The 273,662-nt window shown below is 48.0% G+C and overlaps 2 protein-coding genes and 3 long non-coding RNA genes across 13 annotated transcripts; 2 read left to right on the forward strand and 3 right to left on the reverse strand.

The window, feature by feature from the left end:
* Positions 1 to 408: 408 nt before the first annotated feature.
* Positions 409 to 154,300, reverse strand: ENPP6 (ectonucleotide pyrophosphatase/phosphodiesterase 6). 4 transcript variants are annotated; one of them, XM_053916446.2, is made up of 9 exons: positions 154,069 to 154,300; positions 98,700 to 98,804; positions 50,463 to 50,642; positions 37,179 to 37,290; positions 31,793 to 31,934; positions 30,884 to 31,063; positions 28,028 to 28,165; positions 17,807 to 17,930; positions 409 to 13,383 (listed from the first exon to the last, which is right to left on the reverse strand). In XM_053916446.2, exons 2-9 carry the CDS (start codon positions 98,749 to 98,751, stop codon positions 13,178 to 13,180), a joined length of 1,134 nt encoding a protein of 377 aa, XP_053772421.1. In that variant the 5' UTR covers positions 98,752 to 98,804; positions 154,069 to 154,300; the 3' UTR covers positions 409 to 13,177. The 4 variants fall into 4 exon arrangements, 3 of the variants coding, with proteins under 3 accessions (XP_053772421.1, XP_053772422.1, XP_024418602.1); XR_006655789.3 differs by lacking the exons at positions 98,700 to 98,804; positions 154,069 to 154,300 and adding an exon at positions 79,803 to 80,260 and having other exon boundaries at positions 9,851 to 11,163; positions 13,126 to 13,383; XM_053916447.2 differs by lacking the exon at positions 98,700 to 98,804 and having other exon boundaries at positions 154,069 to 154,298.
* Positions 154,301 to 167,992: 13,692 nt separating this feature from the next.
* On the reverse strand, positions 167,993 to 240,956 carry IRF2 (interferon regulatory factor 2). Of its 5 annotated transcripts, none has more exons than XM_045197085.2 (10): positions 240,775 to 240,956; positions 202,995 to 203,090; positions 199,780 to 199,847; positions 197,692 to 197,791; positions 196,281 to 196,457; positions 195,940 to 195,986; positions 187,438 to 187,555; positions 176,747 to 176,911; positions 170,595 to 170,641; positions 167,993 to 169,337 (listed from the first exon to the last, which is right to left on the reverse strand). In XM_045197085.2, the coding sequence occupies exons 2-10, from the start codon at positions 203,050 to 203,052 to the stop codon at positions 169,029 to 169,031; spliced, it is 1,089 nt and encodes a 362-aa protein (XP_045053020.1). In that variant the 5' UTR covers positions 203,053 to 203,090; positions 240,775 to 240,956; the 3' UTR covers positions 167,993 to 169,028. The 5 variants fall into 5 exon arrangements, with proteins under 5 accessions (XP_045053020.1, XP_045053021.1, XP_024418611.1 ...); XM_045197086.3 differs by lacking the exon at positions 240,775 to 240,956 and adding an exon at positions 240,380 to 240,438; XM_024562843.4 differs by lacking the exon at positions 199,780 to 199,847 and having other exon boundaries at positions 240,775 to 240,953.
* LOC123479952 (uncharacterized) lies at positions 230,808 to 231,937 on the forward strand. The gene is made up of 3 exons (XR_008425899.2): positions 230,808 to 231,331; positions 231,364 to 231,525; positions 231,667 to 231,937. It is a non-coding gene; the product is annotated as an uncharacterized lncRNA (long non-coding RNA).
* A 218-nt stretch (positions 240,957 to 241,174) lies between the features above and the next one.
* On the forward strand, positions 241,175 to 245,533 carry LOC123479981 (uncharacterized). 2 transcript variants are annotated; one of them, XR_006655826.2, is made up of 3 exons: positions 241,175 to 241,206; positions 242,025 to 242,779; positions 243,918 to 245,533. It is a non-coding gene; the product is annotated as an uncharacterized lncRNA (long non-coding RNA). The 2 variants fall into 2 exon arrangements; XR_006655825.2 differs by having other exon boundaries at positions 241,205 to 241,337.
* Positions 245,534 to 246,931: 1,398 nt separating this feature from the next.
* On the reverse strand, positions 246,932 to 254,745 carry LOC123479982 (uncharacterized). The gene is made up of 3 exons (XR_006655827.2): positions 254,633 to 254,745; positions 247,844 to 247,992; positions 246,932 to 247,069 (listed from the first exon to the last, which is right to left on the reverse strand). It is a non-coding gene; the product is annotated as an uncharacterized lncRNA (long non-coding RNA).
* Between the last annotated feature and the right edge of the window lie 18,917 nt (positions 254,746 to 273,662).

The following is a 273,662-nucleotide window of genomic DNA, read 5'->3' on the forward strand; positions in this document are numbered from 1 at the left end:
CATGTAGCGACTTAACTTTAAATTAAAGAAATACTCTTCAAAACTGTATTTGAAAGTCACTGCTGAGAGGATGGACCAGGCTCGCGTCAGGTACAAGGTCTACTCCAGGAGAAATAGAGGTGGCCCATATTCGCTCTTGACCTCTCTAGAGCTGGGGTACCAGTTCCCTCCCCCCAGTCTCCCCTCCCCCATGGGAACAGTAGGAGCGGGTCAAGAGGAGACAGAGTTACTCTATAGCATACAGCTTTGGACACTGTTGGGGATTTTATTATCCTTTCAATTATTAATTTATACCATTTAACTCTTTCTCTACTTGTGGGGGCATTTCTGTCCGGCGGGCTATTTGGACTAATGAATGCGCTGGGTCAGGCCTGTCTCCCCTTTTCTCTCCTGAGGGGCCATTATAGTTTGGTCCCCTTGGTGAAGATGGAAATGAAGAAGTGGCTCTAGGCACACAGTGGTACCCAGAAGGAGCATACTCCAAGGTCAAGGGGTTCTGCGAATGAAGACCCAGACAGGGAATTGATCCGGAGCAATACTGCCCAATAGAAATACAATGTGAGCAACAGAAGAGATTTAAAATTTTCTAGTAACCTCATGTAGGAAAGGAAACAAATAAGTGAAATTAATGTTCACAATATATTTTATTTAACGCATTACTTCTATAACATTTCAACATGCAATCGCTATAAAATGTTAAATATTTTATATGCTTTTTTGTACTCACTCTTTGAAACTTGATGTATATTTTATACTTACGTTAAGTCTCAGTTTCACCTAGCCCCATTTTACGTCTGCGGTAGCCACCTGTGGTGAGCGGGTTGCGTGTTAGCACCAGTGCGGACTATTGGTCAGATTCCAACTGACTGCCTGGCCTCAGGCAGTTGGCGTTGGCTGCTCTGGGCACACAAGTGACTGTGTTTAGTAATGGTGCAGAGTCGGTCCCAGAAAATTTGCTTCCCCTCTCCTCCCCACTGACTGTACGGAAGCAAAATTTAGAACTAGGGTTAGAATTTGGCTATGCCCGGCCCATCCCCGCCTTCAGAGAATGATGTCTCAGTTCAGATTGTAAAAGTTAGAACACAAATTCTCAAAGTCTGGGACACGTAAGAATTGGTTTATTAAAATTCAGTTTCCCTGGAAGAACTCCAGACAAACCGACGGCCATTTCTAAGGGCAAGGCCTGGAAATCTGCCTTTTATCCAAACCACCAGGTGGTTCTAATCCGCCCGGCAGTTTGAAAACTCCAGCACTGACCCTCAAACAGCTTACAGTGGTTCCTCTGGGAACTCGTGGCTTTTGCTCCTTCAGGCCTTTGTTCAGCCTCATGTGACAAGTCACCTGCCCACGTATCCAGGGCACACGGAACCTGCCCAGAAGGTGGCTGCTCAGTCTCTGTCCTGTGTTTTCAGGTCACCTCGCTCTTGCATCCAGAAACCTATATAACACCCCCAACAACTGAGAAACCGCTCTGTGATGTATTTTTAAGACTCACACTCTCCTTTTGGACTTCTTCCTCTATTTCTGTGTGTGTGACACCGGCTTAGAGAACCACTTTGCCCAGGGGCCTATAGGATGTTTATGTACAGCTTCTCACTGGTCTTCACTGCACCCCTGCGAAATACATAACACGTGAGCTTGCCTTCATTTTGCAGGAGGGACATTGAGGCCCTTGGTAATTGATTTAAGAAGACGTTCGGGTCTGAAGTCAATGGTTAAACCCCTTCTCCTGAGGCCACTCTCCTTGTGCCTCCACTTCTCTGACCCCTGAAATCAGCTGTGGTTGTTGCAACTCACCTGGAAATACTTCCGTTAGGACCTTTTACCCAAGATGCTCTGTGCCAATGCCCTGCCTCTGCTCCCTCGGAGAGGTGGGATTACAACGTCAGGAGACTTCACATGTGAGGTAGGTCCTTCCATTTCATATTTATTTGGAATACTATGTCCTCTGGAAGGAAATTATCTAGGGACCCCCAATTCCCAGGAACCAAGCGATAAACATTTGAAATGCAAGCTGATGTCTTGCTCTGTTGCTCCCCAGTAGAGCTGACAGCACGCCGCTGATGTGGGGGTGCAGCCGGCTCCCGGGGAGCTTTGAGACTTGCCCGGGCTGCTCTGGGCTGCGCATTTCCTAAGATGCGCCCAGGGCCCTTGCAGCCTCTGGACTTGAATCTTTCTGCCAAGAGAGACAAATGTATGTGTGAGGACCTCAGAGAAGGGTCCTTGGAAAATGAGTTCAGATCCCTATCTTCCGGCTGGCTGATACCTCTTTCAAAACATGCTTTAATATATTCATTTTTATATGTGTGTTTTCATAACATCATTCTGTTTACTGTCTTTTTATTTTAAAGGTTGATTTTTTAACTTATAGGGTCACTTGAGAAAATTTATAAAATACTGAAAGCATCAAGAAGAAAGTTAAAATCACCTACATTTCCCAGAAACAACCACTAATATTTTGGTGTATTTTCTTCAGGTTTTTTTTCCTTGCTTTTTTTTTTTTTAATAAGTATTTGAAATGCCATGAAATCAACTTTTTCTTGAAGAAGCACTGGCTTCATTCAGTGGGAATTGGCATTTTACAGAACCACGACCTAGACACTAGAAGTGCTACTGGAAATGTTATTGCTTCTAGGTTGTTTTAGCGGACAGAACTAGCAAAAATATATTTAAAGATAGAATCTCTAGGAGTTTTTATTGATACTTGTGATTCAAATTCAGGACATAGAGGTTTGATTGAACCTCTTCTAGTTTATATTCTTTCTTCCACACGGGAAATCCTGATTCTCCATAACACAGGGATGATAAAATTAAAATACCTCATATCAGCTCATCCGCTCTGTTCTCCATTACTTGTGTGATGGTTTTGTAATACCAGTACAAATATTCCCACCACCGATAAGACTGATTACAACAGTTAATTTTTTGCATAGCCCCTCCCCATCTCCCTTCCCCCCATTTAAAACCAGTGATGTCATTTCCACGTTGTTAACCCACCGTGTGCTGCCTGTGTGCTGCTCTCTCTCCTCGCTCTGTGACAGCTGTTGGTTGAATGTTCATCGCTAGGCCTTACGCCAAAGTTTCCCTGGTCGCTCTGGTTGTCTCAAGCTTGTTCTCTAATAGATTCATCAGAAAAGATGAATATTTCCTGGGCACAGCAGTTTCTAAATTCTTTCATGGTGCTAACCATTTGAACCTTGCATATTTCAAAGTCAGTTTTGCTGGATATGAAGTCCTTGGCTCACATTTCTTTCCATTAGCGTCTCCAATATGTTAGTACATTTTCTTCTGCCATAAAGAACTGTGTTTGGAACATCTTTTTCACTATAAATCATTTCCTTTTGCTTATGCCCAAAGGATATTTTTTGGTCATAAAATTCAATAAATTTTGGTTTTGATATCAGTGGTTCTGGTTTATGTTCTCAGGTATGTGAAGCGTTCTTTCAGTCTATAGTTTCAGGTTTTTCCCCTTTCAATTTCAGGAAAGTTTCTTTGCACTGCAGTTTTAATATTGGTCCTATTTCTTTGCCTTGGTTTCGTTCTTCTTGGAGTCTTGTTATTTTATGTAAGATGGTTTTTGGCTCTTCTCACTATTTGTCACTTTCTCTTAAATCTTTTTATCTTTTAATTTATTTTTGATTTTTAAAATTTCTCTCCTTCTTTACTTTCTATTTCCCCTAAAGCCTTATCTCTTGTGATTATTAACACTGAAGAAATTGTTTCTTTATCTTATTCTTTCTGGAGTGTAATCCTTCCTAAGTTTTTAGAATTTGATTTCTTTATTTTGACATTTTACATTTTTTTTTAATGTAATTAGCGCATCTTGAAACAGGAGTTACGGTTTTGGTCTGTTTTGTGACCCTGTTTTTCTGCCATGTTTTCATCAGCTGTTGAACTGTTAGTCTGCTCCTTATTTTCCCTTTAAAATAGTGTGTTAGAAAAGGATTTGACTTCAAAACTTGCATGTTTTTCTTTGAAGTTACTTTTTCTGAACTGCAGAAGGAGATGTGGTTCAGGTAGTTTTTCTCGTTTTTTAGAGCCCTTCCTTCTGTTGTGAAGTTGTGGAATTATTTCATGTGTTCATTAAGTACTTGCACAGTATATAGGAATCTATGCCTCTTACCCATTTACTTATTGGGGTCTAAATGGTTTTCTTATTGATTCATATGGCTTTTTAAAAGATTGAGCATATTCACCATTTATCACATTTATTGTTCATCTTTTCAGTGTGTTCCATTGTTGATTGAGTGGGAATTAACCTGATTGTGCTCAATTTTTGTTAAGCTTTCAAAGTCCATCTTTCCCTTCCGCCCCCACACCAGAGTCTGAAGATTTAATGACTCACGTTTCATGACACTCGAGTGGGTGGCGGCTTTCTTCGGGGATGAGCACAGGCCACGTTTACTGGGAGAGACAGAGCAAAGCTGTGTGCCCTCACGGTGGACAGGCAGGTTATGTGAGCCTCTGAAAATGAATTGGGGAAGAGTGTCCCTAATGCTGACACATCTGTTCTCTGTGCTCGGCTGGCCCTTGCCATCCCCTCAGGGTCCCGTGATGGCAGCTCTGCTATGGGATTGGTGCTGCACCTGCGCCGAGAGCCGCTCCCAGGGTGGCCTGTCCCTGGAAAGTCACAGGGTCTGACCTTTCAGGACACAAAAGCCCTTCCCTGAGTATTTGCCCAGTAAATTCAGTCGAATCTAAAGAGCTCCCCCAGTGCGACGTTGTCTGGTCCCTGCTGTGCTTATATCATCAGTGTCCATTTCATCACTAGACTGGTTTTCTTAGTTCAACCTGACGTCCGAACCAGGTAAGACTGTTGCCCACAAAAACAAATTAAGTTCCATCCTCTGCGAAATTTCATATCCGTGGCCCAGAACAAGGCCGGTTGCTTTTCTGAGTGTACTCTACCAAACAGCTCGTTCTGGCCATGTGGACGCAGTTGTTTCTTGTTCGGCCTGTAGATGTTTCTGCCGAGGACTAGTTGCCAGAGCCCATAGAAAGGCTCTCTGTACTCGTGACTCACTGTAGCGAGGGCTCGTCTCCCATGCGGTCTGTTTCAAAACAGAAACAAGGTGGTTTTTATTACTTCGCTGTTTATCATGAAGTACCCAAGAACTTCCAGCGTACTGACAGATGTATTTCTCACAACGTGGCAGAATACAACGAATTTCCTTACCCAGGTGAATTCTACATTAAAATTATGCAAAGCATACATGTCCCTTAGAATTCTTCAAAAGGCACAGTTTCTACTATTGCTGCTTTCTCTTCTTTTCCTTGTTTCATTACTTTTTTTCTTCCTCTTGGCTGTCTTTCATTCCTGGTTGAACACTGGAATACCTGGGAAGATTTTTGTTTAAAATACCAGTGCCTGGCCCCCATCCAGAGCGTCTGAGTTAGAATCTCCAGGGTCGGAGCCTCAGCGTCAGTACTTGTGAATAGCATCCTCGGGCAACTCCGCACAGCCCAGTTTGAAAACCAGTGCCCCAAACACTCACTTTATTTGTTAAGATTATTCTACAACGCACATAGATAAATATGTTTTTCCTCTTTAGGAGCTGATAGGGGTCCTGTGATGGGACACTGGGGTCATTGTGAGCAGCTCCAGGAATGGTGTGGGTGACAGCTTGGGGTGGGGGTGCTGAGAGAATGTCTGAAGCCATTCACAAGGTGAGCCCCCTGCTTCGACTTTGCTTGCATGGCTCTGGGGTGGTGGGGGCTTAGAGGGAGTGCTGAGGGAGACTGGTGGGTTCGAGCTGGTCACGCCAGCGCTGTGGCACTTGTCTCCACTCCCAAAGTCACACTAACCACACTGTGTGACCTTGGGCAAGTCATTTAATCTCTCAGCTGGCTCCTCAGTCACCTGTGACAAACAAGAGACGCTTAGTATGAAATGCATTTCCTAACTCCAGGCACCAGGCAGGTGCTAGTTTCAGGGCCACAGATGTAAAGACCAGCCTGGACCCCAGCAGGCCAAAGCCCCCACAGGCCACCCACCACTTCATGCAGGTTCCCAGAAATGGCCCAGGGAAATAATGTTTCTCACTCGTTGACTCCAACTCCCTCTTACTTGGTTGAGTTGAACTATGGTCTGGACTATGACGAGCTTCCAGAATTCTTCCCACCATTTTTGTCTGGACGCTGGCAGAATGGCTTCCTGGTCTCCTTTTTCTCACATCTGCCCCCAGCCCTGTCCCGCTGACCCTCATTGCCCAGTGTGGGTGCCACGCTTCTGGGCACCACCTTGTCATGGGCCCTGGTGGAGGTTCAGCTCCTGCTTGTCCCCCTGACACCACTGAGGCCAGACTTGCTGAAGTAGCAGGAAGGCGGAGGACGGAGGAGAGGTGTCAACATGGCTTCCCCAGGAAGGGGATTTCTCAAACCGCCCTTTCCTCCCTCTGAAAGCTCCTCTCCGCCTCCCCCGGCCACCAGCTCCCTGTTTCAAAGGCAAACTGGCCTCCAAGCCCGGGATGCTGAGCTCTTCCACGCTGTAGGGGAGTGACAGTACAAGCTCCTGTGAGAGTCCTGTTGAAAGTCAAATTAAACATGGTGAAGACAGAGCTCGTTTATCTTCTCTCCCTTTCTTCCCATCTGCTCCACTTCCTCTTGCTCGTGGCTAAGGGGGGGGCCTGCTGAAATTCTGGAAAAGAAACTCTTGCCCCCTGGGTTCCATGTCACACAGCTAGTCATTTGTCAAATCCTGCTACTTTCTATAAAAATGCTTCCTGCAGCTGGCTTTCCCAACCCACCGCTAGTATGGGAAGCTCTGTCCGAACCCGGGAGATCATCTGACCAGAGTGTCCTAATATTGTCACTGCATTCATTCACTCATTCATTCATATGTTCCCCAGACAATTGTCAACTGTTTGGTGGAAGCCTTTGCTGGTGCTCCAGACTCTGTTTGGAGACTCCAAAAATCAGAAGACACGATTTCAGCATACTGTCTTGCTTATAACCTCGTCGGAGACACTTAAAAACAAATTATTACAATGCGGTGCAACTTGCTTTGTACTAAATGCAACATTAAAAGGATATGAAAGTTTTCACAGGGAATCCAGGCTGTGAAGGATAAGTAAAAGTTTGCTGGACACAGAGTGGGATGGGGCACCCTGGATGTAGGGACAATGGAAGAGAGTAGCGAAGGGCCCATGGAGGGGCCTCGGCTGAGAAATTTGATGCAACACACTGGGACCTGGAGGGGATGGCAAACCGCAGACGTGGGTTGGAGGCAGAATTTGGAATTCAACTCTATAGTGATGAGAGACGAGGGTGGTTCTTAACCAGCTGAGTAATGTGGCTGTCCTGGCTTTGCTGTGACATAATTACACAGGCAAAGAGCAGAAAGTGGGGGGCGGACGTCCAATGGCCAAGAGCAAGATCCCAAAGGCAGTGGTGGAGGTGGTGCCACCAGGCACACGAGCAGGTACCCGTCCTGCCCCCAGCCCCTCTGCTCAAGAGCAGTGCCCTCTTTCATGGCACGGCTCCGTCTTCTCTGACATTGCCTCCATGCGTTGCCTGTAGCAAGCCAGACATTTCATTCCACAGAAAGGAGAATTCAGTTCTGCTCAAAAATGGACAGATGAGATGTCCACACTGGAGGTCCTGTGAAGGGGAACAGTGTTTCCCTCTTCTGTGTGTCCCCAACCATAATACAGGGATTGGCATGAAGGAGGAGTCCCCCAGACAAGTGGGTGGGTATGTGTGTCCATTTCCAGGGGCTGCTCTAATAAGCTGGGTGGCTTAAAACAACAGAAACATATTTTCTCACCATTCTGGAAGCTAGAATTCTGAAACGAAGGTGTCCGCAGGGCCCTGCTCCTTCCGAAGGCGCTAGGGAAGGACCCTCTCTTGCCTCTTCCCGCTCCTGGTGGTTGCCAGCGATCCTTACAGATGCACCACTTCCCTCTTTACCTCCATGGCCACGTGGCCTTCTTCCTGTGCTCCTGGGGCCACATTTCCCACTCCTTACGAGAACACTAGTCGCTGGGGTAGGGTCTACTCTCATCCACGAGGACCTCATCTTAATTCGATTTTACCTGCAGAACTCAATTTCCAAATAAGGTCACGGTCACAGGGACAGGGACGAGGACTTGGACATGTCTTTTCGGAAAGGACAATTTGGCCCACTACAAAGGGTGCGGCGTGTGCTGTTCTTCTGTCTCTACCAGTCTGAGCCTTCCGTGGAGGGGTGCCTTCCACGTGGGGCAGCCCCATACCTTCAGATAACTGTGTTGCCTGCCAGCACGGTCTTTTGACAAAGTCAGACTCATCCAGTTTTTCAAATGTCGGAGGGACTGTTGGCTGCCGGACTCTGTTCCAGGACACGGAGCTACAGAGGCGACTCAGCCAGGCCTGGGCTCTGACCTAATCAAAGACAATCTACTGGACTGCATTTTAAACTTGACAAGAATATAACAAAGTCTGTTGGCAATGACATGACCCAAAAATTTTTAATAGGAAAGAAAGTGAATTATTCTTTTGTTTAGAGTTAAACCAAGACTCATAATTGGGAGAATGTTATTTCACAGAATTATGCCTTATTTATGAAGTGAGCTGCATGGGGCTCTTCTCCAAGGACCACAGTCCAGGAGATCCTATGTGGCCTCACTGTGGACCAGTGGCCACCAGACTGAGTCCTCCCGCATCACCTCGGTGGCCACTGGAACCACCACAATGACACTTGTTAGGAGCTCGTCCTGGCCCGGTGAGTGTGCTAGGTGGCTCCAGTAACAAACACCCTAGCAGGGACCTGGAATTTTGGAAATTAACTCTAAAACTGCTGTGGATTTGTCCTTGTGCCTTCTGACCGGACACACTGTTTGCCTCCCTTCCTGATGGCTGCAGAGCTCTGACGGGGCAGGACCTCATAATGAGAAAAAAATGTTTGCAAACCATATGTCAGAGGAGGGACTTGGATACAGAATATAGGAAGAATTGTGACAACTCAATAATAAAAAGACAAACATTCAAGTAAAAAAAAAAAACGGACAAAGGACCTGAATAGACAGTTCTCCGGCAAAGATAGACAAATGGCCGATAGACACACGATAAGATGCTCCGTATTATTGGTCGCTAGGGAAATGCAAACGATGACCACAAGAGGATGGCACATCCCGCCCAGCAGGATGGCTGTCATTTGAAAACACAGCAAGTGGTGGCGAGGGTGCAGAAAACAAAGCCTGCTGGGAAAATCCCAAACGCTGCAGCCAGTTTGGGAACCAGCCTAACAGTTCCTGAAAAACTTAGCAGAGTTACCACAAGATACAGCAATTCCACCCCAGGGACATTCCCAAGAGCAATGAAAACATACCTCCACAAAAAACTCACACAAATGTTCACAGCAGCAGAATTCATAAGACCCAAAAAGTGGGAGAAAACAAATGTCCAGCAAGTAATGAGTACATAAGTAAAGTGTAGTGTGTCTGGACCACGGAATGGTATTTGGACACGAATACCGATTCGTGCTAAGACCTTACAAGCACTATGCCGAGTGAAAGAAGCCAGCCGCAAAAGACAACATATTGTATGAGTCCCTTTTTATGAACTATCCCGAACAGGAGAATCTGTAGAGACAGAATGCAGGGTGGTAGTTGCCCAGAGTGCGGTGGGAAGAAATAGGGAGTGACAGCTAATGGACTAATGAGTATGGAGCTTCTTTTGGGGGGGATAAAAATGTTCTAAAATTGTAATAATAGTTGCATAATTCTGTGGACATACTAAAGCCATTGGATTGTGGGCTTTAACTGGAAGAATTGTGTGGTATATGAATTAAGTCTCCACAAAGCTGTTATACATTTAAAAAGCAAGTATGCTCAGTATATTTAAAATCTAATTTCCTCATTCCTTCCCCCTCCCTCCCTTTCTCCCTTTTCTCCTTCCTTTCTTTTTTTCTGTCAAATGTATAAGCCTAAGATGGAACACGTCTAGTTCATGGAATGAAGCACAATTATCAATTGGGTGATAAGAAAAGGTAGCCAGCCAAACAGGAAAAGTTTATTTAATTTGAGGAACTACAAAGAGAGAGAGGGTATCTGAGGTGTAGGCCAAATCTCCCTAATGACATGTATTCTTTTTTTTTATTCAACACATATTTATGGGACATTTATTAAACATTGGAGGCACTGTACTTGGTGCTATTTTATGACTGCGACATGACATAGAAGTGTACTTTCATCGCGTGTGCCCGAGACCAAGTTTCCCATGTTTATAAGCAGTCTGCCACGGCTGCGCCCTCCTGTCCTTCCCGCGAGGGGTCTGTGCGCGCTGGCTTTGGTCTATCGCAAATTGCTTAAAAAGAGTAAACACACAATCACGTCGGGAAATTCCCTGATATTTACAGAAATGCAAAACACTTTGTTTGAAAATTCATAAAATAGCTGTGTGTCTTGAACAGCGAGTTTGTCTGATAGCACCGGTGGGAATCTTAGACACAGAGAGCCAGGCGTGGAGAAGCCCAGGGAGCCTTTCTGGCTCCCCTCTCCATCCCTGGGGCATACAGATCTACTTTGGTTTGAGGAGGGCCGGAGGTTGGACCCAGCTGGGATCAGCAGCCTCGCCAGCCCCAGGAGACACCGGTGGGTTATGGAGTCACTGGCAGGAGATGTGGCTCTACCAGGCTCATTTCAGAACCCATTTCTGCTTAGAGCAAATCCAAACCTTCCATCAGTGTGACTTTAAAATGTTTCCCCACCTGGATCCTCTTAACTTGAGTCTCTGAAGGTGGGTCAGAGGATGCTTGCCATCCCAGAACGTTGACGGACTGGGGTCTGGCTCTGACATGAATTTCCAAGACCCCGTTAAGGTTAAGAGAGTTAGTAGTGGGGGGGAAATGGAGACAACTGTAAATGAACAACAATAAAAATTTTTTTTAAAAGAAGAGAGAGTTGGACCTTCATCATTCAGGACTCTTCAGGCAAGAAAGAATTCCCCAGGTCTGTGCTCGTTCATGCTGACGTCTTCAGAACCTAATTGGGCTGGGTTCCAGAGACTATGCATACAGGCAGGGAAAGGGGCTCTTCCTCTCCTCCTCAGTTCAGTGGTCACTCCTTTCACTTATCTTCAGTATTTGCAGGTCAGTCCCACGATGGTCCTCCCGGAAAGAGCAAGGGAGCGGTAAAACCATCCCGGAGAAAAGGTGTCTATAGGTATTCCTCACGGATTTTTACTCTGATGGAACAAAACCATTTAGAGAAACTAGAATTTTCCTGGGGAAAATAGTGTAACTTTAAAACAAAAATCAAAAAAAAAAAAAAAACTTTAGCCAAAGAAGTAAGCCACTAAAATATAAGCATTATTTTAGGCAAAACATTTTTTCTCCATTTAAGGGCTGAATTTCTGAATTAGTTACCAATAGTCACGATTCCGAAAGTATCTTATTCTCATTTGTTGATTCAGGAGTATTTATTGAGTCACTTGGCTATCTTTCAGGCACCCTCCCCTCACAAGGGAGGAAGGTGGGCTCCGCGTATTCATCAGAACACCGCCCTTTAAGGAGAAATGAGCCTCTGAATAATAGATGCATGTTTCAACAGCCACTGCCAATGTCGAGAGCACTAATGTGCTTTCAGCCAGATAACAACGGTCGGTTTGCTTTCTTTCCCATGGATTCGACACTGTGTTTCAAAACCATGTTACATAAACCCTTAGAAATCTTTTGTGAAGATAAATTCAATGTGTTCAAGCAATGACCCTTTGCGCCCAAGATTCAAGGCAGAGACGGCTCCCAGCCTTCTTGGGTCAGGGCTGAGTGTTACTACCCATTTCTCAAGGCGAACACCCTATGAGGGCTTCATTGTCCTGAGGAGACTGAGGTATTCCGTTCCTGACAAAAAGTCTCACTGGCAGCTCTGCCTCATTTAGTGCAAAGTTATTTTTAATGCAACGATGTGTGTACATGACTTCGATCACTTCAAGATGCAGTTATCGCCTGTTTTTTACAAGGTCTCCTACACCTGACTCAGATGATTGAACTGGAAACATTTCAGCCAGGCTCAGTGGCTCATCTCTGGGGTCCTGCAAAACTTATGTCTCTGTGGGCGGTACTTTGGCCACCCTGCTCCCTAATCAAATGGGCCGTGGTTAGTGATGGGGATTTGACTCCATCTTGTTCTCTCCAGCCCCCCTCATTTGGAATTCTGGGTCACTCAAGGACCCACTTCGCTGTTGCTGTTTAATAAGCAAGGTTCTGGGTCCCTGGTGCATAAAACTTAGGCTTCATGCATCAGCATTCTGAGCAAGGAGCTGAGGTCTCTGCAATACCCTCACCCGCACTCAGCCGGACATCCCTGTCCCAGCTATGGTGTGGATCCCGTGTTGCCGTAGTCTACGGCGTGTGTGGAGACCCACAGAGTAAGCCTCCTTACTCTGAGTAAGCCTCCGCGCAGGCAGGCAGGCAGGCAGGCCAGCCGGCAGCACTCCACTGATTCCCCGACAACACGCAGGGCCCGCTCTGGGCAAGGCTTCAGATGCACTGTGCGAAGTCACACAGAAGCCAGATCTATGGTAAGCCTTTCTGCTCCTCAAGGCCAGAGGGACATTTTTAGTGCATTGTGACTTTGGGAGGGGACTCATTCCTGTCACCTTATTCTGAGTTCTCCAATCCTTAGTGATTTTTGATTGATAGGTCACCCAAGCTAAGATACACCCTCTGTGGGATTTTGTATAAGACGGAGAACCTCCACAAGCTGGGTCACAAACAGACAGCAGCCAGGCCTGCCATGGGGAAGCTTTTTTCTGGGATGGAAGGCACAGTACAGGACGGTGACCCTGTATCCCGAGGACGGCCTCTGGGTGTGGACGGGACACAGGCCAAGGACAGCTCTGTGCACAGCCAGGCAGAGCTGGGCCCAGGGCTCTCATGCAATATCCGCTTAAAAGCTGCTTGCTCCCGGGCAGGCCCCTGCTCAGACAGTTCATCTGAGTTACTGCCTGGGAAAAAAAGGAGAAAAATGACATACACTTGAACAAATGAAGTGCTAGATGTTCCTTATCTTCAGAAAAAAAATTAACTTTGGATTTTTTTAAGGAATAGGGACTTTTATATATAGAATCATCCAAGAATAATATATTTACAATTTGTGTGGCCTTGATTGTGTTAATGAAGCTATTATTCAAATAGAAAATGAAAACCTTTCCACTGTGGAGGCCCCCTCAGCCGAGTGTTCGGGACAAAAAGAAGCAGCTATTGGAACAGCAAGAGGACAGCCAAGGCCAGAGCAAATCCGCTGAGCGAGACTGATGGGGCTGGGCTGGCCTGGCCCTTCAGCATGCACATCACCCTGGACCAGGACCCGTTATTGGGCAGGGGGGTGATGCCTGCCGCACAGCACATGACGTTGTAGACATCCACGGACCGGATCGGAGCAGCTCTGAAGTTGGATTTGAAATCTGAAAGGGAAAGGCAAGCAAGCAAGTTATCATAGTCACTCACCAGGCAGAGTGGGGCTGAGTCCCCGTGTTGAGGAATTATGCTTAGGCTGCAGGTGGCATTGGGATGAGAAAATCAGCTCTGTTGATGGGACGTGGCCAGGTGATTGTGAACTCAGAAGAGTGTGTGGAAGGCCATGGGTTGTGAAAGGGAGGAACTTCCTGTGGCTCATGCAGATGAGCCACATCGGCAAACAGACTGGCCTTGCGCCTTGTTTCTATAGAGCTTGGAGCCAAGGTGCAGTCACAGAAGTTTGACTCTCTGGCTAGGCTCTCCGAAGCCCAGCACAAGGGCATTCTCATCTTTCCAAATGCCCATCCAGCAGGGGCTGGTTGGCGGCATGCCAATTTCAATTGCAGAGACCCCCCCCACCACAACTCAAGAATGCAACTCCATTTTCCTCCCGCATGGAGAGCCCAGGGCTGGGCAGATGTAGGACTGGACAGTCTCCCCATAGCTGGCCGGCTCAGAGCAACAGCAATGGCTTCCAGTACCACTGGAAGATCGTTCGAACCTTCTTTAGGAGCCTTTCACTGTCAGACAAAATAACTTGGCCGTGTGGGATAAAAGCGAATTGGCAGAGTTGCAGAGCCAGGGAAGGCTCTGGGAGATCTAATGCAGAAGCGTTGTGCTTCTAGAAACCCAGAGGCTGCAGCCAACGCCAGTGGTGATGTGGGAGGTGAAGGCAGAGCTGGTCATTCACAGCATCATAAGGCAGGCACCGAAGGAGGGATGTCAGTCAAGAGCACCCCTGCTGCTTCCCCACAGGAGGCAAATAAGATGCTGACTGCAGAGTGCTTGTCTGCTTAAGAGTCATGGTAAGAGATTGGTAATCATGCCCATAAGCAGTTTCACTTTTAGGCCCCAAACTAGACCTTCCAACAAAATACCCAAAGCTACACTGAGGTTGAACTGAGAAGGGAGATTCTATCTATCAATAAAGCTCATGGATGGGCTTTCAGTCCGTCTAAGAGTTTTTAAGAAAATGGGTAGTTTGGGGTTGTGACCTTTGTCACTGCTTTGCTAAAATGGTCTCATAGGCTTTATTTAAAAAGCAAACAGACACAACAGCAACATCATCCAGAAGTGCCAGAGCCACACTCTGCCCTGGTGTCAACCCCGGAAGTACAAGTTTGGAAGGAAGTTACACGCAGAGAACTCGGCCACAGAGCACAGTAGAGCCAGGACAAGTGACGGCTCTTGCTCACTCTTTAAGTGAGAATTAAAATGGAATTCAGAACAGAGGCTCATGGGTGTACAATCAGCCTACAAGCCTTACTAGCTGGGCCACCTCAGGAAGCAGACAGGGACATGGCACCTGAAAATCATAGCTTCGGTCATGCTGTACGTGCTGAAAAAATGGTGGCTAGCATTATTCCGGTGTTGTTAGCAGACATGTAGAATAAATGCCCGGCAAAGGCAAGCAGTGGATGGAAAATCCTCCGTAAACTCTCTGGGGAGTTCATTTTACTTTGAGGGCAGAGAGGATAAGGGTCAGCATCACCTCAGGGTAAAAGTTGTTTGTTTTTTAAATCTAGAACCTCCCAGGAAAGGAGACTGTAAGGGCCACCCCAGGAGGTCACCTCCTCTAAATATCAAGGCAAATGGCACATTTAGACGAAGATGGTGGTTGTACTTCCCTAGAGGTGAACCAGCTGCCACCTGAGGAATCAATGCAAAGGTTGCCCCAGTGACAGGAAAGCAAATCCCCTCCATCCTTCTGACTTGCCATGAACTTGGATGTGGTCATCCTATTGCCTCATCACATGGTGGTCATGTCCTTGTCAGGTGTGTGGGTGAGACAGTGTGGGAGGTAGACAATAGCAAGCCCAAGATATCCTTCCCCAGCCTTCCAAACACGCTTTTCTTTAACACTTGGCAGAAGTATTGAGATAAACTCTACAGAAGACCATCGTTTTATGTTCAAGCGCAAAATCAAATCCTGTGCACGTCCGCAGGAAGCAGAGTTGAGTTTCCTTTCCCATTCTGCCTGGCTCATGGCTTCTTATACCGCAGGGCTGGGACTGTGGGCCCAATGCAGACATGATCCAGGCTGGAATGAGAGCTTCTAGAAAATTCCTGAATAGCAAAACAATACCTGATTCAACTTGGGAGGACTCTGCCAAACTCTGCCAGCTCTAGATGGCAATTTGAACTTGTTTTGGGAATCCAAGTTATTCCCATGGGTTTACATTTTGTGGATATTAAAACCGTTTCTCTTAAAGTGTGAAGGTTCTGCAGGCTCCCGCGGTGCCCAGCCACCCTGGGCTGCTTGCCGAGCAAGGCTCACTGGCTTGCACGCACCTCACTAAGTCATGCTCCTGCTGTCTTATTGGGAATATGGAGTTCTCTCAGGCAGGATTCGGTTGTTCACATTAGAAACCGGGATTAACCAGAGAGAGGCTGCCTTCCAGAATTATTTCCCTTTCTCTTAGCTGGGCCAGACTTGCTGACTTCTGGGCAGCCACATCATTGTCCAGCTTCCTCCCTCAGCGAGAGGCACGTACAATTAATCAGGAGGGATGTACCTTTATCTCAAAGTGCAGCTAGATAGCTATTAATGGCCTTGCTCTTAAATTTTCTTCCGAGTAAACAGCCAGTGTGTAAAGCTGTTCAATCTTTCATGAGAACTGAAGCCAGAAACGTGATGTTTGACGGGAGGCTCTGAAGGCTGAATCTGCCTGGAAACATTTTTGCAATTAGCCCAGTCCATTTTCATCAGGGGTCGCCTTTGTGTCTAGAAAAGACTCAGACTTTGAGTTTTAAAGGAGCACACGATGGAGGCCTTGGCTAACGGACAAAATCTCCCCACTGAAGTGAACTCCAAGCTGATGCAGCTTGGGGAATTTGGTTTGAAATTTGGGGTTTGCTTCTGCTTTCAAATATGCCTGAGACACTAGCTCATAAACACTCCTTCAATTGACAACTGTTTTGCATTCACGATCTTTTTTCTCTCCGGGGAAGGAGAAGGTGATGCTTTTGAGTGAGAGCCCAGCTGTCTGATGCTCCCCCGTATAAAGGCCATGGCCCTGGAGTGTCTCCAACCTAATCGAGCAGGTTGACCTCCACCTAGTCCGCAGGGCTTCATCACTCACCCACTCAGCTTGGAGCTCCGCAGAGCTGACGGCCCCAGCAGCCAGGCAGCACCTGACAGCTATTATTGGTTGATGGTGACATGCTGAACACCCTCTACACTCCCCCCTTACGGCCAAGTCCTGAACCCAGCCAGGGCTCTGGAAATGTTTGCTGCTACTGTTGTCTGCAGCTTCCTTCGGGACTGGGAACTTGAATCACAAGTGGGAAAGGATTTGGACCATTGTGTTTCCTAAGCTCAGGGTCCCAGAGGACCCTGTGGAGGGTGCAGAAACAGACACTGCATCGTTCTCAGCGGCTATTTTATCATAAGTAGCGTGACCCAAGGCAGGTATATCTTTGTCTTGCTACATTGAGAAGAGCAAGGCTTCTAGGTCTAATGTCGAACTTAGCATTTGAAAAGAAAGCAGGGATTTCATGGGCTGAAGCATTTTGAAGACATCCAGGAAAAGGCTTTGGAATGTGGGTATCAGGGCCAGCATATTATATTTAACTAGGAGGGCAGACAGTAGTAAAAAAGAAGAGTAGTTCATGGACCAGTCAACTGATGGATAATGGCTATTGAATGCTTTTTACTCTAATTTTTTTTTTTTTTTTTGGTAAGAAGAGGGTCTTCAGGTAGTAGTATGATCTTTAGAGTGTTTGATAAACTTTTCCAAGATGTGAATTTTTAGCTCCCTAAATAATTAAAGCAAATGACCAAATAGGCCGCCTTCATCCCTGCTCCCTTCCAGCCCTAGGAATTTATCTGGCCAAAGAAGGCACAGTAAATTTGCTTTCATCCAAGGCATCCCTAGTCATTCTGGTTGATTCTCAGAGTCAGTCTCCAGGTCATTTCCTAGCTGCCTTTGAGTGCATTCCAGCTTCTGGTTGGGCCCTGAACCGAATGACCCCACGGGGTGGGTGCTCTGTGCAGGGAGGAACTGTGGGAGGGGCAGACCTGGGGAAGCCACCACATCCAAGCTGGACCTCAGGGCTGTCAGCAGCCTGGTGTCTGGTCAGCTCTCCCAGACCTCAGATGGCTGTGAAATCCCATTTCGAGGAATTAAGTAGAAGATGAATCATGAACATGTGGAATACATTTTGTTCACTGCACTCAAGATTTCAAATTTACAAGGAAAACTATTTGGCCACATTTGCCAAACCCAAGAAGCATTTGAAAGCGAGCCAGCGCAAGATGTCTCACGCAGACCGGCTGGGTTGGCTCAGCTCTGCTTTCACTCACGCCCTGAGCCCCTGGGGACACCTAGGAATGGATGACGCAGGGAATTTTGTCGTCCCCTCACCTACCAGGTCCGAAGGCTAGGAAGATGCCCCGCATGTCCCTGAGCTCATTGTCGTAGCCGTGCCACCCGCGCTGCCAGCCTTCCTTCTTGCCCGTGCTGTTCATCCAAAACGGAAGCAGCTCGCGACTCTGCAACCAAGCAAGGCAGTTACATCTCGCTCGTCCTGATGGCTGCCGTCAGGGAGCAACCAGTCCAAACCACCTCCCAGGGTGGGGACGTCCTTATCAGCCCCGGGGGCCTCACTTCCTACCCCAGGTAACTCGGGCCCCTCAAGGCAACTGTGCTGCTGCCAGAGAGCTGGGGTTAGGAAGGTGTTTTCTTATGTGGAACTGAGCGGCACCTGTGCCTCGAAATCAGCTTTAGAATCACTAAATATGGCGTATTTGTGACAGACCGGTGATAAAATGTTTCTGTGGCATCATAAAAAATGTATTTGGTCTTTGTCCCAGGTTCCTGGCACAGAGCTCCCCAAACCTTTGGAATGTCCTGGGTGAAGGGAGTGTCTTTGTTATTCACAAGGGGCCCTTTTCTCCCACACCTGAATTTATGCTAATAGGATGACTTTGGGGCCTGAGGGAGGGGCTACATAGCTTCAGGAAGGAGGCTGGTCCCTCCTGGGTGGTGAGAGGGGCAGAACTTTCAGCCTGCCTCTGACCTCTGACCTCTAAGAAAGAGCTCAGTCTCGTGGCCAGTGATTGAATCACCCCAGCCTACACAATGAAACCCCATGTAAAACCCTGCAACCACACAGCCAGGGAGCCTGGGGACTAATGAGCACAGGTACGTGCTGGGGTGGGGTGGGGTTTACCCAAAAGGAACGGGGGATGATCTGTGGCCCTCCCCCCACGCATCCCTTCCCTGTGGCCGTTTATCAGCCATCGCCTTTATAATGAAATGGTCATCACGAGCACAGCACCTCTCTGAGCTCTGAGATGCATTCCAGGGAATTGTCGAACCCTGGCTACAACTGGAGGGTTGTGAGGGTTCTCACAACGCCCCCCCAATTGAGGCGAGTCCTGAGGAGGCTGTGCCGAGCCCTTCATGGCAGGCTGAGCATTCCTTCCTGCCAGTCCAGGCGTCCCCTCACTACGCAGGTGTGATGTCACAGACAGTCCAAACGCAGGCAGTGGGACGGCTGGTTGTGATGAATGAGCAGAAGCAAAACAGCTGAAGTACAGGCCACCCACAGGTTGGCTCACAGACCTGTAGTAGTCCCACGTAGTCAGTGGGCCATATGGTTCACCAAGAACTGACCCTGACATTCACCTAATTGTTACAACATCCGTCCTTTGTAGTTCAAGAAACCAAAGCACAGAGAGGTGAACTGGGACTCAGTCACACAGCTGTTGAGCGGCAGGCCTGGGTGACACCCAGGTCACCTGTCTCCCTGTCCTTATGCACCTTTCACTAACCACAGCCAGAGGTCACCGCAGCACTCCTGGGGGCACTGGACAGTGAGAGCCTCCCCTGTCCCTTGCCTCTCCACTCCCTGACTGGTGTGGCCAGTTATAGTGTGGGGAAGAGGTTTGGGAATTAGTGGCATGGGGTGAAATTCCAGCTTGCCGCTTCCTAGCTCTGTGATCCTGGGCAAGTCACTTCACTTCTCTGAGCTTCCGTTTCCCTGTGGAGGGTGACGATGCCTGCCCCACCGAGATTTCGGAGCACGGCGTGGCTGCACGCTCAGTGCTGACACACAAGAGGTGCTCGCTGAATGGCCACGGGTGGCCACCAGATGCACGGGCCGTGGGGCGGGCAGGCGCTCTGGCCCTGTGCGGCCGGGTGGCGATGGCCATGAGGGCTGAACTCGCCTCTGCTGCTTTAGCTGTCATATCACATTGCACACCCGTCCAGTCTCCAGCCGTAAATCGCTCCCTGGCAGGACTGCGTGTCAGATCACAGTGTTCCATTGACTCTCATTCCCTGCATTCCCGTCCTCCCGTGCCCCTCCTCCTCCAGGGGGAGCTCATATTTTCCCATGGGAGTGTTCCTGTTCGCTCACTGCATTTCCACCTGGCTGTACCCTTTTTGCTCTTTACCTCTCCGATGACCACAACACGCCCCGACTTAGCTTCGGCAGCTGGCGGGTTCCGAGGCTGCCCGTGTCACAGCCACGAGGCAGCAGTTCCTGAAATGCTAGGTAGGACATGTTGTTCCTAACGACTTCACCAATCATGAGCCCCATGGGACGTGTGTACCCCACGACAAAGGGACAGCGGACAGGGAGGAGAAGACCAAGTACCTGGTTAAAAAATCCCAGTCTAAATTCCACACATACCGGGTCTGGCAGAAGTAACGCCTGATGAGTGTGGTTGGTAGGGTAATAATACGGTTTAATAATTTACAATTTTAATTTGAACATTTTGCCTGAAATGTCATATGGTGTGCTTGGGTGTGATATTTTTATTTATAGAAATGCATGCTTATGGTTTTGTAATTTAAAAAGGGGCGTTATTTGTGCTGGACCCTGTAGAAGCAACGGACATCTCAGCCCTACCGGGGACCCGGGAGCAGTCTGGTCACAGGGAAAACCACTAGTTTTTATGAAAGTGACAAGCTGCTTCAGTGGAACAACTGTTCTTACTGATTTTCAAAAGTAAGAATAAACCGGCTGCTTGTGGGGAAGCTACCCCTTTCGTCTAGGTGACTGAAATGAATAATACATTGCATGCAGGGCCCCAGTTTCAAAATGGTGCATTGAACAATTGCTCCTCTCCTTCCTGCGGGCGCCCGTCACCACCACCACGCTGTACCCACACCCTCCTCCCGTGTGTTTGCATGTGAGGTGGCACTGATTAAGTGTGCGTGTGAGTGTGCATCACAGACCAGCCTCCCAGCAGGAGTCCCCTGACTCGTTCCGACCCACCAGGTCCAGGGACTTCCCCATAGCGCCACCTAGTGACATCCTAGGGAGGTACCCAGACCCTCCGGGTTTGGCCTCAGGCGAGACAGGCAGAGGACTGGGTGTTTGTGTGGAGGGAGGAGGGGAGAACCCCTAAGTTTGGGTCACTAAAAGAGCCAGGCCTGCTGTAGGGCAAGCAGCCAATTCCCAGAAGTTTCAGGAAACACGCAGTCCTTCTGCTGCATGTTGTGGAAGACCTGGGTAAGGGACCTGCCTGCCAGGGGTGGCTCCTACTAATAAAAAGGGGGGAATCCACTCCATGGAGGCAGTGAATAAGTGGGGTGTCATTGGTGAGAGGAGTCCCAGGCAGGGGTGGGGCATCCCTGCCAGCACGTGGGAGAAGGCAGAGGTTTACAAGCCTATTTATTCAATTCCACAGACTCCCACTGAGTGTCTCTGCTAGGGTGTTAGGCTGGGGCACAGTTGGGGAGAGCAGTCTCTTCACTGAAAAGGGCTCATCTTTAGTGAGGAGGGACAGGGGTTACAGCTCTGGGGTAGCTTCCTGGCAAGCCAGGACCAGGGTGGGCACCCCAATCCTGAAGAGGAGAGGTGGGCCCAGGTTCCAAGGAGCCAGCCCTATGGGGAGAAGCATTGTCAGCGGGGGTGGGCTGTGTGAGTGAGTGTGTGTCTGTGAGTGTGAGTACGTGTTATGTAGTATGTGTGTAGATGAGTGTATGCAGCCATGGGGCACTACAGAGGCCGCACAGTGAGCTCTTAAACCAACAGTGGGCAGGGGCTGAGGTCCCCCTGCATCGGGACCCTTGGGAATTCTGTTAGTGGGGACAGACTGGCACCAAGAGGCCCTGAGAGGCCAGGAGACCCTGGGGACCTCCCACGGGAAAAGCATCAGAAGAGAGCAACCACCGGAGCGAGGCTGTGGGAAAGAGCAAGAGGAAATGAGAATTTACTGCCCTCGGGTGCTGGCCTTTCTGAGGTTACGCCCATCAAATAGGGTGACCAACTGTCCTGAACTGTGATGAAGAGAAATGAAATGTGAGCCCCTATCTAGGTGTGCGAGGGGCCTACTTTATTCTCCTAGGATACGGTCATAACAGGAACCTCCCAGGCCCCGAAAGTGCCATAAATTTCTGACATCATCTCAGCCTGAAAAAGGCGGTCAATAACGTGTGAGCTGGAGGTGGCTTCGATTCAAACCCTCGCGGGAGTGACCACAGGGGGCCCATTCTCGTGGTGTTGCTGCTAGGGTCCAGAGCGAGCCTTGGTTCCCATTACAAACCGCCGTTTCTCAGATTCTGTGGCCTCACTATTTTAAAGGTTCCTCCCGAGGGGCTTCCTGTTGGCAGGACCCCTCAGAGCCCCTGGGGATGGAGGTCATGAGCCTTAAGGCGTGTGTTTGCCACACACCACTGCCCAGAGATGTCCCTCAAACAGCCTCTCTCTCCATCTCAGAAGGCTCCCTCCATCTAAAGTAGAATTTCGCTGCACAGGCCTCTGGCCCTGCTCTGACCCTGGAAAGCCTGTTGCCACACACAGCCTAATCCTGGAAGTGAAAAATGCCAGACAGCAAAATCGGCGGGAGCAAGAAAAACAGAGTTCCTTGGAGGAGACAGGAGTGTTGGAGGACAGCACTGAGTGGAGGGGGGTTTTCTTTCCTTTCTTTTTTCCAGCATCGTGTTTATTGAAGTGTGCCAGGGGTGAGGAGGGCGTGCATGTGTTCTCAGACGGCTTACGCAGACGACCCTAATCACCACCAGAAAGCAAGCAGCTTCCAACGCTCAACACCCAACTTCCTGAAGTTCAGAGAGTCAGGCCTGGACAATACCACTCGGGCTGCCACTAACACTCAGAAACCACGTTTCCCAGATTGTCTTCATTTCCCCAAATGTTTTGGACCCAGTCCTAACTGCCAGTCATCCACAGGCCTTAGAATTGAGGCTGGCATTGAATATCCTTTGCCAGCTTTCAAAATAAATCTTTCCTCCAGAGACAAATACTGGCTTCCCTGAGAAGCCTGGCCTGAATTTCCTGCACTTTTTCTCCACGTAGAAGATCGACAATGAGACACCATGCTTCACAATCTTTCACTAGGGTCTGGCCACATCTGGCCACCTTTTTGAGCACGGTGGCGTGAAGTGGACACTGTCCAGAAGAGGCCACAGGAATTGGCCCTGAAGCTGAGGGACTGCAGAGAGCTGATACTTCCTGCCCTTGGGCTCCAGCTGCGGGCTAATGGAAGCTCGGAGAATTTCCATTAGTGGTTTCAACACCTTTTTGCCATTGAAATCTGTTCTAGGGCTACTAATAATTAGCTCAAGTTCAAGGCCTGACCTAGCTTTCCTCTCTGTTTGCTTGGTTACTCATTTACAAACCTACAAAGTGAACAACCTCTTGAACCAAGAATCTTAATATTTAATTCATATTTAATCTCAATAATTAATTCATTTAATTCATATTCCATGAACATGTCCTTGGCCCTCAGCTAGTTTCCATGGAGGAAAAGGAAGGTCAAGATGCCACAGACCTGACTTCAAGGAGCTTCCACCCCAGAAGGAAGAAACTAAAAGCAGACAGACAACTATAGCCCCTGGGGGGGTGATTCAGGGTTTTATGAAAATTCCAAGATGGAGGAAGTTAGGGAAGAGCTGGGTGCTTCATGGGAAAGACGGTGTTTGAGTTGGACTTAAAGGGAGCCAGGGAGGAGGGGACACTCCGGGGATTGTCCTATTTATTGGGATGGTTGATGTTATTGGAACCTCTGCATGTGGGCCTGGGGGAGGAGAGCACGGAGCATGTCGGGACAGTAGTTACGTCTCTCCAACCACTAAAACAATTCCCAGCACCTTGGCCTTGCGCTGGACAAATCATCTTCACAAACGTGACTAATGTGGTTCATGTATGTGCAAATCACCCATGTTGGCAATGGGAACGGAGAGCCCTGGGTTCAGAAGAAAAAAAGGAAGCAAAGTGAACAGCTGAGCTGGTCGAAAGGTTTTTGCAGGACTACGTGAGCAAGAACAAGAGTAAATGATAATGTTAGAACTTCTGTTTCTGCTGGTGTGAAGCAGCTCGTCCTGTCTGAGAACCAGGAGGGCGGGTCTGTACCTCTGAAACAGGAAGTGGGAAAGACGTCGAACACTTTGGTGCAAGACCCGGAGGATCTTTGGAAAAATGGACAGACTGTGTGCTTACTGGTTACATTTGATTCAAGTCCTGGCTTTGTCCTTCCTGGCTTTGTAAACTTAGGCAACACATTTAAAACTTCAAGCCTAATCGACTCATACGATTGGGGTAGCAATATCCACAATGCAGAGACAGTAACCAGGAGACACTTCATTCAAGGTAGCTGTTATTGCTGTTGTTATTGTTGACCAAAATTTTGAAAAAAAATTCTTGATAGATTTATTATCTACAAAATGTAAAATAACTCAAAATGCGTGGCATGGAAACTTTCAGAGGTGGCTGTGGGGGGCTCATTCTAAAGTTGCTGATGATCCCTGATACATGGAGATTACTTTTACACCACTCATTATTATTCATTACAGGTGTAGGGAATAGCACCGGTCATCTCTGCATTTAGTAGATGAGTAAGGAACACAAGAATTTCAAAGGAACTGCTCACCACCTCAGTTCCTCAACTCTGTCTTTCTTACGAGTTGTGGGTTACAGCATCCCCAAGGTTATGGATCACAGTGCTCCTGGGTTAGAACTCTCTGCAACTTTCCATAGCTCTGCAGATGATGCAGCGTCTTTCCCACAGCCTGGCCTGGCCGGATGGAGCCCCTGCTCCCCACACAGCCTCGCCCAGGCCTCTTTCCTCTCCTCACTCCCCGCCGTCGGCCCCATGGCCCGTTCTGTCAGTTCCTCTAGAAGCTCTTTCTTTCCTGCCTCAGATTCTTCAAGCACCTCATTCCTTGGTCTGGAAAGTGGTGCCCGCCCTCCCTGCCCCTGCCTGTCTGATGGATGACCACTCGTCCTCCAGGTTTCAGCCTTAAGAGGCCCTCTGCCCCCTCATATACAATATATATATATACACACATATATATATATGTATATACATGTATATATATAGTATATATATACACAATATGTATATATATATAAATGTTTAAGTAATTGTCACTAGTTAGGTATTCTTTCTTTTTAAGTTTATTTTATATTTCAGTACAGTTGGTATTCAATCTCACATTGGTTATATTAGTTTCAGGTATCAAATACAGTGATTTGACATTTTTATACCTTACCATGTAATCACTCCACTAACTCTAGTGATCATCTGTCACCTTGTGAACTTGTCACAATATTATTGACTCTATTCTGGAAGAGAGGGGGTGGGGGATGTGTGGAAAGGGGAAGAGGACTGTGAGCATTCTTTCCTTCTGTTCTCGTGGCTTCTCCGCCTTTCCTAAACCATATGGTGAAATAATGGGTAGTCCTAGTTCTGATTTACACAAGCATGCGTATGTATGTGTGTCTGTGTATTTGGGTGATGGATACAAAAGTAATGTAATATATAATACAGTATGTAGTTACCATACAGCTTCACCCTTGGAAGATACTGGAATTTGCCATTTTCTGCAGGGAGGCAGGTACGCGGGCTCGCTGCAAGGTGGCGGGAAGGGCATGATGGAAGCAGAGCCGGGGCAGGGGGAGGCATGACAGGGTTGTCACTGGGCTTTCTGGGGGACCAGGAGCACTGTGTCCTTGCCGTCCTTCCACGTCCTTTGTTTGCTGATCTAAGCTCTAAGGACTAGTCTGCCTCATCCCCAGCCCCTGTCCCACTCTTGTCTGGTGGGTGTGGCCTGCTGGCTGGCACTTTAGCACGGCGCCAGGTCTTAGCACCACAGTGGACCCCAGGGGGAATTCCAGCCACGCTGGTGAATTGGTTGATGAGACCTAAGCAGAAGTTTGCTAGTGGGTTCTGGGCAGAAGTGGATTCACAGTGTAGTTTAAAAAGTGTAAGCATCAGGGCTTCTCATTTGCATGGGTTTCTTCCAGGTCCCAGCCCCTAATTTTATACTCATAATTTTATCCTCTCTTTTCTTAAAGAGAGACCCCTTCCCCAAATTTTACGATTGCCAGAGTCCCACAAAGCCTGTATCTGCCTCCGATGTTGGGATATATTTTTTTCTCCCTGATAAAAGTAATAGATATATAAGAAGAAGCCACACCCCTTTTCTTCTTGCTTTGGGATAATGGAAGGGATGTGATGCTTGGAGCTACAGCAGCTATATTGTGACCCTGAGGGGAAAACCTAAAGAATTACAGAAGAGCCGACTCAGGGCCTTGATATCACTGAGTTGCTCCTGAGCCAACCCTGCAACTGCCTACCTCCAGACTTCTACTTATATGAGATAATAAATCCTTATTATTTAAACCACATTTATTCACGTGGCCTATGACTTATAACCAAGAACATCTTGACTGATACCCCTGGGTCCCCCATCACTGTGTTAATCACTCATGAGAAAATCATGCTGCGGCCAAGATACCGTGTCTGCCTTCTAGACCGAACCTTCTCCCACAGCCCCTGTGGCTGGAGTGGCTTCCCTAGTGTCTGTCCTGTCCTCTTGGAGGGGTGCAGGGCCTCTCCCCTGGCACCTCATTAGTTGTCTATCCCTTAATGATGACCTCTGGCTTTTCCACTGTCCCTGCCTAAGCCTGTTTTCCTGTAAGTGACCCCACATCACCTCTGCCTTCGTACAACCTTCCTCCACACCATGAACCAGCTTCTCAGGGCAGTTGATTTCAGCTCAGTATGAGAAAGTGAACCATAGATGCACCGTCATGCTGAGGCATGAGTGCCAGCCAGCTGTGAATGACCTCGTCTGTTTGCTTTGAAAACTCGAAGTCCCAGCAGAATTTTCTAAATTGAACAAGTTTCAGGAATAAGGCCTTTCGTATGACTGGGAAGGTTGGCTTTACGAAATAAAGTTGGACAGACACCCACTCGACTGTGTGTGTGGACAACACAAAGTCCAGAGAAAACTGCTGTAGGTGAGAGTGCCGTGAGCCTAGAATAATCTCACGCCAGGTGACTTTCAGATAGTGTGATAAAGCGGAGAGAAGCATTTTGATTCATAGAGGAGAGAGTGTGAGGGGCAGAGGTGAACCTCTTGGAAGCTTTTAAAATTACATGGCCTGCTCTGGCCACATAGCTCAGTTGGTTGGAGCGACACTCCATGAATCAATAGGCTGCCGGTTTGATTCCCGGTCAGAGCGCATGCCTAGGTTGTAGGGTTTGATTCATGGTTAGGGCGCCTACAGGAGGCAGCCAGTCAATGTTTCTCTCTCACATTGATGTTTCTCTCTCTCTCTCCCTTCCTCTCTCTCTAAAATCAATCAATCGATAAAACTTTAAAATCACTTGGCCTAGGAAGCCAAGTCTGTAGAAGGGCACAGCTGACATTGCTGACCAGGTCTCCTCTGTTCCTTGGTGACCAGGTGCTTCTCGGTCTGAGAGCCTGGAGGAACAGCTCAGTCCTCCTGAATGACTGAGTCGCATGTCCAGGAACACCCGTTGTCCCACACCCAGGTCCCTAGACGTCCACTCATTTGCCGATCTCCATCTCTGAACACCACCTGACCTCTCTCTGGCAGACTCAGTACTAGTCTTAGGCCTCCTGACTCAGGGGCCTTGGCTGCTTGTTCTCATGTGCCAGCACCTGCCACTCCCTTCCACCCGCAGTCTGCTCTCTTCGCAGCCCACCTTCAAACTCACATCTACAGTAACCTGCGCCCTCTTTGGTGCTATAAACAGGGCAGGACCACAATTCCCCTGAAGTGCCGAGCCTTCATGCACTGGTCCAATATCAGAAGCTGAGCAAGGAGTCTGATGACCTTGGCATCCAGGCCAGCGAGGAGGAGGCCACTGACGTCATTCGGGCACGAGGCAACCACAGTTTGGACCCCAAATGCAAGACAATCTCCTCTGTAACACCAAGGTGGCGAATGGGCAACCTAGATCTACGGAGTTTGGGGTGCCAAACATTTCTCTTAAAGGCAAAAGAAAAGCTGAGCTCCTCTTTGCTTTTCGCTGCCCTAAAGAAACTGCTTTGGTTCACAGCAATTGTGCCCCTTTAAACCAAACAGGTCACACTGTGAGCCCAGGTAACTGAGTTAGGGTCCGCTCATTAAAATACGGCGAGTCTGGGGCCCTGCAGACTAAACCATGACTCTGGGGCCGAGCCCACAGTTTCTGTCTGAGCCTCCTGGCCCAGCCTCTCGATTCTCTCAAGAACAAAATGATGCAACGAACAACACTCAAGTGCAAACAGATCTTCGAAGTGTAAAAGCTGAATAGTCATGTATCTTTGGTTGTCTGATAGAAGTTGTCTACTGAGTACTTTGTCATATATTTATAATTACCTCCGTTATGAACCACCCTTCATCGGCCACTAAGGTCAAAGGAGAGACAAATTTCCCGTTCTTGTAATGGAACCTGCTCGGTATGTCTTCCTTCTCGTAAACGGCCATGTGCTCCACTGCTCTCAGTTTGCCGTACACCTGCAGAGAAAGTCAAGAGTGGCCAGTTTTTCATCCCCCTTTTAAATACATGCGAGTATTTGTTGGACCTGGAGGAGAGGGAGGACCTTACAAAACTAAAGAAAGAAATTACCAAAACTACAGGCAAACGTGACTAGGCACAAATGAGAAACATCTGTGTGTTTTAGGAAAGCAGGTAGCTCTATGCAGTAAGGCTGGAGAACCCCTCACACGTGTGCACCTGGAGGCAAGTAGAGGGATGTATACTGCAACTGGAACAGCCCCAAAGCCAGGCAACAGTGGAAGGGACAAATGAATCATGCTGTGGCTTAGGGGTGGAATACTATACAGCAATGAAGAGGAATGAATCACAGCTACACAGAACACCTGAGAGAACCCTGGGGATTTCAGTTAGAGACAAAAAAAAGTTGCAGGAGAATACAAGAGTTTTCCTATCACGTAAAGTTCTAATAACTACAAAACTAAAGACCCTATATGGTAAAACTACAAAGAGAACTAGGGAAATGATAACTCAACATTTAGAACACTGGCTTTCCCTGAGGCGGCCGCAGAGGGGAGGGGTCTGAGGAGGACATCCCGGAGTCAGCCTAGGGAATGGCCGTGCCCTATTTCTTACCTGTTTATTGACTATAAGGTGCCATTGTACCGTTACCCTTCACACCTTACACGTATTTTATAATAATTTTTTGGTGTCTACTAAATGATAGAGGAACAAACTACAAACACTTATGTCCAAATACCAAAATGCGAAGAAGGGGAAAATGGTGAATTGGCACCACTAAGATCAAAGAAAGTGGCTTTGTTCTTCGACTTGACCTACAGCACGTCCTACCCACGCTCGGGTCTTAAAGGCACTAGTAGCCGTTTGCCACTGACGCCACGGCAGACTCTGTACATACTCCCGGAATGTGCAACAGCTTCAGTGTTTACGGCTAAAATTAAAATCCACCGGCTGGCGCCGACTCGCTGGCCTTCAGTCAGCGATTCTTCCTGAGTGTCACTGAATGTAAATCTGACTTTTCCGCTCAACTCTGAAATGAATTGGTCGTCAGGCTGTTTGGAAGAGGGTTTCCGATGGCCCCATGGGTTATGATTTCCTACTTGAGAAAAGCCATAGTTCTTAAGGGAGGTAGGGGGCATGTGCCGGAAGCTTCTGGAGAGGGGAAATATCTGATGCCACACAACAGCTCTCACACACTGTTGTGTCCATCACGTGGCAACCTGTCACCCAGACATAACCCCCACCTTGGAACAATCTAGCGACTGCTCCAGGCGGCTCACAACCGCCTGGCTAAACTGCATGTGGGAAGACCCGCTTCCGAGCTCATAAGCTGTCGACACTGCAGCATTCTGGGAACAGCCCCTTCCTGAGAGCAGACTGGAGACGGGCATGCTGTGCCCTGCCAGGAGAATGGAGCTTCTCTGCGAGAAGCATTTCCTGTGGGACCTGCCAATGTGTAAAGTCATCGTCCCATCTCATACTTAGGGAGTTCACGGGGGCTTCATGGAAACACATTTAGCGTCTTCACTTCCTGAGGAAAAAGGGAGGTCCACTGGGGAATGGGACAAAGCTGGGGAGCACTGGCATTGTTGGCAACCGTGTTCCTCAACCCCCCATCAGACAGAGCTTAGACTCACATGGGAGTGGGCGGGGCTGGGAGAAGAGTCTCTCTGGACCAAAAGGAAGAGCCCCTAGTGCACCCGGGTGCTCCATCAATACCAGCAACCTTCCATCACCACTCGGCATCACTGTCCCACTGCTGTGAGGATGGGGGGAGGCCCCAGGCCCACCCGAGGCCTATTCCTGGCACCCCCATGGGTGGCACCACCACGGGCAGCGGTCTGGGCCTCCCCCAAGGGAGACCCTTCCCGGTCCAGAGCAGTTTTCTCTGGGGGTGGGCAGAGTCCCCAAAGCCAGTTCTGGGAGGCAACTACACCACACGGGGTAAAGCAGTCCCCCAAAGGTGCTCCTTGTTCCTCCTCACTTTCTCAGGGTGACTCACCAAGTTCTGCCAGACGTAATTAGTGTTTGGTAAGAAGGGTAAGTAGAGGCCTAGTTATCTCAGGGCGCTGAGTTCCCGGCGGGCAGTGACTGAGGGGAGCAAGCGTGGTCCCACATCCTTCTGGGAACCTCCCCCTTTGATGGTGACAATCGTAATAAGTGACATGTACATCTTCCTCACAGCAGGCCCAGCATGCTTCTGTGGACGTGCTTCGCAGCAGCCCAGGAAGGAAGCTATGTGGACACGGACTGAGAAGTGGCAGAGGGGCCGGTTAGGGAGCGCCCGGTTATGACAGACCTGGGATCTGAACCCCAGCAGTGTGGGCCCTGAGATAAGGCGCTGGCCCACAGCACCTGCGGCCTCCGCCAGCTCATTCATCACCTTATCTCCAGGTCCCTGATGAACACAGTGCAGACAGGTGGCTGCCTTCCAGAGAAAGAGCATTCTGTGGAGGCATCTGATTTGGCCTGAGATGCGCTGCATTTGGGCCAATAATAAAACAGCCCTATTCAGGACTAAGCGTTCAACATGCTAAGCACTGTCCATCCTCAATCTCATTTAGTTGCCACTAAAATTCAGGGCAGTAGATACCAGCACACCCATTTCAGAGAAGAGACCACAGAGATGCGGTAGATGAAAGCTTGATGGAGGTCACCCAGCTGCTACAGACAAAGATCAAGCCCAAAGTCCGCCCGCCCTTCCCCGCCCTTCTTGCCTCAGAGTGTCTCCCAGGCGCCGGCCAAAGGCTCACTACCGGCCCGCGGTCCTTCACTTGCTGCAGGTCAGCCAGGCTGATGTACTGATCCAGCTCAATCACTTTGTCCATCCAGAAAATGTCGGTCATTCCGTGATCCGAGAAGATGATGACATTGAGCTTGTCCTGCAGGCCCCGCTCCTGTGGGTGAACAGAGGCAGTCACGACAGCACCCACAGAGAGGGAGAGGGAGAGAGAGGGAGAGAGAGGGAGAGAGAGGGAGAGAGAGAGAGAGAAGCGAACTCTTGGAAAGAAGTCTTATAAAGAGGCATTTTAAAACTATGTGTTCTAGGAAAAAAACACTTCCCAATTCTGAATTTAATCATCTACTCCCACCCCCCTCCCCCCAAGATAACACAGCTCAAAATCTTTGCAGAGGGGCATGGGGCAGCCCAGTCCCCGTCTCAACAGCACACACGGGCTTCCGCCTCACAAGGTGCCTGCATGTTGTCATCTTTGGCTCTTCCACCAAATGCATGTGGTGATGTGAGGGCTGTCACTCACCCATTTCACAGATGTGAAAATAAAGCTCAGGAAAGTTTTTAAAAAGAATACCTTGCTTAAAGAGTCATTCAGCCGGGATGTGGTCGAACGAGGGAAGGAGCCCAGGCTTGGCTCCTTGCCCACGCCAAGCTGGCTTCCAGACTTACTGGGTTTGGAGCAGAACCAGGACATCTCGCCAACCGAGCTGGCTAATGACTCAGGTCTGAGTCATCTCCCGCCCACCGGCCTGTCTGTAAACAAGGGGTCTCTTGCTACCTGAGAGGTGTGTGTGAAGAGGAGAGAAGGTGCCGAGGGGGTAACATTCAAGGAGACAGAAGGAGAAGGACAAGAAGGCAGGTTAGCCCAGTGGTCCTTGTTTTGGGTCACCTGGATCCACTGGGTCATGTGCTTGAAGATGGTGTCCACGGCCTTTAGCGCGTCTTTCCTCTGAGGTGACGAGGGCCCATAGTGGTGGCCTTCCACATCGATGCGCTCGTGGTATATGGCTGCCAGGTCAGCACGGCCACTCCTGGAGGGAGGAGAAGTGGGGGAGTCCAGCTAAGAGAGGCCCCACCAGCCTTTTCCGCCCTCACCTGGCAGCCAGTCCCCTGTGAGGGCCAGGCAGAGCTCACCCCTTAAAATGAACCAGGTGATAGGGGCCAGGTGGGTACTGGAAATACGGGGGAATCACTGTGTAAAGTATATAATCGTCTAACTGCTGCGCTGGGCACCTGAAACTAATACAGAATAACATCCAGTGTAAAGCAGTAAACAAAAAGCTATATTGTAAGCGCACATACACACACAGGAGGTGGCGTGGTCTCTCCTGGGGTGGCCATCCCACACTCAGAACATGAGGAATGAAAGACTGTGTACGCCCAGAGCCTGCTGCGCCCTGGGTCTAGCAACCACACGGGGACCAAAGCAGCGGCACAGTAGTTCACAGTGTGGTTTACACGGCCGGAGTCGCACATCCTGCCCAGCCCCCAGGTCTTGGGGGGGATGTTGCCTCTTCCAGGAAGCTGGCTCTGCAGCCCAGGCTCAGCTGGGTGGCCCTTCCAGGTGCTCCCACAGTGCTTTAGGTTCATCTCTGGCTGCGATTTTTCATCCCGGCCATAATTGTCCACTTGTGTGTCCTTCTCACCCTCTAAATTGTAAAAGGCTTTTACCCTGGGGTGGTGCTCCGTTCTCTCAGCCCTCACCTAGGATTTGGCACACGGCAGGTGCATTATAACTGTCGGTGGAATGTGTAACAATGGTAAGTGCTCAATAAATGATAGTTCCTCTGGGTCAGCACTGTGTTGAGGGCTTTCACAGACATCATCAATTGCCAGCACCACACAGCCAGGGAGAGGTGCAGCCAAGACCCAGACCAGGCGGGACGGACGCCAGCACCCTGAACGCAATCACAAACACACTGAAAGACTCAGCAGCCCACAGCACATCCTGCTTAACTCGGCTCATCTTGTGGAAGCGGTTCTTTTTCTCCTACAAGAGCCCCACCAGCCCCAAGAAAGCTGACGTGAGACACGGCAAAGGCCGCACAGTGAAACGGAGTCGTTTCACTTCTCCATGTACAGACCCACGTCTGCGGGTTGGACATGACTACAGGTCCTGGAACTATGGTGAAAGGTGTCCCTATTGAAAAGCATGCACATATTTTGCAGATGAGGAAATAGAACAGATTTACTCAAGGCCTCCCAGACCCCTGAGGCACGGCTAACTGGAAATGCGACCCGCCACCTCCAAGGTCAGAGCACTTTACCAGCCTGGGCTCGAGAACATCCAAATCCACGTCATCCACTACACTGTCCCCAGAGAATGTTCTGGTACAGTAACCACACAGAAACCCCCTTCCTTTAACACGACCCCTTCTCCTTTCTAGTCTGTCCACTCCCCTCCTTAATCATTAGACTCAGGACATCAGATTCTGGTCAGTAGGAAACTGTCTTAAGGACAAAGCCTCAGGTCTGTGGACCGCAGAAACAGAGTTTCGCTCAAGCTGAAGATAACATCTTGGCTTCAGGTGTGTTTCAGACTCAGGGCCCCAGGCCCATGAGAGCAGAACTGACCCTGCAGACCGCACCCTCCTGAAACCAGACAGAGCGAGGCCAGGGCTGACCTCAGGACCTGATACAACGACCACCGACCGCCTACCCTGGCCCCAACCAATCAGCAGAGGCCACCACCCCAGCTCCTTTAGCTGCCGTGATTAATAACTTTTCTTCTGTGTAACCCATCGCCTGGAAGCCATCAGGGAGACGGTCTTGGAATACTAGCTTACCTGTGACTCCGGCCTTGGTGCCATTTCCTCAACTAATAAACCCTTACTTTCTTGGCTGCAAACTCCTGTTTGCTTTTGATTGGGCTTTGATGTGCACAAGCAAATGGACCCTTTTAATTCTCTAACAGTACCTTTCTCCACTGAGGTTGTCATTGCCAAGGGCACCCTCTAATGATACTGTGATATTCCACTGCCTGCCCTGAGGTGTGCTTCATCCTTGGTTTTGAGGGCACATTGCTTTCAAGCTCAGTAAAATTGCTAGCCAAAAGTCCTTTTCTCCTTTTAGAACAACATAAACTGGTCCCTCTTTACAAATGTCATGACCAGTGTCTTGCACAATGAGGATTGGGCTGGGTTGTTACTTAGGTGTTTATCACCGGTGATGTTATCATTATTCATACTCGCTAATGTGTGAATGACTAATCCTCACTCCCTCAGCATCTACAGACAGCAGAGAACAAAAGTCACTTTAAGGTCACTTTAAAAGTCACTGCAAGTGTGCAGGTGGTAGGTGAGCATCTTTCCTGTGTAATGTCATTTTCACACATACCCCTAAATTTTTTTTGAGGCCCAAGTTCATCACACTGATGGTCAATGGCGCCTCCTCCACCACTGTGTTTGAACATAAGGAACCTTCCAGAACAGTCATTTTCTCAGAGAAGCCTCAGCACGGAGATGCTTTGTGCACTCGCATGCACAGCATCCCAGGTGAGCGATTCAGTTAGTGTTACCTGTGTGTGGGTGCGGGGCTTGTATGGGGAGAACCTTTCTCAAACGAGGTTCCTGTTGCAGTAAAGTTCAATGAAATGCTTCTAAGTCATTTCGTCTTAGACACCTCGCTTTACTACAGCAGCCACCGGGCTGGTTTCTTTTAGGCTACTTGCCATATTCACAAACCTCAATGTGATCAGAATGCCAGAAATTCCCACAGATGGACCTGATGGCTTCATGTCAGAAAGCTGTCAGCTCCAGATGCTGGCAGCACTGGATCCGGGATGCTTCAAGATAGGGGTTTCTACACGTGCCTTTTGCAAAAGGCTTCGGCGTTGGGTCTCTTGGATTCATTAGGGACTTACGTCTTCAGGGGCTGGGTGGGAGCTCTTGCCTGTTTGGAGTTGAGCTGACAAGTTCTTGGTTGCCAGCTGTTTTCCACATGGGTCTGGGCTCCATCACAGGTCAGCTCATTTGTCACAGAGTGGTTGGGTGAGGAGCGATGGGTGGAAATGTCTGCAGGTCTGGGATTGACTATTTATAGCTTTAAGGTCCAGGAACAATGCCAGAAGGACATGTGGTCATCAGCCCAGTTACCTGAGAGCTGCAAGGGGCCCCTAGTCCTGGGGTTTCAGGGACACGCAGGTCTCCCGTCACCTCAGGATTCTGTCCAGACTTCTTTTCAATGTAAAAAGTTCATACTGTCACTGTTCATCCATTTTCCCGACTGAAGTTGGTTGGACAGAGAAAGAGTTAGGGAGAAAGAAATGGAGGCAATTTAAAGGAATGGTTGAAGTTGCTGACTGTTAACAAAAACAATCCAAAACTTATAAATAAGGCCAAAAAACATTCTGCCTGCCGTTCCAGTGCGGTACGAGAGTAGCATCTAATTAGCTTGCTCACGGGTCAGCAGACGGGACTACCGGTTCGAGTCCCGTAAAGGCAGCGGCTGCCCTGCAGAAAGCCAGCAGGATGAAATGACCTTTGTTTGTTGGAGACAGCCATCCTCAGGGTTGTGGTCGGATGGTCCTCGAAGTTATTAAGTATTTCTGCATCCAACAATAATTACACCCCGTGATTGTCCATCATCCTTTTTCTTTGTCGGGGTTTCTCAGTCTCCCTTTAACCAGCTCGGTCATCTCCTGATTCCCTCAGAAACGAATTAATTTGAGCTGTTGCATAATTCTCCTATACTTATGTAGCGAGCACACGGCAGAGCTTTAATTGTGAACATGATACTTTGGCATCAGAACTAGAAAAGCCTGGGCTCAAATCCTCGCTTCTCTTCTCACTAACCTGGAGCCTCCAAGTATCTCTAACATCCCTTTCCCACCTGATAAACCCCCTAAAGGCTGTCCTGGGGGACTAACGAGCTAGAGCCAGCAAAGGAATTGATGCAGTAGAGGGGAGCAAAGGGAACGAGACAGCCCCCACAGTCAACACCTTCGCCACCTCTCCTACCTTCTATTAAAGGCTGTCTGTCCTGTGTCCCTCTCTCTGCTCCTCACACCGATGGCACAGTGGACAGACACTCTATTTAAGCAGTACAGACCAGGAGAAGTGTGTCTGTGTTGTGTTCATGTTTGCATGCTCGTGTGTGAGAGCCCTAAGTGCTCTTCTTATCACAGCTAGGCCTTGGAGACAGCTGAGAGAGGTGTATTCGGCGTTCTAAACACACTCCTTCATTTGGGGCTCTCCACCTGCGACTGCAGGGTGCACAGTGGGAGACCCTTCAGCTGTCACGACAAATGGATGAGAGATAGACTGCACTGCCAGACAGGGTGTTGCGTTACTCGGTGGTGTTTGTGGGACAACTGTGTTCCAAATTTTCATATTTGGTAGGGCAATAGACTGCGGGGATGGCCAGCCTTTGTATGTGTTGGAAAGAGCCTCACGTAGACTTAGCCGCGCCTGAGTCCCCGCTCTGCTTGTTGGCTACACCTGCCGCTCTGCTCTGCTCTGTTTGCACAAACGAGGCTGCGGTGCAGCATCCCAGTTCCACACTCCGGGCGAGAAAAAGAAAGCAGAGCAGGTAGCAGGAGGCGACATCACCTAGCCTGAGTTACAGACTACGTGGTGGAGCACATTTACTCAAAGGCTACTTCCCCCAGACCCTGTTCCTTCCCTCTGCCCACCTCCCCCCAATACCCTAAAATTTTAATTTGTTCCTTCCCAGCTTTTAAGTGTTTTAAACTCATTTTCTCTCCAACCTGTCGCTCAGAGCCCGAACCTTGATGTGCCCCAGAGGACACCCCACCCAGGAGACCCCCCTCAGTGGCCAAGGTGACTCCATGTCCGGCCCGGGAAACATAAGAGTCCCACACCCTCAGCCTCTTGGTGGCTGATCTTTCATGTAGACCCCACCTGGGGACCCATTGACGTCCACTTCCAGTGATTTCTGAGACTGACATGCGGCTTTGTCCTGACCTGTCGAGTTGGTCACTTACTTGCCCTGACAAACTCTCATGAGCTATTGAGGACAGCATGACTAATTTCTGCATTTTTCACACTGTGTGTTACGTTCTAACATGCTAACTCCTTTGTACATTTCCAAGAACTGGGTTAGAGGAAGCCATTTCCTAAACCTATTTCACTGCTGCGCCTCCCTTTTTGCCAAATACTTATGAATGTCTTCTGAGATACAAGCGCTCTCTAAATCACCACCTCTCCGAGACATCAGTTCACCCATACCAAGCCTTCTTAGTTCACGTTAGCAGTCATGTTTGGTCCTGGAAACAAGGAGGAACAGTGGTGCAGCTGAGAGTCTGGGACACTTACTTGAAGGAGTCCAGAGCGTCGCTGATGGCGTTGGCGAAATTGATATCCGTCGGGACATTTTTGTATTCTAGGCAGTAAGTAGGTCTGACCCCAAGAATCTCGACCTCACAGCCTAAGAAGGAAAAAGACGGTCCACAGTTACTTTCCTCAGTAATTGAGGTAAGGCTAGGAGCCTCTTTCGGGAAGTAAGCACCATTAATCAAAGTAAAATTTTGTTCGTTTCCATGAAATGATGGGACTCCGTGATGATAAGTGGTAGAGTTAGCTGTAATTTTGTTTAACTGGAGCAGAGTTCTAGAGGGTCATTCCTACGCAACCCCGGTGTGTCCCCTGCCAGGGACTAGCAAAAACGAGTCAATAATTGTCTTTCCCAGTTCCCAAACTTGAAACAAAAAATTAGTTAGCACACAGAAATGTCTCAATTAAAACATTTTTCCTATAGATTTTTTCATAACTACTACTTCTCCTATGGTACCTTTGCATATTCTAGAATCAAGTATTAGGTGGTATCTGATTAGTTCAGGAATAATAAAATAAGTATTTCTCTCGTCTAACTAGACCTGGAGGGATGGCCCTAGAGGAGCAAGCCTAAAAGTCACCTAGTGCAAGTAAGGGCTCTGAGCCGTGACCTTGACCCTCCCAAAATGGAGTAAAAGAATAAAAGACATTCAGATGTTAGGAGTCGTGATGGCCCCAGCTTCTCTGTCCCAGGCCCCTGGAAAGTAGAAGCAGTTGCCCTGAGGAAGAGACACCCAATTTTCTCAGAATATAAGGCAGGGAGGGATGAGACAGTTTCAGTTTGAGTAAGTTGGGTACATTTTTGGGCACCTACTACGAACTAGTTACTATGTTCAGACATGGTGGAGACAGAAATGTATCAGTCAGAGTCTCCAACCCGGAGCATCCCAGAGGAGTACAGTATAAGTGAGGTGCACACTTACTGGGTGGCGTGGGGACTTGGATGAGGCACACTTCCTCCTGGAAGCCTTCCTTGAATGCCCACATTGGGCTCAGTCTTATAGACCACATCTAGCCAATGCATCGGAGCAGGGGGAGAAGGTGGCAGTGGAAGTGGGAAAGAAAAGAACATCCCAAGCAAAGAGAGCAGCAGAAGCAAAAGTTCAAAGTTAGAAACCATAAGGTGTGTGTGGAGAGCTGTCAGCACAGCACAGTCCCAGACGAGGGCTATCAGGACACCAGATGGTGAGCTTTTTGTGGCCCAGGGAAAATGATTTCCAAGGTGGAAGTGAGTAAATGTGGGACAAGCTGGGAATGGGGGGAGAAAGGAGTGTCTCTGTCAAGAAACACATTAAGCCAACTCCTGGGTACATCTGGTTACAGCTGGTGACATCTGGTCTACAGTTGGCTACAGCTGATTTATTAGAAGGTGGGGCAGCCTCCGAAAAGAACTCCTTAATCCAGCATACCATAGCAAGCTCAGTGCTCCAGGGAGACCCCACCTCTCTCGGCCTGATTTCTTGGGTTCAGGGAGCGAGGGGCTGTCTAAGACAATTAAGAGAGACCCAGGAGGCAGGAAGCTGCCCTCCCAAGACTTGTTTGTTGAGTAGGATGAACAGTTTAGAGGCCCCCAGAGTAAATCCTGCCCACGAGTTCTTGGAAAATATTCATCACTGGGAGAAATGCCGGCGGGATCTTGACCAGTAATAGCACTTAAGATACCTGAGTTTTATCAGGTGAAGGTTATTTGTGGATGTTTATTGCTCTCTCGAAGAGATTTATTCAGCCATGTGTGAGTGGGCCCACACTTTGTATCCACTCCCTGCTCAGTGCCAGCATCCCAAATGCAAACAAGACCCCACCTGTCCTTCAAAAGATTAACAGCCATGCCCCGTATGGCCAGGTACCTGCTTCTGGCACATCTGACATAGTTATGTGAGTTTGCAAGTAATGGAATTTTGACCATGGCTTTTCAGATAAAAGAAACTACACACTTTTTTGTGTTTGTACATTATCAAACCATAAGGGGGAAAATATCATTGGCTGCACTCTCTGCTGGAGCTTTTCACACAATGTTCAGCATATAATGAAAAATCATGAGCCAAGACACAGTGAAATGTACCTCGTAATTAAGAGAGAAATAGTCAACAAAACCAACTCCACAGATGACACAAACGTTGGCCAGAAAAGGTAAACATAAAAGAAATTTCTTTAAAATATTGTTGGCTATTTAAAACAAAATTATTAGCAATATATTATGGGGTCTACAATATATGTAAACATAAGTAAAATAGATGACAATAAGAATATAAAGAATATGTACAAACAAATGGCATTCTAAAACTCAAAAATTCTAACATTTGTGGGGTAATATAATATTTCAAGTTGACTTGAATAAGTTAAGGATGCATGTTGGTATGTCTAGAGTAATCATTAGAAAAAAAATAAAATCTGAAATCAATGGAGAATATATAATAAGATTCTAAAAGTACTCAATTAATGTAAAAGAAGACAAAAATTGAGCTACAAAGAAATAAAAAAAAACAGTTAAAACAAATTAAAAAACAATACACAAATGGTAGGCTTCATTCTAACCATATCAATAATATATCAAATGTAAATGGATTAAACAGTTCATTTAACTGTGAGAGATGGTCAGTCTGGATAAAAATTTAAAACTCAAATATATGCTGCCAACTTGAGAAAATTTTTTTAAAAATATAAATATACTGACTGGTTAAAAAGAAAGGGATGGGGAAATGTTTTACCCCAGAACAATAAATACAAACCATTGGATATGGCCTTATAGCCAGGTAGATTTCTACAAAACATGAAGTGATGGCAAAGATGGGCAGCTGGCACTCGGTTTTCAGGAGGGACAGTAAAACCTGCATAGCAGGCTACTCTACTAAAAACTGCAGGCAGCTGTAACACAACGGCAGGTGTCTAAACACAGAAGAGGTACAGTAAACACGTGGTATAAAAGATAAACAACGGTGCACCCGTACAGGGCACTTCCACGAACAGAGCTTGTAGGACTGGAAGTTGCTCTGGCTGAGTCAGGGAGTGAGGGTGAAGGACTAGGACGTTACTGGACAGAACTGTAGACTTTGTAAACAAGTCCACTTAGGCTACAGCAAATTCATAAAAAAACATCTTCTTTCTTTAATAATAGTTAGCCTTAGTTCACTATAACATTTTTACTTTATAAACTTCTAATTTTTGAAGCTTTTTGACTCATTTATCACAAACACATTGTACAGCTGCACAAAAATATTTTCTTTCTTCATAGCTTTATTTTATAAGCTTTTTTCTGTTTATATTTTTCAATTTATTTTTTATTGATGCTTTTTCCTCATTTTTGTTAAAAATAAGACAAAATCACAAATATGTCCTTTACTCTATACCTGCTGGCACTAAATTCAGGTTTCTTTGTTTGCAGAAAAGGCCATTATTTTTGAAAGATATTTTCACTGGATGCAGAACTTTGTGTTGATCTTTAGTTTATCATACCACTTTGAGGATATCATTCCATTGGCTTTTTAGATTCCAATACTTCTTTCATAAAGTCAGCTGTCAGTCTTATTAATGCCCCCTTGAACAATTTTCTCTGAATGCTTTTAAGATTTCCTTATGATCTGTGGTTTCCAGCAGTTCTTAAATGTGTGATGTTCTCTTCCAGGCTTCCCAGCACTTCTTGAACCTGTGATTTGATGTCTCTTGTCTGTTTTGGAGAGCTCTCAATCATTATCTGTCAGATATTAGAGAGATAATGATTCTCATTCCCTGTGTCTCATTCTCTGTGGGTATGTGGCCTTTTCACTATGTCCCCCAAGTCTCCTCCATTCTTCTCTACCTTTTTCATCTGTTTGCCTCTTCTCACTTAAACTAGGTAGCTGTATTCAGTTCTAGAATTCACTTTCTACAAAAACAACTCCATCCCTGGCTGGTGTGGCTCAGTGGATTGAGTGCAGCCTGCAAACCAAAGGGTTGGCAGTTCGATTCCCAGTCAGGGCACATGCCTGGGTTGTGGGCCAGGTCCCCAGCATGGGGCTCGAGAGAGGCAACCACACATTGATGTTTCTCTCCTTCTCTTTCCCAAATAAATAAATAAAATCTTTTTTTTTAATTCCATTTTACTACCGGTGTGTCTCCATTCTGTCACTCAGTTCCTTAATCATAGCACTCCTAGAGTCCATGCCTGACATCTGGATCACCTGTGGGTTTGCATCTGTTGTCTGCTTCTTTTCCTCTTGGTTTTTAGGTCAGGTCTCATTTTCCTATATTCTCGTTATTTTCTCCAATTGAATGCTGCATATCCTACCTGTAAAATTATAGGTATCATTTGACACTTTTTATGTTACCTTCATTTAGAGAATATATGCTCTTGTTTGCGATGGGCCCCTAAGCCGTGGGAAGACCATCACAATCCAGAGTGGATTTAGTCAGAGTCTGAGCTGATTCAATGCTCAGCTTTGTCCTTATTAAAGCGCGGCCCTCAAGAAGTCTCCATCTCTTTTCTATTGCGATTCTTCTTCCTAGAATGTTTATTGCCTTTTGATGTCCACCCGACAGCCTGGGATGTTTACGAGGTCTCTTCTCCTTGGTGGTCTGTGAACTCGAGTTGTTGTCATTTTCCCTCTCCTCTCGATCCTTCAAAAGCTCCTCACCTGCTGCTTTGGAGCCCCGCGTTTGACTGGGAGGCACACAGGATGCCAACTGCCAGATACACTCCTTCTCTAGGTCTTGCTGTGTCTCTAATCCATCACACGTGTGCACAGCCCAGCACACTGTCTCTTGTTGTTACTGGAGAAAAGAGTAGTTTCAAAACAACCAGTCCTGGCATTCTCCCAAGTAGAACCCCAAACTTCAATAAATAATCGTCAAACGTAATAAGTGACATTTTATTAAAAATGAATCTCATGATGAAAGACATAGGTATGCTTTTAAAAATTAATTCATATATCCATGGATGACTATGACTGACCTCTAGTAGGAGACACGTTCAGAATCCATTCTATTTTTATGTGTTAAATGTAAGTATTAAGGAAGTTGTTCACATAAATAAGTAGATGGAAATAAAAGTAGCTTGTTGTACCAATGGCATTTGATTCTTTGAAGTGTTTCTGGGAATGCCAACCTTCACATAGTGATCTAGCATCATAAATTCTTGAATAATGGTTTGGCTGACAACTCAATGAAGGTTTTCTTAAAAAAAAGCAAGAATTGGAAAATACTTGATTTTTAAAAATTTTTTGTTATTTTTATCACTAGATACATTCATTTCCTCAATACCTGCACAAATTTATTTGCCCTGTCTTTGTGTGTGCGTGTATACATAGTAGAGGCTTTCCCACACTGGGGCAACGCATCTCAGTAAGGTTCTTGATGGCTGAGGGACAGCCCTTTCTTATGCAAAGTAGAAAAACGCCATGTTTTAGGATAATTTTCACAATACATATGAAAGCTGAGGCTCCTAGAATTGATTCCCTTAAAACTATTCTTGTTCTTGTAAACCCTTGGGAAGCCAGTTTGAAGACCCCTGAAATAGGAATCTACTCTATGAAATAGGAATCGACTTAACTTCCGTCATCAGAAAATTATTTTAACTTACCTATTTTGCCACAACGCTTGACCGTGACGGGCCACGACATTGTCAAAATAATTTTGCAAAGCTATGGTGTCTACAACTCCAGCATTGCCATACGGACGCTCCCAGAACAGCCTTACATCCAGTACCTTTGTTTTACAGGAGAGAAAATGAGAGCCACCGGTGGGAGGAGTGAGTGGCCCAAGGTCTCCCTGCTGGCCAGCCCTGGGCTCTCCCAGCTCTGCACACACACCGCTTCCCTGCACCTTCCTTGCTTCCACGCAACTCTCTCCCAGGACCACCAAGCCGAGCCCATAAAAATCACATCTCTGCAGCTTCCTAGAGCACAGTTCTCGCCATCCAAGTGCAGCTCCGCTGGCCAACTTTGACACATCTTGTAACAATAACTGCCGTGCGCTGCATTTTCTGTGATATGAGGCAGGTGTACGACTGTTGAATACACGTCTCAGGAGAGCTTATTAAAACAGCTAAGCCAATTAACTCACTTAGAAACATGGAACCTTTTCCAGGAAAACGCAGCTGAGGCCCAGGAGCTGGTGGGAACGAGTCCTTGGGGAAAGCAGGCCTTTGATCCCCCCGTTGGCTGGGCCTCTGGGGCCAAGAGACGTCCAGCGGCGTCTGTGTTCTGATGGAGACAGAGGGCGGTGGGCCAGCCTGATGCAGGATGCTGCCGAAGACTGGCCTTGTGTTCAGGGGCAGAGAGCAAGCCCAGGAGACGAAGGAGATGAGAAACACTTGTCCATTAGAGCGGATTCCGAAACTGAACGGAAGATGACTCAGTGGGCATCAGAAGTGACTAATAGGAAACCAGGGTGAGGAGGGACGGATGCCTAACCCCTGCTGAGTCTCTGCTGCAGGAGGTCGGTGGAGATACCACAGCAAGGCCTAATGAGGCCAATGCGGGTTTTAATCTCTGCATCTGCTAGCTGGCTTTTGATGGAAGAAATCTCGGCGCTGGGGTCAGGGCCTCCCTCCTCTCCAGGTGAGGAATGAGTGACCACTGCTAGACTGGGGTCCCTCAGGGCCCCTCAGATATGCTATCAGGGCTGAGGCATATGCTCCAAGATCATCCACATCTTGCAGATGGTCACACAATTACAGTGAGATCGTACTCCCCCCGCAGAAAGCCATCTTGCCCTCTGTACCACATGCTGTTCTCAACCACAGTCTCCTCTGAACAGGTGTTTTCCCGGTATTTGGACCACAGCAGACGGAGTCAGTTCAGGGTGCAACATGCTGCTGATCCCTCCACAGCACAGCTGAGCGCTGCAGCTGGTTACTGGAGCTCTCGCACCTGTCCAGGAGTCCCAGCCCCCAGCACCCCCAATCCCAACCTGTGGTCTCCAAGTCTGTCAAACTGCCCTTTCCCTGTGTGTCTGGGGTCCTTGCTCCTGACCTCTGAGGTGGCCCTGAGCCACTCCAAGCAACGCTAGGACCAGGAGTGAGTACTGTGTGTGTTGGCCCCGCAAAGTCAACTCTCTGCAATCCTTGGGCCAACTGCCAGGGGCCAGTTTGGTGGCCACACTGCCCAGGGTTAAGCTCCACCTCTGCGTGTGGCCATGTGTTTCTGCTCCCCCAACCCGAGACGTGAAGAAGCCACCCTCCCTTCTCCAACACCCCAGTGGCCAGCTCCAGCTGTCCGCCTCTGTTCTGGGAATGACCCTCCTGCCCTTCCTGACCCTGATGGCCCCTCCCAGAATTCTCTTGGGGAGTTAAAATGGGGCTTGTGTTTCGCTCTGTGGTCTTTGCTGAAGTGTGTATTTGGATTCTTGATGTGAATTCAAGAATTTTTATTGGGGCCAAGAGGGACCTGGGTCAGGGTACTCCCTGTGGGACTCAGAGCTCTGGTTCTGGGATCTGGGGACAGAGGGTGGATTGAACATCTACTCTGGTCACACATTCTGCATATCTGACCTCTTTTCACATGTCAGCCAGCCTGAGAGGAACATGGGCCATTCCTGTTGGACAAATAATGACACTGCACCGCAGAGAAATGAAGGGACTGTCCCCAGCAAGGAAGTGGCTGAACTGGTCTAGCATCCATGTTCTGGCTCTTTGCTTTGAATTTCCCCAGGGTCCCCAAGTACCCCAGTGAAGTGCTGGAGCACAGCAAGAGAACAGGAGCCGGCAGGGCTCTCTGCCCACCAAGGGCTCAGGGGCAGGGGGAGTACCACCTCTGTGTCCCGGCACACGCTGAATCAGACAGCCGGTGGCCCACTGACCCAGCCAGGAAAGGCACAGCAGAGGGGGCTGAGCCCACTTGCCCGCTGACTGACCAGGAGGTGTTTGGCACCAACCAAGAAATGGATGCAGAGTGGCCCTTGGCCACCAAGAGCTGAGACTTCAGCATTCTCTACTGAGGACTGACTTGATTTGGGAAGTACCAACACTGTGCCCCTCCCTCTGGACCCCTCCCCATGCTCTGAGGAGCTGCTGGCAAGCCTGTGGGGGGGCTGCTGGCACAGCAGGAGCACAGGGTCTTCCCCAGCCTTGGCTCAATCTCTTAATCCCAAGTCCAGGCCGTCCCCAAGGTCCTGGCAATCCATCCAGGTCTCACCACTGTGGTTACCCTGGTCCTGGCTATTCCCACCTCTTCCCTAGGCCCATGCAGTGACTCCCTGAGTGGTCAGTCACCCCTTGCCCACCCATGGAGGATGCACACGTTCCACTCTCCACATGGCAGTCGGAGCAATCTTGTCAAAATGCCAGTATGACACTGTCACCTTCCTCCTTGAAACTTTCCAATGACTTCTTGTTCATCTCAGGATAAGAATAAATTCTTCAGCTTGAACCGCGAGCCCAGCCTGGCCTTGGCCTCTCTCCACCTCACCCACAGCACATGCACCCTCCCATCTCAGTTTCTTGAACCTTCCATGCTTCTCCCATCCCTTCCATGACCTTAACACATGCTGTTCCTTCTGTGTGGATGCTCTGTCCCCCCAACACACCCACTCTTGCTTCCCCCCCCCAACCCTCTCAGGTGTTACATCACACTCCCGGGTGAGGCCAGATCCCTTATGAAATGATACAGCAATGCAGCATGCTTTTCACTATTCTGTGATTAACAAGTGCACTTTCACATTTATTTGGGCTCATGGGAGATCACCATCTGTCTCCTTGATTGGATAGTAAACTCTCAGGGTCGAGAAGAGCCTGTATCTGGTTTTGCTCATAGCTGTCTCCGGAGAGCTTATTCCCAGGCCTCAAGTCACACCCTTTTAAGATGCTTTATGAAGAAACAGATTTGTGAAGAATGAAACTTCATCCCTGGATTTGTCTGTAAGGCTTTTTAATTACCATAATGGATGCTGCTGAGGCACCGTGAGCCCTTTTGGCCAAGACACCATCCTAGGAAAAGAGATTTCACAGGCTGGACCGCTGTGAAAACTACCCCACGCTGTGGGGGTGGCTCCCACAGGCAGCGGCCCAGAGAGGCCAGGCCCCTCGGTTTCTCTGCAGCAGGAATGGCCAACGCCTAGAAATTCTGCAGAATGCTTTTGAAGATCACGTCTCCTGTTCAACCTCAACTGGAAATGAGAATGGGTAATCCTTTTCCTGCTGACACAGACAGACAACATCGGCAAGGCGGGTTTTGTCAAAGTCACAGCGAACAAAGGAAATGACTCAAGGTGAATTCAACCAAGAGAGTCTTGGAGAATTTTGACCCAAGCCTACTTTGGCCAGACAACATTAATTATGAGAGTTTGGTTTCCCTGGATATTCTGGTGAGTTTTTAACACATGTTTACAGCACATTTAAAAGATCAAATCAATTAGATATTACAGAGGTATGTGTTGCCATGGGGCCAGAATCCTCGTCATTGTGGGCTCTTGTGTTACAAGAGCCCAGAATTGGGAGTGTAGTGTGCATGGGTGTGTTTTTCTGGAGAGGGGCTGCATGGTTGTGATCACTTCCCTAAAGAGCTCTGGATGAACAAGGCCAGGAACCAGCAAACTACATTCTAAGGCCTTTCCTGGTCCTAAAATTACGTACGTCTTAAGCTCTGATGCTAAATTGGTGATGTGATTGGAAAATGTAGTGGAAATCTGGATCCCTTGCATTTGCAATGCCAAATATCTGCCTGGAAAAAAAATTCCAGGTTTTATCCAAATGTTTGAAGTCACACACGTAGAGTCTAAGAAGGTCACTGTCGTGTTAACCCACGTAGTTCTGTGATTGCTGCTGGCTCCTAGTTGTCCCTGTGCCCGAGCACAGCCCATCTGAAGGTCAGAGGGGACCCGCCACAGCAGGAAAGGCCGGGGTGCTGTGTACAACCCACAGTTCTTGATTGACAGCCCATGTGTGCCTCCTTGCTTGTCCCGGTGAAACCACCTTGATTCTCAGAACCGAACCTGATAGAAGCTGAGTCAGATCCCCGCCACTACCTGCCCACCCAGCTCACCTGTGGAAAGAGAGGCAGGGGAAGCCAGGGACAGATGTGTCTTCCCCCTGCAAAGAAGGTGTCTGATTCGCTGGAACACCCAAACAGGACAGCAAGAGGCCAGCAGACAAGCACAGAGCTGTACCCAGTACCCTCTCAGGGCCCTGCGAAGAGTCGCCCCCAAGCCCCCCAGACTCTTGGCTGTAGGGAGTTAACACTGCAACAGGCAAGATGAGAGACGTGGGACTTTGAGTCCTTACAAACTCACTCCAGAGAGTCTGAACCGCAGACTCCTAAAAGGTTACTCCTCTGTGTTCTTTTTGGGTTTCACGATAGCCACAAGATAAACACAGAAACGGCCACCACTGTGTAAGGCAGGCCCAATGGCCCGAAAACACACCCTTCTCTGCTTTGTGCTACTCTCCACATGAAGGGAATGCGGCACCCCTCCCTTCTTCCCCTCAATAGAACTCCTCTGACGTCAAACCACAAGGACAGAGCAGGGGAATAAAATCAGGGAAGGACACACGTAAGCGGCTCTCATCCTTTGCAAAAACACCACTAGGTCCTAGCTATGCAGTGCCTGCTGATTCCTTTGGGCCTTCCCAAAGCAATATCTGACTTCGGGCCTGGGAGCGATTCCTGAGGCACGCTTCTCCCTGCACAGCTCAGTGGCACCACTGGGTGGGGTAATAAGGGGTCTGTTCACATCATTCTCTTTCTGCAGGCCTGAGGTGCGGTATTTTGGACTCCTCACCGCCGATCAATTTTTCAGTCTGCTGCTTTATCTACCTGACAGGAAGACTTGAACTACTGCCATTTCTAAATTGCACTTCTAAATATTGACTTAATGGCGAGACTCCGAGTGTCATAACACAGCTCACTGGGGCAAGGAAGACTTTCCAGGCCTCATCGAGAGGTCTGTACAATGTCCTGTGGGAGGAGAGAAGGAAGAGGAGGATTCGAGAAGAAAAACAAAATGAAGTCATGTTTAGAAGAAATGCCACCGCCCTTCACTTCATCTCGCTGAGACAAATGAACATGCACTGTGCTACCCGCGGTGGCTGGAGGGGACCCAGGGGAAGGGAGAAAGGGGAGAGTGACCCTGAAGCCTTCAGCCATCAGCCAGTAAGAACGGAAGGTGCCCAAGCCACGCTGGCTGGGCCGGGCGGCAGAGCTGTGGGAGAGAGCCAGCTCCCAGAGAGCCTTTATTTGTGTGCCCACTTTAGGACTGGACGGCGTCTAAGAATCAAGAGACTTTTCACCCAGTTTCTCTCCAGATGCAACATGGCTAGATCTTGAGCTAATCCTCATTGAGGTCACCGAGGAAATTCTAGGAGGCTATCTTTGTAGCTCCTTTCCTCCTGGCAGTTAACACTACAAAGGGATCTTAAGGCATCCCATCACATTCGCTGTTGAACTGTGAATCAGAGGAAGCGACCAGCCCTTCCTTGACCATAAGGAGCTGTTTTGGAGGAGCAACAAGGTATCTGCATGCAAATTAGCTTTGAGATTTGTTTTTTAGGTACTCCGTGATCTGTAAGTTCAAGGTGTTTGTTATAATTAAGGGGCCAGACTCTTCCACAGGAGATAAAGGATAGTGCTCCGGAACTGCCCCTCAGAGAAAAGTCTGGAATATGGCAACTGCCTCCCTCTGGGATCTTCCCCCCTCTGTCCCTGAGTGTTGTCATCCATGGGTCTCCCAAAGGTCATTGGCAGGAGATCACACGTGGAGGAGGCCTGTGGAGAGCTGGGGAGAGATCGTGGGGGAGGAGCTCTTAAAAGTCCTAGGATAGAGAGTGTTAAGTTAACCAGACGCCGTGGAAGAGTATTCTGTGGCATTGGGGCGACATTCACCTTGTTGGTCCTTGGGTTTGTTTGAAGGTGGGCCCCAGGCAGCGTGCCCGGTCTGTTCGCTCTCCTATGTCTATGCATGCAAGCCCTTGTGTTGTTGACAGTGGTTTCTGAGAGTGACCTCAATGTGCGGCACCATATTTTGGCTTCAGGCCGCATCATACTGGGCTGAACAGTGAGCTTAGCTCCACTGGCAAGCCTGATCCGCTCGGCTGACCCACCCACCATCTTATTTCCTTGGTTTCCCATCCAACTCTGAGAAGCGCTCAGGCTCCATTTAAGGTAATGCAGCTCTCTGAACCCCCTCCCTTGCTCGAAAGCTTCTTGTTGGGTCAGCCAAGGGAGCACTGCAGACAGAATCCCAGATGCCTTCTGAAGAAACCCTAGCCCTGCCCCTGAAACCGTATCTGCCAGCAGGCCCAGCCTGCGCTAGCCTTACCAGGCTCACCTAGCGATGCATCTCTGCCCTGTGGCAGCCTTGAGTGCCCTGAACAGCCTTCTACGTGACCACCTCCATCCAGCATCTTCCAAACTCCTGCCAAAGGCCCACGCCCTCAGTGTGGGCCAACTGTGATTCAGTCTTGGCTTACTCATCCTTCTCTCCGCTCTCCCCACCGCGCCTGCTGCCCTCCCCCACCTCCCACCATGCCGTCACGATTCTACCAGGCTGCTGCTGCCTCCAGCCCCGGCCCATGAAAGGCCCTCAGCTGCTTCTCCCCAGTGAGCCCCTCATTTCCTGTAGACCTCCCCTGACACCTTCTCCCATCTCGGCTGCCCTCCATATCACGCCATCAAGAGTTAGGAAAAATAGTGTCCGCAGCCATGTGCATGGAAAAGTCAAATTGCCCACATATCGAGGAACAAAGCCCACCCACGGGGAGACAGTGGTAAGATGATGATTTTGTTATCACCGATCCTCTCATCCTTAATGAAAGACTTTCCCCTGCCAAGATAAGAGCATCCTGGAGACTCCTCACAGCAGCCAGGACGGTTTGCACGATTCCTCACCTCATTGCCATGCGTAAAGTCGTTTCCTTTCTCATGGGATATTAATACAAGGGGACTTCGTTAAATACACTGCGGGAAAGTTGTAAGTGCTTTGAGTAGTCTTTCCAATATACTAGAGGAACTCAAAAATCTATGGAAATAGTATGCCGAATTCTTTCGTAAGGCAAATAAGCATCCTATAATTATCTCTCCTGGACAGCTAAAATTTTGCACAGGAAAAAGCATGACATACTGCAGCCACATTGCTGAACCAGGGGAATCAGGAAGTGGTATTGTGCCTAGTCTGGTTTTAGAGAGTTCAAAATAATTTTTTTTTACAAACATGCTCCTAAGAAATATTTCTTAAATAAAAATCCTATCTTCCAAACCCTGGCTTGGTCTTCAAACGCATCTCCCACATGCTTTGTCTTCAGAGACTCTATGGAGGGGGGGGTGGAGATTTGGAAAGTGGGCAGGGCCTGCATGTACTCACCTGGCCAGTAGTACATGTAGACCTTCCTCTGGGCCTTGGTCAGAGTGACCCACAGAGGCTCCGACCCATTCCACCAGAGAGGCAGCAGGCTGTCTCTGTTGACACCAATGTCAAATGACTTGTTGGTGGTGGGGTCCCACATGTAGTTCCCGATCATCTGATGCACCTCACAGTGTCGGCCTGCATGAATAGAACACCGAGCTTGTCAGTCTATTGTTCAGGCATTTTCAGATTGTATCTTCATTTTCTGTTTATAAAAGCCATTCAATCGCGTTTAGGAAGTACAGGACAGCATAAATCAACCTTGGCTTCTGATTTTTTTTAACATAGACGTTCCTTCTCTCTCGTTCTACCATAAAGGCCTACCATGGGGTCAGAAGCCCAATAACTGATCGAGGGTGGGATCATTTTGTTCGAAGTTAATTTGCCAAGTCTGGAGCTATCTTAAGTTAAACTGAGGATACTGCGTGCAAAATCCACCCCGCTGCTCACGGCTTGAACTCTAAATGTGAACCAGTATGGACATTGCGGATCCCTGGGGAACCAGGGTTAAGTCCTCAGCCCTGAGCGCTCTGTCTCTGTCTCGGCACCCCTTCCAAACTGTCCTCCTACAAGAGCAAAGCAGATGCCATGGCAGGCACTCCCTTTCTTCCTGCACAAGGGTAGTTATCACTGTAGCGCTGAGCCATGACAGAACCTATGGCATTTGGAACAGAACAGCGAAAAATATTCAACATTGAAAAAAAAAACCCCAAACCACGCAACAGTCCAAAGGGAGTGTTACAGAGACGGGAGGGTTGCTTTTGTTGGGCATGGCTCAGTCCCAGAAGCGAAGCCAGAAGTGAAAGACGCAAGTGCTTGGACTCTTTTGAAATATAAGGCTTAAATTATTTATTTTGTGGCAATCTGTTACATCTTTAAAGTGAAAATAACACAAACATTGGCAAGTGCATCAAAAATTGCTGCGATTTTAGTGAGCGTCATTTGGCACCGGGATGAAACACGCGCCGCGGAGCTGCTTATGCTTCATCAAAGTGGGTTTTTCGTTTGTTTGCTGGTGTTGGTTCTTCGTGACTACCCCTGCCCAACACACACACGCTTTATTTTTAAACCAAAACAAGGAAAAGACCATAAAATACAATTTTGAATATTTGGAGACCCCACATATCATAAAGGAAAAATCCTTGTTTTTCATCCCAGAAACCCAGGCATTGCACGAATCAAGCTTTGAGTTTAAAGTGCGGTGATCCAAACGTAGTGGGGTGTTTTTTGGTTTTGTTTTTGTCTGTTTGACCAAAAGCTTTGCAATTAGTTTTCTGGTCCTAACCAAAGCTCTTATATGTGGACTGATAAATTTTTTAAATAAAATAGAAACTGCAAATTCTCTGACGGTTAGGAAACTTCCTGGTTTCGTGCATCCCTTCAGCTGACGCGCACTGAGCTCCTGTGCACGGTGCGCTGCGACAGGTGTACAGATGCCACTCCGAGTAAGCGTGGCCTCATCCTGAGTGCTCAGGACGCGGCAGTTCTCGGCAGAGGCTCCTCTGCATGACAGAGTCGGGCTCTGCGGGCCTGGCCGAGAAGGGGACCAGGTGGCAGCTCCAACCTGAGAATCAGGGGGACGTTCACCCACTCGGCGACCGAGGATGATGCCTACTATGTCCTAACTCATTGAAGGTGGGGGCACATTTCTTATAGCCCCCACTATGTTGTTATCTTTTTCCGCATGTCCAAGTTCAATGATATGAAGAGAACCCCTCTCATGTGTAAAAGTTCTTCATCTTTACTCAAAATACTCCATCATGCATCCAAATTTTTTTATCATTGTAATGATGTTCACTCACCCCGTTCACAAGGCAACAGGACAATACGACAACCGTGACAAATGTCTCCTTTACAGACTCTTTCCCTGTGGGTGTTCTCTGACACTCTCCCACGTTCAGGGAGGGCGTCTCACCGGAGCTGGTGCGTGAACAGATCAGGGCTGGCACCTGGGCTGGTGCCAGCCTTAGTCTGCTCTTAACCAAGCTGGCTTCCCCGCCTGCCCAGCTTCTCCTGCTCTCTCCTGGTACTGCCTGGGTAACGTGGCGGCTGAAAGGGCAGGAAAGAACAGAGTGTCCCAGCTGCTGCAGCGCACAGCTCTCGTCTCCACGTTTCCGCCTGACCCTCATCTAGCTTCATACGCCCGCGACTCTCCTTGATTTTCCTCTGGGCTCACCAAACAGAGCTCCGTGGTAGATGCTTCACAGGGACCCTTTGCTCGAGGCTTCAGCAGAGGCTTTCCTGACGCCATCACCAACCATGGATTGCAGGTGGTTTTCAGGGGTCGTGTAGAGAAGGCCTACTGTTGCTGCTCCCCCAAGTGACGCTCTGTGGGGCTTTAACATCTATGCCAGGAGGCGCAGTACTGATGTGGAACAGGGGCAGCTCCTGGTCTGAGAATTTCCAAACACAGTAAACGTTTTTCTTTTCCCCTCACTTATCCTAAAACCTCAGAGTGTGTAAACACTCAGGTTCCACAGCCAATAAGGAATTTTTTAATTATACAAATGCTTTCTTAATTCCTGCTGTGTAATCACCTTTACAAGGCAATAATCATCTTTAATTTCTAAATCCACCCCTTGTGCTTCCCTGCGGTCTGCATGTGCTTCCCTGGGATGAATGGGGCTGTGTCTACTAAGTATCAAACAGCTGTTGGAAAAGTTACATTTTAGGCACATCAACTTATTAAAACATGGCAACATAAAATACAGTTAACAAAATGCCATCAAGGAGCTCAGAGGTGACTCTTCCGGAACATATGCATTTTCATCCACAGGCAGCACCCAAGGGCGTTGCATTCAGAGTTGCGGGCAGGCCTCTGGGGCCGCGCTGGAAGTCTGGGTCATAGCCATGTGTGACGGGCACACTGACCCAGGCTGTGGACAGTGTGTCCAGCTCAGAAAGATGATGGGCACAGTGGAGAGGCGACAGGCAAGTGGTCAGACAGACCACGCCTAGCCCACTTCGCGGGTGAAGTGACTGAGGCCAGAGAGGTAACTGGCCTGGTGTCGCAGCAGGAGGTGGAGCCCAGCCAGACCCCAAAGCAGGTGGCCGGGCCCGGAGCCCTGGCCCTTCACCGTGGGCACCTCCTCGCACTAACCACCTGTGCAGGAGCTGGCACTCAGCACCGGCCCCAGCACTCGGCCAGCCCACAGGGATGAAGCTGCTGCCCGTGTAGTGCCAGCTGTTATGCAATCTGCACGCTCCCACCCTCGAGGACAGGATGACTTCAGGGGACTGGGGGAGGCCAGGGTTAAGGTTCCAGGGATCAGCTACACAGGTAGCGCCTCACCTGGAGCAATGAATGGAGGCGCTACAGGCCAAGTCAGATGCAGGAGGGGTCATAACCTGAAGGCCAAAGGCCTGAACCAATTTGACAAGGGCTTGCTGACCGGCTTAGTACTAAGCTACCAGTTCCTGGCCACCTCCTGTGTATCTGGAACCAAGTGTCTCAAGCTCCCATCTCATTTAGTCCTTATTGTAACTGCAAGACATAGAGGACATCACCCTCATGCTGCAGGTGGGAGGACGAAGGCTCAGGATGGCTGGGTGACAAGACTTGGCCCAGGCAGCTGGTGGAAGGGCAAGGCCCTGACCCAAAGCTGTACCCTTCCCAGTGCCAGCCCCTCTCCAGCCTCTAGGTTCTCATCCACATACCGGGGCCTGGCTGTTTTAATAGAAACTGCCTTGATACCCAGGTCTGCTTCTGAGACTCTCACTGAAGTAACGCATTGAGTTTCCCAGGTCTCCAAGAAGCCAGATACACACCTGTCTCTTGTGATCCACTATCGTGCATCAACATTGCCATAACTATTTCTAACGGCGAATGCTGCCAGGCAAGGGGGCTAACCACGCAGATGAGAATCTTACGTTTTCTCTCCCTCCGAAAGGAGTCCAGCTGTGAAGAGAGTCTCCCAAAGCTCTGAAACCTTTGGGTCTCAAGTTAATGAGTGCATTTTAGAGACCGAACGTATATGCATCACCTCAAATTGACAGGGTTCCAAAAAGTAATTACAGACCCGATTCAGAGCCGGCAGCCTGAGAATGTTCTGTAAGGCAGACTTTCCCACGACCAGCCTCCTCTGAGCACTTTTCCTTGAGTATTTGCACGGTCTCAAGACTAGTTTAGACCCTGGTTAGTAAATTTTCAAATAAATACGTGATATCCCCAAGACTTGAAAAAAAAAAAAAAAGAACAATGCATTACTCAAAGCACCCGAGTCACAAATCGGAATTTGCTTTATGGGTTGCCTCCCCTGGGGAATACATCCTGCTTTCTCAACTTGTGCAAAGACAGAATCTGCTCTGTTAAGGAAGGAGTTTCGAATGAAATACGCAAGATCAAGTTGAAAGAGAAGTTCACAATTTGCTCCCCTTTAAATGCAACTACTGATGTATGTGCCAGACACAGTCATGATTAGATTCTGAATCACAAATATTGCAAGACCGAGATAACAGGCTTTGATTACAGGGTGAGGTGCAGGCGGCTACAAAAATAACCCGCTGTGTTCAAAGGGGAGAGATTTTTGATTAGAGACTTTTTTCGCTCATAGTTTTGAGGTCATGGGACTCAAAAGAAAGCACTGTTTGATTTTTCTGGGGTGTACTAGCTTGGTGCCACTATTTAACAACCGAAATGCAGAAAAAGAGGCAAAAATTATTTTTCTGCACAAGGATAGAAATGCAAATTTTGGCGTTTTCATTTAAACATGTTTTGGTTCTGGAAAGCGAATTTTTACCAAAGCTCTAAGAAAGGTCCAGACAATTTGATCCATCCTCACCTCTGTGAAAAGTTGGAGGGGAGCTTGAGTGAATTATGGCATTTAAGATGGAATCTCTTTTGAGACACCTTTCCATTGTACTGAGCACTTGTGGGGACCTAAGGTTGGAAGGTATTTGGAAGGGAAACTTGTTCCTAGTCATAGTCTTCATACGAGAGAGAAACCCAGCCAGCATCTCTGTCCGAAGCTCCCCCGTCCTCTCCCTGGCAATAAATTGTCCATCTTCCCCCATCCACTGGGCTCCCTCCCCCCGACTCCCGCAGGGACATCAGACTGACCCTGTGCCTCACGCCACCGGGGGTGGTTACGTTGGCTCCAGGCCCTTGTCATCCTGTCTGCTGCAGGTGGACAGGGGCCCTTTCTGCACTCCCTTCTGTCTCCAGGATGGGAGTTCTCTTTGCGCCAGAGCAGGGGGTTGCTCTCATTTTCCAGGTGCCCCCCCCCATGACTGGGACAGGGTTGGGGGTAAAGATGGGAAATTCAATTCAGTAAGAAAAAAGGGCTCAGTTAGGTTTGGGATCTACGCCACATTCTCCCATACAGCTTGTCGGCTGGTGTAGAGCCTGGGATGACCGATAGGTCATCTCCTGCAACACGGACCAGAATCAAAATACTATCAGATCAATCACTAAGGCCAAGAACTGATCAAGAACGATCAAATCCAGCTGTTCTGGGAGTGTGAGGTCATCAATAATATCAACGGCTCAATCCAGTGTGAACCAACCAGTCTACAAAAACAATAGAAAACAAATGAAAGAGAAACCCACCTTTTTTTTTTTTATGAGAAGCAAATGGAAGAAAACTCATTTTTTTCAAATGGTTAATTATGTTTGCCGTTGGTAGAATGTGTGAGGTATGGTGCTGGCTGGTCCAAGTTCACTGCCCTGGGCCAGGTGTGGCCATAAAGCAGTGAGACCAGCTCCCCCAAGTCACAGGAGGAAGAGAGTTTAGGTCGTAGCTCACCTGCTCTGATCCATGACCAGCACGGAAACAAAAGGTGTGTGCGGTTGACAAGGTGCCTCATTTAATGGTTTGTGTATACAATGCTCTCTGGGTGTTCTCAGTGTATATAAAACGTGTTGAAAGATAATTTGCCTTCGGGATGAAAGAGTAACTCAAATGCACAATTCATCACTTGGCTCTGCATGACAAGTGTCCTTTTGATGCCTCCCTAGTTTCCCTGTCCAAATGGTAGACGCCATGGGCACAGAGGAGCATTTTGAGTGAAAATTGGAAGCATCCGGGCAGCAGATGAGAACTGGTGGGGACAGAGGGCCTGGGAGAAGCCTATGGCGCAGCAGACTGGAGACTGGGTCCTATTCCCGCTGAGGGATGTCACAGGAGCCACTGAACTTGAGTGAGCTTCAGTGTCCTCCTCTGGAAAATGGAGATATCATACTTTCTTGCAGGGGTAAATAATGGGGGGCAGGTAAAGCTTCGGCACGTAGTAAGCATTTGATAAACGCACGACACTCCCTGAGTCCCCCTGAAAGCGCAATGGGATCAAATAGTTATCAATGCTTTTTAGGGAAGTATGAGGCTGGGCAGCTTAATTCTTAGTATTTAGTCTGAGGCAGACTCAAAATTCTGGGAGGAAATGAAGAGAAGCATTACCCCATTTTGCTCAGGAAAGTCTGCCAGGGGTGAATGCCAAAATCAGACACCACTCGCAGGGCTCACCTTGGCTGAGAAGGCACCTCCCCCGCGCCTGGGAAATGTCTGGCCCAACACTGCCCTCTGCTGGCGCTCTCAATAACCTCCACCACCGGCAACCTCGCTGGGGCCAAGCTGAGAGCCTCCTATGACTGGGTTTTTGCCTCTCACGTTTGGAAGGCGCCTCTGGATTCTTAGAGCTGCTAGTGGAGATGCTGAACCTGCCAAGAATCCAGGCCGAGGCAGGGAGAGAGCCAGCCGGGCCAGGCGGCTGGGCGCCCAGGCATTTCCCGCGGTCCCTGTAGCCTGGGTAACAGGGAGCGACAGCCCTGTCTGGACTCGCCTCGTGCTAAAGTCTCCTGTCGCATTTCCACATCCTCATCCACCCCGCTCCTAACTCCTGTTTAGTTACTTGGTATTTTATTATCCCTGACCCCAGCCCTTTCCTCTTTTGGTGAAGGTCAGTGATTTCTTTTTTAATCCAGTTGGTAATGGTCACTCCAGTGGACACTTAACGTACCTATTACCCCTCTGTCCTTCTAGGAGCAGCTGCCCCTGCCCCCAGCGTGGTCCACACAGCAGCTTGTATGACTGAGCTGTCTGGCTACAGCCACTGGACATTTGTCCTAAGCTGTGCCCCACCCCCAACACACACGGTTTCTGCACGATCCAGGCTGGGCGGGTGTGCCAGAGTCCTGCCCCTCATTCCTCAGGCTGGGGGGAAATGCCCTGGAGTAGACATGCTCCCCGAGGGAGAAACTGAGGCTGCCCTGAACACCGGCCACAGAAGGGAGCAGCAGACAGGGCACCCCTCACCCCCACCTGTGCCTCTGGGTGAGGAAGCCACACAGACCTCTCCTGCTCAGAGCGGCAGGGGTGGGTTTCAGCCCTTTGGCTCCTTCTCCATTCTCAAAAGTGTCCTGACTTGCACAGATTTTGCGTGTGTCCAAATCCCCCCATAGAGACAGCACAGCAAAACCAATATCCCAAGGACAGGCTCTACCACAGAACGAGGGACAAAGTATCCCTGCGACTGCCAAGTTAAAAAGCCTATGGCGCAACCCAACCAAAGCTGCAAAGAGCCACACAGCCTTGGCCTCTGTGTGTGGTGCGGCAGAGGGGGCGTGGTTGTGAGCCTCTTCTAGAATAACACCAATCCGGACACTTTCACACTCATCACCCTCTCCCAGCCTACCTGAAACCTTGTCCTAATTTGGAGTTTTGAAATGCAGTAGTCTTGCCAAAACAGAGCTTAACTTGAATCTCCCCAGGAAGAAAAATCAGATAAATCCACAATGCAGCCAGTTTAGAAACAACTGGCTGGGCTTTTCAAGAACGTCGACACTAGGAAGCTCCAGAGAAAGCGAAAAGGCAAAAGGAATAGGGAGCAAGGAGACATGGCAACCAGAGGTACTGCTCGAACCTTGATTAGACTTTTTATTTAAAAAAAAAACTTAAAAAGGATACTTTTTGGCCAGTGGGGAGCATCTGAAAATAACTGGTGATCCAGGAGAATATTCTCTACATGCTGAATTATTTAGGGGCGAAGCATCACAATGTTAGCAATTTACTGTCAAGTGGTTCAGCAAAAACCAAACAGACACCTCTTTCTTGTCACGGGAGGATAAAAAGCATGTTGCAAAAGTTCATGCTCAGAGGACTACCTGAAGGACACGCAGGTAGTCCTAACACGATTTCAGTGCTCTGTAGCTTTGAGATTTTCTGTTATAAAGACTTGGCTGATGTCCACGTGATGAAATGCTCTTCAACAGCAGAAAGGCACAGGCGTGGTGACAAATTACACTGGGAATGAACCCCAAACGCATTGTGTTCGGGGAGAGAAGCCAGACCCAACAGAGCCACATATCACCTGGTTCCGTTCGTGTGAAATGTTTGCAACAGGCAAAGGTGAAAGGGCATCGAGTAGATTCGTGGCTGTCTGGGGCGGAGGTGGTGACCCAGGGGAATTAGCAATAAATGGACGTGAAGGAGCAGAGCTCACAAGGGTTGGGACCCCCCAGGGGAGAAGACAGCAAGGAAAGAACAAGGACCAAAGTCTGAGGTGCCCCAAGGCGATGGGGCTGACAAAAGGGACGTTCATGGAAGTTACTAGAAGCAGAGGTTGAGAGGAGGGAGGAAGCTCAGAACCCCAATAAAGAGACAGTTCTCTAGAAGGGTCAAAAAGTAAAATATCACAGAGAGATGTTGAAAGATGTCATTGGACCTGGCTATTAGAAGGTCTTGTGTGAATTTAGGGAAAGCAGTTAGGGTAGAAGGATGATGTCAAAAGTCAAATTGCAGTTCCCTCCTTGCCCAGCCCTGGGCTGAGCAGCTGCTCCTAACCTTCTTGCTCCCACCCTCACCGCGCTGGTCTGTGGTCCCTTTGTCCTCGCAGCCAGAGTGGCCTTTTAAAATGAAAGTCTGGTCACACCGCTCCTCTTCTCAAAACCCTCCAAAGGTATGTCTGACGCTCACATTAGTGTGCACCGTGACCCACAGGGACCTGGTGTGGCCTTGGCTTGGTCCAGGTCCTTGGAGATGGAGGGACTGAGACGAGATTAGACACTCATGAAGTTTACTGGGGGACATTCGGGGTGAAGGGGAGGAGGCAGGACTGCAGGAGAACCCTCCCTCCCTCCCTCGGCAAAGTCTGACATTTGATCAAGAGGATGGAGACAGAAGGGGTTGGAAAGAAAGGGCCTTTGCAATGCAGGGACATTTTGGCCAGGTTGATGGCGGCCCTTCGGCCACATCTGCCAGTGGAGGAAGGGCGTCACTCAGACCCCGACCTCGCTCGGGACCAGCCTGGGCGCAGGGGCCTCGGCACCAGCAGTGGGGACTCAGCCGGGCGGCTGGAGCCGCGGGTTTCCTTGCTCCTTGCTCACGCAGCCCCAGATCTGGGCGGAGCGTGTTCGTGGCTGACGCACACTAGGTACCTCCCAGACCTCACCTGTTGCTCCCCCACGTCACTCCTCCACGCTCTGACTGCACCTCCGGGATTCCCAGCATGTGCCACCCTGGGTGCTTGACCTTGTGTGTCCCTCCACCTGGAACCTCAGGTAGGGACAGGGCCAGCCAGCCCCCTTAACTGTCCTCACGTCTCTGCTCAAGTGCCAGCTCCGGGCTCGCGCAAGGCGAAGGAGACTTTCCGTAGAAGTGAAGAACGACGGGCTCCCGTCTGTGCACAAAGCGTGTGCTCGGGGAGCATTTGCCTGACGAGCGAACGAGTGAGGCGCTGTTCAGGGCTGAGGATACAGCACCCAGCCCGCCAAAGTCCCTGCCGCCCGGGGGGCACATTCTTTAATAAATTGAACGATTTACTTTTGGGCGCTGGAGTCTAATCCATCATTTATGAACGCAGGTATTTTGTTATACGTCCCTTGAGGTTAATTTTGCAGGAGCATGTCCTTCTAGGAGACGATCCCAGGAAAGAGTGTAACACGGCCCAGGGCCTGAGAAAGCCCAGGGGTCTTCGTTTTCGTTCGAGTGTTTATGTTTCAAGTCTAGAAGGCAAGCGTTGGCTTACCTGGTGCCTGAAACCTTTTCCGGGGCTGTGTCCTGACAGAAGTGTGATCTGGGCTTGACTTCTGTGGGGTCAGTTTCAGGCTTACAAAGCAATCACTTTCTTAAAATACCAACCCAATTGTATTTAACAAAATCAGATGTTGTCCGAGGATTTTGCTCCAAGTAAGAAAGTCATGTCTCCACCAAGTGCCATTTTCAGTCCTTCCAGCACCTTCTAAAGGTCTGGGAAGCCGTGCTCCCTGTGTGGCACTGGTGGTAACGTGACCAAAAGCTCCCACCCTGAAGCTGCACCTTGCCACTCTGTTTGCTGGAAGTCCCTAGGACTCCCCTCCACAGGACCCCGGACAGGCATCTCGTGGGAGATATAAAAAGAAAGGAGCCACGCATGAAAACTGATGCCAAGTAGCTCCAGAGGTCTGAACATTTAGGGACAATTTACCTTCAAAAAGACGCAATTCTGGGGAGAAAAGATTAGGAAAACGTATTGCCAATTAAACGGTGATGACATTTCAAAATACGGACGTCAAACCACAAATGTGAGGTTCGGTTGCCCTGGGCCTGAGGACAAGGCCCTGTTTGCATGTCACGGGTTTCCTTCCGTGATGGCAGAGATACTGACGGTCAAGGAGAAGTCAACCTCTGGCCTTATTAACACTTGGACTTGACACCAAATAGACCTAAAAAGATTGATAGGAATCAAAATGACAGATCAGGTGATTAAGCAAGCAAATGTATTTGCCACTCTTTTAAAACTTCATTTCCTGGATGTTCTGTGTGTGACCCACCGGGGTGGCCCCTCAGCCCGGCAGCTGCTTCTGAGGCCCAGGCCTGGAGCCGGCAGCTCCGCGTGTGAGCAGGCCAGCGGGCCTGTCTGGAAAGTGGATTGGAGTTGATGTAATAAATCGTTCCTGGTGGTTATGCCGGGGATTTCTCCCCTCGGTTGCCCTCCTCACGTGGCTCTTTGTACAGGTTGTTCCAGAGAATGCGGAGGGGGATGGAGCCCATTAGGTATTTCCTAAAAAGACTTAAACATTGTTCTTCAGGGAAATTGGTAGTGAAGGATGTGATTTTAAAGAGAAATTTCTGGCCTAGGTTTCTAATCCCCCAAATCCTACCTCGAGCCAGGCCTTTTTTTTTTTCCCCTGTCTTTTTTTAAATCATAGCACTGAGTCTTAACAGAGCGAGGAGTGTGTGTAAAAACTCAATTCATGCACTGGCTAGGTGGCTAAGTGGTTGGAGCATTGTCCTGTCCACCAAAAGGTCACGGGTTCGATTCCCGGTCAGAGCACATACCTAGGTTTCAAGTTAGATCCCCAGTCGGGGCGTGTACAGGAGGCAACTGATTGATGATTCTCTCTCACATTGAGCTTTCTTTCTCTCTTTCTCTCCCTTCCTTTCTCTCTAAAACCAATAAACATATCTTCAGGCGAGGATTAAAAAAAAGCCAAAACTTAATTCATGCTCTAAAAGTAAATGGAAATGCTAATTAGAGTGCAGTTCAGGTTTGGCTCAGCAGCCATGGCCATGAAGTGGGGTCACAAGATCAAATACCCACCGTGCCTGTCTTTCAATATGAGTCAAGGTCAGAAAGCTTAGGGGAAAGCAGATCAGAGGGGATCACAACACCAGACTACAAAAAGGAGAACCACTACACTCGAACTCACTTCTTAGAGCCCTCACCCCTCCTCATTTCGTCAGGAAAATCCCTGAACCCAGAATCAACTTGAGTCCCCAAGGTTCAGGTACCCCCAGCCCAGACTAGACCCCGGTGTCTTGCTTTTGGCCCATCGCTGTCCTCACACCGATAACCAGAGAAAAGTGACTGGGCCAGAGCCCAGGAAGGGGACGCAAGTGAGGGGAGAAGAAGTTGGACTTGGCAACTAACTGAAACAATATAAAATATGGCTGAGTAAAATACAAGGTAGTCTTGTTTGGCAGAAGCAGGGCCTTTTTATTTCAGGTTATTAAGAAATCCATATTCTCCTGCCGACCACGAAACCACCTGGGTGTGGAAACTGGGCTAAAACAGGAGACCTCTCCCGCCCACCATGCCGCCCGAGGGAGCTGTCATTTCTGAGAACTTTTCCAGACTCTCCATTATAAATGGCTTAAACTCCCAAACCTAAGATCTCTTGGGAATATGAAAGTTGTTTTAAACCACCAGAGCCCGGGATGACTCACCAATTTGGAATTCAGTGAAAAAGCAAACCACAATAATTTTAAGTTGGGTGTCTACTTGCCTCTTAAAATAGTTGAGAGAGTTTGCAAAATATTTAATTATACCTATTTCTGCTTTGTATTCTTAAATCCTGGGTTGGGTGTGGATGGGCTCTGGGGAGAAGAGGCAGAGAGAATCGGAGAGCTTTGTTGGAGGTGACCACTGCCACTTCCGTTTGGGCTCTTCATTTGCTGGGGGACTAGATGCGTGCCCCTGGACAGACGGGCAGCAGGAGCCAACGCCCTGTCGGTCAGGAGTGGGGGTGGCATCAGAAGAGAACAGCTTAAAAAGGAACTGGCTGAGTATTTAGGATACAGCAGTTTATGAGTAACTTTAAAACAAACACAAGCAGGCATTTATTGAGTTCCGAAGTGTCAGGGAGCATGGGACAGCTGAGTGGGAGGCAGGGCCTGGGGCCATGCCTTCTGTGGGACCACCATGCCCTCCCAGGCCCCCAGAACCAAGGGCAATCAGGAGCGCCCAGTCCAGAGCTGCGTCTCGGTGTCCGGGGCCAGTACCCCAGATGTGGCTTATCACAAGAGGCCTGTCTAAACCATTCCTCGCAACTGTGCAGTCTTGGCCATTGGAAATGAGTAGCTGAGTGTCTGAGGTTGAATCCTCTCTTGTATACTCAACCCCAGAAGCGCTTATTGTCTGCATTGTCCATTGAGACTCACAAAGGAGGGATTAAAGCAGAGCTGGTTGCCCCTGAGCTGGCTCAGTCTGGAGGAAGCCTGGAAAGGCAGAGACACTCGCCCCGCCGTGTCTGCAGGCGTGGGCACATGCCGGGTGTATAAGGCAACTGCCACCTCGCTGTCTGGCAGGGAGGCAGTGGGGTGGCTGCACTGGGAGCGTTGCCCTTCCCTGAGAGCCGGAGAGGAGAGGCAGCCTGAGGCCACAGGAGACGCACAGCATTCTGTCCTCACACTCTGCTGTCTGTGGGCTCCGTGACCTTGAAGAGCACGGTACTGTGTCCCAGCCTGGGTTTCCTCGTGTGTACTATGGGGATGGCCGTGCCTGCCCCACAGAGTTCTGTGAGGATGGACTGTATTCGGAAGTGCCTGGCACTGAACACAGCCAACATGTAGACATGTGAATTCTTCCACACTTGGGAAATGCGCAGGCTGCTCCCTGCTCGACTGAGTCTGGCTGCTCATCACGAAGGGAGACAACAGGAGTTCTGTGGAGACGCAGCCACCCCCTGGCTGCTCAGATTCTGACTCGACCAACCAGAGGCCGTGCAGTGACAATGCTGAGTGACACATGGTGGGCAGTTCTGTGTGGTCCTGACTTACTCACTTCCTGGCTAGGTGACCTCAGGCCAGCTGCTTACCCTCTCTAGGCTTAAAGTCTCTCATTTGTAAAAATGCCCTTCCATAACTGCCAAAGTCATTATAAAAGTCAATCAAAGGTATCAAGATTAGAGAATGGAAGAAGTAGCTGTCTTTATATGCCGGAATTGTGGTCTTGTGTATCTTATATCAGGGAATCCTAAGGCATTCACAAAATACTATTACAATTAATGAGCAAGTTCGGCAAGGCAGACGGATGCAAGATGAACACCCAAAAACCAACTGTGTTTTTATACGCTGCAAAAATGAAATTAAGAAAAGAATTCCATTCACAATAACATCAGAAAGAATGAAGTGCTTAGAAATATTTAACAAAAGAAGTGCAAGACTCATGCGCCGAAAACCATCAAGCCTTGCTGAGAAATTTTAACCTGACGAGACGGGACAATGTGCCAAGTTTACGGGTCAGGAGACAGTATTGTTAAAGGGGCAGTGCCTCCCAAATTGTTCTGTAGATTAGACACAGTTCCTGCCAAAATCCTAGCTGTGTGTTTTGTTTTGTTTTCAGAAGTTGACAAGCTCATCATAAAATGCATTTGGAAATAGAAGGGACTCAAAAGAGCCAAAACAATCTTTAAAAAAAAGTACCAAGTGGAAAGAATTACTCATCCCAATTTCCAACTCCCTACAGAGCTAAGTGGTCAAGACAGTGTGGTCCTGGCATCTGGGCGGCGTGTGGACTTCAGCTGAGGCCCAGGAATAAACTGACATTTATGGCCAGTTGATTTTCAATGTAAGTGTCAAGAAAATTCAGTGGGAAAGGAATGCTCTTTCCAACAAATGGTGCTGGGACAATTAATTGCCTCACGTTATACGCAAAAAAATTAACTCAAAATGGATGCAAACCCAAATGTAAGAGCTAGAAGTATAAAACTCTTAGAAGAAAATACAGGAGTGAATCTTCATGACGTCGAGTTAGGCAGTTACTTCCTAGATGTGATGCCAGAAGTACAATGACAAAAGAAAAACTAGACAGATAGGACTTCAACATTAAATACTCCTGTACTTCGAGATACTTCCTCAAGCAAGTAAAAAGACAACCACCACCTGGGAGAAAAATATTTGCAACTTATACGTTCCCTAGTGCATAATGTCCCACACAGAGTCTGGTACATAAATGTTCACAGTAGCATTACTCACAAGAGCCAAACAGTGGAAACAATACAAATGTTTATCAGCTGGTGAATGGATCAGCGAAATGTGGTCTATTCATGCAACGGAATACTTCTTGCCAACGAAAGCAGTGAGGACCTGATACAACACGGAAGAACCCCAAAAGCATTACACTAAGTGAAAGAAGCCAGACACACTAGAACACGGGTTCTGTGGTTCCATTCACACGAAATGCAATGGCAAGTCCCTAGAGAAGGAAAGCGGGTCGGGGCTGGGGGTGGGAATGGTGAGCAACCACGGGGCCAAGGCTTCTTTTGGGTGATAGGAATGTCCTAAAGTGAGATTGTGGTGATAGTTGTGCCTCTCCGTAAATACACTAAAGATCATTGGATTGCCTGTGGTCCTTGGTTACAGCAGCCCCGACCGAAACAGGGACTAAATCAGTGCTCGGTTACAGTGCCTGCTTAGGCAGCTGGCGACGAGCAAGTTCCACTGGGTCCCGGAACACCTTTGGATTTAAGCTTTTGCATAGATGAATGCTGTTGGTCAAAAGGGGACACGACAGGACAGCCCTCTCACATACCTGTCTCTCATCTGTCCAGGTGTGCCTCCAATAAGTGACCACAGTTCCTCATTTCTCATGTACCTTTAAAGAGATGCTTTCCCTCCAACCGGCAAAAGCCCTCGGCTGGGCCCTGATACCCCTGAGCGGCAGTGTTCCTGCTGCCTGCTGTTTCCTGCCTCCTGTGGAGCCCAGCTGTACGAGGAGGGGCGGGGGGCGGGGGAGGGGACACGCTGCCTCCACACCAGAGCATTTCTGACCAGGGACTGGGGGGTCATGGGTGAAAATTTTTAAATATCAGACCACTTACACATAGTATATGGCCTGACTTCTGGGAGCATCCCAGGCTAGGTGACATGGTGGCATTTTCCAGGGGCTGCTGGAGCAAGAGCAAGGATTCCAGTGACTTCTCTGAGGTGCTGTCCTGTCCTGAGATGGACTTGCCTCTCACATGCCCCCCGCCCCCGGGGTGGGCTTCTGGGGGCAAGTCTTACAGGCCAGGGTGGACCCTGGGGGCCCACCTCCTTCACGAGACAGAACCCTGGAGCCCAGGGGGGAATGCCTGTGACTGGGGAGGGGCTTTCACAGGCTTTCATTGTTCTGGGCTGAGGAGCAGGGGTTGGAGGGGGTGGGCAGCATGTTCTAGGCTGGGCCTGTGGTCTGCTAGTGAGGGAGCGAAAGCTCAATATTTGAGGTTTTCTCCCAAACACCAATGTTTGTTTAAGGCTTTTGCCTTCAGCCATTAGAGCAGAATGTTTCCTCAAATCTACCTGAGAAAGCCAAAGTCTTTACGTGCAGCCGTTTCTCAGGAAGCACCAGACGTGCCGCAGAGTGGGCGGCCTGCGTTACTTGCTTCATGTGCATAATGTGGAAGAGCCCCCTAGAAAAACCCTGGGGGTGTCCTGCCCCCTCCATCCACAGATGCAGGACCTCCATGCTGCCTCCACCCTGCCCGCGGGCCGAGCCCTTGTCAGGGGCCATCAGCATCCAGTGACACTAACCACAGACCACGTTTTCCAAGTGTGTAAAAGAGGTCCAAGTCGACCACAACAGGGAAGCCATGCGGGTGGTCATGGAGAGCCCCTTCTGATCACCCTTTCCCTGTGTGGCCCTTCAGAATCTCCTTGGACCTCAGCACTACATTCCCAGTCTGAGAACAGAGCACCTAGAACGTTCCCAACAGGCAGCCGGCACTCGCGTGGTAGACAGCTAACGCCGCTATCCCAGGCTGCCTTGGCCCAGGCCACTCATTTTAAAGCAGTGAGAGCTCAGGACCAGGACAGTGACGTGGCTTGTCCAGCGTCCCAGGGGGTCGTGGTGGAACCCTGCCTGCCTGCCTGCCCTGGTCCACCAGTGCTTTCCAACCTGCTGCGCATCAGCCGTTCTGGCGGGACAACCTGGGTGAACAGGCAAGGCCACTCAGACCCGAGGTGACGGGGCAGAGGACTGGCCTGCTGACACACCTGGAGCATTCACGGCCCACAGCCCACAGGTCGTGTGCCCTGTGTGCATTCTCGCAGCCACCCCACTTGGCCTCCCGCGTCAGGCCTGGCAACCCCCGGAGTGTGCGCTCATAGGGCAGGTGCCTGGGGGGGGGTTACATCACCCAGGTGAGGCAGATCCACAGTATCCCTGAGCAAAAGTCTGTTTGTGACGTTGGCCTGGCAGCCCTTTGTCCCCGGAGCCTGTCCACACGTGGTTCCAAGGCCTTTCTGCCAGACCCTGTCTCCTCACCGTGGAAAGGTCTGGAGATAGGAGGAGGTCACGATCAAGTACTACATCCAACAGGAGCCAAATGCTCCACACAGGACCCAGGGAAGCCCCAGACCTGCCTCAGGTCCCCGCCTGGGCGACCGCAGACAATGGCCCTATTCACGGAAGGGGACTATGAAACTTGAGTAGGTGTTGTTTAAAGTGTCTCTGAAATAAATGTTAACATGCTGACTCAGGCCCCTCTGAATTAATTTTAAATGTCCTTTAACCCATTTGTGGCATAGCACGCATGATGAAGCGGGTCCCAGGAGCAGCAGGGTCCAACCAAACTCCCAGAAGCCTTGGCAGGAGGCAGAGGGCCCTATCATCCATCAACAGTGGGGGGAGGGGCAGGGGCGGGGTGGTGGGGGGAGAGATCAGCCACGGCTCACAGACCACAGTGGCTCCGTGTGGGTGAACCTTCTTAAAAAGGGGCTTGCTGTAATGATAATCAAAAGCTTTCGCCACCTTCCGCAGCTTCGCCCAGCACCCTAACCCTTCCCTTCTTTGGGAGTGGGTTTCCAGCCGCTGAATGCCACATAACAAGATCTCCCTCTCAGCGCCGTGGAAAGCCAAGAGAAACATGCTTTTTAAAAAGTGGCACTTCAGTGCAGAGAGGTCTGTTGATGGGAGCTGAAATAATGTCGTGCCGAGAGGGATTATTTTTGCAAGTTCCTGGAACACACTATTTTCTCAGGGCAGGAGGCTGTTTGTGCCCTTCGAGGCTTCTGCGGCCCCATGCCTCGCCAACCCTGCCTGCATCTCTAGACAGCTTAGTCAGGACCCTGTAGATAGAATGTCATTTTAAGTAGAAATGTGGAAAGATGCTGTTAGGTGTCCCTAGGAAGAAAGTGACAAAATTTAAACAAAAGGCCACGTAGACGCGAAGACAGACTGAATCGTGCTTCCGTGAGAAATGTCCTCCATTGGCCATGTGGCAAGCAGAGAGACAAGAAGGTCATGGTCTGGGGTCCACTGGGACCCTCAGAAGCAATTTGTCTCTTTTACCCCTGTGGTTGGTTAATCTACATGTTTCTGGAACTCTCCTTTAAGACATTGTGTCTGACCCTGTAATGTTCCAACTCCAGGTGGATATCTGACTCTGACACGAAATGTATTCTAATGGAAATGTACCTTCCCAGATAAACAGCCCTCCAAACTTGCTCATTCCTGCTCATGGGAGCCCCAGGCTTCTGAATAGCTCCTGGCCTTGGAATCGATTCAGGGTCTCCTCCTTTTCATTCTCCTATGTGTGGGGTGCATAGCCTCAGCAGCAGGTTCTTCCAGCTGCTATGCTCTTCAAAGTCAGACTTCCCTACAGCCCACAGGAAAGGACAGACGCTCAGGAGTTCCCAGTGGAAAAGGAAAGAAGGAGTCTGTTGGGGTATCTGCGAATTAGCTTTTAAAGCCTTCCATCAACTGAATGTCGTTTTGTTTTTTTTTAACAAATGCATCCGTCTCTCACTCTCCCACACGCACGTGGGCAGTGAATGGTTTTAGCACACCTTCCCTTGTCTCGTGAACGCTTCTCTGCCTTGGCTTCCATTGCATCCCTCATGTCATCAGTCTTTATAGGTTTTTGGGTTTTTTTCCTAAGATCTGGCCCACAAATCATCTCTTACAAAAAAACCCTCTCCACTCATCCTTCAGTATTCAGTTCTAGATCCACCTTCTCTGTACCACTCACGTCCATGACGAGCCACCACTTTCTTCTAAAATGCCCCGAGCACCCACTCAGTGTCTGTGATGTTAAAGCAAGATTCCTGCACCCACCGTGGGGGACACTATGCGCCCCTGACTTACTGGCATCAAGTTAACAACAGGACTGCTTTGGCCAGTGAAGCGGGTGTGGATGTGACTTGGGACACTTCCAAGCAGAAGTTTTACGCATTATCACATTGTTTGGCCATTTCCTGTTTTCCTTCTGCCTTGTCAGCAGCGTATCTCATTTGGAAGTTGCTTTATCAGCCTGGGTCTCAACATGAAGAGGAAATGGGGCAGATTGAGAAGTAAACCTTAGTTGTTATAAGCCCTGATATAGCTTGTTCCTGCAACATGAGTCAGCGTAAACTTACTGATAAAGTGTGGGGTATTTGTAGTTTTTAGAATGCTGGCTTTACACAAAGTGTCTCATTCTGGCTTCACAACAAGCCCAGTGGTTGTTTATTTTCTCCACCGTACTGACAAATAACATTAAAACTCAAAAGAACGTGTTTGTTTCCATTCTGAAAGTCAAAAAGCAACAGAATAGATGAAATTAGGTCTTCTGCAGTGAAGCCATAGCTCTTTTCACGGCACCATATGTTGTGGCTCAAAGCATGTTCCCCAAAAAGATATGTTGAAGTTCTGTCCCTTTGTGTCTGTGAGTGTGACCTTATTTAGAAACAGGGTCTTCACAGGTGTAATCAAGTTAACACGAGGCCATTAGGATGGGCCCTCATTCAATATGGCTGGTGTAAGGACACCACATAAGACACACACAAAGACACACAGGGAGAATGCTGAGTGACAAAGAAGGAGACAGAGACGGAAGTGATGCAATGATACAGCTTCAGACCAAGGAATCCCCAGGACCGCTGGCCGCACAAGAAGCTGAGAGAATGCCGCGGAACAGGTTCTCCCCAGGAGCCCTCACAGCGAACGTGGCCCTGCCGACACCTTGATTTCAGATGACCGGCCTCCAGAACCATGAAGGAATCCTGTCTGCTGGTCTAACACAGCCCCCCAGCTTGTGGTCACTTGCTACAGCATCCCTAGGAAATCAACACACCCTTACTACCTCAGTTTCAGAGCAGAAACCATTAGAGAGAAAGCTCAGTCCGTAGGGTGGGGGATGGAACTGGGCTGTCTAGGAAAACCTTCATTCTTCTGTCAGCAGCCTAGTCACCACGTGGTCTTATTTGTTTCTGAGAGCCGTCATAAACACGGATGCCCACAGACTCGGTGACTTAAACAACAGGAATCTATTGTTCACGATCCTGGGGGCTAGAAGTCCAGCATCAAGGTGTCATCAGGGTTGGTCTTCCCTAAAGCCTCTCTCTTTGGCTTACAGGTGGCTCTCTCCTCCCTGTGTCTTCCCTCTATGCCCAGTGCCCTGGCCTCCCCTTCTTACAAGGACATCAGCCATTGAATTAGGGCCCACCCTGATGACCCCATTTTGATCTAATTACCTTTTGAACAATCTTATCTCCAAATACGGTCATGTTCTAAGACATTAGGGATTGGGACTTCAACTTATGATTTGCTGGGGTGGGGGGCACAATTCAGCCCACAACACCATGTTTGCAAAAGTCTAAGAAACCCCTCACGTGGTCTGTGTTCACAGCCCATTCACCTGAGCAATCTGGGAACACAAGGGAGGCCCTGCTAGCCTTTCAAATAGCCAGACTCATCTCTGGTCCAAAAGCCAGGACCGCACACAGCTGGGTCTTTGCTGTTATCTCGCAGTTGTTTGTGTGGTTCTGAACCATCTTCCACGTTCATGCTTTGCTGTGCCCTTGGCTTTCTTGGCTTCAGCGCTCTGGGCTAGAATTAGGCTCTGTCTCAGGCCGTGCTGGCGACTAGTGTTCTGGTTAAATTCCCAACACTCCAGGCCTTTGATCCCTTACTTGGCACAGCCCCCTCCTCATGGTGATTCTCCTTCCAACTTCTTGCTGCCTCCAACTTTATTGTCAAAATTTGAAACCAAATTGATAGACATGTTTTGAAATAGAGAAGATTACTAGACATAAAAGGTAACCAGTTCACCTAAATGACTGTTAATTGTTTAAATAAAACAAAGCATGATTGCGGGGGCTTCTGGTCAAGATGGTGGTGTAGGCAGACATGGCTCGTCTCTTCACACAACCGCATCAAAATTACAACTAAAATCTAGAACAACCATCACTCAGAACCATCAGAAATTGAGCTGAATGGAAGTCTGACACCTCAGAATTTAAAAAACCATTTCCATCAATACTAGTAGAAGAGATGCAGATGTGGAATGGGGTGGTCGCTCACCCACATGTGGAGGATAAAAATTCAGGAGCGATATCTCAGGAGTGAGGAATCCCAGCCCCACACCAGGCCACCTACCCCATGGTTCCTGTGCCAGGAAGATAAATCCCCACAAATTCTGGCTGCAAAAACCAGTGGGGATTGAGTCAGTGGAGAAACTGCTGGAGCCCCAAGCAGTTCCTCTTAAAGAATCCACACACAGACTCACCTACTCAGACTCACTTCCTCTGAGCTCCAGCGCTTGGGTAGCAGCTTGAAGAGCACCAGTGGCACACTGGGAGAGGTCCCTTTTCTGAGCCCTCCCCACACAGAGCCACAGAGCCAGCAGGCTGGTGCCATATCTGAGACTCCATTGACCTGGCTAACACTGTTTGCCCAGCCCTGGAGATCTCCAGAGACTCCGCCCCACCCAATTTATGGGCCCACCCTAGCTGCTTTTTCATTTGAATAGTGAGTCTTGCCTCTTGCTTTGAAACTTCCTAAATCCTATCAAACAAGCAACAGTTGGCCTCACTGAGCTCCAGGCCAGGCACTAGCAGCAGCCAGATTAGTTTCACAGCTTGACTTTGCCTGGGAATCTCTAAACCCAGCACAATTAGCAACCTTCTCAGATTCCTTCACAGCTCAGGAAGGGCAGACCTGGACAAAACACAGGTGGGGTCTGACCTTGGCCTGCACCACCCAGGAAACCCCTGGGCCAACACACCCAGTGGATAGCAACAGACCACTTCGAAGCACCCCCACCCTGCTGCTGCACAGCTGATTCTCCACGGAAGGTGGAGGTTGGTGGTAAGTGGTCACAGCCAATCCTTGCAGCTGAGTGGCCTGGGTAAATCCCTCCCATTGACCTGCCAACAGCAATTAAAGCTCAACTACAAGGGGAGGGTGCACTCAGCACACATGAAGGGTGCACCTTGAGTGACAGGGGAGGCTGTGCCACTGGACCCTACAGGACACCTACTACATGAGGTCACACTACCAAGACACAGAGTCAAGGTGGCTCTACCCAATACACAGAAACAAACACGGGGAGGCTGCCAAAATGAGGACACAAAGAAACATGGCCAAAATGAAGGAACAGATCAAAACTCCAGAAAAAGAGATAAATGAAATGGAGATAAGCAATCTACCAGACACAGAGTTCAAAACACCGTTTATAAGGATGCTCAAGGAACTCAGTGAGGACCACAGCAGCATAAAAAAGATCCAATCAGAAATGAAGGATTCACTGTTGAAATAAAGAACAATTTACAGGGAAACAATAGTAGAGTAGATGAAGCTGAGAAGTCAATGATTTGAAACATAAGGAAGCAAAAATAATGAATCAGAACAACAAGAAGAAAAAAAGAATCCAAAAAAATGAGGGTAGTATAAGTAGCCTCTGGGACAAGTTCAAGTGGCCCAATATTTGCATCATAGAAGGCGCCCAAAGGAAAAGAGAAAGAGCAAGAAATTGGAAATCTATTTTAAAAAATAATGAAAGAAAACTTCCCTAATTTGGTGAAGGAAATAGACATGCACGTCCAGAAAGCACAGAGTCCCAATCGAGTCGGATCCAAGAGGCCCCTCCAAGACACATCATAATTAAACTGTCAAGGATTAAAGATAAAGAGAGAATCTTACGAGAAGCAAGAAAAAAGCAGAGTTACCTACAGGGGAGTTCCCATAAGACTGTCAGCTGATTTCTCAAAAGAAACTTTGCAGGCTAGAAGGGATTGGCAAAAAGTATTCAAAGTGATGAAAAGCAAGAACCTACATCCAAGATTCTCACTCTATCCAGCAAAGCTATCATTTAGAATTGAAGGGCAGATAAAGTGCTTCCCAGACAAGGTAAAGCTGAAGGTTCATTGGCACCAAGCCATTATTACATAAAATGTTAAAGGGACCTATTTAAGAAAAACAAGAAGATCAAAACTATGAACATTAAAATGACAACAAACCCATAACTATCAACAACTGAATCTAAAAAATATAAACAAAACCAAAGCAAACTAAGTGAACAACGAGAACAGGAACAGAATCGTAGGTATGGCGATCATTTGGAGGGTTATCAGCTGGGAGGAGGAAGAGGGAGAATGGGGAAAATTGTGCAGGGATTAAGAAGCATAATTGGTAGGAACAAAATAGACAGGGGGATACTAAGAATAATAGAACAAAAGTAGAAGCCAAAGAACTCACATGCACAACCCATGGACATGAACTAACAACTGCATGAACTAAGTGGGGGTGGAGGGGTGTTGCTGGAGGGAAGTGGGGTACTGGGTAAAGGGGGCAAAGGGAAAAAACTGGGACAAATGTAACAGCATAATGAAAATACAAACTAAAGCCAAAACAAAAACCCAAAGCATAATTTCATTTTTTTCTTTATTAGTTTAGGAGTATCTAAAGTCAAAATAATCATCGACTTTCCTGAAACTCTGAATGTTTTAGTCACTATAGTGCTTCTTCAGTATAATACATTCTATTCAAAGAGGACAGAATAATCAAGTTGGTGCTAAGATGGAAAATCAGGAGTGTGAGAAAGACAATGACAGAGTGGCGTAAGCCCCTTTAGTTTGGCTGGCTAGGAAGGCGCTCCCATGACAGCAACTTTGGGGGCAGATTGAGAAAATCAGTGGAGCAAACCTGGAGTCTTTCTGGGGGGAAATCAGTCCAGCCAGAAGGAAGAGCAAGTTCCAGTGTCCTGAGGGGGCCACATGGCTGGAACAGGTGAGGAAGCCAGGGGAACGATGTCAGAAAGGGGCAAGCTGAGCACGTGGGACCAGTTCTGGAAGGACTTTAGATTTTACCTGGAGTGAAAGCAGCATCTGCTGGAGGGTCTGAGCAGACGAGTGGCGTGATGAGACGCATGTTTTAAAAGGAGGACTCCAGTTCGCACGTGGAGACAGACTGCAGGCCAGGGACATGGAGGGAACAGCAGCTCTTAGGAAGCTCTGGGCAGTAGAGGGTGCCAGGGATGAGAAGTGGAGGCTTTGTGATTTGTCTCGAAAGTACAGCCAACTCAAAGAAAGGGAGGTGAGGAAGATGAGGAGGACGCAACGGGAGGGACCAAGGAGTAGCCGGTGGAATGAGAGGAACCCAACGCTGAGCAACCTGAGCCCAGCGCTGATCCCGGGCACAGAAATCCAAGCTTGGGGACTGAGCCTGGCCCACGGAGCAGGACACTGGTGGAGACAAGAGCATGACTGGATGTTGTACAAGAGACGGTGGGAGGGGGCGAAGAGGGAAGCCCTGTGTGTATGGAAGGGCGAGGAAGCTGACGTGCTGGGGAGAAGGCCCTCATGCAAGGGCTAATCTTGGGATGAAGGGCAGAGGGAGCCCATGCTGCCCCTGCTGTGGGTGTGTGGGGGTCTGCCGGCAGCCCCCACGGGAAACCCGAGGTCTCCAGAAGGCTGAGGATGTGGGCTCTTTTCAAAACCCAATTTCTCAGTACTTTCTGCATTGATATCCTTTGGTCTGAGTGACAGCCGGTTTTAATTGAAACCAGCTGTTTTCTTAAAGGCTGGGGAAAGCACACCTTCCCCTGCAATCTTACTCCAGAATGCTGGGTCTGGGAAGAATTGGCTTCACATGTAATTTCTAAGAGTGCCGTGGGGAACGCATCAGCACAAATATTAATTCTAAGCAGTTAATATGCTTGGTTTTGCTTTGATTCTGGTAAAGGGTTAATAAAGCACCTTTATTCGAGCTCTTGCTGACTCCTGGACTGGCCTTGGGGAGACCCCTGGGTCCAAGGTCACAACGTCCTGGACACTCTAGGACTTAGGTCAGGGCCCTGCTGGCTGAGAACTGAGTCTATGACCTCTGCTCTCCAATCTCAGCCCTGCTACCAACATTCTTCGGTGTCTGGGGAGAAGCATCCCACCTCCCTGCACTTCATTCACTAGTTTCTAAATGTTCAAATGATAATAACATACTGCATAGCAAATTCATGCCTGTGGGTGTTCGCCTCTGGGTAGATTATATCCGGTGAAGATTAGACTGGCGTCCCTGCTACTCGGGACATTCTGGGCCACTTTCCCCAAATGCTTAATCAGACTGCCCAGCAATAGATGAAGGGGTAGAGAAGATGCGATGTTCCCCACCCCCCGCCCCCACACACACAATGGAACATTACTTGGCCATAAAAAGAATGCTATTTGAGACAACATGGATGGACCTAGAGGGTACATGCTAAATGAAATAAGTCAGCAGAGAAAGACCATACGAGTTCACTTATATGAGAACTTTAACAAACAAACAAACAAAGAACAAACAAAACAAAACAGAAACAGACTCATAGATACAGGGAACAAACTGATGGTTGCCAGAGGGGAAGGGGGAGGTGGGTGGCAAAGGGGGAGGTGGGTGGTATAAGGGGAAGGGGAATAAGAGGTACAAACTTTTGTTAAAAAAAAATAAGCCACAGGGTGTAGTACACACAGCACAGGGAATACAGTCAATAATATCATAGGGGCTTTGCACGGTGGTAGATCATTGGCAGACTTATTGTTGCAATCACTTCGTAAGGTATATAAATGCATAATCACTATGTTGTCCACCTGAAACTAATACAATACTGTGTTAGCTATACTTTAATAAAAAGAGGAAGTGTTTGAGAATTACAAACAAACGCTGCCATTGACCTTGGCAAAACTCTGTTGTCACGCTGCTTGAAAGCACACCCAGTGTTCTCTCTTACCCTTGATCTGGATTGAACAAACCACTGTTTCTCTTCCCTGGGTTCATGTTAAACTTTACTTCAGTCGAGTGTGGATTTAATTCACAAAGAGAGTAACCTCACAAGAAGACCCACAGTGAGATTCAGACAGGAAGCATCCCAGTAACAGTTACCCTGTGGTTGTATTTTAACTAAAGTGAAGTTGAACCACACAGGGCTCTTCAGAAAGAGCTTGCGCATGAAGTAAGATATGATGATGAACGCCAGGCTTGTGGCTGTTCACCCTCCTTCTTCGTAATGCTTTCGTGCAACTGTAGCTGGGAGCAGTTTCTCCTCTCCTCTCATCTTCCCCAGCGTGTTAGAAAACTACCCATTGGTCTCTGGGTGTTAGTTTGCTAGTGTGGCCACAATGAAGGGCCACAGACAGGGGGCCAAGCAACAGAAAGTTCTGTCTCGCATTTCTGGAGGTTGGAAGCCCAAGATCAAAGCGTTGGCGGGTTCAGTTTCTGGTGAGAACTGTCCCTTTGGCTTGCAGATGGCCACCTTCTCATGGTGTCCTTGTGTGGCCATTTCTCTCCCCTTCTTTAAAGACATTGGTCATACTGGAGTAGCACTCCATGCTGATGAGCCCTAATTTTGACTTAAAAAACCTCTTTTAAAAGCCATATCTTTAAATATAATTACTTTCTGAGGTCTTGGGGTTGGGACTTCCACACACGAATTTTGGAGGGACACATTTCTGCCCTTGTCATTCATTTTAGAATCTTAGTAGGTATTTGATGTGTCTCCTGTCCTGGCCTTGAATGTAGGCTCCCTGGGTGAAAGGCCCTGTTTTAAGATCCTCTGTGTCCCCAGGAATCATTTGTTTGATGGATCTTCCTGATTACCTGGAATTTTTGTTCGCCTGTGCCCTGATGCAAATGTATTTTGAAGGAGAAAATAAACTCCGCCACTGTGGCTTCACACCAACAACTGGGCCAGATGATCTCCAAGGTGATTTCTAGATGATTTCCTTACAACTCTAGCGATTGTTCATTTCCCATCACGATGCATGGGGCTTCCCACAAAATTCTCCTCCTTAGGAGTTTCAGACATGTGCTTATTGCTTAGATGCAGGCCACCCAAGAGGTTGCCACCTCTTTCTCTAACTTTTTCTAATTCCCTCTGCATTGCTTATTTTCACGTCTGCATCTGGCAGCACCCGAGATCCTGGCCTGATTAGAACTGGGGACCAAGGAAACTAAGGCAGGAAAGTGATTTGTCCCAAGTCTTCCCACATCATTTGGACCCTGCGGTAACTCAGCCAAGGTCTTCTAGGCCCAAGGCCAGGGTTCTTTCCAATAACCTATGTTTCCTCATTACACAAAGTGAACACCAGGGTTTTAGGGCTTATGGGCAACAATTCACATAATGAAGTGAGATCATAGTCCCCCCTATGAATTCTGAGAGACCCTAAAACAGCCTCCCTTTCAGCACCAAAGGATGCACGTGTACATAAAAATGCCATAAAATTGCAGGGCAAAGTACCAGAAGGTACCAAAAGGATCCAGCACGATTCTTTGTTAGTTCATAAAATGCTCAAGTGCTCAAACCATGTGTCTAATTCCCAATGGTTATATTCTTCCTCACATTTAAAAAAGGAGACTTTTTCAATATAGGGTGGAAAAATAAGCACAGATATTGGGGAAAATAGTCTAAATGCAGCGTCGGGTCCGTGCCAGCACAGCAGAGGTGCTACCAGCTTCGCGGCCGGCACCTCCCAGCCTTCACTCCATCAGTAGGGGCAAGACAAATCATACCCAATGTCATGTGCACATGAACGTGAGCCTTGCTAGACACATCCTGTGTTGATATTGCTTCTATAAACAGGGAAAAGATGACTTAAATATCAAGCCATCTTTCAAATCAGATTATACGTAAAAATATGCAGGCGTAACACATAGCTTCTGCGGGCTGAACTCATTCTGAGAGTTCAGGTGAGGTCTTTGTCCGACACGCCTGGGCGCTGTGCTGTCCCCGCACAGAAAGGACAAGTGAGAACAGCCATTCCAGAACAGAGGGCATGTCTCCCTGACAGAGTCTCGCTGCCAATGATTCCTTGTGCCCATCTCGGGAATGTGGCCCTGGCCAACAAAAGACCGTGTCACTGGCTTGGTCCCTCTGTGGCGATTGTAATGGTCCCTTTTGACTCCCCGGAGTCTGACTTTCTGAAACGGATTTTGTTCGTTTTCCCCTGAGATGGGGAAACTGCACGTGGCAGCTGCTGAATCAGTCGGGTCTGCCAGTGAGGCTCTGAGAGACGACTGGAGTGGGGCGGTCTGCGTGCGCGAGACTCCCCGGATGCGACTGAAGTTGGGCTGGGACATACAATCACATCTATGTGTGGCCCAGCAGCCAGCAAACTGCTTCCCTGCAAGGGGGGAAGCGTGCCAAGGCAGGACCAGGGGTCCTTTGTTCATCCTCTGTATCCCGGAGATGCTGGTTGTTTGGCTGGTGGGGGAATTTCTAACAATCAACAAACGCATTGTTTGCTGAGGCACAGACTGATTTCTTTCCTCTCCATGCCTTCATTTCTAGTTCTCCAAAGTATCTTCCCCTTCAATTTTATGACGTTTTTATGTACACATGTATAGAGTAGGCATACCTAAAGTCAGAGACATCGATTGTCTTCCCAGACTCCTAGGGCGTTGCCATTCTGTGGAGTTCCATAACGGGATGCAAGAGTTTGCATCCCCTTCCTGTTAACATCACTGATGGATTTGTCCCTGTTCTCGAGGCCACGGCAAAGCTCAGCATAAGCAGCAAAATAACAGTGCATTCCTGACACCACCCCGGGACAGTTTGCTAAATTCTTCCTGAGAGTGCCTTGCTGGCCCTCACAAAGGTCACTGAAAAACCAGCTGGAAGCCAGGAATCCCACTGTGTGAGCAGAAAGTCCGTTCTGTGGCTCAGACAGAAGATCAAGTTCATGGACACACTTTGGCACTCTGGCAATCCCAGATGAAGGTCATCTTTGGGCAAAATCCAGCTTTCTCAAACCCAGGCATGGTCTGGGTTAGCGGGCATTTTTGTTCTGTTTTGTTTTTTTAAACCGATGCTAGAAGTTAAAAATGGGACTCTCAACCACACAGTCATTTCTTTCTTCGTGTTATGTTACCTGATCCAAACAGGCAAAAGAAGGGGCAAGGGCCAAGGCCAAGTAGTACTTCAAGGTTTGGCTGACGAATTTCCTCCAAGTAATCCAGGAACCCACGTGTAACTTGCATAGCCTAGCACATCGATAAACAAGCCAAAGTGCCTCCAGGATGACAGACGACTGCAGAGCAAGGGGACCGAAGGAATGTGGTGCAGACACAGAAAGACCCGTTGACTTGCTAAACTTGAACTTAGAAAACAATAGGGTGAGCTAGAATTTTGATTTGTAAAACAAATAACCCCCTTTAAAAGCTAAAAACTAATCATGTAGCTCTCTGTTCTCCACACTGAGACTCCAACACAACTTTTGGAGAACAATACAACCATGAAAAAAAATCTTGGCCGAGAACACAAACTTCCTGCCTGTCTCTGGTGTCCTGAAGGACTAGGGAAACCTGAACATTTAAATTAGCCTCTGATACCAGGCGCTGATGGCTCCCTGTTGGACTCCGGCACCCTCCCCCCCACCCAGAAGACAGCGGGGTACTCACCAGTCATGAGAGTGTAGTAATTGGGGTAAGAGAGACTGGGGAAGTCTGGGGTCAAGTAATCCACTTTGACTCCCCTGCTCACAATCTCTTTGAACCCAGGCAAGGACTCCAGGGCCTCGTCACTGATATAGTCGGAGCGAAAACCATCCAGCAGAAACACCAGGAGCTTCCGTCGGGCCGAGGCTGGCTGGACCAGCCCAAGGGCGAGGCCCAGAAGGAGGGCCCCAAGCTTCACAGCCATGCTGCCAAGAACCTGCCCGAGCCGGTTGGCACAGCTGTCCCCTTACAAAGACTGAGGATGGAGAATCTGTAGCTCTTCTCTCTTCTAGGGGCTGGATCTTGACTGCTGGCCTTCCTGAGCCAAGTTCACATTCAGAATTTAAAGATACAGCACCTCTTTTTAAAAAAACATCTCTGCTCACCCTTTGCTGGAAAATCAGGAGACCCACTCCTTCAGAGGACCTGGGTCCCCAGACAGCCCGGAATCAACACCAGGGGTGAAAGTGCAACCTTATTTATTATCTTGGGTGAATGTTCCAGAAATACAGGCACCCACAGAGAGGGGGAACTTCAGAAGATGACAGGGGTCAACACTAACTTTGCAGTTGGGCTCACCCAAGGGAGGAGCCAAGGAAAAGGGCAATCTTTCAAATGCTGTTATCCCACGTCTTCGCTCAAATTAAACTCTGGCTGACTTTCACTGATGATTCCGGAACGCTAACCTCTCAGCTCAGGATATAAACGAGAGACAATAAAATCCAGTGGGCAGTCACAAACAAAGTGTTTGTCTCTCTCCCCGCCACTTAATTGTCACAGGCAGCTCTAAACAAGATTTATTGCTTTATTTTTCCAGTTGCTGGTGTCCAAAACCGTCTGTGGGAGGGGGTGGTTCTCAGCAGAGCTGTAGAGACAGAGAAAGTTCCAGGGAGAGACAACAGGGGTCGTTACAGGCAGCCTGTTCTCAGGCAGCATTGCCCCAGGCAGGCGATAAGATGGCTGGAGGATGAGTGTTTACAAAGGAAAAGCAGAGCTGGAAAGTTGTGGGGCTTCGGGCTTCGGGCTTTGGCACCAGATGGACCTGCGGGAGAGGGAGTAGGAGGCTGAGGGGGACGCCAGTGGAGTCAGCAAGGCACAGGTGGGTGAGGAGGCCGAGCACCGAGTCCCAATTCTCGAGGCTCCCTACAGCGGGTCTTTCATTTGGCAGAAATTAAAAAGGCTTATAAAATGCTCATGACCCCTCGCCAGCGCTGCACAAGTGCCATCTATGGTTAGCGTCAGAGCCTGTGGAGACCTGCACGTCTCGGGGCAAAGCTTCACAGGGACCCACGGCAGTCGGAGGACGCCAGCCCCCGACCGCGGACAGTTCTAAAATGCCCCTCCCCCTGCCCCGTGCCTGTGCCTTCTCTTCTCCCGTTCTCTGTATCTAGAGTCCAGCCCTTGCAGAAGATCGCAGGTCACTTTCTAAATTGTGCTATAAAAAATACAGCCAAGTGACCATCCCATCTCAGTGGACTGACCCGAGAATCAGACTTCATTGTCTAAGGCAAATACTGCTTTTTACAATTAAAAAATAGGAAAAAGAGCTTATTCTTCATGGTTGTTAGTTTGAAAACACAATGTAATTCCTGTTTCTTTGAGTTGCAGGGTATTGCTGTTATTCTAAACAGAAAAAAATAAACAGGGTGGAAGAGGAAGAGAGAGAGGCGGGAGGGAGAAGAGGGGGAGGCTCTGAGGGCCGAGGGGCCGCCTGCCAGCACCACACATGCTGGAAAAGGGTTTCCTCCAGGAGAGAGTGCGGGGCCAAGGAGGCTGCAGACAAATGTGCTCAGTCAGGTCCTGAGCAGTCGAAGTTTCTGGACTGCGAAGACACTAGGGCCACGTGATCTGCTCTGCGGGTGGCCCGGGGGCTCACTAGGGAGAGGCTAAGGACTCCAGGCTTGAAGATGAATATAAAAGGGGCATCGCTTTCCTCTGCGGCTAGCTGGGGGTACAACCGAAGATACAACTCCCTGACATCTTACCCAGGGGTGGAGGTGGGCAGCCCTTCACCACCTCACTCTCATCGGTGTGTCCACAGATGGCCAAGGTTCCCAGGGCCCCACAGATAATGCTGTGACGTCATGGGCAGAGGCATTGCTGATGTGCCCTCTATTGGTTTATGATGATCCTTTATCACTTTAGAATAATGTTCAGACAGTTTCTCTAAAGTTTGGGGTCAAAATTACTGTAAATAAACATCTTCATCGTACACGCCAACATATGAAGAAAGAAAGAAACATATGAGATGGAATTTAAACCAAAGAAATCCCAGCATTGCCTAGTCAGACCCCTGGTCTTGTACACCGTGACCTAGAAAAGGCTGGAAATAAGAGCTGAACAGCAGCTATGAGGAAAGGCACTCGGTTGGAAAATGTGGTTGGTATTAGGTGTCCAAAGTCTGTGGTCCAAGTTTTCTGGTGTCCTCCACTGGGGATGGGTCTCAGCACCTACTATGTAAAGTGCTTCTTGCCACTTGTTTTTCAAGGGTTGGCAAGGCTACAAGGTCATTGCCCGTGGGGGTTTAACCTAGATAACTAAGAAAACGGAGAAATTTCCTTTAGACCTGGGAACCACCTTTGCCCTGGAAGCCACTCCAGGTCTTGCTAGGGACACGCATGAGTTCTCAGGAATGTGCTGCCCGGTCCGGCAGCACCCTGGGGCCTGGCCTCCGTGGACAGAGGGAAGGAAGGGTCCTAGGAGAGAGAAGACACGATTGCAGAGCCTGGAACTCTGGCATTATGCTACGTGTGATTCCGAGGAAGTTGCCTTTCCATGCTTCAGTTTTCACCTCTGAAAAGTGACAGATGCTTTAAGGTCCTTTCCAGCTATAGAATCGATAAGATTCAAAAGTTGTGACCCGAGTCAGCCCGCGTTGGCCAGCATCAACCCTCACTGGTCCTGTTGAGCCATCTCGGTTTTGTCAGCCATGTTGGCCCTGTCAGCCCCCACCAACACTTCCCTTTCCTAGAAAGCAGCAGTTTTAGCTCAGCTCCTCAGAGTTCTTGCCCCAACCCCTGACCAAGGCAAGTGTCCCATCGGCCCCCTCTCTGCTAAGGCATTGGAATTAGAGTTTTAATACATTTTAAAGGACTGAAACCCTACAGAATATGTTCTAGATCCAGGAAAATATTCTTCTAAAATTAAGATGACGTAAAGACATTTTCAGAAAAATGAAAGCTGAGAGAATTGGTCACCAACATACTTGTACTACAAGACGTATTAAAGAATGTCCTTCAGGTTGAAGGGAAATTACTACAAAATAAAAATTAACATCAACAGGAAGAGGAAAAGTTATCAGAAATGGTAAGTGTGTACGTAAATATAAAAGACTATATTTTCTTCTCTTAATGTCTTTTAAAAATAATAGTTTATAGTAAAAATAGTAATACTATGATGGCATCTATAATTTATAACATATGAAGAATTAAAAGATAAAAAACTAACTTAAAATACAGGGGTAGGATGTTTAAATGGAATTAAATTCTTGTGACATTTTTCTTTCATTTACAAAATGGGAAGAATCAAGTGTAAAGAATAAAGTGTAAAGTAATCAAATATTAATTTTAAGTAGATTATCATAAAGAAACACATGGTAATGCCACGAGCAACCACTAAAAAACATCAAAAGAGGCATAGCTAAAAAGTCAATAGAAAAGTAAGCTATATCAATATGATAAAGGCCATACCTGACAAGCCCACAGCTGCCACAATACTCGGCGGTGAAAAGGTAGCGTCTCTCCACTGAGACCAGGACGCGCACTCTCACCACGCCCGCACACCACAGTGCTGGTTTCCTACCCAGAGTAAATAGGGGAAAAAGGCATCCAAATCGGAAAGGAAACGTTCGATTTCCTCTATTTGCAGATGACATGATCCTATAGAGTTACAAAATCCTAAAGATTTGAAATGAGTTTTTGGAAAGCTTTTAGAATGAATAACAAGTGAATTCAGTAAAATTACACGAAAAAATTAACATACAAAAACCAGTTGTATTTATATACACTAAAAATGAATTATCTGAAAAGGAAATAAATAAAACAATCTCATTTACAATACCATCAAAAATAATCAAATATTTAGGAATAATTTAGCTAAAGAGGTGAAAGATCTGTAGACTGAAAATTATAAGACACTGATAAAAGAAATTGAAGGAGACACAAATACGTGGAAAGATAGTCCAATGTCATAGATTAGAAGAATTAATATTGTTAAAAGGCCCATACTACCCAAAGCCATCTGTAGATTCAGTTCAGTCCTTATCAAAATTCCAGTGACATTTTCAAAGAAATAAAATAAATCCAACATTCATATGAACTGTAAAAGACCCTGCCAAAGCAATCCTGGGGGGAAAAAAAAAAAGAACAAAGCTGGAGGCATTACACTTCCTGATTTCAAATGTTATTCCAAAGCTGTAGTAACCAAAACAATATGGTATTAGCACAAACCAAAATGTAGAACAGAGGACCTAAATTAGGAGCCCACACAAATTAAATCAACTAGTATTTAACAAGGGAGCCAAGAATACTCAAAGGGGAAAGGATAGTCTTTTTAATTAATGGTGTTGGGGAACCAGATAACCACATGGAGAAGAATGAAATTGGACCCCTGTCTTACACCACTCACAACAATTAGCTTGGAATGGATTAAAGACTTAAATTTAAGACTCAAAAACATAAAACTCCAGGAAAAAAACAAAGCTCCTTGACATTGGTCTTGGTGATGATTTTTTTTTTGGATAGGACACCAAAAGCACAAACAACAAAAATAAACAAGGGGACTAAGTCAAACTAAAAAGCTTCTGCACAGCAAAAGTAACAGTCAACAAAATGAAAAGGCAGCCCGCAGCATGGGAGAGAATATTTGCAAATCGTCTATCTGATGTGAGATTGATGTCCCAGATATAGGAGGAACTCAACAACTCAATAACAAAAAAATAATATCATTAAAAATATGGCAAAGGACTTGAACAGGCATTTTTTTCAGAGAAGATATACACATGGCCAGCAGGGGATTCACTGGACATGTGGGTGGTAAGAAAGAGGGAGGGACCTTGCGTGGTCCCCGGGGTTCTGGCTTAGATGGTGGAGGGACACCATGTGTCAAGGTCTGTACTAGAGGAGAATTGTCATCTTTAAGCAGTTGCCTCATCATAAAATCAAAAGGAAAAAAAAAGGCAAAATCACCGAATTCAAATCATGGTCCAAGGTAACACAGGAACTTTATCTTCAAGCTAGAACTAGAGATGCGACCCCAGCCCACCCACCAAGAAGGAGCATCTCTGAGTCCTGGCTCAAACACAGTTGTAAAAATGACCTGCTGTTCCCTCTTCACGGCTTTGCGGGATAAACAGAAATCATCACGTATGCAGGCGCATGTAAGGTGGATTATGTCGTAATTATGCAAGAGTAGAATGTAAAACTCATTGAAAACCGACTGCCTGAGATGGCCTCACAGGGCTCCGTGAGCCGGGCTCAGAGATTCCCTCTCCGAGAACTGGCGCTTGGCTCGCTGTCAGAGACGTGCAGAAGCCGAAGCCACAGAGACCGAAACCGCAAACAGGCAGAGGCATCAGGGTGGTAGAGAGGAGTCCGTGGAGAGAGAGAAGCAGAGGTCTAGGCGGGGGGTTGTTTTCCCCCCAGGGAGAGAAAGCTGGAGCAGCCCGCCATCCTTCTGCCCTGCACCCTTTGCTGGCTCCACGTCCAGTCTACAGTGTCCCTTTAGTGAACCCCCTTTTTCATAAGGGGGCTGAGTCTTTGCAAGGTCTCCCTGCTGGGTGTCAGAAAACACTCTCCAGTCTCATCCCCTGAGAAATTTTGCACTGTGCTAATCACATGTGTGCCAGACTGGTTCAGGTGGAGACAGAAGTGGCCCAGGTCACCGGGAACACACTCTCTAGACCTTCGCTCATCCAGTCAGGAAAGTTTGGTGTTGGCTTGGCCCCCGCTTTCCTCTGACTGCTAGAGGCCGACCCAAAATGCCAGTTATTGGGAGCCCATTCTCTGGAGAGATCCATGGACTTAAGCAATCTGCAAACATAAGTGTGTTATTACAGAGACAGTTTATCTTATTGAAAATAATGACTATATTTTAACACCAAAGGATGCCATTCTGCCGAATTTGAGCAGCACTTTCTGATTTTATGTTATAAATGAGCTAGGTAGACCTGCCGCCGAGGCTCCGTGCTCCATTCAGTGTGTGCTGCTTGCTACTTTTAGGTTTAATTTTAAATTTGGCTGTACATGCGTGGTAAACAAAACCTGTAAACAGCTTGATGGGGATGTCACTTCTAGGAATGTGATGAACTAAATCCCCAAGACTGGCCTGCTGGCTGCAAACAACTAAAATATCTAGCGATTTCCTTAATATACTTATAAAATACATCAATAATTTCTCAAGAAAGAAAATAATCACTAGAGCCCCAAACAAGAAGCCACACTGGTCAGAGCACTGAAGTCCACTGTCACCGTGAGCCATTGCAAGCCCATCAGTTTGGAAGGCTGCTTGTTCCAGTTTCATTGCTGACCAGAAATAAGAGGCAGATCCTAGGCAGACAGAGATGAGGAGTGAGGAGTGAGGAGTCTACAAGAATCACGGAGATAGGACCCTAAATAATTGGGGTAAGACCATCACTTAAAAAAAGACCCCCACCTGTGGTGAGTTTGAGCCCCATCTACATTCTCACTTAGCCCAAGCACACGTGGAATATCTATGTAAAATGGACCATAAAGTACTAAACAAACTTCCAGATCTGGTACCAAAGCACCCATATTCTCTGGCCACACTCGAATTAAATTTTAAGTCAACAGTAAAAAGATAACTTTTTAATAGTCTTCTAATGATAACTTTCTGGATCATGTATGTGTGGCAATTACGAAAACACTGAATATTTCATGGATAAAGAGGAAATCAGAATGAGAAGTAGGAAATATTTAGAGCCAAATCATAGCATGAATACTACATGATAAAACTTGTGGGGTGCAGCTAAAACTGAATTTGGAGGGAAAGGGGTCACTTTAAATATTTACGTTCTATAATAAGCAAGCCGAAAAGCAATGAGCTAAGTATCCAACTTGAGAAGTTTGCACCTAGTACAACAGAACAAACCCAACAAAAGTAAAAGTAAATAAAAGTAAGAGCCAAAATGAAAGAAGTAGGAAATAAACAAAGAAAAAAATAGAGAAATCCACAAACCCAAAAGTCGGCAAGTTCAATAAAAAAGAGGAAGTGAGTGCACACAAGCAAACAATAATGGAAATGAAAAGAGAGACGTAAGCACAGACCCTGTAGTGATCAGAAATTAAATAAGTATGCTGGGTAAGCTAATGCCAATGAAATCGAAGACAGAGGAGACTGCCAAATGGCTCGAAAGCCAAAACCTGCCAAAACTGACTCGAGAATAGTAAGTGCTAATAGTACTAGAAATTAAATAATAGAAGACATCTAGAAAAGAGATTCTATTTTTTTAAAAAAGCAAAGATACTAAGTAAAAATCCATGCTATATAAAAATTGAAAAGAAAATGTCAATAAAAATCTTTATATATTATTTTTTAAAAACTGATAGCTCTGTTCACCAGAAAGGCCTAGAAGCAATGTTATCTTAGTGGGAACGGGCTTGCGGTGGGAGAGCCATGAGGGTGGGGGTTGTCTCCCCCCCCCAGCTCATCGTTTTTGATGGTCTCACGGTAAGTGCCATCTGGGAGCAGGAGAGAGAAATTTGCTGAGCTCTGAGGACAGTAATTAGAAGGCCACACAATCTGCGAGTATAATAATTACATGTCAGTCAAGATCCTTGGGAAGTAACTGGCTCCTGAAATAGACAGAATAAAATAGATTGACATCCTTTTGTGTTTTTAAGAGAACTACACTGCCAAAGAAACCACAAACCTAGCCTGGGATGGTTCAAGCCCACACATCATTCCCCAGGCCCTTGAAGCAGCGTGGATAGGAAGTGGGCAGTGAGCACCATGCGGCCCAAGGAAGGGCAGATACCGCACCTACCTCCAGTGGGGCCACAGGGGTACTGGGCAAGAGGAAGAATCCAGGGCCAGAGAGGCGGCCGGACAAGGGAGTTCCTGCCAGGGGACACCTGGAGAGGCCAGGTGGGCTGCTCCCAGAACACACAGCGCACCGCGGCAGGGAGATGGCTCTGTGCCATGGCCAGGCTGCGGGGTGCTCCCCTACGGCCATGTCCTAAATGGGAGTTTGTACTACAGACATCCCATTCCTGCTCCACCATGGTGCAATGCCGGGAGGTGGCTGGACAGCTTGCCTTTTGGTAGGGGGGTTGCTGGACCACAAAGAGCCCCAGCTGGACCTGTTTGCAGGGCTCTCCATTGCCCAGAGTTCCTGCACGGTGAACTGGATGGGACTCAACCTTGTGTCCCTTGGGGATAGGTGCATTTATTCTCTATGTGAAGAAGGGTGTGCATGAGTAAGTTTGTGCAGGGAGGTTGATGGTCGCAGGAGCTACTAATCTGTCCCCTGTTACCTAGTCCCTTCTCCTCTGAGTTGTTGCTGGGCATAGTGACCCTGAACTAGTGACCCTATTTCCCAACCTCCCATGCAGGCAAGCCAAGCCGTGAGACTAGATTTGGGATCTGAGCGGAAGCTGCAGCTGTTGGAACTCACAACCACTCACCAGGCACTCCTCTTTCCCCCTTCCCATGCATGAGGAGGGGGATGGTGGGGCCGCCACGTTGGGTCCAGCGACGGGAGCTCTATTGCCCCACCAGCCAGAATTCCCAGATGACCTTGTGGAGCAAGGCCAGCCTGCCATCCCCAACCACCTTTGAATGTGTACATGAGAAAAATAAAACGAAATTCCTATTTCATCCAAGCCATTCTCTTTGGGCATCTCTTTGTGATGGCGAAGAGCTATGCCTAGTACTTAGGCACTGTTTCCCTTGACCCACCTATATTTATAAGAATAGAGGTTTCATGTGTGAAGGCTTCAATCCCCACAGATTTTTACGTGTACTTGTCCTGTTTTCTGTTCTAAGCCATGGTTAAAAAATAATTGCGCTGGTTTTTCTAAGGTGGGTGATAAGCCAGAGTCACACCCCTCTACCTCCTCACAACATGTGAGCAACATGGTGGGCACGTCCCCCGTGGGTGTGCGGTGACGCTCCCAGGGACACTCGGAATCCCCGGGTCAGCGGGAACGAGGGAGGGAGGACAGAAGGGCGTGTGTTGTTATCTAGCAAAGCCTTCTGAGCTTGGGACGTGTCACACGGAGCACTGGGCTAACGTCACGTGGCCTCATTCATCCTCCTGACTTGGCTGTTTGGTATCCGTGGTGCTTCCATTAGGCACGCAGGATGACCATAGGAGGCGCTGTCCCTTGTGGGACGCGACCTCTTGACTGCAGACGTTGCATTTTTTTTAAACTGTGAGATGTCAGGAGCAAATCTGCGTTGGGGAACCCAGAGCTCTCCAACAGAAAAAAGTGCACCCCAACAACCGCGTCACAGCAGTGTGGTCAGACGACGCGGGGCTACAGCAGGGGCGTCCGGGCGCGTCCAGGCGCGTGGTGGACCCCCCCACGACTGCACTTGCAGACCTGAAATCTGTGGGATTCTATATTTTACACAGTACCAGTTCTGGCCGTACATTGGGCCATCTTTCCACGAAGAATTGTGTTTTTGATGTTAGGAGGGCCCTTGCTCCGAATGGCCTGGATGACCATGGCAGAGGGAGCCGTGGGGAGACAGGGACTGTGGTTCGCCGAGGAGGGCATTGGGGACGAGAGCGGGGACGGCCCCCTGCATTGTCTGTCCACCTGTTAGGGCAGCCCCGGGACCCTTTTAAACGCTAACGGAGCGTTTTCCTCTGTCCGGCCCCGCAGACCGGAGAATCGGCTTCAGTCCTTCAGAGAGTTGTCTCCCTCTAGTGGCCAAAGGTTATTTTTTACGATTTAAGCCTCTCACATTTTTGTAGGGGGAGTGCGCGCAGAATCCTTGAACTTGAAAATGTAACGACAGCATGTAACTTTATGTTTCCTCACCATAAATCCTGGAATGATAATATCAACCTCAAAGGATTTTGTGAGATCTGACCTGAGCATCATTACGGGAGATGGACCAGGCCGTGGCGCGCCGCTGCGGCTGGGAGGCGGGCTGGCTTCCTGGGAAGGTGCTGGCTCTGGCACCGCAGCACAAAAGTAAAATGGCAGACAGTGGTATGTCATGGATTGTCATTCCCAAGTTGTTGGGACCCAAGAGCCATCAAACCTTCAAAGGTCAAGACTATGGTTGTCAAAGCTAGGCTGCAGGGGCTGCCTCTAGGAACGCCCTGTGGAAGGCAGAGGGGCGGCTCTCCCCAGAGGTCTTCCTCCTAATTCCTGGCACCTGTGGGTGAGAGCACTCACACAGCAAAGGGAAACTAAGGTAGCAGATGGGTTAACGTTGATAGGGAGATAATCAGGGCGCAGCCAATGAAGCTGCACGGCTCCTTGAGGGTGGAAGAGGAGGTCAGAGTGATGTGTTGTAAGAATGACACGAACCTGAACCAGTGTAGGTCGATTGGAAGAGGGAGGAAGAGGGCGGTGAGCCCAGGGCTGTGGGCAGCCCCCCCACACTGGAAGGGCCAAGGCTCAGACTCTCCTGAGACTCTCCGGAAATGAACGCAGCCCGGCCAGCACCTTGGGGCCTACTTCGAACTTCTGACGTCCAGAACTGTCCGATAATAAATGTGTATTGTTTTAAGCCCCTAACTTGGTAGTGATTTGTTTCAGCAGAAATAGGAAATAATGCACACCCTAACTGCTCTCCTGGAGGAAATGTGAAATACTGGCAGACCTTAAATTTACTTACTACTCAGAAATGACCTGCCAGGAAGCTCATTTTGCATGAGCCCATTTGCACCATGGGCTCAGAGGACTCCAGTCTGACCGAGAGAGATCCACATTGAAGACACCTGTGGCCACCGCTCTCCCACAGGGTACTTACTTCATGCTCCTCCCCACAGTGATAGGGGACCGTCCCGCTGTTCTCCCAAAGCCTGGCCACACATGAGCACATCAGCATGCCAAATAGGATTCTTCTCTTATAGAATGAGAAGGTTGGACAAAAAAAAGTCTCATTGGTCCCCTCCATCTCTACAAATTCTAAGAATCTGTGAGTTTTAGCCTCTTGAGCAGCTGATAAAGTAACAACAATACTTTTGCTTCTACAATTCTATCTGTTCCGTGATGGGTTATATCAAAGCAAGACCCGGGGCTTCTGGCTTCTAGAAGGCTTTTCCAGCCATATAGCTAGATGGATGTTCTTTTAAACAATCCCCAGCTCTCTGCAAGTCTGCCCGCCCTTTCAGCTTCTCCTGCTCCAGCTGGAGGGCAGCCACCCTAGGCTCACAAGTTTGCACATGTGCCTGGGGGAAAGTGTGAGATGCCCCTCCACCACAGACAGGCTACTGGAGAACAAAGGCCCTAATTCAGGGGCTGCAGCTCCACGGTTACCACTCACAGAAGGTGTCAGACCACACCTTCCCACTGGAACAGCATCACCTCAGCTTGCTTGACTAGTCCCCAATAAACTGGAGGATTTAGGCCTGAAGAGTGTGGTACTGTATTTCATTAAACCCCAAGACCCCAAATCGCTACCATTGTGCTGACTAAGGGTTTCTTAAGGCCATGTATTTCCGGAATGAATTATGAGAACTTTCTTTCCCCAACCTGGACGGCCGTGTGTTCGTGCCACACTGGGTATACAGGAGGCCGTAGCTGGGGTTCCAGCCCAGCTTTTGTGGGGAGCCACTCCTCTGGCGCTGGCTGAGGCTTTTCATGGGCCCTAAGTTCCCCTTTCCAGCTTCATTCCAGGCTTCAAACCAGTGTGGACAAGTTTCCTGGGGGCTTTGATCTGACTGCTTCTTGTTTCTGTGGAAACCCAGCCTGTTCCATCAGCCCCCATTCTACATTCCTGCCGCCCAGCCCACCTTTTGCTAGCAACTTAAGTAGATTTTCACCTTCCCTGAATTTGAACCTTTGACTTGTAGAGGCTGGAGGGCTTTGTGGAATGTAGGATATCCAGACGCAAAGAACTCAACAATGGACCAAATCCCAAACAGCCCACTCAACTGTGAAGACTGAACTTGGTGAATCCTCCAGGAAGGACCAAGCACACCTGTGGCACGCGGCACCTCAGAGTGCTGTGATTGATGGGCGGAGCCTGCCGCAGACTTGGTAAGGCCTGCGAGGCGCATGGCCCCCTGAACTGAACACCGAGTGTCCACTTCAGAACAGGTGGGCACATCCAGTCTGTATCCACATGGGCTCCTAGGAGCTCACATCCCGAGGTCAAGCAACAAGGTCACAGGCGCCACTTCTGATGCACCTAGCGCACAATGGCCTTCAAGACTCGGGTTCCTTGGGGCCTGGGCACTGGTGTCCCGCTCCTTTGATCTGGGTCGAGCTCCGTGACAACATGAGCCTGCCCCTTCACCTTCTGCCTGATCACACGCGAGGAAGGCTCTTTCTTCATCATCCAGACGAAGAACAACACACAAGGGTTCCCGCCCCAGGGAGCGAGTGGAAGCTGAAATCCAGCTCACGTACAGGAGCAGAAAATAAAAGCAAGAAAGAAAGCAAATTGGGAGATGCTCCTGGGAAACGCGCGAGCTCAGCGTCAGCACGTTAGACGTCAGCACGTGATTGGCCACTAGGCGGAGCTCTGCTTTCAAAATAAAGTGTTAACCCCGTAGTTCTGAACTGGTTTTTCTATGGTTCAGCTCAATGGTCTCATCTTGAAAATATCAAAGGTTTATTGCAAGGATTTGCTCAGCAAATCCACTGGCTCCCATGCAGATTTTATGCCAATCTAAAGTCTACACTCTATGTCATAGACGCTATGAGCTAAATCTTTCCATGTTGTTCCCTAGATAATTGTGTTAAATACAGTGCAGGTGTGTGTTCTTCTGAATGTATGTTTTTAAAATTAAACCAGAGATAAAGTATGTATTTATCTCAGTAACAAAGTATTTAAAGTTATGCTTACAATATATTCTGACTTATAAACTATATATTTCATGTATATAATTTATATAATAAAATGTAAAATATACTTAATATATTATGTATAATTGCATATAATATATAATGCTTAAATTTTAAAAAACATAAAATATGCATTTATTATATTTTATATACAATTGTATACATTTAAAATTCTGCTACTGAGTGATAAATACATGCTTTGTAAATACCATTATATATAAAATACCCATTAAATATGTTCTATATTATATTTATATGTAACATAGTGAACATATGTTTATATGTAAAGTATTATTAAATACATATTTAAAATCCTCTATGTTGCTGAGTGATAAATACATGTTTTCTAACTCTTCTAGTTCTATTTTCCTATAATAATCACCTAAACCCCTGAAAGAAGAGAATAACATTTTCATTAGCCTATTCAAAGTATTTAATTCTATGTTTCTCTAGCCCACATATAGTTGGAAATACAAAAGAAATGGAGAAAGAATAAAATTTAAGGAGAAATGGGCATTCACTATTGTTCCTCACTTGATTCAAATAGAAAGCACTGAAGAAAACAAGAGTCCATTGTAGCTAAGAGGAAGACAGCCTTTAAATAGTCTCACCAAATGGGAAAATACAGACGTTCTCCTCTAACTCCATTAGTGCTAGTCCCTAACGCACAGCTGATTGGGGGAAAAGGCACATATTTAATAGTCGGTATTTACGCTGCTTTGAGGAAAATCATGTTAGTGTCCAACATTAAAAAACATACACTTTTTGGTTTTTAATGAGATCTGATCGGCAACCCTAAAATGTAACTTCTCAACCTTCCAGGGAAAAACAGAAGCAAAAATTTACACCATCACCAAAATGAGGCTTGATGGATAACCTATTGGAAAATATACACAGACTCCATTAATGACATTGCAGATAAAACTGAGTGGAAGGAACACCTCTCAACAGACTCTCCTCAAGCACAGCCAGGTTTTGCTTCCGGAAACTGAGACCACCTGAAAAAGCTTGGAAGACATTCCGCATCTCCCTGCAGCAGGCCCCTCATGCCAGGGCCCAGGGCCTGAACGCTGAATCAGCCGGAAGATCACCCAGGAGTTCCTCTTTGTGATATCTAATTTCCCTTCTTTTTGTGATAGCCACCCCCACCCCATCCCCTTTTTAATCTATGTTCACTCAGAGATCGGGACTTTTCAAAATGAAAACAAAAGAATGTGCAGAAAGTAGGAGGAACTGGCGGAAGCGCGTCACATTTTAGGAAACATGGCACCCACAGTGCAGCTCTCTGAGTAAGGGGAGAGTAGGCAAGAAACCTGGTCGGCAGCGTATTGGAAGCCTAAGTGCTTGTGTATTTCTTGGACTTGGGACTCAGTATCAGAGAACCAATTAGCTAAAGTGGGAGAAGTTGGCCAGTTGGTAAGGTAGAGCTTCCGTAGGTGACTGACGGCCAGAACTGGGGACAAGAGCATGTATAGTCACTACCCTCCCATTGTTCTGAGAACGGGATTTCACACAAGCGGACCTGACCGTGGACAAGCAGCCCACCCTGCTCGCCCTCTCTCTTATCAAATATTAGCTCTATATAGATGTCACTTCATTTAAAGATGGGTAAGTAAGGGGGGAAGCCCTATGGAGGAGCTCATTGGAAAAAGCTACAGAAAACAGGGAAAGGGGTTTCATCTTAAAGACCCAGAAGAATGGTATCTTTAAAAATAATCTACAGCAGGATCCAGAAGATTTAACAGACTGGCATCCTCTGTAGGATATTAAAAGATATAGCCTCTAATAAGCGAAAGCAAAAAAAAAAACCATAAAGAAAGAATAAGTGGAGATAAAAATTGAGTAACGTGAGAGAAACTAATGCTTTCAAGAAATATTTATTCAGACCCCATTATAAGCCAAGCCCTGTGCTAGAAGTGAGAATACAGAGCTGAGTGAAACGGACCCATGCCATTCGGCTGATGTAGCTGAACCTTTGGTGGGCTCACCAACAATAAAAACGTAAACAAAATACTTGACGTGGTCATTGCTATTAAGAACCGAAGAGGGTGCGGACTTGGAGAACACAGGTCGGGGCACCTGACTTGGATAAAGCCATTGGCAAAAGCTTCTGAAAGGGGTGATGTTCCACCTGAGCCAGCGCTGAAAAGAGCAAATACAGAGATCACTTCGGGGGAGGGACACCGCGCTTGCAGACCCTGCAAAGCCCAGGGCACCTGCCGGATGGTCTGGTTGAATTTGGAAACACTGGCATGTCCACTCCTGCAGGACTCAGAGCCACGGAAGGCACTTTGGATTTTAAGGACGAAAGGAAGTCACTGAGTGTGGATATATGTGGGTATGTATCTATTTGTACATATACATACACAGAGCCACGCTTACATACATATATTAATTACTGCTGTATAGAGAAGGGACTAGAAGAAACAATGCAGGAAGCAAACACAGACGGCCTTAGTTTGCAGGGCAGTGCTTTGAAGTGAGGGCAGTAAAGATGGAGACAAAGTAACAGTGTAGAGAAATAGTTTTGGAGGAGGAAACAAGTGTTACTGTTGATGGAAGACACAGGGACAGCAAGGTTTTAAGCGAGATTCAGGTTTCTGTGTGGACGACGTGGCGGATGGACATCAAAGCATAGTAAGGAAGACTGAAAACTCAATAGCAAAAGTAAACCATGTTGGAGTAGCAGGAAACAGAAGGTCTGATGCAGGGGGCACACTCGAGAGACTCCCAGCGTGCAGAGAGAAACGGAGCCGAGGTTGAAGAGATAAGAAAGATGCCGAAGAAGGCGGGACTATTTTCTAGATAAAAAGAAGAAACCAGAGCAACTGAATAAAAACACTCATCAGAGATAAAACAACAGCTTTCTGAAACAAACAATACCTTAGATTTGAAATGGAAAAACTCATCCTTTACCGAGGAAAATTAGAATCCAACATCTGGATATGTCTTTGAGAAATGCTCAATTTTACAAAATCAACAATCAGATCTTTAAAAAGTTACCTGTAGAGAAAAATGCAAAGCCAGTGGCTCCATAACAGTAATTACCAGAAGGCAATGGAACTAGAGGTTTGAAACGAAACAAGTATGACTCAAGAATTCTACAGCAACTGAATATTATCCCCCATGCGAGAAAACAAGGGGATATTATCACATCTGCAAGGGCTCAGAAAGTGTCCTGTCTACACGTTCTTACCCACAAAACAGTGACGCAACTAAGAAGAGGTGACTCAAGAATGGAGAAGGTATGATGCTTACAGTGAATAGAAATGGTTTTAACTTAACCATAAAACAAGTCTAAAAAGTTGTGTTAAATATACTTTCAAAATAGGAAGCAAATGAAATGTACGTTATACTTGAAAGATAAGTTATACAATGAAAAATATGTATACCGCTAATAAAAATTGTGTGTAAATACCCCGAATATCTACAAAAATTGGGAAATGCGAGTGAAAACTTTGACAGTAAGTGAGAATACTTGTTTTGCATAATTGCATAATTGCTCTGAAGAAAATGAAAGGTGTGATGGTTTAGAGAATAGCAGGGGGAAGGAACTACTTAGCAAGCTCGGAAGCTCTTTCTGAAGACCTCACTTCCTGGTTCTTTGGGGGATGGAGCAAAGATGCTTTGAAAGGACAGAATATTTACATGTTGATCCCATAGCACGTCATGAGGTCCAGAACCGACCCAAATGGAGACATAACTGGAACTCACAACCAATACAAAACTGGGAATTAGAAGTTCTTTGTTTCTTAATTCAGCCTTATCGGGTATATAGGTAGTTAAAGAAGACAGAGCAGGCAGCTTATTCTTCACCTTGTAATTAAAATAGGGTGACGTTTAGTCTGATATTTACAAAATTAGTAGCATATCATTTAGGTTAAATCAGTACTTATTCAGTATCCTGTCATCAGGAGCCCAAACAATGTATCTGTGCGTAAAGAAAGACAAAGAGCTTCTCTGTAATATTGAAAAGTTTGCTTTCGTAGTTTCAGGGGTAACTGGCTTATGAGCATTACATCATGAGTATTTATTATAGAAAGCCACATTGCTTTAAAGTTTTCGGTTTTCAAACATTGCTTGTTCACGTAAAATGATAAGCAATGGTGAGTTCAATATCCACTCAGACGACAGGTGGACGGACTTTCTCTGTAAAGGGCTAGGTAGTAAATATTTTCGGCTTTCAAAGCAGCCACTGTGGCGTGGAAGCGGCCACTGACAATGCAGAAGCGAATGGGTGTGGCTGTGTCCCAGCAGGACCTCATTTACTCAGCGGGTGGCAGGCTGGATTTGCCCAGGGGCCATAGTAGTGGGTCAACCAACCTCTGATGTAGAAATGCTTCCCAACCTGAACTCTCAGTCTGCGGAGCTCCCTTCCCCAGTGACCATGCTCCCTGCCCTGCCTCAGCCACCTTCGGGAGCACAGCCTGAGTCACCGTGGCACTGTGACTGGTACCTGTGACCCTCTGTGACCTATTCATCTGCCCCACTCGCGGACCAGCACTTCATTCTTTCCCACTCCTTCCCCCTAGAACCCAACTCATAGAATCCTTTGACCCCATCAGGCCCTTCCCCCCACTGACACCGCCTTCTCTACGCTGTCCTTCATCCACCTGACGTCCTTCTGTCCTCCTTCCAGATCTCTGAGTCTCATTGGAAATCATCAGAATCCCTCCTTTGCATAAATCTTTCACTCCCTGGCCCCTCCTGGCCTTGTCACTCACTTGGCAAAACCACAGCCCTCCTTAAGCCCAACACTCTGCATAATGTGCAGCCAAATGGGCCCCTAGAAAACCAAAAGCCAAGCTGCCCCCCCCTCCACGTTAATTCAGGACCACAAATCTCAAGCCAGCACCTTCTGGGCCGGTTCCCCAACCCAGGCAATCTCCTCTCTGGCCTCACAACTTCTCTCCCCAGCCACCACCAGCACCTCCTCCGCCACCATCACTCCCAGCCCACCACGAGACTTATATTTCACTGTAAAATGAGAAGCTGATAACAGTTCTGCAAACACAGGCCAACCAGCTTCACACTTCCTCCTTCCCTGGGCACACCTGAGGCTGCCGCCTCACCTGTGTGCGAGATCCCCTGACCTCTTACCTACTGAAGGACACCATTCCAGCAGTTCCCCCTGTCTCCAGGGTCTCCCTGAGTCCTTACTGTGTTTATTCGAACAGCCGCTATTTCTCCTATCGTCTGTATGTCTGTCTATCTATCTACCTACCTGCCAATCATTCTGAGTAGGGAAGGGTGGGGGACTTGGCGGAGGACTGAGCTCAGGGGAGGAAAAGCCAATCAGGTAGAGCAAGGCTGTTCTCATGCAAAAGGCAGAACCAGGGCAGAGGGAGATCAAAGCAATAGCGTGGCCCCAAGACTGCCCCACCCCCATTCCTCCGACTTTCCAGGCAGGTTCTGGAAGGACAAGGAGTCCAACTGGTGCAGCTAAATTTACTGGAAAAGGCAAAGAGTTTGTCTGGTTTCCAAGAGCCTGGGCCTGTGCCCTGAGCCCAAGTGGGCCTGTGAAGAGAATTTAGATGCTTGTCAGAGAGCCCTTAGCTCACTCACTCCTAAGCTTTGAATTGTTGCCCTTTTCCTTCTCGTTCTGTTGAACGATTTTTATAAACAATTCTTGACCCTCTTGACTAAAATCGGTGGAGGGGGGCTCTTTTCTTTTCCAACATGTGCACTGGGATGGCTGAGACGAGCCGTCCTAGGAGCAAGTGCTGCGTGAGACCAGGCGTGGTGGCCGCAGCATCTGGGAGAGTGTGGGGCGCACCCAGGTGGGGAGTGGGGTGTGGGTGGGGAGACAGGGAAGGACAGAAGCTTGGCTCTCCCCTGCTAGAACAGGGAGGGCCTCTCCATTCCCCACCAGAATTCCAGGAGTCAACTTGCGCGTTGGGAGGGATGAGGTGAGAGTTCATTTGATGGCACAGCTTGAGAGTCCTCTGGGGTGTTGGGCAGGTACAGCTGGCCCCTGGGGAGAGAGCAGAGTGGGCCAGTTAACCATGGTCACCACGGTTACCATGGGCACATGCAGCCATGCCCTGCCCAGGAGCTTCGGGCATCCAGCACCCACAGACTCAGGGTGTCTTGCTACGGCACCCCACCTGGGCTTGCCTTAGCAATGCCCATGTTTCAGATTCTTCTAGACCCTCAGCCCCCCTCCACCTTGGGTTCCCTATTTTCTATGTATACAGGCCCTGCTTTCTAGGTTGGCAACCATATTCTGATACACTCACGACAGGGTCAGAGGAAGTCCATACCATTCTTAATGTAAAATATTTGAACTTTTCATAGATAGGCCTCGTTTCGAGGAGAAAACTGAATGCGGAGAATTTCTGGGTCATTCCCTCAATATTAAATGTTCACTAGTGGGTTGTAGCCAGCCCACACAGAGACTTTGTGACTGTCACACATGAAGGTCACAAAAAGAACAGGAAAGCACTTTCAGTTTCAGGGGTGGCCATCAGGAGCCAGTTACCATACTAACAATCAGAGGTGCCTGAAAAAGTGCAGTGGATTCCTCCCGGCCCTGACACGGGCTTCTTCTCTTGCTCTTCCCCTCCTGCTTTTTCCCAGTCTTTCCCCTTTTCTCCATCCCTCCCTGCCCCCACATGCTGGAATGTCAGCCCCATGCGGGCAGGCAGTTTCTCTGCTTTGTTCCCATCTGCGCCTACAGTACGTAGAACAATACCAAGCACACAGTGGGAGCAGGTTTTGGTGGGTGAATAAATGAATGAACAAATGAATGAACTAACGAATGAGTGAATGAGTGAATGCATGAGGAAGCTAATGGCCTGGCCCGTTGTCTCCGTCATCACATTTCTAAGAAGCATTCCTTGATGTGAAATAAAAATTTCCTTGTGAGCCCTGACCGGTGTGGCTCAGTTGGTTGGGGGTCATCCCATAAATTGAAAGGTCGCTGGTTTGATTCCCAGGCAGGGCACATGCCTGGGTTGTGTGTTCGGTCCCTGGACAGGGTGCCTACAAAAGGCAACTCAGTGATGTTGCTCTCTCACACGGATGTGTCTCTCCTTCTTTTTCTCTCTCCCTTCCCCTATCTCTAAAAATAAATAAATAAATAAATATTTTTTAAATGTCCTTGTGAATCTATATTTTCATGTTCTACTCCTTGGTCACTGCTAACCACAACCAGAAAGCTGTGGCCCTTGGGACACCAGAGCTTGGAGGTCTTGGGACCGCATGTGGCTTCCTGCATGGCTTTCCACTGAGAACCTGCAGCATGCCGGGAGCACCTGTATGATCTCTAGACTTCTGCCTCCTCTAGCTCCACACCTATGGGGGCTGTAAAAATTGCTCAGCAGGGAGCCCGCGACCTGCACCTCTCTGCCAAGTGTGGCTGGGTGAGAGGCAGTTGTCGTAAAATGCGGTTGTCACAGCTGTGTCTGTAGAAAGCACAGCTGTCCTCTATGGGCTGGCTGAGCCCCTGTGCTCTCCCTCAACTGCAGATCAGTTCCAAACAGTCCCTTGATGCCGGCCGTGTACAAGCTCGGGCAGCCCAGGTTGCCAACGCAAGGGGCGCCTGGTCTCTAATAGCCCCTGCCCAGAGAGCTCAGCAAGCACTTCCCATGTGCTTTCTCATCAGCGCCCCATCAGAACCGTCTGGGACACGCACACACTGTGATTAGCCCATTTCACAGGTGAGGGCAGTGAGGCTCCTGTAAGTGAGAGGACTGGCTCCGGCACCACCGAATTGGTAAGTGGAGGGGTCAGGAAGGAAACTCAAGCCTGGCACTAAAATCTGTTCTTTGCTTTCAGAGAAAATTCCAGGTGAGGCTGTCAAGAGTTAAGGCCAGGTGCTCGGGTTTCGCTCGATCAGTCTTCGCCGTGGCCGCCCTCCAGAGCAGGCGCCTCACTTGGAAACACAGGGTGCGCCGACACAGCTGGCACTAGCACTGGCCTTTGCTTCTCCGCTGTCCATCAGAAGCACACGGGAACCATCTATATTTAGCAGGGATAGGTGTTTGTGAGTGGGCTTGGGAACCTAAATATTATTTATTTTGTTTCTAAGTTACAAACAACTGGCTGACCCGGGTGGGTTTTGGTCTTTAGCCTGGATATTACGTTGGGCACTTTCTGAACTTTCTTCTAGCAGAGGAGAAAGGAATGAACATTATCTAGCATTCATTAGCTGCTCCCCTTTTGACAGGATCATTCCATCTAATCCACCAGCCCACGAGAGGCCCCGCCCTGGTTTGATTGCAGAGGGCACGGAGCTTAGGCACAGGGGGTGGCTGATCAGGATTTGGACCAAGTTCTGTCACCAAAGCCTGATTGTTTCCATGGCTCCTCTGAGACCGCCAGCAATGTCCCCCCATGGGGCATCCTGGGGCAGGGCCGAAAGTGGGTCGTCACCCTCCCCAACACTCCCCAAGCAAGGAGTGCTCGTGTGGTCAGCGTGCTCAGCACAGCGCAACCCTGGCCACCAGCTCTTCCGTGTTTGGTGACGCTGCCCACAGACTCTAAGGGAATGCTGCTTGAAAAACTACTGTTGAAGATGTTCCCCAGCAAGGGGACTGCCTCTGTCCAGTGACAAAGATCCTCAACTTGACCCAGCTCCAGCCTGGCTCCTTCCTCAGAGCCCTCTCTTCCAGTAAGCCTCCACCTGGGCCTAGGGTGGCTTGAACATAGTTTTTAACAGTTCAAGGCCACATCCCTAGGATGACCGTAAGCCCCCTTAAAGGGCCTGAGAAAACGCAAGGCTGCCAAGAGAACTGGCTGATTGGTCCAGCCGATACCTGGAGACAGGGCCTTCATCCCCCAGCCTCTGGGGGTGGGAAGGAGCCAGCTAACACACCCACGTGGGGTTCACATGGACCAGCCCCACTCCCTCTCACTTTTCATAACTTTTCTCTTCCCTAACTCCACTGAGCCCCCACTGACACCTCCCCAGCCCCTCGTTCACCTTTAAAACGCTCTGTTACTTCTCGTGTGCAAGGGGCAGCCCATCGGTATTTCCCTCTCCCATCGATCTTTCTCTCCCTCTCTCTCCCTCTCTCTCCCTCTCTCTCCCTCTCTCTAAAAATAAATAAATAAAATCTTTTTAAAAAATCAGAGTAGCTTGAGTTGGGCTGTGGCACGAAATAGTCAAGCACTTGGGTGGATGGGTGTTCAGGCTGCTGCAAGAGCCCACGGGAGCCCACCCTGTCAAAACTTGCAGAACGGTTTGCCGAGGGCGATGGGAGGAGACAGCACCCTGCGCAGAGCCCCGGAGCCCGGCGCTGCAGACAGAGACGTTGCTGGGCCCTCTGGCTGCCCTGCCTTCCCTCTGGACACTTCTGCAGGGTCAGCGCCCACTGCTGGGGAGGAGGGGCCTCCGTGGGGCGGGAAGCCCCAACCCCGGGCTCTAGGCCACCTTGCGGGGGAGGTGTTCTTCAGGGCTGGCTTCTTCATTTCAGTCCTGGAGTCCTCATTCATCTTCAGAACCACTTCATGTATCAGTATCTGCAGCGGGGGTGTCGACTGGGAGTTTCCATGGCAGTCGGGTGGTTTCCAGATAGCTCAGTGTTTCCGCCCCAGCGCACACGAGGCCTGATGCACCTGCTGCTTTCAAGTGCTCGGAGGAGGAGGCAGGTGTCTCCTCGGCTTTACGGCGTCAGGTTGTGACCAGTGTTGAGGGCCCAGCGTGGCACCTGAGCCGGCTCTTCCTCCTCGCGAATTCGGGCAAGTACTTTCAGTCTCAAGACTAAAGGATGTTTATCTGGAATGTGAGACTATTTGAGTGATGACATCTTTAACATAATGCCTGAACATTTCACATTTTTATGTTTTCCCAGTGCCATGCTGGGTAAACAGCAGTAGCATGAGGAGTTGAATCATAGGGAGATGACATAGGAGTCCCAGAGAATTCTGGGACTCTTTCTCCGACTGCCTGGCCCATGTCCATGCGGTATCACATCCAAAAGAAACATAAATTCAACTCCAAAAGCATCGAGGGCGAAGTCATCGCCCATCTCAGTAAAGCTTCATTAAGTTCCACTAATCCCTGCAGTTGCTTCTGCTGAAATTTCTCATCTGACTCTCCCCCTTCCCACCGCCCAAGTTTGTGAGCTTTCTTTTCCAGCCCAGGGAACCTCCCGTCTTTCCCTTTGCCTGCACGAAGCGTTCCATTTCTGCAGCTCTGCACAGTGCCAGAAAAGGGAGGAGGGAGACAGGAAACTCTTCATATTCTTGTTTCTGTCATATATGAACCTGAATGCACATGTAACCGTATCTTCCCAGGAGACGCTGTTTTACTCAAAACGCTAGCAATATAAATCCTTGACCTTTCAGCACCGGTCCTGTAACTTCTCCAGGCATTTTAGAGCAGCGCTGTTCAAATATTTGTGTGCCCTGGGAATCTCCTGCAGGCTCTGTTAAAATGTAGACTCTGACTCGGGAGTGCAGGGCTGGGGCCTGGGATTCTGCATCTAAGAAGCTCCCAGATGATGGCCAAGCCTCGGACCTCACTTTGACCCTCACTGCCGATGCTCAGACCTCACTTTGAGTGGCAGGGTGTACGTGACCTCATTTCCCTCCCATAACGCACCTGGAAATGTTACGTAGAGTTATTAAACTTATGTTCATTGCTGCATTTCTCATTTTCCCATGAGGCAACCTAAGGAGTCTGGTTGGCCTGTGATTTCACCTCCTCACAGCTTTGGAGCCCGAGGTTCTCTGGCCGCTGGACAGCCTATTGGAGACGGTGCCGCAGCTGGGGGCGGGGGACTGCCTAAGAGATGTGTTGACAAGGGCATGGACATTTCTGTATGGATCTTTAAGGAATCAAGGTCTTGACTCCTATTGAGAACAATGTCTTGAATGGGCTTATTGGAAGACCCGGGGAGCCTCTGTCCAGGACCGTTCTCAAGTGTCACTACAGCATGAGGCAGGAGCTGTGTGGATGACTGTTCAGGAGAAGAGAAGAGGCAAGAGCCTGGATATAACAGGGGGCTGCTGGGCTAATCTTCCCTCTGAATCCACCCAGCTGTCTGTTATCAGCACATCCCTCCCTATCCTCCCCTATAGCTGTGAATGGGAAAGCAAGGTTGGAGAACTCCGCCTATGGAAGAAAACAGGGGACGTGGGGGTGGAGGGCTGGGCACTGGGAGGCTGACAGCCTGTGGAGAATAAGACGCAGGAGCTGCGGGCAGGAGAACATGGGAAAGGGTTTTCCATCAGCCAGCTGCATTCTTAATGTTGCTGGAAATCAAAGCGAGTCGCACCTGAAGGGGCCTCAGAGACCCCCTGGCTCTAACCTTCCACGTGCAGATAAAGAAACTAAATCCAGGAAGCTGGGGGCCTTGCTCGAGGTCTGAATATTCATTGGGGCTTTTAGCTGGCTCTGAACTCATGGTGCTGGGTGCTTTGCAGGTGAACATGCTGTTTCTCACATTCATTAACTCTGACACATGGAATTACATATGAAAATGGTTCCCAGGAATTCATTTCTGCTGCGTTTCTGAAACTCCACTGTGACCAGGAAAAAAATCGGCAGAAGGGGCCATCAGCGTGTCCCCGGGGCTCAGCTGTGCACCTGTGGGTGGCTGCAGTTTGGGGCACTCTGAGATGGCTGCATCCATGAGCGTATCCCACAGGAAGGAGGTGGCATTGTTCCCATTTCACAGATGGGGCAACTGAGTCTGAGGTTAGGTAGATTGCTGTGGGTCATACATACATCTGCTGAACTGGGATTCGGACCGCGGCCTGCCTTCTCCCAGATTCTGTGCTCCTTCCCACCTCTGCCCGGTCCCTCACCCTTGAGGGTGCCAGAGCATTGTCCAGAGGCTCTGGGACCAGGACTCAGTTTTCATGAAACACTGGGAGGAGGAGGAGGATCCAGGGAAGTGGGACCCAAAGCTTGGCTGGTGCGAAAAGCAGGAAACAGGGGGACTCAGTGGGGCGATCGATGGGAGAACATTTGCTTGTTGGTGCCCCAAACTCATTGTACAGTTTTTCCTCCCTGCTCCTGTTTCTAGGAAGGGGTCGTTCAAGGTACTTTCCCGCATCTGTCTGAGACTCTTGTTTCGATGAGTTGCAACCAGAGCGTTTATGTGGGTGGTGGGAGCCCCCTTTCTCACTCTTCTTTCCTTCTTTCCTGTCCTGACCCCAGGGGGGTGGCACTCAGTCCCCCTCGCCCATAACACAGCCCACGGGTATAGAGGTGTGGGCCACGCCCAGGCCCTGCTCCCAGCTCCACGTGGTAACCACCCAAGGCTCGCTGCCCCTCTCAGTGTGGGTGGAGTGCCTCAGGGGACAGGCAGAGTGCTCCCCAATGAGCAGGTCTTTGCTCAGCTTCAACCACCAAATTGGTCTTTCGTTTGAGGTAGTCAGCGTCAAAGCAGACTTCCACTGGGAGAGAGATTTTTCTCAATTTTTTTAATAGGTTGAAACCAAATTAAATGACCCAGATCATAGACCCAGATCGTTTTTCCACATTGATGGAGAAAATCCACCCCCCCCCACACTCTCCTCCTCCCCACCCCACACCCCCACATCCTTGGACGACAGCTCAGCCAGTCAGGCTGTCATCATCCGTACACAGAAGAGTGGGTGACCCCGGGTTGGGGGGAAATGGCAAGCCCAGGGCTTGTCTCTTCCAGAACCCATGGGGGTGGGGGGTGCTGCAGGAAGAAGGGAGAGAGAAAGATAACCCATGACTAGGGACCAAAGCAGGAAGAGGGGAGCCTGAGCCTGAGCTACGGAGCCTGGAGGCTCGGGATTGGCAGGCAGAGGAGGGGGAGCTCCCCGGCCTGCGAGAATGCCGGCCTGCTTCTCAGCATCACGTCTAAAATGGCCCAAGGCAATGACGAGTGGGTGACAGGGCTTCTGGGTGTCCCAGGCCTGTATGCGGCACACGGGGGCCCTAGCAGTCCCAGGGGCCACAAGGGAACATAGCCTTGCTGAGGTTGCTGTCAGCCAGCAGAGATCTCGGGCGACTTCAGAAAAGCCGGAGTGAATCCGGACGTGGAGATCCGAGGAAACGGCCAGAGGCCCAGACTCCAGTGGAGGCCACAGTGCATCACCCGGAAGGACTAGGTGAGGCCAGCAGCCCTCGGAGGGACTGGAACAGCAGGTGGCCCAATCCAATGGCTGTGCTGCACAGGGGGACCCAATCAACTTCGAGAGGTCGCAGGGGCCTCACTCCTCTGCCGTGCCCAGGTGAACACGCACCTGCTGTCCCAGCTTAATGAGTAGTAGCGCTCCCTTTCTCTCTCAAACGGGTCCTGGATTGATCCGACCTGAGCGGCTATAAAATAAATGTTACAGAATAAGGTGCAGATTGTGGTTCTATTTATTAATGAGAACAAAATCACCTACCTAAGGTTTCTGTATACGCCTGCCTGCCTCGGACACGTTTGCAGGCTGCCGCTAGCCGCGCTTGCCCAAGGATGGGGTGGAGGCGTGAGAGCACTGCACTATTTTTATCTGCACGGCTTGTTGGTTTTCAAAAATGAAAAAGCAAGTGTCCCGACCTCTGTCCACAGCGCAGGTGTCACCTGGAGGGGGCGCCAGGGAGGACCACGGAAACCGAGCATTTCTGCTGAGCGTTTTTCTTTAACTGGGACAGCTTATATTACTGCAAACAAACCGAGTTTGCCAGATCATTCTCAGCAGAGCAGAGTTTGTTTTCCCTGTTGCCCAGAGGGTGTGGGCTCATGAGGAAAATCAGATCAGCCAGAGAGACGGAAGCATTTTCTCTGTCCAGCTGAGCATGGGGTGAGGAATTGAGTGAGCGGACCGTAGTTGAACTCTGACTGCTAATCTTGAAAGATTGGTCACTCACGTCTTCCCATAGACAGAAATTGTTCTGTTCTTTTGTGAGAGCCTGACCTGCTTTGTTTCTCACTTTAAGGTTCCGCCCTTGGTCCACACTCAGGCAGATAGCCAGCACCAGATCCCACTGTGCCGCCACCCACAGGCTACAGGGTACGGCCACCATCCCCGCAGCCCTGGGAGGCCAGGCAGCCTGGGGCAGCTGCAGCACCTGGGTAGTCACTTCCGGGCTGGAGAGGCCTCTGCATTGCCCGGGGGCCAGATAAATGTTCCCGTTTGCTCTGTGTGTCCTCCCGCACTGCTGCACAGTCAGCGAGGCCCTGTGAAGTGCTGTGGTGTCAACAGAAACGGCATCGCACCAAAACCTAAGGACGCCGCGATACAAGCAGCCCTGTTTTGGGGCTCCCAAGGACATTGTCACGGTCCCTTGGGAGCAGGTAGACCACAGAACCTTCCTTGGAGCTCGTCATAAAGTGGGAGCCAGGTCTGGAGCAGTTGGCAATGGGAGAGCCCCCTACAAGAGCAAACTGTTCTTAGGTGCACTGAGCTCCTCATTGCAAGAGAAAGAGGTACTTAGATGAATCACTTCGATTTTAGTATCGGCAGAGGGGAAAGAAAAGCACCATTTATGGAGTTGTGGACAACCAACAATACACGCTCCACATACCCTACACACTAGACTAGTCGCTCAGTGTGCTCTTTCAGCTCCTCTGTGACACGCTCTGGTTCATCAGTTCTGTGACACGTGTTCCCCCCCACGCTTTGACCTCTCTCAGACTGAGGGCGCCTTCAAACCAACAGCCTCTGACTCTTTGGCTGTCAGCCAGCGGTCATGATACGGTTATCATTGCTTAAAACTGCTAGAATATAAAAATGTCAGCAGCAAAACTTAGAGTGACTTGAAGGAAAGTTCTAGCAGTAACAGTATTACACATTTTCACCCACAGGCTCCATGTGAGTGTGAGGAGGAGGTGGGGGAGGTGGTGAGCCGATGTGCTCAGCAACAGGCCTGCAGGAGCAGGCAGAAGTTGGCTGAAGCTGCCGAATTGTAAATCCCGTTTACGAGTCAGACCAGTGGTTTTGGTTCCTCAATGGGTTATTTTAAGAAACATTGTATCAGCAATGTTTTCTGATAGAAATATTAAGGAAAATTACCCAAAACTTTGGAATAAGGCAAAGGGAGAACGGCATGTCCTTTAATGTGTCACAGGCCACGTAATGGTGGAATGGGACGTTCTTTTGTTTGATTGGGATCTACTCTTCGGTAAAGGGTTACAGTTGGTGAAGTTACATGTTCACTTAGAGGTTTTTGTCTGGGTGAAATACCAATGATCTCTGTCTAACAGAAAAGTAACCACAAAGATATGTTTCACTGCCTTGTAGGACATAAGCCAGTTATAAACTGGTTTTGTTTCTAACCAAGCAATCTGCTTCCAACACGTTTTTTTAATGTCCACATAATGCTTTTTCTGCAATCCTCCTTGGAATCAGGTGTACCACCCCGCTGGTTCTACCTTAGCCTTGACCTTTGCTCATTCCACACTTGCCTGTGAGCCTTGTTCAACTTTTTGGAAAGTGTACACATCAACAACTAAGTGGGAACATGATTTAAAAGAGTTGGAATGTGAAGAAGTTGTAGAAATGCCTTCCCCAATTTATTTTACATTCTTCTTTAGGTTCTGCAAAAGGCCATTGATATTAAAAATATAATTAAGTGCAAGAGAGAATGTTCAGTAAATTTAAAGTGAAAATCCTAAGTGATAGGAAACCGTGGCGTCGTAACGTACTTGGCAGTGGTGCACAAGGAAGGCGACGAAATGCAAACACAGCTGAAGCAGAAGGAAGTCAGCTACAACCTTAATGAGGACGGAGGAGGAAAATGTGCCAAATACCGCAAACCCAGAGCTGTGGACTGCTAGACCTGGCTCATCGGAGGGCATGCAGTCATTGGAATGGTGGCTATAAGTTAGCCTCCTGTGTCCCATCAAGTCATCAGCGAGGGTCTGCACTGTGGTCCCAGTGGGCTGCGGCTAACCTTGGAGCGTCCACCTAGGGAGCAGGATGGACTTGGGCTGGGTTGACATTAACGGTTTATGGGATTAGTGTTTTTTTAAGACCAGGCAGATTTGGATTCCTATATCAATCCAACCCATTGTTAATACTATTATATCGTGTTTCAAGATAATGCGTTTACTTGGAATTTAAGGTACTTCCAGTGATAAAGATAATTTTCCCTATTGAAGGACCTCACTAAAGAGCCTTGTGGTCCCAGTGTAAAGTGTTTTCAGTTATTTACACTTTTGATTTGAAGTGTAAGGAATGATATCATGTTTTAAGTTTGAAAACCACATTGAAGCATTTTAACAACATAACTGCCTTATTTATAGGTTTATGTGATTTTAAAAAGTTATCTAAGGTCGGAGGCTGGGTGAAAAAGTGAAGGGATTAAGAAATACAAATTGGTAATTACAAAATAGTCACGGGGACGTAAAGCACAACACAGGAACGCAGTCGATAATTCTGCGATAACTACGTACGGTGCCAGGTGGGCACGAGACTTATTAGGGGACCACCTCTTAAATTATATAAATGTCTAATCACTATGCTGTGATCCCGCCGTGTCCACGGCGTTGTGGCTGGGACGAGACAAATTCACATGGACTACCAAGTCCTGTGGAGGAAAAGGGATGGCAGGCCACTCTCTCAAGAGAAGAGCCGCCCCAACCCCTGCCTGGACAGGCTTTTATTGCTTTTCTGGGCACATTACATTGAGAATGGTCCTCATTTACTATGCACAGGTTCAAGGTAGGTGGCTACATTTTATAGAAAACAAAAGAGAGGATGTTGCTAATTACATCAAAAAAGAAGGATATTTGCAAATGTAAAAGGAAAAGTGGTTGAACTGGTTACACTCATCCTTGGGAGGTTTAGCGCAGATTTTAGGAAGTTACTTTAAAGATATGCAGTAAATGTTTGCTGCCTCAATTCTGGGTGAGGGAGTTTTAGCAAAAAGTAAATCTCAAAGCGGCCTAGGTATAATGCAGACCTGATTCCCCATGGGAGAACCTATCCGTGGGCATGGGTCCTGTGTGCCAGACCTCGCTTTCCACTGGCCTTTCTGAGTGGGAGCTGGGCCCATGCCATGCAAAACGGTCTTCTATAATGCTGTATACCTGAAACTAATAGAAAATAATAATGAATGTCAACTATAATTGGAAAAAGTTATCTAAAGTATTTTGAAAGAGTTATTAGTCAGACGTGCTCAAAAAGATATCTGAATATAATAAATATAAATAAAATTACAATGTTTAAGGGATCCCCTGACAAATTTAATTAGCCCTTTTAAATATTTTAAGTGCATTTTCCCATTTTTTTCTATTCAGGTTTCTTTTTAAGCATTTCAATTGCTGTTTGATAGACCTTCCCAAATAGTAAATATGATTGTTGAGGAAGTACTTTATTAATAAAATAATAAGATTTGGAAGTGGAACTTAAAAACTTAATGAAGAGCGAGCTTATTTTTTAAATGTAACTTCAGTAAGTTGAACATTAATTTTTAAAACCAAATAGTCCCTGAATAAAACTGGTACAATCATCAACTCAAACGGAGACTGTAGCCAAAAAATCAGGAAAAGGCTGAGACCCCAAATGGCGCAACGGAAGAATTAGGAGCGATCACCAAGAGCAAAGATGTGTCATTCGAGACCAAGGCTAAAGTCATGCACACCCTCGTCTTCCCAGTCACGATGTGTGGATGCCAATGTTGGGCAGTGGAGAGGATTAGGGAAAAAATGGATTCCTGTGAACTACAGTGTTGGCAGCGAGCTCTGTGGGCATCCTGGACTGCCAGAAAGATGACCAAGTGGGTCCCAGGGCAAATTAAGCCTGAAACATCACAGGAAGCAAAAATGGCAACACAGAGGCGGTCCCACTCCGGGCACATCCTGAGCGGTGGGGGTTCTCTGGAAGAGACAATAATGCTGGGAAAGCTGGCAGGCGGCAGGAGAAGAGGGGGACCAGCTATGAGATGATGCAGTGACTCCATCAGAGAAGCCTCAGGCGTGAGTCTATGGGAGCTGAGCAGGGCTGCTGAGGACATGAGGCCAGGACATCGTGGATGTCACTCATTCACAGGGGTCGCCAGCAGTCGGGAGTGGACTCAATGACATGTAAATCACATAATCTTTTCTACAATAAAGGACTCTGACCCCGCACCCCAGTTCACACGGATGCCCACCTTCACTTCTGAGTCTAACGAGTGCCGTAGAGCAAGAATGTGGACTAGGTCAACCTCACTTCACTTTCTGGACCTCAGGTGGTGGCACGAGCAGGTCCTCAACAAATGACAGCTGCTCTACTTAGGACGTCTTCTTCCTCTGCCCGCTATTTGGGAGTTCCCTGTCAATTCTACACATTCAGACACTGGGGGTCAGTATTGCTCAAATGAACAGACCTCATCTCAGCATCAGGATATAAATAGTGTAAGTAAATCCATTGACACATCACCCAGAAAAGCTTTGAACCGTGTTCCCTGTTCGCAAGCTTGACAGCGGAAGCAAAACAAATTGTTATTCAGAGCTCTGAAGCTGGCCAGTGCGGGACCCAGGCAAGCCTGCGGTTCTGTTAGGAACAGGGGGAAATAGCTACTTTCTAACCCCATCTGCCCCTTCTAGGAGCTTCCTTTCCATGCAAGGGATCACTTATTATTTTAAAAGAAAGAAAGAGAGAAAGAGAGAGAGAGAGAGAGAGAGAGAGAGAGAGAGAGAAAGAAAGAAAAGAAAGGAAGGAAGAAATAAAGAAAGAAAAAAGAGGGACTTTGACATGTTCGTCTGCTTCACTAAGAGTAACTACTTCACGCAGGATTAAAAGCAGGAGCCGGGGAAAGGATCAAGCACAGCAGAGGAAAAATGAGGGATGGAAGAAAGGAGTTGAACGCACATGTTCGTGGTTTGGGAAGTGGTTCAGGCACCTGACACTCACCTCCCCTGTCAGAAATGCTTCTTTCCTGTTCCTGCCCCTTTGATTCTTCCTCTTCTCTATCCTCAAAATCAAGCGGATATTTGGATTGGTTTGGTTGGTTGCTCATTTGAATTGTTTTAACCACAGCTGTCTACATTATTTTTCCCCTGGCTGTTCAAATTGGACTCTTGATCTTGCCCCCACCCCCCATCTTATCCTGCTGCTCTTCTCAGCCCCCAATCAGCGGAAGGGCAGGAAGTCCCTGCAGTCCCAGTGCTGCTGGGGGAGGGGGGTGCCATGATGAGGAGCATCATCATCACTTGTGGAGTTGGAAACCTCTCTGGTCCTTTTGGTCCCCGCCCCCCCTCCTGTCTTCGCCACCTACTCCTCTTTTCTGTTCTCACTTCTTTCTCCTTGTTCCTTTTTCATAACATAAAACCTACCCACTCTGTTAATGAGTGTCTCTTTGATTAATTCTACCACTTTATTCTTGACTTTTAAGGGGGGCCCAATTTAATGATATGACCCAGTTTCTCGTAAGCCAAAAAAGGGGGTTCACAGGTTTTAACTGCCCAGCTTTGCTCGCGGAAGGGGCTTTGTGCTCCATGGAGCAGATGGAGAGTTGAGCCTGGATTGCGTGTTCCTGTCTAGCAAACCCCAGGTGCCTAAGCTGTTCAGGTCACACTCTCTAGTCTTTGAAAAGGTCTTCCACCAGGAGAAGGCCATTGTCCTTGGCCTGACAAAGTCCCTGTTGAAGCAGATGGGGGATGGAGGGACCAGGCCATGTTGGGCTGGTCACAACCAGTGAGCGACCAGATTCTGTGGGTAGAGCTGGGCCACCTTCAGTCTGAGCTTGGACTCCAAAAGGGTCTGGAGCAAGGAGAGGTTGCAATGGATTCATCCTCAGGGGCATCATCAGCATTTTGCTTCCACCCTCCACTCGGCTTCCTGGCCAAGCCTTCTTCTCACTCCATTTCTTCCTCCAGTGCCAAAGAGAGGGTCTCACATTCAGGAGCTCTTGATAAATGTCTGTGTTGGATGGGTGAGGAGATGGATGGATGGATGAATGTTTTAAATCTTCATTGAGGAAACACCGGGAAAAATTACACTGCGAAGTGAACTAACAGAAAAAAAGCACCGGCTTACTACTCACGGTCAACAAAGCTTTGGGTCACAAGTTCACGGTTCATACCCCTTTGCACCATTTTTGAAGGGGGCTGTGTGGATTTTATTTGTTTAGTTGTTTTGGATTTTTGGGTCTCTGGCTGCAGAGGTTAAGAACACAGTGTTCCTCTATCCATGACCCATTTTCATCACTGGGCTATGCAGGGCCTTTCCCTTGCTTATTTATAAGCTTTTACTGTGGGTTTTCCTTCTGCGGGCAGCATGTCACTACACAGTGAGGAATTTATATTATTATTATTAAGAATACTAGTACATGTTATATAATATATATTAACATATTAGAAATATTATTTTTATTGAAGTATCCAGAATTTATTGAACCCTCAGAGGTAGGTTAACATTCTTAAAGTGTGTAGAGAGTTCTTACAGATCCACACAGATAAAGATGAACATCCTCACACAAAAGTGGAGGAAATAAAGAAGTCATTCACAAAAAAAGAAGTATAAACTGTCAAAAGTTATGAGTCATTCTTATTCAATGAAACCAATTTAAAATAAATGGGATGCTGTATTTACTTACCAAATTAAAAAAAGAATTTAAACTCAGTGCTGTAGAGAGTAGGGAAAAAATAGAGTTTACAGACTCTAGTGAGCAGGTTCATTTGACTCAATTATTAGAGAAGGGCACTTTGGAAAACTATGTGATCTTTAAAGAGTAGATCATACATACATACATACATACATACATACGTATGGATACACACACATACACAGGCTGCATATGCTTGGACCCAGCAGCTAAATTTTCAGGAATATGACCTACAATGGCCAATAAACTTGGGAAGACACTTCATCTCACTAGGTATCAGGGAAATGCAAATAAAACAAGACAGCAATTTTAATCAGAGCGGCAACAACCCGAGGGGAGATGCCACCAAGCGTGGGTAAAGTTGGAGGGACGCGCAAACCCTCCTCTGAGGCCTGGTGGCAGAGTCACTGCGCAGCTGCTCTGGTGGGCAATGTGACAATGTGCCTCCTCCATGATGGCGCGATCCCACTTCTCTGAATCTCCCCAGACCAACATTTGCACGTGCGCACAAAGGGAAGCCCCAACGCACCCTTGTTTGTGTTAGCAAAAACTAAAAAGACCCAAAACACAGAAAGAGTTCAAGAAGCAGTGATTTGTCCTTGTGATGGAGAGGGATGCAGAGCTTCCTGAGCTGAGATGCAACCGTTTCTAAAGTGTGCTGCTGAGGGGCTCCGTGGAGCATGTTAGCATCTGTGCGCCACTCGCCGGATCACAAATAAAAACCACCCAGCACTATACACTTTATCGAGATACATGAAAATATATGTAAACACATTAAAAATAGAAAGGTACACAATTAGCCAATAAGAGTAGTTGTCTCTGGAAGAGTGACTGTGATTAGTTGAAAATGGTCATTAAAGGGGACTTTAGTCGTATCTGTAACGTTTTAAGTTTTCACCTAGAACAGGTGTTCTTTTATTATTTACCCCTTTTTAAAAATACTTAAAAGAGTGATTGTAAAGACGGTGCTACACTAGTACTTGTCCGAGCATTATTGGGAGTAGTGGAAATCTGGAAGTAACCTAAGTGTCCAGCAGTGAGGAATGCATGACGGACTATGCACCACAACCCCCCACACGTCGCGCCTGCAGTCCTGCCAGCGGGAATGAGACGTGGAAAGGGGCGTGGGTGGCACAGAGCCACTCTTGGAGGACATTTCCTTGGAGGTGCACACATCTACTCTGTTTCCATCTCATTGGCCAGAACTTCGGTGTGACCACGTTGGCATGCAAGGCAGTCTGAGAACATTGGTCCCTGTTTTGGGGTGACCATGTGTCCTGGTACAGACTTGACCCCACACGGAAAGAATGAATACGGGGAGACTTCCGGCAGTGTCCACCACCGTCTACTTCAGCACGCTCTTTTCCTTTCCCTGCTTGTTGAGTGTCCCCCCGAGTGCTCAGATGGGGTGGCTGCGGCGTCTTATGTGACGCAAACCCAGGAGTGACGGGAGGGCAGTCGACTACATCCCTGTAAGGCAGGAACTATACCTGAGTATCTCTTAAGATATAAATCTTCCTGGAAAATGGTCAAAAGAATGAAAATATAGCTTTGCCGTACATGGATTCAATCATAGGAAAATACTGAAATGCAAAGTTTCGAAGCAGCAGAGTTGATTTAAGTGTAAACAGAAGAAAACAAGAACATTTATGATCATAATCTTCACCACAGCACCTTGCAATTTTCAAAGGATTCCATATTTTGAATGAATATTACTATGCTTGATAATGAAAATAACCACCATTTGTAGAAGGGTGTATTAATTTCCTATTGCTGCTATGACAAATTACCGTAGTCTTAGTAACTTAAAACAACACAAATTTATTATCTTATAATTCTGGAGGTCAGAGTGTCAGAAATAAGTCTCCTGGAGCTAAAATCAAGATGTTGGCAGGGTTGGTTCCCTCGGAGACTCCGGGGGACAACACATCCCTTGCCTCTTTCAGCATCCCTTGGCTTGTGGCTTTCGATCTCTGCTTCTGTGGTCACGTCACTTTCTTCTACTACTCACTCTGATCTCCTCTCTTTCTCATGTAAGGGCCCTTGTGATTACGCCAGGCCCACCTGGATAATCTAGGACAATCTCCCTACTTTATGATTCTTGGCATAATCAAACCTGCAAAGTCCCTGTTGCCACATCATTCACAGGTTCCAGAAACTAGGACACGGACATGCCGGGGGGTCTATTTCACACACTGTGCTCACTGTCTTCTATACGCCACCTCCAGCCCTCACAGCATCCTCTGACCTAGGTGTGATATTCAACATGAGTGTTATATTCAGTTTGCAGATGAGATAATCACATAATTAACAGGTGCTACACACTCTATAAGGGGTAAAGACAGAATCCAAAAGTACATCTACCCAACTAAAGGTCATTCTCACTTAATAACCTTTGGTACCCTCATTTTACAGATCAGAACCCACTCTTAGTGGAAACAGCCCTAAACAAGTTGGGGAGGCATGAATGACTTCATGAATTCTCTCCTCCCGCACCATTTCCACAATTCTTGCAATTAATCCAGAAATCTGGGCCACTATGAGTCATCCACCTCCACTTCATGAGAAAAAGTGTCCCTAAAATACTGAGAACACACACACAGCTGTAGAATATAGTGGCACTTGAGACAGAAAATCCCCGACAACGCAGGAGAAAGGAGGCCTTGGCTGTATTTCCCTGGGAGGGAACATAGTGATGGAGTCGGGGCACAGGTGGTTTCAGGGCGCTGAGGTGTGTTCTGGGATTTCCTCGGAAAGGGCACGGCTGTGTTTTTCTAAGCATTTCCCCGTCATTCCTGTCTTCTAGACTGCAGGACATGGCCACAGTCACTAGGTAACTACTGGAGCTCGACTCCCCTTTCTTCAGTAAACAATGCCGGAAAGTCTTTCGGCTTCCTCCTCGCAGCCATAGTAACCGTCTTTGGGTGATCCGTGGTTGCCAGACTCCTCAACTGGAATGAGATTTTTCTAACAACCTGTGTCAATCCAGGACAAACAAGAAAAGGGTTTTGTTTTGGTTTGGTTTGGTTTTAACCCTACTAGGCTCCTTTACAACTCTGGTGTTTCAGAAGAAATGTGTATCCCCAAATATGCCCCTTTCTACTACTTTGGAATGTATGATTCACACACAGAAATCTGTCTCCATTCTGAGACTACATGGAGAAATAATGATTAGAGATATTATGCGTGAACCATGCTTGATGGACCAGGAGCCCTAAGTAGGTTGATTCTCACAGCTGCCTTAAAGTAGGAGCTAATATGACCCCATTTCATGGATGAGAAAGTTGGTATTTAGAAAGTAGAGACCTGAGTCAAAGCTGTGTATCAGTGAGGGCGGAAGTGGGATTTGATCCTTCCATAATCTCTCCTGCTGCTTCTTACCCTCTCACTCAGCACTGCTTTCTCAAGACACCCCCATGAGGCTCCAGGTATATCGTCCCTGTTTGTAGGTGCTCCGCCACGTACATCCACCTGTCTGACCTAGGGCTTTCCGCACGCTGGGTTTTAAGGCACAGCTGAAAGTAACTTGATAGTTTAATCCATCTTGTTTACACAGTTTGGAAAGAGATGAGGCACCATGACTGGAAGGGGACACAGGCCCCTACAAAGAGAGGCAGAGGTCAAGGAGAGGCCAGCCTGGGTGTCCCCGCCCTCGGAGCCGCTCAGCCAGCGTTTTCTCACCTGCAGCCAGGGCTGTAATCCCTGCCCCGCCTATTTCTCAGGGATGAGGATGGGGCTTGTGTAAAACAATAGGTGAGGAAAAAAAGGCACAGCCATTTGAATAGAGTCCCTAACCACACATCTGGATATCAGCTCACACGGATCCCTTCTCCGAGGTGGCATGAGAGCCCAGCCCGGTGACTGGAAAAGCCAGCGCACTCATCCCCCCGCCACGAGGAGGCGCTCACACTCAGGGGAACGCAGTCAGTTACTGTTACCCCCACCCCACCCTCGCTTCACCCCCCTCGGTCACACCCCCAGCCTGGCTGTGCTACCCCCTCGGGGCTCTGCAGGGGTGTGCGTCTGACCCTCTGGCCCTCCCTGTTTCTTACCCCCTTCCCACCATCATTTCTATTCCCATGCCGACTCCAGAGCCCGCTGCCTGGGCACAGACACCCTCGCCCCGTGACCGTCCCTTGGGACATCCCACAAGCGGGAATGATGGCGGGCTTTTATGATTATTACAGCACTTCGCTCTGCCCACTTTCATGCTCCCTCAACCACAGCAAGGATAAGAACGAACACGTGAGTTCTAGATCTCAAACGCAGCAGGCCGAGCGCGCCCACGTGGGTGCGCACCTGGCCTCCTGACTCCACCGTGCAGCGACGTCCTGGGACCTCTCTGCTCAAGGCACAAAGCTCGAACCCACGGCACAAAGCTCGAACCCACCGCACTGCGAAGTTTTTCCTGAGCGCCCCTCCGCCACCCTGCCCCCGGTGCTGAGCCCTCCCTCCGCAGGGGACAGGAATTCCTCTGGCTTTTCTGCTTCCTCTGCGCCCGCCCACGTTTCTGCTGTAGCCGTTATGCTTCAGCTTTATTGATGGGTGTGCAAGTCTGTTCCTCCCAGGAGGCAGAGAAGGCTGACGTTGGTCCCTTTACTCCCTGCCCACACCTGTGTACCAATGCACTTCTGTTGGTTAAGCCAGCCGCTTCATGGCACTTGGTTACGGCTGCCAAACTCACGCAGGTGGCAATCATGCCTTTCTTTCCATGTTTTTTGCCTCTACCTTTATAGAGCTTAGCCCAGCAACTAGGACACAGTTACGGAGAGAAAAATTTGTCCTCTGGAGGACAAAGAGGAGACGTGGCCCTTGCCCTTGAAGGTCTCATAGTGTGATGGATGACGGGGAAAGGAAGAAGACAATTCAAAGTGGGTGTGTAAAGCCAGGCCAGAGACACGGACCACCAGACTCCTGTGGGAGCCAAGTCCCTCCTAACTCAGATCGGTGGGCAGTTCCCGCAGACACCCCAGAAATCTCCCAAAGCCTGTAACTTAGTCAAGCGGAGGGAGAGAACTAGAACAAACGGGGAGGACAGACCAACAGCAAGGGAGAGTGTGGGCTACGTGTGGCCCTGTGAGCAGCTTGGTTTACAGATACGCTGGAGCCCGACCTTGAGAGGGCTTTGTAATCTGCTGAGTCTGGGGACCAACGAGTTCATTTAAATAGACGAGTGACCTGCACCAGCAAGCTAGAGTTCTGGAAATTTCTCTCTGGCAAAGTGAGGACAGATTAGAGCAGGGTATGACTCACTGGCAGGATGTTCCCTGCTCTCTGTGGACATGAGGAGTTGAGGGAAATCCTTATCAGTCCCCAGCAACCCAGGGCTGGGCCTTGCTGGGAAAAGCCTTCGAGGTCTTTAACGGGCAGTAGTAACTCCTTACCAGATGCGCGCTCCTATTTTTACATACAGACAACTCCCACTGCCCAAGAATCTGCCTCTGGTTCTTGCAAGTCGGGGTGAAAACCCACATGGTTTTCATCATTCCTCAAAACCGCCAGCTTGAAGCACGTCGTGCTGCAACCCTGAGGAAGAAGTCGTGAACATCTGCGTCGGGTTCCTGTCCCCGTTCTGTGCCCATTCATTTTCTGTGGTACATTAAAGCAGAAACGTGCGATTCTGAAGGCCTTCTGGGAGAGGCAAAGGGCAGGCAGGAGGCTAAAGGAATGAGGCTGCCCCAGACAGACCCTTCTCCAAAGGGGCCCAGAGGCAGGGTGGGGGGATCCCAGATCTGAGGCCGTTCCCTCGGCTCCATGACACACCTATGGCATCTGCTCAAATAAAAACATCTATTTTGGTCCTGTCGTCTTAGCCTCATTATTTTTATCACCTCTCAGAGGACAGGGCGCTGCCCTGAACGCTGAGCTCGACAGGAAGAAAGGCCGCTAGCATAACACAGTCTGTAGACCGCCTGGGCTCTGTCAGCAGGCTTCCACCTCCTGAACACCGTTCCAGCCTGGCCCCCGCCCCGGGGAAGCCCCTAGGTGGGATGTGGGCTCGGGTCAATGAGTACTGCGGTCTCTCCAGTACTCAATGGCCCCATAGACTCCAAATGTCAGAAGTCTCTCTGGCTGACCTTTAGACTGTGAGAGGGGCTGCGGAGGACTTCTGCATCATCGCGGTCAGCCAGCTGGGATCACCCCCCGCAGGCCAGCTGCAGAGCAAGGCTGCCACCCGTGTGGCAGAACCTGACCCTGTGGCATTTCCCTGCGGGGTCGGGATAGGTTTCGGTGAGCTTTTCTTTTCCTTCCTCTTGCAGGCTTTGGGCAGTGTTAAGACTGATGCAATAGAAGCCAAGCGTCAACCTGGCAGGGGGTGTGCTTCAGTAATGGGAGGTTTGTGCCCCAAACCCAGGGGCTACTTAATAAGAGTGACAGTGAGCAGGGCACGGGCCGCGGCCCACCCAGCTGGCCCATCGGGCCCTGGGGTCTGCTTTGCTGCAGAAATTGTTGATGTCTCATCCCTGCCCACCTAATGGGACATTTGGGAGAATTCAGCAAGTCGGGATCCTAAACCCCGAGAGATTTAAGGGGAAGAGAGAAAGTGCCGGGCTCTCAGGGTCAATTTTGGTACTGTCGTCAGCGAGGAATTTGTACATACTGTGCAAGAGCAAAGTGTTGAGGCAAAAAAACCCCTTCAATGTCAATGTCATAAACACACAATGCAGTTTGTTAAACTCTGAATCATTATCAATATTCCAAGTGAGATATCTCACATTGAAAGAAATCAAAATTTCCATCTTTTCTCAAAAAATAGGAAGACAGCAGCTCCGTGTCAGCATCCGCTCCAGCTCAGAAGCAGCTCTGCCTCTCCATGGAGCCCTGCTGTCCTGTCTGCCGGAGTCCCGTCAGCCTCTTCCCATCAGCTCTGTCACTGCCCTGGCCCCTACAGGCCTTTGAGTCGGTGGGATCATGCTTACTCAGTGGACCCCAGAGCGCCAATCTGGGGAGAGCTGCGCCAAAGCCTGTTCTGGTGACAACCACGCACCCAGCATGGAGTGTCAATCCCGTCTGCTTGTCTGTCTAGCAGGAAGACACTCTCCACTTTCCTGCCCTTATGAACAGCTGCTGGGAGATCATGCAACCTCACAAGGGGCGGGAGCAGCCGGCTGCAGTCCACGTGCAGCAGGGAGTCGTTCTGCCCCCCCCCCCCGCGCCCCCCCCGCCCCATGCCACCTCCCTTCAGTGCCACCAGAAGGGGGCCCAGACAGAGCCTTCACACAGACACTGTTACGTCCAGTCCATGCCGATGACTCAGTAGAGTGGGAACAGTCTACCCCAAAGACAAGTTTAAGTTTAATCTCTTTCAAGAAACACACACTTGGGATTTTTAAGTGGTCAGTTTTCCAAAATTTTTCCCATAACATTTCTTTTTTAACCTTAAGATTTTTGCACCTAGTCTGGTGTTTGGAGAGACTACAGGGTGGAACGTGTTTACAGAGAAATACTAAAGCTCCCGGCCCTACTAATCAAAGACTAAAAGACTGCGGGGCCAGGAGGCGGTTGCCGTAACACCAGGTCATCTGACACTCCGCATGAGAGAGAGCAGGAGAGAAGAAGCAAATATTTAACTTCTCTTCACACAGTCAGCCTCGCTCACTTGACCTTGAAATAGTAAACGAACCACCAAATGGTACGAGCTTTGGAAATGCTGTCTCCTCCAATCCTGACTGAGAAGGGCAGTCTGGCCTGTCACAGGTCCCTGCTCCCTGAGGCCTAATGACATCAAGCGTGGGCTGTAGGGAGAAGTGCAGCCCCTTATGTCACATCACAACCTGGCCCAGGAGTGGGCATAGGATGCCCTCCCTAATATCCTCCCTCCCCACTGCTTCACCCAACCCCCCACTCCCCACTCCCCACTCTACACGATTAACACAGCCTCGAGCCTTTTAACTGGAAAGTTCCGACTGGTGTGGGATAGCGACTCTCTGGGAACACGCAGAATGAAGAACATGCTGACTCAGAAACTGCAGAGTTTTAATCGGCAGTGTAGGGTTTCCAAAATGCCGCCCACGTCCTGGGGTTGTGCTTAACTCCTGCCACCCAGAATCCTTTAAAGCAGTTCCTCAGATTTCAGAGTTGAGAGTGAGGCTTGGAAAAATCTTAGGATTCCTCTTCTCCCTGGCCAGAGGCCCCCCTGCCTCCTGAGTCCCGGATTCCCGTCTGAGGACCTGCCCCTTCACAATAATGCACTACAGAAAAGTCCATCCATGCCAAGACCAGGTGTGCCCAGACGGACCGCACCGCCCTTGTTCAGCAAACAACAGGATAAGCACCCCCAGGCACAGAGCCCAGCTATTGGTTCTAGAGGCGCAGGTGCTGACACCCGACCCTCGCTGCTCCGTGAGAAGGTCGGCTGTGCCCTCACCGGGTGGGGCAAACACAGGCCTGAATCAGCCATGGGCTTCTCGGCCCTGAAGAACGTCGTCAGCTGGTTCAGCCCAGCATTGCCAGGCCCCAGGCCCTCCTCCTTATGCCGTCCTCTCCCATGTAAGAGAAGCTGCACCCGTCAGGGTACAAGAGGCAGGATGCACGGGGTGAAGAGCTGAGCCCCAACTCTTTCTCTACTGCCCCCTGGCTCACCTGTCTGCTCTCCCTGCCCCTGGGAAGGCCAAATAATGACAGGGCTGAAAAACTTGACTGTAAATTCTCACAGAGCTATTGACCAGCACGGAGAAGGCATGTGAGTTTCTGTGAGACAACTCACAGCATGCTGGGCATCAGTGTCCTCCTGATACATTCGTTCTGTGTCTCTGCGCCACGGCCACCAAGTCTGAGCCATGTTCCCAGGATTCAAAGACTGGTTTCTTAGGATGCCAAGAGAAGAAGGCCCATTGGCTAATCAGCAATATCTGGTGGGAGGCCTTTTAGAGAATCATGAATAAATATGACAAATTTTAGTGAACTTTAATTTCACTATTAATTACTAAATAACTACTTATGATAATAATTATTAGAGAGAGTTAATTAACTTTAATGACATTAATTATTTAATAATTGTTTGTGATGTGTTTATTCGATTATAATTATCAATTAATCATTCACTACACCATGTTTGTTAGTTTGTTAATGCATGAATGATGAAGTGGGTGGTGGGAGGCCGTAGCAAAGGATAAAACAAAATCAGAGGGAGAAGCAAGAGAGGACATCTGTTAGTGTCGTCAGCTCCCAGGGGACCGTGATAATGTATATCTTGGAACTAGAAAAGAGGACATATCCTCTTCTAGAATGTTCTCAGCGTGGGTGTTCTAAAACTTCCAAGCATTCTCCTTGACTTTTAAAGAATAGATCTTCATTTGTGTAGATTTTTTATTTAAAAAAGGATTCATGGCCTCCAAAGTGTAATCAGCTGGCAGCATTGTATCAGGTAAATGTTTTCTCCCCCCATGAAATTCAGGACCTGGGGAGTATGACTTCCCCAGGGCCTGGGGAAGAGCTGAAGCCCTGGGCACGGGGAATGAACTGGATTGGGAAAGGCAGAGCAGAGAATGACTTTAATTCGGCCCTTCTGGCGATCAGAGGGATGCTTTGTGTGCTTTCATCGAGCGGCCTCACACAGACGCCTCCCTACCACGTCCTTCCTCTTCAACAGGAAGGAAAATCTATTTATTGCCCAGCAAGAAAATGCCCGGTCATAAAAAGCAATGAAGTTCTGACACATGCTACCTTGAAAACATTATGCTATGTGACAGCCAGTCACTGAAGGACAAAATTGTGTGATTCCATTTAGAGGAGGTACTTAGCGCAGGCACATTCACAGAGACAGAGGGTAGAAGAGAGGTTACCTGGGGCTGAAGGGAGGAGGCCTGGGGAGGTATTGCTTCATGGGCACAGGGTTTCTGTCTGAGATGATGAAAAGTTTTGGAAATAGTGGTGATGGTTGGTGTAGAACATGGTGAATGTAATTAATGCCACTGCATTGTAAACTTAAAAATGGTTAAAATGATCAATGTTATGTTATTCATATTTTGCCACAATAAAAAAATCAAAAACTAAAAATGAATAAAAGGTAGGGGCGCCTTGGGCCATCAAGTTTCATGGGACTCTTTTGCTGCAAGGACTGACCAGACCGTGTTTCTCAGGCTTTTCCTGGACATCCCCTCCCCAAACATTCCTGCTGAGCTTACGGCTCTGCTGCTAGTCTCAGCCTCGTTAGGAGAAGCTTCCAGAATCAGGGAAACACATTCTGGGGAATGAGTTTGTTTGAAGCCTTCGTTTTTGGTTTTAATCAGAATTTTTTAAATACCTTAAAAGCAAAATTGCTATTTAAAATAGGCCCTGGACATCCAGCTCAGTTGGTTAGGGATTTGCCCTGATACACCAAGGTTGCAGGTTCCATCCCCCATCTGGACACATACAAGAATCAAACAATGGCCCTGGCTGGTGTGGTTCTGTGGATTGAGCGCTGGCCTGCAAACCAAGAGGTTGCTGGTTTGATTCCCAGTCAGGGCACATGCCTGGGTTGCAGGCATTGCGGGTGAGCAAGAGACAACTGATCCACGTATCTCTCGCACATTGATGTTTCTCTCCCTTCCTTCGCCTCTTTCTAAAAGTCAATACTTAAGTTCTAAAAATACATACATTTAAAAAAAAAGAATCAACCAATGAATGCATCAATAAGTGGAACAACAAAATGATCTCTCTGTCTAAAATCAATCAATCAATCAATCAATTAATTTTAAAAAGACTGAAATATAAGTGCAACTTTAGGGAAACTTCATTACACATGGTATTGATGGCTAGCCCATGAGCAATCAATTTTTGTTTCCCTTTTCTCTTATTTCAGAAAGTAAAGATAAAATGGCATTGCTTAAATATAAAAACCTAGCCTCTCCTCTCCTCTTGCTTCCTTGCTCATATCAGATGGCTTGCCGAGAGCTCCGGGACCTGGCTCTGTAGCTCAGACAATGTCTGCGTTCTTTATAACCGCCCATGTCAGGGTTGCCTCTTAAGTTTCAGGAGGCAGAAAACTCCTCAAGGATTTTCTTTGAAAAGAAAGACCTTTTAAATAACACTGATTACACATTTCACATAACACAGGGAAGCTTTTGCCCAAGATTAGTGTGCATTGCTTGAACTTGACTCAAGGTCAACAATTAACCCACGTTGAGAAGAACCTTGGCGTGATGAACAGGAGAGTGGAGTTGGCAGGTCACCAGTGATGACAGTTATTTTGGGTGTTAGATTGGCTAGGCCACAGCACCCGGATAGCTGGTCAGACATTCTTATGCGTGTTTGCGTGTCTGCATTCTTATGCAAGTGCCCACCAGTAAATGAGTGAGTCAGAAAACTATGGTACATTTACACAATGGAATACTACGCAGCAGAAAGAAAGAAGGAACTCCCACCTTTCGAAACGGCACAGATGGAACTGGAGAGTATTATGCTAATGAAATAAGCCAGGTGGCGAAAGACAAATACCATATGATCTCACCTATAACAGGAACCTAATAAACCAAACAAAAACAAATGAGCAAAATAGAACCAGAGGCGTGGAAACAAGGTACAAACTGACAGGGACTGGAGGGTAGAGGGAAAGGAGGTAAAGGAGGAAAGAGAGGGAAAGGCCTAGTTAAAGAACAAGTATAAATGACCCATTGGGCATGGACAATAGGGTGGGGACTGACTGCAGGAGTGCGGGGCTGGGAGGAGGGCAGGGCAGGGCAGAGCAACAGGGGAAAAATTGGGACAACTGTAACAGACCACAATCAAAAAAAAATCTTAAAAAAAAAAACTTGTATCACTAAAGGTTTTAATGAAGTGCTATAAAATTTTTAAAAAAGAGTGAATTGACCCAAAATTATAGGTAGATTATCGCCAGCTTTTTGGTGTATTAGATGTTGAAATTAGATATATTGAATAGAAAGCATGGGGCTTAAAGTGGAGGAGCTTTAAAATGCTGCTAAGTATCAGCTGTGCTTCTTGGCAGCTGCTGGCATTGAGAGAGTCAGTAATATATATGTTCCCTGAGCTTCACTTTGCTTATCTGTAAAATTCAGTTACGGTGCCTAATAAGAGCACAGCGAATGCTGGAGTCATTGCATATGAGGGGAGGTGAAGGGCTGACAGCTACTGAAACAAAAATTGTTTACCAAGCCCAGGCTGCATGGATCCAGGACACAGACAATGGAGTTTGACAGAATTACGTGTTAACGGGATGACAGTGTAAATGGAAAAAAGAAAAAGAGAATGATTCTGGAAAAATAGAAAGAGATTCAGAAATATCGCGAGCCTCCTGACTGTGAGGGCTTGCTGAAGTATTTAAACCTCAAAGTACTTTCCAACCTCCGTTTTAGTAAAGTAAGGGAGTTACGCAGGGTCCGGCAGAAGCCACACCATCGAGTGTGGTCGGTAGGGGACATGAATGTCTCGCAGGAGATGGACAGCAATTTGAACATTTCACCTAAAATGTCAGATGGGGTGCTTGAGTGTGATATTGTTATGTTACAGAATTTCATGCTTATGATTTTGTAATAAAAGTTTCATGTAATAATCAAGGGGTGTTATTGGTGCTGGATCCTGGGTTTAGAATGAGAGAGAAAACCCATGCCCCTGTGCACCAGAATAAATCGAATTTCGACAGCACTCAAGGCGACCGGGTGATCGAAGAAGAGCAGAGGGGAAGCCCCTGGCATCAGTGACCCAGAGCTGCTGCTACAACAGCCAACCTTAGGGCGCTTCTGGGTGTGCCCGTGGAACAAGACATTTTGTCAGACTCCAGTTCAACTGTGTGAACCTCAGAGAGTGTGTAACACATTGCTGTCGCTGCCGGGACCCAAGGAGGACTCAGTCGTGCACCTGCGTCTGTACGCACAGACATGGGATTCTCCAAACTCCGATTACTAACAACATGGCGGGTGGGGTGGGTGGGAAAGCCTGAAGGATGTGTCTTCCTCTTCTTCTCTTTCCCCACACAGGTGCCAGGATCTGAAGTGAGAGCGAAGAGGCAGCCTGTGCTTTGATGAGGTGATGAACACAAGCAGAGCTGTCCTGGAGTGCAGAGAGAGGGAGCCGCGAACTCCCTGGTGGACAGCAGATTCCTGCATTCGCCCTAAATTCCTGACTTCAGCTCAGCTGCCCCCACCTGAGGACTCGGGGGCTTTCTTAATGGAGTCAAAGGGTGACCTGTGAGCTGTCTCCAGAACTAAGAGGAAGAGCCCTTCTATTAGCACTGGGTTGTTTTTAAGTACTTTTAAGAAGTGCCATCCATTTGACAAAAATTTAATACACACCATTCCTATGTGTATTGCTATTGATTTTTTTTTAATGCATAATATTAGGAACCTATCCTCAAGGATTTTACAACCTGCTTGGGGAGTCAAACATAAAAATTAAATAAGAGCCATACACAGAGGACACATATTTTGATTTTAAGATAAGCTTGAGAGCACTGGCACTCACCGAGCATCTGTACCAGGAGCATTTATTGTTCCAGGTACTGACGCAGGTACCTACATTGACTCCCCGATTCCACTTCTCTGGAAGGTGAAAGACGCTATCAGCACCTTGCCAAGGAACGCACTAGGCTCAGAATGGTTAAGGAACTAGATAAGTGGTTTCCCACCCAGAGTTTTTGGCTAAAAATCCAGGAACCTTTCTACTGCACCAAACCTAACCATAACTATTCCAAGCTTTTATGAAAGAAGGGCCACTGTAGCTTGCTGCACCCAGAAACTCTCCTTGGCTTTCCGGAATAGCGCCACTCCCAGCTGGGTAACATCAGGCCTTATAAGTACAACTCCTCTGCATTCCATTGGCAGACGTCCCAGGCAGACATCTCCCTCCCCCGTCCCCATCCTCTGGCCTTTCAGGAAGAGGTAACTGCCTTCCTACGGAAACGCTTTTTTCCCCACTAACAAAGAGCAAAGGCCCTTTCTGCAAACTCTGTTTGCTGCCCAGTAACTTCTCTATGGAATCGTTTAACCCAGGATAATTTCGTGGTTTGGTTGGCTTTGTTTTCACAGAGTGGTCCCAAAGCTCAGCTGATGGCCAAGAGAGAAAAATAGTTAAATTGATGGTAGCTTCCTCATCATGACTTTTCATTGTCGTGGCTCAGAACCGTCAGCTTTCTCTCCTGCTCTGTGGTGTGCGTGTGCATACATGTCACATGTGTACACATTTATGTGGCATTTCCAAGTGCAGATCAGAAAACCAGAAGTTTCTCACTGGGGAGTTCATGTAGACAGGGACTTGGTCACTCTCAACGTCATGCAGGTAACACCCCAAACAGCTCATATCACAGTAATGCATTGGGTCTCCATCGATCCTTTTGTTCATGTGAAGATTAGACAGGAAAGTCTGGAGTGTTAGCAGGACTACAAACTCCCAATGGTATTACTTCTTTATTCGTGGGGTTCCTAAGAGGGACTTCACAGTGTAGTTAACAGTAGTAGTAACCATCCGCTTACTTAACCAAAGTCAACCAACAGAGAGTTAGAGGGTCATTCGGTGGGGTGTGTGTGATACAAAGATGTGAGATTGGGGGACTTCTGGTCAAGATGGCGGCATAGGCAGATGTGGTTTGCCTCTTTGCACAACCATGTCAAAATTACATCTAAAATATAGAACAACCATCACTCACAACCATCAGAAATTGAGTTGAATGGAAGTCTGACAACTATGGAATTAAAGAAACCACATCCAATCAGACTGGTAGGAGAGGTGCAGATCCAGATGCTGGTCCCACACCCACATGTGGTGGGTAAAAATTTGGGAGGGATATCTCAGGAGCGAGGAGTCCCAGCCCCACACCAGGCTACCAGTCCAGGGTTCCAGTGTCAGGAAGATAAGTCCCCACAACTTCTGGCTACAAAAATCAGAGAAATTGAACCAGTGGAAGAAACTGTGGGAGCCCTAAGCAGTTCTTCTTAAAAACCCATACACGGACTCATATACTCAGAGCACTCCCTCTGAGCTCCAGCACTAGGGTAGCAGCTTGAAAGGCATACAGCAAGGAACTGAAGTGTCTGGAATTAAGGAGAGCAGAGGCCATTGTCCCTTTTCTGAATCCTCCACCCAGAGAGTCACAGAGTTGGCAAGCTGGTGCCATATCTGAGACTCCATCAAACTGGCTAATACTGTTTGACCTGCCCTGGAGATCTCCAGAGACCCTACCTCACCCAACTTACGGCCCCACCCAAGCTGCTTTTCCATATGAATGGCTGGTCTTGGCTCATGCTGCACAACTTCCTAAATCCTCTCAAACAAGCAACAGGTGGCCTCAGTGAGCCCCAGGCCCAGCACCAGCAGCAGCCAGCCTAGATCCAGAGCTTGGCTTCACCTGGGAATCTCCAAGTAGCAGCCATCTCAGATTGCTTCATACCTTAAGCAGGATGGCCCAGGCAAAACACAGGTGGGGACTACTGACCTTGGCCTGCAGCACCCAGGAAATCCCTGGCCAGCACACCCAGTGGACAGCAACAGACCACTTCAGAGCGCCCCCACCCTGCCCCTGCACAGCTGACCCTCCATGGAAGGTGGAGACTGGTGGTAATCCTTGCAGCTGACTGGCCTGGATAAATCCCTCCCATTGACCTGCCCACAGCAACCAAAGCTCAACTACGAGAGAAGGGTGCACTCAGCACACATGAAGGGTACACCTTGAGTACCCAGCTTGGGTGACAGGGGAGGCTGTGCCACTGGACCCTACAGGACACCTGCTACATTAGGTCACACTGCCAAGACACAGAGCCAAAGCAGCTCTACCTAATACATACAAACAAACACAGGGAGGCTGCTAAAATGAGGAGACAAAGAAAAATGGCCCAAATGAAAGAACAGATCTAAACTCCAGAAAAAGAGCTAAATGAAATGGAGATAAGCAATCTATCAGACACAGAGTTCAAACCACAGTTCATAAGGATGCTCAAGGAACTTAGTGAGGACCACTGCAGCATAAAAATATCTGGTCAGAAATGAAGGGTACACTAATTGAAATAAAGAACAATTTACAGGGAAACAGCAGTAGAGTAGATGAAGCTGTGAATCAAATCAATGATGTGGAACAGAAGGAAGGAAAAAACAACCAATCGGAACAACAAAAATAAAAAAGAATTTTTAAAAAATGAGGATAGTGTAAGCAGCCTCTGGGACAACTTCCAGAGGGCTATTGTTTGCATCATAGGGGTGCCACAGGAAAAGAGAAAGAGCAAGAAACTGGAAATCTATTTGAAAAAACAATGAAAGAAAACTTCCCTAATTTGGTGAAGGAAGTAGACATGCACGTCCAGAAAGCACAGAGCCCCAAACAAGATGGATGCAAAGAGGCCCACTGCAAGACACATCATAATTAAAATGCCAAAGATTAAAGCTACAGAGAGAATCTTAAAAGCAGCAAAAGAAAAGAAGTTAGTTATCTACAGGGGAATTCCCATAAGTCTGTCAGCTGATTTCTCAAAAGAAACTTTGCAGCCTAGAAGGGATTGGCAAGAAATACTCAAAGTCATGAAAATCAGGGACCTACAGCCAAGATTGCTATATACAGCAAAGCTATCATTTAGAATCAAAGGGCAGATAAAGAGCTTCCCAGATAAGAAAAAAACTAAAGGAATTCATCCTCACTAAACTGTTATTGTATGAAATGTTTAAGGGACTTATTTAAGAAAAAGAAAAATCAAAACAATTAACAATAAAATGGCAAAAATACTTATGTATCAACAATTGAGCCTAAAAGACAAACTAAGCAAACAAGAATAGAGACAGAACCATGGATACAGAGAGGGTTTTGATGGTTGCCAGATGGGAGGGGGATGGGGGGAGAATGGGTGAAGAGGCGAGGGGATTAAGTACAAATAGGAAGTTACAGAACAGCCACAGGGATGTAAAGTACAGTATACGAAGTGGAGCATCCAAAGAACCTACACATGACCCATGAACATGAACAATGGTGTGGGGGTTGCGTGAGGGAGTGGGAGGTCCCGGGTGGAGGGGGGAAGTGAGGAAAAATCAGGACACCTGTAATAGCATAGTCAGTGAAACGTAATTTTTTAAAAAGCAAAGATGTGAGACTGGGAGCAGAACAATCGCACACCCCACTGGGGATGGGACTTAAAGATACAAACGAATGAAATAACTGACTCCGTGAAAAAGCAACCTGGAGCGGGGGCAGTTTTTCTGTGTCTCTTGCAAGTAAAGAGAGCACCGGGCTGAGGCCAGGGAGGAGAAACTGCAGCCTTGGGGGGTGGGTGGGAGGGTTGCAGGCACGGGGATATCAGCCTTAAGGGTCATTCAAAAACCAACTGATTCATCTACACACGTTAACACAAACCGCAAAATTTTTAAAAAATGGTACCTGGAACAGCAGGGTTCCCTTTAATTCACCTCTAGCCCAACACCATTAGTTATTTTTTTCAGTCCTTCCAATAAAAGAACGGAGGCAGCTTGTATGAAAGGGTTTATCGGTGAAGAAGCAACATGCAGAAATAGAAGGGTCATAGAAATAGAGAGCGCCTGCTACAACAAAGGCCCCCGACAACAGATCCCGCGTTATTCCAGCCTTCCAGCTTCTGAGCACTTCCTTAAACTGAGGGCCACAAGCATTCAGTTGTGGGCAGAGGTGGGCCCAGGTGCCTGCAGCAGAGGTGGATCAGGGCTACCCCTGTCCTCTTCTCAACTTCCTTATCCAGTGACGGTGACAATGGAAGCAAGTCTCAGGCTGAATTCCACCATAAAATAAACACGCAGGAGGCACTAGGCACAAAGAAGTCGTCCAACCGGTTCTGAGAGCCCATGAAGTACCAGTTCTCCACTGGCGCTCTGACAAAGGCCTTGCGTAACAGACTCACTTAGGGCGATACTGTAGCAGCGAGAGTCAGAGGCAGGTGCAAGAGCCCTCCTGCGAGCTGTGGTACAGGCCCCATTTCCAATCCTAAAACAGAGACACCCTCTGGGAGGATGCGTCCTATTCATGAGGCTTTCTAGATCATAATACCCTGTTGAAGCAAGGGCAGGAGGGTCTGACAGTGTTTTTGACCGACTCACATACAGTAGTAGTGCCCTCCTATCCAGGGGGCTACATTCCAAGGCTCCTGGCAGATGCCTGAAACCGCGGATAGTATCAAAACCTACATACGCTACATCCATACCTATGATAAAGTTTAATTTCTAAATTTGTCACAGTAAGAGATTAACAACAACACTAATAAAATAGAACAATCATAACAATATATTTTAATAAAAGTTATTGGAATGTGGTCTCTCTGGAAATATCTCATTGTACTGTACTCACCCTTCTGGTGACATGAGATGATCCAATGCCTTATTAAGCCACTAACTTTCACCTTTTCCCTTAAAGGAAGCACTTTATGGCTTCTCTGTGGCATATCTGAACTGCCAGTCATTCCACTTCCAGGTATTTGCTTGAGAGGAACAAAAGCTGATGTCCATACAATACTGGTACATAAATGTTCGTAGAAGCTTTACTAGTAACAGCCCCAACGGGACCAACCCAAGCGCCCCTCAGCAGACGAATGGAGAAACACACGGTGCTTCATCCATCCAGTGAAATACGACTCAGCAGCCTACAGGAATGAGCTGCTGATACACGAGACACTACGGACGAGTCTCAGAATTATGCTGCATAGAAGAAACTGGAGAAAAACGAGTGCATAATGTATGGTTTCACTTATATAAAATCCTAGAAAGGGCAAGCTCATCTCCAGTGACAGAAAGCAGACCAGGGAACAGGAGTGAGCTGTGGGCAGGAGAGAGGAGGGCGAATCACAAAGGGGCCCAGGAAACAAAACTCTGATGGTGACAGGCACGGTCGTCATCCCAGCTGCGGTGAGGGGTTCGTGTGTGGGTACACATGACACCCCTTCCCAGACTGCTCACCTGAAATCTGTGCACTGAGATAGTGCACGTGTCACTGGAGGGGATCAGAGCGTGCCACTCCAAAATACGCTTCTTCGGGATATTGGTTATTTAAAGATGGCTATTTTTAAGAAACAAAAGACTCAAGAAAAACCTTTGACCTTCCCCCAGCTGCCTAAAAAGTTTTAGACAGAGTGTCTGCTTCGGGAAAGGAGCTATCACCCTAAATAACTACAGTTTAATATGAAGTAGGTTTTGTAGATGGGGGGAACCTAACAAGGCCCCCACCCGTTTTTTATTGATGAGAGAGAGAGAGAGAGAGAGAAATTTCTTTGTTGTTCCACTTATTTATGCATTCCTTGCTCATTTCTCATATGTGCCCTGACCAAGGACAACCCCACAACCTTGGTACATGGGGCCATACTCTAACCAGCCGAGCTAGCCAGCCAGGGCCAAGGCCCCTTTGACCAAAGTCCTCCCTGTGTCCCCCTGTTAAAGATGGCCCAGCAAGCATTTATTTACCAAATATTTGCTTTTCAATCTCCACATGGATTGCCTTCATCCCCTTTGAAGCCCCAAACCACTACCCACCTCCTCTTTCTCCTTAGCTCAAAATGACACATAAACCTTAACTGACTGATTTGTCACAGGGTCCCACATTCTTATGGAACTCTATGTTCCATAATTCACAATTAAATTTGGTTATTTTCTCCTGCTAATCTGTTTCATGCCAATTGGATTAATAGAGCAGCCAGAAGAACTAAGAGGAAAACGAGAGGAAATTTTCTCTTCCTCCACATTATCACGTGTCAATTACACTTCCATAAATCTCACAAAAGGTCACCACTTTGTGCTCAACAGTCTATTCCTCCAGTTTATAAAGTCCCTTCTGTGGTTACTGCCAACCTGGTTATTGGGTGAGAGATTCAATACTGAGGTCCAGTTACAGTTCACAGCTCGATTATTGGCCCGTCTAAGTGCTTGTTAAGAAAGGCCAGGCATCTTCAAGAGGCTAAAATGAATGAGGAAACGAGATTGGAAGGAACTGGAGAGGCAACACGGATCTGTGGAAAGTGGATGGGAAAGATGTGGGTTCAAGTGGAAGCACTGGTACTTACAGAGGTGTGACTTCGAGCTCGCTTCTTAATCTGTCATAGTATATCACTTAGAGGCACTTGGTCACCAAAAACACTCAGGCTGAGATGTGGAACAGATTAGAACCAGCAGCTCCAGAGCATCTTAACAGCAGGGCTCAATAGTTTCACCCACAGTTTTCCTCCCTCTGGTCTTGAATTAGATACCAGAGACAGAGTATCCAGTTGGACCATTTTGAGTCACATGCCTGTCCCTTGACTAGGGGAGGGACGAGCACCTTATTAGCCAGTACAGCTGAAGGGATTTGGGATGCTGTCAGCAAATGAGCACAGGATATACGCTTGATGCAAAAACAACAGCGGTCACTTTACCGATGATATATTGTACACAATAGAGTTCGTGGCTTCAAACAACAACAACTCATTATCTCTTGCAAACCTGTGGGTTATCTGGGCGGCTCCTCTTCTAGTTTTGCTTGGCTCGTACATGCAGCTGCATTCAGTGCAAGGCAATGGACTGGAGATCCAAGATGGCCATGCTCGCACCTGGAAGAAGGTGCTGGCTGTGGGATGAGGCATCTTGTTTGTCTCTGTGTGGCCTCTCATCCTCCAGTAGGCTAGACCTGCTGCATTGAGGGACATCACAGGACAGTGTTCCAAGTAAATGAAGGCAGAACCTTCCAGCCAGCTTGAGCCTGGTTCTGGATGTCACACATCTCTTCTGGAACATTCTTTAGGCAGTGCAAAGGTCATTGCAAACTCTAGGAAGTGAACAGATAAACTGCACTCCTGGGTGGGAGGAATGGCTATGTCACGTTGCAGAAAGTATGCATGCTAAAAAAGGGATATGTCACCACTGAACGACCAACCAGTCCCGTTAAAAATATTTTGTTTTCCTCATACGTGAAAAGAGAATAATAAAACCCAACTTCTAGGGTTATTATGATAATTAAATAAAATAACATATTTGAAAGATACTTTTCACCAAAAAACACTTGGCTAAAGAACATCTATTACAATATCATTATGGAATTACGTCGTAGGTAGGCAATCCTCAAACGAAAGTCCCTTGTTTAAAATATTTGTGTTAAAATATTCATGTTAACCTCCTTTGTTGGTGAAGGCTGCAGTTCATATGACGAGGAACTGAGTTTTGTTGTCAAATTTTGGGATAACGTCTTGTTTATCACTTCCTTTCTGTGAGCTTCAAAATGCAAGTGGAGTAAGGGATTAAACACATTAAAATTTTAATTTGATTTGCCTTCAATTTTTGTCTTTAGTTTATATGTGTGTATCAGTCAGTGTCCAGTCAGCAAAACAGAACTACTACAGGCATTTCAAATAGCAGGGCACACCCCGAGGAGACTGGCTATGAATGTATTGAAGGGCTGGGGCAGAGAAAAGGAAAGCTGAGCTCACCCACAGATCAGTGACTGCAGAAAGCTGCTACCATCCTAAGGCTGACTCAATAGAGCAAAAGAAAAAATGGTGTCATCCCGAGTCTACAATGGCTCTGCTGCCAAGGCTGCTGGAAAACCCACTGCCTCCCTGCTGTCATTAGAACATCTTTCAGGAAGGGAGGAGGTTGAACTCCCACCCACGGTGCCTGTCACTGGCGCTGGGGCTGCTGCTAGCATCAGCGCCAGATTCCAGGAACCCTGCAGCGCGGAGGCTGCAGGAGCACAGGGCGTCCACTGCTGTTGAAATTCGACTCCCTGAGCACAAACCCACATTCACCCAGCGCTGCTGCTGCACCCTCACTACCAAACGTTGGCTTCTCCCTTCCAACTACCTTCTGGTCTCGAACCAATGTCTCCCATTAGCAGAAGTTAATTGGAAGCCAGCTCGCTGGGTCTGGGCAATGTAGTTTGCAGGCTTCTAGCCCCTGTAGAGAAGGTCAGGGAGAGCGGGAATGGAGCGGAGAGCCTACAGACATAGCCAGCACAGAGTGCGACTCAGGCACAGATGTTTCACACACAGCGCTGCTGTGTGTGGGTATCTCCAGATGTTTTCCATTCGGGTCTGTTTGAAGCAAAGGGAACACATGTTGCATGTTTCAAAACTTCTGATAGAACACTATCAGAACACATTTTAACCATCCGATGATCGCACCCCTCTTCCTGCTGGCCATTCACTCCTTTCCTCCTTGAGTTTGGCAGGAGATATGTAAATTCTGGCAGAAACTTGCATTTCACACTCCACGTTGCAAAATACCAGTGGAATCTTTCTAGTTTCCTGTCTCTTATCCACTCAGAAGTTTTTCATCAAATAGCTGATGCATTGCGTACATTGCATGGGGCATTTTATGCACCGGGATGGCAGATTTCTTGTGTTCCCTTCAATGGGTCCACAGGTTTTCTTTTCAAAAGTGTTCATCGCCCCTTATCAACGATTGCACGTGCAGAGTAGCAAAATATGCCACTCCAAAATATGACGGTAGGAGTTCAGGATGTGCCACTCCAAAAATACGATATTTTGGTATATTAATTATTTTAAACCATAGGCACTTGAAATACAGCAAATGCGGGGAAAGGCTTTCTCTAAACTCCCTTTATCTGCCTAAAAACAGAACCTCCAAGAGGAACTCAATTGTCACAAATGCACTCCTGGAAGTTTTGTCAACCAGGGAGGCCTGACTCTTGTCACAGGAGAGGAAGGAGATGTCGACACCACACTCAGACACACTTTGTCACAAACTGTCATAACTCCCGTGTTTTCTTCTAGGGGCCCATTCACCTTTCCTAAAAATCATTTCATCTCTCCTAAGAGGCCTATGTTCCCCCTCCCCTTTCTCTACTAAAATGGTATTTAAGCCTGAATTCTAAGCCACTTCTTTGAGTTACTCATTTTCCCCCAGGTCTCTCCCATGTACACAAGAGGTATATGCATTAATAAAATTGTGTTTGTTTTTCTCTTGTTCATCTGAATTTTATCACAGAGGTTTCAGGTAACAACTCAGGAGGGTAGAAGGAAAATTAGTTTTTCTCCCCTATATGCATGAAGGGGAGAAAAAATATTATTATCCACAATAATGCAAAGGGTTATCCTACTGAACTAGCAGTGACTGTCTCCTGTGAAACCAGGTCACTTCCTCTTAAGACCCAAGCATTGAATTCATGGGACTCTTCTTGTCTTTTTCTCAGGTTAATCGAGCCTGGTTTTTCCTTCATGGGCACAAGCCACGCTGTTGTCTATAAAGCAAGCTGTAGCTAGGGGAGGTGTGGCAGGTCAGAGCCACTGTGACCAATGAGACATGGTCAGGGATCAGGAAAAACTCTGTCCCGAAATTAGCTTCACAGGAGAAACCAGAGCACACTAAACAGCAAGGGCAGTCACCATGATGGACAGTGTAGCGAGGCTTGTTTGTGAAGTGGCAGTCCCATGGAACCTCAAGCCAGCCTCTATCCCTGGCTGAGTCACCCAAGGGGCCTCCACCTAAGGTAATAACAGGGAATGCAGCGGTAAGTGGGGTCCTCATGGGGTAAGAGGATGGCATGTCACAAAGAAGGTTGAAGATGGAAACCAGCACTTGTTGGGGTCCTGCTATATGACAGGCATGCTCTATCGCTTTGTCATTTTAATCCTGAAAACAACCTTATGACATCATCCCCTCTTTAGAAACAGGGAGACTCGGGGGACCTCACATCTAAACAACGTAGCTAGATTCAATGCCCTGTCCATTCCACTCACACTTCAGTACAACCCCGGACTGGCTTCCCCTCGGGGGACTGGGGCACACATAACCTTCACTGAGCCCCCGCAACGTGCCAGGCACGGTGCCGTGTGTTTGACGCTTACTCTCTACAGTGCTTTACGCTTCCTAAGTACCCCAAAGAGGAGGTATGGGCACACCCATTCTACAGGGTGGGAACATAAAGTCTAATGTTATCAATGTGTGCACGAAGGGGATTTGAACCCAGGCCTGACTAAAGCCACATTGTTTCCATGAACCAGCAGCCTCCCGATCTACCCTGGGAGTGGAGATATAAGCATCTAAAGATCAGGAAGCATACTGGGCAGAGGACAAGGGCTGGGTGACCGGTTTGGATAGGAATGTGTAGAAACAGAGAGGAGAGAAACGAGCCCTGGGGGCTGGGATGGCCCTGCCCTCGTCACAGCTGTCTCACCCCTTGTGTCCCTCTTCGCTGCCAGCATCTCTCAGAGGTCAAGAAAGGCCTAGGCCACTTCCTTTTATTTTTTTTCCAGAACCCAGTGTGAGTTTGAATTTTGGGTCCCAGCCAGGTGTTTCTGCTGATCTCCCCTGCAGCGGGCCTCTCTGCTGCCCGTCACTCCCTCTGCCTACACTCGGGTCTGCTTGGCTCTGCAGGGTGAGTGCCTCTCATCACTAAAAGGCCCCCTTCTTCAAAAGGTCGTAAATAGAGCTGGGCGGGGCCCATGCCTACTCTCTAATTGGTACCCCTAAGGACCCATTGCATCATGGTGTACCCAAGGGGTGGTCTATAAATATCTCCCGACCAACTGAAAACACACATTAACCTTTAAAACAGTCCCCAGCATTTTAGGGAAAGTGTGGCCACTGACGTCAATTTCCTGGGCTCACTTTGGGATTTGCCAGCAACATTTTGAGCAACTACACAGCATGAAGATGTCAGTGGCATCAAACAAAATGAAAGAAGGAAACCATAAATATATGATCATTTCTCACATCTCTTCCTTTTACAATTTGGTGTTACAAGACAGAATTTTCCTGCCTCAGCAGCTTGTAGCCATGTCTTCACCCCACACACCCTGCTCTCCCCCTGCTCTTTCTCCTCCTCCTCTTCCTCTGAAGAAGAAGAAGAAGGGAAGAAGGAGGAGGAGGAGGGGGTAAGGGGGTAATGCTATTGGGAAATTGCTGGTTAAAAATTCCTTCTATCTCAGCACTTTGTCCTCCTAACCTAGTTCTGTGAAAGGTCTCAGTGGTCAAATCTTTACACATTTGAGCCAAACAGAGCTCAGAAACAGAGTGGAGTGTGAGGAAGAAAGTTAGACAATCTGAGGTCATAAAACAAACTCTTTTAGCCTAGTTTTCCATTCTAGGTAAATGTCACCTACAGGAAAATATTTTTAAACACCACTTTGTGAAAAACCAATTCTGGGAAGCAATGAACCAGGGATTTCCTCTTGGCAAGGAGTTTGGATCTACTTTTGGTATTTCACGTCCACGGCATTTTCGGCAGGTGATCAGAAAGGCAAGAATGGTGCTGAGCAGATCCTCCATTTACAACAGCTACAGGACAGACATCCCAAGGGTCTGAAAAATGGCATCCCGAGTGATGGCTCTCAGGAGGTTTAAAGACAGATTGCTTCATTACTCTCGGTGAACTCCAGAGGCATTTCTAAATGTCACTTTCCTGACTTGAGTTTCAGTTCCTCTTTCACCTCTGGACCAGCAAATGCTGTGTCAGAAGTTACATTCTCCCATTGTTCTGGAGTCTTCAGCTCCAAGCTGGGATGGATGGATGGATGGACAGGTGGATGGGTGGGTGGGTGGGTGGGTGGATGGGTGGATGGGTGGGTGGGTGGATGGGTGGATGGATGGATGGGTGGATGGATGAATGGATGGATGGGTGTGTGGGTGGATGGATGGATGGGTGGATGGGTGGGTGAGTGGGTGGGTGGGTGGATGGGTGGATGGATGGATGGATGGATGGATGGATGGATGGATGGATGGGTGGATGGATGGGTGGGTGGGTGGATGGATGGATGGGTGGATGGGTGGGTGGGTAGGTGGGTGGATGAATGGTGGATGGATGGATGGATGGATGGATGGATGGGTGGGTGTGTGGATGGATGGGTGGGTGGATGGGTGGGTGGGTGGGTAGGTGGGTGGATGAATGGATGGATGGAGGGATGGATGGATGGATGGATGGATGGATGGGTGGGTGGATGGGTGGATGGATGGATGGATGGATGGGTGGGTGGATGGGTGGATGGATGGATGGATGGATGGATGGATGGATGGATGGGTGGATGGGTGGGTGGGTGGATGGGTGGATGGATGGATGTAAATGTGGATAGATGCACATGATCCTCTGTCTCTGGGCCCAAGAGCCTGTGCTAGAGAAGCTAGTTACCACTCAGCGGTGTCAGACTTCTTGACTCAGAAGTCCACTCAGAAATCTGGGGAAACCTCTCTTGTAGGTTGATAACAAATGCTCCCTCTTCCAGCGTATAGTTTGGCTACAATACACAGGAAGGAAGTCACAACTTAAAAATAAAATTCACACATAAACCATCAGGCAACATGTAAATCTTCATCTGGTCTCACGGTGTTCCTCAGTGTCCTCAACAATCACATGGACATTCTGACCCTCACACCACCTCCCCTGAGCTGTGGCTTCCTGCCAGAGCTGCCCCAGCAGAATCTGTGGTGTTGCCCCCTGCTGAGAAAACTCTGCCCGTGGCTGGCTTTGAGTTCCACACCCCACTCCCCTGTCCATCTGCGTGGGGATAAATTCCTCAGGCTTGATGACAATGTCAATAAGCCTCCAAGTTCCTTGGAACTTGCCTTCTGAACACTAATGGTAGATGAGATAGCTTGTCATCGAGTCAGAGGCACTTTCATTGAATTTCTGCTCTTCCACAAAATTACTCAAACAAAGGCTTCCTCCCCTGGGTCCTGTCCTACCTGATAGAGGTCCCTGGGTGTGGTGTGGTCACACTCAGAGCCCGGAGCAGCCGGGAGGAGGCTCCAGTGTCTCCACCCAGAGGGAAAGTGGGTTTGATACTTCGAAGTGAATGAACTTTTCCAAACTGCCCTTCAGTAAAAGGTGTTCTGACTTCTGATATGCATATTTGTTTTCATTTTTTCCAGTCACTTCCTGGTAACAGCCAGGACTGTGTGGATGACCGGCTCCTTTTCATAACTCCCCAGTGAGCCTCAGTGCCTCTCCTGATGCCTCGGTACACTCGGCTCTGCTACCCGGAGGTCAGCGTGAGGCCAACGGCGGAGCCATCTGGCACCCAGGATGTGGAAAGTCATCGTTTGAATCCACGGGTCTATGAAGAGACCTCTATTTGCACTCTGGCGCTTCCTTAGATAAATTCTTTTCCTGCACGTAACCTCCAAATCATCACTCCATACAAACGAAATTAAATCAGACACTTAACCCTAAATATGCCTTCAAAACTATCACTATTCTTAGACGCAGACCCTTCCCGACCCTCCTCCCGGCCGCCCCTGGCTAATGTGAGTCGTGTATTTATTTCCTGACTCAAGTTCTCTCTCTCCTGGTTTCAGATTCCCACCCCCCTCACCCCGCCCCCGTCAGTGTTAGAAGTGGCATAAACAACCTTATCTTTTGGCAGCATTTTTTAAAAATATAAGTCCTTTCTTTTCTCTTCACTTTCCCAGCCCACCCTGGGCTGTATTTAGACCAACTTCCCCTGCTTTTCTGTAGAGCCTGTCCTGGAATTGGCACCTGGGAAAATACTGCCTGGCGGTTTTGCCGATCCAGTGGGATGACTGGAGTTCAGCGGATTATGGAGCTCATTTCTCTGTGGTGTTCACTGAAGGTCAAGGTCCATTGTACTTCAAACCCCTCCTTTAGAACACAAAGGCCAATACACTTCTCACCAAACCAGCTTAAAACCCGATACCTTGGAAGTAGGTGGGGCTGAGGGCCTGGCCCAGGGGAAGGTCCCTGGGTAGTTCCTTCCTCCTCTTGCCCCATTGACACTAAATTGCAGGGAATCTCTTTCTAAAGCCTTCCGGAGGAGGGTTCGTCGTCAACCTTGGGAGTGTGCCTTACAGCACGATTTAAATCTAGTTCACTTACATGCTCTGTCTAAGTCATTTCTCATTGCGATTTCTTGAATAAGTGAGAGAAAGGCTGTGCCTCCGCAGACCTCATTCCCTTTGCTTTGGCGCTTTTCACAGCTGTCCTCTCAGGCACAGGCAGTCCCATGAATCTGACTGTGTCTTGTTGAGTGCAGAAAGAATGGGCCTCCCATCCTCTGCAGAAGACCCCCAGTCATAAGCCCCCAGCACCTGCCTGTCTGCAGGCTGTGTGGCCTCAGTTTCCCTGATTATGTTTGCAGCTGTCCTTTGAACTGTCTTAAAGATTTGCTTCTCCACCAACACCCCCCGCCCCAGCAGCCCAGGTTGACTCCTGAGTACACAGCAGGCAGGGGTGGGGTGAGGAACATGCAGCCCTTTGAGAACAAAGGCCAAGGCCAACCCTGAGTCCAGGAGGCAGAGCAGAAACAGGACAGGAGCGGCTGATGGCAAGGACAGGAGCAAGACACAGAGCTCTTCGAGGGCACGGGGAGGCCCGGCCTGGGGGCCACACACAGGGCTTTGCAGCTGCAGCTGGAGATGCACCCTTCCCACGGAGTGTCAACTGTGAATGTGGAGGGTGGATGGGAAGGTCAAAGAGGAGACAGGAGAGGGGGCAGGAGTAGTGAGGGGAGGGGACAGGAAGAACCCACTGCCCAGGAGTGGAGCCTGAGGAATGGCCGGGGGACTGGGAGTGGCTCCAAGGCCAAGAAACAAACACAATGAACACCCTGGTACGCGGGAGGCCCTGACAGCTATGGGCGGGCGCACATGGGAAGGCCTCTCTGCCCTCCAGTTGCTGGGTAGGGGAGGCTTTTCTCTCCATGATCTGTGATAGGCAGAGGCATTAAAGTCATTCTAAGGGCCTTGGCTGGAAATATTGGGGAAGGACGCATCTCTAGAACCTGCTCTTCTGTATTTTCATTTCCTCCAAGGGTGCCAATGCCACAGAATCACAGGAAGCTGCTTTAAAGAGGAAATTACAGGGTCTGGGAGGCCTGAAAGAGGCAAGAGAAAGCTGTAGTGTGTGTAGGTGTGAGCAGAGGGGCGGCACTGTCTCCTTCAGAGAAGCTTCTAAATGTCCACCGGCCAACGTCATCAACAGCGGCCCATGTGCGGGACAACTGCTACTTCTGGACACTCTGACTGCACCCCCTGCAACCCTGTGGGGACCCATCGCACCCACAGCTGCCACCGGTTACAGTCTGCTCTCCTGCAGCCCTTCCTCACTTCAGGTCAGCACTGCGAAGCAATGAGAAGCAGGGCTTTTTAGGATGAAATAGAAAGTGTCAGCACTCTGGAAACTTTGAAAGAAAAAAATCTGAATATTTTGCAGAAGTGTCTGCCATGAGTGCCGGTTGGAGCTGGTTTTCTGACTTTGAGAAATTGGACTTTCCAGTATGTCTGCAGAAGTAGTAGGTGAAGATGAAGGGATCGTAGAGATACTTCCCCAAGTGTTCGGAGAGCGGTGATTGACCAAGACGGCTATTTTAGGACTGGATTTTTAATTTTGATGGAAAGGTCACTATCAGAGACACATGCCCTTATACGTACTCCATTCTCCAAAAGAAAACATGAGCCAGGGCATAGAGCTGCCAAGGACAGGCCGACTGATGGAGACGCAGTACTGGTGGAGATTACTGCACTAATATTTTCATTAACATTGTTATGCATTTTGTTAGAGCTCTGCTTGTAAATGCCACCGTTTTTTAATCATCTGCCCCAGCCCTCCTTCTCTCACAAGCCCAATTATTTGTTCTGTTTCATTTTTCAGAAGTAAGATTTCAAATTGGCAGGGGGCGTGCATATATGGCATTACAATAGAAATACCAGTATTTGGCAATTTCTGGCTTATTGACCTATTTTCTGGATTCTTGTCTCTTTTCACTTTGCTGTATTAGTTTCCTATTGCTGCCGTAAGAATATGCCGCAAATTTAAAACAACTCAAATTTGCTATCTTACAGTCTAAACATCAGAAGTCCAAAATGGGTCTTCCTGGCCTGAAATCAAGGCGTGGGTAGGGCTGTGTCCCTTTCTGTCTTTTCCAGCTTCTAGACACAGCTTTCATTCCTCGGCTCACAGCCAACAGCTTTCAAAGGCAGCAGTGTCCCGTGAGGTCTTCCTCACATTTCAGAAGCTTGATTCTCGTGCCTCCGTCTGATTTATAAGGAGCCCTGTGAATACATTGGGCCTCACTGGATAATCCAGCCTAATCCCCCATCTCCTCAGAGTTTAGACTTAATTGTATTCACAAAGTCCCTTTTATCATGTAAAGTAACACATTCAGAGTTTCTATGGATTAAAGGGCGGACTTTAGGGGAATAAGGGGAAGCGTCATTCTGCTACCAGCCTGTCATTATTTACCTTTCCAGGTGTCCACGCTTGGCCACACCCAGTTGATTAGAAGCCCACTGAGAGGCAGGACCGCTTCTTTGTCTTCTTATTCTTGGCAGCAATTGCCCAATTCAGATACTCAAAGGGTATGTTAATTAACTTTCCTTCCTAATTCTTGATTTAAATAACACCCAGCTGTACTTCCAGGTATACACTGTGTTGAGCCAACCATGGTATCTTCCCATCTTGCTAGACAATGAATGCAAAGGTGATTAAATATTGCCCCCATTTTCCAAAAATTTGCCTTGCAAAATTTTTGAGACAAATGGTTGGCATCCAGGGTGTAGGCTCTTTAAAATATGAATAACACACACAACTGGAGGTAGAAATAAGTGTGCTACTGTAGCAAGTGCAGTCTCACAGAGCAAGGAGAGAGCTGGGAGGAATGGAGAAGTCAACCGGGGAGAGAGAGAGTCAGAGCAGGTCCCTTCTCTCGCCATTTGGAATAAGGTAATGGGGAAATCAAAGAAAAAGTGTGAAAAGAAGTAATAATATAAAAACGAGACCCTCCAAAATAGCAAAGTATGTTTATACTTAAATGTGAAGGTCTGTCCAGAAAGTATCCAGCCACGTAATATGAAAAATAGAGACATTCATTGAAGAAGATACAAGATACAAGAAACATTGTACGCAGGACAATGACACCTTACTTCCCTTCAAAGTAGGCACCTTGGGACCTTACACACTTCTCCCAATCGCCATCAGCTGCCCCATCGTATTTTCCTGAATCTTATCAACAGTCTGAAATCTCTTCCCTTTCAAAGGTGATTTGAGTTTGGGGAAAAGCCAGAAGTCACAGGGCACCAAATCTGGGCTGTAGGGGAGCTGAGTCATCTGGGTGATTTGATGTTTTTCCAAAAAACTCTGCATGAGATGTGATGTATGAGCTAGCATGTTGTTGTAATGAAGCTGCCAATCACCAGTTGCCCACAGCTATGGCTTTCTGAATCGTCCAAATAGTTTCCATGGAGGAACATTCACGCTTAATGCAAATTTGATGCAGATTTGTTGCTCTACTCACTCAGCCATTTAGAATGTGACGGCCACACAGTACACATGCTCACTCAATGGGCATCTACCACCCCCACTGACTAGTACAGGGAAGTCGTCATTGTTCACACATGCGCATCTCAGTCCACTCTCCATGGCTGCCAGGTTACATCCACGTCATGCAAACCATCCTCGTTATATCAACAATGACTGGACTTTTTCTAGACAGACCTCATACATCACAGGAACAAAGGAGTTCTCACCTTATTCAAAGTGACAGAAACAAAATTGAAAAATGTAGAGAGACTATTGGGGTTTGATGGAGAGCAGGAGGGACTGATATAAACAGACTTGGGGTCCTGTGCTTTGTCAGTGAAATGCTCAAACAAATTTGGACTCCATCAACATTTCAAGCTTATCTCCCTCCACCCCAGCCCTCACCAATATTGTAAGTACAATGATGTGGTTACATTGCTCCATACTCCCCTACCTCGCTGTATGTAAAAGTACAGTCTCCTCTGCCTAGTGTTCCCTCTTGTCTGCCTCACATTGCCAGGTGTAGCTAAAATACAGTCAGATTTTTCCCGGTGAGGGAAGATTCCCCCCTCCTGAACTCCAGAGCTCTTTGTTTGCAAAGTGCAGAGTGCGGAGAGTTAAACATGTTTAGCTTTAGTTATAGTTAATAGGCTTAGTAATGAATGCATGTAAAAAAAGCTGTTGTTCCAGGAACTGGAATGCATGACTAGATCTACCCTGACTCCGGGAGGCCTGAAAGCAATTCAATTTTTGTGCCCAGGAGGACTGCAAATGATCAAGGGGTTATCTGAGCCATTGTGCTTCAGGGAGGGACCGTCCACCAACCAGGATGCAGATAGTCACTGGTCAGCAGATGAAGGGATGCTAGGCTAAGAAAATCACCAGACTGCAATTTCTATCTGATTAACCTTTTTCCTGAATCCCAAACCCCTTTTCTTCTCCTTATAAAAAGGTCAGCTCAAGATAAGATGTTAAGATGATTTCTAGGGTACATAACCTGCTGTCTTCTCAGATGGCCGGCACCTGTATAAAGTGCCCATAAAGACTCAATCCTTGTCTCTACTTATTGGTTCTGGTAAGATACAGGTAGCAGGAATGCTGGCTTTTCTGGTTTCACAACCACGCGTGGATTCACCTTCTGCAAGATAAATCCCCTTACAACCCCTCAAAGCAGAATCCAGGGTGAATGACTGTACTTTCCAAAGATGAAAAGATCACAACATCCCCAACTCAGCTCTTCTAGAACTTTGTCACCACTCTGTGAAGACACAGAGTTGAATTCCCTTTCCTTTGATCTGGGCAGGTTTGTGACTCATGCATTATTCTGCAAACCACTGGTGGCCATGATAACCATTAATCCATGTTTGCACTATAGTATTTGTCAACTAACTGGCATTTGGAAGAGGTCATCTAGTTTCTTTAATATGCCCTTGACTCTGTACTGCATCCCTATCATTGGTGATGCAACAGGATACTTCCTCTGTATTAAAGGGCCAAGGGTTTACCCTTGAAACCTTATAATTTTATTAACAAATGTCACCCAATTAAATTTAATAGAAAAAAATTTTAAATAAATGCTTTTTTGGTTGACTGTGTATTGAGTTAGCAGTTATTGCTGAAATCTGTTGAATAGCCCTTCCAAAATTATACTTGTGCAATATAAAAATAAATGGATTACTTAATTTCTATTGAAAATGCAGTGAAAATGATACTACAGGACTTCTTGGGCATAGAGGCCACTGGACTTTGGTCTTGGCTGCTGGTGCATTTACACCTGGATCCCTGAGCTTCTATGTTAGAAGTCTACCACCTAAGGGCGCTATGCTGTGAGGAAGGCACACCCCACAGAGAGGCCCGGGGAAGGTACCCCAGCCAACAGCACCCATCTTCAAACGCTCCCAGGCCTAACACCAGACATGTGTGCAAAGGACTCTTCAGCTGCTGCATCACCCCAGTTGCCTAGACCCCCGATATCACGCAACAGAGGCAGGGCCTTCCTGCCGCCTAAATTCCAAATCCACAGAATCCGTGAACATAATAAGGTGATTGTTTTAAGCCACTAAATTTTGAGGGTAACTTCTTATGCAGCAGTAGTAGCTGAGGCACCAGGGGTGAATAGCCGGCATAATTTCCACTGGATTTACTGCTCGGGAGTGTCCTGAATCAGAGGTATGGTTATAGCCTTTACAGTATCAGGTAAACTGACACCCAAACAATTAGAGGACAATTAGTGGCTTCAGCAGAGTCTCAGATACAGTGCTGGGCAAGAGAAAATCATGACAAAAATTAGTGCTCAGAGTTACTTCACTGGAAGCAAGAAAAATATTTGGGGAGTTAAATCACTTTTCTAGAAGAGAAAATGAACAGAATGGAGGTGCCTAGAGACCGCTGACAGTAGGCAACACCCTTTGCCCGGTATCTTCCAGCGGGTGAGCTGCCCCGCTGGTGTGGGAGAGACTGGCACCCAGCCCTGGCAGGAGGCCCTGCGGGAAGAAGGCAACCAAGGAAGCTTCTCAGACAGGTGAGGGATTTCCAGGCAGTCTGGGAAAGGCGCTTTCTGTTGCCTCACATATAGACATTATTTTTCACGCCACATTGTAGGCCGCACACAGATGTGCACGCACACACGCACACACGCCGCTCAGCTGACAGCGGACAGGACTTCCGGGGGCTGGATAAAGTAGTTGTTGCTCGGAAGAGAAGGGAAGTGCCCGCTTCCGGTGAGTTTTGCTTTATGTGGCTGAAATGTGAAGAACTTGGCAAACTTCCCAGTCTAAAGTCCATGTGACAGGCTGATAAGGAAAGCCGGATAATCCCTGCCAAAGTGACTGCAGTAACAGTGACTGTCTTTTCACAAGACGCTTCCTTATATGGGGAAGGTTTACAATAAAAAACAAAACAGCAGATTCTGTGATATTATCTCAACAGTTAACAGTCATGCGTAGATATCGTCGAGACATTCAGGAATCCAAGCGATTATTATTTGGGCTACTGTTTTCTTTGTTTAAGACATCTGAAGAATTTTGTTCAAAGCAGGATGGAAATATAAAATTTTCATATTTTCTTCCCCAAATAAATGAATTCATTAATAAATAATTACTGAGAAGGTAACTCCAAATATGTTCCTTCAGAGAAAGAAATTCCAAGAAGGAACTTTTAATAATCTGTAGTAAATAGATGTTTCCTTCTGTATTAGCTGGGGCTTATTGTGTATTATAAGTTTGCTCAACATGCAAGGTTCCAGACTTGAATTTTAAAGATGTGCAGAGTGTGGAGAGTTAAACATGTTTAGCTCTAGTTAGAGTTAATAGGCTTAGTGATGAATGCATGTAAAAAAAGCTGTTGTTCCAGGAACTGGAATGCATGACTAGACCTACCCTGACTCCAGGAGGCCTGAAAGCAATTCAATTTTTGTGCCCAGGAGGACTGCAAATGATCAAGGGGTTATCTGAGCCATTGTGCTTCAGGGAGGGACCATGAAGCTCCAGGCTTCTTTCTTCTGGTCCTGAGAGGTGTATACACGTTCTGACGGATGCTTCAAGGTACGCTGGTCTTACTTACTGTAATCACCCATTAGGCACCCTCGATGATCTGTCACTACATGGCAAAACCTCCAGCATTCCCGGGCTGACGTCCGGAGAAAGTCTGCGCCATCATCGTGTATTCGTTAAGATGATGCTAGCTGCTATCAAACATAAACCCCCAAAGCTCAGTGGCAAAATACCATTATTTATTTATATGAAATACAACATTTTGCTTATGAAATGTATTTCCCACTCGTGTAGTGTCCAATGACACAAGGAGGGGAAGGCAGAGCTCCAGTCTACATAGTCCCGTGGAGACCCCAGCTGTAAGGGGCAGCACCATCCTTAGTGCATGGTGGTGGTGGTCCGGCCAACCTACAGAGACAGAGCAAAGGATCACGTCGGCCTGGCCTGGAAGTGTCTCCATCAATTTGCCCACATTCCCACGGCCAGAACTCAGACATGGCCCAAGTTAGATGCACGTATTTCTGGGAAATGTCATCCCTGGCTGAGCATCGACTTCCCAGCAACAGAAACAAGCATAGTTCTTTGGTGAAAAACCAACCCTTCTACCACACAGCTCGTTTACACTGTGGATTCTGCCCGTCCGCTGGCCTGTGGCCAGTGCCGCAGATGATCAGGTCTAGCCCAGTCCCAGCAAGATCCAAAAGACTCACATTCTGCTGTCTTAGTCTGTATTACATTTAACTTGGAACAGTGCTATGGAGCTGAGAGACGGTCCTTCCCCTGAACACAAACGGAGGAGGCTCTGCCGGCCCAGCTCACATTCTTGCACACTAACACTGCGGTCTTCTGTGTTTCTTTCCAGTGTTTCTTCACCCTGGGAACGCTACCAAATGCGGAGGACCTCGGGAAAGAGGAGAGTGCTCCTCTGGTCCTCAGTGGTAGGGGGCACTCCCAGGCCAACTTTGGGAAGCTGGGACCAGGCATAGGAAGATTTGGTAGGGGGCTGGGCCCTGGCTTGGATCTCACTATGTAGTAGATCCTAACTGTCCTGGTTCTTCTGGGAGCACCTACTACCGATGTCGCTCCAGGGCAGACAGGCCTGCGTACGGACGGATCACCGACGTAACAAACTGGCCTCCTCTGCAGCCCCATTGCTTTCCTTGCAAGGAGACCTAGATTATTTTTAAGGATGGCAATGCAAATTGTCATTTGCTGCTATCCCATCAGACTGCAAAGTACAGTACAACTTTCTATCTATACTAGTAATAACGGTTCTGCTAGATAGAAATCAGGTTTTCCGTTTAAACTGAGGTACCTCAACAAGGTTAAGTAGCTCATTCATTTTTTTCTTAAGTTGTGCAGAAACAGAATTTTCTTCTTTGAATAGCTCATTCAAAGTAAATGATGAGCGACTGAGCCGAGATTCAAGTTCGACCCAATGTAACTCTAAAATCTGCTCTCCACCCACCATGCCATCTGACAAGTGCCCTCGCTTCCCCCAGCACTGCACCATGGGGCACTTACCACCAGCCTCCAGGAACAAACACTTAGCACACAGAAGAAAACCCCAGCCCATTCGCCCCTCCCTGGCCAGACTCACCCAAATGTGCTTTCTCAACCTGCTCAGGGCCCACATGACGCCTTCGCCTTGACAGTCACCCCCACGTGCAGAAAGTTTGAAGGAAATGTAGTCGTCAGAAAGTGAGATTTCATGTACCTAACTGTGCATAACAATAGCATAGGGTCTGCGGCCATACCCAGACTAAGGCCAGGCTGCAGAGGCACAGGTGTTTCAGATGCATCATCATCCAAGGCTGACTTCCTTTACGTAGGGCTTCCTCTCAGTCAACAGGGAGGAATCCCTTCTCTACCTCCAGAGATGTCACGAAGGCAACATTGGTTCAGAGAGTGGCCAACTGGTCACCAAGACAGCCTGTCGGCCAAGCCACAGAACATTTTATTTATTTATTTTCATTGCTTTTAGAGAGGAAAGGGGGAGAGAGAGAGAGAGAGAGGTAGAAAGCGAGAGAGAGAGGGAGAGAGGGAGAGACATCAATATGAGAGAGCAACTTGATAGGTTTCTGCCTCCCACAACCACCCTGTCTCAGGACAGAACCCACAACCTTTCGGTGTACGAGACGGCACTCCAACCAATTGATCCACACCAGCCAGGGCACCACAGAACATTTTAAACGAGTTACTAAAGCCAAGAATCCATACGACTCAGCATCACTTTCTTGAATAAAACATTTTTTGTGCGCATCTTTGGAGACTTGAAGCAAAGGCGCAGCAGTCTGCTGTTGGAGATCACGACAAAGAACAGAATGCCGCGTGCTCCCTTAGTGCCGTCATTAAAATAACGACTTCACGCATTAGCGTCCTGAAGGTGCGTCCGTACTGCACCGGACGCTTTACACACATTGTCTTATTCAACCTTCCTGATGTTCCTACCGAGACTCCAGTAGTATCACTTCTCTTTCGCAGAAGAGAGCAAGAACAAGGTAAGAGTCAGATGTAGTGTGTCACAGATGGCAGCAGAAGAGCTTGAGCCCGGGTTTGTGCAGCTGTCTCTATCTGCCGCGCTGCCTCCCCGACCAGCCCACCTACAGACTCAGACCAGCTTGCGAGGAGTGGCAGCCAGAAGCGACTGCGGCCTGGAGAGCAAGGCTGTCCAGTGCTGTGTGGCACTGTTGTTGTGCAATCTTAAGGGACGGAACATAGTGTTCTGAGGTTGCACAAGGAATGTAAACAAGACAGATGAAATCTCTCAAAATCGGTGCAAATCCCTTGCTGAAGCTGGAGTCCAGGAAAAGCGTTTGTGTTACATTTGACGAGGTAGCTTGGCTCCCAAAGGCTCAAAAAGTGGTGAGAGCAACGACTGAGTTTTGCAAGTGTCTGCGCACGTAAGGCAGTTTATTTCTTCCTAAGCACACGGATCCTTTGCTTCTACCAAGTCTCACATGCTTGTGGAGCAATTTAAAAATTCCGAGGAAGACTAGAATTAGCCTTTACAAGGAAAGTCCCAAAGCTGACTTTTGTTGATGAAAGTGTTTTCACTGGGTTTGCTAGCCTGGCCTTGGTCATCCACAGTAAATTCCAATGCCATCTATTTAAGATCCGTGAGCCCTTGTGGGGCCGCAATAGGATGGGGTCCTGTGCAGGGCCCCTGCCAGCGTGTCCCTTCACACATAATAAATAAGTAGATCAAGGTCCTGTCCCCTCCAGAAATGTTTCAGCTGCTTCAAATGCAAATGCTCGTGTAAAACATTCATACATATTTTACCACGTTTTATCTGTAACTGCGGCTTTACGACATTATGGGTACAGACGAGTTGGGTCCTATGTTTATGATTTCATCCCAGCAGCAACACCTGTGAGTTTCTGGGGGCAGGACTCTCACATCCACAGGGCCCGCAAGGAAACTGAAAGTCGGAGAGGTTAGAGGTTTTTCTCAAGAACACAGAGGAACTGAGCCCAGATGCAAACCCAAGTCTCTCTGCTTCCAAAGATAGGCTCTTACCATGTCTCTGAATAACAGACTGGAGGTGTTCTAGCACAATTACACAGCTCCTCATCTGACCACAAGACCTTGGCACCTCTTCACGCTTCCTATTCCTTTGAGGCATCATAAGACTCTTGGAGAATAGCAAATAGATGATTTTTATATGTACCTGTAATTTTTTTTCTTACTCACATACCAAACTCCCCAAAGTCTACTACCCATTATGTGACGTAACACACAATTTCATCAATCTGAAAGCCACTGATGTGGAGCCCCAAGAATTCACCCATAATTTCCTATACATTGTGGGGTTTTGAGCTTCTATTACAGTCCCTTGACACTTCTGTTATCTGGACATATGACTTCAAGACTGAGCCTCTCGGCCCCTTTGAGCCTGCCAGCCTCATGCACCGCCCTCATCCCGGCTGCAGAGAAGGGAAGCCGGCACCCTCTTGGCTGCTCTCAGGATCCTCGCGGGCCTTTCCACAGTCTGACCTTCAGTTCCTGCCAGAATTTCATCATACCAGCGACCATAGACTTGGAAATGTCACTATAACCCCAAGAGACCCCATTGTCCATATTCCTTTGTCATGGAGGCACAGATGGTTGAAAGACAGGAAAGCAGGGTTCCCTCCCTTCATTCAACACCCACGATAACTGTTGTCTCAGCAGGCTTCTGTCAAGTCGGAGAACTCGGAGCCGTCATCTCCCTGTTTATTGTCTCTACACCTACGTACTGTCCCCTTCTCCCAACGAAAGGTTGACCCAGGCACAGCTTTCTTTCTGAGGAGCATGGCCTTCCTCCCGAGGACAGCTCACTGCTGCTCCGAGCTTCAAAGGCCACACCCAAAGAAAGCCTGGCGCCCAGTTTTGCCCTGGGCTACAGCTGGAAAGAAGAAAATAGATAAGGGGCCCAGCTCCCTCTTCTCAAGTCAGGCGTTCAGTAGGGGGAAGTAGAGGAGGACATCACAGAAATTCTGGACAGGTCTGGGCAGATTAAAGAGGAGAAAGACAGAAGTGGATTCAGGTTTTGTGAGATCCTGAAGTTGATATAATTTGGGGTGCCTCCTTGAAGGAAAAAAATGCAACATTATAAATATAAAAATAGGGATGAATGTCAATAGAGAAAAGAATACAAAATGAGATATAAATTTAAAACTAACAAATAACACAAACATCCAGAAGTCCAGAAAATTAAGATTTTTCACTGCTTAAAATACCCCTATCACACTTTTGACAGCCTTCTATTACCTACCTATTTTTAACTACTTTCTAGAAAGAATATACATACACCACAGCCTTTTCTCTAGATGGTTGGAAAGTTTCTTCCCACTTTACAAGTCGTTATTGATAACATCTTATCAATATGCAGGATTGTTTTCAAGTTTGGGGAAACCTTTATGTCTCCCTTTCACAGAGGAATCGTGTCAGGCGTAGTCACCATTTGCAATACCACCACGGGTTGGTGTCCCAGGAATGTGGGAAGTCTGACAAATTCTATTCCATGCAAATTCTACATCAAAAATTTTATATATATATATAGTGAACTTACAATGAAATACTCCTCATTCCCAAGGTCATTCCCAGTGGGGAGAACTAGCCTTTGAGTAAGTGTCCGTGGGAACGTCCTCCTCTACTTAACAGTTTTGTACGTGCAGGACCAGAAGAATTGCCCGCAGGGAACTTCTGGCTCCACAGATGTCAGACGTTGTTTCTCTCCCACCCCCCACGCACTCACAGGCTGGCGCAAACCATTCTCTGAGGCCGCACGTTCGTGTCCTCTCACTGGGGCGAATCTGCCCAGTGGGCCGGGGGAGTATTCTTGGAAGTCATTCCTCATCAGGAAAGCTATTAATAACCACATGGGATTCGGTCTGAAAGCCACACAAATATACCCCATTTAACCCAAACTAAATATATCTCCAACTCAAACTCCATTAAAGCAAACGAAAACAACACCCAGGACTGCTCCCAACACGAACACAAGAAAAATAGAAACAGAGAGAAGTCAGGCTGGAAAAAACCAGCTGTCTTAATGTGTGGCTAAAATGTCTTACTTTTGCAAATTTTATAAATGTATGACCTTTGAATGGATCCTGAGCTTCCTCCTGGGGACTTAGAAGAGGCCCAAGTTAGTCAGGGGTCCTGCGGCTTAAGCTTCGAGAGTTTCACGGTGAATTGCCCCAGGCGGTTACATTTCAAGGAATACGGCAGAGCCCCGACAGGGCTCTGTGTGACCTGCTGTCTTCTGTCCTCTGCACTGCTGGGCACTGCCTCACCCCCACAACTCTGGGACCTACAGGTCACCTCAGGAATAAAAGACAGAGGGGAGTGCCCTAAAAAAAGAGGCTGAGCCGAAACCTTCATTCTGCCATCAAGCAGAGGACTTGACAGAGCGACCATGTTGAATTGCAGAAAAATAAAACCTACTTTTTGCTGAGAGACCTATAACGTGTTGCAAAGTGTACCCCCAAATTCACGCCTACCCAGAACCTCGGAACGCGACTTTGAAAATAGAGACTTTGCAGATGTAGTTATAGTTAAGGATCTTGAGACAAAATCATTCTAATTTTAGGATGTGCCCTAAATCCAGTGGCAGATGCCCTTATAAGACGGGAAGACCCAGGGAGACACACACAGAGGAGGCCATAGGAAGACTGAAGCAGAGACTGAAGTGACAGAGCCACTCACCCAGGAATCCCTGGGGCCTCCATGAACTGGAACTGGAAGAGGCAACAAGGGATTCTTCCTCCAGCCTGCAGAAGGAAGCACGGTCCCAGTGACACCTGGGTAGTGGACTCTACGCCTCCGGCTGGGCCTGTTGACCAGGGCACGCGTGAGTGTTCTCTGCTGCACGCCAGCCGCAGGCTAGTGGGCTACTTACAAGGTTGCTCAGGGCCCCAAGGATTCCTAGACAAGGCGGGCCCATAGGAATGGCCTTTTGTGACCCGGTGTTGGAAGTCACATGGCATCACTTCTGTCATTCTCTAATGGTCAGAGCTGTCACTGGCCCAGCCAAAGTACAGGGCAGAGGACACAGACCCAACCCCACGATGGGGAGAGTGCCAGAGAACTCGTGGTTGCTGTGCACACCTGCCATGGAGTGTCGTTCTTTCACCTTTTCCTTAAACCCAAGTGGGACCCAGGGGAACAACCTGGGCTCTGTGTGAAGAGCTGTGGAGCGCCCCTCCTCCGGCTCAGCCCGCCAGGCTCTGTCGAGAGAGACTACAGCGATGGCACGTTAATACTTTAGAGCGCCGTTTCATTGAAGCCTCTGGGAAGTGTTGGTCACAAAAAGCCCATCAGTGGACCTGCATCCCTAGGCTTCTCAAAACCAAACTCTGGCAAATAGGTTGCTATCACCTCTTCATGTGATGATCGTGTACCCTCTTGCAGGTGGGGATGCAGTTCTCCTGAAGGTCGTAACGCTCCAGCTGTCCATCGTCCTGGCAAGAGATCACTTTTGGGACAGGAAATAAGGACCCTGAACTGAGATGAAGGATACAACGTCTTCCTCTCTGGAGCCATGGCCTAGTTTGGTGCTGAGTCTGAGGAGGGGAGTGCCCAAGTGTTTCTGGCAGTGGGTGTGGGCTGTCCCTGGTCACACTTGAGAAAGCCCTGACGCCAACAAGGTAGTGGTGGGGTGCAAAAACCCGGGGCAGATCTTAGTCTGTGCAATATTTGTAAATGACTTCCTGGGAATATCTATATCTAGGTTTATATCTACAGCCCTGTCTGTATCTATGAATATGTATGGTTTTATGTTTCTCCCTTTACCCTTGAACCTCAAGTAAACCCTGTCGTTTTGCAATCTCCTTGGGAGCTTCCGGGGTGAAATCTGAACCTGGCCCCTATAAGCAGAGGGCAGGGAGAAACCAGAGCAAACAGCCCAGCCTTTCAGCTTGGTAGGTGGCTGCTGGTTTCATAAACAAGGAAACTTACCTACGAGACTTGCCCTGGGTGAGCAGTTTCCCACACCCGCCCATCGGAGTCTTTCAAGTTTATACGGAGGTGTTAACTGATGTTGGTCACATCCAGCGGAGGCCTTGAGTGGGGTTAGTCACGTACCCCGGCCAGATGGTCTCCTCAGCAATGACGATCTCAAGGCTGAGTCCTTGGGCAGCTTCTAGTGTGGCAAAGGCAAGCAGAGCACACATTCCAAACACAGGGGGACAAGTGGGGACTCTCCGATCACCCAGCTCCTGGTCAGAGGTCAGAGCAGAAGGCACACCTTCTTGATGACCTTCCCCAAGGCTTGTTAAACATTATAATGTGGTCTTGGCCCTGCCACGGGGAACTGATGAAAATCCAAGCCCGTGTGGTCAGAGAGTGCAAGCCCCTCCCTCAGGCTGGTGGTGGGAGGGGTCTCTGGAGGAGGCCAGGTGCACTGAGTGGAGATGTGATCCCAGGGAGGGTCGCTGGCAGTGTGGCCAGAAGGTCAAGGTGGAAGGCCCTGAGAGACGTATCTCTGAATTCGAGTCAGATGAAACCTCGGGAAACAGTCACCGGTAGCCAGCAAACCCCTGTGTCGGCAGTCAGTAGCCCACGACAGTCCGGCGAGGGGCCGACCTCTCGTTCACTGCCGGTCGGAGTGCAAAATGGCAGCACGACTTTCAGAAACAGTGTGGCAGTGTTTTTTTTACAATTAGGCCAAATACGCACTGTGTTAGTCAACTTGGACTACCATCACAAAACATTGTTATGCTTAAACAACAGATGGGGATTTTTCTCACAGTTCCGGAGGCTGGAAGTCCAAGGTCAAGGTGCCGGCAGGTCTGGTTTCTGGTGAGGGCTCTCTTCCTGCTTGCAGACGGCCACCTCCTCTCTGCCCTCAGTCCAGCCTATAACATACACTTACCCGATACCCAGCAATCTCACCCCTAAATACTTACCCGAGCGAACTTCACACAAAACTAGCACACAGATGCTTGAAGTATTTTACGCATCATCACCCCAAACTGGAAACAACCTAAATGTCCTTTGAAGAGGACCAGACTCTGTTACCCCCAAATATGCCGCTTTGGTATGAGGGTTATTTTGAGCTGAAGTCAACCGAGAATCCGCAGATGAAGAAAGGCATCTTCTCAGAGCTCCCCATATCTGACTTAGAGCAGAAGCTTCTGAGAAGGGAGGACGGCCACAGATTCTCTCTCCTCGTGAGTTTTATGACCACAAAGAAGACGGAAGGTTGGTGCCAACATGGGCCTGCGCAGACGTACTTTGCTCGGGAGCACCTACCTTCCCATCATTTACCACCCCTGAAAGCTCAAAACCCTTTTCTTTTGTCTTACCACTTCTCCACAAGTTCATGACCATTTTCCTAAAATGGTGGACAAGCCTCCTGGTCTGACAGCCTTTTGTAGGGTTTTGATTTCTGGGAGGGTCTCTCTCTTATGTGTATGAAGTAAGCCTTTTTTTTTTTTTTTTTTTTTTTTGGCTGTTCATCTGTCTTTTATCAGTTCAGTTTCCAGGTCTTCAGCGACTTGAACCAAGGAAGGTGAAGGAAAAGGGGTTTTTCCCTCCCCGACCCTGTCCGTGGATGAATGGGTGAGCAAACGGGGATCCATCCAGAGGATGGAATATTGCTCAGCACAGCACAGCAAAGGATGAACTACTGACACATGATTGAATGACATGGTTGAGTATCAAATCCGTCAGGTGGAGAGAAAAAAGCCAGACAAAAATGGCTGTGCTTTGTGTAATACCATTCATGGGACATCCTGGAGCAGGCAAAATTTGTAGGACCAGAAAGCTGATAAGTGGCCGCCAAAGTCTGGGAGGCGGGGACGGGATGACTCCACAGAGGCAGGAGGGAAGTTCCTCCACAGAGTGAAGGAAATATTTTACATCGTGCTTGCACTGGCGGCTACATGGCTATGCATTTGTCAAGATTGAATTGAATGCATTTAATAGATTAATTTGGCTGCATGTAAGTGATATCTCAATCATTGTTTTAAATGAGGATAAAAGAAGACACTGACACAGAAAGAATGCCAAACAATTTTTTTTAAATGGAAAAAGCCCGTTCCTGTCCGCCGGAACTATGTTCACATTCCATGGAGCGCAGTTTGCAAACAGGGTTTGCAATCATAGGTTAAGCCGTCACAGCCACGCCGGGATGCCTCGTTCACTTACTCATCCCACACCACTTAGCGAACGCCTACCATTGGCACTGTTCTGGATGCTGGGGCGTGTAAAGGCAAATTAAAAATAAGAGGCCGAATTCTTCCTGTTGAAAAGAAGGGAAGAGGCTGTCCCCTTCCCCCCGTTCTTTCAGAATTTCTTTCTTTGTCCTCTTCAGATGTGGGTAAATCTTTTTAATGGCTAAATAAGCCTTTCGCCAGTACCTCCTTGAAACGTAATCATGGAAGAAGAGAATGCTCTATCTCCCGGTCACCTGACTCAAACTGCAAAACCCTAGCTTATTTCATAATCAGAAACTGAATAGTCTTCCAAACCATTCTGGACACCTGCGTTATCCACAGCTTTTGGGGGGCACGCTGCTTTCCGGTCACGTTTAAGAACGTGGTCACTTTAGCACTCTTAATGTTGACAATGTCACTTGAGGGTGTCATGGAGAATCCTCTTTGCTTAAACTTACAATTTTGCTTTTCCTTTGTGTTGAAGTATTAAGCAGCTTCTATTGAAAGTCACAAGAAACATTTGATCAGTTTGGGAGCCTGCATAATTTTTTATGGTGTGTGAAGTGGTCACACCCATTTCCCCTGGCTCTGAGAACTTTATAGTTTATTCTGTGTGATGAGGTGATTCGCAAGGCTTGGCATCGGCCGGGCAGCGTACGCACACAGGATAACTCCTGTTTCAACACCGTACAGCAGTGCCATCTTCGCAAAGACATTTTCAGCGGCCATTGGGGTCAGAGGTTAACAGTGTGTGGTGCCACCGATGCCGATAAGGACACAAAAGGGGCTGAGAAGGTGACGAGATGCTCCTAGGCTGGCCACGTTTGTGTGGCCACAGACAGTGCCCGCCGAGATGGCACCTTGCTCCTCTGCCCAGCTGCCGGCATTACAGGTCCTAATTTCATAAATGTTAACACGTGAAAAAATAAAGTGACTCTTTGACGAGAGGAAATCCGGCAGTTTCCAAAAATCACAAGGCCTCAGGAACTCTACTTCACCCACAGAGCTGGAGCAGGTCTACCAGCTAACAAGCTGAGCCGATCCCTGCCCTTTCTGCCATCCCAGCTCCACCCTCCCGAAACAACCCTGGAGAGGACAGAGTTCAAGTCCCAGCCTGGAGAGAAAACCAATCTAAAAAGGAAGAAGACAAGAGTTTTGCTCAAATTTCCTGCTTGAGGCGAATCTCTTCCAGATCAGACTGCATTTCCTGAACGCTCCTGAGCAAATGTGCATTTTCACAGCAAGGACGGAAAGGCTCCCCGTTCCAGGGCTTTTAACCTCATTTGAATGCATATGGACACGCAGCTATTACGAAACACCCCTCATGATGCAGGAATTAAAAGTTAATCCTATAAAAGTGTTCTGCAGTTTTGTCTGTTCTCGTGTGTGTTTATTCTTGCTTTGGGTGTTTGCTTCGCTCCTTTCTTTCTAATAAAGTTATAAAGCAAACCACCTTTTAATCGTGGTTACACATTCTCACACAATAAAGCCCTTCCCTTCCTGTTCTGTCTGGCTGCCTCTGACAAAATTCCCAGCTTCATAACAAAGAGTAAGTCTGCAGCCTGTAAATAGGTGACAAGAACTTACACAAGAGGGCGGAGCCAAACCAAGCCAAGACGCATGTGTCTGCATGGAATTTCCGTGAAGCTCTGGAAGAAAAGGTCGCCTCATGGGCACTCGGTGTCTGTCTCAGTGACAGGAAGCTCAGGGTGGGGGTGAGTGAACCCCGCATGTGTGTCTGCAGCCGCTGCCCCGCTGGTGCACGCAGAGCTGCCCAGCCACGAGCAGGAGGGCCAGCAAACAGGACTCCGGCCCTCTGCTCCCCCACCCTCACTCCTCACTCCTGTGCTGCACAGCAAAAGGCAACACCTCTGCTGGGGCAACTAGAAACCCTTCCCTCTCGTTTCTGGCCACGGAATCCTCCACTTTTACCCCCTCACTCATCACATAAACTTTCAGATACTGCACATCTCACTTTTTCAAGTTGATTTTTGGGGAAAAGCCTCATTTCCCATTCCCAACTGTCTCTGCATAGTACCCCTGGAGGACTGGACTTCCCCAGCCCCTGGCAGGACCTGGGCCACCACTGTTGAAAATGCAAAGAACTCATTTAAAAGAAAGAGCTTTGATCTAAATAAAAAATCACCACCGCTTCCCAGTGATATGTTGGTGTCAATGCATCTTTTGCTGCTGTTTAGGTTAACTAGCGTAATCTTAACGTAACTACTAACTTTTGAGATAGATGCCGGTAGGTCCTTTGCAGATTTTGTCTGCAAGTTTTCTCGCGGCCCGTGATACCACCACTGGATAATAAATGTCTACAGACATCTTGTGCAACTGACATCTGCATCATCTACTTCCTTGAGAAGCAAAAAGAGTAATAAATTTTACATTAAGCAAGTGCTTTTTAAAAAGCCATGTTGTCAAAATAAATGGCTGTGGCTTTAGGCCGTCTGGTAAGTGGTGACGGCTGCCGCAAGGGCGGCGAGATACTTTGTGGAAGATCTACGTACGGAAGGCGTGAATGCTCAGCGTTTGTCCTCTGCCTGCATTGCAAGCGTGACTAATGTCTGATTTCCACACTTCCCCCTGACCTTGCCATGGGGCTGGAGATGGTGGTGTTCCTGTCACAGCCCACCCAGCACTGCCAGAGGGCACACACCTGGCAGGCAGAGCTGCAGCCAATCCCTCGCCAGAGGCGGGGAGACTTGTGCTAGCTCTAGAACTGGTGTGTGAAAGCTCACTGTGCCCCAAGCAGCCCCCCACTGTCCTTAAAAAGGGGGTAAGTGTTGTGCTGTGTCTGGAAAGGGTCAGGGGTCCACAATGAGGGGAGAACTGTTTTCACTGCATGCGTGCCTCACGCTTTGACGCAGACCAGAGGGATACCACAATGAAAGCGCATTTCGGGTAAGGTAATGTGACCGTAAACAGGAATATACGGCCACTTTTTAAAAATGGCGCATGCTCATTATAATTGAAAAGACGGTACTAGGGCAAAGTATTGAATGTATAGGCATAAATTCTGCCTCATCTAGTCAGCTGTTTAGAGCACTTATCTTCATTTCCTTCCCATTGGGCCGGCCAAGCTGAGCATGGTGTAAAGTCGCCTCTTACTGCTGGGTCTCCATCTGCTTCCATCCTCATCTCGTATCATTTCTGCTTTATGAGCGTGGTTGCTGCGTTAGCCGGTACCCAAATGTCCGTAACTTATCTTCATTGTGAGCTGTGGTTTTCAGCCTGATGTATTTTGTCTCATTGGCCTGAATCTACTTTGTGTGACCCAACAGTCACTACCTTGCCTCTTACTGTTGTCATTTTCCTAGTGTACCTTTGCCCATTTCTTTATTTTTGGTCTTTTGAATCATGTGTTGGGCGTGTGTCCCTTAAATACACCACGGGGTCAAGTTTAGCCTTGAAAGCCAGTTTGAGAATTGGCTCATTTGTCACTGTCCCATGAAACGAAAAAAACCGGAAAATCCACGCTGTGTATCGACATGCCTCAGGCGTTTAGTCTCAAGACTCACATTCTTTCCTGTTGCAGGTACTGCTGTGTTGTATCATTGCTCCCTTAGAGAGACACATCGACAAGTTCCCTGCTGTGAGCACCCCGACCAGGGGTCAAACCCACATCCTTGGTACACGCCCCCACCAGCAGTCGAACCCGCTGCCCCCTGGCGTAGGGGACAACGCTCCCACCAACTGAGCCACCCAGCCAGGGCTACACGTATTATATCGAGTATATTACTTTATTTGGCGTACTTTCTTTGCTATTCATTATTTCCCTTCTTTTGGCATTTCAGAATGTTCATGCGTTTGTTCCAGTGGTTGTCTTTGTATTCATTCCGTTTACAGGGCCCTTAGTCTTCCTTATTTCTTCCGGAGGCTGTATTCTCTGGTGTGCTCATCTGTATTCCTCTCCCTCACCTGTTGTCTGTGCAACTGTCGATGTTGCTGTTCTAGCCTCCGTTTCTCTCCCTCCCCCTCTCTTTCACGGTTGTATGACTTATACTTTCCCAGAATGTACACTACACAGGTACCACAATCCATGTCCTCACTCTTGTTTTAAATGTAGCTACACAATTAATATGCAATTATGTAATATTATGTTTATATGTAAGTATAGAACATAATGGCATAATTATGTAACACATAATATATACATAATATAATAAAAACTATCATGTGATAATGTTTCAGAAAATTGCCTCATAAAATACATTTCCACCACCAGTCTTTTTGCTAAAGTTCTTCCCGTTATCACGTGCTCAGATAAAGTTCATCCCTTGGGAGAGCCCTACTGTACATGCGTATAGTATCCCCTGAGTTATTGCACATTGAAATTGTTTTCTTTAACCTTGTACTTGAAGGACAGCTTGGATAGATAGAATATCTTTGGCCCACATGCTTGCTCTTAAGTCTCTTCAGAATGCTGCCTCATTACTAACTGGCTTTATAATTTGGCTCGTGAGAAACCTGATGCTTGTTTCATTTTCTTGCCCTCGTGAGTAATGTGTCCTTACAGCTTGGAGACCCTGTGTGCATTAAATGGAGGACCCCTGAAAGACATGCCCATGTCCAAGTCCCCGGAACATGTGAACGTTGCCTTGTTTGGAAAAAGGGTCTTTGCAGATGTAATTAAGTTACGAGTATTCACATTAGATCATCCTGGATGATTCGGGTGGTCTACAAATTCCACGACCAGTGTTCATTTGACAGACAGATGCAGGGGGGTAGCTTTGAGACAGACGGCAGGATGGCGGCGTGGAGGAGAAGCCATGTGAAGACAGAGGCAGAGACTAGAGGGATGTCACCACAACCCAAGGGCACCAGAGGCCCCAGAGACTAGAAGAGACAAGCAAGGGTGTTCCCTTAGAGCCTTCAGAGGAAACATGCCCCCTGTTCACACCTTGGTTTTGAACTTCTGGCCTCAGGAACTGTAAAAAAATTAATTTATGTTGTTTCAAGCCACCAAGTTTACTGTAAACTGTTCCGTCAGGACTTGGAAATTAATACAGGCCTTGAAGACTGTGTGTGGGTGTCTGTCAGTCTGTCTTTAAATCTGATAGTTTACAAGAACAATGTCTCAAAGTTGTTTTTACAGATACAATTTCCTAGGGGGCCTTTTCACTGTTTACATTTTCTCTTATTTCTGGAGAGTGTTCTGGAGAACTGAACCCAGGTTTAACTGCTTGTAAGAGCCTAACCTCTTTCCACTCCCCTGGAGTGTATAGGAAGAAGATTTCACTCTCTGGGTGTTCCAACAAATCTAGAACCATGTTTCCTAGACTTTCTTGCAGCAGGGCTTCTAGCTGTGAATCAGGTTCAACTAGTTGCACGCACTTGCTGAGATTGGGAGTGAGAATTGAAGCAAAACCACCTTCCTGCGGATTTGGCTGTGACCATCGGCAGCCATGACTGTGGAGAAATTGGGACTTTCTAAATTTGTGCCTCAATGTTCAGTCAGTAATTTAATGGGTGTCGAGAGATAGTTGGGGTGGGGATGACAGGAACTTCCTGATTCCCAGAGTCCAGCTAACGCAGTTCCCCCAGTCTGTCCTTCAGTGACGGCCTCCTGATGTCCCACCTTCATGGAGGGGGCTGGGTGGCAAGGGCCTCACGCCGCCTCGGTGCCCTAAACACCAGCTTCTCTGTATTCAGTGTCTTCTGCCTAAAATAGCTGGAGTGGTTTCTATTTCCTGCAACTGAACCCTGCTGATACACAGGGTTTTCCTCTCTCCCACTAACTGCTGGTCTTTGCAACTGCCAACCCTTTAATTGATCCTTCAAGTTCTAAAATGAGGGCTTTGCACGTCTCCATCACTCCCGATCTGCCTCCTCTGGCTTTGTTTTTCTCTATACTCCTCACTGTCACTGCAAGAATACTCATTAGTTGGATGTCCAGCCCTGCTAGAATTTAAGCTCCACGAGAACAAGGACTGTATTCTGTTCACTTCTGAAAAGCTCTCTAATACTTAGGACAGTTTCAGCAAATAGAAGGAACTCAACAAGTAGAGTTGAGTGAATAAATCCACGTTTCTTCACAGAATCCTGCTCTTAAATTAACGTATCGGTAATAGACTCATCAATAATATGCCCTTAATAATGCCTCCTGGTGAAGCTTTCACCTAGGTTTAGAAAATCCTCCCAGAACACAGACCAATGTGTGTTTTGTGAATCTCAGCACTGCATTTAGGGTGAGCAACTCCTCCTAGTTTGCCGGAGACTTCCCCAGCTGTAGTGCTGAATGAAGTCCCGTGTCCCAGGAACAGCCCCTTCAGTCCTGGGCAAGGCGAGACAATTGCTCAAGAAAGGCATCTGGAATTATGTTACTTTAAATCCATCTAGCAAATAAAAGTTTGCAAACATGAATCATCAGCCAGTCTGTGAGTTCCTTCCCACGTCACAGCCAAGCTACAAGCCATCAGGTGAAATTTGAGCAACAACTCTGGGCTGCATTTTACGCTGTTCCTAAAATTTCTATTTCCCTATACCCTGAATATGTTAGGGCTCAGCCTGAGAAATCTCTTCTGTATTTTGTTACATTAAAAACACAATACACGAGCTTCCCAGAGGAAATGCTGCAGTTTAAGTGTATAATCTCGCTGGAAGACAGAAGAGGAAACTTTTGTAGAGTTCACTTGTATCAATGTTAATTCTAGGAATAAAAAAAGCCTCAGCCACCAGTAACCATTAGGAACCCACCCCCTGTAGCTGCTAACATTATCCTGAAGTTTCAGGCAGTGTGTTCAAGTATAATTTGTGGATTTGAAATGTCCATGCCTTTGAGCTGGTGCCTTAGAGAGAATTTGTAGAATCTGAGGATTCTCAGATCCTCAACCCAAGCTTCTGGAAGATGGAAGGGACGTCATGGTATTCTCTTTCCTGATGATTCACGTGGGGGATGTTTGGGCACTTAGATTTCAAAATGCTCTTCTCAATCAAAACTGAAACCTAGAGATGCTGTCACCCTGGAAATTTTTTTGCACCTGCAAAAACAGTCATGTTACTAAAATCAACTGTTTTTGCCACACAGGCTGTTGCGTGTGATGGTGGAGCTTCTCCAACCGTGCGTGTAAGGGGTTAACGGACTGGCGTTGCGCAATCCAGCACAATGCACCCCACAGAGCCGGCAGTCCCTGTCCGAGCGTGTTTATGAAGCAGACACAGAGAGACCGACCGACCCTCCAAACGGCCGCTTGCTCAGCGGAACAGGAGCACCTGCGGCTTCTCTTCTTAAGAAAACGCTCTTTTCAGACCGTGTGAACTCTGAAATGGCCCGCATCTTGATCCTTCCACAGCATGACCTAAGTTCTTGGACAGACTTAACGTTTTCGCCAAAACCAGCTCTTAGGCCTGGCCACTTCCTTCCTCCCAGGCATTATTTTCAGTAGCAGAGACAGGAGCCCTTGCACCTGCTGTCGCCGTGGCTGAGGAAGGAAACCTCCACAAAACCCTCGTTTGCCTGCACAGCGGGGCCAGCGATGCCCAAGCTGAGGCACAGGGTGCTCTCGGGTCCCAGACGGCCGGTCAGGGCCCAGAGGCCGGGCAGGGCACCATCCTACCCACCAACTTTTTGTGTGGGCACAACCCAGGGCTCCCCTCTCCAGGGGCAGGCGGCTGGTCGAGTTCCTAAGGGGCTCAACCAAGGGTCCCACCCCCCACTCTTTTGACACTGGTGTGACGATCCCAGGGGGAGGGGAGGAGACCCTGGGCTGACTGCCTACTATGGAGCCAACCTCGGTCCACAGGTTGGGAAGGAAAAGTGGCTGAGACACAGCCCTGAGAAGCTCACAGTCCTGTGGACTGTGACACCCTGGGGGAGGGGTCTACCACAGCCTGGGAACAGGTGGAGCGTGCTGGCTCCCAGCCCTCAGCTGACAGGGCCCTCAGATTCAGATCCCACTGGCTCTGGTCACCTGGCCCTGGGTGTGGCACCAGATGGAATTTCAGGATGAGGTAGCTGGACACCACCAGGTAAAGTCCAGTTTCTGCCTCCATTCTCCTTCCAAACCCAAACTGGTACCGAGACACTGGATAGCTTTCCTGGTACGCCAGGGGCGCATCTCAGCCACCTGTCTGCCAGCCTCTTCCCAGCATGCCTTTTGTCTTTCTTCAGCAGAAATTTGGCAGAATGGTGGAGTTCTTATTTTCACCTTTTATCTGGGTCTGTTTGTCTGTAGCTAGAATAACAGGCTTTTAAGCCCAAATGAATGCCACGTTCAAAGAATGGCCTCAAGCAAATGGAATGTCTCAAGTTCCATCTCTCTAGCTTAGAGCGGGAGGCCATTTGGGGCTTAATATCTTTTTCATTCACTTGCAAAATACTTACAAAAGCACACGCCAAATCACCCATCTTCCTCGCTCCTAACATTTTCATCTAAGTAGCAGTTACTTGATCGTTTAGTACACTTTAGCTTTGGGGAAAAAAAACAGATTCTATTTGTGGGTTTTTAATTTCCACTGGATCTGTGTTGCGTGTATTTCTTATGCATGCCTACTTCTCCTTCTCTCTAAATACATTTAGATAGACTAAACACCTCCTTTGGCAGCGACTTCACCAAAACATGAAAAACGTGTTACAGCTGAACATGGATTTGTTTAGAGACTTGCAAATGGTGTGCTGGAAGCCTGTGCCGGGTTCTCTCAACCTTGCACTGAGACGCAAGTTCCTGTCCCTGGGGTCACAGTTCACAGCTGTGCCGTGTTCCTCATTATCACTGAGGGACCTCGGTGCTGGCTGCAGAGAACAAGACTGCTGTCCCCATGGCTGTCACACTGCACTGGCTACTTAAAACGCACACACATGCACACAGCCAAGCCCATCATAAAGGCATGTCAGCTCGCCCAGATGCCAGCCCAAGGAGGCCTGTGTCCCTGGGACATCCTGTAACCGACAACAAGGTCGGAGGCGTGAGGCTGTGACATGCCCCGCTGGTTTCGCTGCCTCCTGCTGACCCTCAGCATCGCACCGTCTACCGACCGAGCTGGCTTTCCTACTCTACTGGCGAGGAACCGTTAGACACAAAACAGCCTTTCTGGGGAGTAATTTCATTGCAATTCTGTTTTTCATGGCCCGATTAGCTGTGGAGGATCATAGGTACTTCGATCGCGAATTTCCAAATCCTGAATTTTCCTTCACCCGGCAAGGTTCTGGGAGTCCGGTTCCAACCATGGAGGAGGAGGGAGCAGGCGGGGGGTGCTGGGGACCAGCAGGGCTGCTGAACAGGGCAGGAAGTGAGCGGGGTGCTCTTTCTGCGCTTGGGGCAGGGAACTGGGGCCACCCTTAACCCTCTGATGGCCTGGCCTGGGGACTCAGGGCCTTCTGTTACTGTTTCTCTGAATTTATTTAAAACAGGGTGACTAAAGAAAATGACGCAGATGCCAGTCACAAGGAACTGGGAGAAGAGGGCTTAACTACGAGCGCGGTGCGGAAGAGGCCAGAGTGCCTCTTTCCTCCAGGTGACTCCTCCTTTGACTAAGAAAGGGAGGGTTTCCTGTGACATGGAGGGAAACACAGGGTCGGCAACACTCCTCTCGGGACCGGTCCGCCAGCAACATGTGGCGCTTCAACGCCAACACAGCCAGCGGTCAGATGCTCGTTAATTTTTGCTCAGGGCTGGCTAATTTTATGAGCACCAATTATCTCTGCAGCCACACAGTGTGAGGCGCATAAAACCGGCCCTTTGCCTTTGACCGAAGGAAGCTTTTCAAATGTTAACCTGACACTCTCCTCCACAACCCCCAGGTCCAGGTCAGCAGCAGCAGCTAAGTCTCAGTTCCCCGATTTCAGACCTCATGAGAGCGCGAGAGGTGACTCAGTGGGGCTCCCCCAAGGTCAGGGATACACCCTAAAGTACCACACGGGTGGGGGTGTCTGGGGTCCTCGAATCCACGCTTCTCACTCGAAAAGACACGCCCTTAAGTTCTGAGACCTCTAAGGCCCCAGGTTCTAGAAGGAAGATGGGCTTAAGAGTCAGGCCCCACCAGACATTGCTTGCTCTTGAAGACGTCTTGTCCATGGGCCCGGCCTGGGACATAAATCCAGAATTTTAGTCACAGTATTAGCCTCTGATGAGAGGAGGAGCAGCACAGAGCCAGATGGCACATGCTCACGGCAGAGTGGAACGGCGGAGTGGAAAGAAGACTCGCCCCATTGCCACACCCAACTTGGGCTTCACTGATGCCCTTGCCTCTTACTACCCGTGCGACCTGGAGTGAGGGCACTTGCATTTTCAGCCTCCGTCTCCTCCACGGGAAATGGAGATAAACCCCTACCCTGTACGCGACCTTGACGACTGCAGAAGGTAACTCCTACAGAACATTCAGCACAGCGCCTCACAGCAGGGCCCTCCGGGCTGTGTTGTGCTGGAGAAGGGAAAACTGTTTGGTCCCCAAGAAGAAATGGTGCTTTATTGGTCCCGCCCCATGGCTGTGCTCTGAAGTAGACCCAGACAAAGCAGGGGTGATGCCCATTGAAAATTTAACTATATATCATATTCATTTATTATCAATCCACAGGATAATCTGATTGCTACATGAGCTCATAAAAGCTTTTTCACCTTTACAAAATTAAAAAAAAATGTGCCACAAGGATGTAATAACAACTGCTGATAAACAAGAAAAGGAATCTTAAAATTATAAATTTGCTGTAGAAAAGATAAAAAACAATTATATTTTCTTTAGAATTTTCACCTTGAATAAAATATTTCCCTGTATAAAAAATAAAAAAGCTTGCTCTGGTTAGAATTAGAGTATTTTTTTTTTTTTGTCTTCAAATCTGAGAATTTGCATAAGGTCTCCATGATAGTTTCCTTTGTACCGCGTGGCATTCAAGCATAGCAGATGAGAAAGATTTTTCTCTCTTTTTTTAAAGCAGTTTTAACATGGGGCATCTGTGGAGAAGTTCATTTTCTCCTCCTCCCCCCCAGGGATGTGGAACGCAGCCACTGAGAGAGGAAAAGAAGGAAAGGAACTGGGAGGGTTGAATGGGAGGCACGGGGAAGGGCAGGGAAGGGGTGCCGAATGTGCTGGGAAGGAGGGCAAGGTCACGAGAAGGTCTATCTGTAAGTGCTTTAAGATAAGGTGCAGAAGCCGACCGCAAATGTCGCTAGTACTGCCCTATGTACATATTCACAAGAATAAAAAATTCCAGCTAGTTCACATTTTCTCTTCCACTCGGAGGCATCCACTCCACCATGCTGGCCTTGACCGCAGGCAATGCAGCACCTCACTGCCCGTGTGGGTGTTGGTCCTGTGACGTCCTTGAACTTGAGGGAGCAGCCCTGGGAGATCCAGCAGGCTCTTAGAGATACGTGTCTACCACTGGGCTGGAGTCCTGAGTTAAAACGAAGCTCCAGTACTGGAGTTGGACACAGCAATCCGTGTTCTACCATCGAGGCTTTTTCCTTTAGATTTGTCTGAAACAGGTGTCAGAGAGAAAAATAAAATACAAACAACAACAAAACAAAGCCGAGAAAACCCCAACAACCACCAGGGGAAGTCAAAGGCTTAACAGCTCTTGACTCGGGCCTGGGCAATATCGGACGTTTTCTTGATGACGCTGGCCCGAGCCTCCCGGTCTGGCCGACTGCTGCTGGGCGCGGGGGCGACAGAGGATGTGAGCGGATGGTCTGGGTAAGGGGGCCAGGAGCTGCTGAAAGGCATAGGATAGTTCTCTTCTTTGATGGTGACCTGGAGATCCGGCTTGTTGGAGGTCACGAAGGTCGCCATGCTGGGCAACAGGTAGGTGCTTCGCGTCCCCATGTTGCTGAGGTACTGTTTGCCTTCAATGTTCCTCTTCCGCCAGGGTGGTCGTCCCTTTCAAAGGAAATAATGGAAATATGTATTTCCTTGGCCTTCTAGGGAATGGCTTCAAAAAAAAAAAAAGGACCACTGTTCCCACGTGTTAGTGTTTAGCTGGACTTCTTAAGGGTTGTGGAAGGAAAAGAAGCTTGGCAACTCGACAACCCTCAGCTGAGGCCCCCATCCAGCTAGCCACCCCCCAAGTGGTGGTTTCTCCTCCCTGTTTACCAGCTCCCGCTTGCTACTGCCCGGACATGCGGCCCAGACTGTTCCATGAAGGCAGGAGAACAGGCAGCCACTTGGCTTCTGGCTGCCCTCTGTCTGGGCTGCCCAGCCTGATCATCAGGCAGGTCTTAGGCCTCCATGGTCGGTCTGTCATGGAGACTTGGTTCCTTGGGGGTGGCCCCATCGGACCTTTGAGTCAACTTGCATTTTCAGAGGGAGGGAAGTGAGAAACTCAGTACTGAACAGTGAGTGCCCCTTGGCTGCTTTCATATGGGTGCCGCGCCACAGCCAGCCTCAAGGGCGGCATCATTCAGAGAAGGAGCTGGTTTCCTGACCTTGAAGAAGCAGGGTCGGAATGTATGTGAGTTTCTACACCTAGTTCTGTCTTTTCAGGATTCCTGGACTGTACTTGAAAGTATTTAGTACACTGGGAAACCACTAATTCAAACAACCATTAGCGTGTCTCTCTGTCTGTCTCTCCCCCTCTCTCTGACACAGACACAAAGCAGGCTTTAGCGGGAATGCTCTCCATCCCCATTACAGCCATTTCCTGCCATTGTGTGAGCCCAGTGGGCACGGGAAGCAGGTAACTCCCAATCAAGACTGAACACACACCTGGCCTCTGGGCCGGGAGCACAGGGGCCCAGGGCCCAGGTGCACAGGGGGCTACCGATGCACAGTGAGCACTTTCTGACGACTGCTGCTGCCCACTGCTGTGGTCACCTGGACCTCCTGGCTGCGCGGGAACGCGGCTGCTGGCAGCGGTAGGAAGCGCAGCACTCCTGGCCTGATCCGGTGGCCTCTTCCTGCCATCACAGCCTCCCTTCCCAATGGGAGGGGATGGCTCGCCCCTTTCCTCCCGTGTGGTTCCCAAAGCTTAATCTTACACTTCAAACTCTGCAAGTATGGTAAAAAGTTATGTTCTGTATACTTAACCACACACACAAAAAAAATCCAAGAGTCCCCCTCCTGAGCAAAAGAAAAGACCCTTCAGTAGCAGCGAGGACCCCGCGCACTGTCAGGAGGCATGGCGGCCGGCGTGCTTACCTCGGCGCTCTCTTCGTCACTGGGCACACTATCGGTAGTTTCGCTTTCTGTGCACAGAGAGAAAAACACAGGGCCATCATTCCTGCCACGCGAACGATTTCGAGGCTCGGGCAGTGTTAAAACGGCATCGGCACTTCTTTTTTCCCAAGAGGAATGGGTGACTAAACTCATAATCACCGCCCCCCTTTGTAAGGGCAAACTCATGTGCTTGGGGGATGCTAGAGTGAATGGGGGTGCTCTAACTGGCCCTAAAGAGAAAGGCTGCAGAGTTGGGGGGCGGCTCACTCTCCACCAGGCAGGATGGGGTGACTGTCACTGGGGTGCCAACAGCTTCCGGCTCGCCATGCCCTCTGCTCACACCTGCCTCCACGCCAAGCCTGACCCTCATCAGCTCTCACAACACCCCCACGGGTCCACTCTTCTGGTGCAAGTTCACCAAGTGTCAACTCGGAGTCTCCCTGCATCACCCCGACCTGGCACAGACCCCTCCTGTACCTCGCACCCCTCTGGTGCGTATGTCCTGGATTTACAAGTTGCGTCTTCCGCCCAGTTACTGTGGGTGGACAGATTCTGGAGTGGCCGCCACGATCCTTAGCCCGGTGATGACTTTCCTGTGGGATTCCCTCCTTGGGAGGGTGACTGGGACCCGTGACCTGCTTTAACCCAACAGGACACAGCAGCAAAGGGGACGGGGTGTGTGTGATTATGGAACATGAGGCTGAACCCTGTGTCTTGCGGAGGTTCTTTCAGGGGGAGGTTCGTAGGATGAAGAACGAAGGGCTGCTTCCCGCCCACAGACAGCAGGGAACGGAGGCCCTCGATGGGACAACTGTCAGGAACCCACACGCTCTGAGCTTGGGCGTCGATCCCCGCCCCTGCCCTTCGATCCTCAGTGGGACTACAGGTCCAAGCTCAGCCAGGTCTGCCCTCCTGAGCCTCAGAAATGGCAGGATAAGGAAAGCATGTTGTTTGAAGCCACAGACACTGGATTCTGTTGGCATCCTGATTCAGCCGGCCAGCCGTGAGCCACGGGGCAAGTCACCTCCCTTCCCGGAGCTGCGGTCTCTCCATTTGCCAAATGGCAGGGCCACACCTCCCAAAGAGGGCTACGTGCTGACCGAGTGAGAGGCATGAGGCAGGCCTGGACAGGCCCTGGCAGGAGGCACACACTCCGTAAAGGTTGCTGTGCCTTTGAACTCTGCCTCGGTCAACACCGGATTTGCACATGGTAGATTAACAGAGTCAAAGTCAATACCAGTGATTACAAATCGCCTGTACATAGAACACAAGATTTTGCTTTTAAGTTGTTCAAAGTTCACAGCTTTGAGAAATCAAAGTACCAAGGGTAGAACTTCTGAAACACAGAGACCCTTAGAGACCCCTGAGGCCGGGCCATTCCTTTCACAGAGGAGGCCCGAAGAGCAACGTCCCAGTGCACAGGCACAGAGCGCAGAGCACAGGCTGGGCCACGCTGGGGACGCGCAGGCATGGCTGGCCTCACCGGGATTTGGCATCGGGAAGCGGCGCTGTCATCCTCCCATTGAGGACCTGGCCTCCAGTCTCACGGCTTGCAGGTGGCACAGCTGGCACAGCCCCGGCTCAGACCCATTCCTCTGGCCCCCCCAGAGCACTGAGTGCAGACCAGGCCCTCTGTGAGCTGAAGGCAGGAGAGCACAGGGACAGACTGAGCCACCTTCGTTCCCTAACAAAGAAAGTGAGCACGCAGGCCACACCGGCTGCACCCTGGAGCCTTTCTGCAGGTTTCTCTGCCATTGTTCTCCGGTGACCTCCTGGGCATGAGTGATGGCTGATGGGTCCATGAGCAAAGAGAGGATGACCTGTCCTCTCCTCAGACTGAGCAGGCATCCCCGAAGCTTCCCTGATTGTGAGCCACAGACCTTTGGCCACTAATAGCCCTCAGTATCATGCCCACTGCTCCGGCGTCTGACAAAATTTCAAGATCCCCTTCCCATTTCTATGCTTAGCTTTCTCTGTGCTCTGCAGAAGCCAAGGTTTCTCTTCCTTTCCTGTTTGTCTAGGCCCCTCCCCTTCTAATTACCCTCCGTAAATACTTTTCCCCTTCAAATAAAAACAAAACAGATGCCAACAGGCATGCTTTGGGGACCGGAAATGCGCAGAAATGAGCAGTTGACACCGAGGTTCTGGAACTCCACCACAGCCCAAGGCAGCGTTGCGGGAGGGGCGGACGGCAGAGCCTGGGTGAGGCCCCCGGGTCACACCTTGCACAGACCACGCAGCCGGTCAGAGTGCTAACTGCCTTGGAGCAGCCAGTTCTCAACTCCAGGGACACGGCTGGAGACACACACAGACACATGTGTTCTGAACTCATGTTCCAGCTGACACAAATGTTGGCTGACAGCATCGTTTCTAAATGAGGGCTGATGCTTCTGGAGCGGTTATGAAGGCTCTCCATACCGGAAAACTGAGCTTTCCAGTGTTGTTGTGGAAGAGGATGACTTGGGCTGCCTTCAGCCTAAGAGCAGGAGCTTCAAGCATGAAGCTCCAGCCTAAGGACCCAAGACCCTTCTCTCCGGAACGCCGGTGGTTCCCCTGAAGCTCTGGTGCACAGTGCTTTGTGGGGGTGCTCAGGCCTGTTTTCCTGGTTTTACTTTACCATTATTGCCACTTTCAATAGCAACATGAGTTATTTCATTTTTCCTTTCGATTACTTCAGATCTGGTTTTTTATTTACTTTGAATACAATGGAATAAAAAACAATTGGGAGGTGCTTCCCAGCATGGTCTGAATAATTTCTGAGAGTAATAACAGGTATACGAGTCATTCGTTTCATCTTTCTGGCCTCAGTTTCCCTGAACGCAACTGGGAAGGGGGAGGTTCAGGTTAGGTGCTCTCGAAGATTCCTCTTCCAGATCTGCAGTTCTGGGGTGACGCTTGTCTTCCGTCCACACTCCGCTCCAGGCCAGTCTTTCCTGCCAAACCATCTCAGGAACATCGCGGGGCAGGGGGACAGTTTTCCAGCAAAGCCTCTCTGCCCTCTGACGTCCTGGTACGTTTTCTGGAAGGCTCGTGTTCAACAAGTTTTATTCAGGTTGACAGGACTTCTTTTGCGCAATCATTGGCTTAGTTACTTTCACGTGAAGGCTCAAGAAAAGGTTCAAATCAGAGTCATCTTCATCTCAGAGAACCTGTATGTCTGCCTCACCCCACAGAAGGCACCGGGCTCCCCAGGGACCCAGATCTGTATGCTGGTTGTCGGCCAGGAGGCAGTCTCTGTTCTCTGGGCCGCACGCGGTGAACCCTCTGTGCCACACTGCCTTCCCCAGCCAGCCCCCATCGTCTCGCCAGCCTTCTCCAACAGGCTCTTGTGAAACTTTTACGAAACTATCACCAACCTAATGAAATCCTGGTGTCGCACATCAGGCAAGAGGCCCTGTTATGGTAGACCTCTAAAACCAAAGTGACTCTCCTCTAGTTTCCCGGGGCTGGGCTCTGGGACATCCCTCCCCGGGATGAAAGCTTTACGAATCCAACTAGAATTTGGTGCTGCCTTAACACACCCAATGCAAGTACTTCCACCCAAAGAAACTGTCTCTTTGCTTGCTCACCATCTATTTGGACCAGAGAGAAGACAGACTTGCAAAACTGAATGTGGTTTTGTAATCCTGTTGGGATTTTATTTCAGTGATCAGTAGGGGAAAAAATAGCTAACAGCAGCCTCCAAATACCAGTTTCCTAAACAAATGAATGGAAGTGGTTAGAGAAGGTTGAAATTCAGTGGCCAAAAACAACAACAACAACAAAAAACCCGTCATGGAAAACGGGCAGAGAGCCAATCCCACTGGGGAACATGGAGGTAGAAAGGGGACCGACAACCAAAAAACCCTGCCCTTCCTAGCAGCGTGCTCTGAAATTCCTGCCTAAGTAGACGTACACTCGACATCGCCAGTTCCTTTATGAGAAAAGGAACAGTGATGAAACATTTTGGCTCCAGCCCATAAGCCGCCCTCCAAAGGGCTCCGGAGAATTCAACGAAAACAACAGAAAGAACTCAAGGCCGGGCTCCCACAAAACCCCGCTGCCTGGCGGCCTGGCACTGAAGTCCTTCTTTTCAAACTTATGCAAATGCCTGAAAGGCTAATGGAACTTCCATCTCTCTCTGCGTGAGTCAGCTGTTCTTGGGATTCTTCTGCTAAAGCAAAACGCCACTGCTGGCAGAAGAGCCGGAAGAGGTCGTTCCAGAAGCCCTGAGGAGACTTCAGAAAAGTCTCACTCAACACATGCACGGAAAAGCCCATCCTAAAGCTCCAGCCTGTCAAGAAGACCACGTGGGGAGTAACAGTGCGGCATGATATAGCAGCCACGCAGCGATGTCAGTAGAAGCAGAGAAGCCTTGTGGTCAAGCTTCAATGATCTCTACTTGTAGCAACGAGGCAGGAACCATCTGCTGGGCCTCATTCAGGGGGCTCTCTGAGATCACGGGGCGTGGGGGGTGGACATGTTCTGATGGCAGAGCCTATATGGCCGGCCGGCCAGGGTGGCATTGGGGCGGTAGAGCTAAGAGTGGGCCTTTGGCCTAAGCTCCACGTGGGTGCCAACGGTGCTGCCCTGTCGTCCACCCCTGGACACACTGCTTTGGCCACATGGGCCCTGGAATCCTGATTTCAAAGAGGGAACGACGATGGTACCCAGGCCGGCAGGATTATTCTTATGATGATGACGTCGATGGCTTCCAAGAAGCAGCACGGTCCCAGGGCAGAAGAAACACACAGCGAGGGACTCCCACGTAGGGGTCCAAACAGGCTCGAAGCCCAAATAACCGATGACGAGCTTGTCCTGCTCAACAGATTATAAGCCTCCTGTGGCCAAGGCCACTCTCACAGGGCTTTAGTGTTCCCAGCAGAGGAAAGCGAAGGCCCCGAGCACTTGTGCTGGGTGAAGTAAGCCAGCCGCAGAGGTCACATACTGTGTGCTTGCAAGCAGACGACGTATCTAAAGCAGCCAAACTCACAGAAAGTAGCAGGGTGGCTGCCAGGTGCTGGGGGGGCGGCGGGTGGAGGGAGAGCTGGTGGCCAGTGTTCTGGAGACTGACGGCGGTGACAGTTGTGCAACGTGAGTGCACTTAAGGCCAGCGAAGGAGCAAAGCTGGAGTATTTCACGTTATGTGTATTTTGCCACCATTTTTAAAAAGTTAAAGAAGAAATTTGGGTTTGGGGGATTTAGTGACTGGTAAGTCACAAACCACCCATCACTGGGGTGGCTCCCTAACTGAGGCACACTCGGTCTGGCGGCCCACAGAAGGGGCACTGGGAAGAATTCCCGAACCGTGTGTTGGGGCTGACTGTCGCTGCTGGTGCTGGGGCCTGTGCTTTGTGTTTCTAACATCTGCAAGCAACAACGCTGCCTCGGGACTTGCATTTCCTAGTTACAGTCGAGTCCCCCCAGATCAAACAGAGAGCACCGGGTACTAGAGGGCGTGATGTTGGTGGGGAGAAGGGGCCATCACTGTGTTCTGTAAGGAAGGGAAAACACGCGGGTGGGGGTCCAGGCCTGTGACTGTCTGGGCCAATCCCTGCACTGCCTTGGACGTCCCCTGGGGACCCAGAAATGGGCTCAGCTGCCTGGCCCAATTAGAAGCTGTACTGAATTGAAAGAGAAGGGGAACAGATGTGGGAGTCACCAGGAATCCCGGTGGAATGGGATGAGCCATGGGGTCTGAAGGGTTAGTTCAAGTCCTGACCCAAACACTTCCTGGCCATGTGACCTGGAACAAGTCCCTTCACTTCCAAAAATCAGAGAACTGGAAGAAATGTTCCCTAAGGTCCTATCAGCTTGGCCCAACTCAGATTCCATGCCAAACACCCTTCCAAATTTCTGAGAATGTGTACAAATATAGCAGACTCAGGTGAACTACTTCTCCAAAGGAATATTATTATTTGTTAGTGATGCATGAAAATGTTATGGGTCATCAAGTAAAAAAAATGCTGGGACTATGTCCTCTGAGAAGAATGGTGTCCAAGTCATGCTGGTCGAGAAAATTAAAGCAAGAACAACTCCCAGGAGAGAGGAGAGGCCCTTTGCTGTGCAGGGACACGGGCGGCCCTGGACTAAAGGACAGCCCCCCGCCCCCACTCGCTCCTTGCTCAGCCCCGGAGCTGCCCCGGCCCCCGTACCTGCATAGGAAGACACGGGGGAAATCTGCAGAGGGTACAGCTCACTCATGCTGACTGGCTGCTCATCACTCTCGGTGGTCACCTCCACCACTTGGCAAATATCTGGTGGATTAGTGACAATCTCTTGATCCTCAATGGTGCTGTCCAGAGGTGACGGTCCTACAACTTCAAAGAAAAGGAAGCCATCATACACAATGTCTCCTGATTTCACAATTCTAAAACACACTCTCAAGCCAGAAAACCTTCCCTCCCAAAAAGCCAAAGAGCCAGGAGACCAATTCTCGGTCACCACGTGCCATCTGCCATGAAACCGAAGAACAAGCCTTAGCTTTGGGTTAATGTCTCCCGAAAAGCAGCTTGCCAAAGACCTGGCTCCCCAGGACTATTTCCAGCAGGCCTGCCAATGGTGCTTACACGTGACAGTGTCCCAGACTTAACCCAGGCACGGTCAAGGCTGTAGGACCACAGGCAGCATCCAGACCTAGCCCCAGGGCCAGACAGACAGTGCTTTGACCCTGACTCATTCCTGTTCTCTGCTCTCATTCCGAGCACAGCTGTGTGCTGCTGTGCTCTGGGTCCTGGGCTTCAGAGAGACATTATTGTGTCCTAGTAGAAAGGGAGAACCACCCCAACCACCCACGGTGTCATTCCTAGCTGTGGGGTGCCCCGTTCATACTTCCAGCCCGCTTCCTACTTCGCAGGCCACGTGACCACTGGATGAACTATCAGAACAAGAGAACACAATAACTTCCCAGTTCTAACACACAGTAGTAGCGGTGACTCCCGAGAACGCCAACAAGATGAATTCTGACCTCCTGGTTCTGAATTCTGCCTCCTTGTTTTACATCAAACTTTGATATGTGAGATTATACAGTCACAAGCAGTTGTAAGAAACAATAGAGAGAGATCTCGCGTGCCTTTGACCCAAGGTGCCTCCAACGGTGACAGCGTGCAGAACCACAGGACAACATGCGCACACTGACAGCACTCTCTGCCTCTTGTTCGGCGGTCCTCCGTTTCACCTGCGTTTCCTTCTTGTGTGCGGTTCCATGTGTGCACTTAGTCCTATGCAATCTTGTCACGTATGTAGTTTCACATGCCTGCCACCATGCTCATCATCACAAGCATCCCCCATGTTACTCTTTTGTCACCAGACCCGCCTTCCCTCAGCCCCTCCCCTTGCCTCTAATCCCTGACATCCCCGAATCTGTTTCTCATTTCTGTAATTTTTGTCATTTCAAGAATGTGTCACTCACTGACTCACACGGTCACCCTCTGAGATTGGCCTTTCTCACTCAGCACCATTCCCTAGAGATCTACTCATGCCAGTCGTGGGTGTCAGTAGCTGGTCCCTTTCCATTGCTGAATAATATTCCACAGCCAGGATGTTCCCACAGTCTAGTCACACCCCCTGCCCCCCGAAGGACTTCTGGGTCATTTCCATTCTTTGGTGATTACAAATAGGGCTGCTGTGAACATTTGTGCACAGGGTTTGTATAAACATAAGTTTCCATTTCTCTGGGATAAATGCCCAAGGGTGCAGTCGCTGGACCATAGGGCAGTTACAGGCTTAGTTTTACAAGAAACTGCCAAACTGTTGTGCGGAGTGGCGGCACCATTTCACGCTCGCACCGGCGGGTGGGGTAATCTCTCTGACGCACGTCCTCTCCAGCCTCCGTGTCGTCACCCTGTTTTCCATTTTAGCCGTGGTGATGGACAGGTGCGGAGTAAGAGCTCATCGCGGCTTTCATGTCAATGCCCCGCCCTCCTGTGAAAGAGAGCTGACCTCATACTTCAGTTGGTGCTGAACCAGATGGATACACCGGGGAACTGGCGCCGATAACCACACGGGCATGCCATCGCTCTCCCGCGGGCCACAGTGTTTTGCCGTCCTAATCAATGTTTTACTCGTGCTTCATGTGTGAGGGGTTTGAATATCTTCTGCCATGAAACTGACAGGGGAAACCATGGTTATCCTGTTACAAATACAGAAACGCAGGCACAGAGAAGTAGAACGATGCATCCAGTGTCACACAGCTAGGGTTATGTGCAGTGTGCGTCGTCCCTGACCTTTTCTTGGCCATCTGCAAAATGTTCAGGTCAGGCAGGACGGCGGCCACAGGCCAGCCTTCCAGAGAAGCCAGCCTTCAGGGGCCAGTTCCCGTCTCCACTGCTCCGAGTGTTTTAACTGCTCGTGTAGTTCTGTTTATAAACGGGTTCCTGTTTTGATCGCTTTGGGTAGGGGGTGGGGGTGGGGTGAAATGACAGCCTGAGGTAGGAGAACACTACCTGATTTCTACTCAGGGAAGGTTTGGGAAGGAGTGAGAACTCCTGGGTTCTCTAGCAAAGATAGGAAAGGCACACAGAGGCTGGGGGAGGAGAGCTGGGAATGGGATGAAAGAGCCCTCAGAGCCACAGCACGAAGTGGAAGGGGAAGTGGGAGCTGCCCAGGTCTTCCTGGAGGGGAGAGAAAGGAAGAGAAGGCAGGCAGGCTAAGTCTGGCAGGCAGCCTCCAGACTCCTACCCTGTCCTTTGGACCATTTCAGCAGGAGAACATCAGTTACGCAGTTCGCTAGACACAGACTAGCCCGGCGTGGCCCGCTCTCGCGTTTCTTCTGCCTCTTCTCCCAAATAGAAACAGCAGGAAAATGAGATTTCCCAAGTGCTAAGGAGCTGTTGGTGGGTAGAGACGGAAGCCTAACAGGGTGTGAGAATGTGTGTGTGTGTGTGTGTGCGCGTGTGTGTGTTTGAGGAGGGGGTGCATATAAGCCATACCCAGTCTCAGGCAATTAAAGGCTTGCATAGATTTGATTTAGGCCACAGCCACGCTAACTTCCAATACTGCAAAGTTCATTTCTCTTTTGCACTGTCATTCCAAATAGAAACAGCAAGCTAGCTAGGAATATAAACAATGTAGCAGTTCAAGCATCTTTCTAATTTTATCCCTTTGTCCTGACCAAGAATTCTCCCCCTCACTGTTTTTTCCCCACAATGCCCAACTCTGTGATGCAAGAAGCCAAGATTCACTGAGCACCTACTTTGTGCAAGACATTGCTGTCAAGTACTGGGAGGGGCAGAGGAAGACTGATGCGGTCTAGGCTCTGGTGCCGAAGCAGCCCCGGAGTAAGCTGAGCACAGCAGTGAGGGGAAAGAGAAGGGGGAGGTGAGGGGGGCGGGGGGGAGGCCCCGTGATGCAAGTTGAGGAAGTGGAATTTTTTTCCAGTTTGAGGAATCAAAGGCGTCTATGAGGCCTTGGGGAGGGGAGGGCGGGCAGGAGAGCAACAGGCAGTCCTCACAATGCCTCTGTTTTTTTGGAGCCTTTTCCTGACCACCCCAGAACAGCCCGCCCTCTCTTTCCTGCGTGCCTCTCACTCACTGTCCCCACTGTTCAGCCAAAACTACAATGTGACAGGACCTTGTGACATGCCTTGACTTTCTGCCTCGCACCGCAAGTTAATTCCACATATCCTCACTGAAGTTTTTATCTGGGTGTCCTCTCTGACCCAAATAGGTCCCCCGAGAGAGTGGAGGACCCGCACGAGGACTTTCTGTGCCCGGAGGTGGCAGAGGCTCCTGCCGAGCCCCAGACAGCAGCACCACAGACCCCTGCTGAATAAACAAAGAAAAAAACCAACGGCCTGGGGGTCACTGACCTCGGCCACAGCCCTGGCCGCTCACAAACACCGCATGTGACAACGCACGTTTTGTAGAAAACTTCAAGACATCTAGCCAGTGGGTTTTTTCAGACCGAGATGAAGTGAAGAAAACATGGTCAGCCATAGTTCCAGAAGCTGTGGGTAGGGGGAGGACATTCTTCAGGCGGTGAGAAGGACCCACGTCCCGACTTGGTGGTGCTTACACAACGTGATCCAGCTGTCAAAGTTCACAGTACTGCACGCCTAAGAGGGCCTCATCTTATACCTTGTTTCACTTAACAGATGTGCCTTACGACCAAAGTAGATAAGCCCCTCTATTCAGCTTTCAAAATTAAGTTTATCGGGATACGGTTGGCTAAAAGCTTCCTATAAATTTCAGGCGTACACCTGCATAACACCGCACCTGACCCATCTGTCGTGTGCTCCCCACTGGAAGCCCAGTCTCCTTCCCTCACCGTATATTTCACCCCCTTTACTCTCTCCTTCTGGATGCTGGTGACCGGGATGCAGAAGTTAAGTCTTTGTTGTCCAGGCTACAATCCGGATCCCCAGTTAACATCATTATGTCATCTCTACAGCCAACCGCCCCTCAGAGTGTGTTGCTTTATGCCCCGGGAAGGGGCGGCTGCCTCTCGCCACCTGAACACGGCTGTGAGCACTTTAGAAACTTCCCCCACGCAGAGTCGCAAGCCCTAGAGAGAAACAGGGAAACCCCAAAATCTGAGATGCTCTCCAACCGTGCACAGTCCCTAGTCCATTTCTGTCTCTGTCTCCGTGGCAACTCATTTCCCTGGACCCCCAATCTCTGCCCCAAGTGACCACACATTAAGTAACGTGACTCATGACAACTGAAACGTAACCAGAACGGCAAACTTTTTGGCAATCTACTCCAGCAAATAAGGTTAGAAGTGGCACCCAGCTGGTGCTCGCGTATCCTGACTGATAAATTATAACAACAACAAAACCTAACATTTTTGCCTCCCCCCTGACTCCCTAAGGACCCCACGCCGCACAGTGAAGGCTCAGCCCTTGTCCTCATTTCAGACATGAGGACAGACATCAGGGAGAGTGAGGTAACTGATTCAAGGCCAGACAGTCAGTTAAGTGGCAGAACCAGGATTCAAGTTCTTCCCCTGACCCCAAAGCCCAACTCTAGTACCTCACAACACGGTTCCCCTAACAGGGAGTTACTTAGTTCAAACTGAGCGACTCTCGGTCTTCTAAGCCCATCGCAGGATAAAAACACTCGATTCTCACCTCAGCGAGACTCTGGGATAATAACCAATAGTGGAATTGCTTTTCAACAGTTCTCTATGGGGTGCCAAGGAAGTCCCCAAAGGTTAGAGGAGCTAGAAACCCACCAAGCTTCTCCAGCTTATTAAAGTCAGCACATGAGGAAAAAATGCAACTTTATCTGGACCTAGTTGCTGAGAATTACAACAATATTATTCATGGCTGGTTACTGGTGAACTGGTCTGATTCCTTAAAAGGTCATTCTGACTTTATTAACAATTGTTGACTTAACGTAGGGCTCCACTGGAGAAAGCGTTGCCCCCGTGCCTCAGGGAAAGCTTGTATTTTTTCTAAAGATTTTATTTGTTCATTTCTAGAGAGAGGGGAAAGGAGGGAGAGAAATATCGATGAATCGGATGTGTGAGAGAAACATCAATATGTGGTTGCCTTGCGCGCACCCCCAACTAGGGGCCTGGCCCGAAACCCAGGCATGTGCCCTGACTAGGAATCAAACCAGCAACCTTTTGGTTCACAGGCTGGCACTCAACCCCCCGAGCCACACAAGCCAGGGCAGAAAGCTCAGTAAAAGCAGAGACTTTTAGAAGCAATAAGGTCTGTGAAGGTCTGTAAAGGGTCCTCACTTACGGCTGAAAGAAGCTGAAACCCAGAGAGGTCGGGAAAACTGTCAAAGTCACAGGCAGCTGCAGGGTCAAGAATAAAGCTTACTAGGGGGCCTATGACATCAGGCCAACCCCACAGTACCATAGAGAGAAATTTCTTGTTGGCCCGATCTGCAAGTTTGAGATTTGAAACTGCTGCCATCAGCCCTGACGGCACAGCACAGAGGAGGCTACTTTTCTGACTCAAATGTCTGTTAATATATTGTGATGACGTCATAGTCACAATCATAATATTACCTTACCCCCTTAAAACCACAGAGAGGTTTTTCCATTACTCACATGCGATCCTCATAACCACCCCATGAGGGAGGCAGGGTCAGAACTGTCATTTCTGTTTTATAAACGAGGAAACCAAGTCTTGGCGAGGTGAAGGGGGCTGCCCAAGGTCACGCGGTGAATAACAACTGCAGAGCTAGGTCTAGAAGCCAAGTGTTTTTAACTTCTAATCTAGTGTACTTTAAATAATAATAAATAATAATAATAATAATAATAATAAAGCACGGCCTCAGTTTGGTCTAGCAGCCCAAGAGCAATGGCGGGAGAGGCAGGGTCTGTGGGCTGCTCATTTCCGAGAAGGGGACGGTGTTCTGGCAGGGCAGACTGTCCCCCACAGCCACGGGCTGGCGCAGGTGCCGGGAGAATGGTGGGGGGTGGGGAGAGGCACAGGGCCGAGGACACGGCCTGTCCTCGAGAAAACAACATCACACACGGGGGAGCAAATAAGGTGTCCCAGCAAAACTCAGTGGAGTTCATGGCTGTGTCTCCAGGGTCAGCGGTCTGGGAGCAGAAACGCAGCTAAGACTTCTCAGACCCACAGATCTACGCTTCCTATGCTGTGTCCACAGAGCCTTAGCAGCCGCCCCCAACAACAGAACACACAGCCAGCCCTGCTTTCTCTCCGCAAGGGCCCATGGCCATCAGACTGCTCAGAATCATTCCGGTTCAAAAACAAGCATGAAGGCAGTGGGTAGAAGGAGCCCAGTCATCAGGATCTTGGGGCCAGGAGGGAGACTCCGGGTCTTTGTCCCGGGGGCGACGGGGACAGGGTGAGACGGGCTCTTTCTTGAAACCACTCTGCGTGGAGAATGAATGGGGAGGGGACAGAATGAAAGCAGAGCTCAGGCGAGGGCAGAGGTGACTGGGAGCAGTGTCAGAAATAGAAAGAAGGGGACAGATTTGAGAAATACGCTGCGGGAAGACAGGATTTCATAGTTAATTATCAGTGAGGGGGGTGGCACGGGAGAGGGGGAAGGAGAAAATATACGCAGTCTCATAAAAAGATGGCCAGTTTCTTGGGTAAATAAAAACTTCTTAAGGTTGAAAACATGATGGCCAGAGTCCACTGCCCGGTGCGCTGGCCGTGCACGGTGCCTGGGAGCGCGTCCCACACAGCCTCAGCTCTGTGACCAGACTTTCCGAGGTCCAGTCCACAGGAGAAAAATAAGGGGTCTTATCGGTTCTGAGTCTGGGTATACTGCGATATCTTGGTTCACACTCACATGGGGTTTCGTGCTGTTCTGAGTTTTCTAGGGGTCCCGGCAAGCTTGGGTGACTTGCCTGTGGCCCCCAGTCCTGAGGGGTGAGCAGCTCGGCACCCACCCCCGCCCGGCCAAGAGAAGGCATGGGGCACAGCCTGCAGAGAACCAGCATGGGAGACCCCCTGTGCGCTGCTGCCTCTTAAGAGCTGGTTCCTCCCATCTAAAGATCCACCCCCTTGAAGCCACTACTGATACTGTAGGTGGAGTTTTTCATATGTTAAGCACCGGGAAAAATGGCAAAAACAACAGGGAACAAAGGAGCGGGAAGAGATAAAGATAGAGGTCCCCAGCTAGCATCACCTTTGGCTACCCTCATGTCACTATGAATTCTGGGGCGGAGGCCTGAGCGGCCCCACGGGGGGTCTCTACAGTGTGAGTCAGTTCTCTGGCGACTTCACTCCTCCCTGTGGACACCTGAGTACCTAAGCTTGCCTAAAACAGCTACTCAAGGTATACTTTAAAGTTACTCAATTTGGAAACAACTACCAAAAGAAAAAAAAAAGAACATCCTGTAAGGTGTATTTTGGGCAGCCAAAATGAAGACAAAACCCAAATCACACTATTTCCTAATTTCTGTGTGCCTAGTCACTTCGGGCTGCTGATTTACCTCTGAGTACAATCAACAGCCTGCCTTGTTCCACAGCAACCTTCGCTTTATGGAAGGGTGGGGTTACCTTTTATCAAGAAACACAATGGGTTGTAAAGCCCTGCCCGAGAGTCAGCCCGCCCGCCTGCCCGCCACACCTGCACACTCGCACGCTGGCCTGGAGTCCACCCCGACCCAGCTCAGCAAAAGCTCAGCCAGCCCGGGCACGGTGCCAGCGGGGCACAGCCAGAACCATTCGACATGTTGCTGGCTTCTTCCGCTTCCGAAAACAGAAGTTGCCACTCACACAAAGCAATACCATGCTAAAGAAAAGTACAAATAAAAATAAGGCATTTTCCCCCTCCCCTCCGAGGGAACACGGGGACAGGTCTCTGGGAGAGCTAAACTGTGCATAATACCCTCCCTGCAGGAGACAGGACAGGGAAGGGCGTGTCTGACACACCGAGACCGCACACTCCTCTTCGGTGGGCACAGCGAGCCCCCGTGAGAGAACAGTCAGCTGTTACGGCCAGACGGCAAGGCCGGGATGCAGCCTGCTGGCACCTGCGTGTGTCTGCTCGCCCTGATCTGTGGGAAGAGTGCACTAGTCAGGGTAGGCACCCTTCCCACTTTGCACACTTACTGGATTCGCTTGCGAAACAGCCACGCTGTCCGGAATGAATGGTGCTGGGAGTCTGGTCTACACTGGACTGAGTTAATGATTTTCCATCTACTGCCCTCGCTAAGAGCCTACAGACGTGGTGAAGAAATACCTTATAACCACCCGTGTCCGCTCCTGCTCTAACCTCCTAACATCTGCGCATAAAAGCAGAACGGGAGCGCCTTGGAGCTTTCCCCTTGGTGCCTAAATACAAGACTGAAATGGACTCTGAGTTTAGAAACAAATAAACTGAAAGCGGGGAGTGGTGTCATTTAAAAATGTTTAAGGAGACTCAGATACCACAGTGGTCTTGGAGTCAGAATCCCTGTCGTCAAACCCCAGGACAGGGGTGGCTCATTAATGGTCCTGGGAGGGTGTGGACAACAGCTCTGTGGAGGTTTATAACCTGAGGTAGTGCTGCCGTGGGCAATGACCACAAATCCCCCATCCTTCTAAACACTCGTACGGCGCCACTTCATTCGTAATTTTGAACCTTCCTAACAGCCACCAACTAGAAAGCAAAAGATATTCAAACTCATTTTACTGCCATCCACTATTGTTTTATTATTCAGCCAAGGAAGAGAGTCACTTAATCCAACATGTGATTCCTAACCTAACCTGCATTCATCTTGGCCCCAGAAGTAAGGACTCACTAAATGAGCACCCAGCTCATGTGGCTCCCATCACAGCAGGGACAAAGGACACTCGCCCTAAGAAGTGACACACTGAGACTCAACCAAAATAAATAGCCCAGTGCTGCCTCCACGCGAGGGTGGGGAAGCAGCTTGGGGTCTCAGACCAAAGGGTTCAGGAGGGAAGACAGCTGGGCTTCTGGTCAGGCAAGATGCCTTCCTCCGGAAGGGAGTGACCAGAATGCTGGATCTTGATGACCTCTCCCAGCTCAAAACAAACCGGCCCCATGCAAAAGTGCCCCCTGTGACATGAGCACCAGGGGAAGGCCAGGCCGGGCCTGCCCTGAGGTTCAGCCTGCTCTCTGCCTTCTCTTTGCATTCTGCCAGACTCCTCTGTGCTGGAGGGACCCCCAGATACATGGTTACATTTCCAAAGCTCCAACCCAAGGGGAGCAAGAGTGACTGACGTCTGCAGGGTCACGGCCTCCGGGCTGCACCCAACTGAGAGGCAGAAATGGAGGCGCCCAGGCGGGAGGCTTGCTCTTGTAGCTCCACTGATCTCTCTAGTTCTTACCAGCAACACACTGTTTACAACGTGGAGCAAGTTTGATGGGCCCAAAGGTACCCACGGGCAACGCCCCATGGTGGATTCTGGGGCTGGGCTGGGCCTCCGCTGTTGCACAGGGTCCCCGCCCACCACTCACGGCAGCATCTCAATGGGACTTGATCGAGATAAGAGTGCACACTGGTCACCCTCCTGCCTAAACGCTTCCAAGTGGTGTTTACACTGTTTGTCTGTCCAACATTTGTACACTATACTGTTACATTTGACCGAATTAACAATGACTCTTTTTGGAAAACACCTTCCAGCATTTTGGAAATAAAACCCCACCTCCTCCCTCCGGCCTGCAAAGGCCCCCTTGCCCTACCCGCCGCCCCCCCCCCCCCAAGGGGAACCACATGCGGCCACTGTGAGGAGTCACACTGCCTTCCTTCTGGTCCTCCACGCCAGCCCCATGCCGCCCCCCTCACCCACCCGGCTTCAGGGGAAACACTGCTCCCTGGAGAAGCCTAAATCCAGTCCCTGGTTCTTTCTTGTCTCCATTCTTTTTCTGGGCAGCCGTAGTTACCTGTGGCTTTGTTTACTGTCTCCCCTGTGACATTGGGAACCGGGATACCGGCTCCCCAACCTAGTTCCTGCTCACAGTCCCGAGTCTGGCACAGCGAGGGCGCTCTAGTCTTTGTGCGACCGGAGTGTGCCCTCTGGCAACAAGTCTCTGTGCCTCAGCTTCTCCCTCTGGAGAGGAGCACCACCAGGGCGGCGGATCTGCCAGGAGCAGGTGCTCAGGTACAGTCTCCCCACGCCTTGTTCCCAAGTTAAAAAAACAGCTTCCTCCACGTGAGCCATCGTTGAAAGATTGAGAGGTGCTAATCATTAGCCACTGGGGAAATAAAACCATTTGGTCTCCTTGGACTCTCCGTCACCCTCGGCCTATTTTCTTGAGGCTGAACCAGTGGGTTTCCTTTATCTGATCCTCAAAGACCTTTATTTTTCAACCCTGAAATCTGGGGGCCGGAACGCACAGTTTGAGATGGTTCCAAGACCCCCTCCCACTGAGTATGTTGTTTTAAATCATGTTTTACAAATCGTGGACCCCAGAGGGCTGCTCATGTGTATAGAAAATGAGATGTCAAAACGGTTTACCTATGATGTTCACCGTACTATCCACTTCATTTTTTATAGCTGAAGTCAGGACCGCATACTCGGGAGAAAGATCACTTACTCCATTACTAAGCCCCAAAGATGACTCAACTGGTTCTTGCTAGGAAGAAGAAAAGAAAAAAGAATTGAGAACACTTCCTTTTCCCTCCCTTTCCTCAGCTTAAACGCTACCCTCTGTCTACTTTCTTTAAGGCTAGGATCACTCCCTGATTTGCGCAGCGTTCCTGCTTCAAGGACGTGTTACCAGCGCATCCGCCTGCCTTTCTGACACGGTTATACCCGCACACAGCAGTCCAGGTTTGGCAGAGCTGCGTGACTGTCTAGGTCAGGGGTGTCAAACTCATTTTCCCTGGGGGCCACATCAGCCTCCTGGCTGTCTTCAAAGGGCTGAATGTAACTTCAACTCCTTAACAGGTAAGGAGTAGTTACATTTATACAGTCCTAAAATTATTTCGGCCCTTTGAAGGCAACCGTGAGACTGATGTGGCCCCCGTGTGAGAATGAGTTTGACACCCCTGGTCTGTGTCAAGTCCCATGTGCCTAGATTCCAAGTCGTCCTTCTGGAAGGGAGGGAGTGCTCCAAAGGGTCGACTCCTGGCTTTCTCTCGAAGGGGGGAGCCCTGCCACCTCTTTCACAATTATTTCTGAGGAAGAGCTCTCCCTGCATTTCTCAGGAAAGTTGTCTCAACCATTGGCCCAAGGACAGGAACCCAGAGGACGCTGTGGATGAATTCTTCCCAGATATGGTTCGCCCTGGACTCTGGCCACTCGAGCACCCTGCCCTGGGTAGGCCGCTGATAACACAGGCCGGACTCCCAGCCCAAGTCTCCCTCCCCTGATGGGAGTCCAGTTGAGCAACCCACACCCCCGGCTTCACAGAGACACCTCCTAAGGACCTGAAGGTCCCACGCAGCTCAAGAGGCTGCACGTACATACGAACGAAACAATGAGGCAGATTTCCTGTTCCTTACACAGTCCTCAGTTCTGCTTTGTTCGTGCACAGCCCTCCTGTCTCGGAGACCAGCCCTGAGGCACACAGTGACTTCCAACATTTTGAGAAACTGCCCTTGTGTCTATGACAGCGATCGAGCCAGACAAAAAAAGAGCCACACAGGACAACTCCTTTGGGAAACCAAAATGGAGAGGAGGGTGGAGGAGCAGAAAGAACACAGACAAGAGCGTACATAGCACCATGTGAGGCTGGTATGACTGTGCTTTGAAAGCTCCCAAGTGTTGAACTGCTCTAAGGCCTGTGGGGCATTTTAATCGATTCATTTATGTGCTACTTGGAATCAGCGATGAATCCCCCACCCACAGTGACTTAGGGAAGTCACACAGGGAAGGAGGGGAAAGGTCCGCCTCCTTCATAATCCCACCTGGCAAGTTCCTACCACAATAGCTGTAACTTCAAAGGCGTCACTTCACTGTAACAGCTCAGTTCTCAAAATGGACAAAAGAAATCACACACTGTATGGTTGACCAGATGTACCAAAGGGCGAACATAAGGAAGGGTCCAGGACAGCCTCACTGGGCAGAATTGTTCCCCCTTTCTCCTGCAGCCTCTCACAGCTTCCCCTCTTGAACAAATTCCAAATGAGAAGTCTGTCCTTTCCGGGAAATACTCACTTGCTGGTGACTTGAGTCACCATCTTTTCTCTTCCTTCAGAGCCCAACTTCTGAACAAGTATCTGCTTTCCCTACCTTCGCCTCGGCACCCTGGTTAGAGACTGGGGTCTTGCTGCCTCTCTGCTTGAGGATTCAAGCATTTGGCTCCCTGCGGCCCGGGTGGGTGCAGGGAAAGACAGGCCTGGCTTTGCAGTCACACGGACCTGGGCTCAAAAGCCTGGTTCCTCCACCTCTTGCTAGCTCAGGACTTTACTTAACCGCTGTCAGCCTCTCCTAGGGCCTGCAGGGCAGCTGTCAACTGAGGAAAACACCAGGACCGATGTCATAAAGATGAGATATGAAGACTAAATGAGATAAACACGCACCTGGCACTCAGTTAAAAAAATGCTCGCTATTATCTACCGCCACCAATAAAACTGTGCCTGCCCCAATTCACTGCCCTTTCCCCAAGGCCCTTTCCCACAGTGCCAGGCTCTGACGCCGGCAGGAAGACCTGCACACTGCCTCCTGATGAGATGGACACCTGACGCTGCCGCGGGTCCCCACCTTTCCGATGGCACCGTCCTTCTCACTGGTTTCCTCGATGGCTGTGCCCTTTGCATGTCCCTTCCCCAATCACACCCCATGTTTCTGTCACTTCTGTTTCCTCAATTCCCTCAAAAGCAACTACAGAACATGTGAAGGAATTATAGAAAGAACTGCTCATTTCTATGGATTTGCTTTATTATTTTTTACTCACTCAGCTTCTAGGTGTCTCATAAAAGTAACGAGCCAGTCAGACGTGCATATACTTAAAAACCTAAATTATTCTGATTTCTCAATGGAAGACCTCTCAGTGTTTCACAGGACCTACAGTTTAATTAGTGGCAAGTGATAATTGATCACCTTACACTTGAGAAAACTGATTCATAAATGAAATTAATTTTCCAAGGTCACACTCCTTTTAGCCTGAAGAGACGCTGGAACTGAACTCAGTCTTTGATCGTGAAACACGGTCCGATTCCAGGAGCTTTCCGTCCTAACGAGCCCTGCGTCCCGCACTAGTTCCAGCAGGGACTGGGACAGACTGCTACCAGCACCGCTCACTCGTCTGTCCCTCCCCTGAGCCCTGCCCTGCGTCTGTAATCGGACAGCACAGTCTACCGGTGGAGACTGAGCGTGACTCTCCTCCTCCCACCCCCACTTTAAAAACAGCCTGTCCACTTCAGCCCCCAGTGCTGCCAGTTCATTGGTACAACCACTCTGGAAGGACAACGTAGTAAGCTGTACAGTGAGCTGGACCCGGTCCCCCCCAACAGGTCTCCATCCTGGGTGCAAAACAGCAGGGATTTTCACAGTACCCAGTCAGAAGTTGTGAAATGACTGGAAGAGGAATATCTAAACCCAAATTCTCTCTATTTCTCTGCATTTAAAGCAAGGAACCCAAAATAAAAAACAGCCTGTGCAGTTCCCTATGGAACATGAGTTCAGAGGTCCCGCAGGTCATGAATGGCCTTTGTCCACAGTGCCCCCTGGTCCTCTACACGCCCACTCTGCCCTGTCCCCGCTTGACGCGCCGTAACTGGGCCTGGTTCACCCTGAACCGGCCTCCTCTTCCTGTTCCCTTTCTTACTTTAGATACAGGCTCTTCTCTAAATCAAGTTGTCCTGGTTTCCAACCCTCTCGGCTCGCCCCAAAGAAAACCAAAAGGAAAAGATGGCACTTGGGTTCAGAGTCCTCCCTGGTGCGTTAACTCTGCCAAACACTTATGCCCGACAACCTTTCTTTCTCATTATAAAACCCGAGGTTTGATCTACGGTTTAAGGGATTTTCGAAGACGGCAAACCAGCACCAGAGAGAGTCCAGGGCCAGGCCGCCTTTCCCACCCTCTGAAATAGTACCCCTTGGCTGGTCTCAAAGCCATACATGCTCGGGTCACCAGACAGCAGGCTCCGAGCCCACTCTGTCTCATCCCTGTGCCACCACCCCTTGTCTAGACGTCCCCTCCCTGAAGCCAGATATGATGGCCGTCAGCCCATTTCCCACCCCAACCCAACCCCCACCCCGAGTACCCTAGTTCCCCTCTGCAAAGCCAGGCTCCTTGAAGCCACAATTAAGAGCATTTCTAGGGCTCTCACCAACAAAAATTTCAAGCTAACAGCTGGGCTTCATAAAAGGAGTCCGGGGGAGGCACATTGCGCCCACGGAGGCCACAAGACCACTGGGAACAGAAGCTCTAGTAAAACATGCTGAAGCCTCCTGCCTCGTCCTAGAAACCCCTTCCTCCTCCCCTTCTTTCCTGGGAACTGGATCATCTTCATTCTCATCATCCCCACTCTCACAGCAACTTCCCCTCTGACCTTTCCTCTTGGCTCACTTTTCTCCCCACCTTCTCCCTGATCTCTGTCTTCATCGCAAACGGCATCTCTGTTGGAGAGGGCACCCGTTCGCAAGGCCTCTGACAACATCCTTGATTACAAGACCGTATACCTGTCCGCTGGTCAGACCTCTGTTTTAGAGGCTCTCTGGCGTTTCGAACTCAATACGTTCCAAGTTAAACTCACCTTTCTCCATGAAACATGTGCCATTCCCAACAAGCCCCTCTGTGAGGGCTGAAAACTCAGGGCCTCCCATTGACCCACTCCTGACCTCATCCTCTGCATCCCCTTCCCAGCCCACCTGCCACCCTCCTCATCTAAGCTCCTGAACTCGGTCTCTCCTGCCCCGTTCCTTCCTAGCTCCATGAGAAACACCAGCCTCAAATACCCATCCCATCATGCTCCACATCTTCCCCAAGGAGCTTAGCTGTGCCTCGTTTCACAAAACCGCCCACAGGTTATTCAGCCAACCAGTTTTCACACTATGCTTTAAGCAGTCTCCTTCTGATGAAGACCTAAAAACTGAAGACCTCTTGCAACCAAGGAAGGGACCACTCTAGATGCCCTGACAGGTGGTCATCTGGCTTATCTTGGGACAGGGACAAGGAGCTACTGTTTTTTAATCCACCCACAGTCACTGTTGGAACCAGCTGCTCTATTAGAAAGTTCTGTTAAGCCAGTATCTGCTTTCTGTACCTTCTACCCAGAGGTCTGCACTCAGGGCTGTCACTGGCCAGGCCTGTCCTGACCCAGGGACTTGGGCAGTCCTCCTGGATGCTATTTTCCACCATAATACCAATTCCTTGATCTGAAAACTCTTTGTAATTTCAAAGCATTCATCTTTCATCTGCAAATAATCCTCGGAGGCAGGGAGTATTAATTTCTGATCCTCCCTACCTATGTGGCTTTGCTTCCCCTTGTTCCCTCTCCCCAACTCCTGCTGTGACAAAGACAGTTTCCTGACTCATCCACTGAAGACCAAACAGCAACCTGAAGCTCCAGGCCCTGCGCAGGATGCTCCTGGGTGCTGGAGAATGATCTCCATTTTATTCAATCCATCCCCTGGGGCCTGGCTCAGACCCCGAAGCCTCCAGCAGCTGGGAGGCCCTGAGTGTGGTGACGGACCCCAGACTCTTGGGTTGGACTCACTTGGGTTAAAACTCCAGCTCCATGAAGCAGTGCAAACTCAGGAAAATCACTCAGCCTCTCTGTGCCTCCATCCCCTCCTCTGCAGAAGGGAGACAATCTGCTCATCACAGGGGCACCGAATGAGATAATAATTCGAGCCTGGCACTTGGTAGAGGCTCCCAAATGTCAGCTACCATGCCTCTGTTTTACTCGCCTCTATCCTCATTGATCTTGACCTTGTGGCATTTTTGAAACACATATATGCATTGATAATATACAACCCAGTATTGACTCACTATCATGTTCCTGATTTTTACTTCCTTCCTGTACTTCCTTTACTTTACTTCCTTAGTAACCTCCACACAGGCGGGCTGAGTGAGAACGGCTCCCTGAGTACGCAGGAGGCACTCACTGGGGGAACGCCAGGGAGCACGGAGGCAGCATCTCCACACCTGCAGCATGGCCAATGGGCCGCGGGCCTCCCTGTCTGAGGGAAGCAGTTTGCTGAGAGGACATATGGCGTGGAGACAAGCTGCCCGTGTGACCCCAGAACAATGCTGACCGTTGGTCTGCATGCTCGGAACACCCTTTGCTTATTAAAACCTCAGTCCAACTTGAACTGAATGAGGACTGGGAAGAGCTTGCTTCCACAGCCAATTTCATCCCTAGTCACAACGCACAAGCCATTTTTCCTCAGTGGAAGAGACCTACCTAGCGTATCCAGCAGCAGATTCGCACAGGACACATGAACTCTGAGCTTAGCTGTTTTCACATACAACAAAAGTAATGTACTACTAGCTCAGGAAGGATAAGGCCCTGTAATCACACAATTCCAGACTCCCCAGAGAGTGAACTTTGGAAACATCCCACAGAAGCAGCAAGAGAACACTATGGCATTGGTGCTCAAAAGCCACAAAATCTGGGAGGCCCTTGTCCACACTCACTGTAGGACAGATGCCTGCAGATTTCAGTTCAAAAGATGAAACTGCCTGCCTCTTGCTGAAGGAACAATGTCCCTTTAAGAGGCCAGTTTCCAGCCAGTTTAAGAGGCCAGCAAACTGGCCATGTCTTCATCTTCACAGATGTCACAGTGTGCACTGGGCCGAGATGGAACTTGACCCGCACGGCTGCGCCTGAGAGGGGCCTGTCACTTGCTTTCCTGGGCTGCTATGGCCAAGGCTCCCCCAGGGCTGTGCCTTCCACAACTTGTTCATCTGAGTGGCCATGTGGAAGACACTGCCATTGCTGATGTGACCGAAGTGTCCTTTACTTAGGAGGACACCACGGGTCATCTAGTCTAAGATGCACCTGTCCACATCCCTGAAACAGAATGTGCTTTATAAGCAATTCTGTGTCATGGTTTCGTTGGAAGCAGTTTTTCTTGTTTCAAGAGAGACACAAGATAATGTTGAAAGGCGAGCATCTGTTACTCCATTATTACTTCTCCATTAACTACCTCCTAATGTGAACCCCCACTCCTGCCCCACACGCTATGTTTACTTATGCACCCACTCGGTCAACAACACTCAGGCGTGCATTCAGTGACCACGTGCGCAGTGGCCATCTGTTCTGCACCAGGCGCTGAGTGAGATGCTCTGAGAGCAGCAGGAAATAGGACCTAGTCACATTGAAGATTACAGAAAACTCTTCAAAGTCACACACTGGTGGGGAAGTTAGGCTTTTCTGACTGAACAACACTAATCAAAACTCCAAACTCTGGAAGACTTGATACAACAAATAACTACGTGTTTTGAATTGCAAGGAAAAATAAAATTTTTTAAAGTGAGGTAGGGGTGACCTGTACATTACAAAGACACGTCCCCCATCACCAGTGTGCACCTGACATGCATCCCAATTAAAATAAACAGACGGCACAAAAATCCTAACGCTGATGAGACAACTGGGAATCTGAACACTGGGTATTCGATGACACTGGGGAAGTAAAGACTGTCTATCTTTGAAAGACAGATACTGAAATATTTATGGAAGAAATGATAGGATGTCTGGAATTTGTTTCAAAATGTTGAGCTAAACCACACGACATTGTTTATGCAGGTCAAAAATGATTAACGTTGAAAATGGGATGATGGTCTATGGAATAAATTTTACTCATATGTCTCCTTCCTGAGTGTACAAAACTTTTCTACAATAAAAAGTTACAACAAAATTGGGCCTTCCTATGTTGCTATATTTAAAATAAGTCAAAAACTAAAAATACTGAAAGTGAAACTGGAGGTATGGCTGTTAAAATACCCTGCCTAAAATATTTTTTTCCATTCTAGAGATAAATATGTCTGAAACATTAACTATTTGTCTAAGTTTCCCCTCAAACCCCACCTTCACAAGTCTAATTTTGTACCTGCAGTAAGTTTTTAAACATTTTTTCCTCTGGCACTGACACACTGGCTTATGTTTTAAAACTCTGTGCTGTCTGGACAGTTTGGATTTATTCCTCGACAGTTGACTCTAGATTATAAATCAGGATCCTTGGCCTCTCCTTTAAGTTCAGTTCTAAATAAAGGTCTGACCTTGGTCACGTGACCCACAGACTTTGGGTCCACATCACTCAACTCTCTCGAGCCTCAGTTTCTCCATCCGACAACACAGCACATCGAATCTGACAGTCTAGGGGTCTGGGACCGCAGCGTCTGCTCTCCGCCTAGCAGCCGAAGCCCTCCCTCCGTTCTGCATGGGATGTCTGACTGTCCTCTGGCTAGTTAGCGAGGGCTACCCCACCTGCACATGAAGATGCTCACTCTGCAGGGGATCTCAGACCTCACAGCCTCCTGAAAAGCTCACACACAACTACTCCCCTATGGAAAACCTGGGGGAAAGCTGGTCTCACAGTGGAGCAGGAAAAGACTCCTTAGAGCCCCACACTAACGCAGTGTTTGATCTCAACTAGGTCCCCAATCTAATGGCCTGTCGTGGACTGTATCTATAACATATAGGTAACCCATTCTAATACAACTAGATAATGTTTCATGTAGTACTTTAAAATATACTTAATAGCCTGAAAATGTTACTTCCTATTATCAAATAGTAGCTGGCTGCTGGAGCTGAGGTGGTACAAAGTGACGAGCTGGCGATAATGTGGGGACCAGGGGGGAGACTTGAGACTGTCCAGCTCCGTGTGAATTTGGGACTCATTCATAAATTTCTCAGTGAAACCGGATGAAGCAGGGGTATGTGTACATGAGTCTGCAAGTGGGGACATGCCAACGAGGAGACGTGTAAAGCACACAAAACACAATAGCAACAGAAGAAAGATTAAGTATTTCCCAGGGGTCACATTACTTGTCTTTCGGAAACAGAATATGAATTACTAACATGGTCCCAAGTCTGGCCTTCTCCCTGAACAACCAAAGATTACCTTGATGTGCTTGACTCTGTCTTCCTTTTCTGTCTTTGGTTTCTTTCCTGTGGCAACAGAAAACAGTTTCGGATTAGTCCATGAAGAACATACAGAGAAGCAAGTCCCCCCAGGCTGAAGGCTTTCTAAAACTCTCCGTGAACCTGGACATGCTTGAATCTGTCCACGGCCAAAATTCCGAATGTGTTACTGCCTTTGGTGACCTAAGAGTCATTGTCCCCAGCCAGGGAAGGGCAGAATTATCATCCACGGGGTGAACTACAGATGTAGAAATAAATCCCAAGGGTCCTACAATATATATTAAGTGCTCACTGGGTTAGTGGGCGTATCTCTTTCTCTACCTTTTTTAGAAGGCCGCTCAGATAAGGGCAACATCCGGTAGACTCTGAAGGCGTTGTTCCCTTTCTTTATACTTTTATCCTTGACTTCTTCGATGTCAGGCAAGGAGTTCATGGCACATCGGAAATTCGCCTTCCATGTTTTGGGATCGGGTTTATCTACTCCTGGTTGATGCTTTCCTAACAAAATAGCCAAAAGAACTAAGGTTAGGGAAAAGAGGGGGAAAACGAGATACGGAGTAAACACTTCTGGAAACACAGGCTTGCTTGCTGGCCAAGCAGCACAGAGAACCCTCTCAGTCCCGAGCCTCCAGCAACCTACGCCCTGGTGTGCCGGGGACTGAGTGGGTTTTGGGGATGCGGGAATTTTGCTTTAAGATCTGGACAGTTGTGGGCAAACGGGTACAAGCTGGTCACCCTGACTTTACCAAACAGCTTGAGAAAAAAATTAATAATGGGAGAAGAATGGGGAATCAGTGTTAAGTACCATAGAAGGCTGGCAGACTGGGAGGCCAATAAGCACAGGTCACTGGGTGTCTCTTTTTCATGTGACTCTCAAATATTAAGTAAAAAGTCCACTCCTGCAAATAGCTCCCTACTTACATGTTGTTGTCAATAAATAAATTCTTGGCCACCTTTTGGGGAGGCAAATTCCACCCAAGTTTACAGCTGCAGAACAAAGAAGTTCCTGGTTACCCTGGTACACACCTGGGGCACTTAGAATTCTACATCACAGGAAGTGTAAGGGCTGTGTTTCGGTGGGGTGGGTGGAACATCACTTCTGAGTGAGGAAGTCTGACCCCTGCGTCCTGGATGTGCTGGGAGCAGCTTACAGGGTTTCAGAGCTGCCTTCGCGAGGCCGTGATGCAGGAGATGCGGTGTGTGTGGCACAAACAAAAACACACGCCGTATTGTACAGCTGAAATTTGCCGACAGAGGAGAACTTGAATGTTCTCAGTAAAAACCAAGTAATGAACAGGAAAACGTGCGAGGCGGTAGGCGGGCTCGTCAGCTCTCGGGCTGCATCTTTTCATGAGGGTCACTTAGATCAAATCATTGCTTGCAATATCTCACATTCTATTTACCAATTATACCACAACTGTTTTTTTAATTTTTAAAATATTTAATTAATTAATTAATTTATCTATCTATTGATCTATCTTTAGAGAGAAGGGAGGGAGGGAGAGAGAGAGGGAGACAAACATCGATGTGAGAGAGAAAAACTGATCAACTGCTTCTCGGAGGCGCCCTGATGAGACCAAGCCCACAACCCAGGCATGTGCACTGACTGGGAATCGAACCAGCAACCTTCCACATTGTGGAACAACACCCCACCCACTGAGCCAGAAGGCATGAAGACAACAACCAAAAAGCAATAGTGCCGCCTCTCTAAACGATGCAGGGGTGTTAGTACCTGTATGGATGGCCCAGTTTCTGAAGAGCGGTGCATCTTTCTCCACATCCCACCCGTGTCTAGCTGCATGCATCCAGGGGATCTGAAAAATCTTCTTTTCCTGGACAAAAAAAAAAAAACCCAGTAAGTGAGAACTGCAGCCATGGCTTTCAGGCCACCATTGTGGAGGGTTCTGAAGTTCTAGCTAGTAGGGTTCCCCACTAAGTATCACTGGGCTTGTTGAGTCTCCACGGTAAAATATACTATAAACCAACCCACTTCCCCACTAGACCCCAAATCTTGACTGTTGACAAGGCTGAGATTCAGAGTCATGCAGAGGCCGGCAGAACAGGAATGCAGTCCAAGGTCACGGGGGACAATTCAGGGCATGCTGTTGTGTTCCGTCATCTGTGCCATTTTTCTTGAAAGAAGCACAGACAACTGGCCTCTGACTGAAATGTCTCATGCTTATTCTTACCATTTATTGCCATCATTTGGTAAAGAGGAACTCCAGCTGCCTCAGTAAATCAAAAAGTAGGCAACTCTCCAAAATACCCATTTGTCCTGCGAAAGGGAAGTTGGGGCTAGGAAGCCACGGTCACAGAGACCAAAATGTCCTGGGGCGTGGGTAGCCCCCAGAAGCAGGAGATTCTGCCTCATGTTCTAGCCTCTGTGTGTCCCCCGCCCTGCGTGCAGTAGCAAGCGGTACAAAGACGGATCGATCACGCAGCAGTGACACTCTGTCTTTAGAGCAAAGTCCCTCCATAAAATTCATCTCATATCAGGCCTTTCCATCTCTCTCACAGCCCGAGAGGTAACTCAAAATTGCTTCGGTCAACCCTGGCAGACACGTGACTAAGAAACTAGTGCTTCGGACATGAAGTCACACTCGTGGTAAAACCACACATGCATAGCCTGGTTCACCCAGCAGCACCGGCAGGCACCAAGGGCCCAGCACCTTCCGTGTGACTACACGTGCCTCACGGTCTGTTCTGGGTTTTGTAACGACCGCATGAGCTACGTGCACGTTATCATTTCCACTTCGCAGCTGAAGACGCTGAGGCACAGGATCGAGTTACTTAGCTAAGGCACACGGGACAAAAAAGTGTCTGGATCCTAGCAAGGTCAGGTGAGCCCACCTTCATTCAGTCATCACAGCACACCTTGTCTCCCTGTGTTTAGATTGGCAAGATTTCCAGTTTTTGGACAGATCTGTTGACTTGGGTTCTATGGTGATGAACGCCCAGGAAAATGTATTTTTTTTAAGCTCTCCAGCTCGTTCTGATCATTCCCAGGCCTGGGGATGCCTGCACAACACACTGGGGAGGGGAGAAACTGTCAGTCGGGACTTTCTGCCAGGGTGGTCTCACAGTGCAAGGCAGAGGGGGTCCCCGTCAAACTCAAAGGACTCGGGGCCTCTGCACAGAACTCACTACAAAGCCTGCACTAAGAGTATTGCAGGACACTTGAGAGTTCCCCAAAAAACGTTCGAAGGGAAAATGCTGCTGTGTCTAAAGCCCCGTAAATGAAGAACTGAAAGCAACAGGCTTTCCATAAACCCGCCCTGTTCCCTCGGCTTCGCCCACCGACACAGCAGCGTTTCAGGTCAGCCATTTTCGAAAGAGCAGCCCTCAGAAAGGGGCTGAGTGAGGCCTAATTTTTAATGCAGATGAAAATCGGAGAGGAAATCACCTATTGCACTTTCTGACGTTCACGTGAAAAGTGAAGAACAGTGAAAACGAACTCATTTCTGTGAAAGAGCTTTCCCCTGGAGAGCGCAACCCGCATCTAAAGGTCTGTGCTTCCAGGCCCAGACCCTGGAGGAACTGGCCGCGGCGCTTTCCTCCAGGTCAAAGGAGCCTGGGTGGCGCGGTCGGAAATCCGTGGGATGCAGAGCTGGCTCCGACCAGTGGATCTTCCCAGCACGTGCGCGCAGGCAGGCTGACGCACACCCCACCTGATCCGGGGCCACAGAGAGAGCGCCAATGTCACTTGACTACGAACGTGCTGACTGAACGTGGCAATTATCCACCACGGATCCTCCTGAAATGGGCAAAGGTCCTGAGAAGACTGAATACACGGCCAGCGGGCACGTAAAGAGATGCTCACCACCAGTGTCACTAGGGAAATGCGGAGCAAAATAGTAATGAGATGCCACGTCACACCCACTGGAATGGCTAGAACCAAAAAATAATAATAATAGTAAGTGTTGGTGATGGCATGGAAGAACTGGAACCCCCACACAGTGCTCGTGGGAATGGAAAATAGGGCAGCTGCTGGGGAACACAATTTAGCTGTTTCTCAAAAAGTTAAACACAGAGTTACCACACAACTCAATAATTTCATTCCCGGATATGTGCCCGAAGAATTATGAACAGGCGTTCAAACGGATACCTGTACATGAAAGTTCATAGCAACACTAATGGATAAACAAAATGTTACACATGCATAAAGTGAAACAGTATTCAGTACTGATACATACATGCCATAACGTGGATATACCTTATAAATGCTATGCTGAGTGAAAGAAGCCAGACAGAAAATGCCACATCACATGATTCCAACAGGTGCAGTACCCAGTCTAGGCAAAGCCACGGACACAGAAAGCAGGCTCGTGGCTGCCATGAACCAGAGGAAGGAAGCGAAGGGAAAGCACTTGATGAGGAAAGCGTTTCCTCTTTGGTGACAAAGGAGTTTGGAGTTATTCAGTGGTGATGGTTACATCACGTTGTGAATGTCCTGAGTGCCACTGAATTGTGCACATCAACATGGCCAACTGAACAAAAAACTGCATGAACTGTTAACTAGTTTTTCATGTAGAAAAACAAAGAAACCACTAATGATTGTATCCCACGCACATATATTTTTTGAAAAGACCACGTTGAAAGGTAAAGGTGAAATTCATCTCACTACCAAAAGAGGTTCTGACCAGTAAACATTCTGGTCGCAGGTCACTGTGTTCCATGGGACGGTGACGGCGTTGCTCTGCGTCTGTGTAGACTGTGACATCAGCATGTGCCCTCAGAAGCCCTGAGTGCCCGGCCTGCAGGTGTGGGGGCTGCACACACTGCGTAGGGAAGGACTCACGTGCCAGAGTCCACTCAGGTTGCCATCCAAGGGCAGGAGAGGTAAGCAGTACCTGAGCTAAGAGGAACACTGAAGATTATCTTGAGCAATGCAGAACAAACAGACCTTGGCCCCAAGTGGAAACCAGTTCTCTTATCTCCCTCTGCCTTCTCCCCAATACTTACAGGACGCTCCAATTTCATTCGCTATTTTTGTTTGAACTCCTTACCCTGTTCCAAGGTGGCCTGATATTTACCCAAGCATGAGCCTGCTTTCAGGGAAGAGAAGGGGAAGGTCTGGACCTGGCTGCTGACTTTCTGTGCTTGGCGAGTGGCCTGGCCGGGTCCAGGCAGACCACCGTCCGGAACGAAAGAGAAACACTGAAAACCAGCATGGAGCCTGACCGGGGCCATGAGAGAAACAACGACCCGGACGTGGCTGCCTCCCTCCCTCCCCTAGAAGTGGCTCAGGCAAATCACGAGCCAGCATCTGGGCAAATCCAGAACTGAGCTGGTCCCTTCAACAAATCAATGGCAAGAAGGCCAAAAAGGGCGGGGGGTGGGGGGGGTGGGCAGTCCACAGTGTGGAGAGACTCTGAGTCACTACCACCAAACACAATTTTCTTGGACCTTCTTCAAATTCTCATTGAAGAGATGAATTGTAAAAAGATAGTTTGGGAATACTCAAGGCATTTCGAATATGAAAGGGGTAGTGATGACACTGAGAACTTATGATTGATTTTTCTAATTGACACAGTATTATGAATACTTGAGAAAACATCAAGTCTCATAGATGCACAAGGTCAGGGAGTTGCTGGAGCACCGAAACACCACACACACACAGATAAAACAAAATGCTGATAATGGCTAACTCTGGATGAGAATTTGCTATACTGTGCTTTCTAGTCACGAGGCTGTTCAAACAAACGATGCATATTTGCAAATACAGTAAAAAGTAGGTGGCCCCAGCCAAGGCCCCATTCATGAGCTAGTTACCACGCAGCTTTGACTAACTTTCTCACGCTCCTTCTAAGGAATCCAGAGGACCCATTTCATCACCACCTTGCTCCCAATTTATTCAAAATAAGAGAAAGGAGGAAGCAAATATATTCCAATCCAATACCATTTTTACATTAAAAATAAGTGAAAAAAATAAGGTGATTGAAGGAAAAGGGACAACCAAAAAAATAAGATTGGAGAGATATCTGAAACGATCCAATAAAGACAGAAGTGATAGTAGTTTTTAAAAATCAAGTTGCAACAACCCGTATGCTGGGTAGAAGCGGCCACAGTCCAGCTCTGAGCTCTTAGCACACGATGCAGAGAGAAGGCCTGACCGGCACCCGTGATTCATCCTGTCCTTCAGATTAAAAGTGAGGGAGGTAGAAGAGGAAACGACTTTTGCTCAGAACTGCTGCATTCCTGGTAGTGGGGAAGAAAACTCGCTTGGGCCCTTTGAAGGAAGGCATGATCTGTCACATTTAGCTGCTTTTCTACATTGTAGCTACATAATTTCAGGTGTTCTTTATTTTTAGGGGTACTGTCTTCCTTATTCACCCCTACCAGGTAGGATCAATTAAATTGAGAGTTTGAGCTGGATAAAGTAAGGAGTGTTTATGTTTATATGGGGGGATGGGGAGGAATGATACAATGCTGCTTTTTTAGAACAGGTAGGCACACAAACAAGGTTTCAAAATAAAGATAAAGAGAAGACATTTTAAAATCACTATGCTGTACACCTGAAACTAAAATAATATTGAAATTCAGCTGTAATTCAAAAAGAAAAAGAAAAATGAAAAAACATTTTAAGAGAAAACTTTTTAAAAGACAAAACCAAAGTTTTCTTCAAAAAAATGCATATTGGAAAACCATTCATATGCTCCACTCCCCACTCCCTAGGGTCCCCACGTCCTCTAATCCCACAAAGCCAGGAGGAGCAAGCAAGGAATTTAGAGAAAAGGGAGAGGGTAAGAAAAATACAGCAAGAATCTTCCCATAAACAGTCATCCAAAATACCACCGGTGAGCTGAAACCGTGAGTCAGTGGGAGGCTATGGTCTGATATGACGATAAAAATCTTTATTATAATTACCTTCTTACAATCACTTTGGCTTGGTTGACTTTTGGGGGATGAGGGGGAATTAACAAGTGGAAGATTCTGAACACATAACAACTGTATTTTCAGATCCACATGCACATGCTTTATAAGGAACACACACAGAGACAGACACACACACACACACACACCCATCGTACTCACCTTGTTCAGCCACTTCAACCCTGGTATCGTGTTGGAGTTTATCTGTTCCTCCAGCCATGGGCGCATGCGCATCCTTTCCACCGGCATGGTGCCCCTCTGCAGAGAGAAAGTCACATCAGGCACGTCTGTCGCTGACTGTCCTGTCCACACTGTTCTACACTCTGGCCCGACCTTCTTCTACCAACCCCTTCCTCATCACCCTTCCTTATGTGTCTGTGGGGGCTGGGGCGGGGGCATAGGAGGGGCTCTGCCCCGGGGGCACCCACCTGCCCAGCTTGAGCAGTCAAGCAGTCGGGCTCCGGGCTCCGTGGGGCAGCACTGCGGCAGCCCAAGCCTCTCAGCAGGGTCCCAGGGACGGCGGCGGGACTCGCGGGGACTTAGCTACCCAGAGGGCTCAGCCACCTCCCGGTGGCCTTGCCTAAAGTTAGGTCTTACCCCTCCCAACCAGGCTGTGTTCACAGCAAACACCTCCAATGCCCCAGGCGCTTAGAGCGCCAGCGCTCTGCCACGCAGTGGGTGGGACCCTCCAGGGACCAGGGTGGACAGTGCAAACCATTGTGGGAGAGATGCACTGTAACCAGTTCATTCCTTGGGGTGTCTGGGTTACAGAAATGCGTCGAACCCCCAATATTGCCACTTTAAAGCTCTAAAGAAATCAGTTCGCTTGGGTGCAAGGTCCCGCACCAAATCGCATTCCCTCCTGGGTATTCCATCTACTCTCGGGGCTCACCAGAATCTTGCTAGGCTTCAACCTCGCTCTCACGCAAACGCGTCCGCTCATTCACTGCCACCCTCCCTGACTCTGACCCCAGAGCGTCCTCCCTTTTCCTTCAACTTACTTTCCCTCTGAAAATTGTTTCATGGGCTAAACACCTTTTCTCTACCAGCTCACATAATGCTTGCCCCCCCTTCCACATATATTCTAGAACAGTGTTTCCCGCCCATCAAAATATATCTAGAGTAGAATCACTAACAAAGTACTGTCCATGCTCATCTTCATCCTACTTACACACAAATTTCAAAAGCCAATTTGGGTTCAAAAGCCAAGACAATGCCAATTCAAGCCTCCATCCTATGACTCTGTGGACAGCATGGCACAATCCTTTCTACCCTTAGCTGTCTCTTCTTTCTTTTACTCATTTCCTCTCAAAAAAAAAAAAAAAAAAAAAAAAAAAAAAAAGCTCTGAAAATGCTATTCAGATGAATGCTATTCGGGCTAAGAGTTTCACTAACTCCCTCTTGCAGCTCGCAAAGGACTTCCTCCGTCCTCCGTGCCCTGCCCCCAGCCCAGGTCTGAATGAAAGCATCACTGTGTGAACCTCGCGGGGCCGGGCTCTTCGCCTGTCGGGCCTAATAAAATTCCAGAACTAAATTCTAGAGCCCGCCTTTCCCTCGTCCGTCTCTCCCAGTTCTGATGCGCTCACTGCTGCAGATGCCTTCTGCTCCTTGCTCATACCAAGCTTTCTGCCCCTCTTTCCCCGGCTTTGCCAATTCCTACCCATCCTCCAAGGCCCAGCTGCTACCCTCCTCCTCCACACGACTTGCCAGACCATGCCAGCCTGAAGGAATCCCTCCTCCTCCAGCTCCCACGAGACTCATCAAGCTTACACACTTGCTCACTTGAAAATCAAACATGGCTTCAGGGAAGCTATTGTAAGTTGTCTTTGTTCTTACCGTAATGATAAACTTTCAGCTGTGTGCACTCTCCCTTCTTAACCAAAGGGAAGCTCTTTGAGAACAGGAACTCCACCTCTTGTGGGTCTTTTTAGGATCCTACAGGGCCCAAACGCTACCTTCCACCCAGGAGACGTTCAATACCAGAACCAGGCCAGTTCTGAAGACCAGCCAAGGTGGGCTACCAGTGCAGGTGGGCTCCATCCACCCCTTTGCGGATGAGTGAAAGGAACTTCAAGGGCAGTCCAAAAGGACATGGAATGGCCACCGGGAGCCCCACATACAGCTGCTCTCGGTGGTTCCCAAGTAGTTCCCCTCATTCCTTCATCCACCTACTCAAGCCATTTACTAGGAAATACACTCCAGGAGCAGGAAAAGGTAAGACATTCCCTGCCATCTGGAAGTCCTGGCCTAATGGAAGACAGACCATTACCGTCCCACACAAAGAGCCCTGTTCACAGAATGACAAGGGGTGACAGCTGAGCTCTGGGAGCGCTGGGAAAGCTGGCCACAGATTCCCCTGGGTGACTGACCACCAGAAGAGCTCTGCCCAACAGGGTGATGACTGCCAGCCCTGTCTCAACATCTCCAGACCCAGAGAGGGGAAAGATAGGTCCAGAGCAGTGAAGAAGGTGGAGGGAGGAGCAGGAGGAGTGGCTACGGTAGTCACGAGCTCTTCTGAGGGGACAGCAGGACAAGCAGAACTGCTAGGGACCACTACTGTCCTGGTCTCCCTACACTTAGCAACACGGACAGCGACAGGGACACGGAAACGGCCCTGCTCCCAATGTGTCGTTACAATCATATGATATTTCCTCCCATATTTTTTCCACAAATGACCCACTTAGGAAAAAAGGGTCACCTGAAATACTTCAAAGTCTTTTGTCTTTAAAACAAAAGCTTACATGGGGAGTTGCAGTCAACTTCATTATTTGCAGATTCCATATTCCCAAAGTCACCTGCTCACTAAAATTTACTTGTAATGCCCCAATCAATACTTGGGGTGCTTTCATGTCATTCACGAGCAGACGTGCACAGAGAGGTGAAAATCTGGGTCATCCAACACACACGTTCCCAGCTGAGGACCAACAAATGACATTCTGCCTTATGTCAGCTCACAGTATAAACAAGTGTCCTTTCCACTGTCTAGTTCATGCAACATTTCTCTCATTTTTCTGCTCTGTGTTGTGACTTTACTGTTTAAGATGACCAGCAAGAATGGTCAGTGTGAAGCGCGGACCAGTGTCCCTAAGCACAAGAAGGCTGTCAGGCGCCTTACGGAGAACACACGTGTACTGCAGGCATGAGTTACAGCGTTGTTGGCTGTGAGTTCAATGTTACTGAATCAACCATTATTCAATAAGCAGATTTTTACGGAAAGCAAATAAAACAAGACTACTGGTTGGTGGATGACAATGCTGTGAACACAGGCTCCCAGGAACCTAATGTCCTTGTAAGAAGAGGAAAATTTGGACAGAGACACACACAGAAAGTGCCAGGTGAAGACACAAACAAAGAGGGACGATGGCCATGTGAGGACAGGGGCAGACACTGGAGTGATGCTGAAGAGGCAAGGAAGGGTCTTCTCCTAGAGGCTTGAGAGAGAGGACAGCCCTACCAACACTTTGACTTTGGACTCTGGCCTCCAGAACTGCGAAGAGAACTGATTTCTGTTGTTATGGCAGCCCGTGGAAACTAACACAGACGGCACTCAGCGTCCCAAGGCTGTGAGAAGGAGGGGAAGACACGGCTCAGGCTCCGGGGCAGAAGGAACCGCTGCTAGAAGGCTTTAGGAACAGGGAGCCAGAGCTAGGCAGGCCCTGCAGGGCCTGGAGTACCACGCCTAGGATATTGCCTGTCATCCGAGGCTGAAGAGGAAACTGGAACTTAGGTGAATGAAAGAGAGGATGGATTTTATTAACAGTGAAGGTTTAAGCGCTGGTTACAAAATCCAGACCAGTGCTTTACCAACTTTAATGTGCGGACAAATCTCAATTCTGCAAGTCTGGGTCAGCCTTGTGATTAACACGCTCCTGGGTCCTTGGTGCACACTGAGGAGCAAGGCTGTGGGCTAACTTGTATTTTTACGAGTTGCCTGGCTCTTCTGTGTACAGTCTGGTCCCCCTGGCAGACAGGCCGCCTAGTGTCAGCGTCAGACGTGGCTGCATCGTCTACATGCTGGCCCAACCCCTGTGTGCGTACTGCGCTTTCTAACCAGGATGCAGCTCGGCCAGGCCCGAAAATGTGTCGCTTACCAACCAGAAGACTATGGAAATCACACGTGCAAAATTCCTTCTCGGTCTTTAGGCAGGACTGCCATTAATTATAAGCAGATTTTTAGGAACAGCAAGTACAGCAAGCATCGCATCAGAAAAGGGAAACTCTGGTGAAAAGGCGTCACTTATTAATAGCATAAACAATACAATATAATTAAAAAAGAAAACTATAAGTGATGAATTTAAAAAGTTGAATAAATTATCGAAATATGTGAAAAAAAAAAAGGCTTCACTTATTTCAGATTCTTTTTTTTTTTTTTTTTAAATAGCCAGGACACCCCTGCTGACACACAAGGAAAAGCCAGCCCTGTTACATGAACGCACTTCCTCTTTTTCAGGAAGTATAGCAGGTCCCACCTCCCACACTGAGCAGGGAATGAACAGCCGGTGGCCTCGGAATGTGACACACAGGACAAAGGGTGCAGTTTGACACAGGTGCTCGTGGGGAGCAGAATTTGAGTATGCACTTGTAGTTCTGTGAAAGAAAGCAAAGGTAGACTTCTACATGGAGCCTAGTGCCAGAAACTCATCATTTAGCTTGGCACTGAAAATATGTTTCCAGAGATTAGAAGGCTGGGAGGACAGTCACAGAGGGCCAAGGGACTGAGTATTGAGTAAAGAGGCTTCCTCGGCGTGTGTCTTCCAGCTTCCGTCAATGGCATTCAAAATGATCGATTGGTCTTTCTAGAAGGCAAGTTTCTCAGAGGCACCAATGCCCGAGCCACATGAAACTTGAACAAAGCTGAAGAAGGCATGGAACCGGGTAGAAAAGACACAGAGAATCGAAATACACGAGAAACCAGGGCATGTGCGTTCCAGTCTGACTTGGCCATTACTATGGTGTGTCCTTGGCCGGTCACTAAATCTTTCTAGTCCACAGTCTGATCAGCTGGAAAAGTGAGAGGCTTCATAAAGATAACTTCGGAGGTTACCTAAGATTCTAGGGATCCTTTCATCACGTGAAGGCTCATTATCCAATTGATCTTTTTTGTGAGCTTTTAATCTTGCGCACTGTGTTGTTTTTAAAAGTGAAATGCTAACATTTTATGATTCTATAAATTGAAAACATGAAGTATCTACCCCCAAGCCTGACGAAAGGTGCTTTCTAAAATCAGCTATCGTTCCACCTTTGAGTTCGGGGGTCGGGATCATCTTTGAAACCAGGCATGTGCTATAAATCAATTCAGCACGTGGCAGCTATTAGGACATTACCGGCATCAGGGCCGCTGCGCACAGGCATGCAAGTGGATCACTGTGGTTCTCAGGGTGGGACCCACTTCTCCGTAAAGCCGCATAGTGGCACTAACAGTGATCTCGAGTTTTAACCTAAAACTCTGAGGCTTGGATCTTGGTAGAGTAATAGCAATGGCTACTATTTATTAGGTGCTTGTATATGCTGGGCATTAAAACCAGGGTTTCCTATGAGCTTTTCATTTAACTCACACAGCCCCGGGAGGCAGGAATTTAGGGAGCCTGACTCACTCGGGTCTGTCTGAAATGCCCAGCTCAGAAACCCTCTACCCATCTCACTTCAGGAAGTGGTCAGGATGGCCTTTTCACTGTCCTCACTGACCCCTTCCTAACTTCCTCTCGATTTTGCCTACCACTGACATGCTAACCTTCCTCAAATACCTCTGAGAGCATGTTAGTGTTCTGTTCAAGGGACTTCCAAACATCCCTGCTGGATTTAAGGTAGCGAAATCCTTGGCTGAGAGAGGGAAGCTTCTGGTACAACCCAGGAGCCTTACCATGACTACTCAGCAGAAACGGTGGAAGGCAGAAGACAATGGAAAAATGTCTTTACAGTACTGCGACAGTAACTGCTACTCAAAAGCTTTGTATTCAGCAAATATCTCCTTCACGAATGAAGAGGAAATAAAGGCATCAAAGAAAATCTCAGAGGATTTTCCACCAGTAGCCCTACAGCTCCTTAGTGAAGGTCATGCTCCCAGGGTCATAGGAGGTAGGTCAAAACTGGGCGCCAGTGAAAGTGAGGGTACGGGCACTTGCCCGCTAAGCACAGGGCTGAAGCCTGAGTCTGCGCCGCAGAAGATGGCCCCCCGCAGTGCTAGGCCCCGCCTCTCGCACCTGCAGCATCTGTTACAAATAAACCCTTGAGGGTTCTTGCCGCCTAATGGTCCTCCCTACACAGCCACGTGCCCGCCCCTCCTACCCACCTGCAGAAAGGCTGCCCTCCCGACAGAAGCTAGCTCACGCCTATTTTCGTCCATGAAAGCTCTCACAGCTCTGACCCCCGGCCCTCTCCTCCTTCAGCAGGTATTGGCTGCAGGATCCAGTCATCCGTGTCAATAAATGTTCCTTAAATATGTAATTGTTACAAAAGAAAAAAGAAAAACGGTGGCCCTGGCTCGGTGCTCAGTCGGTTGGAGCATTGTCCTGATACTCCAAGGCTGTGCGTTTAATCCCCCAAGTCAGGGCGCATACAAGAAACAACCAAGGAATGCATAAGGAAGAGGGACAACAAGGTGACGTTTCTCTCCCCCCTCCCCCATCCTCTCTCCCCCTTCCTCCCTCTAAAATCAATAAAGAACAATTTTTTAACTGTGCTAAGTGCAATGGAGGAAGGATTCAAAGATGTGTACAACACGATCACTACCCTCAGGGAATTAACAAGGTAACTGGGGATATGAGACATAAATCATATAAAGGTAACTAATCCTATAATTATAATAATACAAGACTGCAATAGAGATCAGATGGCAGTGCATGATTAGTTGCCAATTAAGCGAACTAGTTCATAAAGAATACATAAATATTACTGGATGGATCTGGTCTGTAAGGGAAAGCTTTGTGGTGAAGAGCTGATAGGATGGAGAGGAACTGCCTGGGCAGAGAGGGAAGCAAGCGGGCGAGGCAGGGGGAAGGCCGGTGTACGCGGCCAGAGTGGGGTGGAGGAGAACGTGTGTGCTGAGGTGGGCAGAGCACGCGACAAAGGCGCCAATGTGGGTGGAGCTTCAAAAGAGTCACCTGGTACACGAGACAGGCGCACACTGGGTATTTTACATAAATCATCTCCAAGCTTCACAACAGCCCTAATCAGTTCAGTATTATCATCCCCAGCTTGGAGATGAGGGAACGTATAGCTTGAAGAGGTAAGAACAACAACAACCAAAAAAAAAAAAAAAAAAAACCAGAAAAATGTGTCCAAGCCCCTAGATGAGGAACCAAGGTTTGAACCCAGATCTTTCTGGAAGGTCTCAAATGCCCAGCTAGGGATTGAGCTTGTTCACAGAGACTACTAAAAATGTCTGAATACCCACGTTTCACCATCACAAGCCAAGTAGCACTTCATGCAGGGGCAAATGGAGGCAAGGAGATAAGCTAGAAGCTACCGCTGTGGTCCAGGATCGAGGCTGTGGGGACGCACCAGGGAAAAACACAAATGGCAATACCCTTGGAGGGATGTAGTGGCAACTTTCAGCAGTAATTTTTCCAGGATATAAAATCCTTCCCAAAACACACGTTCCTCTTACATGACATCCTACACCCCTCCCACTGGTTTTTGTGTACCTTTTTTTAGCAAAAGCAAGATTTTCAGCAAAAAATTATGTGAACTGAGAGGTAACGGGAGTTGAAAATTAAAAAATCATCACCCTCGTTGTCATCACCACCATCACATTCATTCGAGTGTTTTCTAGGAATCAGGCACTAGGCCAAGTGCTTCCCCTGCCTTATTTCATTTAACCCTCAAACTGGCTATATGAGGTATAGCAGCTCATCTCCCTCCTACAGGTGAGGACGCGAGGAAGCTACTTCCCAAGCTTCAGAGCTATTAAATGGTGAAGTCCGGATTCCAATCCAGATCGCCTGACCCTGGAGAATACGCCCCAAACCTGTAGATAAGTGTTTTCAAACCTCAGGTCGCAACCCATCAGGACGTCATGAAATCAATTTATTGGATTACGATCGGCACTTTAATGTTACTGTATGAGAATACAGACGGGAAACTTTGAGAGTCCCCCAAACAAGAGCATGCATGGTTTTATTAAAGTTGTGTTTCAAATTTATATTATACTGGCTCTGTGGTCAAAAAGTATAAAAAGCATTGTGCGCTGCTGAGCTGCTGGCCAGATGTGTACGCAGATGTGTGTGAGCATGTGGGTGGTGAGTGGAAGCGGAAAGCTGAGGAGAAGCAGCAAACTCTCAGAACTGTACTGACTCCTGGCAGACAGAAGTGAAATGTATGAGCAGATTAATAGCATGTTCAGAGCTGAGATACAATAATATCACTCTGTGTACTGGGGAGGGCTTTGGGAAGTGCCCAGTCGGCTCTGCTCAACACTTCTCTGCCTACAGTATTCAGATCACGACACCCTCCCGTGGGGCCCTGGAGGACGAAATCAACACTGAGCCCAAGTCACGAAATCAGGAAGACACTGAACATTCCGGTGGCACGAGGGACACGGAGGGAAGCACACCTCTCAGTGTGCACACTACCCACACTGATGCAAAACCAATTTAGAAATTTCATTCCACTTCAGGAGAGCTAGTAAGCGATGGAAACCAATTGTACGATATCCGCCGCATCCCTGATGGGACACTTTTTTCATGCATGTATCGTTTTCTTTTACTGAACCTTTAAAAAGACGCGCGCGTGTCCATTCAAGAACGGTAGTCTCTAACCCAATTTTCCTCGAGGTTTTAAGCAACTCGGGCACGAATTCTCTCACTGTGTGGAATTTTTAGGAACCCAACTTTGAGTGATGTGGCAGGATTGCTGGAAATAGTTACCCTAAATATATCATAATCCGCAGTTATACTCTTCTGTTCACCTAAACCAGCACCCCCAAACTGCACGTGCAATGTTACTGCCTGGGGAACTAAAAAACAATCCGTGGCCCTACCCTGGGCCGACTGAATAAGCATCTCCCAGGCCCAGGAACCAGGAATGCCTGAGCGTCCCAGGGAAACTCTGGTTATCGCTGGGACAGCACTGCCGTCAGTGCCCACTCGCCCAGTGGCCTTCCGGATTCCATGGTTAACAAACACCTCCCATTGGGTCGTGAGAAACGGGGAGACCAATGGTGAATAGATTTCGTTATGAATGGATATAGGTGAGTATGGAATTAAAATTCTAAAATGCCTGTAGCCCTGGCTGGAGTGGCTCAGTGACTGAGTGCCAGCCTGCAAACCGAAATGTCACTGGTTTGATTCCCATTCAGGGCACATGCCTGGGCTGCAGGCCAGTACCCAGCTGGGGATGTGTGAGAGCCAACAGACTGATGTTTCTCCCCCTCTCTTTCTCCCTCCCTTCCCCTCTCTCTAAAAGTAAATAAATACAATCTTTAAAAAATTAATTAAATTCTAAAATGCCTTTAAATACTGCAGAACAAGTTTCTCATACTGGGAATCATCCAAATGAGAGTTCTGCATATTCACGATTCTGCTCCCAGTTTTTCTCATTAGCTGTGCTTTCTATACGCGTTTAGAAGACGTTATCCTATAGCTACTTCACCAAAATGACCCTGGCTCTGACCACAAACTACTCTGGTGCCCAAAACCGTGCGAGTCAGCCTCTGGTAGCGACTGCGCTGCAGCGCACCCTGAAACGGACATCTGGCCTCCACATGTGTGCTCCAAAGACACCAAAATAGCACTGGAGTTCAGCACTGTGCTGACCCAACGGGCCCTCTAGGAGACAGTGCTCCCTCCAGGGGACGTGTGACATCTGGGAGGATGTGCCCTTTCCCAAGAGACCCCAACCCTCCAGTCCACCCTGCCCAGCGGGCTCCGCTTCCCTGCCCCGCTCCCTGGAAGGCCCACTCTCTGACCCATTCTCACGGCTCCTGTGCAGCAATTCAAGATGAGACCCAGTCGTTACACCAAGACCACGGCTCTTTCCTCCTGCATTTTCAGGCTCTGCGGGCCTTCCCTGCTTCTCCCTCATCAGCTCCTGACCCTGGTCCCCACAGGAGTGGTTCCCGACCCTCCCACCCTCACACTCCCTCCCTCACTCCCACACTCCTCAGTCCCTGCAGGTGGTCTTCCCTCCAACTTCAGAGAGAAAACTAGAGGCCACAGGCTCTTCTTCCCGACTTTCTGACGCCCTTCCCTCTTCACACCCATCTGGACTTCTGTGCCCTCCTTTTCCCTTCTCCCGATCAAGGTGGGCAGTGATGCCTCTCTGCAACAGGGTGCGGGGCAGGATGAAGAGGAGAAACGCTCATATTCGTTTCAGGTCTACTGAGTTTGAAATATCTTTGCAGTGTCCAAAAAGAGGGGTTGGGTGGGCAATTAGGTACTTGAGGCTCAGGAAAATGGCGAAGTACCCCTTCACATATTGTTCCAATGCGATCTCTTCCCCAGCCTGCCATGGCCAGCACAAAACTTTCCTTGAATTCAAAACACACACCGCCTCTAACATGTATCTTACGCTGTCTCCCTGTCATTTTCATGTGCCTTAATCCACGGACACAAAAGCTCCCATCCAGCTGCAAACCTACTGGAAATCTAATATTGCTACATATGTCAACTACGTAGTCTTGTACTTTGCACCCAGCAGGCACCCAATAAACACAGACCAGCCCTATCCAGCAACACTGGACATGTTCTCTATCCCCCTAGCCCTACAAGGTAGCCACTAGCCACGTGTGACTCCTGAGCACCTGAAGTGCGGCCAACGTGAATGAGGAACCGTCTGTCCCAGTTTCAAGGCTGGTTCTCGTCTTTGCAAATCACAGCGAGGGGTCAGGTTTCTGTAAAAACAAAATATCTGCATCGAATACCCCTGTGGGGCTCCTGAAGAGGCCGGTTCTCCACCCGACACTGAAACTGTTCTATTTCGAGAAAGCCTGGTTTTTAAAAGCCTGACTCACACTCCTCAAGCTTAATCACCTTTTGGAAGGTGTCCTGTCGGTGAACTTCTGTGCAAATAATTCTCAGCCTGGTCCAGACCCACGCACACTAGGGGCTGGCAGGTACAGGGCACACACGCCGTAATGACATGAACAGTAGCAATAAGTATTAAGTGCACGACGGTATCGGGCAAGTTCTAAGCTCATTATGACCATTAGTTCATTTGATTCACAGCAGCCCTATCAGTTAGGGGCTACTGAAATCCCCATGTTACAGGTGAAAACACTGAGGCACAACCTGTCAAAGGCCACAGAGGTACTGAGTGGCAGAGCTCAGATTTAAACAGGAATCTTAGGCCCTTACTTAGCCTGTGGCCTTTGAGGCCAAACTGGGGTCTACTTAATGAGGGATTGAGGCCCCATGCCTCCCAGTCTGACCCAGCATCCTCCCTGGGATCCTGTGCTGAAGGGGCCCCAGCCAGGGCCAAGGCCTTCCACAGACACAAAGTCATGGTCACAGATGTTCAATGGAGCATTACTTATAACAGCCAAACATTTTAATCAATCCAAATACCAGACAGTAGGAAGATGATTAAATACAACGTGGCAGATTCAAATAATGGAATACCGAGACTATAAAAGACTTTCATTTGTGAGGGAAAATGCTCAGAATATATGAGCTAATATAGAATGAATATATATAATTATATACTCTATGTATATGTTTTTTGTATTCTGTATTAGTAATACATAAATTGGTATAGTCCAGATTATAATACAAGTTAATACATGAAGAAAAAGCAGGGAATAGGGGTCATTTTTCAACCATCAGGGCAATACCCTTCGAGGACCTGCTGGGCCAGGGGTGGCTTCCCCACGGCCGTTGAGTCCGGGTGCTGACACAGTACTCGCTGCTTGGACAGTGCTAATGACACAGCGCTGCAGCCGTTGCAGCCAGCTCGCAGAGGCAGCCAGCACCGCCTAGAATGGGACGGACAACGGGCAGCTGGGGGGCTGGGCACCCTTACCCCAGGGAGCAGCGTATCAGGTGAGGAAGATTCCTGAACAGTCAGAGTAATGGGCTGCAATGCTCTTACAGCACGGGGTGTCTTGAGAGGTGCGGTCCCCGTGAGGGACTGTCAAGTCCTGCGACACCCCAACGAGTGCCACCCTGCGTTCACGCCAAGCCCTAAGATTTCCGAGAGTGCTGATACCAGCAGAGTACCCTCGTTTTAGGTTAGAAAATAAGGACAACATGGCAATAGGGAGCATTCTTCTCCAAACAACTGAGAAGGCTTCCTTTTACCCTTCCTTCCTCCATCCTTCCCTCCCTTTATGAATAACTTAGTCTGAAAGCCCATTAAGTCAAATTGCACAAAGCAGATATACCAGATTGAATCATGTTCCCCCAAATTCATGTCCACCTGGAACCTGTGAATGTGACCTTGTTGGAAATAGGTCACATTTCCTTGTTGGAAACTGTGTATAAATGGCGCCCTACTGGATTAGAATGGGCCCTCAGTCCAGCATGACCGGTGTCCTGACACCAAGAGGGACATTTGGACAGGGACACACACAGAGAGAAGCCACGTGGAGATGGAAGCAGAGACTGAAGTGACGTATTTACAAGGCACGGAGGCCAAGGATCACCGGCTGCCCCAGATTCGAGGGGAGAGGCATGGAGCGGAGTCTCCCTCAGTCCCCCGAGGGAACCGACCATGCCCAGATGGTGATTTCCAACTTCGGGTACTCTGTTATGGCAGCCGTGACAGACGTAACATCATAGGCGTTAGGGGAGGGGGATGGTGGCATCTCCATGTGGGGGACTGGCATAAAGAAGGTGTCCACTTTGGGGGGAGGAGGCAGCAGCATCTGTGTGTGGAGTATTGAAGCCCATGTGGGGCAGCGCAGACAGATGCAGGAGGGAGACCAGGCTAAAGTGGGGTGTCAGGGCCCCAGCCGAGTGAATAGGCTCATGTGCAGGAGGGCTCGCCCCGTCTGGGGTGCAGGAGCACGAGCCATGGGGTGAGAAGGCATCCTCGTTCAGGTGGGGCAGCCGTGGGAACCTGCAACTGGGCATATGCAGGCATCTGACTTAATTAATACATTAAGGATAATGAGAGCCAGGGATGGAGAAGGAAGTTCAAATACGGAAACATAAAAATTAGATTAACGCTGGGTGTTGGATTAGAATAGGACTGAATTCATAGTTTTTCACACATCTCAGTAAGTACAGGAAAACCCCCAGATATAACAAAGTGTGTGTGTGTGTGTAAGCCTAGGCATGTAGGTCGGTAGATGCAGTCCCTAAGCCTGCCCACTCAGAGGGGCTGGGGCAGCAACACACCAACGGTGATGAGCGCGTGTAGTGCCCAAACCTTAGCTTCGAAGTCACGTTCCCCACTAAAAGGACCCAGGGCTTCTGGGGAAATGGCTGATTCCAGGGCTGGGGCCGGGAAAGCAAAAGCTGAGCCTGAGCCACTGCGGGGGGCGAGAGACCTAGGAAGTGCGCAAAGAATGCGGGGGAATCATGGAGAAGACACAGCAGCCAAGGAAAAGGGCCAGCCCCTGGCCAGATGTGAGTTAATCTGGGCATCCAAATAATGATAAAAATGTGTCATAGCCCAATGAATAAAACAGGGGCCTATAAAAAAGGAAACAGGGAGAGAAGAAAGCTGTTCTGTAAAGTAGAATGCCAGTTAATAACTGGGGAAAGATGACGGAACCAGGAGACCACCGACTGGCAGCTGTGAAAGTTGTCGAAATTCAGCCAGGAAACCTCGATGGATGCAAAAACCAGCGGGTGAAAGGCTGGTGAGAAATGGGGCACCTACGTCGTCGTGAAGTACCTCCCACAAATTATTTTTTATCCCAAAGGGGAAAAGTGTAACTTGACAATGGAGAAGCCTGCCAGGTATCTCCTTAAGGAAATGGTCAGGGGGCACACGCCGAAGTCGCACACCCGCCGAGAGGATGCAGTAAGAACAGAGCGGCAGGTCTGCGACATTCCCGGGACCTGAACCTAATCACGACAAAGCCACCAACAAACCGGAACCGGCGGACCCTCTAGAAGATAACTGGCTTGTAATCGTCAAAAATGTCAAAGTCATGGACGTTAAGGAGAGATGAAAGAGGCATGGCCCCTGAGCCCGCATCGATTTCTTTTGCTACGAGGGACATGAGAGGGACGACCAGCAAAACTGATGGCACCCATGTAAATGGCCCAACTGTGACAGTCACATGCGGCCACACTGGATCGTGTCCTTGTTTGCAGGAAAGACACACTCAAGTATTCAGGGGAGATGGGACCTCTACTGGCAAGTTACCCTCCGGAGGTTCAGAAAAACGATTATCTGTACTATGTTTGCAACTTTAGCGTAAGACTGAAATTAGCTGCAAAAAGAGAGACTTGGAGAGGAAGACGTTAGCAAAGTACACGAGCGCTATACCTCCAGTTCTGAGGGGGAAACTGCCACATTTCGGCAAATACGACAAACTCTAGAAAATTCCTTCCTGTGGTATTCAAATTCGGCTGCTGGCAGCTTTTTCTGAAGCAAGGCACTACGACTGTGCTAAGCGCACGCATCCATCACCTAGCCCTCTGCCCATCGGGGCAGCGCGTGGTCAAGCAACGCTCACCTGAGCTAGGAGCCCGAAGCCTCATTTCCTGGGGAAGATGAGGAGCGACGGCCCCTGATTCGTTTCCGTTGTAGGTTGTGTAGAAAACTGAAAAGGAGACGACCAGAAAGCTCCCCTGCGTGTTTGGAGGAAGGCTCTCAGGTGTAGGCATCAGAGATTACCTCCAGCGCAACTTCTGCACTAATGGCAATTTAGCTAAAGTTTAAAACACAAGGTTGGTTACCAAGCGACCTGGGCTCCCCTCACAGGTTCAGTTTGAGCAAAGGAAGGAAGTTAGCATGATATTCTCAAGATGCACCCATGTTGTCACAAACAAGACAAACACTCAAAGACACAGACTACAGTATGGTGGTATCAGAGGGAAGGGGTGGGGTGGTGAAGGGGAGAGGGGGTCAAAGATACGGTGAGGGAAGAAGACTTGATTTTGGGGAGGTGAATACACAACGCAACATACAGACGATGTAACAGAATTGTACACTGGGAACCTATGTGATTTTATTAACCAATAAATTTAATTTTAAAAAAGTACAAAAATGATTAGGATGGCAAATTTTACATTATGTGTACTTCACTACAATAAAAAAAAATGTGGAAAAAAAAAGAAGTCAGGAGCACCATCCCTGGGCTGCCACTGACGGCGTTCATTAGACACTCCGCCTTCAGAGGCCCGAGTCACCCCGCCGTGCTGTTCTCCGTGGGACATTTCGGGCCAGCTCCGAGCCGTCACCGGAGCTCCCAAAGCTGGCATTCCCAGCACAGTTTCATTTCCTTTCATGACAACATTCCCCCTGCCACAGCCTTTCAAGAGCTTGGCTCAGAAAAGGCCCACCGTGAGTAAGGGTTTTTGCTCTTTGTTTCTCACGGACAACTTTTCCTCCCCTGGTAGAATCTGGGGCCTGAATAACCTTCAGTTCTACCGGCTCTAACGTGGCTGAAGGTTTCGGTGGCGACATTGGCCTCAGAGAACACGCAGAGCACATACTTACTGCTCTCCAGAGAGTAACTAGAACACTGTAAGAACAGAAAGTGAAACCAGTGGGTCAAAAACAATTCCTTCCTTCAACACGGCCGTCCCCAACAGCCATCCCGTCGGCTGGTGCCTGCCCTGCAGCCAGAGTGCCCGTGTAAACAGCACACGTGTGATCCGCGCAAAGCCCATGGGCAGCACATGCCAGTCCACCTCCCTCCCCGTCCTCACTCCCCCAGCCTCCAGCCAGTTAGCTGTCTGTGCAAGGCCTCTGCTTCCATTGTCCCTTAGCCTCAAGAATGTCCCCTTTCACTGGTTAGCTCTGACATTCTTCAGTCTTCCCTTCAAAATCACTTCCTCAGCAAGCCTCCTTAGTCTCCCCGGCCAGACCAGCCCCAACTAGACGCTAATGCTAATCCGTGAGGCCCAAGACCAATTCTGTCTATTTACCCCGCTGATCCCAGGGCCTAGCGTGTGGCAAAGGCTGGTGCTTAATTAGTAAACTATGCATTTCTGTGCATGCCGGCATCCTGACCACCCAGGGGGAGCACAGCCTAGTAAAAGCAGTTGCAATGGGGAGAATGATGATGACATGCCGTGAGAAAGAAGAGGTGTATATAAACGCCATGGGGGATTCCGTCTAAGAAAGCAGTGAGTGGGGCGCACATTTTAAAAACTATTTCCCATGAACAACGTGTTCTATTATTTCAGGTTTTCAGGACATCATCTGGATCTATTTCAAAGGTTTACACATGAGAATTCATCAATTCAAAGTATTGATGCTTACCAACATGGTGTTGCCCTTTACCCAGAATTCAGTGGATGCCCATTATGGTGACCATATCCAAGTGGACCTCCTTCGCGTGTGAATGGGGCCTTATCTGTAATTACACTTTGCCTGTAAGTCAGTGTAAAGAGGGGCTGTCCCTGGAAAACCCAGAATGTGATGGTCCTCTGGTTATAGGAAACAGTTGCTCTGAGAACAGGCTCAATACCTTTTACTGAAAACGCTTGAACTGTATATGTTTCAGAATTCAGAAATTTTGGGATTTTAGAGAGATAATATGGTGCGTAGATCATATAGAACATACCATCCCCAGCAACACCTAGAGCAGAACCCTTCAATCCAACACAGCAACATTTCTGCCGTAAGACATGAACACTTGCACCCAGTGCAATTAGCCAAGCCAATGAGCAGCTCTGGGCCGACGCAGGGTGGGCTACAGTGCCCACTGCGCCACGACAAGACCTTCCAGGGTGCAGGGCTGTTTGGATTGCAAATGAGAGACGTGGGATCTGTCATTGATTTCCAGTTATTTCTATCCTTGGCAAATATTATTGTTCCCGTGTTATACAAGAAAATCAGCATCTTCTTCCTTAAACTGTACTTACATTGTAAGTCAATCTGGCAGACGCTATGTTTAAACTATGAGTAACAGTGCATGTTTAGTGCTGAAATGGAAACGTTGAATGCAAATATGCATTTTCACACTGGAAAGTGGGGAAATACTTTCACTGAATATTTTTATAAAACTTGAAATCTTAAGTTGCCATTTAAAAATTATTCTTGACTTTAAATTAGGTCTGCCTAGCAATATGTATACATGTTTTACTTCAACAATCTAATACATGAAGTATTTATTTATAAAATAAGAAACCCTTTAAAGAAGATTCAAAATATCTTTTAAGTATCTTCCCTAAGGTTCCTTTACAATGACATTATTCCTTCTCCTATGACATCTTAAATTTTATTTCAAAAATTGAATTTATCACAAAGAATACTTTTATAAGCATCGAAGTGAGCTGGGTTGGTGAGTGTATCATTGGTTACGCAGACCGAGCAGGACTATGTCACCTGCTGAAGCGGGTACGGAAGCCCCGTCCTTTTAGTGGAAGCCCCACTGCCCTGCGGAAACCATGACCTGAAACAAGAAGACTACGTGTAGTGGCCCAAATGCAAAGGCACGCAAGTAGCTGTCTGGACAGTTCGCCTCCTTCATTTTCTTAAATCACTTAAACGAGTGGCCCATGCGCCACTGCAGTGTGGGAAGGACACACACTGAACTGCTTAGGGGACTTGGGTAGAAATTCAGTTCAGTGATCCTTGGTCACGTGCCTGGCAGTGCGAAGAAAGGAAGTGTGCCAAGGCCAGTGACGGTCAAGGTGAAGGAGCCCGCAGACTCTACCTTCCTATATAAGGACGAAGACCCTTAAACCAGCACTTGTATCACATGCACTGAATTGAACTGTTCATAAATATATGCATAAAAAAGGCAAAACCAGTGTCCTGGTTGCTCAGGAGCTACAGGTGGCAGTGGGGATGATGACGGCGATGATGGTTTGCAGGGCACCTGGCACAAGGCGCCTAGTACTGAGCTCTGTGTTTTCTATACGTTAGCTCATTTAACCCTCCCAATAACCCGCAGGGAAGTACTATTTGTCCAGTTCGAAGAGCAGGAAGCTGTGGCTCAGTCCGTCCCAGAGCTGATTCTATCACGTGGCAGCTCCATCATCATGAACACACGTGTCCAACAATAGGCTTGCACCTCAGGCGGACAGCACTCACCGCCATGTGCCCTTTGGGTCCTCAAACGTGAACGTTAGAGAACCGGTGGCTTTCCCAGCCTTCACTTGGACAGCAAGCCAGTTCTGCCATTTGCTTCCTCACCTTTGGAACATCTCGGGAACAGGAGTGTCAAGGTCCCCCAGGCCTACGGGCCAGAGATGTGGCCTTTCCCAACACTTTCTGTTCGGTGGGGTCTTTGTGCAGGGGGAGGTGCTATTAAGAATACAAATCCCCCACAAACAAGAATGGAACTGGGATGTAAGTGGCTGTCTGGGGCTTTTCCTAAAAGAGGAAGTCTTTTGACCCTGTATGACCCCAGGGCTGCACTAAAGAAAACACTTTTTTTTTTTTTAGTGATTGATCTCCCCCAACCCAGCAGCAAAGATAAGCATGGGTTTAAAACCTGAAGTCCCTAAACAAAACTTTGTAAGACCTCCCCATCTCTACTTGACCTCCCCTCACCCCCAACCAGGATGTTGGTGACCACGTGAGACCCCCAGCAGGCACGGTCCCTGCAACACCTCAGTGAATAAGGCAGAGAGAGAGAGTCACAAAGGTACAGGTTCAACCCTGTCTCAGCGGTCCTCAGCCTGCAGGCCGCAGAACGGGGTAAGGAAGAACCGAGGAAAAGGGCTGATCTCCAAAAGGACTGCTGCTTCTTTCTCAAAGAACGCTGCCAAGTTTCATAAAGAATGCAGAGACCGCAGGTTTTGCCTCAGGAAACCCTATTTGATGGATCAAGAATGAGAGTTGAAAAGCGGCCACATCCACAGCCAGGGAGTCACAGAGGGAAGAAAGGGTCTCGTCACAGCAGACCTGTTTTGGTTCCTCAGACCCACGGGCAGGAGGCGACAGGCAGGAGAGGCAGCAGTGGGGGCTGAGGAGCACCATGGTTCCCAGTCCGGGCTCTCTCACTTACCAGCAGTGTGGCCTCAGGCAGGCTACTGACCTGTCTGTCCCCAGGGGCTGCACCGGGATCAAATGAAGACACAGGCCAAACGTCTACAACAGAGCTTCCTATCTCACAGCTTCTATGGGTTGGAGTTTAAACAGGTACAAAATTTCCAGACAGCAGCTTGGCAATAGGTATCAAAGATTTTAAATGACATCCTTTGACCCAGCCATATCACTTCTAGGAATGTTTCCCAAGGAATTTAATCATGTGGGATGCATGTTTTCTTTAAAAACAAACAAACAAACAAACAAACCTTTGCCCTGGCTGGTGATGCTCAGTGGCTTGTGCATCAAAAAGTCACCGGTTCAATTCCCAGTCACAGGCCTGGGTTGTGGGCCAGGTCCCTACCTGGGGGTGCACAAGAGGCAACCAATTGATGATTCTCTCCCTCTCTTTCTCCTTCCCATCCCCTCTCTAAAAATAAATAAATAAAATCTTTAAAATAAATAAACAAATAAATTTTGATGATCATTAAATCTGATGCAGATACAAATATAATATTCTGCCTTATAAAAAAAGAAGAGAAAGACTTACAAAGTTGCCCAGATAAATTACTTTCCAGATATACCTCAGTTATGAAAATCTAACAGCATGTTTTAAATCCATCACCTTCTTAAGAGCATTTTCTAGAAGAATTCATCAGAGGTAATAAGGCCCGAAAAGGGCAGACTGACTTTAAGAATATTCCATAAATCTGAAATCATGCTGGGACCTCGGTCCCCAGATGACACCAGATTCTGCAATTCAGCAAAGCAAGAATCATGCACAGATTTCAAAGCATATGGACTCCAGCTCATACCTCGTGTTCAGACCTTCTTCCCATATGGAAAATGGGAAAAGAAGGGGCCCTGTTGGTCCTTGAATCAGCATGTCCTAGGAGACTCCCTTTGCAGGCCAAGAGTAAAGCCAACTCTGAGAGACGAAGCTTCTCCTTTTGGGAGTGAAGGGGAGCGTTCATTTAAGACTGCCCCTCTTGCCCTGACCAGGGTGGCTCAGTTGGCTGGGTGCTGTCCTGCAAAGTGAAGGGTCGCTGGTTCGATTGTAGGATTGATTTCTCTCTCTCACATGGGTGCTTTTCTCCCTCTCTCTCTCCCTTCGCCCCTCTCTAAAAATAAATAAATAAAAATCTTTAGGAAAAAAAGCAAAGACTGTCCCTCTTTCCACAAATAGGTTGGCATCCCTGGACCATCCGTCAAAGCCAGCAGTTTGAAAGCCCAGAGAAGACATCTGAGTCCTCAAGGACACTGGGAGAATATGGGAAAAGTGAGAGGAGACAGCCAGTGTGAGCAAAGTGTGGACAACCACAGGGACAGATGGCACACGCACACTAGCCTGGGGCAGAGGGGCGTGGCAGGCAATGGGCAGGACCTGAGCTGTTCAGGTCACCCAAGTCATCTCTTTCCCTCCCTTTCCGCTCCCAGCCCTACAGGGGGTGTGTTTGGTCCCACCAGGAACACAGATGAGATGAGAGGACAGGGGAAAGAGGAAATGACAACGCTTTTAGGTACTTAAACTTGAAAAGTCAAGTGACAGGGGTTCTTAGAAGGGCCAGCATACTGGAACCTTCCAAGAAAACCTATTTGCATAAAATGGCAAAACTCTTTGCTGCCATCTGTTTTCAAATCCATTACAGGCACACCATGCCTTCTCAAAACACAGCTGCCTGAAAAAGCAGCTGCTCTGGAAAGGCCGACCTTGAAGAGCACTACCTACCTCTTCCCCTGGATGAGAATAATCAATTCCCTCCCACACACCACAGCCACAGGCTGGCCTGAAGCCTCCTTCTTGCCATTGCTGCCCTTTACCCCTTGGGGGATTTCCTTGGAGTGGTCCCCTCTGCCAGTAACCTCTCAAAAAAACAAAGGTCACCTAATATTATTATTACTGAGCCATCCAATTCAGCTTTTTATATGCAGATCAGGCTCCAGTCCAGCACACAAACTGTAAACTTACGCACTACAGCACTCACCAGTGTGGTTCTATCCCTGCCCTGCCCCGTCCTGATTACCCAGGAATTCCAACTAGGGGAGAGAGTAAAACTGCCAACCCATTCCACGTCCAGGAAGACCTGTGAAGCAAAACCCCATCTCTCCTCCGCACACTGCAGAACTGCCTTCAAACATTTTTAGATGGTACTTACCGCTGCTAAAGAAGTTCCCAATAGTACCTAGAAGCTGGATTTGGCGTCCACCGCATTGTCACTGTTTCCAGCCCTTCCCAGGACCACACTGGGTCCTTCCCTATCCTCGCGGAAGCAGAGGGTGCCAGAGAGAGCTCCGGTCTGGTGTCAAGCACACCTGAATTCGAACCTCCCCACACACCAACTACATTTTCTCCAAATCTTGGTTTCCTCATCTGTAAAGACATCCTAACAGCAACCCAGCAGAGCTACCGCGAGAGGGTCGTAATGGAGGCTCTCTAGGAGGGGCAGAAGTACGGGCGATTGCTGCGGTCTCCCCTAAGGCTTCCACAAAGAAGTAACGCACAGGAGAGCCAGTGCCCCACCTCACAGCAGAGCAGGCAGCGCACACTCCCTCCTAAGGGGTAGAAGGGTGCCCAGTCCACCTCCCAGACTATTAGCTTAGTCTCCACTCTGCACGGTGCTGCCAGGTTAATCCTCCCAACATCTCATCAGAATCCTTCAGTGGCTCCACAACACCTGCCAAACGAAACCTGGGCTCTCGGCCACCATCATTCAGCCCCGTCCCAACCGTCTCACTTTGTCCCCACTGAGTCCCTCCACCTTCCAAACAGCCGAAGCTCACAGCTTCCTGTTCCGGAAAACAGACATACCCCTGCACAAAGGCCTTGAGAGCAGGAACCCCATCTCATTCATCTTTCAACCTCCCGAAACATCAAGCTCAGTACCTTGCCCATAATGTGTGGTAATTACTAAGAAAGTGGATGAACGTCTCCTATAGAACCCACTGGGGGCAGGGAGTAGGGGACAAAAGGCGGATTATATGACCTACACGTTGTGCTGGATAAAACTTATTGTAAACAAGTGATAAACAAGCAGAGGGAACTGACTGCAAAAACGCACAACCTAAAAAAGAATGATTTTTTACTACAGTCAAGACATTTTCCAGGCGAATCAAGCTAAGTACGATAACAAACTTTGGAATTATACTTATTCAATATTTTATTCAAAAAAAAATCTTATTGAGCCAAGTACTGTGCCAAGCACTAAGAAAAACTCGGGGCGTGGGTGGGGGGAGGGATACAAAGACGAGGACGCGATCTCTGTCCTTGCAGGTCTGCACCGTGGTAAACAGCCCCTCCGACACAGGGTGCTGCGTCCCGAAGCAGACACCGGGCAAACAAGCCGAGGATGCGGAAACTTCAGACGACGCACTTGCTGGGATAATGTGCCCCATGCAAACAGAACGCGGTTTGGGGTCTTGGCTCATTCTCTGCGTCAGACTCACCTCCCCCATTTCACTAGCCTCACAATTGATGGGGCCGTGCATTTTGTACAGGTGAAGTTTTTGGAAGGAATTTTGGGTGAGTTTCACTGTATTGTATGAAAGCCCAGGAGAGAGAGAGAGAGAACTCTGGAAGACTTCAAAGAAGAGGGGGCATCTGAACTGGAAAGGTAAGAGATTCTCAGGTGGTTGAGATTCCACACAAAAGTAAGAGTGACAGCTGGCCGGCTGGGCGGGAGTGTGCCTGGTGCGTGCGAACCATCAGGAACACACAGGCGCGTGCGGCAGAGAAACAGCTGGACCTGCACCTTAACAGGGTCCTGCTGCCTGACAAAACCCCAGGGCGTCTCAACAGTGGCCGCTGAGCTTCCCACCTGCTCTCTGGTCCTGTCCCTCACTGGAAAACATGGCACATGGGCCCTGTCAGCTCTAAGGTAGAACAGAGGGGTCCATGTCTGGACAGGAAATAACAAATGGACAACTGGGTCGATCATTATGATTTAACTCAACCAACATTCGTCGAGTACTGGGCATTGCTGAGCCCTCACATAACAGGACCTCCAAAACATTATAATGAGTCAAAAAGGCAGCCATTGATAACAGAGGTAAAAGATGGTATCCTGAAATATGGCAACGAACTATCCAGAGCCTTTGAATAAGACCTTCAAACCTTATCCTGACGACGAAGTAAAAAACGCACAGCAAATATCCAACCAATGCCCAGCCGTTCCAGCCTCCGCACCTGGCGATGATGCCATTCCCACTAGCTGTGCAGATGCCAGCGGCTCCCTCTGGGCTTCCTGAGTCCCTGCAGTTCAGGCTTGACCCTATGGTTCCAGGGACCGGCCCTCTCAGGGTGTCACTCAGACAGCCTCGCCAAGCGTGCCTCCTGCCCGGACAAAGGGGCCTCCCCACCCAGCAGGCCAGGCCTGCTGCTGAGCTGCCAGCAAGACCCAAGCCCTCTCTGAGCCACTAGGACGCCCTGTCCTCAACATGCCTGCTGTGCCAAGGCGTGGCTCCGGGGCACCTTGCCCTTCTCTCCCTGATTGGGTTTTGGGTTTCTCCTCTGAATTCAAGACAGCTGTCACTACCTCCCCCTCCCCTGAGTACTGCAAACCTAGTCACAATCACATCACTCTAGAAACCAAATCCAAACACACCAAAGAGAGCACTAAAAATATTTTTGTACCTGTGCGTCACTTCCTCCTAGAAACGTGTGCAAGCACTTCAAGGATGGGCCTGGTTCTTTGCAAAAGCACAGCCCCTCCCATCAGGAATGACAAAGGCGTCTCCTCTCAGGGCTCCTCTTGAAGGTGGCAGGCACACAGCTCTGCTGCGAGCACCCACCTGCTAGCAGCGTCATCCCCCACCCTTTTCTCAAGTGTAATGGGCCAAAAGCTCCAAATCCTCAATAACCATCTCCCTGGAGAGCTTGCTCTACCCTCTGAGCCACGCCCTTCCTTCCTGGTAAATGCAGGGACATGGGCTCTGCCTCGGACACTTGTGTCTGCTCCCACCACACGGGAGAGCTCCCCCACACTGAGAGAGGAAGGAATTTCAACCCTTCACGTCTTCGCTCTTGCTGATCTTTCAAAGGAAGAGGCCCACTCACCCATGGGCCACCAAGGGACACTCCCTGCTCCTTGTGGCCGACTCCTCAGGCCAAAGATACACCTCCCCTCACTTCCCTCCCGTAGCCTTTCTGGGCTGCGCTTCTCTTATGCACATATCTCGTTCTTTCTCTTCCTACAGGTGACTGTCGCCCAGCCTGCCTGCCTAACGAAACCAGAAGCTCCCTGAGGACATGGAACTGTCAACTCTACCTGTCCACAGCATGGGGCATGCCACAGCAGTTCAAACCTGTCTGTTGAAGGAACTAATCCCCCTGAGAGTCTTATTTAAAATACCTGTTTGCAGAGAGAAGTCTTCAGCTTAATTTCATCACTATCCTATTTGTTTTTATGGTAGTACAGTCCAACTTTCAAGACATTATCCAAAGCCTTGGCCCCAAGCCTGAAGGGAGTACAAGTTTTCGCGATTCCTCTTCCCCTTCTGCCGTATATCAAACACAGACATTATACATCTTCACAATTATTTATAGCTCGCTCTTAGTTGTGATCCATATGTTATCTTGCCAGGCTGTATTATTCAATAAAGACCAACTTTTCAAAAGGAGTGCGAAATGAAAAAGTTGGGCAGGCTATGGAAGTAAACCAAGAACGTTTCACTGAATTTCTTCATCTACCACAGCTCTTATCAGAACAAATAAATGGCTTCTCATTCTGTCAATAATTCACAATAAATACACAAATGCTTTTATTCATTTTACTTAACAGCTCTTCCTACAGCAATAAGTGGTTTTCATCCGCTCGAGCATCGAACCATTACTGAATGTATTATGTGTGAGTTCTCCTGACACAACCGTGGCTCTGACACCACTTTTACTTCCTTCTACCCTGACACCGCGCCGCTGGTGAAACCCTGGGATCTTTGTCTCGAGCCCAGGTATCGGAGGTGCCCTGCCAGCAGCCGCTATGGTCAATCCACTACCAGGCTCAAGCGCTGCCAGAGATTGTAGGAGTCGAAACACAACAGATGAAAGTTACCTCTTCACTGCAGAGTTCAGCCGTACATGCTGAGCACTTACTCTGGACACAAGGCCCTGGGCAGGTCCCTTGATTGCTCCAGCGGAAGAAGTGAAGGAGCTGCCTACCATCTCCAAGGAAACCTCCAATTCTAACAGCCTGTGAAACGACTAAGTATGTTGATCTCACTCCCCATTTGCCAGCCCACGGTGACTCACTTCATTCAGCGTATCTAATTCCTCTGCAGGTCCTTAGCAGCTTTACAACATCTTAAGATTTTGAAAATGGTTTTGTGCCACATGCTGCGTATACTGTGATGAGAGAGAATTGTCATCAGTTTTTCAGACCATACTAGTATGTCGTTTTGGAAACCCACAAAAAGAATGCCTCAGGCCCACAACTCAACAACAACAACAACAACAACAACAAACAAACAAAAAACCAAATAATCAACTCAAAAATGGACAAAGAACTGGAATAAACATTTCTCCAAAGAAGACATACAAATTGCCAAGAAGCACGTGAAAAGATTTTCAATATCACCAGCTATTAGGTAAATGCAAATCAAAACCACAATGAGGTCCTAACTTATATCAATTAAGATGGCTATCAAAAAAAAAAACCCCCCAGAAAACAACAAATTTTGGCAAGGACATGGAGAAATCGGAACTCTTGTACGTTACTGATGGGGATGTAAATGGTACAGCCACCGTGGAAAACAGTTTGGCAGTTCCTCAAAATGTTAGAATTACAATATGATCCACTGGATTAAAAGACTTGCAAGCAAGAACTCAGACAGACACTTTCCCGCTAATGTTCATTACAGCGTGACTCACAAATGGTAATGACAACCGAGTGCCCATCAACAGATGCGTGGATAAAGAAAGCAGTGGGAGGGTTTTCAGTCTTAAAAGGGAGTGAGGGTCTGACTCATGCTACAACGCGGATTAACCTGGAGAACATTCTGGTAAGTGAGATAAGCCAGTCACAAAAGGACAAATACGTATGACTCCACTTCTGTGAGGTACTCACAGACAGAAAGCAGGAGGGTGGCTGTGGGGAGGGAAGTGGGGTTCCTGTTTCATGCACCCAGAGTTTCCGTCTGAGATGGTGAAAAAGCTCTGGGTGGATGGTGGCGGTGGTCGCACAATGCTGTAAGTGCACTGAATGGCACTGATGAACGGCATGAAGCCGATCACAACGGCGAACCGCGCGTGCTGTGACTTTGCCGCGACAAACGAGTCACTAAGCACACGTGTATGAATCCACCACTTGCTGCCACTGCTGCCTTCAGTCCTGTTATAGATAATAATTACTATTTAATTCCAGGCAACTTGAAGTATTCACTGGCCGCATGCGCGCGCACACACGCGCGCGCACACACACACACGGAGGCTGTGAATGAGTGATGGGTTTTCAAAGTTAAGTAAGGGTCAGTTTCCCCTTCACGGTGAGGTCATCTCACACTGCACAAGGAGAATGCCTCGCAGCGCCAACTTCCGACCTCCAGGGAGGACCTGGAGCAGTGGTACCGCGTTTATTGGTCGCTGCTGGTCACAGTGTCTGTCCTGGCGGGGAAGGGAAGGAGACGACTATCAGGACTTACCCCCGTGGTTCCCCTGCATGTTGAAGGGCACCACAGCTAACCCCTACCTGCCCAACCACACGAGGGGGAATTGCAGGAAAACAGCAACAGCAACACCACCACAATATGCTGTTTCATGCCTATGATGTGATGTTCTAAGAATCTGACTTTTAGAAAGTGCAATGTATGCAGGTGGCCAAAAACTTGTCATATTAGCACTGCTGTTTCCCCTACAAGCGGAGCCACCCCATGTGGCCTGGGGAAGGACCTAGAAGAAGCGCAGAACACAGACACCTAAAATCACGCTGAATCCGCGGTCGGTTACCAACCGCTTGGTTCTGTTACCTCCTGCTTCTCCATCAGGCTCCTAACTGTAGGCGATGCAGAGCGCCTGCTCAAATCCAGGCTGGCTGCTCTTTCCCTTTTAATGCCTCCCTCTACACAGTTAGCCCTGAGTAAATACCTGTTAAATAAACGACTACATGAGTCATCCAAAGTCCAGTTGAGGGACCGCTTCTACCCCATCTGCCAAATCACAATTGGCCTTTGAAGAAAGGGGGGAAAAAAAGCCTAATGCATTAAAAGCACCTGTAAGAGAGGCAAATCCTCTCCTATAATATTTTAACTTCATCCTGACTTCTCGAATCACCAGTATGACGACCCCCAAAGGTGGAAATAGCAGTTCATCGACATTCCCTACGGGGGCCTCCTTCCAGGCTCCCCAAGCTTCCACTGCCATTCTAGCAATGGAGAGAAGAGAGGGGAGCAGGCCCTCGAGTGTGGGCCCTCGGGAGGACCCAGAGCAGCCAGCGTGCCCAGGGAGTCCTGTTGGAACAGCCTCCCGTCTAGTTCTCTGACCCTGCCACCCTGAGGACGTCAACTTTAAAGGTCAGAAAAACAGAGCGCATGAGCAAGGTTCTTCCACACAAACAACATCCCCGAAACAGTCGATAGGATCACAATCACTATTTCAAAGTGAGATTATACTCACCTGTTCTTCTGTCAGTTTCAAGTCCCCAAACCTACCAGAGCTCACTTAAAACTAAACTCGAGTGTTTTCACTGGAGGAAAGCAATCGGGCAAGCTCTGAGCCACTGAGCATCTGGGACCTTATTTTTGCTGAAGGTTTGGTTTACTCTTTATTTTTCTAGCTGCTGGCCTTGCTAACACGACTCAGTGAAGGTCGTATTTAATCTTGCAGAGAAATGCTACCTAAGCAGTTCTTGGGTAGGCCTCAGTAAAAATAAATTGCCTTGGCTGTGGGTAAGTTTGTTGCTTCAACCCAACAATTAGAGTCGAAGAGGACAAATGAAGGCAACTGTAAAATGCCATATTTGATTTCAAAAGAATTTTACTGAACGTATGCTATGGGCTGAGAGTTTGTTAATAACAGTTATTGTTAATAACTAACCAACCCACCAAGAAAGCAGCAGCTCCCCAATGTTTATCTCCAGCTTATCAGCAAACACAGCTTATTTATATGCACAAGAAGGTCATTAGTATCGCTGGAACGTAAACGTCAAAGGAATGGACCGATGAAGATTTTTTTAAAGGCCTAGGTGCCAAAGAGAAAAACCAAACAATTTGTCACCCTGTGCATGTTGAACCTCTAACGCAAAGTGACAAATTCCAGTATTTTTGTGTGTAACACATGTCCCGTTAGGTTTCTGCCCCAAAGTACACCTGTGCCATCCACTCCGAGCTGGAGTTCAGCCTCCCTAGCTAAACTTTGCTTTACAGAGAAAAATCAAATCAACAAATATTTATCTAGGGCTCACTGCGTATCAAGCACTGGTGGGAATGCAAAGAAATCCGACACGATTCTAGCTCTCAAATCACTTGCCACGTAGGTGTTCTAGACAGAAAAACCCAAGGAACGTAGGTGTTCTAGACAGAAAAACCCAAGGAACTGACGATTTCCCAACAGCTCGAGGCCAGGAAAGAGTCGGGATGTTCACGGCAAACTGCCCTAGGAGTGGCACATGCGGTGTGTTGCTTCTGGGAACACTGGAAGTGTTTTATCATTCTGGGCCGAAGAGACCAGGTAAGGGGAGGCACAGGGATATGCAGGAAGTTGTAACCAAACCTACTGCTCTAATTCTGCTTCCCTTCAGTGCTTCTGGGTTTAGTCCCCATGGGACAACTTCTCCCCATACTGCTCTTCACACCTCGCTTTGTCTCCCAGACCCACACCGTCTACCATCGCAGCCTGCAGACACAAGGCTGCTGTGCACTTGGAATGTGACCGGGCTGAGTTCGGATGTGCTGTGGGCATAAAACACATTGGATTTTGAAGACTCAGTATGAACAAAAAAACATGTTTTTATATTAATTACATGTTGAAACAATAATATTTTGGATATACGAGGTAGCATAAAATACTATTAAATTAATTTCACCTATTCTGCTTTTCTAACACTGCTACTAGAAAATTAAAGAACATGTGGCTCACATTATATTTGTGTTGGATAGTATTGTGCTAATCAATACTTCTTGTTTCTTTTTGGCTGTGCGTTGGCATTCTGCCTCTGCACTCCTAGCAGCTACACCCAACCCTAGTCTCAAAACAATCCAAAAATGTCTTCAGTATCTATAAAAGGATCAAAACTATTCTAACAATTTTTTCAAACAAATATTATGAATTCAGAGGCTTCTTCAGTTACGAAAAGTCAGAAGTCACAGTCTGAGTCATGTAAGTCATTCTCTAACAGGACCCTTGTAAAGGCAAGGGGGGAGGAGGCACAACTCCCGAGTCCTCCCTGCTCTTCCGACACGTCTCAGCCACCTGAGACTCAGGAATGCGTGTGATATAAGGAAGCTCTGCCTTCACTGCCTTTAGAAACATTTACTCTTCCCACGCTGTAGGAATTGATCTGTAGCCATTCGCCTAAACTGATTGCCCTGATCCAAACACACCGTTGAACCTCCCTACCTTCTCAAGAGGGCCGCGTGGTTATAGGTAGGTCCCTAGGTTAAGTTCCCAAGATGCCAGGAAGACCCATGTCTCGTAGCACGTCTATTTGAAAAGAGATGAAGCCCAGACCTTGGGGACACCCCTAGGTTGTAAAAAGCTTATATTGCAAAGGGTCAGGATGAGAATCTACAGAGTGTAGCCCACACCCACATCAGTCAGTTTTCACAGCGTCATCTGGGCCTGGGGACCAATGCGGCCACATTGCCCTGACTGCCCATCTGGTTGTGCAGGTGGGTGGGGAACTCTTTCCTCCTACCCCAGGGTCTTGGGTGTCAGCAGCCTTCACGTACATAACGGACATATGTGAAGTGGGCTAACAGCACCCAGGCCTTTCCCACTCGACAAAACAGTGGGTCCAAACCTCATCAAGGGTCCATCCAAGGATACAGAGCCGTGGTGGGGCCTTCTCTTGTCACGGGCTGGGGAAGCCCGGACCCTCCAGCACAGCTTCACGCAACAAAGCAGAAAGCGCGCTGGACTGGCCTCGGCCACGCACAACATCCTCGTCAGGCACAGCCAGGGCGCTCATCCTAGGCTTGCTCTTACCAGGGGTGAGGTCACACGGGACACCGTAGAGTCGACTTGAGAATATTCTTCTGCTTATAAAAGTAACTGTGCTGTTGTATTAAATGTGGAAAATACAATTGTTTCAAGAAGGGAAAAAGCCAAACATCCACAATCCCACCATCCAGTGTTTTCTTACAGGCTTTTTTAAAAATGATATATACACAAATATATATTTGTATATATGTCATTTATATCATACACATCATTTATATCATATGTATCATTTGTATGATATATGTATACACACATTTTAAAATAAAATTAAGGTCACAAACAAGTAGCCTCTTTTTTTCCCCTCAACACACGACACAAGCCTTTTCCCATCATTAAATGCCAAATCTTGAATAAGCTACGTAACTCATGGTCTGGATGTGCTGTATTTCACTTAAATGTGTTCCTACTGTTGGGTATTTAGGTTGTTTCCAAGTTTTCACTATAACAAAAGCTAGTTCAAGAAACATCCTTGTACATAAATCTTTGTTCCATCTCTGGTTACTTCGTGTGAGCAAGTTCCTAGAAGTGGAATTACTGGAACAGAGAGTTCAACATTTTTAGACTTCAAGTACACGACACTAAAAATTCCAGAAAGTTAATGTCAGTGTGCAAGGAGCGCCTAGTTTCAAAGCCAGGCACCCGCAGGACCCAGGCGCGGCACTCACAGTTCACTGTTGACTTGTGCTACCTGCTCCTCAGGGAAACACAGTGCTGGCCGTTTTGTTCTGTTTTTCCTGGTTCCCTAGCCCCTCCTACAACCCGACAAAAATAAAACAGCAGCAGGAAGACCAGCACCAGGCGAAGAGAGGAGGGCGTAGGAGAGTGAGTACGGCTTTCTGACCTTTGTTATCAACACGTACCTTCCTCTCGGGGCCCAGGGTTGCCTCCCGGGGCAATTTTGGATTCAGTCTGAAGCCTCAGGTTGGGGGATCAATTCCTCCATCCTCTCTGTCTTTAATGCTACCTCTCAGGCTGTCATCGGCCATGCCTGGGTGAGAGCCACTCAGAGCCTGCTGTTTACTTGTGTGAAGTTGGCCAAGGCCTAGCAGTTTCCCCATCAGATGTCAGCATCCCACACACAAAAAGGCCTAACTCCAAAGTCAGAAGTGGAGGGTCCTCTAGCGTTTCAACTTGCCCTTGAGTTCCTGTCCACTGACTACCAACCAGCCCTCCCCCACCTCCCAAATGATTTCCACGACACTCCTGGCAAGACAAAAACGTCTACCCACCTGACCTCCTCTTCTCTCTCTCTGCCTGGAGAGTTCAGGAGGCACCAGTCCACTCTCCACCTGGTTCTCTGTTTTCTTCACCTCATCTGCCAACAGTCACTGTTCAATGAACCGCCCCCCCACTGTTACCCACCGCTCCACACACCCACTAGCACCCTTCCCAGGTGGGAGGACACTCCTCCTACCACAGTCATTTTCCTCATCACTTCAATAATTCTGGGGTGAGGAGAACAACAACAACAAAGAAACCAGCTATCTTTAAAAATAACACGTGAGATGCTACTTGAAATAAAGCAGTTTGCACGCAGCTCCTTCTTACTCAAAATGTCAACCTCACGACACAGGAAAAGTCATTTGGACTCCAAGCTGAAGGGCCGGGACAGCGTATTCCATCTCACAGGTATTTCTTTGGACCCTACAAAAACCTGACAGTCACAAGCTCAGTAAGAATAAATTAAGTTGGAAGCTCCTCTTGCCCTTGATCTCATTAGGTGTGTGAGCAGCAAATGCTGTTAACACAGAGAGCAACAAACTGCCACATACACCTGAAAAGAAATTCTTTGTGAAAATTACACAGTAAGTAATTAACTCTCAAAAGTGTTTGTTGAATGAAAACTGGACAGGCCTTTACCACACAAAATCCTAAATTAAGATACTGTATTGAACTAAATGGGCCTTGCCCTCGAGATAAAAACGCTTCAAATCCACCCTCAGAAAGAATCACCAAGTCTTATTTCTCATACGGGTGGGACATCAGACAGGCACATCAAGCCTGAGACACACGGAGATGTTTTTGTTCAACTCTAATTCTTCCTTGTTTATCGAAGCTAAATACATCGAAAAGGGGAATATAAGCCAAAACAGAAATGCACAAAACCAACCCCCATCTCTTTACATCCTTCCTAGACAAAGAGACATAGCCAAGACACAAAGACCTTCTGGCCTCTTTAGAAGGGAAAATTCAAATTTTCAGCCCTAACAATTCTACCATTTTTATTCGACAAAGTAAGGTCAACATGGGGAGGGCCAACAGTGGTGACCACAGATTCCCTCTTCAAAGCACTGTCTAAAATGTGGGTAACAAGCTCCATCAGCTTAGCTTCTGACCTAACGCAACCTCTGAGCCAATGAGAAAATAGAAAGACTTGGCTCTGGGAGGAGAACCTTGATTCAGTGCTTTTCCACCTTTCCTCTGGCCCACACACCTGAGGGACAGGGATCCAGGGAGGGACAGGGATCCAGGACACACTGGTATCAGAGGCTTACTGGAGGGAAGGGGGTGTTCCTTAGGGCTGGAGAAGCAAGGAGAGGAAGGGCTGTAGGTAAGTCTCAAATCTGAAGGTTCCTGTGTGGTTTCTAAAAGCCCCTCCCCCTAGGGGATTTCGATGCACACGTAAGTCCCATCAAAAGATGACAGAACTATGCAGGCCCATTTTACAGATGTGAAAACTAAGGTCCAGAAAGGGGAACTGATTGGCCAGTTTATAAAAGAGCTGAAAATCAACTCCAGGCACTCTTGACTTCAGGCACCGCCCACTACACAGAGCTTTGGACGTGGCTGGCTATCACAAATATGTAATAAATAAATGAAATAAAGGCACCCTATTTGTGCTCATTTAATAATATAATACCTGGGTTACTACAATAGTTCCAATCCAGGGGTCACCAGATAGATGCTCGGCAGAACTCAAAAGTTACTGAGGGGAGTGGGGGGGCCCTGGGCTAGTTCCAAAACCTTGGAAAGCCTAAAAGGACAATGAGCTTACATAGGAAACAGCTGCCTGGGATGTCCAAAACATCACTTTTGGGCTGGAATTAGACCAACCAGATTCGATGGCTCCAGTTCTCTCAAGTGCATCAGGAGCTCTCACGGGAAGCCTTGCGTGTTTCTGAGTGACAACAAGGGGCCCATGAAGTCTTCCGACCAAAAGGCAGCTGGTTTCAGAGACAGTTTGTTGGAAGGCAGAGCTGGTGAGGGGGAGTCATTTAAAAGGGACCGACGAAGGTGAAAGGCTGGCGGGTACAGCCTACCGCATGCTCGCGGCCCACAAGGCCAGGCAGAGTCCCGGCACAGATGTCACAACTCAGTCACAGGACCTGTGACCTGTGGGCTTCATTTCGCCTGTGTGTTTCCACTGGTATTTTACATAAAACATTGGCTTCAGGCTTAAATCTAGACTCTGTGGATAACTTACTGTTCTTTGCTTGAAAAATCAACACTTAATCACACCTCCTTGCTCCCATTCCTACCAGGAGGACCACTCGCAACCCTGCCCGGGGCAGATATTGGTCACACACACTCAGGCCCAATGTGGGTACCGATGGGTCAGAAAGCCCTGACTTCCCTCCCCAGGTGGGAAGGTGTTGGGTGTCCCACGCAGACGAAAGAAGTGACTTTATTACTGATAACTGAAGTTTCATAGCAATTCATATTACTTTCGTATATACTTTATGTATTCTTACGTCAGATATTCTAAATATACACTATGTATTCTATTTACTTTTACATATGTTGTCACATTGCTTTCACATATACAGCGTTGGGCACATAGTAAGCATTCAATAAATACAAGTTAACCGAGTCCCTTGAAAGATGTAAGAGCAAAATACTAAACTCAGTCAAGGGCATACCTGTAATAACAGATAATGAATTGGGCCTGAAGCAATGATAAAGAAGATTCAAACTAAAGCACAGGGAGTTTGGGAAGATCTTTTTCTGATCTACGGAGGGAAAATACATTGGTTCAACCATTGTTATTTCCACATCATTTGGTCTCCATGAGTACCATCTAACTTTTCTTCTCACCAAAACAAAATTCACTGACAATATCACATTTCATTGTTAAACACTTTGCTGCTTTACAGGAACGTTATTCCCTGTTGAATTCCTTACCATTATTTATATATTCTCAGAATAAGTAATCCCTTCTGGCTCAAAATTCTATAGGAGAAACTGAGTGTTTCATCCGTAGTCAGGATTTCCTGGCTTTTTCAAATTAATAATAACATCCTGGCTGGTGTGGCTCAGTGGATTGAGTGCTGGCCTGCAAACCAAAGGGTCGCTGGTTCAATTCCCAGTCAGGGCACATGCCTGGGTTACTGGCAAGGTCCCCAGTGTGGGGCATGTGAGAGACAACCACACATTGATGTTTCTCTCCCTCTCTTTCTCCCTCCCTTCCCCTCTCTCTAAAAATAAATAAATAAAATCTTTAAAAAATTAAAAAAGCATACTTTTAAAAAAATAAACAATAATCTGATAGAACGCATGCCTCACACATTGGTAGACTGCTGTAACTTACTCGACCTTCTTTTCATACACAGTATCTCATCTATCTCCCCAGAGTAACCGGATCAGATACACAACTCAGTGTAATAATACGGTTAAGTATTATTATTACCTTCCATAGAACTAACCCCAGGTGATAATTACTGTATTTGGTTTTTGGTTGTGTACTGACAGCTCACTAACTAGAATGCAATACCCCTCGGGGGAAAAGTGGTCTTCCTGTTCCTGGTTGAACCCACAGCGCCTAACACTGTGTCTGCAACATACTGAATGTTCTAGGGAAATGTATTAAATGAACAAAGGCCTTTGTCTGCCTGAAGCCCTTTTTGGTATACAGCACATAATGGAACTATGTCCCACACGCCCTACTTAGAGTTCAGGGGTCTGTTCCCTATCAAGAGGGAATTGTATGAAAATTCCCTAAAAACAATAGAGCTTACACTGGATAATACCAAGAATGAAAGTACAGTATCCTTGGAGACATGAGAATACCAATGCACATCGAATGTTAAACATCCAAAGTTTCAAATGCCTCACTACAAAGTTTAAACCTCTTTAACTAGCTTTGGTATACTGAGTGTTCGCCTAACACAGTGTTTCAGAAAGCTAAGAGAAAAGTGGGGCCATAGTTCACAGAACTGTCAGAACTTTAAGATAACCATTCGTTTGCCTGAATTTGCTTCCGATTTAACCACAAACCCTTACTTTTGATTATGATGACATTTTACAGGTCATTCCATTTGAGACATGTGGAATTACCTCTATCTTTTCTAGGTTAACAGGAAAAAAAGACAACTCTTTGAGAACGAAGTATAGAAATGTTTAATATTAAGAAGCAGTTACAAATCACGACAGACAAGAACTCTTTGATCTTAGTGGCCAAACTCTAACTTTTACACAACAGGCTAAGTTATAAATTATAATCATTCACTAATTACAGTGAAGTGACAGACTCTGCCACATCAATCAATAGACAGTCCAAGGTTACCCCTTAGAAATGCCAGTTTACGTTCTAAATATTCCTTCTCCTGAAGTTTCCTTAAAAAATGGATTTTTTTAGGTTTCTTTTCCCCCCTTCTCCATGAAAAAAAAAAAAGGCATGGCAGGGGGTTGAGAAAATTAGAGAAGCCCAAGTGTGCGTGCCCAATGACGTCAAACAGGTATGGCCCTGGAGCCCGGGTCAGGGAGCGTGCGTCTGTCTGACATCAAGGCTCTCCGCCTTGCGTACTCAGTCTCCAGACCCCTGTCTGCACCTGCCCTGGAGCCCCAGAAACTGCCGGCTGCAAAGTTCCAGCGGTATTTGCAGTCGGTCTGAAAACTAATAAATGACTGCAGGCTTGACAGCAACCTTGGTGATTCCTGAAAATCCACAACAGGAAATGTCACTATCCTCCACCCTCCGGAGCCATTCATCAAAAGCAGGCCGAGTCACAGCGACAGGGAGGCCAGTGCCAAAAGGCCACTCATATAGGAAGATTCTGCATTTTCTCATTCCCGAACCAAGGAACCAAGGACAAGGAGCACGGCCCACACTGGAGGGAGGAGACTGAGGAGGCAGGCGGCGGGTAAAATGTCCCCAAGTTCCAAACTCTATCCTGGGAGGTTAAAAACCGAGTGAAAGCCAAGCAGCTAACAGGGGGGGCAACCTCTACTGCCTGTCCCAGGAGTCGCACTTGCAGGTGACGAGCAAGGGTCGTGCATACGCCCCTGACCCGGGCCCCTAACTGGTGAACGAAATGCTGCCTTTGCGCCTGGCTCAGGCTGCCAGCCTCCTTCCCTTTTCCCCTGTAAAGGGGCAAGGGGGTGAGGGCGTCAAATGCCCCAGACCTGGGGCCAAAGAGAGATGCCGGCGTGTCCTGGAAAGGAGAACAGAGTTACATCCTGCAGCCCTGAGAACTTGCAAAGGCTTCCGGAACCGACCCCCCAGGCCGTGGCACCGCGAGCGGCCGAGCGCCACGACTGGCCGCGGCGGGCAGCGCTCAGGGACGAGCCCAGCCGACCAGGCGGAAAGGAAGTGGCGGCCGCGGCTTTGCACCAACCACGTTCTTCCCGCGGGCGAGTGCCCCGCGGCGCCCAGAGCGGGGTCGGAGGGCGTGGGGCGGGCAGTCACGTCCCCAACCCGCCACAGCTCCAGGTCCCCCTGGAGACGCGGGCCCCCAACCGTGCCAGCAGGGCACCGTTCGGTCCCCGGAGGCTCCCCGCCCCCACCTCGCCCGCTCCGTAGCCGAGGCGGGTCAGGCCCAGCGCGCGAGGCCGGCCCGGGGCGCCCGCGGGGACCCGGAGGCGCCTGGCGCTAGGCCGCGGCAAGGGTAGATGACCCTTAGGCGCGGCGCCCTCCCGGGACGCGCCGCCAGAGCCTCCCGCGCGCCCGGACAAGTGCAGTGACAAAGCCCCGGGGCAGGCCGGGCGCTGGCCGACGGGAAGGAGGACGCGACGTCCCTCCCAAGTGGCGGCGGCGGCAGCGGCCCATCCCCGCGGAAGCCGGGTGCGCCGGCCTGGCCCGGCCCCCAGTCCCGGCTCCCAGTCGCGGCTCCCAGTCCCGCTCCGAGCCCGCGCGCCCACGACCCTTCCCCGATCCCGGCGGGCGGTCGCCCCATCAAGTTTCCTCCCGCCCCGGCGGGCGGCGCCTCTCCCAGCCCCGAGCGGGCAGCCGGGCGGACCACGGGTGCCTGCTTATTTACGCCGGAGGCTGCCTGCACAGGCGCCGCCGCCGGCACGGAGCAGGACCCGCTCCCCGCCTTCGGCTCTGGAGGCTACGGCGTCCGTGCACACGCACACACTCGCACACGATCAATCTGTTGTAAAAGGAGGCCCGACTCCGGCGGACCTGCACCCCCACACACCACACCTGGGGCGCGGAGTCACAGAGAGCAGGTCAGTGTCCATGGAGCCACCTCTCCTCATCTGCAAATCCAAAAGTGAAATTAAACCTCCACCGACCTCCTCCTCCTCCTCCTCCCTCTCTACCTCCTCCTCCTCCTTGCAGCCTCAGCAGCCCCAGCAGCAGCAGCAGCAGCAGCTACAGCAGCAGAACCTGCTTCCCCTAAAATCAGATGATCCTTAACCGCGCGGACTGTTCCTCCAAAAATCGGTATTAATATTTATGAGCCCCAGCATTCTCCGTCTGCAAAACATCATGTCAGACCATCTGGACACACACACACGTCCCCTCCGGTCCTCATAAACATGCCCTCAAGAAAAACACACACGCACAGTCACAACTATTATTGGAAAAAATGTTACCTCTCGAGTGTGCTTTTTCACGCTACCAATGCAATTCCGCAAGATTTAAGTGTTGCTAGGGTGTGTGAAATGGAAATGAAAGCCCGTCAGTTGAATAATCGCAGGAGCAAAACTAAAAGTTACTCCCCGGCTTGCCTGAGAACAGTCCAGATCGAAAGCAAAACAAGGAGAGGAAACCGAGGAGCCGAGGCTGGAAATCCCCCCGCCCCCCGCCCCGCTGCGCCCGCCTCCCTCCGCCCTTCCTCCCCAGTGTTTGTTTCAAGCTTGTGCAACCGGGAGGGGGGGCGGAGGGCGGGCGCGCGGCGGCCGCGAGGTGCGGAAGTTCGCCGCCGCTGCTCATTGGCAGGCCGAGCGGCTTTCATCATTTCTCGAAAAGTCTATTTCATTTTCACTTCCCCACGTCGCGGCAGCGGGAGCAACAAGCGGCTGCTCGTGAGTCTGTCGTTGGCGCGTGGGGCGCTCCCACGCGTCGCGCGAGCACTCGAGCGCGATGGGGTAGGGGTGGGGGGCCCGCGGGGGACGCGGCACACGCCTCGGAGCAGTGGCTGTCGGAGAGAAAGCGGGTACCTGACTCTCCATCCTAAGGGATACTGAAGGTTGGGAGGGAGGGGGGCGTCCCGGGAAGCTTAGGGGCCATCCACCCAGTAGGCGGGGCAGGTGTAAGTGGTGTTTAGAGACTTTGTAACCTAGTCCACTCAGAGGAGCAATCAACTGACAAAACGGCATTACTTCGGTGCTAATGCAAGAGCTGGGCGGAGTGGCGAGCGTCCTGAACCCTTTGAGCCCTTATCAGGGGCTGAGGGTGTAACCACTAGAGAGGCCGCTGCTATCGCAGGCACCACCTGGCGCGCACTTGGCGATAAGGAAGGCCTTCCCCTAGGAAGTCAAGAGCAGCGCCCTGCAAGTTACTCATTGCCGGTGCTACTGCAGTTACCTTTACTGCCCGAGGACATGGGCAAGGGTGCGAGTTAATTTTACCTAAAAATGTCGGTCGTGGCTGGCCCGGGGATGATTCCGTTTTAGCCTCCTTAACTTACTTACTTTACTAGCTGGGCATCCTTGGTCAGGTTACTTAACCTAAGGGCTCAGTTTGCAAGGCTGTAAAATGGGGATAGAGAGAATGCAAGAATACAGGTGCAGCGTCTGTCACCTTAAGGTATACTGTTCACTTGGGACCTGCTGGGTTTGGTCCCTTGCTTTAAAAGCACTGACTCTCAACTGATTATACCTGTTTCTTCCCCCACGTGAAGTTTCATCAGGCTTCTCCCAAACTTCTCTACCCAGAGAAGGTCCTTTCCCGAGAGCCCACAGCTCTCTAGAGGTAACCACTTTTCCATAATAAAAGCATCAGTCCAGCACCCCTCTTTGTTGAAGAAGTATTGAATTCTATGGACTGGAAAAAGAAAAGTGCCCAAGTGTGCCGAGGTGGGGATGAGACGGAGGACGATTCAGGACTCTGTTCAGTGGGCGGCTGAGAGAGAGACCTCACATGCAGACATGTCCCACCCCTTTCCCAGAATCCTGTCTGACACAGCCACTCACTTGTTTATTTCGCACAACGAGACCACTGCGGGACATCAGAGCCCCGCTGTACAAACTCTGTAGGCCCGTACTAAAGACCTATTAGTGACGTTTTCTTCCCTCAACTAATGTGGCCGTAGACAGGTTCCGAGAGTTTAAGTGAAACTGTGTACAAAGCAACCAAGTTTACCAGAAGCTAATTGATGGAGACAAAGGGTAAGCTCCTGCGGCATCTCACCAATGTTATAACGGAAGATCACGGAACCAAACAGTGTTCCTCAAGGACCTGCTGCACTTCCAGCCCGTAGTGTCCTGCTGACCAGTCGATGCTACTACCCGGTATCCCTGGCCCTGGACCTCGCTCCATCCCCACCCCAAGGCTTCATTCACCGATTGCTGTGGCCTTGCTCCCGGTCTCCTAACTCGGACACCTCCGGGCAAGCAGCCACACTACTGTCCGAGTTAAGGAGAAAATTAACTTCAGGTAAGGCATAAGTCCAACCCTAACTTCTCCCCTCAGGAAAGCCCACATTGTTTGACAAGATATATAAAGTCTATTATAATCTGCCACCAAACTCCTTTTCTAGCGGCACCTCCTGCTCTTGTGCCCCATGAGTCCTGACCCCTTCCCTTGTCAAACCAGCTGTCATGCCTTTTTCTGAAGAGCAGATCTGTCCTCGTGTCCATCATTCTATCCTTAGTGTGGTGCCCAGCACATACGCACTGAAATACTTATGAACTAATAATTACTTGCCCTTGGTTCCCATTAATTATTTTAGACTTCATTATTTTTAATCCTCACCCAAGGACATGCTTGTTGATTTTTAGAGAAAGGGGGAGGGAAAGAGAGAGGGAGAGAAACATCAATCAGTTGCCTCTCGAGCGCCCACCTGGGGACGCGCACCCTAGGCATGTGCTCTGCCCAGGAATTGAACCCGAGCCCTTTGGGTGTGTAGGACGACACCTCAACCAAGTGAGCCACGCGGCTGGGGCTTATTTTGTGTATATAACTGCAATCCATGATTATTGTATAGAAGGCAAAAAATACAGAAAAGTCGAATGAAGAAAATCCGCCACCTGAACTCTCCCCAATCAGGAATAGACCTGTTGCTATTTTTATGTATTAACTTCTAGTAATTTTTCTAAATGCCATTTCCACTCCTCATCCACTCCATCTTTTATGTGACATTTAAAAATGTTCATCACGCCGCCCATTTTCCACAACGTCTCTGTCACATCCCTCTGTCCTGTCCTGCGTCTTGGCTGGCTCCTCTTCTGTTGCCAGCCCCTAAATTATGTTGTTTCCAGATTCTCTGTCCTCAACCCTCCTACTTTCTCATTCAGCATTCCTTCCCCTTGCACGCCCTCCCCCATGCCCAGAGGTCCAGACACCACTATTCAGTGCTAGCTCCAAAAGGTGTGACTTCTGAGCTCTGGATGCATTACGTCCTAGATGTTCCTCAGATTCAACGTATCTAAAACTAAACTCCAAACACCTTTCCCTGTGACCTCGTCTTTGTCACTTCATTAACTCGCCGGGGAGCTGGGAGGCATCACCCACTTCTGCCTTTCCAGAGGCCGGGGAACTCCCTGAGGCAAGGGTGTTGTTTCTCATTTTCCAGGCCCCAGAGCTCGTACAGCAGAGAATGAACTTCACTCTGGTCTCAGGGCCTTGATGACTTGTCACTGCAGACAGAAAATGTAAATGCAACCCCCAAATCCACGTGGTATTGATGTACACAGTCAAGAAATATTTCTTACCCTTTGATGAGATGCATGTAGTCATAAATCTCTGTAGGGAAAGTGGATCGATGTACCAAATACAACCATTTGGAAGTCTCTGGGAAAAGTAACCTGTGCCATACCAAGGAAATCTGACCAGACACCTTGGTCTCATACGGAAACCATTGTTTGAGCCGTCTGATGAAACCAGAGCAGCCTTCTGCGTGCGGTCCCTCTGTGTGTGTGCTCTAGCTGTGGAACAGAAGGTCCTAACAGGAAACCTGCCTGGATGGATTTCGAGGGAGCGGAGTCAGGGCCGTGGTTACTTGGAGTGACAGCTCTCTCCATGAATGCACCTCAGGCACGAAATTGAGAGATACATTCAAGGGGAACCCCTTTCAAGGAGGTTTTTAATTCATTTTTTCTAATAAATGAGAATAGCATCATCAAATAATCATTCAAGTACCAAACTTGATTCATGCCCAGGAACTTCTCTTGGCTCTGGGAACACATCAGTGAACAAAACAAATGCGACCCTTGGTCTCCCAGAAGCTCTCCGGCAGTCTACTACACAGGCCGCTTAGCTGCCATCGCATCGTCTCAGCCATGGCGCCGAGGTCACCTCCGTCTGACATCACAGCTGTACACTGAGGGTGTGGACTGCGATGGCATACTACTGCAGTGTCCAGGGCTTATAGCTATGATTAAACCGGTGGCCCCTCGGCCCGCTGATGCCCGAGTTTTCTCCCCAGTGTCACTGACACTGCCTCTCCTCTGGCCACAGAGGCTCTCCCCACTTGTGCTGGAATTCAGGGCCCTACAGCCATGGAAAACGAGTGTGCTACACTTGCCAGAGCCTTTGGCCAATACCAAGCCGTGGATTACAGTTCTGCACGGCAAAGACTATTCTTGTGAAGTGCACGTTGGATGACCACACAGCCAAGTTCCGTCTTAGTTGCAAACACAGAACTATGAAGACGCTGAAAAAGCTGTCAAAGGTCAAGGATGATAGGCATCGAGTTGGAGAACTTCTGGACAATGACCTCATGTGAGAGTTTCTCCCATTTCATTAAAACCCCAAAGTGAAGTTCATTTTGTTACAATTACTCCCTGAAAATCATGAATTTAAATTGAGTAGTATAAGAGATTGCCTAATCCTTAGTAACAAATACAAGTTTTGTCCTATTCTTCTGATGAAGTAAGGGAAAAATACTCTGAAATGTGTTTTGCTGTGGTTTCTCTGTTGCATCCCAAATGGCTTTGAAATATTCATTAGTACTCTAAGGTGATAAAATACAAAGTAGTGCTTTTATTACTTTTAAAGTCAGAAGGGGAAAGCATCTATAGTTTTGCCTTGAAGTTCTTTAAAAGAATTGCTGTAATAATTTCGAGTATCAAAATATTTTAAACGAAATAAATTTCAAATGTGTAACATAAATTCAGCAAACCATATGATTCACTGCATGTGCATATTTGAAGAATTTTTTTCTCACAGCTTTCACAATTTCCCTGCAAGCCCCTCACTCACAGCTTCTGAAGGTTGTCTTTGACATTCAGTGCGTCCTCTTCTTCCCTAGACTTCCTGATGTTTGGAAATTTGCCAACCAGGAAGACAGAAGAGTGTCATAAAACAAAAAACTGAGAGTATTTTTAAATTCCCTCACTTCCTGGAAAAACTTCATCTCCTCTGTATCCCAAATGTGCATAACAGTTGATGTTCGCTCCTGGTACCTCCTCCTGGGCACGGGTTCAACTCCCGGGCATTCCCACCCTCGTTCATTGAGCGCTGTGAGGCCACGGACACGCTGAGAGCTGCTGTCAGGACGGGGCAAGCCCCACGCTCCCAGAGCGTGGTGATGTCCGCAGACAAGCAAGCAAGCCAACCAATAAAAGTCACAGATTTCTATTTGGGTTGAGCTTTGGTAGAAAATACTGGCAGATCTAGATGATCAAGGAATGTTTGACAAAATGACTTGTAAGCTAAGGCTTGATGAATGAGAAGATACTGTATTAGTTTCCGAGGGCAGCCATGACAAAGTGCCACAATTTTTTGTCTGACAGTTACCGAGGCTGGAAGTCCAAACTCATGGCTTGGTGTCCATGGGGTTGGTTCGCCCTGAGGGCAGGGAGGGAAGGCTCTGTTCCGTGCCTCCAAGCTGCTGCGGGTGTGCGGGCCATCGTGGGCTTGCAGAAGCATTGCCGGGAACTCTACCTCCATCTTCACGTGGTACGTGCTCTGGGTGTGGGTCTGTGTCCTGACTCTCCCTTTTTATAGCACACTCGTCATATTGGGTTAGGGGCCCATCACGGTCCAGGGGGATCTCATCTTAACTAATTCTATCTGCAAAGACGTGGGATCACATTCTGAGGTGCTGAGGGGTTAGGAGGGGACACGATTCAACCCGCAACAGGTCCTGGTCGTGCAATTGAAGCCCTGAGGCAGAGGAAGGAGGGGGACAAAGGCCCTAAGAAGTGGCAGGGCCTGACATGGTCTAGGAACTGGAGGAAGGTGAGTGTGACTCCAGAGCTGTGAGTGAGGGTCAGAGGGACACGGGCAGAGGTCAGGTCAAAGAGTCTGGAGGTTATTCTAAGAGCAATGGGGAGATGCTGAAGGGCTCTGTGACTTTAAAAGTCCATGCTCTGAGTCTCCCAGGTGTCTCCTCACCACGAGGAAATGCAAGGATTTCTTGATTCCTGGGTTCGCTGGGGAACGTGCAAGTCCTTTCACTGCCCTCTCTTGGTTTGTGGCGTGAACACAACGCACTCCGGACATCCTGAAACAGCTCAGTCTGTTTATATTCCATGTTGGAATGCCTAAGTTAAAATGTTTACTTTCCTTTAACTTTCTCCCTAATTTCCATCTCCACAAATAAAGCAAAATTTTACTTCATTCTTAGTAACCCCCCAAAAAAGTTTGCTTAGAAAAAACAGAATATGAGAGATCTATTCGGCCGTGGACCCCAGACACATATTCTCCTCAGACTGTTTCGAGGATGTAATACAAAGAATGAAAGTCGAGATGCGAAGAAATGTTCATATTATGCTCTCCTTTCTGCAAAGACAAGAGTGGCCCCCCAAAAAGTTTAAATTAAAGGGATAAAGGTATATACAAAGCTGTTCATCTTGGTCACCGTAAGGACAGGTGGGTTACTAATTTATTTATCTTTGTATCAAGGAAAAATGATAATTTTCAAACTAAAAAATTGGAAGTACAGAGCACATTAAAGAGAAAAGTTAAAGCCACTTTGGCATCTGCTTTCTGATTTGTTAGAGTGTGTGTGTGTGTGTACTGCCCTGGATAATTACTTACAACTACATTTTTCTTGACCGTTCCCTGTGTTTATGTCACTTTAGGGCCTTCTGGCAAGAGTGCTTTAACCCCAAGTCACCCTATAGGCCCACGATGTAGACGTTGTAAAGCAGGCAGGCATCTCGGTTCCTTACGGGTCTGCCTATTCTCCCTGTGGGAAAGGCCCATTTAGCCCTGCTAGCTGAACGGTAAAGAAGAGTGTCCTAGAGGGTAACCCTGTGGGAATAAAGGGCCGTCGCTCTTGCCTGCATGAGGTCTGTTCTCATTAAGAGTTCTCTGCTTTATGCTGATCGTTTCTCCTCCATCATCTCAGCCAGCACAGCTTCCTCCCAGGCCAGCTGGACGTGCCCACAGGAAGGAAGCTGGGGCGGTCTGGCTCACTGAACACACTAACAAAGCGCTGTGTCCACTGCTGCCCAACACTACTGGTAAGTCCAGGACACCAGCGCAGTGGCCTCAGGGAGGGTGGGCATCTTAGTCCAGTTCTCTTCGTAACCCTGCTGAAGAATTACTCACCAGGAAGTAGATGTCCGTTATCAGCACAACACTGCCATCAGTCAAGGCCAAAAGTAAGCAAGTCTGGATAGAACACAGTGAAGCACAGCAGGGACTCCCAAAGGACAGGCCCAGCAGACCTCCCACAGGTAGTGGGATGTGAGCTGTACCTTAACAAATAGGTTTCAAAAAAAAGAAATTAAAAATAGATTCGTGAGAGTGTGTGTGTGTGTGTGTGCAACAGCCTCGATAGATGCTGTCAGACTTTCAAATGTCCTCCCCTCCCACACAGAACACCCATCTAACACACTCATCTGGTCCGGCAGTGCAAGCAAAGTCCTGTGGTTAGGCCAAAGGGATTTTGTTGAATTATATATTATATTGGTGGCATTAGGAAAACAGTTTGTAATTAAAAATTGGAGATGGGGAGTGGGGGGAGACTCATAGATCCAACATGTGGAAGAAACATGTACATTTAATACGGCCCTAAGGCAGCTCTTCAGCTTCTAAAACCAGAGTGAAAACTACTTCCTTGGATACGTGAACGGATTCCTTAGGTGGGAAAGAGAACAGTTAGAGTCAGCAGCTCAGTGCCTGCAGGTGTGAGTTCCCTGGACCCCTCCATGAAGCCGCTGATGCAGTGATGGCGGTGGACCTGTTTGTGGTCACATCCAGGATGTACAGAAGAGTAGCCTCAGGTTATTTGTTAGCTCAGCATTCCCCCACACAAGGTACTTTAATTACGTGGCTGTGTCCACTCTGATGTAAAACACCTGGTGAAAACCGAAGACGAAAGCATCTCCTGCCCAGATGTTTAGTTTGTGGTCAAGTAGGCAGAACACCTGTGCGCTAAACTTGTATTTTATCCAGATGTTTGGTGGTGTGTGCTTATGACCCTTGCACTACACAGTGGGTTTCTTCCGGTTAGCCAGGATAAAGCCCAAATTTGATTAAAATTTAGTTTATCTCCAAATCTAGGCTTTAGTTAAACAAAAAAAAGGGGGGGAGTATAAGAATTCATAGTATGGCAAGTCTTTTCTGTTATAAAAGTGTGAGTGCCTCTGTTTCCAGAAAGGCCGAGTAAAGACACACCCATCCAAACGCCTCCTCCTAAAGTCCACCAAGCAGCAGTAAGGAGAACAGGCAACAGAAATGTGTGTCTGTCTTTAGGGAATTAATAGATGTCTGTACCCACAACATATGCAGACAGAATTCCAAAAAAGGAGGAAAGCTGAGCAGAGAGGACAGTCAGACCTCAGTGCCTGTATAGGGAGTTTGAGAGGTATTTGTGAGAAGCACCCAAATTCTCCAAACAGAACCCAGAAAAGGCACAGGAATAGAAAAAAAAAACTAGGGGTGGAAGTGGAAAAGGGTATAAGGCGGATAAATAGTAGTGGAAAGAATACAATAAAAAATGGCCTACGGGAAAAAAAAAAACCCTGGGCAGAAGGCAGCAGGGTTAAATTAGAAGTGCATATAAGCAGCAGTTACAGCCCCCTCTTTCTCCGCCCCCACGCAGGCCCCCACAGTCTATTGACTTCTCTCCCTCCATACCAAGGTGGGCCGTGTAGAGTTCCTTCCAAAGCGAGAGGGCTGAGGGAGGCGGTGTGTTGAACAGGGAAATCGCCATCCTCTTTTTCACAGCTCACACCCAAAAAACCAGTACTCAGAACAACATTGCCAGAGAGGAGACAGGAGGATGCTACTCCAGGGAAAATATGTGCAGACAGTGATATTACGAAGGGCTCGGTGAAAATACCAGCCGGTCCCTCCCACCCCCACCCCCGTTGCCTCAGTGAAGACCACCAGTGGATCAGCCCAACACCTGTACCCAGAGCTTCTGGTCAGGTCAGGTGTTGATGCCTCCCTCTCCTCCCTTCCCCTTTTTAAAAATAAATACATAAAATTTAAGCAGAAACAAAGAAAAGAAAATGAGGAAAACAAAGCCCACATACAGTCCCTACTACTCGAGACGTATGTCAAAAGCACCTGCTGAAGGCATGAAAGCATGAGTGGAGTTCCAAGAGCGCCATGTTTTACCAAAAGTGTACTGGCATGCACTTACTCTGAAAAGTAAATAAGAAGGAAAAAAGTACTAACTAGACTACTGTATACTTATCACATATCTCTGCTGTTAACAGTTAACATTCGAGTAAGTTACCACCTCTTAACAAGGCCAGGTGATAAGACTTGGAGATGGGACCTAAAATGTTGAGTCTGTTCTGGGAAGAGATGCTACGAGGGTGACTCTGCTTTCTGTGCCACATGCAAGAGGCTTGACAGCACGTATCAAATGATGGAGTTGGCTTCCAGACCATCTGTTCAGATGTGAATCATTAAGGAACAAAGCATGCTACACCATGGAATAAATCACACCAAAAGAAGACAATTGTGATAGATGTAGAGATAAGTAATAACAAAATGAATACAGTAGAAGCCAAGAGCCTGTAGAATGTGTCCTCGCTTTACAGAAAGACAACAGCCCAAAGAAGCATGTTCTTTTCTCCCTGTGGCCCTTGTACAAGAAGCCAGCCCTGTGAAGTGGAGCACAAAGGGAGGTTGGGAGCTGCTTCTCTGTTTTTGGATGAGAAGAAACTACTGTACCAGTCAGGGATAGAGCCTAAGAAGAAAATGCGACTTAATCGAGCTTGCCCCTGGTGGCATCCTGGTCTGGAAGGGCCCATGACAGAACATTTCAGCCAGTGTCTTTGGGTCCACGGTCACAGGGGGATCAATGTATTGAGTGCCTCTTCCCTTGGGGTGGCCACAGGCAGCCCCAGCATTGACCACACCCCGTTCTTCTCACAATATAAATATCATTTTCCACTGTCGTCATTTTTCTGTGTGAATCTAATGAGATGGAGAAGGTTGGAGAATGGGGCTGGAGCTGGAGGTGACTCTTTACTGTGAGGCCTTCGTGTATGCATAATCTACCCAGAATCTACCCTAGTTAAGGAGAAGGGAAGTCTGCTTCATCCTACCTTACCCCCCCATCCCAAATTTACATGAGGAAAAGTTGGAGTAAGGTCGGGGAAGGGCAGTGGGATGAAGGGCCATTTGTCCCCGGTCAACTAAGGGACCTTGGGCAAATTATAAAGATCACCTGATGAAATCCTTTCGCTGAATGGATGAAGAAACCTAAACTGAGATTAAAGAGCTTGAAATGTCAAAGGCATGGCTAGTGGTAACACCAAGACAAGAACCCCTATTCTTTCCAGTCCCAGGATGGGGCTTCTTTTGCCCTTGAACTAGACTACTGCTACAAGTAAAATATTCATTTAAATATAAGAACAAAGCACCCTGTCCACTGTCACTAAGGGAGACCAGCAGAGCTGTGGTCCAAGGCAACTGGCTGTCCACCATACAGGACAGTCAAAATGAACAAAGGCCCAGGCAGGCTCATCACACTTAAAAGTCCAGGTTCTGCTTTGCTGACCCAGAACCCCCAGAATTGGTCGCATCGTGGGAGGACACTCATACTAGCTATGGCTGGAGACCTGAACTATAAACCAGAAGTCAGAGCGCAGGGGTCCCCAGGCCCCAAGACAGCTGATAATGCATCCTGGCCCGCAAGAGCAGAGCTTGGTGACTGTCACTTACATACCTCCCCACAGCCCCCCTTCTGAATTCCCGCTGTCCAGCTCCTTGCTTGACAGGGTGGTGGTCAGCCATCCCCTCCCATCAACAGTCATTCTCCCCCAGATAAAGTGAACACGACTGATTCCCATTTCTCCAGATTTACAACACTTCCTATGTTTGGCTTCAGATAAGGTAGTGCAGTTGTCCTGATATAACACATTGATTAGTTCAGGGCATCTGCACCTCCTCATTCAATAATTTACTGACCATTCCTTAGTCTGACCTTATGTGTGATCTTTTGATACATGCTCTTTTGGGCCCGGAGGTGAACTTGACCTCAGAGTTGTGAGTGTCTCGCTGTCGCCCTGGGCATGGGCCACAGTACCTGCTAACAGCAATGCCTACTGACTAGTCGGGGTGCCGCCCAAAGAATTCTCATCGGCTCTATTTTGAGAAATCCTGACACCTGGCACCTAGAGTTGCTCATTTAATGTTTTTATCCTAGGGCACCGGGGGCTGATCCTGCGGAACCACACTTTAGCATAACTCACTAGTGCTTCTCACCTGTTAGTCCGTTTTCCATTTCTTCTCCTTCTTTCTAAACCCTTTGGCTCCCCTCCCGCTGTGCTTAGACCGGGACACCCACACTCGGGTACTCGCTGGTACACACAGGTGCTGACAGAATGTCCCCAGTCCGCCTGGACAGTAACAAAGGTTAAATCCTCACTTTCAGGGCCCAGTCTGACCACCCATCCTCTGCCCTGAGACCTCTTGGAGCCTCTGTCCTCATCTAAACAATGGTGACAGTCACTTCTGTCACCTGTGTTTTTCCCCAGGTGGCTGTGGAATTCAAATAGGATGATGTAGGTAAGACTTGACAAGCCGCACAAATGTAAGAAAAACATGCGGAGAACTGGCAACAACAAATAATTAGGCAGCCACATTTATATGTTGAAATTTGGCTTGTGTTCCTGTCTTGCATCTAATTAAATCAAAAGAAATGTCAGGTGTAAGATTTTTAGGGACCAGGATTGTTTTCGTTGGGCAAGAGAAATATGCGCTCGAGTGCCTTGGGGATATAATTAATTTGGTTTTTCTGTGCTTTAGGGTTACAGCCCCATCTGAAATTCCTATGGCTTTTTATCCTTCCACCAATCATTTTGATGCTAATGGCGGAAAGTTCATCAAGAATATTCTAAATATACAGGGTCCGGCACAAATAACACCCGTATTTATTACCAAATCTTTTCTGACAGAATTATAAGCATGTAATTCTGTAACAAGACAGTATCACACTCAAGCACACCATATGACATTTTAGGCGAAATGTTCAAATTAAAACTGTAAATGATCACACCCATACTATTACCCTACCAACCACACTCAAGCAGGCCTTCCTTCTGCCAGACCCTGACTATTGCTTTATTTAATGAGTTTCTCCATTAATAGTTATGGTTCAGCACATGTCCCGCTTTTTCAGAAGCAAGAGTAGGTTCCTGGCAAGTGAACCCTGTGCTTTCTTGGAGAAGAAACAGTGGACACCCAAATACACAAATTTGGTGAGACAGTGCACATGGAATGATTATGGGATGCAGGCAAATTTTACTTTGCCCTGTAGTGGGAGGGTTTTTTCCTGGGGTGTATCATTTCAAAGGCCCTTGTCCATGGGAGCTGTAGATGCTTTTGCAGTTGCTGTAAGGTATAGAAATCTCCTTTTAAATGAAGAATGTTCTCCAGCTCCCGGAATCACCCGCAGCTGTTTGGCCACTCTATGCAAGAGGCCGAATGTTGTGCATTGTCCCTGGAGCTGCTTCAGGCCAAAACAAACATTTTCTACTCCCAAGAATCAGCGGAAGGGCCACCTATCCGCGGAATTTAAAATATTTCTCCAATTAAGCTCCAGACCTAGAGTCAGTTTTGAATGTGAGAAGGAAGGGGACAGCAAGTTAGCAGTGTTACTCTTAAAAAAAAAAAAAAAAAAGCTGGTCTTGAGATGACAAAGCTCGGTGTGTGGAGCAGCCTTCAGGCCTCTTTCTGACCAAGGAAACACCTGCGGGAAGGGGGCGAGCGAAGCCCTCCTTCCCTCCCGCCAAACAGGGAGAAAGGCAAGTGGATTTTTCAGTGCTGTTATCTAACGGTCAGGGAAACTTTTGCCCTGTGAAGCTGCATCTTGGGATGCTGACTTCAAGCTGTCGATGAAGAAACAAGACTCAGAAAGAGCCTTGAACCTTGCCCCTTTCCTGCTTGAGGGATTCAGATGGAGAAGCCTGCTTCAGAAGATCTTAGGAGGCAGCCTTAGCCTAATTCGAATGAAGCGTGTGTGGTAAATAGGAGGGCTCCGGGCTGGGGTCTGGGAGCCGATCCCAAGGTTCCATGAGGTCCCGTGGTTTCTGAGTTGCCTAGCAAGAATGTGCCTGCCACGTGAGTTCCTCTCTCCCTCAACTACCCATAAAGCACCCATTCTCACTTCTGAAATCTAATACCCACCCCCACCACCCTTTCCTCCCTGTCCAAAATGTCAATACCCAATGTCATCTCACGGTCTTTGGACTCTCTTGTGTATGTGAATTCCCCATGTACATGTATTCAAATTTAATTTTCTCCTGTTAATCTGTCTCTGTTAATTTGACTATTAGCCTGGATAGAAGAGCCTGGAAGGTGGGAAGAAAAGATTCATTTTCTTTAGCCCCCCAGTTTACATCTAGAAGTGAATGCCTAACTAGTAAGTTGTGTACACAGTGGGTAGAAAATGTTAACTGAATGAGTTAATTAGGGCACCCCACAATTTTAGCAATATTTAACCTTTGGGGGTATTTCCTTTACAAAACCCCACCTGTCTGAGCTCCAGCTTTCCCTAAAACCCTGAACATGCCCAGTGGTAAGGGTCAGCCCTGCTCCGGGAGGGGCATTCACGGGCATCTGCACAGCGTCCTCCTCTGACGACACTTGCCCAAGACCTGAAGGGCCTTTTAGAGCAGAGTCGTCAACTGTGAAGGGAGTGGCCATTTGGGGTCCTGTAAGGTACGCTAAGAGGACAGAGCAAAGAAGGGGGACAATGGAGAGGAAGAGGAAACATTCCTCCACCTGCTCCCCTCTTTAGTGCCAAACCTCACGGACTCAGCAAGATCAAGGGCCACAGCCTCCTATGAGATCCAGGAGTCTCTCAGGACAACTCCTGCTCAAAGACGCCCTTGTTATGCTGAATGGTTGATAAGACCTGCAACGACTTACCTTTCCTCCTCTCTCCATCTCTGATTTCTCTGAGCTTCTTTCCAATGAGATCACTAGTCTTAGAGTGGTGTGAGTGGGACCTACCTAACCCCGTTGCTGTGCCTCTTTTTTTCAGCTTCTTTTTTATGACAAATTTTTTCCACCTAACACATTTAAGGGTGTGGTATGTAAATGTTTATGCAAACGTTTTGTAAGTCAGAACTGAGAAAAATGATGAAGCTTTAGGGACGTCCTAGTTTTGAATATGCAGTATCAGCGGATCCTTCCACTGACCTCTGTTTACAAAGGTGAGATTCTGTGTCCTCCAGCCCCTGTCATCTCACAGTGCCTCCCTCGAGTCACTCCTGTGAGCTCAGGTGGGGGGCCAGTCCTCAGAGCCTCTCCCTGAGTGGAACCCAGATACTGAGGTACAGGTTTGAAGTGTGGAGTTTCCTGTTCAGGACTTCCCAGCTCATTCCTGTCCCACCCTGTTTGGGGGAGTAGATACTCTCGCTCCTAACACGGCCAGGCCCTGCCCACAGCTGGCCAGGCTGAGCTGTTTCTGAAGTTCAGAGCAGCTGTGACTCATCCCTCCTACAGTCCGTTAACTTCCCGCTGCTCTCACTAGACCTGCCGCTCCTCTCGCTCTGACTCCTACAAACCCACTTATTTTCAAATTTGCTCAGTAACCATGATATTCAAACCCAACCTGCTCCGTGCATGGTCTGCTGAGAAAACACACAGTAAGAGCCAAGGCCCCAACAGAAGAAATAATGACCACAGACTGAAGCCTGTTTTCTTGGACTGTGGGGCGGGTAAGAAATAGCTGCTAATAAGAGACAACAGCGAGTTTTAGGGCATGTGCCATCCTGCCCAATTGAATTAAGGGGATGTAGTCATCCTGACTGGTGGTTTTCAGGAAGCCGCTCCAGATTCTAATTGAATTCACAGGCTCCTGAGTGATTAGAAACATAATACTTTGGTGCCCAAACTAGACTGAGCCGGTAACAATGAGCTAAAATGGTCTTCTATCACAAAGTAGTGATGCTGAATCTTACTCTCCCGGTGACACTCCCAGGTCCTGTTGCCAAAGCCACAAAAGAAAAGTCAAAAAAAACAATTTTCAGAGAAGGTTCAGGTCTTTCCTGCACAGTTCCAACTGCCAGTATAATAAAACGTGCAATGAACAATAGGGAGGATTACAGCTGGATTTAAGAGAAACTTTTTTGGAAGAAAGGACAAAAAGAAACCATCAGTTTGGTGTAAAGTCACTGAAACCAAATACCACGTGGCACCAACTCCTCCCACCCTTCTATCCGACAGACACGGGAATTTAAAGAGGCTTCAGTTACGCAGCCATTTCGGAAGTTTGCATCCTGGGTCCACCTCTATCCAATCAGAGCTCAGGGACTCAGAGGCCTCCAAAATAGCAACCACTGCCCTAGTTCGCAAAGGGGAAGTTATTCAACAGGTTCATTCAACAAATATTTGCTGAGTGCCTTCCATGTTTAAGCACTAAGAACATGGGGAGTTACAACAACAGTTGCCTTGGATATCGGCCCAATAAAATTAACCAGTGGACTATCAGTGAGAACCCCAGAGATGTACACGGTCCGGCACAAATAACGCCCCTTGTTTATTGCAAAATCTTTTATTATAAAATCATAAACATGTAACTCTGTAACATAACAATATCACACTCAAGCACACCATGTGACATTATAGGTGAAATGTTCAAATTACAACTATAAATTACTGCAATCATATTATTACCCTACCAACCACACTCCAGCAGGTGTCACTTCTGCTGGACCCTGGATATTAAATATGAGCCTGAATTAAAAATGGAACCTGTTTTCTATGTTGGATTCTATTTTTTTTACTTCTTTGCTTTAAAAGTTAGATCAACATGGGCTCCAGCCTTTTCCTGTAAACTTAGTGTGGGACATCGTCCGCAGCTGTCAGTGGGAGGCACCCCACGGTGTCTGCCAGAGCAGCACTTCAGTCTCACAAGGGTTAAAACCTGGACTTTCTGCCTTCCCTTCAAATCTGAGTGTCAGCTGGAGGCAGCCGGCCACCCAAACCCGAACCTGTGACTTAACCCTACCTCCTTCCACTCTCTTCAATGCCCAGATCCCATCGATGCCGCATCTTACCACTTTACCTTTTACACGCTGCTCAGACAACACAGCAGCGATCTCTTCTGTAGACGTTGTCCTGGGCACTCATAGATGGGTACTATTACTACCACTCCATTTTACAGATGAACACACAGGACCACCGAAGTTGAATAATTTGCTTAAGATCACACAACTAGTGTGTGGCAGAGCCAACATTCGAGCTCAAGTCTGTCTGATCCCAAAGAGAAGGGTTCTTAAACCCTGTGCCTCCAAAACAGCGATCAGGGCTCCAGGTTAAGCCTCATCCCTTCTGTCTTTTCCCTGGTCTTCTGTCATCACTCTTTTTCTGAGTTCCTTCTTTACCTTTAATATATTTTTTAAAGTCAAGTGTATAGAGGTATAATTTATAAAAATAAGATTTACCCCTTTTAAGTAGGTTGATGACTTTTGACAAATGTATAGAGTTGTCACCATAATCAAGATACAGAACATTTCCATCACCCCCCAAAATTCTTCTTGACCTTTTACAGTCAACATCCTTCCCTGGTTCTCAGCCTTGGCAATTACTACTCTGAGTTTTCTCTTCATAGTTTGCCTTTTAAAGGAGGAAATGTAAATGGAATAATATAGCATGTAACTTTTGTATCTGGCTACTTCACTTAAAGCCTTTGATTTCGTCCATGTTGTGGTGGGTATCAATAGTTCGGTCCTTTTTATGGCTGAGTAGTATTCCTTTGCATGGCTATATCGCTGTTGGTTTGTCCACTCACCAGATAAAGGACATTTTAGTTGTTTCCAGTTTGGGGCCCCTATAAATAAAGCTTCTAGAAACATTCACTTAGGGGTCTTTGTATGAACATACCTTCCTTTATCTTGGTTAAATAAATACATAGGAATAGGGTCATGGGTCATATATTATAGAAAATGTATGTACATGCTTGACTTCGTGAGAACTTTTCAAACTGTTTTCCAAAGTGGCTGTACAATTTTGCATACAAACCAGCCATGAATGACAGTTCCAGTTGCTTGACATCCTGATTAGCACTTAGTATTGCCAGTCTTTTAAGTTTTAGTCATGCTAATAGGTATATAGTGGTATCTTATTGTGGTTTTATTTGCATTTCCCTAATGACAGTGCTGAGCATCTAGTTTGTATGCTTATGGATAGACAAATGGGTAGACATTATTAATTCTTCCTTTCAGATCGATATGCATTTTATATAATTTTCTTGCCTTAGCGTACTGGGTAGGTCTGCTAATACAACATTGAGTAGAAGCCGACATTGAGTAGAAGTAGAGAGTGAACTGACACTCTTCCTTGCCCTCATTCTTAGGGGTAAAGCAGCAGACTTAGAGCATTCAGTATGATGTTACCTGTAGGTTTTTCATAGATGCCCCTTATCAGATTAAGGAAGTTATAATCTAGTCCTCATTTCCTGAGAATGGTTTAGCTTATCATGAATATGCTTAATGTTTTCTGCATCTATTGATATTATTATGTGGCTTATCTTTTACCATGTTAGTATGATGAGTTACATTGATTGATTTTCAAACTTTTAAAAAGCCTTGTATTCCTTGGATAAACTCTTCTTAGTCATGATATATTATTCCTTTTATATATGGCTGGATTATGTTTCCTAATAATTTTTAAGGGTCATTACATCTGTGTTGATAAGGAATATTAATCTGTAGTTATTTTTTTCTGTATGTCTTTTTCTTATTTTGGTATCAGTGCAATGTTGGCCCATTTTCTGGAAGATTTAGTACGGAATTGATACTATTTATTTCTTAAACATTTGGCAAAACTCATCAGTAAAGTTATTCAGCCTGGAATTTCTCTGTGGAAAGGTTTTTAACTACAAATCCAATTTCTTTCATTCAATTTCCTTAGTAGAAGGCTATTTAAGTTATCTCTTACTTTTTGAATGAATTTTAGTAGTTTGTGTTTTTCAAGAATGTTTCCATTACACCTAAATTATCAAACTTATGGCATAAAGTTGACCATAACATTTTACCCTTGTTATCTTTTATTATCTGTAGTGACGGCTCTCTTCTTTCCCAGTGTTGCTCATTTGTGCCTTTGTGGTTGATGTTCTTCTTCTTCATCAGTCTGGCTAGAGGTTTATCAATTTTATTGATCATTTCAAAGAAACAGCTTTTTATTTTAATTTATTTAGTCTATTTCCCACACCCCTTGTTTTCTAGTCCATTGATTTCTGCTCTTTTTTAAAAAAATATTTTGTTCTGCTTCTTTAGATTAATTTGGTCTTGTTTTTTAGGTTTCTTAAGGTGAAAGCTTAGGTTAACAATTTGAGAACTTTTTTCAATATGAGCTTTTCATGCTATAAATTTTCCTATAAGCCCTGCTGTATCCTAGAAATTTGATATGTGTGTCATCAATTTCATTTAAATTATAATATTCTCACATTTTCTTTGTGATTTCTTCTTTAACCACAGGTTATTTAGAATGATCTTGATCAATAATCAAATATTTGAAATTTTTTCAGATATTTATTATTGATTTATAGTTTAATTCTTTGTAATCAGAAAACTTGCTTTGTCTGGATTTCTGCATCCCACCCTTTTCTTCTCAAAACCACACTCTAGGTAAAGAATATCTCTGTACACTGCTCTGGACTGACCTCCAGAAAACAGTGTGAATAAAGCCAGATGGAAATGTACCTTATATGTGTTTTTAAATAAGAGGATAAACACAAAATAAGTTTTTAAAAATGAGTTCCTATAAAAATAGATAGAAGAAGCCAAGTAGAGGTGAAAGGTAGAAGCTAGATTTTTCTGAACATACTTTGTTTTGCAGACTCTACTTTGGAAGCATGGGTTAAAACATTTGAACAAAAGTACGAGAAAAAGAAGACAACTCTTAAAATTGAAATCAATATGATTGCAAAATCATAGAAACTAGCAAAATAATTTCTATAATGCTTTATATTTGCTTATAAAAATAAACAAATGCGTCATTTAGATCTTCTTAAACATATTGGGGCTTAACCTGGCAAACTAGTTTTTATCTAGGGTGCAGAGAATAGAAAAGAAAATATAAACCCTAAATCTTAAAGAGGACATTTTGTAATAAGAAATACCAATTTGCTCATTTTTCCCCTGAGTAAAATTTTAAAATTTCTATTTTTTGTAAAGAAAGCAAATCTAACTATATTACTCCTCGTGAAAACCCTTCAAGGCCTCCCCACTGCTTACCCGAACAAGCCCAATCCATGTACCCTTCGTGGTATCTGAGATTCTTTCAGGTGATTTATTTTCTTAATTTTTAACCATGACATTAATTGTAAAATAAAATGAGCATAACAAAATTGTGACTTTGGGGGTATTATTGCTTAGAATAAGTAAAAAATGATTTTAATATTAAACAAAAAGTGCTACAGAGATAACATGGATATGGTAAAAAAAAAAATTGAAGAGAAGGGGAAATAGATGTTTTGGCAACAGTGGCTGACAAGATGAAGTTCAACTTTTCCCACATGGTGCACGGGGTGCTCAACTCTCCAACCTCATTTCGTGCCTCCCCTTGCGTCCCATTTCATGCTTTAGCAACAAACACCAAAAACCAGTGGTTTTCCTCCACTCCCTGGACTGTGTCCCCCTTCCTAGGCCCAACCTCTTCCCCTCCACTGCCCCGCAAATCCTCATCGCCCTCTGGAACAGCTCTCAGGTGGGCGGTGCAGCTGTGCTCCCGATACAACTGTGCCGACCCACAACTCACGGGAATGATGTCTCTGTACGGTTTTCACCCACAGGAACGGAGCTCCTCAGGGCAGGGGCTGTCTTACTCATTTCTGTATCCTCAGTGCGGGCACAGTGATTATTAACTCAGAGTTTCTTGCATAAAACCTAGAGATAGCATGGAATATGCTTAGTCATAAAGTGGTAGTGCTTTTATTGAATCTCTTCTACGCATAAGGCACAGTAATAGACACGAAGAATACAAATAAACTTGCAGGGAGATAACCCCTTAATGATCTCATTTAATCCTCAAAATGATTCTGTAAGTTAAAAATTCTTCTCTATCTTCCATATGAGACACGGGAGGCTCAGAGTGGCAGCCATATAGCATTATGGTTAGAAGAGTAGGTTCTGCCATTAAAAAGCCTGTTTTCAAATCCATTTGATAACTCTGAGCAAGTTACTCAACCCCTGTAAATCTTGGTTGCCTGTTCTGTAAAGTGGAATAATAACAATACTCACCTCTTAGGGTTGTTTTCAGGATTAAATGAGATAATGTTGATAAGGTGACTTGGACAGTGCTTGGCACATAGTATTAACTAAAGTTGTGTGTGTAGAACATTTATTAAACCTGTATATAACCACAATAATTATAACAATAATATAAAACAGACTGTTTTGTTGCTCCATGGTAGAAGACATAAATAAATAAATGTTATCCAAAAGCAAGTTGAAAGCAAATGAAGCCTTCATGTTATCTTCTGAAAATGCCCTGGAGAACCTCGTTCACGATGCACAGTGAAATGCCTGTGGTAGCCTCCTCACCCAGCACTTTGGAGCCAGGCGCTGCTGCTCACAGCATCCGACCAGCTCCAGTCTTTTCTCCCTGTGTCCCAGCCCCCCCCCCCCAAGCAAAACAAAACCACCAAACTCTCCCTTGAAACACAGCCTATGCCGGCTCTGTTTCCCCCTCTCCTATTCCCTGCCGAATCCATTATCTTTTTTCCCCTTTCTGCCCTTTTTATTCTAAATCAATTTTGGTGTGAATGTGAAACAGCTCTAAAAATATTATAAAGCCTATCTTTAAAAAGTCTTCTGAGCCTTCTCAGTGCGTAGCCTGTATCACAATTCTGATAGGCTGCATTCGTTATTAAAGTAATAAAATAGTAACAGCTAGCGTTTTTGGACACTTCTCGCAGGACAATCACTATTGTAAGTACTTCACGTAGGTAGTCTCATCTAGTCTAGACCCCTCGTCCCCACTTAACCTCATCCTGATTTGTGGTTGATGGCAAAGTCAGGCTTCTTCTCATTACACAGGAGAGGACACCCTGTAAATACGTTACTTCTTCTTTCCATGTCTCATGAAATTAACCCCCCAATCACATATTTAGCAGTGAAGGAGACGGCATTCCCCTCTGATTGCAAAGCCCACAGTCTCTGCGAACTCCCTGAGGACAAGAGACTAGACTGATGCAAGCGGAGGTGCTTCAAGCTGTGGTGACAGAGCACAGGGAATTGACTGTGCGCGCTGGTAGAGCTGGTCTGTGTTCTGACTGTGCCGGCGGTCACATTAGTTCAGAAGTGTTAAAATTCAGCCTGTATTCCCCCAAAGCCCATTTCACTGTACGATGGTTTGCAGAAAAAAGGTTTTTCAACGTGTACAAGTTTTCTACTACACAATGTAGATGAAATTGACCCAAAACTTAAGAAGTAAAAATCTAGGTTGTTCTTCCTCCTCTAGCAGAGCTTGGCCCAGGGGCTGCCCTGGGTGAAGCTGTGACTAGGCAAAGCCTCCTCCTTACCTTCCACCTCCTTCTCTGACCCTCCCCGCAGCCCTGTAAGCTGGGCACTCATGGGCTCTTGTACCCGCTGCCCCAGAACCCCCGCACTGTACGATTTATCAACACTCACTTCCTTGACCTGAGGTTCTGCTCTCCACTAATTGCCATAGCAGGGAAGATCCAATAAACACATGCTCCCAAGCAGAGGTATTAAAAACCAAGAATGATGGAATGGGCTAGAAATATCTGTGGGTGAGTAGGCAGACTAGGCTTCCACACCATCATTCAACTCATTGGAGGTCCTGCCCATTCTGGCCTCAGCTTCTTCAGGGTTGGCCACCAGTGCAGAGCACCCCTGGCCCGAGACCTTGCAGGTCCTGGGCACGCACGTCATGTTTCTGCGCAAAGTCAGCGTATCGAGTCCTGGCCAGTTCAGCCCAGATGCCGATGGTCCAGGGTTCCCTGCAGGGCTGGCTGAGGCTATGATGGATTCGCATCTCACTCCCGCCCTTTCCTCCACAAAGTCCTGTTCCTGGCCTGTCTTCAAAAGTGCTGACCCCTAGTAAGCATCCTACACCCCATCTCCATCTCAGAGTCGGCTTCCGGAGAAGCCAAGCTCTCGCCCTGGCCAGGGATCACCAGGCAGCCAAGTGGTGACCACACTCAATCCCAGCCGTCTGATGCCCTACAAGCACTCCGATTCACTGCCTCCAAGAACTAAAACAAATACAGAGCGCTCCAACAGCAGTGGTTGGAACTGTTATTTCGACTATCTGACACCATGTCTTTAACTTGTTTTATAACAGCTGTACTGAGATAGAGTTCACATGCATAAAATTCACCCTTTTCAAGTACACATACAATTCAGAGGTTTTAGTATAGTCACAAAACTCTGCAAACATCACGGCTATCTAATTCCAGAACATTTCATCACCCCCCAAAACCGTACCCATGAGCGGCGACTCCCCCTTTGTCCTCTATTTGGGGCCTCCTAAACAATAATCAATGTAGTCGATCTGCTCTTGTAGTAAGAAAGTCCATCTGCCATCACCTAAGATATAAACTCTCCTAATTTCACTCTCTTTTAAAACATCAAAGCCATAAACATCTTCAAATTTATTCTTTAAAACAATTACACATTTATGGGGGAAATCAAATTGCTGTAGCGTAGTTCATAAAACTAAAAAAACTGGATATGTCCAGTGTGAGAATTGTTTAAATCACAGTACTTTAACAAAATAAGATATTATGCATCTATTAAAGACCAAACAGCAACAAGGAGGATGCCTGGTATAACATCAACCATGAAAGAAGAAAAAGATTGCATCTACAACTATGTAAAAAATGTACATATGGATAAGGATCAAAAAGAAATGGAGAAAAATGGAAACAGTAGCTGCAGCAGGATGTTGGAACTGTGATTATTTTCATTCTTCTGAGTTCCTTTATTATCGTCAAAATGAGTTCCTTACAGTCAATTAGAACTGGAGGAAAATATGCACGTACCTACGCTTGCCAGTAAAACGTCCCACTCAGAAGGGGAGGTGGAATAACATGCAGTTCTTGTTGAGACCCAAGGCTTTAGAGTCACGGGGCCTTGGATTTTAATTCTGGCTCTGATACTTCTGGGATGTGACCTTGGGCGGAACCTAACCTTTGTAAGGCTCATTTTCCACAGCTATTAATAGGAGCTACTAGCACCGTCTCCCTCGTTGGGCTGTTGCGAAGATGGAGTGAGACAGTGGGGCCTAGCACCACTTACTAAGCGGTAGCTGCTGCTATTTTTTGCTGCATAAGTAATGGTGGCAGGAGTGGTGGCACTGAGTGCAGACAAGGGGGCAGCGGCAGGGGACAGAGGTTTGTGTTTCTGAAAACACTGCTAATACGAAAAGCCTTGAATGGCGACACAGTTTGACACCGAATACCTAAGCAGAGGACTTTCCCTCATCTCCAGCAATGCATCCCTCTGATCAGACTAAGTGAGCACTGCTGCAGAGCAGCCTGGGAGGCGCAGGAACTGTACCCTCTTTTAGCTGCAGACGCCTAGAGGTCGGCACAGTACCCACAAGACACTCACTGGTGGCCTAGTTAAAAATTTCATCAAAGAAAATCATGGACTGCCAAATTTGTGTGACTTGTTTTGTTAAGTAATACAAAGGCCTACTAACTACAGTATTCCCATTGTGGCCATTGTTGACGTTGTCATCGTCGCTAACAAAGGGCCAGTGTGGCACATTCAGCAAGCCCTGCCCATGCCTTCGTCTCCTCTCCTGTCACGGATGAGCTGTCCTCTTCCCCAAGGCCCAGGCCTCCCTTGCACACAGCTCACAGCCCGGCCTTGCCGGCCCACTCCCAGACTTCCGGTCAGTTCCTCTGACTTTTGCATCCATTTTCCCTCCCCCCTCATCCGCACATAAACACGCTGTAACTCACCCCACCTTAATCAGAACCAAAAATCCTCTCTTGATCTCATGTCCCCTTCCAGGTATGGCACCTGTCTTTGCTCCCCTTTATGGCGACACTCCTGGAAAGAGAATGGCAGAATGCTGAAAATTATTAAAGCTGAGGGATGGGAATGTGTATATCATTCCTGCTACCTTTTTAAGTAAGCAGTTTACAGAGCTATAATGGCACAGTAAGCAGTATATTTTCATCTGTACAAGTTAGTAATGAACTGTGGGCGTACGCACGCACCCATGAAGCAAGCCATCACTGCCATCACACATCCACTAATGAACAGGCCCACCAGGCTCAAAAGCTGCCCTACGCCCCTTTGAAACCCACCCTCCTACCCCCGCATCACTGGTCTGCTTTCTGCTGCAATATATTCACTTGCATGTTCCAGAATTTTTACAGATGGAATCGTACAATATGAACTCTCTTTCTCTTTGGTCTGGCTTCTTTCACACAGCATAATTTTGAGATTCATGCATGTTTCAACATGAATAAATAGTTCATTCCTTTTTATTGCTGAGTATTGTTTATATCACAATTTGTTTATCCATTCATCTGTTGATGGACACTTGGGTTATTTCCGGTTTGGGACTATTACAATAAAGCTGCTGTGAACATTCATGCACAAGTCTTTGTATAACATATGCTTTCATTTATCCTGGGTAAATATCTAGAATGGAGTGGCTGGATTGTATTGGCAAGTGTACATTTAAATTTTAAGAAACTGCAAAACTGTTTTCCAGGGTGTTTGCATGCTTTTACATTCCTACCAGCAATGTATGGAAGTTCCAGATCTTCCATATCCTAATCCACATGTGATACAGAGTCAGGTTTTATATTTTCACCAGTCCAATAGTTGTGGTTTCTCATTACGAATGTGCGATTTACTTTCTAACTGATATGAATTATGCTATGCTGCCTTAAAGAGAGAGAGCAGCTAAAGTCATTTTTATTTAAAATATTTTTAACCCACTATGCATTTTATACTCATCATTTAAGTTAATAAATAAATACGGCACATCTATTAGGTCCCAGGCACAGAAACTAGGTATGGGAATACAACAGTAAGCACGACACAAGAAAAGTCCCTTCCCTCATAAAGTTTCCATTTTCGTGAGAGACAGACAATAAACAAATAGACTAATTACATAATAACAGGCAACAGTAAGTGCTAGGGAGAAAACTGGTGTCAGGTGAACAGCTAGACAAAGATGGTGCCATTAGTTTGGACAGGATGGTCAGGAGAGGCTTTCAGAGAAAGTGAACAGCTTCCAGAATCAAGTGAGGCAGTGAGCCACGGAAAGATCTCGGGGGAGAGCATTCAAAGCAAGGACATAGAAGTCCAAAGGCAAGTTGGGCAGCGTGCCTGGCACGCGAGAGAAGGTAAGAGTGAAGGGTGAACACACTGCCCAGGAAACCAAGGACAAAGTCTTACAGAGTCTCATCAGCTAAGGAAGGCTTTGGATTTTAAGTGGGATTGGAAGTCACTGGAGGGTTTGTGCAGGAGAGTAACAAAATCTGGCTTATATTTTATTTTTGTTGTTGACATATATTTCATATACTGTAAAATTTACCCTTTTAAAGTATACAATTCCATGAATTTTGTTTCATAGGATTGTGCATCCTTCACCCCCTAATTCCAGAACATTTCATTACTCCCAAAAGAAATCTCTTAGTTGTAGCATTCACTCCCCATTCTCCTCCCCTAGGCCTTTAAACCCCTTAATCTATGTCCTGCCTTTATGGATCTAACAATCTGGATGTTTAATGTGAGTAGAACCATACACTATGTAGCCTTTTGTGTCTGGCTTCTTTCACTCAGCATAATGTTTCTAAGGTTCATTCATATTGCAGCACGTATCTTTTTGTAGCTGAATAATATTCTATGGATATAACACACAAACATATCCGTTCTGCTGTTGATGGATATGTGGGTTGTTTCTGCTTCTTGGCTATTAAAAGAAGAATGAAGTCGAAGGCCTAATGCTAGCTGACTTCAAGATTTACTATAATAAAGGTACAGTAATCAGGAGAGTATGATATTGTCATAGGACAATGGAACAGAATGGAGAGAGCAGGCACGTCTCCACGTACAAAGAGCGATGTGTGAATAGGCTCTCAATTAGCTTCCTTCCCCCCTCTTCAGAAGCAGATGGGAATAGATGGCCAAGGTCTCCTTCTCGGAAAAAACGCACAGTTGGACGTGAACGAGCGGTGCAAGGTCTGAGGCTGTGGGACAAGGTTAATCACAGTGGTGGAGGCTTCCATCTCTGCCAGATGCTTTCACTACAGAAGGGATACAGATTTGGAAATCTCACCACTAAAGCAAAACAAAGTTTTACGTGGAGTCTCACTCAGTTTTATCCTAGGCTGTTCCCATGAGGACAGGGTTTATCAAGATATTCTAATGCTTTGGACAGGTTAGCAATTAGGCTCGATTTGACAGTGAATTAAACTGGCATTGATTAACCTTAATTTGAAAATAATAACTTTGAAAGTACTGTTTTCTTTATCATGAACATGTCTAAAACAAAATACATAGGAAAGCAGAGAGTAATTCAGTTTAAATCCATATTTTTTTTTCCACTTGGGAAACAGAGCACAGAACAGTGATCCTTTAATGACCCATCCCTAACTTTTAGACAAGGAATTATCTTGTCATCTTTCTTTTTAAATCTTGTGATCTTAAAGGGAGGTCAGGTGACCACAGTTTCCCACCCAAGTCCCATCATCCTCAATTGAATGACACAAAAAAAATGTTACTCCAAATTCCACATGTTACTTCCTCTCCAGGTGAAGAAATGGCCTTGGATCAAAAAAAAAGAACTGCTAAAAGAATCTATCATTCTTAAACATGGCTCTCTCTTCCCTCTATTTCCTCCAGCAGAACGAAGCAGAAATCAAGAAGCAAAAACAGAGCTCAGAATGCTCAGCCAAGTGCCTAGTTTTTCACAGTCTGCCCACACCTTAAATAGACACGAAACATTACAACTAGTGGTAGTCAGATACTACAGGAAGCCCACAGAATAAAGAAAAACCTCAGACATCCGGCCCTCTTCTTTCTTCTATTTACATGAAATCTACTTTGCTTTGTGACTATAAATGTTTCCTCACAAGAAGTTAAATCAGGTATGATGTCATATAATGACCAGGTCCACACTATCTTTATAAAAATCAGTATTTTTTTAATAAGGACATATCCCACATATCAGAAAAATTCTATCTTTTTAGAGGGGACCAAAACTAGAAATTTTGTTTGTACCTATATATAAGCAAAACCCTTACACATGTAGAAGGTTCAGTGTGAGTATGTATTCCTTTGGATCTTTTTTTTAATGCCTGTTAGCTGTGTGTGGTAATAATTTTGGTGGGGTTGAATCACGGTATTGATCAAGTTTTCTTGAATCTAACATCTTTCTTCTTGTCCAAACCGACAACCTCAGGAGAAAACAAAAGCAGCCTGCTGAGCAGAGCATCATCAGCAGAGCGTCCATGTCCTCTCGCAGCTCAGCAGGAAGCAACTGAATGGGGCCTCTGACCTGGAACCAACTAGCCCTGCACATTTTGTGCAGCTCGGGGCAAACGGAGGGGTTTGGTGTCAACCAATCTGTTTTCTGAGCTGCACGTGTTGAAAGATTTCCACTCTGTTTTGAAACTAAATTAAAGGACCCTGACCTACAGAGAACTTTGCCCCTGACTCTTTGTAGAGCCCAGAATGTGCACAGTAGCTTCCCCAAGGCCCCCTAAAACCACAGATAGTACCGAACACGATATATATTGTTTTTTCCTATACATAAATACATATGGTAAAGTTTAATTTATAAGTAAGGCACAGTAAGAGATTAACAACAATGATAGGGCAATTATAACAGTATAAGTTACATGAATGTGGTCTTTCTCTCCTTCAAAATATCTTATTGTAATTATGTGAAATGATACAATGCCTTATTAAGTCAAGAACTTTTACCTTCAGCTCTGGCTGGTGTGGTCAGTGAACTAAGCGCCGGCCTGTGAACCGAAAGTTTGCCGGTTCAATTCCCAATCAGGGCACATGCCTGGGTTGTGGGCCAGGTCCTTGCTTGGGCGCAGGTGAGAGGCAACCAACTGGTGTTTTTCTTGCATATCAACGTTTCTCTCTTCCTTCTACTTTCTCTGAAAATAAGTAAATAAAATCTTAAAAAAAAACAAACTTTCACCTTTAACTTCAAGGAAGCGTTTTACAGCTCCTTTTTAAGACTTACTGGAATGGCCAGCATCACTACTCTTGCTCTTTGGGTCATTATGGAGTAAAGTAAGGGGGACTTGAACACAAGCTCTGCGATACTTTGACGGCGGATAACTGACGTGGCTACGAGTGACTAATGGACAGGGAGCTTCTGCAGCATGGGGATGCTAGACCAAGGGATGATTCACATCCTGGGTGGGACGGAGCAGGACGGTGCGAGATTTCACCATGCTACTCACAACTGTGTGGAATATAACATTTAGGAATTGTTGGTTTCTGGAATTTTCCATTTAATATTCTTGGACTGCTGTGACCACAGGTAACTGGAACTGGAGAAAGTGAAATTGTGGATAAGGGGGACTACTGATTTAACATCACTTCAGACTTCAGCATCCTAAACTCACAGGCCTTTCCTCTTTTACATTCCAATAGTATCACTATTAGTTTACTTCAGTGGTTCTTATCAATGTCTTCACGTTAATACTGAATAATGATGATGGCAATGACAACAGCCATTTCTTAATAAATGCTCACCGTATGGCATGCCTATGCTAAATCTATTATTACATCGATTCATCATTATCGGAGCAACTCTACGTACTAAGTATTATTCTTCCCAGTTTACAGATGAGGAAACTGAGCCCCAGAGAGATGAGATAATCTGTCCTAAGCTGCATAGCTAAGTAAGGGGTAAAGAGAATGCACAGCCAAGTCCATGCTGCTTCTTCACTACTTCCACCTCCTAGATATCAAACTCTGAAATCCCTCCTGTTTTGTTTTTTTTTTCCTTAAAACCTGCCTCCTACTAAGGCTGTTCAGGAATATCTCAGAACAAAGCCTCCATCCATTCAACAAGTATTTACTGAGCACCCACCTTAATACTTCATTTATGCACAAAGATTTATTGAGAGCCTATGACATGTTTGGTACTGTGCTAGGTGCTGAGGATAACTCAGTAAACGACACAGACAAAAATCCATGACCTCTGGAGCTTACATTCTACAAGGGGCAGAAAGACAATAAACATGAAACAAAGTTAGTAAGTGCTAAGGAAAAATAAGAAAAAAGAAGGATAGGAAATGTAAGGCTGTGTGTGTGAAGGGCTGCCATTTCAAATGCTATGAACATGTATTATTTGAGCAAAGACTTTTTAGGATGTGACAGTTTTACGTGTCAACGTGGCAGGCTACTGTACCCAATTATTTAATCAAGCACTAGTCTAGATGTTTACTATGAAGGTATTTTGTAGCTGTGGTTAGCATCTACAAACCGTAAAGGAGACTAGCCTGGATCATGTGGGCGAGACTCATCCAATCAATTGAAAGGCCTTAAAAGCAAAACTGAGGTTTTTCTCAGAAAGAAACTGGGCCTCAAGACTGCAACATCAGCTCCTACCCAAGGGTGTGCAGCCTGACCTGCAGATTTCACACTTGCCAGCCCTGCAATTGCATAAGCCTATTCCTTGAAACAAATCCCTTAGTATATCCGTGTGTGTGCTACTATATACTATGTAATATACGTATGTGTGGGTGTATATACATACAGCGTACATTCATATACAGGGTGGGGCAAAAGTAGGTTTACAGTTGTTCAGATTTAAAATAACACAGCCCTGGCTGGGTGGCTCAGTTGGTGGAAGCATCATCCATTCACCAAAAATGTGCGTTTTACTCCGACATTCCCTGCACTCCTGACCTGCAGTGGTCCGCTTTCTGGGGCCTGGGGTGGGGACTGCAGTCTCCTATTAATTACATATATTAATTACCTATAATAGGGGTGTCACAAGCAGTGCATTAGGCAACCTCTCAACTCCCCTTAAATACAGGGACTCCTCCAGTGTTCTGCCTTCAGAACACATTCACAATTGCGAGTTGAAAGTTCATCCAATAGGGAGCCCGGGCCCAACTAAAACAACGCACAAACTGTAACTGAGGACGATCATTCAAGGACGCCTGCATGGGTGTCCAAGGGTAAAATATCTGACTTCCAGACGCCTCTACTCTTCTAATTTCCCACTAAGTATCTGTGGGAAAAAAGAAAAGGAAAGAAAAGACCATCACTCCAAAAAAAGCCAGGATGTCAGCGTATGTCACCCCTGGGAGGGATTTCCGACAACTTCAAGGACTCGTGGATGGCGGGGACCAGAACAGGCCGCCCGTAGCGAGGCGGGATGACGACTCTCCCGGCTCAGAAAAGCAAAGTTTCTGCACGACAGAAAACCAGGCAGCCGTATATCTGCTGCAGACCTGCTACTTTCTGTGACAGCAAAAAAAAAAAAATAAGCTACTCCCAATAGCCTCCCAAAAGGTCCACAAACCCCTCCCACCTAAACTTCCCCAGGGCTAGCCGAGCCCCAGTTACCCAGGAAACGTCACGGCAGGAAGTAGGGCTGCGCTGACGGCAGCACGATGCATCCTGGGACTTGTAGTCCTCGCTCAGAATGCGCAGGCGCGGGGGTGAAAGCGGGGGGCTCCCGGGAGCAGAGCCCCACGGGAGTTATAGTTTCTCATGGATTGCATGTACTGTGTTAAGGATGTCACAAGTCTGGTGGTGCAGTTAGAAGACTTGTCATTTCAGACAGCAAAGTTGCTCTCAGTGAATGCTTGTCGGACAGGGAGACTTGGTTTGAGAACCGTGTGTGTACAGATATCCTTGGTTCAATTGTATCTCTGAGATGGACTGAGATGGCCCCCACGTGGAAACTGGGCGAAGGACAAGCCAGGCAATCTGCTTGTAAACAGCACTGTGCAACCATGAAAAAATATACTGTAGAATTAAGGAAAGGAAGCCGTCCCAAAGACTCAGAAAAAGAACGAGTGTCAATATCATTCATCTCAATAATCAGAAGAACATTTCTGAGAAATTTCAGCCTCTTCAGAAAGTATGCAAGAAAATACATAGTATGTGGTTATGAAAAAAGACTATTTCACTTATATAAACAAAAATATGCGTGCATAAAAATGCAGTTTCAAAGGTGTGGAAGAATCTTGTCAAGACCGATGACAGTGCCTACCTCCAGAGAGAAAATTGGGATGGGGAAGGTGTGGTCGAGATGGATTTTGCTTAATCTTGTGTGATTTATATAACTGGAATGTCACCTAGTGCTCATCTTTTTTAAAATTATAAAATAAAAGGTATGAGGAGGGCAGAGCATTCAAACAGATTAGGCGCACACACAAAAGAAACATGAATAGCAAAAAATATAAAATCCAAACAATATTCTGAAGAAAATTTCTCAAGAACTGATTTCTATGTATATTCTGACTGTCGCAGTTAGGAGTTTTGAAACCACTCCGCACTGATCCTGGACCAAGAGAGAGCATCACACAGTGATACTGGACACACAGGGGTGTCAGGACGCCGGGGTCTTCCTGAAGAAACTCTCTTCTTTTTTCTGTCCTTCCAGTGGGGAGCTGGGTCTTTGGAGTCAGTAAGACCCGTGTTCAAATTCCAGCTCTGCCACTTACAGCCCATTTGACTTAGGAGAAACTACTTAGCTTCTACAAGCCTCAGTTTCCTCAGCTGTTAAATGGTAATAAAATTAGAACTGATTGAAAGGTAATTATAATAGAAATGAGTTCAAGGGCAATTATGAAGATTAACACAATGAAATACCTAGCCTATAATAATAATGAACACGGAATAAATAATAACTAAGCTATGGTGCCAACTTCCTGATCCAGGAGTTGTGAACCCGGGAGGCTGAGCAGCCCAGTTCCCAGAGTCCAGCTGCAGAGGTCTGTTCATTGGGTCCGACCACAGGAAGGGGAGAGTGAGGGACTGTGTACCCCAGGTGGTCTGCTGCGTGGTGCCTTGAACAGGACGTACACCTGATGCCCCCATCCAGTTGGAACCCTGCTTCCTCGCAGGGATTTTGAGGCCAGAACTCAGCCTTGGTTTTTTCACCCCTGTCCAAAGCAAATGTGCTATGGTGAGAGGAAGTGACAAATGTGAAAGATCAAAACGTCGAAGCAAGTACGCATCTCTTTAAAGCCAGGGGAGCCCTCTGTCTTGACAGCTTTGGAAGCCAGGCTTTGTCTCACTAAGGGGCAGGAATAGTGTTGTGATAAATGACATCCAGCCCACACTTGCCTTCTGTCTACATAATTATGAGTTCTAAATCAAGCTAACAAATTGCTAACTAAAAAACATTCTATTCTCCTAATTTTACAAAAGGTTTTACAAAGAATTCTCCAACATCTTGGTACAATAATGTGGAGACAGAGAGGAGCTGGTGCCCCACTCTGGGCCAACACCCTTTCCTTTTACCCCAGCTCTGTTCCTCACCTGCGGAGCCTTGCATCCCGTTGTGTGGGCTCCCTGTGCCCCAAACTCCATACACACATCTTCACCCGCTTTAGAAGCAGCACCTTGCATACCCTTTGAGCAAGCACAGCCTGCCGTTTGAAGATGGACCCAAGGAAGAGGAGATGCAGGCCCAGGTCAGTTGGACAGGGTCCTGAGTACCCAGAGTGTGGTCTAGAACAGAGGGTGCAAGTCCCAGGCAGGACGGGGTGCAATCAGGGGAAGACTGAAGAGGTGTTTTCTGAAGCACAAGGAACAGGCAGCGCTCCCCTTGCCCAAGTCAACTGTTCAGCCCAGTGGTGCATCAGGTCCTCTCAGCCCAGCTCTCATTTCAGTCTCGGCCACAGTGGACAGTTCCATGGAAGTGTAGGCTTTCCTTGCGCCCCCTGCATCCCACCTCAGGCTCAGCTAAACTTCCTGCCTGTGGGGCATCTCCAACATTGTAGGAGTCCCTGTCCCTAGCC

Source organism: Desmodus rotundus, chromosome 13 (assembly GCF_022682495.2).
Source record: "Desmodus rotundus isolate HL8 chromosome 13, HLdesRot8A.1, whole genome shotgun sequence".
Lineage (NCBI taxonomy): Eukaryota > Metazoa > Chordata > Mammalia > Chiroptera > Phyllostomidae > Desmodus > Desmodus rotundus.

Bases quoted from the DNA above. Each gene is read 5' to 3' on its own strand.
- ENPP6 (XM_024562834.4), bottom strand. From the start codon at position 80,043: ATGGCTGTGAAGCTTGGGGCCCTCCTTCTGGGCCTCGCCCTTGGGCTG. The intron at 31,935-37,178 runs GTAAGTGTCCCA...TCCTCCCTCCAG, and splicing joins GACGCTCTGGACTCCTTCAA to GAGTGGCCGTGCTGACCTGG. The intron at 28,166-30,883 runs GCAAGAAGGGCG...CTTTCTCTGCAG, and splicing joins CGCCTGGGAGACACTCTGAG to GTGTACGGCAAACTGAGAGC.
- IRF2 (XM_045197085.2), bottom strand. From the start codon at position 203,052: ATGGCTGGAGGAACAGATAAACTCCAACACGATACCAGGGTTGAAGTG. The intron at 197,792-199,779 runs GTGAGCATCTCT...TTTTTTGTCCAG, and splicing joins TTTCCCTAGTGACACTGGTG to GAAAAGAAGATTTTTCAGAT. The intron at 176,912-187,437 runs GTAAACCGTTTT...TTTTCTTTGAAG, and splicing joins TAGTACGGTGAACATCATAG to TTGTAGGACCGTCACCTCTG.